Source organism: Lissotriton vulgaris, chromosome 10 (assembly GCF_964263255.1).
Source record: "Lissotriton vulgaris chromosome 10, aLisVul1.2, whole genome shotgun sequence".
Taxonomy (NCBI): domain Eukaryota; kingdom Metazoa; phylum Chordata; class Amphibia; order Caudata; family Salamandridae; genus Lissotriton; species Lissotriton vulgaris.
Window position 1 is genome coordinate 50,339,566 of NC_141698.1, and position 288,358 is coordinate 50,627,923.

At 45.1% G+C, this 288,358-nt stretch overlaps 1 protein-coding gene across 1 annotated transcript; it reads right to left on the reverse strand.

Annotated features, from left to right (window-relative positions):
* Window positions 1-42,250: 42,250 nt before the first annotated feature.
* Window positions 42,251-188,607, reverse strand: ELK1 (ETS transcription factor ELK1). The gene is made up of 6 exons (XM_086940431.1): window positions 187,891-188,607; window positions 144,026-144,234; window positions 115,378-115,839; window positions 85,347-85,868; window positions 64,763-64,864; window positions 42,251-43,124 (listed from the first exon to the last, which is right to left on the reverse strand). Exons 1-6 carry the CDS (start codon window positions 187,913-187,915, stop codon window positions 43,026-43,028), a joined length of 1,419 nt encoding a protein of 472 aa, XP_086796557.1. The 5' UTR covers window positions 187,916-188,607; the 3' UTR covers window positions 42,251-43,025.
* Window positions 188,608-288,358: the final 99,751 nt, after the last annotated feature.

Below are 288,358 nucleotides of genomic sequence, written 5' to 3' on the forward strand. Positions count from 1 at the left end.
CTACTCCATTGTCCGGTACTCCACATCACGCCACCACAGTGAATGCCATTGCACTCTAACCCTGTGTCCCTCAAAACCTGGGTATTAGCAATATGAGCTGCAATGTGTTCTGTCGGGTGATGCATTTGCTTAGCAGACAAGTAAATTCAACAATCGAAAGCACAGCAGTGCCACTCCTAAATAGCAGACAATGCACCGTAAATCATCTGATCATAAATATGAGCCAAAACACACCGCACACAATATTTTGTATTTGCGCAGGCGAATTTTGGCATTCAGTGCCAGACTGGATTAAAGATTGCTTCAAAACTGTAATTGGGTGACCGTGATTTCTCCAAGCCGTAGCCTAGGGTGTCTATTAAAGTTACTGTGTCACTTTCCTGAGTCGGGCTGATGTATTGGAGTCGGTAGTAGCCACTGGGCACTGCCTTGTGACATCAGTCGGATTCATGTAATGCTGCTATTTATAAATTGCTTGTTATTTGGAGTAAGTTAGCAAGGCAAGCTCAGACAGCCTGCGGTGCAGTGCGCATGCCATGGCACGCTGCCACTTCAGCTTTACTTTTGCTCAGCATAGCAGCGCTAGTACAGTTTGACAGCCGAAGCAGGCACCGTGCTTAAAATGTGTGACTTTCCATTTCAGTGCAGTCATGCGGACCACCACACTGAAATGCGTTAGTCTAACGCCTGATGCGTGGTACATGGCAGGGCTGCTGCCACATGCATGCGCCTCACTGTCACGTCAAGGCACCACTCTTCACTTCAGCATCCAGTGGCCTCCCTCTCACATATACACACCTCTCCTCTCACTGTCACCTCCACCCTCACCCACAGGCCCGGACTGGCCGTTGCGGGCACTGGGCAATCCCCCAGTGGGCCGCATGGTTGGGGGCCGGTTTTAGCTGCAAAAACGGCACTGTAACAAAAACGGGCAAAAAACGGCCCTTGCAAAGAGCGCGGTCGTACCCCCAAACGGTCGGTCGAGCACTTTGCCAGGGTCGGTTTTGGTTCCCAGTCCGGCCCTGCTCACCCACTGTCCTACACATATATGTTCCTCCCCACTGTTACTTGAACAAATACCACTCAATGCCACATGCATATCCTTCACTGTTACATGCATGCACCACCATGTCCTTCAGCATTCACAGACCCCTCTCACAGTACACACCTATCCTCTCACTGTTACCTCCACCCTCATCCACTGCCCCACAGACATATGTTCCTCCTATTACTCAAACAAATCTCAGTCTCACTGCCACCCACATAAACCTCACTGCCACATGTACACACCACCTTTCGCTTTTGCACGCCCTCTCACTGTCACCTCCACTCTCGTTGACACTTCTATGCAGCCGCGCCTCACTGTCCTAATCACACACTTACTTTTCTACCCACTGTCACATGCATGAACCTTATTCTCATCCTCCACGTGCACACATTTCTCTTCTCAGTGACAGTCACACACCACACTTACATGCACACACTTCGCTCACACGGATACATGCATGTCCCTAGTGGTGAGCCAGCCACTGAAACCTCAAGCCAGGATCAAGCCACATGCCTAGTTCTGGCTCCTGTCAAGATCCCCTTCAAAACTCGAGTCTAAAAAATGGCACCTCACGTGCAAAGAATTAAAGACAAAGCAGTGACTTTTGATGTAAATAAGAAAAAATCAAACCGTGCGTGAAAGAGACACTGATCTTGTAGCAGAACCACAATGTGAAGCCTGGAAACATGGGCTCAATCCCAGCTTCCACTCTAACCAAGTGTACTCCTATGCACATATTTTATTTCCCCGAGCTTCATTCTCACCTAAGTGACCTTCGAATACTGAGTTCAGGATGTGTGATGTAAAAAACCTCTTGTATCTGATTTAATGGACTATAAGGTCGCTCACAGTATGAGAATGTAGCCTGCATATGGGGTACGCATGGCACCTCGCTTCTTAACTCATCAGTGGCATTGTCGTTTTGGAGGGGGTGTGACAATAAATGTTCCTAAGTTCAGGTTTGAAAACTATCACTTTTATTAACTGCCTCTCAAGATAGTAAATCTCCCCTTTCATATTAGATCTTCGCATTCTCTGCTCTCCTTTAGGAAGGGGCTTAAAACATAGGGGCATATTATTAACAAATAGCGATATTTATCGCGAAGTAGGCTTAGCGGCAATTTTTTTATCGTCGTGCATCACAAGATTTTATCGCTGAGATAACGTGCTATTAGCAACGTTTATCTCAAAAGCGATAAAATTCCCGGCGATAGAGTCGAAAGTCTGTGAATATCGCTGAGAATACAGCGATGTTCACGCATTATCGCTAACAGGGTCTTAGCCATTATATCCACCTCCCATTGGATATAATGGCTAAGAACTGGTCTGAGCAGGCGTTAGTTTTTGGAGATATTCACGCTAAGCGTGAATATTTCCATCGCTACGCCTTTGTTGGTAATAGGCGATAGCGATGTTAGCGACTGCTTTCAGTCGCTAACAGGTTGGGTACGCCCACTTTGCATGTCATTAGCGATAAATATCGCTGACATGCAAAGCGGGCCCCAAACCGCTCGCTATCGCCTACAAGCTGTTGCTAACTGCTGTTAGCGACAGCTTGCTAATAGGGCGATAGAATTATCGCCGCTAAAGCGGCGATAATTTCCTATTGCTCCCCCTTGATAATATGCCCCATAGCTCTTTCAGATCTAGGCCCCGGTTCTAGTTGTATTTCGTTGCTCTGAGCTTTAACACCAAAAGACCTCAGGGTATTTGAGCGCTCAAGAAATAACATAACATAGATGAGAATTTATTATATGTTTACACTAACATGCACACACCTCTCTCTGCACGTAATACCTTCTTCCTTCCTTCAGATCCTAGTCTCATTCCCTGGCCGTGGTCCCCCGAGTAAAGAAGGCACGCTTTGGGGGCCGATCTTTCAGGCTGTTGGCACCACAGCTTTGGAATACTCTGCCAGTGGCACTGCGCAGTACCTCCAATCTGTTGACCTTTGGGAAGGGCCTGAAAACTTGGCTCTATGCTCTTTAGGCGCGCTCTTTTCCGCTCCCTTTTTTTGTAGTGTTGTGTTCCTACTGCAGGTTTACATCAAAGCGCCGGGACACTCCTTGGAGTAGCCGCGCGCTATACAAGACCTCTGTAACATTAACATTAACAAACCTGTCCACCCATTTCTGCTCACCACAACATTCATAAACCACAGTCTCATTGTCACACGCACACACCCATGCAACATATGCACACCTTCTTTCACACTTATGTGCACAGGTCTTGCTCCTATTATATGGACGCCTTGGGCTGGCTTTTGACATAGGCGAGCTGGGCCCAGGGCGCTAATTTTCAGAGGGGCGAATGAACGGAGCTGTCTGTATTAAAGTCCTGCAGACAGCAGCGTCCCTCTTGAAACCAGTGATGCAGACGAAACTGCTTGTAATCCTTTTTACTTGCCTAAGGTGCCGTTTTACACCCCATCAACCATCTTCCTACCCATCCTATCTCCCTTTCAGTAAGTAACACCCCCCCCAACGACACACATCAACACCTCTATTCACACCACCACCAACTTCGCTCTAGCGTAATGAGTGAATTCAAATGTTTGCAGGATGTGGCGAGAAGTTTGTGCTCAGAGGCCAGCCACTGCTTTGATGTGCGACTGAACTGTGAACACAAGACTGGGGCCGCATGCTGCTTCACTTTATTCACCAGCTGCATCCAGGGCGCCAAATTTCTTTCCGCCCAGGGTGCTATCTGAGCTAGGCCTGGGCGGTAATTCCGTTCCGCTTGTGGAATTTGTGGAATTGCCCAACATTCTGCGTTCCGGGACTTTGCAAAATTTTTTGCTTGTTCGCGTTCTCAAAATGCGTGTTCACTAGATAGTTCCCCCCAAACACGCAAACAGCAATTGCAAACAGTAAAAAAGCATAGCGAACAAGCAATTCCGCATGTCCGCGGAATTTCTGCGTGTTCGCTGAGATTTTTTACAGTTTTTGAAATTTGCGTAAGGCGATTATGCAAATTTCACCCACCCCTAATCTGAGCAAAGGTTGGCTCTGTGCAAACCGCCATCCTTTCACTGTTACATACACACATCATACTTTCTCTTGCACACAATCCCTCATTGTCACAAGCACACACCTCCCTCTCGCATGCACACACTGCTTCTGTCACTTTCACATGCACAGAGCTCCTGTCAGTCACATACACAGACGTCACTCTTACTTGTGCGCACCTCTCCTCTCAACATCCCCCTCAGACAACTGTCATGTGCACATACTGCCCTTCTAACAGTTACATGCACAAAACGCACTCACTGTCGTGTGCACACATGCACTGCACACTCCTGTCCTTCTCACTGCATCAATTATGCATATCTCTCGCTTCCTGTCACCTACACCACTACATCCTTGGCATCACGTGCTACCCTTCAAATTGAGCACGGTTAATGATGCACACCTAACTGAAGGCAGCATGCCAGTTTCTATTATATAGCGGGAACCGAGCTACACGTAAACGGAGCTCTGTATGTATATGTGTGTGTGTATATAGATATATATATATATATAGATATATAGATATATATTCACTGAAAAAAACAAAAGTTACAGGAATATTATAGTTAGGCTAACATTTCACTCATACAAAACCAGGGAAATTCAGCAGTTATAGTTAACTCCACTAAATATAACTCGCATCCCGCAATGAACTGCTTATGACCTCACATATTACATCACTCATGACATGGTCGGTGACATCACTCATGAAATCTCAAATGACATCACTGATGACATCATCCAGTGACTGTGAGTGTTTTTGAAATGTGTATGAGTGTTAAATGTATATACCAAGGTGTATTGGTGAATCTGTGTGTGAGTGCCTGTATAGATGATTCAGTGGGTGCGTGACTGACTGTATTAGTGGGTGATTAGTCTCAGTGAATGTATGGATGAGTGACTTGTGTGAATATCTGTATCTGTCTGTCAGTTGGTGTCTAATGTTGTTATGTTATAGCTATTTCTATAGCGCGCTACTCACCCGGGGGCATGTCTAAGTGGTTGTATAGGTGTGTGAGTGGGTCCATGAGTTTCAGTATGGGAGAGTGATTGGTTGTCTGAGTACGTGTATGGGTGTCGCCATGTCTGTGTGGGTGGGTGAGGGGGGTGTGTAACTACCTGAATGGATAAGTGAGTGAGTGAGTCAGTAGCTCCATGGGCTAGTGTGTGTAAGGGGCTGTATGAGTGAGTGTGTGCATGGCTGAGTGAGTATCTGTCAGTAGTATAAGGGTGAGTAACTGCATATGTGAAAGGCAGTATAGGTTAGTGTTGGAGTATATGAGTGAATGAGTGAATGAAGTGTATGTGTGACTGAGTGATTGTGAGAGTGACTGTATGGGTGAGTGTGTGCTTGTGTCAGTGACTGTATAGGTGAGTGAGTATGTGTTAGTATCTGTATGAATAAATGAGTGTGTGTGTGTATAACTGTATAGGTGAGTAAATGGCTGTGTGATTGACTCTATAGGTGAGTACGTAGGTGTGTGAGTAGCTTTGAGTGGCTGTATGGGTGTATGACTGGATAATTCAGTGGCTGAATTACTGAGTGTGTTGGTGAATGAGTGACTGTATGGGTAACTGAGTGGATGTTTGTGTAGACCTATGAATCAGTGAGTGGGTGTCTAAGTACTGGTATGGGTATGTCAATGGTTTTGAAAATGCTAGTGTCAAAGTTGGAGTGGGTGTATGAAAGGTTATATTGGGATGTGAGTGGGGCGTCAGAGATTCTGTGGATCATGACATCAGTGATGTCACTGACCATGTTATGAGTGATGTAATATGTGAGGTCATGAGCAGTGCATTGAGTGGGCGCAAGTTATAGTTAGCTCAGATAATGATAATTGCTGAATTTCTCTAGTTTTGTATGAGTGAAATGTCAGCATAACTATAATGTCCCTGTAACCTTTAGTTTATACAGTGAATTTCTAAGGTTTTTTAAATGCTAATTCTTAAATATATCGACCCTGTAACCTTCGGCTTTTTCAGTGAATTTCTAAGCCTTTTTAAATGGTCATTCAAAATGATCATGCCATTGCCATAAAGTCTAAAACACATATATCCACAGATATTACAGAATTTTACACAGTACAGGTTTCTTACAGTATTCTCTAAAATCATGCTTTTCTACACCGTTTCTATAAAACCATCTCTAAAACCTATTTTCTGTGTTCGCAGTGATGCCGAAGATCGTGATGGCATTGATACCCGCGATCATACATTGCGTAATGCAAAGCAATAGCCACCATCACATTCAACAATTATAACTATCTTACCAATTCTAACTTTCAGAGTAGAAAAATCACTATCTAATTAACTCTATAAAAACATTTATCAATATCTCAATAACAGTATGTATTAAAGATTCACTCGCATGCATAAGTCTCTGAGTCTGTCTGTCACTGCATATATGTCTATGAGTGGATATCAGAGTAGACTCATGAGTCTTCCAGTAAGAGTGTTGCTGGCTGCATAAGTCTCTGAGTGCATGTCTCTATCAGTGAATGTATGAGTGGAAATAGAAGTCTCTCAGTGGCTCTGGGAGTCAGTACGTGGTCGTCAGACTGGATCTGTGATTGAGTGAATCAATGGCTCAGTGGAATGTGTGAGTGGAATTCTAAGTCTCTCAGTGGGTCTCTGAGTCGATGCATGAATGTCTGAGTGAGTGTCTGACTGGGTGTGTGAGTGTCTGAGTGGGTCTGTGAGTGGGTGTATGAATCTCTGACTGCATATGTGAATGGGTACATTAGCCTGTGACTGGATCTATGAGTTGGTGCATAGGTATCTGAGTGGGTCTGTCTATCAGCGATTGTGTCAGTGGACGCAAAAGGCTCACATTGGGTCTGTAAGTGGGTGTATGAGTGTCTGAGTGGGACTGTACATGGCTACATCACTTTCCAAGTGAGTCTGTAAGTGCGTGCATGAGTACCTGAATGGGTATGACAGTGGGTACATTAGTATCTGAGTGGGTATGACTGGATGTATGTGTGTGAGTGGGTATGGGAATGGGTGTACAAGTGTCTGAGTGAATGTGTGAGTAGGTACATAAGTGTGTGACAGTCACCAGATAGTGTGTACAAATATATATATTTTAATATTTTCATCAAGATTCACGGCGATGTTGGTAGTCGCAACATCCCTGGAACAGTACATGGGGACAACGCTGGTGGTCACAACGTGATCTCGAGTATTCCACGCGATGATAAAAAAAATTCCATTTAGGGCACATAAGTTTTGTCACTAACACCCCCATTTCTCAAAGATGGGGTCAGAGTACATCTACTCTGACCCCTTATGTTCACTCTTTCGGAAATTTTCAGCCCCGGGAGCCCTTTCAGACCAATAAAACGGCATCTGCAACTTTCTGTTCAGGTTCCGTCCAGCCAATCCGAGCATTCCTATTGGTGTGTGTATCCGTGATGAATCACAGAATCGTTGCGAAATATCCGTGACCAGAGATTTCACTATAATTTTCAGCTTAAATTTCTCAAAAACTACTGACCAGATTTAGACCAACTAGGCAAAAGGCACTTCCTTGAACCAACATCTACGCCTGTGCCAAATTTGGAGTACGTCCATTCAGCAGATCGGGCTGTAGGTGTGGCTACAGGTTCCTATGGGAATTAACATTACAAACGCACCCTCATTTCGTGCCCCAAATTCTCGGTCCCAACTATCACTAACGTATCACTAAGTTTCGATGACAACCAGAACCTACCTTTACACTGTTTTTGGAAAGTTTCATGAAGATTGGTCAAACTACGCCAAAGGTATAGACAAGTCAAAAAATGAGTTTACAATGGAAAATAGGTCTTAACTATAACTACCTTCATGATCCTTTGCAGACAGCTCTGTGTGCCTCTGAATGTTGGTGCCCCTGCAGGGGGCCCAGCTCTTCCTTACCTAAGGGAGGCCCTGCCCAGAAGTGTCACATGTGGCTAGTAAATGGTGGCAAAATAGCCTCTTTTCTAGGGCTCCGGACACCCTTGCACCACCACACACCCATGCTCACCGGCCTCCAGCAATCATTTCAGTTCAAACTACATTCTTAATTGAGGACCCAAAATCACAGTATATGCACAGACATGAAGCAGCACTAAAAACATGCTTACAGAGGAGCTCCACAGGGTGCGGTGATGATACAGAGAGCAGCTGCACCCTGCATCCCCACTTTCCAGTCCAGACAGCTGACAGCCCATAACAGATTGCACTGGGGAAGCCCCCGCTGTCCTGCTCGGCCTTCTGTTACTTCAGCCCCCGGCTGAACGCGACTAGATTTTGGAAACGGAACATTCAGGTAAACGTCTTAATATGTAGAGTACGGACTGGCCTAGATGGACAGAGGGCACTGAGCCATGCATGTACGGACAGGCCTAGATGGACAGTGGGCACCGAGCCATGCATGTACGGACTGGCCTAGATGGACAGAGGGCACCGAGCCATGAATGTACGGACAGGCCTAGATGGACAGTGGGCACCGAGCCATGCATGTACGGACTGGCCTAGATGGACAGAGGGCACCGAGCCATGCATGTACGGACTGGCATTGATGGAGAGTGGGCATGGGCCATGCATGTGTGGACTGGCATGAACGCACAGTGGGCACCAAGACATGCATGTACAGACTGGCATAGATGGACAGTGGGCACTGAGCCATGGATGGATGGACTGGCATAGATGGACAGTGGACACCGAGCCATGCATGTATGGAATGGCATAGATGGACAGTGGGCACCGATCCATGCATGTATGGACTGGCATAGATGGACAGTGGGCATCGGCCATGCATGTGTGGACTGGCATGAATGCACAGGTGGCACCGAGACATGCATGTACAGACTGGCATAGATGGACAGTGGGCACTGAGCCATGGATGTCTGGACTGGCATAGATGACAGTGGGCACCGAGCCATGCACGTACAGACTGGCATACATGCACAGTGGGCACTGAGCCCTGTGAACTGGCAAAGATGCACAGTGGGCACCAAGCCATGCATGTACGGACTGGCATGAACGCACAGTGGGCACCGAGACATGGATGTACAGACTGGCATAGATGAACAGTGGGCGCTGAGCCATGGATGTATGGATTGGCATAGACAGACAGTGGGCACCCAGCCATTCATGTATGGACTGGCATGGATGGACAATGGGCACCGAGCCATGCATGTACAGACTGGCATGAATGCACATTGGGCACCAAGCCATGCATGTATGGACTGGCATAGATGGACAGGGGGCACCGAGCCATTGATGTATGGATTGGCATAGATGGGAAGTGAGCGCCGTGCATGTACAAACTGGCATAGATGCACAGTGGGCACTGAGCCATGCATGTACGGGCGGGCATAAATGGGCAGTGAGCACCGAGCCGTGCATGTACAGACTGGCATAGATGGACAGTGGGCACCGAGCCATTGATTTATGGACTGGCATAAATGGGCAGTGAGCACCGAGCCGTGCAGGTACAGGCTGGCATAGATGCACAGAGGGCACTGAGCTATGCATGGACGGGCTGACATAGATGCACGGTGAAGCAGCCAAGCTTTAAAAGCACCATTCATGTATCTGACTCAGTTCAAATAGATGATACATGATAGACACACACAAAGCGACTACTATGAGATGCTATGACGTGACATCACAGAGGAGACTGCCCACGGTGCTGTGACATCACTACGCGACCCGTCTTCACTTCATTGGCACTATTGGAGCTGTCCTCATTGCTGTGACATCACAATGGGACGTCCCCTCGATGTAGTGACATCACACTGGAGGCTGCACACAGTGATGTGACATCACGCAGCGAGCCGTCTTCACTTCAATGAAGCAGTGTTTATTGCTGTGACATCACAACGAGAGGTCACTTCATTGAAATGACATCACAGTGGTAGCTGGCCCTGGTGCTGTGACATCACACCACAGTTCTCTTCCCTGCAATCACACTAAAGTGAGAGTCAGTTCATTCCTGTGACGTCACAATGGGAGCGCCCTTCACTGACTGCAGTGGCGTCACAGCGGAAGCTGCCCACAATCTGGTGAAACTGGGCAGTGAACGGTCCTGTACCGGCCGCTCGCGTTGTCTTCATGCGTCTCGTCCTGGGATTTTCCCCGGAAGCAAATTCTCATCTCAATAAGCGATGTGGCGGAATGGAATAACCTTGGGCGTTACACGCAAATCGCGCAGCGTAAAATTACATCAAATTATGCGAGCGTGATTAAAATTATGCCCGGGTCTACTCTATGTGATATGACCTAGCCTCTGAGTGACCTTTCATGTTTTTGTCTAACAGGTCACACACATCCTCCGGACTAAAGAGAATACAACAGCGTCACCGCGTGGTTGAAGAGGAAACAGCAGCAAGAGCTACAATAGAAAATAATTGTATATTATGTAATCTGTGGAATAAGGTTTACTGACTCATTCAACTTGTTCTTTAATGCGGTCTGATGACTGGATGGTGACTGGCCTAGAATTTAGTTTCTGTAACAGTGGGCCTACAGGGGACATATTGTAGACTTGTAAAACATTGCAATTTAAAAAGGCATGGAATTAGAAAGTATTTTCTGCTATTTTTAATGTGGCAGGAACAACTTTTATGACATTGTAGGATTTATCGTATTTACAAGTGACAGGGAATTTATACTTACAATTTGACTGGAGTAGTCCAAACCCTTTTTTTTTTTTAGCAAGAAGTCATCATTTTAATGGGGAAATGGTTGGGCCGCTGGGGTTATGTGCCAGTTTAGACCGAAATATACAACAGCGTTGACTAAATTATTTGGCATGGAAAGCCAAATGATGTGCCAACTACTTCTTTTAAAAATAAATCTACAGAACTGTAAAGCACCTTTCATGGTTTTTTATATATATATATATATATATATATATATATATATATATATATATATATATATATATATATATATATATATATATATCCAACTATGAGGTACTTTAGCATTCAAGACACGGAACCTTCAAGAATTTGTTCTACTCTCCGGGTGTTATTGAAATACCTGCAGCTCTGAGAACAGTGTATGTAACAAAACAAGATTTTTTTTTTTAATAGTGACATTTAAACAAAATCAGGACAAAGAATCTTTCTGTTCATTCTCATTTGATGACATTTAAGTCATTTTTGATTTTCTTAGCTCCGGAAGACAAAAGCATTTATTACATCAAACTGAGGGCATATTTATAAGCCGCATTCGCCTCCGGAGCGTCATGTTTTTTGACACTCCGGTGGCTTAGCTGCTTTTACCATATTCACATGGTGGCGCTAAGCTTAACGTGGCTTACCGCCACCTTGAAAATATGCCCCTTTCCTCCAAACGATTCAGAAAAGGGGGTGGTGATGAACAGAGTGTCTGAATTAAGCAGACCACTCTTACCCTGTCCAAAGATCAGGGCTTGATCCATCACCGTTATTTATCTCACTGCACCATCCCAGCTCAGAACCTGGCTATATGCAAATCAGTCTGTCCCTGGCCCAGTGCATCATGGGAACAGGGTAGACTAAACTACCAAGCCAATTCTTCACCAGAAAGGAGACAAGCTACCGGGGACCGGTTTCTGGCATTTAAGGGAAGCGAAAGGGACTCATGTCACTGCACCATCAGGATTCAAGCAAGCCGGGCCGAAGACGGCTGTAATGCCAGAAACCGGTCCCCGGAAGCTTGTTTCCTTTCCAGTATAAGAATTGGCTTGGTAGTTTGGTCTGCCCTGTTCCCATGATGCACTGGGCCAGGGACAGACTAATTTGCATGTAGCCAGGTTCTGAGCTGGGATGGTGCAGTGAGCTAAAAAATGGTGATGATCAAGCCCTGATCTGTTGACTGGGTAGGAGTGTTCTGTTTAATTCAGATACTCTGTCCATCACCACCCCCTTTTCTGAATCGTTTTGTCCACCATAAGCGTGGAAGGGTATGCTCAGATGTGAGTCCCTTGCTCACTGCACCATCAGGATTCAAGCAAGCCGGGCCGAAGACGGCTGTAATGCCAGAAACCGGTCCCCGGAAGCTTGTTTCCTTTCCAGTATAAGAATTGGCTTGGTAGTTTGGTCTGCCCTGTTCCCGTGATGCACTGGGCCAGGGACAGACTCATTTGCATGTAGCCAGGTTCTGAGCTGGGATGGTGCAGTGAGCTAAAAAATGGTGATGATCAAGCCCTGATCTGTTGACTGGGTAGGAGTGTTCTGTTTAATTCAGATACTCTGTCCATCACCACCCCCTTTTCTGAATCGTTTTGTCCACCATAAGCGTGGAAGGGTATGCTCAGATGTGAGTCCCTTGCTCACTGCACCATCAGGATTCAAGCAAGCCGGGCCGAAGACGGCTGTAATGCCAGAAACCGGTCCCCGGAAGCTTGTTTCCTTTCCAGTATAAGAATTGGCTTGGTAGTTTGGTCTGCCCTGTTCCCATGATGCACTGGGCCAGGGACAGACTCATTTGCATGTAGCCAGGTTCTGAGCTGGGATGGTGCAGTGAGCTAAAAAACGGCGATGGATCAAGCCCTGATCTGTTGACTGGGTGAGAGTGGTCTGCTTAATTCAGACACTCTGTCCATCACCACCCCCTTTTCTGAATCCTTTCCTCCAAAGTCCTCTGTGGCAAAGGGGGGTGCAATGGGTGTTGCTGAGGGCCTTCCAACCCAACACCCATTGCTTTTTGACGCGGGCCCAGACTTACAAGACTGAGGCAGCGTCAAAATTGATTGCCATGGAATACCTGGTTTTAGGATGACGATACAAGGAGCATTTATTAATTTCACCTCATTTTTTGCTCTTTCTATGTGTGGTGCATTCTGCAGCACACATAGAAAGAGCAAATCACTATTATTGATTGTTTATGTGCAGGAACGGGTGTCTTTCTGCACTTAAACAATCACCCTTGCAGTGCAGGCACCCTTGCAACATGCCAGCAGGGTGCCTGCACTGGCGCTAGGCAGCATTTTTGCGCCAGCACTAGGGGAAACACAGGGGTGCTCCGTATTTTTGTGAATACAGCGCATCGCTTAGTTTTAAAAATGTTGTAACACGGTGAATAAATTTGGCGCAGCACCGCGCTTTGACATTTTTTTGTAAATATGCCCCCCAAATTTTGCTGCAGAGACATGTAACATCTCTCTGCGAACTTGCTACAGAACTTGCCGTCTTCAACGTAGTGCCTCTTTAAGCACATCTGTGTCCTCAAGGAGCATGTCTCCTCGCATCCCATGTCTCTCTCACCCCTCACTAACTGAGGGAACTTATATATCCCATATACAACAATATCCCCATGGAGCTGGTGGGGGGGGCTTCACACTTAACCCTGTGCCTTAATGTTTGCAAGACACAATGCTTCCGGGAAGTTAAGAATATGTTGCAGTCAAGGCCAATGTATGGACAAGATAGGCCCCATAAGGACATATCAAGAGCATGTTTACCTTCAAGCTGCAGGTAATAGTAAGCAGGGGAAAGTTAAATCTTCGAGATTAGAAGAAGAAGCGGGTGGCATGGGCACCCAAAATAAGAGATTATTCTGCAATATTGTGCACAGAGTTAACTTGTCACTTTGCATGGATCATAGAGGGGTTCCAAACCAAAGCTCGTTTGGATCACAGCAATAAGGAGCAATATTATTTTAAAACACAAGAGTTAATCAATGCTATCCTTATGTTCTTATTAGGTGTGGGTAAAGTTGAAAGGTTTGCACACCAGAACTAGAGCAGGTGACGATAGCACTCCTGTGGGGTAGGAAGTGGCTCCGCCCTGCGGTAAGAATGTTTGTTTCCACTGCAGTAAGAATGTTTGTTTTCACTGCAGTAGGAATGTTTCTCCTGCAGTAAGAATGCTTTCACTGCAGTAAGAATGCTTGCACTGCAGTAAGAATGTTTAATACCACTGCAGTAAGAATGTTTCTTCTGCAGTAAGAATGTGTGTTTCCACTGCAGTAGGAATGTTTCTTCTGCAGTAAGAATGCTTTCACTGCAGTAAGAATGTTTGTTTCTGCTGCAGTACGAATGTTTGTTTCCACTGCTGTAAGAATGCGTCACTGCAGTAAGAATGTTTCCGCTGCAGTAAGAATGTTTCCGCTGCAGTAAGAATGTTTCCAAAGTAGTAACAATGTTTTCTATTCAGCACCGGATTAGGACTGTGGCACTCAGCAGTTTCTTATCTTGTTTTTTAGGTCTCACTTATACAGTGCATGGGCTGTCTCTTCGAGACCTCTTGTTTTCAGTCAGTGCGCTTGGAACGTGCCCATTGCTTACCATTGGTTGGCTTCATTGTCTGCTCATTAGCTTGCTTCCTATTGGTCAGTTTATATAGGCTTCCTTCCAGTGGCAGTTCCTTCACAGAAGCACTGGGGCGTTGACCCGCTACTTCTGCGAGTCACTACATCCCAGGCTCATTAGTGTAAAAAATAATTTAAATAGCTCACACCTGCATTCTTTCTTTGTTATGAGGTAGGGCTGGTGGTCTTACAAAAGCCGTGGGTGGGATGAGCATCTGGGGCTTATAACGGGGCTACGCATGTCGGATTGGCCAGTATTTTGCTGTGTACAATCTGACGTGCAGTTCAGGCTTCCTCATTAAAAGCTAGCATGGTGCTGCATAGGCAATCACACAGCCCCATCAGAGTATTATAAGCCGCATAAGAGCAGTGCTTGGATTGGCTGTTGAGCTCTGGTTTATTTTTCCCCTGCCAGCACACACAGTAACGAGGTGGGAGGATTTAACCTCAGGACTAGTCTAACGGTGTGCTGAATCCCATATTTTATCAGATTAAGTAGCCACAAGACTTCCAGTATTCACCCTACTGCTGCACCACCTTCAAAGTCTGAAGCCGCCACTGCTTGCTTCCTCTTCCTGTGTTGGTCTCTGGCCTGCAGCATGGACACATTACTTGTGTCTTTGCACTGCTCAGTTGTATAGCTGCTAGTTTTTTCTTAGAATTTAGGCACTCTACCACACTTTTTCTGCTGTCTTCTTCATGTACTTTTCCCTCCTACGTATTACTCCCCAGTTTTACCTTTCTTCTCATTTAGCAGTGCCCTGCTGCTGCACAACATGGCTAGAAAACATTTACAAAGACTGTCCCTGCAGTGCTGCAGCCGGTGCTACACACATGTTGAGTGGGGCATCCGGCTTCAGTGAATGTCAGTGGTGAGAAGGGCGGAAAAACACCGGCTTCAGGGGATGCCAGGGTTCCTTGGACATGCCCCAAAATTCACATTTTTGGTGAACTAATTAAAAGTTCGAGCGTCCTTACTTGAAACTGCAGACCGAGGCCCCAGGCTGCTCTGTTGGACAGGCCTCGACTCGAAAAATTAGGTAAAATGGGGTTAAATGCGTCAAGTGAAATAACATCTCACGTCACAGATGTGCCTTAAGGGGTCTTAAAATAGTCCCTGCCTGGAACACATCCAGTTAGTGCTCGAGAGGTGCACAGGGGAGGTGTAAAGGGACGCTTTGCACTTGTGACTCCATCTGCCCTGTTCCTCTCTTCCCTTTTCCACCCTCTCGCCGCCCTCCCTCCCTCCTCCCCTCGCTCTCTAGACCAGGCGGCGGTGGGCGGCTAATTATAACCCAGGAAGGAACAAACGCCGGCGGCCGGGGCTTGTTCTGCGCGGCGCATTAACCTGACGCAGCGTGTGCTTCTGAGTCCCATGCACCGCCCTCGCTGTTTAATAACACATTGCCCTGGAACCGGCTAAAAAAAGAAAGCGGGTGCGAAGGCGTCGATGAAATGAGGCCTGACCACCTGCAAGGCGGGAGAAAGAAAGAACGAACGCCTATCTCGAGGCACCGCGCACGCGCACTCAGCTACCCAAATCGGCCCTGCGTCCAGCAGTCAATCAGCTTCCAGTTCCAGACACTGCACCAATCCCTGTCCTTGGCCACAAATTCAATTCATAGAGGCCAGGATAAGAGTTTTCTTTTGGCCCTGCGCCAATCCGTGTTCAGACAATCACTGAATGTAAAAGGCAACACGTCAACCGATGTATTTTTTATATTTTTTTGTTAAATTCTAAAAAAATCAACAAATGTCAATAAGTGCGTTTTTTTCTTATACATTTTTGTTGAATTCTATCTTTTATTTTGATTATTGTTATTCGCTGTGCTCTTATTGGTTGGTAAGTATGTTTGAGTGGCTTGCTAGGCCAGCCAATGGCTGGAGACCTTTGACAATGGTGTGGCATAAATATCCTCCTCGAACTGCACAGAGTGAGCTAATGTAGACCACTTCACCTCCTCTAGTTTGTGTTGAGAGACGGGCAGAAGGGTTGACAGGGGAGTTCTTCCTCATTCGCCTGAGAAAAGTTTGAAAACATATTGTCAAGTGGTGCACATCATAGCAGCAATTTCGTGATGGTGGCCTGCAATGGCAGACATTCAAAGAAGAGCTAATGAAATAATACAATACTTTTAGGATATTTCTGTGTGGCAACCAAAATAGATCCAGGCAAAAAAGTTAAAACCTCCCCAACTCTGCCTAACCCAAGAAAAGAACCAGGCCACGAAGACTTTCTGGTTCCTTGATTTCCGGATTCCACCCCTTGAGCCTGCAACCCACTGGAAAAATGCCAGAGTGGGAGAATGGACAGCAGGGGAAAGATATATCCTGTCTTGGTGCGTTGGGACTCTTCTCCCAAAAAAGTTTGAAAAAATGGGAGCAAAATAGCATGTTTTTCAACATAATTTCCCCCCAGCAACTAGCTGAAGAGCTGGATGTATGGCAGGCAGTTAAGAAAACCTGGGTGTGCCCGTCAAACATTTTTTAATATGCATTTAATATCACCACTGAATTTTTCGATCCTTCCCTCTTCCAAGTAGATTCACAGTCCTATCTTATTACTAAGAATCTGCTTGGAAGGGGAGAGCGGAAAAATCTCAGTCACAGGCCACAGGCAGTCGAGTTAGGCACAACTTCCGGGTTCCCAGAGCAGTGCTACTGTTTAACTACAAAGAGATCATGGAAACAAAAAGTGAACAGATTACAGCAGTTTTCCATACTCCGGTCTCAAACAATAGTGATATTACCATAAAAAAGGTTTATCAATATACATCATGAAATACATGAATGCAAATCATGAAATTACCGCCATAAGCAGCAGGAAGTGTCCTCGGGTACCAAGAATCCAAAATCAATAGGTTTCCTGAACTGAACATGAATTATCACTCAAATATCAGCTTTGAATACTTTAAAAAAAACTAATTTTGTCTGAAATATCAGTGTGCCAGTTATGAAAATACAGAACTTCACCAGCAATTAGACAATTTTCATTAGCTAAAGTACCCCTACCTGAGAACACTGCCACATTCATGAATAAAGAGTATTTTTATCTTGCAATACCAATTTTCATTCTTAGCAAATACATTTGTGGTCCCAGAACATCTTTCTGTCATTTCCTTTTTTGCCACACATGCTACATGCTGGCTTCCGATAAAGGAGCGGATCGTCTTTAAGTCCATGTGTATGGTCTATAAGGCCTTGGCTAAAAGCAGCCCTACAGGGATTAGAGCCATCTTGACCTACTACAACCCTGGCAGGAACCTCCGCTCTTCCAATCATTCTCTTCTCCACATCCCTCGCATTCGGAAAGCCAGATGGGGTGGTAGGGCATTCTCTCTCTTGGCTCCTAAATGGTGGAACGACCTTCCATTAGAGCTTAGGTCCCTCCCTTCCCTCCAAACTTTCAGAGCTGCCCTTAAAACACGCCTCTTTGTCCAAGCGTATATGTAAGCGCATGAGTGCCCGCTTTCTGATCTTTTTGTTAGGCGCCTTGACACCTTCGGGTTTTAGTTTGCGCGTTACAAGATGCACAATAAATAAATGCTATTGTTGCACAGGGACAGTTTGCATGTAATGTGCATTTATCCATGTACTTAAATGCTAGTAATGTGCATCGCTTGGCAATGTTTTTTGCTCCCATTAAGCACTGGAGGGTTGGAACTCTGGAAAGAACCATATCAAAAAGTCAAGCGTAGAGAGCGGTTATGGTGGCCTTTGCCGAAGAATTTTGTCGGAGTAGCACCACTTTGTGTGGATATGCCACTATTAGAGTCCGAATGTTAACAAGATGGGGTACCACTCACTGGCGCACACAGGGGCGAACCTTGCTTGAGAGGCAGCGGTGTGCTCCCACATTCTGTTGTCTATTTAAAGTACACCTGTGAGTCATTGAGCTGACAAGCTTGTGAATGAAGCACCTGCGTGCCAGTGAGTGGTACCGGACCTGATATAATGTTTGTTTGCCTACTCAGCAAACCCCAACATGAAAGACCTTATTCTCTACTGATGACGGTTAATAAACCAGAAACACGTGTCTAGAGATCAGCACTATCTGCGCCAACCTTGGCGAAACACTCAAAAATATCGGAGCGACCTACAAGAGACTGCATTTCCCAGAATGCCAGGGGAGAACCTTGCCTGAGAGGTCAGCGGTGTGCTCCCACATCCTGTTGTCTATTTAAAGTACTCCAGCAGTTCGGGCTGGACTGTTCCCATGAGGCACAGGGTCAAGACTGATTTGCATATGGCCATGTCTGAACTGGGGTGGCGTGGTGAGCAAAATAACAATGGATTAAACCCAGATCTGTGACTGGGGGTGAATGTTTTGCCATTGTGCAACATTCCGTCCATCATCTTGTGTGTTTTGCTGTTCACCCTATGTAGGAAGGGTATGCCCAGACATGGGTCCCTTACTCACTAAGCCACTGGAGTCAAGCTATCCTGGCTGAAGACGGCTGATAGCCAGAAACCGGTCCTAGGATGCTTGATTCCGGTCCAGGAAAGATATGGCTTGGCAGTTCGGGCTGGACTGTTCCCATGAGGCACAGGGTCAAGACTGATTTGCATATGGCCATGTCTGAAGGGGGTGGCGTGGTGAGCAAAATAACAATGGATTAAACCCAGATCTGTGACTGGGGGTGAATGTTTTGCCATTGTCCATCATCTTGTGAGTATAATCCTATTAGAACATTCCACCACCTGAGGGTAGAATGTTATAAAAAAGGGAGAAACCAAAGGACAGGCACAAGATCCATACCAGCCATTATTGGCCCTTAGGTACAAGCATTGTCTTCAAAGGAGCTCGCAACATTCAAATACTTTACTACCTATTTTTGTTTCCGCATTTTACTATATTTTTGTAACTGTTGTCTTATGTTTTTTGTTCTGCTCCTTGGAAAAACCAAATATAAATTTAAAAAAATTTCATTGAAATAACTGAATGACTGGAGAGTCTGAGAAGGCATAGGATAGTGTGCTGGGAACATGGTGCTCATCGCTGGATTTTCTATCAAACAGGATTCCCCTCATGCACGTTCTGCAGCTTGTACGTAATTTAAAAGTGCACAGTGCCAGAAAGGAATATGGCTTTTCCTCACAGCCAAATTCTTAAGAAAATAGTTGTTTTCAAAATATTTATAATGATACTTTTGTAGCGCAAAGAAATATGCAAATTGGCCACACGAAAATCGCTCACTTCTCCAGCTGAGCAGGGCTTCCCCAGCGTCACACCCAGGGGGCCAATCGTGTCTTCTCCACAGTTAAAGCATATTAGTCCAGATCAGTGCTTTAAATGGGAAAAAATAAGTGCAGGTACTCATTAAAATGAACTAGAGGTGTGTCAAGTGGGCGGGGCTAGGGACAGGGCTAAGTGCAAGACATGATACATAATATGATATATAACAGTAAATAAAAGCATAAATCAGTCACTTCAAAAGTGCAAACGTATTTCCGTATACATACATATATATTTATTTATAAACGATAATGAAAGTTAACACGAAATACAGCAGAATTTGAGCTCTGCACTAATTTGTGTTAAAATGCAAATTTTGAGCCCCGATTTCAGAACTGAACAACTGAACAAATATGTGGTACTTTTAACTGGGAAAACAGTGCCAATCCTAACTTCAGCTGTCACCTCACCTTTTTACATCCCTCCATCCCCTTCCTTCTATGTTCATCATCTCGTTTCCTCCCCAGCCAGATCCATTGCCAGTTGTCATGGGAGGTCATTTCTGGAGTGCTGCAGGGTTCTTTTGCTCTCCACACCCATGAATCCCTCGCTGTTATGTAAAAGCAGTGATTAGTTGATGGGGCACACAAAGGGAAACAGCTCCTGCGCTGAAATAAACAAACATGGAAAGAAAAGGTAGATGATTGTGCTGAACTGCCACTCGTTTAAGTGTAGCCAGTGCAGCACCAGCCAAGGTATTTCATGCACCTGACGGAGGGGGGTGGGTGGGGGGCTAATGCATTTGTAGCGGAATGGTTGCTACACTCTTAATCAACAGTGCAAGGTCTGGCTAGTAAGCATGGGCGGAAAATCCGTTACGCTCGCGGATTTTGCGGATTTTCGGTAAATTCTCAATCCGCGAGATTCGCGAATTTCCCGCAAAATCCGCAAATTCGCACGCAGCGGATTTTTTTTTCTTTGCGGTGTAAGTTCGCAATTGCGAACATGTAGGTGCGGCGGGCAGCAACAATCTCGCACTCGCGAAATTACAAAAATTGCAATTCCGAACAAGAAATCTACTAGCAAGCAACATAGACCACCTGAAAATGATTATTTTTATCAGAATTACTCCTCAGGTTGACATTTGCCTGCACTTTTTTAGATTTGAGGTATTTTGATTTTCTTTGGATAACTTTTGGATTAGAAATCAACTTTCTCATATAAGCTTGGTGGGGCATTAAAGTTGCTGTAATGCTGCTCTGCAGAAAAACGAGTTTTGCAAAAGTGAAAGCAGGTTCAAAAGTTCAAACTCATCATTAGTAACCGTTCCCTGTAGTGCTTCCTGACAAGGGCCCCTCCAAAGTTCAGTTGCTAGTTGCAACAATTGTTCAGTTGCTAGTTGCAACAATTGTGTGACCCTGCTCTGACCCTCACAGCAGGCTCATAGAATAGCTACTAGTAGGCCACAAAGGTCCTGGAAAAAAAAATTGCACTGCAACAGAAAGCAAATTACAGATGACTGGAATTTTAAAACAGTGACACATTAATAAATCAACCCCAAATTAATTCATGTCAGTTGAAGCAGGCAGGTGTGCTTGCTTTTCCCCCCCATAATCTACAGTGATGATGAACCAGAGGGTGGCATAAGGCATTGATGTACCAGAGGGTGGCATGGGTTAAACAGAGGGTGGCAGGGGTGAAACAGAGGGTGCTGGGAACCTATGATGATGAACCAGACGTAGAAACAACATAATCGTGACCGTTGCGAGCCCACATGTAAGTTCGCGATTGCGAACTGTTACAAAACCCTCGCGAACTGTCAGAAATCCTTGCGAACTGGCAGAAATCCTTGCGAACACAAAAAAAAATCCGCAAATTCGCGAGAATTCGCGGATTTTGCAGATTGCGAGTTTGCAAATTCGCAAAATTCGCGAACGCCAGATTCGCAAAATTCGCCCATGCTTACTGGCTAGACCCTGCTCTGTTAATCACAGCGTGTGACGCAAGCCCTCTCAACCCCCTGCAGTGTGAGGAATTGCAAAGGGGCGCCTCTGGACTTTACCAGCGTCTTTGCAAAAGTAGACTTCATGGCTCAGTGTGATGTGAGATCCGGAAGCAGAGTGGCTTCCGTCCTGCGGTGTAGGGGATACAGAACCTGAGCCTGCTGTGCCACCAATCAGGGTGCCGGTACTCTCCCTGACTAAAGAAAAGTGCCGGCACTGAGGGCTAGAAAATTTTGAAGTGCCGGTACTCGGTACCAGTGAGTACCAGCCCATTTAAAGCACTGGTACAGATTTAATTAGTGTTTTCACAGGTGGTCTTTTACTTAGTGGACTCCAAGGGTTGGGAATAGCCATCAGCTTTGATTAGTCGGCAGCAGTAAAAAGATCTTTGCTTGGGGCACCGGGTCGAGTAGACCTCCTGCGTGCAACACTGACAGTAAATGTAGGGTTATTGTGGCTGAGGATAGTAGGGATAGCTCTACAAAAAGACTCGTGACTTTTGCCCTTAGCTCCATGAAAACTCTGGGCACTAAGCGGAAGAAGAGCTCCAAACGAGCAGGCTGCATCAACATGGACCTTGAAACACAGCACCCCTCATGTACATGTTCTAAAACATTCCTTCGCTATCAACTGATATGTAGTACATGCCCCTGTACATCTGAGCGGAGGTTCTGTGCAACCATTGCTTCTGGAGAAAATCAGCTGGTTCTGAAACCAGGCAAAGTCTGTTTTGGAAAAGCACATGGCTATGTTGACCACTGCCCTGCGGACACCTGCCATGGCTTCAACACTCTCGTCTTTCCCTTTTAATTCAATACATGGTAAGATGTCATGCAACATCGGACAAATGTCGCACCTTGGAACCTCCAAGGTATTAGCTGCAGCCTCAGCCTGTGCAGGGAAGAGCAGTGGGATGGTGAGGCCGAGTGGGGGTGGGGCGGGGGGCATATTTCGGCAGACGATGACAGAGGAAAATGTTTCCCTCGTAGTCGTCTGTCGAAATCCCCCCCACTCGGCCCACCGCTCCTACCTGCACGGGCTGTGGCTGACTTTCTGCTTTAACACGTCGATGCCAGAGAGTTACTCACTTTCCCAAGTTGTCTATAACACAACATTCCTTAAAGGCCACGGATCAGCGGCAAAAAGGAATGAGGTTTTGGGTTAAACGTATGGCAGAACAGAGCACTGTCCAGTGCCCTGTATTTTATTTCCAGCCTTGGGGGTTACCAAGGAACTATAGTAGGTCTTCTCATAAGACGTTGCTCCTACTCCCACATAGCAAACTCAATGAGATGATGGACGGAGCGCTGAAACTTTTCAGAAACTCACCCCCAAACACAGATCTGGGTTGAATCCATCATCATTCTTTAGCTCACTTCGCCACCTCAGTTCAGACCCAGCAGTATGCAAATCAGTCTTGACCCTGTGTCTCATGGGAACAGTCCAACCCGAACTGGCAAGCCAGGTCTTCCCTGGACTGGAAACAAGCATCCTGGGACCGGTTTCGGGGTAACACCCCTCATCAGCCAGGCTAGCTTGAATCCAGTGGCAAAGTGAGCAGGGGACCCATGTCTGAGCATACCCTGCCAACTTAGGGCGAACAAAGTAAACACAAGGAGATAATGGACGGAGCGCTGAAACTTTTCAGACTTTCCCAGGATGCTTGTTTCCAGTCTAGGGAGGACTTGACTTGGCAGTTCGGTCTGCACTATTCCCATTTGGCACAGGGCCAAGACTGATTTGCATATGGCTGGGTGCAAACTGGGGTGGCATAGTAGGCAAAACCAGATGGATTTAACCCAGATCTCTTGACTGGGGGAGAATGTTTGAATCATTCAGCATTCCGTCCATCAATTATTGCAGTTACACCCTGCTCCAATATAGGCTTAAGGAATGGAATGGTATTTATGGAATGCTAACGTTATTCATTAAAAATGTCTAAGAAGCATGTTTTTCGTTTGCTACGATCTGTAAATCAAATCATTGGAAGACTCTCCCTAGTATGATCTGAAAGTGGACAATGTCATCCGGAGTCAAAGCGCCTTGACACAGACCACAGGTCTATATTGATATACTACTTTCTTTTGTCTTCCTCCTCTAGACCCTTGCCTACTTCTTCCTCTTCGCCTCCTGTATCAGCGTGGTCTGCCACTCCTGCATGCACTTGTAAGGTCACAGCCAGCCTTCGAAGCCGATGCTGTGCGACCAAAAGAGACAGCGATGGCAGGGGTGGAGATAGTTCAGAGATCCTATGATTGCTGCACAGTAGGGAATCACCCATAAAACTCGTTCACCATTCCATTGAGTGGCCTGAGGAAAGCAGACAGTACTTGTAAAGTTTAGGCACGGTAGCTCCCTCCTCGGCTCATGGGATGAGTAGTTGTACCCCTGGTTGTATCCTGGGTGGTACTGCCGGTGCGGCTCTTCTACGGCACAACCCCTTCATCTTCCTCCTTATTTCCAAGGGCTACAGGTAACTTAAAGAGTGATTACTGCGGGTTTATTGGCCCCAATTTTCGCTTTTTCTTTTTCCTCTGTCTGAAGAAGCTGCACCGTTGGCTGGAGCATCGCCTTGAACGAGAATCAGATTTATGCTAGTAGAGTTTTTAGCTCCATCCTCTTTTCTCCACTTGGAAAATGATCTTGAAATGCCTTAACAAGTTCTTGCAAATGAACGAACAATAGCCCCAGATCCACAAAAAATGTGAACATTGTAAGTGCCAGAACAGTCAAGGACTTGGGGCTAGATGTACGACCCTTACATTTTGCGATTCGCAAAATGCAATTTACAACAGTGTCTCAGACACCGTTGGCGATTCCAAATGGGGGCGCAAATTGTCTGCTTCATTAAAATTCATGAGGCCGGTGACATATGCGACCCCATTAGGAATGGCTAGCACTCCAAGGGATGGTGGCCTGCTGGGATAAGCAGTCCTCCATGTCTGTTACTGCTTTTAAAAATTTTTAAATGCAGCCTGTTTTCCTTGAAGGAAAACAAGATGCCTTTAAAAAAAGAAAAATGAAACATTTGTTTAATTCTTTAAGAGAAGTCAGTGGTCCCTGGGAACACTGCCTGCTCTTTAAAAAATATTATCACACACACTCACAAAGGGGAAGGGGTCCCTGTGGGACAGCTTCCAGTTTGCGAGTAGCTTACCAACTACTTGCAGTAGGTGGTAACCTGCAAGTGCTTTGCGGCCACAAATGCAGTCGCAGAACAAAGGTACATTCCATTGTGACTCGCTATTAGGAACGGATTCCCCTTCCTAATAGCGAGAGTCGCAAACGCTATTTTGCGAGTCACCGACACACAAAATAGCGTTTGTACATACCAGGACCCTTTTTTGCACTCGCAAATGGGCCGATTTCCCGTTTGCGATCCCAAAAAACAGTTGAACATCTGGCCCTATGGGGTGGTGTGGAGTGCAAAAAAACGATGGATTTAGGCCCAGATCTCTGTACTGGGGTGAATGTATGACATTGTTCTGCATTCTGTCCATCAACTGTTGGTTTTGCCTATGGCTTTTCCACCAGAGTAGTACCATGTTTGTGTACCATCAGGGCTGTCTTGATGGTGCAATTCACAGGCATGTCATTAATGAGGGTATCATCGATGAAATGGGCACTGATCGCAGCACAGGTGCAGCGTGCATCTGACAAAGGCAGTGTCGGCGAGGCTTATCTTGTCACTTGCTTGGTGGATTATGAAGGCGCCGACAAAGACATAGTAGTTCCCTATTCCTAGGTAGACAGAGGATTTTTGGGAAGCATGCCGTCAACTAGGCCATGAACTAAAAAGGAATATCGGTGAATCCTTCTGGAGCCTAGGCTACAGGCAAACCTCATACAAAATATAAAGGGCCTCATTTATGAAAAGTGACGCATTGCTGCGTGAAAACAGCGATGCGTCACTTTTCACTGCGCCCTCCTTGCGAGTCCAATGATGCGTCATATTTACAGTATGACGCATCATGGCGCAAGGAGTTACAGATACGTCAGTATTTCTGACGTATCTGTATGGCACAAAAGTGACGCATTGTTGGAGTGTGTCAAAAAAGTGACGCAACTCCAGCAATGTGTCCTTTCACATGGGGCAAGGCCCATGTGAAAGGGCCTGCATCAGTCTTATGCCTGCTGTGAGGCAGGCGTAAGAAATTGACGCATTGTGTCCTAGAAGTGGCTCTGTGAAACCTTTTAGATCTCACTGCGTCACTTCTATGACCCTGTCTTGCGTCAGAACGCCCCCCTGCATACATTATACCTGGTGTAGGTATAATGTAGCGCAAGGGTTTACAAAGTGCGCATCTACCTAGATGCGTCACTTTGTAAATATGGTGCAACAAGGCACATTTTTTACGCTGCTGGTGCGTCACAAAAAGTGACGCACCAGCGGTGTAAAATTGACGCACAGCCTTATAAATGAGGCCCAAAGAGATCTAGCAGGATAAATTCAAAAGCATAAGTCAACCGGTATTAGCCTTTCAATTGTTACCGGTGAAGATTATGATGATCCTACTATAATACTTCAAACAAATTTCTTGCAACCTGGATATCGTTTTCTGTGTTTTGTTTATCATATCCTCACCACTAACAATTGAAAGGTAAATACTTATGCTTTTGAATTTATCCTGCTGCAGCTCTTTCTATTTTGTATGATATCAACCAGACCATGGTCAATTACGTTGTTAAACAGGTGGGAGGTGGCCAAGAAACTGTGGATCTCAATGAAGAGAAGCTCGTCCACAAAGGCCTGGTCACTTTCATTTTCGTTTTAGATGTGGGTAAGGGGTTCTCAGTAGGCCTGGGTGTTAAATTCCGTTTTGCTCACGGAATTTGCAGAATTTTTTACGTGTTCACGCTTTCAGAATGCGTGTTTGCGAGGTATTTCTCCCAGAGCACGCAAAAAGCGTTCGCAAACACGAAAAAAGCATTGCGAACACGTGGAACAAGCAATTCCGCGGAACATTTGCATGCTCGCGGAGATTTTTTTACTGTTTCACGGGGCTTTGCGTAACGGGAATACACAAATTCCGCCCACTCCTAGTTCTAGACAGTGATTCAGGCATGAAAGTCACACCTCACTAACAACTACGTTGTTGTATGAATGTGGGCTGACACCCGTCACAACACTTGAGAGTGTTTATGAGGTAGAATTAACCGCATCGCTGCGGCGGATTTTCCCGCTGTCTGCGGCAAATTTCAAAAAGCCGAGTTACATGACGAGCTTAGCTCGTCATCAGCACACGACCACCGTAGCTGATGACGAGCTCAGCTCGTCATCAGCAGCGAAGAGGTTAAAGAGCAAGATGATATTTACTGTGTAGCAACCATTTATGTACATACATTGTACTTTTTAGTTTCAAATGTCCAAGTATGGAAAGATCACATGCTCTAGCTTCCGTGCCTACAACGTGGGAGCAACTAGGGGGGTGCTCCTCACCAAATCATCCCCTAAGATAAGGTACTCTTACAGGTGGCATCCATAAAGGTAAAGACTACATTTCTCGTTCAGCCCCTGAGAACTTTAAAGAGAAGATCTATCAGATTGTTCAGGGACATGATGAGGATGTAAACAATAGAGGCATTCCTTGGTGGATGTATGTATAGATGTTTTGGAGCCCACATGTGAAGCAGGGCCTGATGGACTTTCTCCTTCAAAGTCTGTTTAGCCAGAAAGAAAGATGAATGTTCCCTGGTCCAGGTACCCGGAAACAAACATCCATGCAATCTCAGGGTGTATCTGGCTGCGGAATACTCTACCTAGGGAAATGCATTTATACTTGCGGTTTACTTCTGTTCTTAAGTAATGAAGGGCAGAGCTCAGCACCAGATCATCATCACATAGGAATTTCAACAGAAAACCGATAGTCTCTAGGTGAAGTGGAATTCATCGCATGTTAACCTCACTGGATTACGTTTAGCCGGTTTACAATATGGCGATTAAGCTATAAAATAGACAGTGCTTGCCTCAAGGGCTATTAATACAGTTTGCTAGTATTTAGCAATACCAGTGAATTGGAAATTGATGAAGGGGACTGAGTAAAGTATGTGACTATGAATCATCTAATGCTGAGAAGGAGCCAAACATGTAGTAACTTCATTTATTGTTTGGGCTGAAGAAGAAAATATCACCCATACCTACCTCTCACCTCCCAACATGGCCAGGTAAAAATTGTAAAAAAATGTACAATGCCAGCAGAGTGCTTTTGGTGGTTGGTTACTGAACACAATCCACCTTAGACAAGCCCCACGAAGTGCCAAACCTGAGGAATGTCTAGATTAAGACTTTATTTCTATACCACGCTGGCCGTGAAGACAGTAGCCTTAGGACTTCCCCGGCACATTCCCAAAGGCAACATGACTAGTAGTGCATCGTCCAAGTAATCCAGCTAAATTTAAGGACACAACCTGGGCAACGCCACCTATCTGCACAGGGCCCACTTTGCTGGAACACTCCACGTAACACAATGTTAACATTCAAATCAAATAGAAATTCAAGCCATTCTTTACAAAATTCATGAATGAGAACATTTGACCATTAGGTTAACTCATGGCAGCATTCCTGGAAATGTATACTCTTGTAAGATTCAATATATAAAATAATGTGGGTGGATGGTTCAATGACAGATTTATCCTAGTAGAGTTTTTGGCTACATCCTCTTATCTTCACTTGGAAAATAATCAAGAAATGCCTTCACAAGTTCTTAAAACATGGATACTGTAGAGTTGCTGGAATGCTTTTAGATAATATGGAACTTGTGACCAGGGAATGGAATGTGTTCCCTTGAAGCGAGGGAAGCTGAAGCTGGGACACTGGAAGAGTAAGCTGGAGGTTCCGGGTAAGGAACAAATCTACTTTTACCCAACATATGACTTTGTGGATCTTCGCACAACTGGCGACGAGGATGGGAAGGGTGGCAGAAAGACAACGTAGGGCCAAGGAATATTATAATACTAGGAGAGGCGTCCAGACTTCTGATATAAAGACAGGGGACTTGGTGGTGGTCAAAAGAGGTGGCTTTGTCTAGAAGGGGGAGAGCAAATACTCCAAAGCCATTCAAGTAAAAGAGGTGAAGAGTGTTCTAATTTTGGTGGCCGTATCTGTGGGGAATGTGTGCAAATGTCCACAAGGTGTTCTGGATAATGTGCATGAAGGGTGAAGTTATCTTCCCCATTTCTTCCTGGGGTATTCCTTGTTGGATTTTTTTTTTAAATCTGATGTATATATTTTAATATAAAGATGTTATTGTATTGATACAACTTTGTAACACTTGCTCATATGGTTTCTTTCTGTATTAGCAATATTGTTATGTATGTAAAGGGGAGAGGTGTGTAGAGTTGCTGGAATGCTTCTAGATAATTTGGAACTCGGAACCAGGGAATTAAATGTGTTCCCTAGAAGCCAGGGGAATTGAATATGGGAAACTGGAAGAGTGAGCCGGAGGTGCCAAGTAAAGAATAGATCTACTTTTACCCAACATATGACTTTGCGGATCTTTACAGATACATTTCTAAAAACAGCACAAACACCAGAAATGAGTAGCCCACACATTGAGTTACAATATAGATATATTTTCGTATAAAATCTTTGTGCAACAATAGCTCACAACAATATATACATTTAAATTATTTGCACATATATCTATTCATTTTGTCAATAAAATTAAAAAGTTTGAAACCAACTCCCCTGACTGTAAGAAAGAAACACATACATTGCAGATAGTTTGGCTCATAAAGAAATTCTGTGCAAAGAGAGACTAGGCGAGGACAGCTCCCTTCACTTTCGAGAAAGCAGCCTCAATACGGCTGAATGCTGGCCCATGGAAATGCATGTCCCCACAGGGGACATGGAACCTCTCGGTCACGCCAGATCCTTGATTTAAGTAGCATAAACACTGCGGAGTGAAACTTTTCTGCCCCACACACCTCCTTAAAAACATAACAATTGAAGAGACTCTATGGGTGATGATTTCAGTTTTGTCCCAAATACATGGGGCTAACAAGGAAATGTTGGTGACCCTAAATGGTGGTCACTGAATGTCCTGTGCCTTCTAAAAGACATAGATTGACCTAAAAGTTGGATTTGCTGGCCTAGCTGGGTCCTTCTGTAAAGGAACATAAACATTTTTTGAAAGTCAAATTCTCTACAAAAGGAATAGGATTCTGCAATCATGTACATGTTCTATACATGAGTTCACGGGTGTGGTTCACACAACGAAGAAGCTGAAACTCTCCGCCAATGAAAAATGTAAAGAGCCCCAACCAAAAGGAGTACCATTCTTTGAAGAAGGGAAAACAACATAACATTACTTGTATGAAGGTTTACAGCACTGGCTGAGCAAGTGCCAGACTGCAAAAACTACTGAAATGTGAGTAAAACTAATGGATTACACTGCATCTAACAAAATGCTTTGATAGGACTAATATAAGATGTTTAGGGTGCCAACCACACCTGTGAAATTCTCATTAAGGGACATGCACATTTGTTAACTAAACAGGTTTTTGGACACACAGCAGGCCATGCTGGAAGCCCCACGCTTGCCTTAATGGACAGCACTTTTGCAAGAGTCAAATCCAAGATTCACAAGAGGAAAATACCTCAGGAATGGCTTGTAATAGCAGCCAATATGCTTCCTTCAATAATCGTAATATCTACACCTTACGTTTCGCAGGCTAAGGGGCTTCAATAGCAATAATCCGAATCTGTGAAAAGAAGGAGGTTTGATAGCAGTCTGGGAAGTTTCCTACATGGCATGGGTTTCATAAGCCTTTATAGACCTACAAATACAAAATAGACCTACATAGCAGTAATTGTTCTCTACAAGCCAAAGACTTCCATAACCACTTGGGCAGTGATGCAACTGATTAGCAATTCTAGGATCTAATAGCAGAGATGGATTCCATGGGAGTTAACAGATTAAAATTACTTTTGTAATTGCCTACCAGGCACTGCTGGATTCCCTAACAGTTTTAGGTTTCCCCTGCAATTATGTGCTTCTTAAAGTGGATCATGCTTCACTCGTAGCCATGTGCTTTTCAACGCATTACATGAACTGTAACAGCCATGCTTTGTCCCAGTGCTATGGGACAGGCCAAGAGTTACAACCCATCTACAATATTGTTTCTATATATTGCAACTTCTCAATATCACAACTGTCTCTAAAAATAACAGGCTTACTTAAAAGCCATGCAGTTCTATATTAAGTGAAAGAGCTAGTCCAAAAAGAGGTTCTCTTTCAAGAAATACTCTTAACAGTAAGAGATTCTCAGCAAATAGATTCTCTGAAATTTTAAATGTCCAACATGTCAGAGAGTCTCTGAATTGAAGGAGATTCTCTTAAAGAGCTCTAAAACATTGACTAAATATGAGATACACTCTAAAATATAAGAGCTACTCTAAAACATAAGAGCTTCTCTAAAAAGCTAAGTGCTTCTCTAAAAAGCTAAGAGCTTCTCTAAAAAGGTAAGAGCTAAGAGCTTCTCTAAAACATAAGAGTTTCTCTAAAACATAAGAGCTTCTCTAAAACATAAGAGCTTCTCTTAAACATAAGAGCTTCTCTTAAACATAAGAGAGCTTCATTACAAAGTAACAACTTCTCAAAATCCTTGAACTTCTATAGAGTGCTTTACTAAACCTAACGTTCCACAAAATACAAGATTTTCAAAATTCTAAAAAGTAACAGCTTCTCTACAATGTCAAGGTTTATTGAAATCATAGGAGTTTAGCTAAAGAGGCTCCTAATTAAAACACTCTAAAAGTAAAAGCTCCTCTAAAACGTAAGAGCTTTAAAATGAAAGTAAAATTACCTCAAATTCAAGAAAATTCATTCTATCAGAAATGGTCTAAAAATGAACAATCCTGTACAACTTAAGAGGCTAGGAAACATAAAACATCCTCTACCAATGGAGAGTCTCTAACAAGCAAAAATTAGTAAGCTTTTTTCATTTGAAAAATCGGTATTGGTTCAGAAAGCCCCAGCTCAGTATCGTGACGGAATGCTAATTGTCCAGTCCACCGACACTCCTTGCCACAGCCTGAGCAAGAGACACATACAGAAAACTGTGAAAATGTGCAGACCTCAAATTTCTTTGACGTGCTCCACAGACCTTTCATGTCTTGAGTGTGTGAGAACTGTTTGTTTAAAATTAAATGATATGCTCCAATAAGACCTCCGAGTAGTAGTGGTAATAATCGACTTTACAAAAAAGCAAGAATTCCTCCACCATAAAACTTAGGCTTGTTCTGACTATTACCAACACATACAGTCATCAAGCCCACATGCAACATGACAAGTACAACTTTTTACACTGGTCAAGAAGCGCATGTTGATTTTTGTCTTGAATCTTCACTGTGACTAAGCTTTAAATAAAATTACATTTCCTTACGAATTACCCCCAGTTTTCTCACCATTAGCCCACTTTTCAGAAACATCACATATAGAAAAAGTTTCCCAAGCACCAAGCAATTACAGATTTGTTTAATGAAGATGCATAGAAATGAAAGAGCAGTGTCCCAAACACTGCAACTGGTACCTGGGATACCAAGACATTATTGTCTTTCTCCTCTGATAATAGTGGTCAAATCCATTAAAAATCTGCATTATTTAGAGTTGGGCAGTAACTGAAAACCAAACAATTCCTAGAGAAACTGTTAGATGAGAAGTGGAACATACCAGTGGAATTTCATTCCCCATACTACTCTTATGGTGCTGGAAATTCCTTTGCTGATTTCTGATATTTAGCATTTCCTTGTGAAAGCCGAGAATCATCAATTGCCACCCAATTCTAACTGAGATCCAAAGAGCCTAGTTTGTGAAAGTTGAAATCCTCCTCCCTGGCAGAGTTTTAACGGGTCTAACAGTGCCGGAATCTTTATCGGCCTGCACATATGTAAGGTAAAAATATATTCTGCAGTATGGCCAGGTGCAAATTGAACATCAAAAAGAATATTAACCTTGACATGATCAGGTAGAATTCAACTCGGTAAAAAAGAAACATTTTGATCCATTTACTGGGGTTTTGCTCCAAACTCCTTACTCTTTGAGTCAAACGAAAGGGTATTTAACAATCAGTACAAATTCACAACAAGTCAACAATACCATTTTCACATAGCCCAGCAATTACCGCAGTATGGCTAATCAAAAAACAGAATTCAAAACAATGCTGAAATTCACCGGGGAGCTTAACCATCTCTTAAGGTGAATGTCCTTGGCGAGACATCAGGGTAGCAATGTGGCATGCAACAGGTTAATGAAAAAGACTATGTTTCATCCATTTCATTCAAGGTTTCAATATCCCTGATGTGCCTGAGCTTCCTGAAGAAGCTACGATTAAGGAGAATCAGAACACCCGCCACAATACTACTGCTCAACATCAAAGTCACAGCCCAAGTGTATGATGGGAAATTCCCGTCTGCATATTTCGCATGAGGCTATTGCTTTCATATGACCAATCTACATATCTGTGCAGCATTCTTTCATTTGCCTTGGACTGTGGGCAAAGGCCTGCACGTGGCCTCCATTCAAACCAGTACTTGCTATTGCCTGAAAGAGGCAGGCTGATATGCAGACTGTGATTGGCCAAATGCAAGGAGGGTCAAGAAGAACATACACTGAAGCTTTTACCAATAATTGCTTTTGCAGGATGTGTGCAGGCTATTGGATTCTGCAAGTGTCCTACAGCAGGAAGGAGTCCTGCTGCAACATACATAGATCTCCTCTCCACCGTAGCAAGACAAAGGCTGTATCCCACTCTGCCAAACTGGGATTGCAGTTTTCCTACTGCTGAGGACAGACTGCCATTCACAGTGCACATTCAGATCCCAGACTGTTTCTGAATCCACAGGTTTTCATTTTCAGCATGGAAATATACGCAGTGTTTGTCATGGCTAGAAGACTCTTGGACTTAAGGTCTTATGGGGCGGGGGCCAGAAACCTTACAGTGTTGGTGGTTCACTTTCAGAAAGAACATGCTGGAATTTCCATCTCAGGCTATTTGATTCCATCATCCTAGCCTACCCGGCCAATCCCCATCTCGGAACACTACCAGCCGCTTGTCTTATTGCTGAAGTACCGCTCCTCGATGATGCGACATAGAACAGGTACATGATGTGACTTAAAACAACCACATGGGCTAAGTGCTCCAATCTCTCAAAAAGTTTAGAAACTTTTATAAGACTACTTGACATTATTCACATCGGATTTAAAACAAGTTACACAATGTTTGTGTCGGTGGAAGGGACTGCGGTCAACAGAGGTTGGCCGAATCTCCACTGAATAAAGTAGGTAACTTTACCCACTGCCTCTCTGCCTTTAAAGAACAGCAAATGGTTCATTAAAATATGAACGGGCTTGAAATAAATACATCTTCAGACAGTTTAAATGCAGTCAGTAAAAATAGAACTGTTTTTCAAAACTTACAACCCACAGGATTCAATCCAAACATTTGGCACAAAAAAATCAATTAGAGAATTATAATTGTCTTTTTCTCACAATGAAGGGTTCGGTCTTTAAACTTATGGACAAAAATGTAGGAAAATGTTTACGGAATGACTCTTGACCCAAAAAATAGTAAACAAGATTTAAAAGGTAGGAGGAATTGGGTATGTCCAGTGTCTCTTCAAGATGCCAGCCCTTTTCTGTAGCAAAAAAAGCCCTTATTAGGTTGATGACTGCTGACCTCTTAGAACTTTGCCTGGTCTCTTCTTCACAGTTCTTTTACAATCTCCAAGTTGTGGTGCCTGGCTTTTTCTCTTTTAGGCAGGATTTTAACAGAAACTTGCACTTGTAGAACTAGAATGAGGGTTTTCAGAAAATACTTTTCCAACTCCAAGAGCATTGGGTGAGAAAACAGAATTAGTCAGCCCCATTTGTCGATGACGCTTCTAGTCAAACATTCCGCCAGTAGCAAACACAACCAAGGTGAATGATACAAAAGCAAGTCAGACTTGGCTTTCACACCAGTTGAAAAAAAAAGAGTTGGGTTAAGACAGAGTGATAAACATGAGATTAGCCTAATCTGGAGACATCCAGGTATGGAAACTCTAAGAACATCTTTTAAAGCAACACAAGGATATAATAATTCGGTGGAGAAAGCTCAACGTGCCAACACTTCCATTCACAGGTGAGTCATCAAAACTGAAATGTGAAAAGGGTTACAATTACAGCCAAAAGAGCATGGATGTTGCAGAATTCACATCAAAGCTGATGTACCCACACCAAAGTTCAACTAGGGAGAAGTGGGTCATCTTATAACCCCTTTCATTGCTGGGGTATTAAATTACTCAAGTTTAGACTTCATTTTGTGGAAGGGACTCCTGGCACATAAGAGTTTGGCAGGTTTGACTATCCAAGTCAAGGTTAAACACGTGAAGAAGAAATATCTGACAGCAGCCGGAGCCAACAATGATCTTCGGTGCATAGATTGCGGACCAATGTAGCATCGACTGTTTGACTACCTAAGACAGTTTCTGTTTAGAAAAGGGACTTCAGCCACTCAAGGCATTGTAACGCTCATTTTTATACTGAAATCAGGAGTTAGGGTGGAGAAACAGACTTTGGCATGTCAATATTTCCACTTTGAATTGAAAAGTCACAGGTCACCATGGTAACAAGCACTGGAGACCCCAGCAAGAAAATGTTAAACTGCCATTGTGAGGACTGATCATGAAAAGTGACTTTAGACACACACATCAGTAGCCCAATTGTTCTTGTGTTGACCATCTCCAGACACAAGGGGCTTATTCAAGTGGTGGGAGAAGATCTGTAAGGACATTCAGTAGTTTGGCAGCAGGTAACCTAATCCATGATGAGTAAACAAATGCAATGAAGGATTAATGACCATTTGAAACACTGATATGACACACTAATCTCATTATCATCTTTGGAACATACAGGTATGTCATTTTCCCTCAAGGCAAGCCTTGCTTCGAGTAGGAGCGATTCTGGGGGCCCAATTTTCAGAAGGACGCTTGATAAAAAGCTGACTGACCCATCGGTTGCGTTCATGTCTTCCAGTCTTACTGGGGAAAGCACAATGGAACCACCCACTCCCACCTTTGTATTAGGTCTACCCCACAAATATCATATATCCCAGAACTACTTAGGTGCTGCTGCTATTTTAAGGATAAAACTAGGTAAGTGTTCTCGCTCAGGGGCAGATACGGTCTGGTGTAGATTGTGTTCCCACCTGTGAGTTCATAGAGTTTCTCTGCTGTCCTCGTGCCTTTCAATCCATTTTAGTATCTCTTGTTGGTAGATCACCCAACGGAAGGTCTGCTGAGAGCGCGAATGAAACTGGCACTGAGGATGGAATGGATATGTCTGCTGAGAGCGCAAGTGACACTGAGGATGGAATGGAAATGTCTGCTGAGAGCACGAATGACAGTCTGGCACTGGGGGGGATTGGAATTGTCTGCTGATAGCGCGAATGATACAAGAACTAGGGATGGAATTGAAATGTCTGCTGAGAGTGCGAGTGACACTAGTGATAGAATGAGAAATTCTGCTGGGAGCACGAGTGATACGAGCATCGGGAATGAAATGGAAATGTCTGCTGAGAGCGTGAGTGACAGCCTGGCACTGGGAGGTGGAGGGGAATGGAAATATCTGCTGAGAACGCGACTGACCCTTGCACTGGGGTTGGAATTGGAATGTCTGCTGGGCACGCGAGTGACAACCTGGCACTGGGCATGGAATGAAAATGTCTGCTGATCAAGTGTTGTGGATGTTGGCGGGTGAAAGAAACACTGCCTCCTTTGAGTACTCTCTGTGCTGAGCACTGGAAATGCCTAAAAAACAAGCGAAGCCTGCTGCCTCCTGGGCATTCGTGGCATGCCCAGCAGTCAACAGTGTGCTCTGGGTGAAAGAGAGTGTCCTGAGGGCGTTCATTGCAAGCTCTATTGGTGGTCATGGCTGTCAGATGAGAGATAGCGCCTGTCTCCTCTTACGTGAAGTTATGTTATGTTAAAATTATTCATAGAGCGCGCTTACACCAGGCGGTTTCATGGCGCTATGAAGGGATGTGTTTGATACCACTGTTAGGTAAGAGACCTCCTCGAGCTCACGCAGATCTCAGGGGTGTAGTAGTGCTCAGTATATGTTAACTATAAGAGATGTTCTGTGCCTTTTATGAACCTGGGGGATGCTTTCAGTGCTGGGAGTGGCAGTGTGATGGACAATGGAAAGTGACCCCACAGACAATTTCCAACTCACATCCTTTTCTGTTTGCACGTCTAGATTGTGCGAAGGCACCCATAACATCATGCTGCCTGCTAACAGAAAGTACTCTTCCAGGAAACGGTGGCACCACTACAGCACAGTATTCCATCCAATACTCACTGGTGTCCTCAAGGACAACCACCAAGCGGGCTCAGAAGGAGACTAATCAATGCGCCCATGGAAATCTTAGTCCCCTTTGGCGAGCATGCAACAGGTGCTTCCAGATCTGGGGTGGTGGTGCCAATAACACCTCAAAACTTCCACTGGAGCGGCATTCCACTTGGAGCACCCACCGGTATTCACACAAACAGTCCATGGCCTGCAGTCCTCATGATGAAAGGCCTCTCATCCAACTCTATGGGACCTCGAAAGTCTCTTAATGTAAGGTATTTAGTAGCCCTTGAAGTAAGCCCTGTATACACAGAAGACAACAGTTCCTTTCCCACAGGGATTGGCTGTCAGAAAATAGCATGTGGTCCAGTAAATGTCGCACAACTAAGTTGGTTTGGGAGATGGAGATAGCCGCATCTGACTTTGTAATGTAAGCAATGTGGTTACACTGGCTTACAGTTGTCTTTTTTAGGCTAGAGAAACTTTTTACAAAAGTAGGGAAATCGCCTCCTTTCCAACACCAACAAAAAGCAAAACAAAAGCAGTTTGTTTGTAAGAGGCAGCCAAAAAAGTTCAGGATTGCAATTCACTCAAGTTCTTAAGTTCATTATTTGATGACACTTTTTTTCCCTTTAGGTAAACTTTGGCAAGAAGTAATTGCAACACATGGGCTGATGATTGTCAGGATTCCGGAGTGGGGCCGCTCTGCATTCCTTGTCATTCGTGGTTCTTGAAGGAGCATGTACAAGGGTTCTTCACCTCCCAGGGTCATTTGATAGCAAACAGCAGGAATATGCTGAATATAATGTCATGATATTCAAAGTTCCCTTTTTTTGTCACAAACAAGACACGGGGGCCTGGTCTGGTATTCCTTGAAACATCTACATTTAAACCAAAGTCCAAGAAAATGCACATTCAAATGTGTCAATATGAATGAGGAAGAAAAGGTCCAGGAAACACAGTCCTCGAATGTAACCAAACATAATAATGTCAACTTCGAATCACACAATTAAAAAAATGTATCGTTAAAAATGGTACTGCCCGGCCTTCTGAAGCATATTTGTAGTAATTTTGTTAGGATACTTTTGGCAGCTATCTTGGCTTTACACCAATGGCTATCGCTGAAACAACCATTGTCAATTAAGTTCACCAGAACCATCTAGACTACTGAAAGTGTTATACATGTGTAAAAAAAAAAAACAAGAACAGGAACAGTGAACCTTAACTTTCATCAATTGTTGGTTCTGTATTAGGTTATTCCTTTGGTCCCTACGAGAATTTCTTGCAAACATGTTTCACTCAAACATGCCCCCAAAAGGCAAATCTTCACAGAAAGTGATCTTTGATGAAATGAGCTAGCAAGGTATGTAATCCCGAGGAATATATATTGAGAAAGTGGTGTGAAAGCATCAAAGATGGTGGGAGGGTAAAGAAGTTCCTCAAACGCGACGGATATTGCAGACTCCTTCCACCCAGGCTTGTGGCCGATGGAGGGTCTATAATTTTATAGTGGGAACTTTTCGGGGAAGGAAAATTTAGCTGATGGATGGTGTCTGGTGAAAAAGTTACCTAAAGGTACTGGTGCGGAATTCTTCAAAAGCTTGAAAGACCCTGCAATTTACTGCACTGGCAGCGGAAGCTTCAACTTTGAGACGGAATAATGCCCTGGAAGCAGTCAAGGATCACCCTTGGAAAGATGTGGTTGAGTCTGCAGTCCTCATTTCATTCTGCTTCTCCCTCATCTCAGATCTGGGTAGAGTTATTTTAAAAGGAATACTCTTGCCTTGACTCAGTTAACCTGCCCTGGTGCTTAAACAAGAAAATGAAGAGGCACCCCTTTTCAGATTCCCAAAATAACTTCTTAAGCCCTGGCTAAGGTCTATGAATGTGACACTAGAACGGTGTCACGTGTAAAAGTTGGGCTGGACTAAAATAAGTTTACCATTTTCCTATTAAAAAAGGAACAGATTTAAGATTATCACACTTCACTGCTGTGAGAGAACCTTATAGATGTGATCTGTTGATTGCTTTTCTATTATTCTTGGCCACAACTATGTTGCTCCCTTTCCCAGTCTTTGCAGCAGGTGCAACCTTGACATTCTCCTTTCTATGGTCATGTCAATGGGTTCAAAAGAAAACAAGAAGCAAAATGGAACCGAACCCACCATTTGGATGCAGGGTCCCACAACCACACGTATCAATACTGATCACCCCACTGGAAACGAAACATGGGGCAACATTATCACCTTGTTGCTAATCTACATAATAGATGTTTTATGGGTTTTTTTACGCAGCAACATGGAGACAAGAGATCCGATGTTATGAAGCAAACTGGATAAATTGACTGGATCTACAAACTTAAAAGAGAGTAAAGGAAGTTCTCAAGAAAACTTATTTTCTGACTGTCCCTTGCTTTATAAAGTTTTAGTACTTACGCAGAAAGCTCATGAAGAAAGAGATGAAATAAAATCCGCTCATGTGACTGCTGAGAAGGGAAGAAGGCTAAAAAAAACTGATTACCTAACTAATGGACATGCAGCTTTGTTTGTGTTCCTTTTTTTGAAAAAATTCACCAATTTGAATTTGTAGGACACTCTAAACCAAATGGGCATTGAAGCGTTGTCAAAACAGATACGACTAAAGACACGTGGAGGACTGACACGCTGGAGATGGTAAATATACAGAATATCAATCATGAATCTCATTTAGAACAGGATCTATTTCAGAGATGTCTTGGACTCTCCTTCTGTGAGCCACAATTTGGAAGGTGTACGTAGGAAGTATATGCAGCTCATGAAGCAACGCTTGGTTTCTGGTATGAAGAATTAGATTTGGGTGTAGTGGAAGGTGCACGCCGGGTGAGAGGTGAGGAACTGATTTGTTTGCAGTGCCCTTGGGCAGTAGACTGTAGGAATCCAACTGTGAGACAATAATGGCACATGCGACGGTGGATCAGTCGTTCCTGGTCTTTATGGAGTTGAGGCTCCTCAGAAAATTTTGAAAATAGGGTACGTCTTCCAATCCCTTCATTTAGCTGAACTTCCATCCACTGACAAGCTGTGGAAACTATCACTTCTAACTCTGTCGACCTGAAAAAATAAACTATTTATGTAAATACCTTCATTTTCTAACCATTGAGTCATGTACGCTACTGTTTGCTCCAAGACTGAATTTTGACGGGGAAAGCCTCGAGATGATCTGTACCTTTGTTAAAGAATTGTTCATCCAAAAATCACCTTGCATGGTCTGCAACAAACTGCAATTCCACCTCCAACTTACGAAGGTCATGCAGTTGAACAATAAAAAATGGGGACTGCATGAACCCTTGTATTCGCTGCACGTAACAGTTGTAGAATCCAACACAACTCTAGCTATCGCGAGGAAAAGTGGTCAATGAGAAGGTATTTCATTGCAATGATCAAATGTGCACACCGTCTGAGAGCGTTCACGGATAACAAAAGTGTTCCAGAGGGATGAACGCTGCAGAGAGATCTCAACAGACTATAACTGATGCATCGCTCTGGTCATGATCACAAAGAGAGACGATCTGTGCAAAACCTGGACTGGCACTCAGTCGTTCATGCTTTTCCGTATGCTTCAGAATACGAAGAGCAGCACCTTCTGTCAGCTCATCAGGAAAAAGTGCATTCTGGTCCTGCCCAGTTATTTACATAATGCATGGGTACAAGCGGGCGCTTCTACACTCAAGGTGACACCCATAAACATTTCAGCGCCAGTAACATGCCATTCAAGCATGAAATGGTAACAACACACGTGGGTACCAGGAAGTAAGTCTTTTGTAACCAGGCCTGGACAGGGATCCTGTAGCAGACGCTTGCCTTACATGTCTACTCAATTATAATATACCCTCTCAGGACACATTTGAGAAGGAGAAGAAAGACTGGTGCGGCTAATATCTGCTAGCAGCAGCACAAGCGCTGAAAAGATAGCACACGAGGATATGCGAAGCATAAAACTCAGGCAGATTTAGGAGTGTGTGTGTATGTGTGAGTGCGCGTGCGTGCGTGTACATGCAAAAGCACGTACGCATGTGACACAGTCTTTTTTGATTTACGTTGTGCTACATTTTTAGAAACAAAAATAGATAATGAAAGGGCATGGAGTTGCATATCCATCCCAGAAAAAAGTACCATCATTAGAAACCAAAAATAATGCTTCTCTTTAGCAAGGACAAATATCCATCAATGTGCAAGATCAAAATGTCCCTCATTGGACACTCATTAAAACCCCAAAATACTCCTCCCTGATGGCAAAATCATCTTACTAAATAGATATCATTTGACAGAGATGTTTCACAAAAGCATTCTAGAATTAAAGCCCTGGGAGACGGTCTGCATTTTATTGTTAAAAGAATGATGTATATGATGTATAGGATGCAGATGGTACTGCAAGGCATGCTTCCTGGGTTTGGCTTTACCACCTACATCCTTCCTTATACCAATATGGTTTAAGGTACTTCTTCCGGTGCCTCATCTGAACGGATTGAAGGATTAAAGGCATCTCACAGCTTCTCTGTGCTAATGACACTGCCCTCAAAACACACTTCTTTTCTCAGTGAGTAAAATTGCAGTTGATTTGCATGTGGTCTAGCATGCATCACAACTGAAGAAATGTTGATAGCACATTTCTGATGCTAGAATTCTAACTGCTATTACATCCCGTAAGGTCTACCTTGCAGGCGACCCTTGCTGAACAAAATAACTGCATGCACAACTTTCATGAGATATTGCGGTGTAAAAACAAGAAAAGGGGAGGCCAATCGCAGTACGGTTTACCTGGAAGTCATAGCTTTAAAAGTGAGTAGGGCACTGATCAAACTGCAGAACTTGGCTTCATTGTGAAGATTTGAGCAGTTACACGACTTGCAAGGATTTCATTATAGTCCTGGGTGAGTTGTGATGAAAGGCCGCTGCACGGATGACCACACTTCTGAACCCGGTAAATGGGCATTGCGACTCACCCAAGAATTAGGAGGATTGGGATTGGTCAAGGTTGGAGAAAATTGTGGAGTCACTAAAGAGAGCAAGGCCAAAAGAGGTTAGATATGAGCTAGTACTCAGCTGATGCAGCATAAGGAACCCAAAAGACTGCTTCAGGCCATATTTAACTAATAACGTTACAGTATTCTGCCAATGCAAACACATCCTCAGAAAACAGACACACGCATCGGTAAGAGGTCACATTGCAAACACACAGCAGTAAACAAACAGAGAAGAATGTCTTAATCATTGTACGCAATGTAGAGCAAAGCAAAGTGGATTAAAACAGATTCAGTAAAAATGGTGGGCATGGCTCTTTTCCTTAGTTCCAAAACATTGATGAAAAAAAACTTTCTGCCTTGCTCGTTGGGCTTAGTTGGATTCAACAACAAGAAAGCTTTTATATTCTTTTCTTTCAAAAATTATCTTAAAAATCTAAATGAAGACTAAGGTTCTGTGGACTTTCATACTGGCACGCGCATGTTTCAGTCTCCACCTGGTCAGGGTGCCACCTCAACCCCAATAAACCCTTCTTTTTAAAAACAACTCTCCTCTAAAAAAAATAAACTCCGGAAACTTCGGAAGTGGAGAAGAGCAGGTGGGGCCGAGGTGTGCAAAAGAGACCCCCACACAGCTTGAATCTTGAAAAACCACTCTCAGCTGTTGATCACCATGATCCAGGTCTAGGGAGGCCCACCCCAGAATTTAAATGCCTATCCCCGTGGCTCTGATCGTTCAAAGAAATAAAACTTCAGAAACAAAGGGCGGCCGCAGAATGCTATTTCTGATAGCGTACCACAATTCACAATATGACCACTCTATTCCACCTCTTGTTCGTTTTGTCAACAAGGATTTGCTTCCCTTTTCTATCCCAATCTTCTTTGCAGACCACGTTCGGAAAGAAAATGCCTTTGCCCAGCTTCCACCAGAAACCATTCCATGACTGGGCGGACGTCTTCAGGCCGGTCTCGCTGGAACTCTGCACGGCAAGAAATATGCTGCCCTCCTTGGTGAGGAGCTTTCAAAACATCATAGGACTAAGATGCTGCGTTCTTCTCAGCCCTGGGACGCTGGTCCCTTCTGGCAGAGGAGAGACCGTGGACGGCCCAGCTCGGCCGCTGCTGGCCCTGCTGTCGTTCCGAAGGGACAGCAAGAGAGAGATAGGAGCTGCAGATGAGGTTCCTCTGTGCGTTTACGGCTTCTGCGGGCCAGGAGACAACACCACGGGAGTGGACAGTCCATCAACGCTCAGCGTAGGGATGTGGATTTGATTGTTGCCATTTGTTGGGAACTGGGTGAAGAAAAGAGACAAAGGTAGACAATGAAACAAACAATTGGAGACTTTCTTCCAGAGACGGTAAAGAATATAATGGCAGGTTATCAGTCATGGTTTACGATTAGCAAAACACACAGTCAGAACTTTAAGTCTCTCCTCGAACAAGGACTTCATCAGACAGGGCTGTCGCGTTCACTGATTTCACAGACTTAAAAATGCTCAATTCATTGGCAAACTGAATAATAATTTATTACTGATCGAAGATGTATTGATCACTCTGTGAAATGCCTTTTGTAAGGTGGGTCAAGTGAAGCAGGGAAAAGCACCAGGAATAGGGCAATAGGCAGTGGTTTGGGAGTCAGGTTTTGGCAAATAGGTTGTCATGGAGAGTCAAGCAACACAGCGGTGCAGTTACCAGACACAGCAATATTAACAGGAAGCCCTTGGCTACCTCAAGAGCAGAGGCCATGACTGGAAGTGTGGGAGAACATCACCTCTAGCTTGATGTCTTTGGACTCTAAACAACCACACTTCTGGTTCACCAGCCTTACAATAATAAAAAGTGAGTAAAAGACAGCAAAATATAATGCAATGGACCAAGAAGGATCTGCAAACTTAAGAGGAAACAGAGAGAGAAATAAGCAGACTAGACTGATGTGTGATTCTTATGCACTATTCCATTGAATGCCATGTTCAAATGATAAAGAAGCGGATAAAGGCTGAGAAGAAAAATCAAAATGAGGAGAAATCAAAGACGTAGACTGACATTTTATGGACCAACAGAAAGAAAGAAGGAGAAGAGACAGCTTAAAAAGAAGGAGACTGCAGGAAGACTGGGAATACAGAAAAGAGCTGCAGCAAAAATTTAAAGTGCCTGATAAGTTAGGTAGTATAAATTGGGTGCTAACAAGTAAGTCATACTATGATGCCAAGTGAAGACATTTATATGGCTTTCTAGGGGGTTTGAACATTTTTCATTCACATCAACTTTTAGGTGTTCAGCAGATTATTTTCTTGAGCAATTATGCCAAGAAATCCAGCAGTAATTGCAAAATAAAATGACCTCTTTGATTGTGTGTAAGCAAAGTAAAATGTTAAACATTTAAAAAATAATTAATCCAGCAGTAAATCAAAGCAGAGAAGAACCTATCACCCATGTTCAACCCACTACATCGTTCCTGAAAAGGCAGGCACTTACTGAACGAAAACACCAAGAAGACAAAGCAGCGGACCACAGAGAGCAGCACCTTTCCTGTATTTCAATGTCGCTGGATATCAACAATTCGATTTCTATCTGTGTGCACTCACCACAAGTACCTGCTGCCAAGATGCAACCTTTTGGTCAAAGACATATGATAATCCACAGTAGAAGTGCACCACAATCAATATTAACACCAAGAAAAGAAAGTCCCAATTTAAATTCTACAATGTTGTGAATTCTTCATTTTATTTTTATTCTTAAACGTGTCAGATATTACAGTGATAACAGCCAACGCATTTCGTCCATAACAACAGACTTCTTCAGGGCTCAATTTGAGTCATTTTTCTTAAGGGCACTTTTATTTTGTGCTGTTAGGTGTCATTTGAGGGCATTTTGGCCCAAACCACTCATGTGGTAAACATTTTTTTTTTTTAATTATATTTTTATTGCAGAGTTATAAACCACAGGATACAATTAAGCAGCCAGTACACTTGTGGGCTCCCCCCGTCCAATGATAGATCACAGTCATACACAGCCATTCAGCCCGCATCCCGGAGGCCGGGCGGCATATTACATCGCTCAAAAGGAACACATCACAGTGTACGTCCCATTGGGACCCTGGCGGAAGGTCGTATTGTGTATCTGCTTTTACCCCCCCACCCACAACAACATACCCGTCAGCCATCTCCGTGGTAATCTATGAAATCGCTCGAGCCGGGGCCTGCCCTAGGCTATATGGGCCTTCGCACCTGGCCGTTCCACCCAGCCGGCCTACCCCCCACTCTGTGCCCACCGTCCCAATAGGTCCAAGGCCCTAACAAGCAACCCTCCAATGGCTTCCGGCCCTCCCCAAACCCCCTGCAACCAACCCCCCCAAGGCCCCCCCTCCCCTGGCAACTGCTAAGGTGTGTGCTTCGCCCTATCGAATTGGATGGGTCCACTACAGTGCTTAGTACCATACTTCTGTGTTCGCCCCGCGGTGTCCAGCGGCTTAGTTCTCGCCTTCCTCATCCTCAACCAAAGAATCACGCAAAGCCTGTACCACTAACTCCCATGCACGCGCTGCATCCAGTGCCTTCTCATTCCCCAACTTTACTGCTTGCTTCATCCGGAGCACACTCTCGCAGTCAGACCACCGCAGCAACTCATTCTTCCACCTACGCAGTGAGGGACCTCCCCTGGACTTCCAGTGCCACGATATTTCCCTCTGTGCCAATATCAGACCCAGGTCTATGAATTTACTTGTCACCTTGGTGTGCTTAGTATGCGGGAACCAGAGCAATAGGCACGCCGCCATGTCGAATTCTACCTCCCTGTCAGTCACTTCATTCAGGAGTTCCCCTACCTCCGCCCAATAGGTCCCCAGTTGTGGACACCCCCAAAACAAGTGGTCCATGTCCGCCCCTAGGGACGAACACCTGGGGCAACAGGCATCCGGCACCCGAAAGTACCGCTGTAGTTTCTCAGGAGTTAAATAGGCCCTATGGAGCACATAGAAGTGAACCTGCTGAAAGCGCGCGTTCCTGGTGCCCTTCCACGTGCGTCGCAGGATATGGCCCCATGCCGTATCCGGTATGGGCCGGCCAACGCTCGCCTCCCATTTAGCTTTGAGCCCGTGGAGTGGTTCCAGCCCTTCGTTCAGCATCCTATTATGGAGGAACGTCACAGCTTTGAATGTGCCAGCCGCCATTACCACATATTGGCACGCCATAGTCGTCGCGGGTTCCAAGAGCCCCTCCTTCCAGTGCTTTTGTACGGCAGCCACAACTGCCGCATGTAGGAGGAAGCCCCCCTCAGGCAGTCCGAACTGGTCCCGGAGCACTTCGAACGGTGCCAAAGCCCCATCTATGTACAAGTCGCCCACCACCTGCAACCCTGCCTCCTCCCAATCCAACAACGGGGACCAATCCCCTCCGTGCGGCAACGCCGTCAACATCCCGAGCGGGATCTCCGGGGCATAAGGCCGCGATGCCCTCGCTCTCCGAAGGCTCCTCTGCCAGCACAGCCGGAGCGTCCGCTCTTCCATGGTGAGGGCCCGTAACTCGAGCCGCTGCTGCATGATGATGTAGGACAGCACGTGGCGCTGTATTCCCCGATCCCGATCTTCCTCCGGTCCCCGGAACACCCTGGCTACGTTCTGCATAAGGACCTGCAACTGCGCCGCTAGATAATACAGCTCCAGGTCGGGCACGGCCATGCCCCCTTCCAACTTGGGGCGAAGTAGCGTGCTCAGGGCTATTCTGCGGCGGCCATGCCCCCATAGAAAGCCAGTTATCAACGACCGCAGTTCCCTAAACACCGCCTGGGGAATCCAGGTAGGCAGCGTACGGAAATAATAGAGGAAGCGGGGGAGCGCCACCATTTTCAACAGTGCTATCCTGCCCAGGACTGTCAGCGGGAGGGTCGACCAGAAAGACAAGCTGCCCCGCAGCGCCCGGACACAGCGGCCAATGTTACCCTCCAAAAGGTCCGCAGCCGAGTGGTAAATACGGACACCCAAGTAGGTGATGCAAGAGGGTTCCCATACCACACCCAGATCGCTGCTAGGGGTTGGCGATCCCGCACTCAGCGGAAACACGCAAGTCTTCGCCCAATTGACCTTAAGGCCCGACAGCCGGCCGAACTCAGTCAACAGATCTATCGCTCCAACCAATGCCCCCGAGGTGTCAGCTAGGTACAGGAGCAAGTCATCCGCATAGAGCGATATATAATGCCATAGCCCATCACTCACAATCCCCGCGTATCGGTCGCCTGACCTCGCATGGACCGCCAAGGGTTCCATCGCCAGAGCAAACAACAGAGGGGAGAGAGAGCATCCCTGTCGTGTTCCCCTGCTCACCGGGTACGCCGCAGACACCAGGCCGCCCAATCGTACTCTCGCCGTCGCCGAGGTATATAAGACCCTCGTCCACCTTCGAAACCCGTCGCCCATGCCAAACCTCTCCAGCACTCCATCCAGGAAAGGCCATTCCAAGCTATCGAAGGCCTTCTCGATGTCCACGGACAGAACCGCCGGCACTCCCTCCTCATCCAAGATGGCGTCCATTATTCCCACCAGGCGGCGGATATTCATCGCCGTGCTCCTCGTGGGTATAAACCCGGCCTGGTCCCTGTGCACCAGGCCCGTCATATGCGGGGCCAGTCTGGTGGCTAGGATGCGGCTCAGGATCTTATAGTCCACCGTCAGCATGGATAGCGGGCGATAAGACCTCACGTCCGCGGCATCCCGGCCAGGCTTGAGGAGCGGTACTATCAAGGCCTCCCTCATGGACCCAGGCAATGCCCCCTTCTCGAAGGCCTCCATGTACACCACCAGCAGCCTGGGCGCCAGGATGTCCACATAGTGTTGATAGAACTCGATTGGCAGTCCGTCCACCCCGGGCGTCTTGTTACGGGCCATATGTTTGATGGCCACCCGAATTTCAGTAAGCGTGATCGGGCCACCCAGTTCCCTCGCGTCTTCCTCGTCCAGGACCGGAAGCGGCCTCTCCCCAAGGTACTCCGCGATGTCCTGAACCCCCACTCCCAGCTGACTCCGGTACAGTTCCTCATAATATCTCCTGAAGCGGTCCAATACAGCTGCCTGGGAGTACACCATCTCTCCCTGCGCATTATTAATGCTGAGAATCGGGCATCCCCTAAGTTCCGGGTTAGCTAGTCTGGCCAAGAGGGTACCCACCTTGTCCCTTTCTGCGTGTGCCCTGATAATGTACTGCCTATAGTCATAACATCTCAAACGTTCCGTCTCCGCGGCTACCACTTCCTTCGCCTCCAACAACTGGGCCTGTAAACCTGGCCTAGCCGGCCTGCGGCGCTCCAAGTCCCTCAAAGTTTCCTCCGCTTTCATTAGGTCATTCAGCACAGTCGTACGAGCATTCGAGAACCTGCCCAAACACACCCCTCTCACCACCACTTTCATTGCATCCCACTCAGTAGATCTACTCGAAGCCGTGCCTTCATTCACACCGAAATAACTATCAATGCCTTGCCGGACCGCATCGTCAAACACAGAATCCTCTAGCGTCTCCGGCCGAAGCCGCCATGTTGGTATCACTGAGCGCTCCCTCTGCCACTGAATATGCACCAATAGGGGGTTATGATCGGATATAGTCCTAGCCAGGTACTCCGCATGGGTAATCAATGGGGCTAGGGATCCCCCGCAAAGCACCGAATCGATCCTGACATGTAGATCATGGAGAGCGGAATAGAAGGAATAGTCCCTGGTTCCCCTGTGCCTCTCCCTCCAGACATCCAGCAACCCCCATCGTTCTTGCCAGTCCTTCCTGTGCGCGGCCAGCCTGCGCACAGGAGAGTCTACTAGGGGGGGATGGGACCTATCCAGAGCAACATCCGTGATTGAGTTGAAGTCCCCCCCTAGCACTATCGGACCCGCCAGGAAAGAGGCCAAGGACCCCGAGAGGCTATCAAAGTATCGGCCTTGGTCAGTGTTCGGTGCATAAACACAACAGAAAACCACATCCCGTCCATATAACCTCACCTCCACCGCTACAAACCTGCCATCCGGATCTACTACTTGATTCAGCACTTGAAAGGGTATCCCCGCCCTCACCCAGATCAAGACCCCCCTGGCATACGCTGAGTAAGTGGTGCCAAAGACCTGGCCCCGCCATCTTTTCTGCAAGGCAGCGCACTCTTTTTTAGTGAGATGGGTCTCCTGGAGCATAGCAATCTGAACCCCCCTGCGTACCAGGTATGCATGCACTTTGTGACGTTTCACCATAGTCCGCAGCCCCCGGACATTCCACGTTAGGCATTTCAAGTTAGGTAATGTCCCCATTCCAACTCCGTATAGTCCGAATCAAATAACAACGGTCCATGGCCCCCCCAAAGCAGTTGCCCCCCCCCCAAACAGTCCCAAAACTGAAACATTCCCCAACCCCCACTCCCCAGGACAGAGCACACGAACCCAATGGCCGCCCCCATCCAAACCTTGATCCAACTTCACACACACTTACCCTGTGGTCTCCACCACAGTCGACCTTAAGGGCCTAAGGGGGGTGAGTCGCCGCCGACCCCAGCTAGCGGAGCCCGCATCCCGCACTTCATCCCCTCCAAAACACACAGCTCCCCTTCCCGGCAACCCGCCCCCCAGCAACAGGATATCACCCTACCATGAAGTCCCGATCTAGTCCCAGTTCTATCTCAGCCGCAGAAAACAACATCCGAAGTCTGTGGGGTCACTATCGGCCCCTTCTGGCTCTCCGCCTCCGAAAGTTCCTCTCCTGTTCTGCTGCCTTCCCCTCCCGAGTCCGTTTCGGCCCGTTCACTGTTCTGTTGCGACCCTGTGATGGCCGCCGTCGCTGCGAGTGCATCCCTCTTCTCCGCCGCCATTTGAGCCTCCCGCTTCTCCCGCTGGCGCCTGTTGTGGGATCTGATGCGTTGTGACTGCCGCACCCGGGGCTGCTTGGGTTGGTCTCGCCGACTTTGGTGCGATCTGTCCGTCCCCGCTCTATACGACTCAAGCCATTGCCAAACTTCGTCCGGAGTCTGGAAAAAGTGCGTGGAGCCATCCATAATAATCCGCAGCTTGGCCGGGTAGAGCAAGGAGTACTGGATGCCTTCCTCCCTGAGCTCCTTCTTCACCGCAAGGAACGATGCCCTGTCCTTCTGAACCGCCTGCGTATAATCCGGGAAGATCGTTACCTTGCTGTTCTCCACCTCATAAGGGCCCGACATCCTGGCCCGCTGGATGAGGAGATCTCGGTCCTTGTAGTGGAGGAGCCGCACCACCATCGGTCGGGGGGGGCGGCCAAGCCCCGGCGGGCGAGCGGGCACCCGGTGAGCTCGCTCCAGAGTGAAGAATGGAGTAAGCCCCTCCGGCGCCACCACAGTGCGAAACCAGTTCTCCATGTAGGCCACCGCATCCTCCCCCTCAATCCGTTCCGGCAGGCCTACGACCCGCACGTTGTTCCGCCTATTGCGGCCTTCGGCATCCTCCGCCCTCCGCTCCAGTGTGTCCAGTCGGGCCAAAATGTCCGTGATCCTGTGCTCCGCGGTCACCACCGATGGCTTCAGGTCCAGCAACAGTTGGTCATGATCCTTGACCCGATCCGCCAGCTTCGCGTGATCCGCGCGTAGCAGCCCCAGGCCCGTGGCAACTTGGGCAATGTCATTGTGCAATGCCTCCTTAGTGGAGGTGATCGCCTCAAGGATGGCATCCAAGCGCCGGTTCAGCCGCTGTTCCTGATCAAGCTCCGGGGAGGGACTCTCACTCAGCTGAGTCGATGTCGCCGAGTCCCCCTCGCGGCTCCCGGGCATCGGCCCTCCGATCGCCGCCATGTCAGGGCGCTGCGTCACAAGTCCGGTCACCCGTGCTGCGAGTACGCCCGTGGGTCCGTGCCGGCCACCGGGCACCGGGCGGTGCTATGTCCCCGCCGACGTTCTCAGGATCAATGGCCAGGCAGACGGGCTCCGTCCCGTCACCCCCCTGTGGCCTGCGGGGGGAAGGATGAGTCTTAGGGCGGCGGCCAACGAGGGCCCCCGATCTTCTGGGTGAATCGGGTCAGCGTCCCCTGGTCTCAGGACATCGCGCCGCCAATCTCAGTGTGTCGGGCAGCCGGGTGCAGGGTCCCCTGCTACTTGGCGACATCCGGACTCAGGGCTGAAGTTCGGGACCGTCCGACCACCTCGCCGCCATTTTCTTCACACCCTGGGCTACACCTCGGCCGCCTCTTCTCCCGATCTCCTCGGGGCCAGCAGTCCCCCAGCGACTCTCCGATTACGCCCAGCTGTCCCCTTACACTTCAGAGGGCAGGAGCGTCGTCTCCGGGTCGCCTAGGGTCCCAAAAAACAGGAGAAATAGCGGGATTCCGCGCGGAGCTGCGAGCTCACGCCGCCATCCCGATCGGCGTCCAAGCCACGCCCCTCTCATGTGGTAAACATCACGTGGCGGTACACAGAGGCTGAGTGATAGACCCTTTTGGAGGCTAGAACAATACAATCCATCTGCATTGGGTATGTTTAGGTTAACCAGATTTGGTTTAGTGTCCTGCTGGATCTAGTATGGTGTATACCTCAGAGCCAGGTGTTGAAATCGCTTAGTTGATGCTTATGGCAAATACTATTATATTTGTTATAGCCAGGTACCAAATAAGGGGCGAACGGCTCAAATTGCCCATATAACATATTCTGTATTGCTGAGAGCGGGGAAAGAACGATAAACCATCTCTAGAAGGTTGCGATCAGTAAAATGATTGTGGTATATATTGGGTTTTTTAATGAATTAATGCACTCAGAGACATGGTGAAATGCCCACTTGGACTATCAATGTGTGGGTCCGCTCTTTGGGGTTCGATTGGGGTATGGATACTTTCTGATATGACCTTGTGGCATTGAAGTCTTAAATTGCCCTTTTTTTTGTTATCATCACACTTTCAACATGGATTCTAACATTAAGAAAGTGTAGGTGAACAGGGTGCAATCTTTGTCATCTTCCCATTTCCTTCTATTAGTGTGACTTTCTCCATTTGTTCTATTAATTTTAATTCTCTTCCTCTGCTCTTTTTGCTTCTCAGTTATTTTGTTATGGCATTGCTGCGGAATACTAATGTAATTAGGGTACTACATACCATTGAGACGAGTAGGGATGAATCAGAAATGAAGTGGACGTGATCTTGCTCTTGTCCTCTGTGTATGGTGATCTTGTTTCAACCATAATGAGAAGGAACAACGTACAATGTATTGTGATACAAAAACCTTTTGGTGACTCGCAGCGTTTGTGCAATATGTTTTTTAAGTCTCTCAAAGTACATTAGGCCCATGACCATGTATCAGGTTACCGTGAAGTTTAGCCACATTTATACATTTGACTTGTTTTTAACCTGTGTGGTATGTAATGTTTGTTCTTATTGTCGGTTAGTATTTATTGTAGGAAAGGGGGGCATCTGTCATTGAGAAAAAAAAATTGTGGATTTTTGATGTCTATTTGAGGATAATCATTTGTCATTTTTGTTCTTTTGTATTGGCCATGTATGAACTCAGCTTGATTAATAGCGTGTCCTGTGGTGTTATGTTTTTATTTAGGTCTTGTTTAGGTTTATTGCAGTACAGCCCAGAAGAAGTCCATTGTTATGACCGAAACGCGTTGGCTGTCTTAGCTGTAACTTGCCAAACTAAAAAGGGGAACCTAAAAAGCAGGGAGGCCCATCTCAGTAGCTCTCCGGGTGATAATCTTGGGGGTCAGTTTTGAAAGGGAGCTAGAGTAGTGGACTGAGGGATTCTACTGTTGTGAGCAATGAACAGACTCCAGAGACTGAAGTTACAGTGGTAGGTCAGGAACACATAAGGCACCAGCCAAACAAGTGTAACCTGATGAAGGTAATGTTAGAGGCTTACAGGTATCAAAACCAAGCACTGCTTTGGGCTCGATGGAAACATGAGTTAAAGGCCTAAGCCCTGCAGTAGTGAGTACTGGACATTGCAAAAAACTGCTGCACTACAAGAAGGGTAGTAGCAGAGGTTGAGCTTTTGCCAAGGGATATCGTGTGGAGGAGGTGAGAGGGAAGCCTAAACAGGACACAGGAAGAACTGGCTCATAAAGGTCCACCCAGGACGCTGCCTTTGAGAAGGGTCCAGTATTTGAGAAAGAAGACAGATTACGAGTACCACTCAAATAAATGCTAGAAAATGCTGAATTGTAAGAAGAAGAAAAAATAACTGGGGTGCATTTTTATGTAAAGTACATTTTAAGAAAACATCTTTCATTGCAAAAGATTATCGCGCACCTGGAATTTATAACAGAATGAAACTGAATCTCTGTAGCTCTCACACTAAAAGTTAAGCAAACATTCTGAAAAAGTATTACCAGAGAGCAAAAGAAAAAAAAAAGGAGAGGCTCAGGGAGAAAGTGGTATGCTAGGGACACCTTGTTAATCTAACCAGTGTCACAAATATAGAAACACGGGAATATGTGTTAATTCTGCTGAAGATGAAACTCTTTAGGGCATAGACATGGGCAACGATAAATTGCAGACAGGTTTGCACATGGTGCTAGGATCGTCGTTTGGCTGGGTGTAAAGCTCAAAGGCAGTCTCGAATTTAAACAATTGTTAATTTTTTGGACTTTCATTAAGAGCTTCAAACGTTGGATCTGGCACAGGTCTGTTTCAAACTCATGGTGGTCCTGCCGATGGAATAAATAGCCCTACAAGAAGGTTTTCCTCGCCTATGGTGACATGTACCTGTCCTGTAGCACAGAGTCAGGCCAAGATTATGTTTACTTCATAGGACCCAACTGACAATCACTAACTTGCATCTCAAATGCTTTACACAGATTGCTGCTGGTGGACGGTTTAGCGACTCTTCTGAAGAGGCGAAAATTCGCATTTCACTCCTCTACAAGAGGTGTGACTTTATGTAGAAATTAGCATGCTGTTGACTTGCAATCAGCACTCTGAAGCTTCTGGAAGTCAGAGGGCGGCAAGAAGTGAAAAACCAAAGTAACACTTCCTGGAGAACAGGACGATCTTTCAGAGCTGCATATTTTGAATTGAATTAGAGCTATTTTGGTCAGAGAAATGTTCTCAAAAACACCAAACAGTAGATATGGTTTTGTGGCTCTCCATGTTCCATTCTGACCTTCAATATTAGCTAATAAGACCCTGGCAAAGAGATCAATGCATTTCAAGGGCCCGAGAACCTATCATGGCACAGGTATAAGAACAACTTGCCGACTGCCAAGGCAGAGGCCTGCCATAAAAAATCAAAGGAGGGAGTGAAGAGGAAAAAGGTAGAATCGTCCTCCTCTTGATACTGTTATCCAACATAGGGATTCTACCATTATGTGAATATATATGCACCCATGTGTGTGCTGCTATTTTTTTTTTTATTGTTTAGTCATACGTGAAAAATTGTGCAAAAGGATCAGAGCTCCTTCTCTCAAGAGCAAGGTTTCCAAAAAATGTAAAATACCCCTCACACACTGGAACCTGATTCAGTGTCATGCTTCATCATCGGAGTCTTCCCACCCCTCTACAAGACGGGCGTGCTACGACTTACGTAGACTCAGGAGCAATTTATTCAGTGATTGGTGAGTATGTGTAGTGCGTGGGATAGTGAAAAGAAAATGTGAGATGGTTAAAAATTCTCTGGCTAGTGGAAGGAAAATACTTTATTGTCTTCCCTGGCTGAGAATAGTAAAAATGGGGAGGTGCATGTGGTGTACTATAATGAGTCACCTCCTACAAGGTCGACATGTTTCAGAAGCCATCAACTTGGCTTTCTTCCTCAGGACCAAAAAAACGATCCCTGCCATCTCCTAGACCTAAAGGTGAAACCAGAGAATGCCCAAAGTTAGGAAAGGAGATCAGAATGCCTTCTAGTCTCATACAAGCAAAAGAAATAGAGAGAATTGACCAAGAACTGAACGGACACAGGGAGGGACTGATATTTGTGGTTATCCTTGGAGGGGATAGTTTTGGTCTAGATAAGGGGTCAAAGACTTAAAGAAATTGGAGAATGGATGCTCTCAAGCATCCCTTGGAGGTGTTCTCTACAGAGGTCCATGGGCACCACAAGTGATGTCTCCACTTGGTCCAATGAAATAGGGTTGAGATAAGGATCCCCAACAGACTCCCAGGCCCACAAGTCGCCCACTATTGAAAGGTAATGGCGCAATAGACTACTCCAGTGTTTACCAAACTGTGTGGCACAACTCACTGTTGGTTCATCAGCTAATTTCTGGGGAGTTGAGAAAGAACAGTAAATAAAGTGGCCCTAAACATTTTGTATTCTTCTTGTCGCATTTGCTGTGATTCAAAAGACAAAGGGCAAATGTCAGGCTATATCTTCTGACAAATTGCTGCCTGCCCTTTTAATATGGGGAATGGCTTATCAGCAGAACTGATCAGTGCAAGTGTAGTTGCAATTTCAATAGAAAACATGCTGTCTGTGTGCTACCACACCATGCTTTAGTAATATATTTGCAACAGTGTGCTCCAAAAATGCACCACCAGCTTCATACTACACCCTTACCACTCTTACGCTAAATGCATTTTCTACACTTGTGTGAAGCTACGACTTTTCACAACCCCTATGACTTCAGTGATGTAAGTTTGATGTTCACCCCCACTCTGCATTAATGTTGCTGGAAGAATTTTCAGAGGTGCTGAACCATGTCCAAGTCTTCTTTTAAAACTATTCCTTGCCAGTATTCCCAAGCAAGACTCCTGGAGAACGTCCCGTATTTTTTGCTGAGTTTTTTTTCACAAAGCCATTTCAACTGAGAATGTACTCACTATGATATACGTGATCATTCACAATCACCCCACTTGTATATGACTTTCACACATAAATTGAGAAATATTTATGTGGCCTAATAGCCAGAGCTGCCAACTTAGGATCTGGGCAACCAGATTCGAAGCTCAGCGCTGGCTCTGGGAAAATGACTTAATCTCTTATGCTTAACATTAAATTAATCTGACCTTATGTGATGCACTCTGGTGCTCGCGTAAATCTCTCCAATATCCTTGGTCAGTGTTTATGCTATATAATACGGATATATTCATTCCAAAATATTCCATCTCTGGGCCTTGTTTTAGCTCAAAAATGATCATGAGGCCTTATCTGATATTCTGCTATAGAAGGGGGTTTTTAAATTAGCTAAAATCACTGATATAAACCCCAATATTTTTCAGAAGCCTTGCAATGTTATTGAACAACTGCCACAAGCCAACACCCACTCTAAAATGTGTTTCCGCTCCAGGCTCCAGTGCTGTTCACCCTCTGCCACATTATGGGCAGGTCACGATCTTGGCCACAGTCAGATAACAACATATCAAAGTGCGTGGTCAAGGATATTGCATTTGCAAACCAATTGCTGTTATGGAGGATCGCAAAGATTGTTAAGAGTATGTTATTTTGGGAATTCACAGCATTTTGATAGCACGTCTACTATTACATTAAAAACTAGCCCTCTCTCATGTCTATTAAAGCTAGGTGGATCGATAAGGTTTGTCAATCTCAAAAATGTGGATCAAAGTTCCAAAAAGTTTGGAAACCACTAGTCTACTCTGTCTGCATTAAATTCACTTTTTCAGTTCCAAAAAGCCAGCAGAAGGGGTTTCAGACGCAATGTCGGGGATTGAGTAATAATATGGGTCTCTTTTTCTCGGTCTTCTATTCAGAGAATTCTGCACCCCGTGCCTCCTCTGCTTCTTCTACATCCGAGCGGTCACACTTGAACCCACGGTAAAGATCCTGTAAACTTACCTGAGATACCAGCTACATAATCGGACCAGATATTTATACCACAGCAAGACTGACCCAGGACTTTACCGTTGCTTAATACACAAAAATCACTGACAACACATAGGGGCCCATTAGAATGCCTGGCGGATCGCCACCGCCCACATGGCGGTGGCGAACCGCCCGACATTCTTTCCTGCCCGCATGCCATTCTCCCCCTTGCCATATTACTATGGCGGGGGGACTCCGGTGGACGGAAAGACCGCCTGCCGGTTTTCCGCCCAGTCGATGAGTCGACCTGGCGAAAAAGGTTTTAATATGGTGGCGGTGTCTGTTAGACACCGCCCTCCATATTATAATGCATGCTGGGATTTACTATTGAGGGTCTTTACTATTGAGGGCCCGTAGCGGGCCCCCAGGAAGTTGTGGTGTGGGTAGTACCATAGGTACCCCCCTGCAGTTTCATGTACAACATGGCAGGCACGTTGTGCATGAAAATGCACGACATGCCTTTTTGGCATTGCGGCGGGCAGTGCTGAAAGCACCGCCCGCCGCAATGTCATGAATGCAGGATGCACCCGCCATTGTGGCGGGCGCATCCTCATGACCCCCACGGGACCGCCGCACTTAGGGCGGGCGGTCCCTTTCTACGTCAGGATGGTGGGCAGACAAAGTCCGCCCGCCATCCTAATGATGCCCTAAGTGTGAACGAAACACACTAGCCAGAACTAAAGTGGGTGGTACTGAGAAACTGTTACTGTAGCCATTTGTCCGCCCAGGTATCTAAAAAATGAAAATGGGCGTCTCCAGACGATTCCAAGTCCTGCCGGGAGAATAGGGGGGAGGCATTCCGTAGTATGATCAGGTCTGAGAAGACAGCATGGATTGCACCTAGTGCACTCTCCTCTTTACGATATCATCCACCTAGACTCCCAACTCATCGAAGATTGAGATTAGAGCGCTGTGCACCCTTCAAGAGCCCGAACACTGGTGTACACAGCACAGCGTCTTGTCAAGATAGATGTATGTTAGATCATTGGTAGCAAAAATATCATCCGACAAAGATATTGTGGCCTATATTTTGTTTATAAACAAATACCAATCCATTGGCATAGATTTTTCAATAATTATTCCAATGCTGTACTTTTAGGATAACATTTTTTGTAAGACAAAATTTAGGCTACGGTATTCAGATACCATAGCATGGTACCACTTTTCGCTGGAGCGTTCTTCATGGAAGAAAGCTCTAAGTAGTCTGCGAATGGCTCTCGAATAAACTCTCCTAAGAGATTAAACATTCAAAGCCTTGAACAGCTTTGGTAAGGAGCATGGATTCATATAGGTTTAGGCGCTACATAAATGTATTTGGTTTGACACAACAAGACTTTAGTTGCGGGTCTTAAGAAAATTGTTAATAGTGCTGCAACTCCACGTCGAAGCGTTCCTGCGTATGAGGGTGCATTCCTCTTTCTATAGTAAGCTGGATGTCAGACACCTTCCATGTACATGATGAGCTGTAGATCACCTGCTTCAAAAATGGTCGTTTTTAGAGGCCTTGCTCTACATTTTTTCATTCTCCTTTCTGCTTTAAAGCCTTGTCTCTGCATTCACTCTACTCGGACCTTATGATACTCGAAAGGCAACTGAAGATAGTGTTTTTAGGTCTTTACCCTGCTCCGGCACTGCTAACGACAGGCACCTAGAGACAAGTGTATAATGTTAAATTTGTTCGTGAAATTCAGGAAACTACAACATTATTCCATTTTGCATAATTACACCTCTGAAACCACATTAACAACCAGAACGTGGGCATCTGATGTTCACGTCCATCAAAAATTGACGCGAAGACTTATTTCGCGCTGAAGTATAGTGCTAAATGATGGGTTTGAATTTAGCATAATTACACCGAATTTTGTGTTGTTATCCCTGAAATTTCGAATAATAACACTCATTTCGCACATCCCTAGGATAAATGTCCTGATTATAATAATTATAAGAATAATAATTAGTTAAACGATTTTATTTATTAAATTAATTGATGAATTTGGAAACTTCTCACGTTTGTGCCTTTAGCCTCCAGGCCAGACTGTTTTTTGCAAATATAATTACTATATGCTTCGAAGGTGTCGCACATTTCAAGTAGAAGGCACTTATGCCCTTACAAATTCTAACACCTTTGGTTTCCTGGAATAGTTTGAATGCTCGACCAGAGATTTATTAAGGAAAAGTAAAGCTAGGACAGGAGTCATTTAGGCGAGAAGAGGTTTATGTAGGGCATTGTGCAAATTAGGCAATTCAACATTGCTTACAGAAAATAGCAGCCGGTTTCATTTTTTTGGGCATAACTTAGCAAGATCTCTGATATAGGGCGAGAGCCAAGGGACTCCATTGTCTTCTCCATTATAAATGGATATTTAGTGCTACAGTTCCCTGCATACAAATTGAAGAGTAAGAGAGGATGGGTGTTAACACAAATTGGGTCCCATGGTGACACCCTAAATATCACATTGTGACTATTCTGGACAAAAAGAATGGATCAGGAGAGTTTCGGCCAGATCTAGAGAGCCTCCTTCAGCACTTTATCTCAAATCGAAGTGCCCGCTTTTCACTGGCACGGGAAGGAATACTAGTTGAGTTATGGCTTCTTGATGAGTAAGGGTTGCCTAAAACCCTTGAACCAACCATATTATGGCATGAATCACACTACGTAAGAAAGGGAACTATCCAGGTTTTGTTCCTCGTCTGCTCAGTTCTGCCAGAATCAGGATAATCTTGTATACGACTGGGAAGGAAGTGAAGATCACATCAGCCATCGAGGATCACCGACCAATTGTAACAAAAAAGCACTATCCACTCCTACTTCAAGAGGCGGAACCAGAGTCAACGACAATACCAGAGACAATGGCAATGTTTGAGTCCAGCTCCGAACTGAATGGGGTACGGGTTACCAATGTAGCAAAAGCAGCTTTTTTAGTTAATTGATACTATTTACATCATGTACTTATTATGTAAACAATGAAATTCTGTATTCAGATTATTTTTCAGCGAAATAAATTAGAAGTATTTTTTTTAACTCCAGAAAATGTACTTTGAGAGACTGATGCAGGGAGCCTACGGCCATACCACCCTGAATGCGCCCGATCTCGGAAGCTAAGCAGGGTCGGGCCTGGTTCGTACTTGGATGGGAGAGAGACTGATGCAAGGATTCTCAGCATCACTGTCAGCTCAATGGCTGTACACTGGAAGCCGGCACTGGGTCAGGCAGGAGAGAGCGTATAGGGCACTTCTGTGTATATATCGGATACCCTAACATTAAGCCAAACACCAAGCCCAATTGTGCATTGGTACCATCAGGTGAGAGGAGACCATGACAACACACTGAAGAATGTGCTGTGAGATTAGACCACCACACACAACACCTCTGTCCAGGAGTAGAGGCCAAGTTATTAAGGATGCTGGGGTGGGTCCTGAAGAGAATCGTCTGTAACGCTGGAGTGACCTGAACAGAGGGAGGCATCTATTATACATCAGTCCAAACAGCCCATTCAACCGGTCTCTACATCCGGCGGCAGCAGGTAATTCAGCACCCATGTCCTGCAAAGAGATGACGCTGACATTTATTGATCCACATCGAAGAAGCGCTGCCAGAGACACAGCAACAGAGTGAGCTGCAGCCAGTAGGGTGGTGTCGTACGTCCCCCTCTTAGACCATCTGGTGGCACCAGAGAACTGTAAATTGTCACAAACCAATCAAACTGTTATAATTAGGTAACCAGCATGGACTGGGCGCAGAGGTTTACGAATTGCCTGAGATCCATCCTCTCTGAGGACTTTGGGACAATGTCCAAAGGTCCTCCTAGCCTTCCGGTCCCATGTTGCCATTTCTAGATTACTACTAAAGTTAAGTTTCATCAGTAACTCCTCAAGTATCCATGGTCCGGCGTCAGCACACCTTGCAGAAACCATCCTGATATCTTTAGTACATTCTGTTAGACTTAAGCCAACTAGGAACCTTGGAATCTTTGGTTTCAAGAAGACTGGAAATGTTGGGATATGTTTGGGTATTATTAGGTGGCTCAGTGAAGTAAGTAAAACGTAGGAGTCTTCTGAAGGTAAGATGAAGTTTATTCACAGAGCACAGGATAAGCGTACACCTCACCAGCAGGGAACCCATATTGATAAGAGAATGCATTTACAACACTCAGACACCTGGAAATGTTTCTTTTGAGGTGCCCCTGCAGCTCACATACATGGGCGCTCGCACACAGGTCGCTCACAGTGAGGTATCTGGGAGCGAGTGTCTGTAACTCTGAGCAGCCCGGGCACTTCAAAGCCGCCAGGTATATCTAAGCTGTGTGGATACTGGAGTTGTGATACAATAAAGAGAGAGCTCTGTCTAGCTGGATAAGCTGTCCAGGTTGAACAAGTTGCCCGTTCAGGATGGCTAAAAACAAAAAAATAGTCCAATTAGTTTCCTTACTCTTCTGGCTCTCAACAATCTTCCTGAAACACACTAATCACTACTTATATGAATACTGTAGATGGTTCAGAAATCTGAAAAGAAAGAATAAGAATTTGTCCTACTTCATTATCAGGAGCAGCCCATTACACGGTAGTCATTGTCTTTGAACAGCATGGCATAGTGGAGAAGTGTGGCTCAATGGTTAGAGCGGCAGACCCTGATGCAGAGGTCTAGCCTGGGACCAGGGTTCAATTCCCGCCTCGGCGGGTCTTGGGCTCAAAAGTTCTACGGACCTGATAATTCTCGCCTCGGTGCCTATTCCAATCATGGAGTCCCACTCTGCAACTCTGGGCAATAGCTTGCTTAATCTCCACAACGGCCCCCACAACGCTAAGGATGCCTGGCCTCCACCTTGGGGCTGCCCAGGAGTGGACGCCTCACAGGGAAAGCCAGGATGGGTTCCACAGCGGTATTCGTACAAGTGCCTTGAGACCCTTGCGGGTGAGTAGTGCGCTATACAAGTATCAATTTACATTTACATTTACATACAACCCTTCAAGAAGGTTAACTCTCCAGGGAACTGATCCTGACAGGTGCCTAACTAATGCTGGTCAGGGCTTAAGACTTTCCCCTTGGCGCCTAGAGGGCACAGCTCACAGAATAATCAAAAAGAAGAGATACGTAGATTGTGGCAGTACTTGTGTTTGGCAACCAAGCTATGGAACTCGCTGCCCCTTCATATTCACAGTATGGATAGCCTGCTGGTCTTCCGTAAAGCTATCAAACTTATCTTGTCCCTGCAATCTAATCTTGCTTTTCTTTGCCCACTCTTTCCTCTGCCTTTCCGTCCAGTTTCTTAGTCTCTGTCCCTCTACTGCTAGCGCTGGGACGCCTCTTTGCTGAGGCAGCTGCACAATTTATAAACTTAGTTAACATAACATAACATAACTTGGTGGTACTGATGATGTGCTCTGTTTAATCATTACTGTGCACCGTGTTTGAAGAAGTTACACCACCAGAAGCTGGGAAATAATTTGCTCCCTTGACGAGTGTAAGATTAAACAGTCCATGGCAATGATAGAAATGTTTTTTCGAATGAGCACTCCTCAGCATTTTAAAGCTGCAAACAGTTGAGATCTATTTTAGCTTTTCTTTTGGACACATAAATGTACCTATGAACAGAGTATTAGAGCTTGGAAATTATGTTTTCACATTGTATCAATGAGCAAGAATCCTTTGTCGTGGATAGCCAGGGACCTTCCATCATATAATTTGGGATTGCCCCACTGTGCAAAGCTTTTGGGAATCTGTTGTAAATTGCATAATTAGCCTGTGAGGCAGTGAGATGCAACTCTTCGCCAACTGGTGCTTGCATAACATTTGGGACGTAAATAATCTGAACCATATTGAACGAACCTGCAGTATCTCCAGTTTCTAGCGATAGCCAGGCGCAATATTGCACATCTGAGGGGGGTGGGGGGAGATGGCGCCATGCCTGAGAGACTGGAAACGGGGCATGGACTGGTGCATGGTGGCCGATAAAGTGGTTTATGAGAGCAGAAGATGTCCTAAAAAGTGGGAAAAAATCTGGTACAAGTGGAATGACTATGGAGATGGTCCTTGTGCCTCCCTTCCTCCTGCGAGTGTGCTTCATTTTAAACCTACCTTGCTGGCATGCTGGTTACGGGGCCCGGAAGCAGTGGGGGGTGAACGTGTCTGTGTATTGATGCTTATTTGATATCTACCAGTTTTATGACTATGTTATAGTGTGTTGACTTAACCTGTTTTTCTTTTTTTGATTTAAACAAAAAGAAAAGATCTTTTTTTAAAAAAAGAATCCTTTGTCGGTCAATGTTATCAGACAGAAAAAGACCTACTGTCAGGTTACCAGATCTTACGGTGGGTTTAAAGCCCAACCTTTGTTTGCAATTGGTTGGCTTTGTCACTCTAATTTGCCTCATATTGTGCTTGCTTCTCCCCTGGGTTAAAGCCGAGTGCCGCCTGGGGCCTTGGATACGTTGATGCGTAAAGAACTGGTACATGGACCATAGATACCACAATCAAAATAAAAATACATCAAACAAACAATTTATTCATTTGCATATACAAAACATTAAAAACAATGTGACAGCGCAGTATGTGGTGAGACATATGCTTGGTGCCTCACACAAGAGATACACACGTGTACAATACATGATCAAGAAGGTTTATCAAGTAAGAACAGCACTGCCAATTTTATTCTTATGTACAAACAAACTGGGTTCGTAAACTAGTCGGTGACGTTTCAGCCCTTTAGACAGTTAGGATCATCATCAGGGCTCTAAGCATACATGAACCTGAAAAGAATAGAGGATGGGCACTAATCAAACACTGCTGAAGGTACCCATAGGCTCAATTCAGCTACATCTGTGGAAGGATTGTATGGACTCCCGAAGTCGCCCAAAATTGTAGTACTGTTGCGGTCCAGGGGGGATCCAGTAATGTGAGCTGGGAAGAGTATACTGCTTCTAGAATGTAAACGGGCCTCCAGAGAAGACCCGCAAGATCTTCCTGGACAGCAGCCAATACTGCTTGAAAGGATAGCAGAGCGCAGTCGTCTGTGTGTGCTCCAAAAGATGGCTGTTTCTCCTGACTGAGAAGATTTTTGACGACTTTTGGAGTCTATAGAATCCTTGCACATGCGTAGCTGAATTGAGCCCATTGGTGCCTTCAGCAATGACCACCGCACCTTTGGTACTAAAGCAAAGGCAGCCGATCCCAATCGATGACTCCCTCATCGATGACCCTTACTGATCGTCACTGACAAGGAGGTAGACTGCAAGTCACCTTCAACCGAACACTTGTCAGTAGCAAAAGCTACACATGTTACAATATGAGCGGTGAATAGCCTGTTGCCTGTGGATTGATAAAAAGCTACTAGTGCCAGATTGGAATTAGTCTTTAGCCACATTAACACAGTAGATACCAAAAAACGACCAAAATAACCCCATAGGGAGCTTCAACGCAAACACTACTTTCTTCACCTGTCAAAACGGTATGGGATGATCTAGAAGATAAAAAGTAGGGGTACTGTTCCGTCAGGATTTCCATGGTCGAGAACAGCTTAGAGAAAATATGACTACACAAGAGGTCTTAGAATCACAGTTAGGTCTGACACCTGACTGGGAGTTGCTTAACAGTGTATTGCTGCCTCAGGAAAGGTTCAGGATTGCTATGGTAGCAGTCCTCTTTTCCGGGGCCTTTACCACCACAGAAGACTGCAAATCAGCTACCAGTAAGCACACAAATATTTGTAGGTCTTGGAAGTGTAGGCGAGTTAGTACAATGATAAGAGGAGTTCCAGTAGAATATAGCATGTTACAACGCATGCTATTACATCGCATTCTTTTACAACAACTGCGTTGTTAGTACGCAATACCTTTACATCGCAATTCATTACTTCTACTTGCTGTAGGGGGCGCGCTGGACTTAGGAATAGTATTATTTATTATTCCTACTACAGCTTGCGCAACAGCAGGGAAGGTATTGGATTTCATGTCCAATACCTTAGCGCCCCCTACAGCAAGTTATTGTAATGACTTGCGATGCAAAGGTATTAGTAGTAACAACACAGTGGTTGTAACAACCGCGTTGTAATACCATTGCGTTGTTTTAACAGCGTTGTAAACAGTGTTTCCCGTTCCAGCACTGTGACAAAGTCTGAGCACACTAAAGTGAAGCATCCTACACCCTCTTCCGTACCCTTATTTCAACCATTCTAGATCAAGAGTCAGAACAGAGGCTTACCTGGAAAGAGAGCTTGGCCGGACTCCGTGGAGCGATGGGGCTCAGAGTACTCCAGAAATGGATGCTGGGGGGCAAGGAGCTCGGGGTCAGCAACACAGGAGTCTGAAACAAATTCAGGTTAGGTGTTAATGCTCTGTATGGATAAGAATGAAACATTGCAAAGAAAGGAGATAAGCGGGGCAAACACTAAATTCAGCACAGTCAGTTCCAAACCCCATTGCTCCCTACTGTGAATACATTAGCAGTCTCGGGCATGGTCACTCCTCTTACAGAGAATAATACAAGCTGCCTGTGAGAATGCAGAATAGTTGTCTCAAGCATAGTTGGTCACCCCAGCACAGCTGCCCTTCCCCTGTAGAGAGAACCGGAGGAGTTCAGTTTTCAAGCACAATCAGTTCAACTTCAGGTGGTACAATAAGGGATTCAATGAATCTTATAGTCCTTCACTTTAAATAGAATATATATAAAAAGGGTTTAAAGGCTCCAGCACAGTCCTGTCCTCTCTTGGGAATGAGAACAAGCTGCCCCTCACCATTGGTTGAAAGACATCCCAGTCCTGGGGCTAGACAAAGGGGCACCGCAACCCAAAGCCCAGGAAGATCTGCACAGCGTTTCAGCCAGCATGCTCAGTCCCTCACATGCGGACTGAAAGGGAGAGTCCCACAGGTTATTGAACATAGGCCCCAATCAATAAAGCATCCACAACTGCAGCCAATACACCAAGACTTAAAGTTCAGCTGTCTGACACTAAACTGATAAAAAAAAGGCTATGCTTCAAAATGACACACAAAACATGAATCGTACTCAAAATACATCATTTGGTAGGTGGTCTAAATAGGATCGCTTCAAGACAACGACTTGTTTGGTACCCCAAAACATCTAACATATTAATGTATGATGTATGGAGACCAAGAAGTTATGAGGAAATTGGGACATCACCAACCCCTCCTTTTGAATCCCTCTAAGTTTATTGTTAAAACCACTTACTTATTGATGTACATGGTATACTAACCAGGAAGAAAAGAGGGAAACAGGAGGGACAAATCAGAGCAGGAAATGATAGAAGGGTAAGAGGAAACCCACCCACGCCTAAATAAAAATATTTGAATTTATGTAGTCCTCAAAAGGATTTGGAGATATTTATGGGGTATGGGACTGGTGGAGAAAGGTGAAAACCAGACAGTACAGGGATGAGAACATCAGGTGGAATCTTTCTTGATTATTTCATTCAGGTTTTATAACAATTTTATCCAACAATCCACGCATTTTTATGAATGTACATTTACAGCCAGCTCCTTGTTTCTCTTTCCATCAACATGTTTGCTAAGAAACAACACTGAAATGCTGTTTGTAAAATGTTTGTTGCAATAATAATTGTGTAATAATTAGATAAAAGCAAACATGTTGTTTAAAATGTATTAAAAATGGTCCATTTAGAGAAATGTAGGTTTAACAAGATAATCCGATTTAAGTCTATGCCCCTGAATTATTAAAGATTTTGAATATGCATCAATTTGAGGATAGACTGAGAAAAATACAACCGATGAGGCATCTTAGGGACTCGCCTGTCCTATGTTCCGTAGCAGCATCATGTACTTCTACCTTGAGATATATTAAAGAGTACATAAGCAAGCTTTCAATATGCCTTTTCAATCAGAAACATCATAAAATGAAGTCTAGTGAGACATAAGAGTGTTCATCCAAAAGTGCTGAATTGTGGCATGTAGACTACAAGAATAAGCAATGGTGGGTATGGTTCTTCTCCATCGACATCGAACGGCAGCGAATTAAATGAGTTGCTTATTGCCACCCATCATCTAAGGTGAACTCAATTCTCTTGCGCTTCTTGAAACACAATGCAGCTCAAGCTGTTGGTTACTTTCACCTCTTGAGACATTCAAATTGTATTGAAAAAGAACGAAAGCATCAAATCGAACTATGGTCCTACATCTGAGAAATAGATATTATATGAAGTTTCTGAGCATGCCTCCTCTGACCTATAAGAGGATCATTAAGCTGGAACTAAAAATAATACATAAATTAATAAAAAACATATTGGATGTTTTGTGCATTTGACCTAGAAGCCCACATCGACTCATATTCTACGGCCCTTCTAGAAAAATTAAGAAACCTTAACTAGCCTGTTACCGAACCCACCCACACAGACAGACACCTAGTGGACGCAAGTTTCTTATGTCGGTAACAGCGAAGTCGACAGGCCAGCAGCTATGACCTGGACAGACCATGCCCTAAGTGTCCACCCACACTGACACAGTCAGTTTCGGCATACCCATCCGACAACACCAAAGATCTACCACAACCAGAAACCCCCCGGCACAGCCGTAAAAGCATCACAGAAGATGAGTGGGCTTCTGCCCTCTCCGTGTGACATCCCAAGCACACCAGCAACTTGTTGCAAGCCATGAAGAACCTCAATAGCTGGATCAACGCTTGTGCCAACATCCTGGCTCCCCTCAAGCGCAACCCAACGGCAAGAGCCTGACCACAGGCCAGCTAGCACAGAGGAGCTCAGGCTAACAAAACACCACTGCAAGCAAGTGGAGCGCTAATGGAGGACAAGTCAAAACACCAAGGATAAAGCTATCTTCAAAGCGGCTCTACATTTCTACCACCAGCAAATACAAAACACCTAGCACACAACTATCGCAGATCTCATTGACGTCAGCTCTAATAGTAGAAAGGAAAGCTTTGCCATCATCAAAGATTTCAGCGTGCCTCCTGCCGCCTCCAGTAACATCACCCCCTCACAAGAACATTGCAACAAGTTCTGAGATCCTCTTTAACAAAATCACCTTCATATAGGCAACTGCGACCCTCACCCGGACGCATCACAGTCACAACTCAACTTCACATCACGACTGAGCAACAAACCCTGACCTAGTAGCCTGCCATCACCGTAGTCAAAATTGTGGCTACCATGAAAAGTGTTCTGAGGAAGCTACACTGCTCACGGACAAGAAGTGCAAGGGTCAAATAAGATTTATTGTAACACACAACCTGGTGTCAATACTCCTTGGGAGCCAGGAACAAACTCATGGAACATCTGATACTCTAGAATATAGGATTGCACGTCATAACACATCTGTTTCCCTTCACCCAATGGCAATATTGCCATAAATAAAACAGAGAGACACATATGGATAAAATAAAGTAAAAGTAAAGGCAAAAAGAAAAAGCCCCAAAAACTTTACTTCAACTTGCAAGGCAATGCAAGAGTCATCTCGCATATTCCTCAAGATAAGGTGTCTTGCGAACCCTACCTTTTCTGCCGTCTTTAGGAGCATCACCACTATCTGTCCAACTGTTGCTCATAAGCATAGTACCCGAACACCCATCATCTTTCTTTTCCTTCCTCTTCCCTTGTACACTCCACTACTATTCCTCAAATTCCACCTTTCACTACCTTCCGCTACTACAAAACATTTGCCAACTCTCTCCACCCTGAAAGAACCTTTGAATTTAGAAAGACCACTCTTAACACGTCCTGACTTGACTTGATCTTAACCCAATCACCACTCTCAATTTTTGCAAAGGACTTCCAATTTCTCTCACATATACCCCTGCCACCAGATTTCGCCCGATCCCTCAACCACTGACACTGTGACCGGTTGTGCGATATGTCCACGCCATCTCTGAGATCATGCTACTAACAAAACAGTGACTGGCCAAGGCCATCCGAATGATTCCTTTAACCATTGTACGAGAAGTGCGAGAATGCCTAATTCCCCAATAAGTGAGTAAAGCCATCATCTCAGAAGATGTTAGCTGTGTGCCATTATCCATAATAAACACAACTGGCACCCCTTCCTCAGCAACAATATTCCCTAAGACCTTAACGGTTGTGCTAGTGGTAACATCTTTCATGAATCTCACGATCATCCACTTGGAACTGTTATCCATCATCACTAAGGCAAAGCGCATATTCTGTGGCAGCTACACCATAGGGCCTATAAAATCCAAAAAGACCAGGTGCCACAGTTTACATGAATCTTCAATATTCTTTCAGAAACTTTGCATCCTACACTCAAACTTTTCTCACTCTCTTTGCACTCCACACATTTTCAACCCACACATTGACCTGTTCATATAATCCAGGCCCCCAAAATTCTCTTTTCAGTCTTCTCTTAATTAAGTTTTGCCCCAAATGACCTTCATAAGACAACATGATCAGCCTTGTCCTTTAACCTTGAGGAAGTATGAACCAATCACCCTCATGAAGACCATCTGACCATACACAGTGAGTTCCTCCTGAAGCTTGAAATATGACCTAGCCGATACAGGAATTACACTCTCCCTTGTCTCCCCCTTAAGTAACATCTTTAGGACTTCCATCAAAACGGTATCTTTTTCCATATCCTCCTCCCATTCCTGCATAGTGAATTTTTTCTTCCCCATAATGCACAGCATCTTACACTAAAGCCACCGTGCCTTCAATTTCATCTTCCCTTATGGTGGTATCATCAACACTTTTCCAATCTATTGACATTCTAGATCATGGGTACACATTTTCCTGCGGGCAGCAAAGTTTGGTCTATGGTGTGAGCGAGGGCCGCACTCATGCCAGCGGGGGTGTAAAGTGAGTGTAGGGGAAGCAAAGAATGTATATCTAGTGGCTGTCTTTAAAAATGAAGGAGTTTCAAAAGTTAAGGGCCTTGGTACTTCCTTTACCTAACTGCAATTAACCTTTAAATAAGTGTTTGCTGTATATTTAACTTTTTTTTCATGTTAGTGCTGAGTCGAGTAAACTGCAGTTCAGTGCTGCTGCTGCCTAGGGGGCCGTATGTAAAGTTCAGGAGGACCGCATGCGCCCACCCCCGGCCGTACTTTCAGTATCACTGTTCTCGATAGACAGTCGGCTTGTACATTGCGACAACCCTGAATAAGCTCAACTGTATACATGTATTCTTGTAGTCTTGCAGCCAATCTTGCCAACCTGGCAGAACCTTTTCCCGCCCCTCCAAGTAACAACATCTTCATTAAAGGTTTAAGATCAATTTTCTAAATAAAACGTATGCTCCACAAATGTACCTCGAAATAATCCGTTTCCAATGCTGCAGAAACGGCTTTCCGTTCAATCACAGAATAATTATGTTCTGAGTGTGTCAGAGTGCGTGACGCAAACACCAACGTCATTTCTCTTTTTTTCCATGAACAGCACCCAATCCTGTAGCACTTGCATCTACAGTGTGCACTTACTTGAGCTGTGTGTTAAACGCCGCAAAGATGTTTGCTTCACAAATTTCTAATTTAATTTTCTCAAAGCATAGTTGTTGATCCTTGCCCCACACCAACTTATTATCTTTGTGTAGCAACGTCGTCAACTCCTCTGTACTGTCAGCAAATCTTTCAACAAACTTCAAGTAATATTCTAATCATCCCAGGAATGATCTTAATTGTCCTTTGTCCTGAGGGCAAGGAGCCAATTTGATTGCATCAACCAAATATTTTTTGGTTTTATTCCTCCATCAGCTATAGAATAGCCCAAGTACTCAATTTGTTGTGTAAGAAAGGTACATTTTGCTTGACTCAAAGTCAAACCAGCTTCTTATACTTTCAACAAGTCCTTTTTAAGAGTCATGTTATGATGTTCTACCAAATGCCCAAAAACCAGTATATCGTCATGAAGAAACACCGTATTTTCCATCTCTTCCAACAACTGCACCTTCATTCGCTGAAAAACGCTGGCAGCTGAGATTAGGCCTAAAGGCATGCGAGTGAACTGAAAAGTACCCTCTGTCGTTATAAAAGCAGTGAGCTGCTTGGACTATTTGTGAAATCTCACCTGGTGGTAGGCACTTCTCAAATCAAGCTTTGAAAAATACCCATCACCCTTTTTAGAAGCCAACAATTCATTTATGTTTGGAAGAGGAAAACTATCAGCCATCAAGTGTGGACTTGAAGTTTAGTGACTTCAAGTCCATGCAAAATCTTAGGCGACCGTCGGCTTGCTGTGTTATTACTACAAGCAAAATCCACAGGGAATTCTCTACTGGTTCAATAATGCCAACCTCCAACGTTTCATGAATACATTTCTTCACTTCTTGTAGCTAACGGTACTTGTCTTAGTTTCTGTTGAATGGGAATGGCACCATCCTTTAACACAATCTTGTGTACATAACCCTTAAAGACATCCCTGCGCTTCACTAAACACCTCCCGTGCATCTCCCAACAAATTTTATAAAGGTACTTCTTCCACTACCATGACTTGGTTGGATGCCCTTGGATTCACAATTATATTAAGGTCAAACTGGTTACTCACCCTAAATAGGTGGACCGTCTACAGACACATACACTTTGCCAGTGACCTCACGCGAACCAAACCATATCCTGCAACATCAATTGTCTCTCCCTGAAACCCCCAGGATTTATATTTCTTGGGGAAGCAATTCAACATTCTTCCAACGTGCCCTGAACACTTCTTCCGGAATGATAGTATACATGGATCCTGAATCTATCATAATTGTGACTGTGCCCCCACACACTTCAAATTCATCTGTTGGTCTAAGTAAACACCTCGTATCCTCACATACCCCATTGGTTTCCTTCCACTTACCTACAACCACAATTCTGTCAGTATAACTTGTTTCCTCACCAACTATTCTTTCCCTGGATTTGTCATAATACTTACTGTTTTTAATTCTTTCCGTACACATTCCCGCAAAGTGGCACTTGTGACCACACCTCCTATACTCAGAGGTGTGGTACGCACTTCCACATCGGTACATTCCTTAGTGTTGCTTTGTGTGCCACTCATGCTTTCAGACCCCTCTTTGACACTGTGTCTAGACAGTGTACTCACCTCTCCCTCTTGACCATTACTGTTGCCCTTCAAACCTACAAAATCCCCACTGCTCCTGTCTTTCCTACTTAGCTCCTTCAAACATCTTTGTGACTCTTCTATCACCTTAGCCACCTCTACAGCATCTTTAAGTGAGGGATCCTTGGATGCCCATAACCTTTCCTCTTTTTCTTTTCCCTTGACTAAACAATTAGTTGATCACTAATCCACTCTTCCGTCATTACGCCAAAACAACACTTCACAGATCGTTCCCCGAGTCTCGCCACAAATTCATCAACAGACTTGTTTTCAGCTTGAGGCTGAGTGTAAAATTCCATTACTAAATTGAACCCCTGGTCAAATCTATTTACTATTCACTGCAACGCCTCCATGTACTCATTCCCTATTTGCTGACCATTAGGTCCCACTGCTACAGGTAAATATTTAAATTCTCTTTGCCCTTTACTTCCTAATGCTTTGAACAATACCAGGTTTTTTCCCGGCTGGAGAAAAACCTGTTCCATCCAATGCTATTATGTAGATCTCAAACATCCTAACACAATCGTCCCACATTATGGATGGGACTCCTGGTTGAGCTAAAAAGAATGGGGGGAGGACTTATATTACAAAATGCAATGCCATATCAGCTGATCACTATTAAGACCTCTTCAAACGTGACTGGTGTGCAGATCACAGTGATCAATTTTCCACAATATATAAGAGCTGCCTTCGAAATATATCAATAACGTGGTACCCACAAATCCTGTGTCACTACTACAATATTGTAGATGTGGACCACCGTGATGATGTTGTTCCACAGCGCAATGCTGCACTGGGAGGAGCTCCCCATGTAATATTGTTTTCTACGTGGATAAAAGTATTGCTGTAAACCGCTGACACTGTATTGTAGGTGTGCAAAACACAATGAAATACCTTCCTGACCTGCATCGACATTGGAGGTGTGTACACCCTGTACACGTGAAACACTGACTGCTGCGACGTCAAGAAGGTCGCAGGATTCCAAAGACACAAACAGAGAAAACAGCTCCTCAGCTTCCTGTAAACAGTGACCTCAAAGATGGTGGCACGTAAGTGTACCATGTGTCAGGCTGCAGTTTCAAAGCTAAAATGGTCTCCAACTACGCGGACCCTGCACTAGCTTACCAGCTTCACACAGAGACCACCCAAAATGGTGACACATACACTTGCTGTGCGTTGTGTTACAACTACGCAGTTGCAAAGTTAAGCTGGTCTCCAACGATGCCATCACTGTTAGTTCACCAGCTTCACACAGAGACCTCCCAAAATGGCAGTGAATTCCGTGCGTTGATCTGCATTCCAACTATGGAGTTGCAACCACGTTCTGACAGGACAATATAACTCACTCTGAACAGGTTGCTCTGTACTCTGTTATGCACACGCAGGATTTCAACTTCACTGTAGCATGAGCATACGCTGATGGGCTCGTCAATGCTGAGCAGTGAGTGCCCCCCGATAATAATGTAACCAATAGTCCATGGTGCTCACCACAGTGCACCAGTAGCTTATCTCTAATTCTTTTGATAGTGACAGCAATTCTCCATGGGCTCACCACAAGGTGCCAGTAGTCGCTTCCAATCCTTTTACTGGTCATTATCAGCCTCCACCAGGATCACCCAGATTGTGTGCTATCCTCTCCTCATGCGTCCTGAAAGATCGTCGCCAAAATGATGTGAAGAAGTTACGCTTCTCAGGGACAAGAAGTGTGAGGTTCAAATATGATTTACTGTAACACACAACCTGGTGTCAACCCTCCTTGGGAGCCAGGAACAAACTGACTCTCATGGGACACCCGACACTGTAGAATATATGACTGCACGTGATAACCAAGAGCATCCACTTTGGGAGCCAAATATGGCCCTTGTCCCCAGCCCACGTTGACAAAAAAAGAAATCCTATGGATTTGCAAAGCACTAACACCCATCCTTAATGCCATCATCAACTCGGCCATGTTCCTGGACACCTGTAAACAGGTTACAGGTCTGTCATACCCCTTCTTAAGAAACAATCTGCTGGCCCAGACACGCTTTTTTACTATAGACGTATCCCCTCGTACCATATACGGCAAAGATCTTAGAGAAACTAATAAGTGAACAAACACTGACCACCTCAGCAACTACCAGTTCCTAAATGCCAAGCAGTCAGGATTAAGGCCCAACCACAGAACAGAAACAGCACTCAATGCTGCTATAGACAACATCCACATGACACTTGACAGAGGAAACACAGCAGCCCTCATTCTCCTGCACCTCTCTGCAGCATTTGACATGGTCTCGCACCTCATCCTCATCAGGTGCCTGCATGAGTTTGGTATCCAAGGACCTGCTCTCCGCTGGATCTGCTCCTTATTAACCCAAGTGAATTTTTTTCAACTGTACACATACTTCTAAACAGATATAAGATAACAATTTTAATTTTTGCAATAATGACAAGATAATTGTTCAAGAACTTTCTAGTAAGGCAGGCATTGAAGAAAATAGTACCATTACTGGCTACTGGAAAGGTATTCATCATATCCATACTAATATAATAAAGAGAGAGCCCAAACCGTTGAGGTGGGTAATCTCAGGAACCACAGCACCAATCACAACACCCAATACAGCATTGCAAAGGGCAGTTACAGCAGAAGGACATAGGCTATGCAGACGCCCACCATATACATTTAAAAGGTAAAAGAACCGTGCCAGCAAAGTAGTCCCTTGTGGGCGTGTCTGCGTTGTGCTGTGGGCGTGTGCTGGGGGGCGTGACAAACGCTGGGGGCATGTGGTATGTTCCGCCCTTCATGCCATGTCTCATACTATGTGCTAATCCCACCCTGCTCCCTTTAAATACCCCTGCACCCCATAATCATAACCCACCCTTACTCCTTAAAATACCCCAACACCCTTAAACACTAACCCATCTTAACCCTATAAATATACCCTGTACCCCAAAACCCAAACGTATCCCTAAACCCTAAAAATACCCCTGTACCCCAAAACCCAAACCTAGCCCTGAACCCTATAAATACCCCTGTACCTCAAACCCAAACCTACCACTGAACCCTAAAAATACCCTGTACCCCAAAACCCAAACCTAGCCCTGAACCCTAGAAATACCACTGTACCCCAAAACCCAAACCTACCCCTGAACCCTAAAATACCCCTGAACCCTAAAATACCCCTGTACCCCAAACCCAAACCTAGCCCTGAACCCTTAAAATACCCCTGTACCCCAAACCCAAACCTACCCCTGAACCCTAAAAATACCCCTGTACCCCAAACCCCAAACCTAGCCCTGAACCCTAAAAATAACCCTGTACCCCAAAACCCAAACCTACCCCTGAACCCTAAAATAACCCTGTACCCCAAAACGCAAACCTACCCCATAACCCTAAAAATACCCTGTACCCCAAAACCCAAACCTAGCCCTGAACCCTTAAAATACCCCTGTATCCCAAAACCTAAACCTACCCCATAACGCTAAAAATACCCCTATACCCCAAAACCCAAACCTACTGAATCTCGGCATCAGCTCAACATCCTGTGATTTCAGGCAAATCGCTTTGTCTCCCCGTGCCTATCACAAATGAATGTGTACTTCTGTAATGTAAATTGTGCTCATGCCATATTGTCGAGTTTGCGCTATATAATATTGCTAGGAAAAATAAAGTAGGGAAACTCGAGTTCATACACTACTGAACGCGCACTCTTCAGTGCACCAGCAGTGCACTGTGAATCGGAGCGTTTCACAGACCTGTCACAAATAAGAAATGCTATCAAAACGAAATCCTACAAAATAATATACTACTGGCCGGCAGCAATTCATACCCAGACAACGTCAGGACGGGCTGCTAGTACCAACATAAAGAGGTGATATCTGCTAACCACAATAGGTAAAAATGCTTGCAATGACAAAAGGCTGGAATAAGAGGTTGAGCTGTTAAGGGATTAACTATGTGGCTCAGAAGTGTTACTCATTTTGCAGGCAGGTAATTTTTACTAATTCAGTGAAGATACCTTCCTGGACTTTTGTGTTAAATCAACTACAATAAGGCTGACAAGCTTCATTCACAAAGACATGCCGAATGCCCGTGTTCGCGGGAAGGGGGGAAATAAAGATTCCATTGACTGTTTCATTTGAGGGGGGGCTTTATCATGTTAGAAAGGATTATACCCAGATGTCTCAATGGGATTTGGGTAGCTTGAAAGTAAATCCCCCAGGATTTTAGGTACAGCAATGTCTCTAGAATAGTGATGTAAAAGCATGGTGGCAGCTAAGCGAAATATTATAGCGTTGCCTGGTTCTCCTTACCCAGTGGCACTGGAGGAGTTTTGCTATTTACTTAAAAGATTCAGTACAGGACATATTTCACTGGAGAAGGCTTGAAGATAAGAAGAACAAGGATTCTTTTGAAGTATTTATAAGGACAACACAAAATAAAACATTTACTCCAAAGCAGAGATCCACAGCAACACAGCAAACAAAACTCCAATATTCACTGGGGACCGGTAACAGGCTTCAAACACCAAACACGGGATATAAAGCAACAGGGAAATCACAAATGCAAGACACAGATCTAACACGAAAATGGGAAGCAGGTAAGGGTACACACTACAGTACAATTCCTGGTAAGTGTGGAGACAGTACTTGGAATTTGACGCAACTAGCAGAAGGAAAGGACAAGGGCGAGTCTTATACACAGGTTCTTCAGCTAGGTTCTGGGAACAGAGCGCTCTTGCCCATCATGGAATTTTCGCCTTTGGGGACCTGTCTGGTCCAGGATCCTGCAGGAGCACAAACATTTTCTGCATGTAAGCAGTGTCACTGACAAGAAGGTGACATTTTTGCAGGTTAGGGCCCGATTACGATGTCGTCAGGAAAGGCTCCAAACAGCATTCGATTAGTTTGAATCCGATTCTGAAGCATTGTTTGTGACCGAATCGGTTACCTTTCCAGACGACCAAGTACAATGCAAGGGAGCCGTCCGGGATGTCCGGATCGGTTCCGAACGGGATTCAGGCAGCCCGAATCGTTCGAAGCCAAATCATACAGCCCAATGGAATTGTTTTCCAAGCAAGCGAGTATGATTACTGATTCACGCACCCGGTCCAAATCTGTTTGGCCGATACAAGACAGCTGTGGGAATCAGGCTTTGCGGGCCGATTCGGTGGGAATGCTTTCCTAACAACATCATAAATGGCACCTTAATGTCCAAACCTGAATCCTCCAGTAGAGGGAAGGTAGAAAGTTAACTAGGCACGCCAGGAGCAAACTGCTACAGTTTTGGCTTAGGACTGCTTCAAGGCTATATCTAATGCCATGGGAGTTAGATGGAGCTAACACTTGCAAATTGTATCCAAGCATTTCCAAGCTAGCCAGAACATTCAGATGTAGAGCAGGAGATTCTTCATCTGGGTGTTCTTGGTTGACCGAGATACAGGGGCTACTCAGTCTCATAAAATCCAGTTCAGACACAATCTCCAGATAGTCCCAGTCAAGATTTTAACTTCCATAAAGTTTCTATAGCAGGGAGACAAACAGCAACCTCTTATATGGCTGAGAATGCTTGACTGATGCATTTAAGGAGTGCCAATGTCGGATCCAGGTAGAGATAGGATTTTCTAGTGAAGAGCCTTTATTAGGCGGGTGATTGTTAAATTACATAGCAAAATGCATTTAGAAAGACTCTTAAGCATGTTCTGGACTTCGATCCAAGTCGGCTCCACCCAAGTACCTATGTAGTAGACTTAGACAAAAGGTAGGTTTTCTAAAAAGTAAAACTTTATATATTTTTAAAACATGGGGAGCGCTTTGTGCCTGGAGGACATGGCAGAATGAAATCTGCAGCTGGAAAAAGAACATTGATTTAATCATTCAAAGACGATTGGGATTCACTTGAGCTGAACACTTTTGTTATGTAATTGATACCCTGACATAAAAAACACAGGCGCTGATGATTTAACTATATGTCTAATTCAAAATGCTGTATTAATTTGATTGGTTTCAGAAACCTGATCCGCATAAGGGCCATCTATGCCTGTCAGCGAAGAAAAATATAAACCATATTGTGTGTACTTGATCAATACCCTTAGACTAAAGAATACAATATCTAAAGTCACTATTTAGAGAATTGGTCTTATAACATTAACGGTGTCAATAATATTTTGCTTTAGTGGGTGTTCCAACTGATTAGCACAGTCATAAAACTTCTATCCTTGATTCAGAACTGATTAAACAAGACTTCTATGTAGCAAACTAATGTAGACTTCCAACAAACCCAACACCGCCCAACACAATTTTTGAGAAGGCATGGAAGCCGTCGACAAATGGTTGAAAAACAGCTGCTTGGAACTAAACACCAACAAAACAGAAGTACTCATCATGGGCCCACACCCGACGCTTGGAACGACACCTGGTGGCCCCCTGCCCTCGGAAGTCTGCCCACCCCCACGGACCACGCCCGCAACCTGGGAATAATCCTGGGCTCCGAACTCAAAATGGACCACCAGATCAACACCGTCTCGTCCTCCTGCTTCCACACCCTCCGCCTCCTACATAAGACCTTCAAATGGATCCCCCTCGAACACAGAAAGACCGTTACTCATGCCCTGGTCACCAGCAGACTCGACTACGGCAACGCAATCTACGCCGGAATAAACAAAAACCTCACACGCAAACTACAGAACATCCAGAACGCCGCCGCAAGACTGGTCCCCAACCTGCCAAGACACTGCCACATCTCCCAGAATCAGCGCACACTCCACTGGATCCCCATCGAAGCTAGAGTCACCTTCAAGATGCTCACCCACGCTCACAAGGCCCTCCACGACACCGGACCAGCATACCTGAACAGCTGACTTAAATTCCACGCACCCCAAAGGACCCTACGATCAGCCCAGCTCTCCTACGCCGAGGTCCCCCGCACCAGAAAGACAAGATCAGGCGGCCGCTCCTTCTCCTTCCTCGCAGCCAGAACCTGGAACGCCCTTCCTCTCCACCTCAGACAGACAACATCGCTCCCCATCTTCACAAGAAACCTCAAAACCTGGCTCTTCGACAGACCCCCTCCTTGATGGACTGGAACCTGCGAAACCCGCTGCCCCAGCGCCTTGAGACCCTGACGGGAGAGTATTAGAGCTTAACAAATGTTTGATTGATTGATTGATTGATTATCTGCTACAGTGATGGTCGCTCCAAGACACAATAAGGGACCACCTTGCGGTTTCTTTGGTCCATGAGGCAATCTGGTATGCAGTAACCCCTTGGGGTCTCCTCTTGCTTGATACACGCAGAGGGCCCTTTCTATGCCTTTTGCAGTGTGGGATTGGCCCAAACCCCAGGGCTTGAAGCTCACAGCAGAACAACACAGCATAAAAACTTTCCAGTAATGCCGTCGCACAGAACCAAGCAAGCCAAGACCCCCCTCTGTCCACTAAATAAATATTGCATCGCCAGAAATGGGTTTGAAAGCAGCCTCTGAAAACAGCAGCAGCCAGGAAATCCAGACGTCTGAAACCATGAACCCAGACACAGCCAAAACACCAGAAACTTGCAGAGACATCCAATTGCTAATGCACACATTTAAACCTGATCTAAACTCTGCACCAAAACCTGGCCAAGACCACCTCTAAACTCAACCCCAATTTGCAGAAATGGGAAACAATGCTGAAGCATTCACAACTGGACAGGTCCAAAGCGAGGCCTACTGGTAGAAAGGGTGTCGGAGCTAGAATCTCAAAGTGCCTTCTTAACAGAACAGATGGAAGACCACGAGAATTGTTCCAAGAAGAACAACATTCAGATTTGTGGTATCAATCTGGACAGCCCAAATTTGGACTTGAATACTATGTCAAGGCATTATTCCATTACGTCTTGGCCAAGGATAATAGCCTGGAGCTGGGGCTCGATAGGGCGCAGAGGGTATTTAATGCATATTACACCTAATTGAATCTGCCTCTCGATGTGCTTATGAGGATTCACTTTATCAAACAGAAAGAGAAGATAATGTTGGCTGCAAGAGCAACACCGACAATACAATAGCACTTTTTCAGGACATATCATCAAGGATGGTGATAACGCACAAAGGATTCAGTGATATAATATCCACCCTAAACAGAAAAGTGAGTAAACTAAAGACGGAGATATCCGGTTCGTCTCTTGTTTAATCTTTTTGAAAAAACACAAGCAATCTGCAGCCAGGTTGAGACTCGTAACTTGCTCGCCCTAGTTGAAGCACTGTTCCAGCACAAAAAAGAAGATATAACTGGAATGAACAAGGTTGAGAGAGGGGATGGAGAAAGACAAAGACAGCAAGAGAGCACAGGGAACTGCGGAAACTGAGGAAGAGGTCTGTGACCGAGGCACGCCCAACCAAAGCAGATGAAGAGTAACTATTAGTGCTAAATATGACTAAACCTATGGAGAAAAAAATTGCCCATCAGACTGGCTGCGAGTCATTGCAACGATACAAAACTTTTGTGGCAGCACTGATCAGATCTTCACCCCAGACCACCATGCGGTGAGGACCAACCCTTTGAGATTTTTCAGCCACCGTTGAACTCAAACTCACAGGGTCTTTAAGTGATGGGCAGCCTCCCTGGCGTACGGCGGTGGTCCCATCTAGTCTTGGATACCAGATGCAGCAGAGCGACCCTGCGGGCACCACCTGGTGCTCAGGGTGGAGAAATGTCATCTTTTTTGTTGATCATTTTGTTCTTGGGTTATTTATGTTATAATGATGGTTTAACTGTACAGGGGGATAGAAAGGAGATAGGGTGTCCATGTTCCAATAACAGATAGTTATCCATAGATTCACGGGCTATGAACGATGAGGACCCTAGAAATTGCCTTGGGGTGATTTCCTTAAATGTCCAGGGTTTGAACCAGCTTGGCAAACACTAAAGTGGGTCAATGAAAAGGACTATGGAATTGCCCTATTGCAAGAACCACATCTACTCCACCAACATGCCCATAGACTTAGATCATATTAGTACTCAACACAATTTCACTCCCACCCTGCACACAAGAAGAAAGGGGTGGCCATTTTAACAGGCAAGGACCTACCCTTTAAAATTGAATTGGTTACCAGAGGGTAGGAATATGTGGCGCTCTGCAGGGCAAGGGCCTCACCATTAATTGTGTAATTGGGCTCAGTAAGTAAATCTCAGCAATTCTTTTCTGATCTGTTTCCCAAAATCAAAGTCTTTGTATGGGTTCACATAATAACTTTAGGCAATTGGAATACCCTTATGTCTTTGAGCATGGCATTGTTTAACCTCTAGTCAGGGGTCTAATAACACCATAACACACTGGAGGAGTTGGCGCGCGGAAATGAAGGCATGGGCCTGCTGGACGCATACACATTCAAATGAAAAACACTATTCTTTCTATTGAAGGGTCCATGTGACAGGCAGTTGTAGGCCTTAAGTCCCATTGTCAACCTGAATATGATAATATTTGTTCAGGAGTATGGCTGCTGCAGCTCCTACACACTTTTACAGACACAAAATGCAACAGTGAGGCTGTGGGTCCAGCAGATATTACATACATGAAAAAGTCTGCTTCTCCCTGGCAAAAATAGATCTGTGAAAGATGCGTCTCATGTGTGGCTGCTTTAATGTTCTAGATATCTTAAGTGACGTCACCAGAGCTGCAGTCACACCATCAATGATGTCACGGGGGAGTTGTGTATGGGAATGAGGCGGGCTTTATGGCAGCACCTCTAACTAGAACAGAGGAAACCAATGTTTTTTATTTTTTGGGATTGAAACCAGAACTCCCCTTAAACATGTTTTTCAGAGATTCAGAGCAGTGATTTTCGCATAATTATGGATTTGCCATATAGTGAATCAACTGCTACATAATCTGCAGGTTTTAACAAAGAACTATTTCGTATCTAGCTCACACGGACCAAAAGTTACAAAAAATATGGCGACTCTGGTTCCCTTGTACCAGAAAGCAATTTGCAAAGGCTGACAGGTCATCTTTCAGTTGCTTATTGCTGTTTTTGGGTGCTAGATTGGTACTAATAAGGTGAACTATTTTCTCAGAAACTGTTATCAAGTGTAAAAATGAAAAACAATTATGAAGTAATAATGTCACAAAATGTGCTGCATTATGCTGCATAATTTGTCTTTTCTTGCCACATAATTTAAAACAACCCTGCCACATAATTGAGTCCTCCCCTGCTGCATAATTCCATTGGCTTTGCTTTCAAACAACCTGGTGCCTCTTGAAGCATGCTAGGCTTACTAGTCCCCTTGAGTTCACTGCATTTGTGTGGCCTTAAACCACACACCACCTTCATCTCCTGCACCCAGAAAATGCAGGGGGACGCACGGCAATGGGCTCTGGGCACGAGGTGTGGGCTTCTAGGCACACAGCCCACTGGCCACGCCACCGACCAGTTCTCTTGCTCCCACAACCCAAGGGGGCATGGTCACAACCTGCACCTAGAAAGCCTCTGCCCTACTGTTATTTGTTCACTTTATTCTAGGACATCCCCCCCAGGTTTTAACGGACAACCTATGTGTATGCAGAAGACTTTTCAAAAACAAACCTACCAGTTCCTTAACCCAGAGCCAGGTACACAAACTGTGAAAAGGTTCACAAAACAGATTGGTGTGACCAAGTAGAACAGTTCTTTTTAAAATGAGGAAATATTTTTATTAGGGGCAGACCAACTGATTACAGCCATGAGTGGTAAGGCCAGGAGTGAGTAAACTCCAGTGCTCGATGGCAGCACGAAGCAACTTGCTCCAACGCGACGCCCTGGTGTAGTCTGCCTGGTTTCTACGTAACTGATCAGTTTGCGTAGAGTGTAAGGCCTCAAGAACTGAGCCATCAGGTTCAGAAGTGAAGGGAAAGGGAACGGTACTACCCCGCCTAGATTCTCCTCCCAAGTTTACCTGGTGTTTCAAATAAATGCTTTTCAAACTGCAAAGAATGTCAGCCATGGCTCCAGTCTTACTTTCACAAGAACTGCACCATAAAAGTGGAGGGGCGTGCAAAAGGCATGGAAGTCAAGCTGTGTTTTTTTAATGAGAGAGGTTCTTCCAGGCTGGTAATCTAACCGTGAGGTGTTAAACTTTTTTAAATTGCCGACTCTAGAATGGGCCATTTCCTTCTATTGTCAAGACGCTCCCCAACCTTTTTTCCTCCACCGGTCCATTCCCGTGGACTGCTCAACTATTCCTTCTTTCTTTCCTCTTCATAGTTACGCTCCTCACTGTCACCTCTTAGTTCTTGTGCATGGCCTTACTCACACTCAACCGTCTTGACCTACTCTCCTCCTTTCTCTTTCTCCTGCCCACTACTGCCCCTTCCACCCCATCCTGCCTTCAGCCTAAATGTATAACTAATACAACGCAAAAGGACATGTATCCATTTGCTTGGAAAATCTGCAATGGGCGATCCAGTAAAAGAGTATTCTCTGCTCAAAGCATCATACTTCATGCAGACTTCTCCAGATACAACCTAATGCTTGAACTCATCCAACACACTTCTAAACAACCTCGATATCTCTTTGGAAAGTTATGTGAACATGCATGCCCCAATTACAACACGCACGTGCAAGCCAACGCCTTCAGCACTCTGGACTTCGATGACAATAAACGATCCATCCGTAGATCGAAAAGAAAATGGAGCAAAAACAGAACTTGTGATGGCATCCCGAGACTCCGTGCAACACACAGGCAGCTCATCACATCAGCCAAAGCAAAGTACTATACCAACGCCACCAATGAAGCCTCCAACAGAAGATCATTGGTAAAGCCAATCGAGCATTGCATCAACGCCCTGCCTGATCTGCTGGTTCCACACGCCACACAAAAGTGTAATTCTATCCAACGCTTCTTCCCTGAAAAACACAGAAGATCCAACAGGACATCGACAACACCAAGTATGCTTCGATTCTTACAGCCACCCCGTCTCTTAGAATCCCGCGGTGTTCAACCTTCAAAGCCCTGTCCCTCCCATATTGTGCTGGAAAACTAAACTCCCTCAGAGCCACTTCATATATAAATGATGTCTTACCATCGCCCTCCATCCAAGCTGCATCTGGAGATGCTCTTCTACCACGGTCTATGCTTCACTCACTCAAGGCATCTTCACAGATACTTTCAAGACAGGACACATCCTTCTGCTCTTAAAGAAACCTACATTAGACGCGGATGACCTTGCAAACTACTGGCTCATCACTCACTTACCATTCATTTAGTAGATCACAGCAATGCTAACCATATCCTGCAGGACTACCAGTCTGGCTTCAGATCACGCTTCAACATGAAAACTTTACCTTACACACATCATGGACGATGCCCTCTTGACCACAGATGAAGGTGACCGCACCTTCTGATATTGTTGATCTCTCAGCTGCCTTTTTCACAGTCGAGCCTCTCCCCCTCACAAGCTCCCTAGAGTCTTGAATCGGATTCATCAGCAATGTCATTCACTTGTTCTCATCTTACTTTTCCATTCATCGCCAGTTTGTTCACATAGGCAAGTACAGATCTCAAAAGACCTCCTGTGCAGTCCTCTAGAGTTTGTTACTGTCAGCCTATACATGAAGCTGATTGGTGCTCGACTCACAGATAACAGCATCAAGATTGACCAATGTGCCGATGATACACAACTCTACTTGGAAGTCTGCTCTGCTTCAGACTTCCAATGCCTCAAACACTGCTTACACATCGAGGCCTGGCTGTCCAGCGCCTACCTGAAGCTCAACCCAACCAAGACAGAAATCCTGTTATTTACCAAAAATAATAAAAATGAAGCAGCACAAACATGCCTCAAAAGCATGGACCTTGACAGTTTTGAAACCCCAAACTTTCACAGAATACCTAGACACTTCGATTCACCCTGGACGCCGACTTCATTCACATGGAACACATTGCAAAAAAAAAAAAAAAAAACAGATGACCTAGCATCAGCTCTTTCTTCTTAATAAAACCTCTGTGCACCCAGGATTTGGAACAACATCTCCGTATCCATCAGGACCACCCCAACAATGCTCCAGTTTAAGACTCACCACTTTAAAGAACACTACATCCCAATGCATTAACCATCCGCAAATCAGCTTCCTGTCCTCCTACTCATCGCCTTTGTGCTGGTGTTTGACCCTGTACAGCACTCCACTACCTTTTGGCTAGGTTCGCACTACTACATAATACAGTACTCAGGGCTCCCCAAATTAGGCCACGAGTAAGGGTAAAAAGGACAAGCGCTACTTATTTTTATAGTGTAAAAATTGACATCAAGTTTTATGATAGATGGACTCAATGAGTGTGGGATGATTTTTCCCTTAGGAAAGCCCGGCCCTGCCCATGAAGCACTTCTGGAAGAACAATGCTTTCTTTCTGTCCCTAAAAATATCCTCAGTCCAACCTCCTGAAGACCACTACTAGGTGAACAGGCAGAAGGGGCTAGCCCACTACTTACCGTAGAGAAGAAATGCCACTGCAGACAGAAGTTAGGGTTATGGTGATGTGACTCCTCGTCCACCTATGACCACAAAAGCGAACCTAACCTGCCCGCATGGTATCACTGGGGAGCAGAGAAACAAGTTCTATAGGGTTGGTTGATCTGTTATCATACAATACCCCTCCTTGTGAAGCAGCTGAATCCTAGAAAGCATCATCATCAGGGAAGGCAGGAATTTAGTGGAAATACTGAGCAAGCGAAGAACTTGTCTAGGGGCAGCCAGGATAGAAGATGAGAATCCTCTCTCTGGTTAAAGACCCAAAACCCAGACCTGCTACTCACCAAAGCATGTGAAGTGATTACAGTGGGAGTAAGGGAGTTGCTCCCACCGCCCGCAGACAGCAGTGTGTTTACTGTGGCATTGATTCTCTCCTGGCAGGTCCCAGAGGACAGCAGGCTCGGGCAGAATGGCAGCTCCAAGTCCCTGGGCTTCCGGCCCTTTAGTGGCTGTCCTTCCGTTGGAGTCGAGGGCGTCGACGTTTCCTCTTTCACCTTCACCATTGTCTCGCCAGTGCTATCTCCATGCAGAAGTGGATCACCCTCTGTGCTTGCTGTGTCCATGTCAACTATCTCCAGCAGCTCCTTCTCAGGAGACAGAGGTTCCTGTTCTGGGGAGTTGACCACCACCAAAATCTCTTGGTTCAATGTTGTCGGCTCGGTCGCCGGTACCTTGGCCTCTGGTGCAGAAGTGATAAAAGTTTGTGGGTTTGTTTGATTCTCGTTGGTGGTGGTGCCGCCGTCAGCAATGCATACTTCATCCGGTGTTTCCACTTTGACATCCAGAATAGGAGGAGAAACAACCACCTGCGGAATAAGAAAACAATGGAATCAGCAGTGAATTTTGGGAAGGATCATACCTCCAACACCATCTCAGATACATAAATCAGCACATACAGCAAAACATCCCCAACCAACACCCATCACTACCAATAAGACACAAAGTAGAGAATGAGAATTCAACCCCCACTGGTTCTTCAATCGCTTCTTAGTCACGTGAAGTACAGCATCTTCCCCGAAGCAGTGGATATCAGAGCCAAATAAATCGATTATAGCAGTATTGGATAAGATGGTGTATAGTGGTCAAATGCCTGGCTTTATAGTTAATTGGAGCAATCATGGCTATTTAAAAAATAGTGGACCAAAGCAGATTAAATGGGCAAGTAGGGGAGCCCTGAGTAGCATCACTTATCCTAGTACTGCTATAATGAAGAAAAGGGAATGGATGGCTGAGGAGGAATAAAATCTTCTACTAATGATGCTCAAAAAGGAAACAGAAATATGTGAGCCATAAGTGCCACATCTCATAACTGATACAAAAGAACAAACCCTTGGGGAGAAGCTTGGGGTCAAAGGCAGGGAATTTACTAAAATCATACAGGATCAGCTGTTTGCTAGATAAAAAACAGACATTTCGACCCCGCTTATACTAACACAGTTTGCTAAAGGTGGATCTTGGTTACCACAAGTCAGTAAACATTGGCATGGTTTCAATTTGCGGAAAGCTTCCAAGAGTCGTAAGGATAAAGAAGGAAAGAATAGGAGAGTTTTCTCGAGTTATTACAGAAAAGTATTTAAGAGATAAGACACTTAAAGCAATACCTCCAGCAAGAGCGACCCACAGCTGGACTGAAGCAAAAAACCTGATCTTTGAGGATGACCAGCGGACTGCCTCTTTCCCTGACCGCTTACCATGGCATGGTGCTCTACTCGACAGCAGGGAGGGGTGACTGAAAAGGCCACCTATAGGGAAATACTAGTGACTTTTATTGGTTTGCTGAAATAAACCACAGGGAAATATAACCTTCCAGCAGTTGTTTATTTCTTTTCTTTTTTTATTATGCAAAGACGGCTTACAACCTATTTGGCTACTGGTCATTCATTAATCAGTAATTAAAGGGAATGCTCCGGTAATGTAGGAAAGGACAAATACAGCACGGTCCTAAAGAAAAATAATGGAAAACCATTCTAAGCCTTACACAGGCCAAACCCCTAATTAACTTTAATGGGAAAGTATTTGCCAAATTTCTCGCCGACTGCAAAACATCATGAATGCCCAAGAACAACACTGATACACTTGTACTCAGCCTTAAAACAGGTCAGGCAATTGTTTAGTTCTATGGCCTTTTTTTTTTTTCTTTTATCCCCTTTTTACGAGAGGCGGGTTGCTTATCCTGAGTCGATCTCTTTCACATAATCTGGGTGTCTGCTTTGGTCTTAATTATCTTGAATCGTGAGTTGGACGGAATTTGCTGGCGTCAGCTTAACGGGGTTGTGGATCGTATTGTTACTCCCTTTTTATGTACCTGTTCATGTTGACGTCCTACTCTCCTGTACACTGATTTTACTATATTGGCTTATTCGCCTACTCACCGTTGCAACATATTTTACTGTATGACACCTGATATGTGTAATATTTCCTCTTGTTTTTCTTCCTTCAATAAAAATGTATATTAAAAACAAAAAAAAAAAAAACAGGTCAGGCAAATATGATGGCGACCCCAGCAGTGAGAGCCATTGGGAATGTGGAGAAACCATGTGACCTAGTCAACTGGGGGTTTATGTGGCCGCTACTGGATCATTTTGTTTGGCTTGGGCGGTTTGTCTTGACATTATAGCTTCTGAATGAGGTTCTGTGGCAACATAAGTCTTTCTATAGTTTATAAGCCAATATTTTTTTAATTCAGAAAGTGACTAGTCAGGACTGTCTTCATCCACCTAGTATCTTTCCACCATACAAAGAGAACAGTCTTGGAGGGAATAAAGTGATAGGAATACATTTTCCAGGCTGTGGGGACACCATTGTGTAAAATCAGAGGAACTTTTGCTTACGTGTGGATCAAGCGTCCTGCTCACCCTCACATGGAAAGGCAAAATCAGCCGCACAACAAAATCAGTTCACGTTCAATGGTTTTTACTCTACCCACCTCTTGTCCTCTTCAACAGCCCGGCCTTCGCTCAGCCATGATGAACGGCAACAATACGTCTAAGCAAACCTTGAGTGAGAGGTTTGTGCAAGTGACAGCTAGGCTTGTATCATGAATGTCACCTTCAACCATCAGTGCCGTTTTAGCCAAATTTATCTTTGATCTAAACACTTTTCTATTGGTTCAAAAAAATATTTGTAAGTGACGTCCTATGGAAATGTTGGCAAATCAGGAACTATTAGAACAGTTTCTTTCTGACCTGTCTTTTGATTTCCTCTGGTCCTCTGCTATCACAGCAGGGGCTGCAAGTGCTGCTAGACGTCTGCTTTTGTTGGCCATGTGGCAGTTTTATCAATCTCAAAAGTCTCTCATTCTCCAGCTTGTCTTTACTGGAGATAAACTTTTTTTGCATAATTGGGTGACATGGTTAAAAAAATGCAGATGAGGAAAAAAAAGTTGCTTCACCCTTTCTAACCATTCAATTTTAAGAGGCAATTTATTCAAAGACGCTACAATCGGAGTCTTCAGAATTAACAGCCCTTTCGAGGCCGGGCTCAAGTTTGGGGAGCTGCAGCAGTTGGGAAATCCTGACCACAGCAACCCATGCTCCGACGGCAACAACAAAACAAGCATTTGCAATGCAATAGGTCCCCAATTTACGCGAGACCTATTGCACTGCAAATTGTTGGCAACTTGGCATCACGGACAACGGGAGGGAGGGGGGAGAAGGCACGGACATCAATTGGGAGGGTGGGGGGGAGAAGGCAGGGACAACGGGAGGGTGGTTAGAGGTGGGCCGGGGGGAAGAAAAGGAGAAGGCACGGACAAAGCTGCGTGACGCTACGTGTGCACGAAGGAAATTGTACATGCCCTGTATAACAACCAAGTAAAGGGTCCAGTAGCCAAAGGAGGATACAAATGACGACATGGCTTTACTAAGGGGGGACTAAGAAGCCTCATAATGAATCAGAATCCAACATTTACTAAGGACAAACACACAAGCCAATGAAAAATAAGGGCAGGGGAGTGGACGAAGCTTCTCTCTGTACTCAACTACCACAGCTCTTCGAAGAGCAGCGCTTGCGCTCTGACTCACGCTCGACCTAAAGTCCTAAACAATGAGAATGACTCACCTAGGATGGGAGAAGAGTAAGCCCAGTGGAAAAGACGTGTATAAGAGAAATGGTTCCAGTCCATAGTTCGTCAAGGCTATCAAACAGAATTTCAGACTCTCCCTCCCACCCGCATTTCAACAAACTCCAATTCCCAAAAGTCAAATAAAGCTACAAACAATACTCCAGGGAGTTCATGCTCTTCTACAAAGAGGAGCAATCATTTCAGTACCAGAGGTCGAAAGAGAAGGTTTTATTCTTTACTCTTCCAGGTGCCAAATCTGGACAGGAGTTATCAACCTGTTCTGGATTTGAAAAACCTTACAAGTTTGTAAAACATGTGACATTCAAAATGGAATCTCTGCAGAGAGTGATTCCCCTAGTATCTCAAGGGGACCCTGGACTTACAGGACTCTTATTGTCACGTCACAGTTCACATGATTTCCCGGAGGTTTCTTCAGTTTACGCCTGGGAATCAGCATTTCCACTTCAAGCGTCTTCCTTTTGGCCGGTCTTCCTCACCAAGAATGTTTACAAGGATGAGGTGGTAACTCATTTACATATATTTTTACTTACGTTTGGTGTGCTTCTTTTTGCCTCCCTTGATGATTAGCTAATTGTAGTATCTACTCAACCTAAGGTAGAGGAGAATGTTGCATTGGTATGCAAGATTCTAACGTTCATGGGATTTCTTCTCAACAAAGACAAATCACAACTGACTCCAACATGGCACAAGAAAGTCATTAGCGCCCTCCTCGAAAGAGAGCGGCATCAAGCCAGAAGAAGAGAGTGAGACAGCAAGCTCACCTTCAAGACCACCTTCAAGCTCTTTCGGCAACTGCACATCAGTGGTTAAGAGTTCAGGGTTTGATCGTCTGTACAACTGTAGTTCCTTCTGCCAGACTTAAATGAAGAACACTGGTATAACATAGGCTAGGACAGTGGTCCGCTGCATCCCTGAACTACAATATTAAAATGTCAGTATCACAAAAAATAGTTCAGGACCGCCACCAGTGTTTTTGTCCCCTGAATATTCAAAAGGCAGTTTAGATGTTGAAGCCACTTCCACAGGTCTTGATGACAGTGGGGTTAGACGGTCTGCCTTGGGTGTACAGGAAACTCCAGGAAATTGATCTCAGCAGAAATGCCTGAACTCTTCAAATAGGGGGAGTTGGGAGCAAACCTGTGTTGGTGAAGACAGACAATTTGGTTGCCAACTCATATATAAACAGGCAATGGGGAACAAAGTTGCATTCCCTGGCCACATTAGCAGACGAAAGTTTCTCTTGACCAGTTGTCGATTCAAGTCATGTACATTTCGGGGATAGTCAAACTCCAAGCCGAAAGGCTCAGTCGATACATATCATCTTCAATAAATTTTCACCTGCGTCTCCAGGTATTCAAAATACTTTGTGACCATTTGCGTAAGTCAACTCTCGATCTTCTTACATCACCAATGAATGCCCTTCTTCATTGTTTTTGTACCGAGACGGTATGTCGGGAAGCGTGTAAAGGTAGTGTTGGATGCATTAACTGTTTCATGGCCTTAGGAACTAATGTACACCTTCCCTCCGATTCAACTGCTCCCGAAGCTGCCTCAGGAGATTCTGAGGGATGAAGTAACATTTATTCTCTTTGCGCCCTTTTTTTCACCCGAGGAGGTCCTAGTTTCTGTTGCTAACCCATCTTACAACACACCCACTTCTAACTCTACCATTCAGTCCCAATCCTCTTCAGTTTCCATTTCTAACATTTAGGCCAATGGGTTGCAACAGCAGGTATGTTCCAGAGAGATAGCATTTGATATTCAAGCGGTTAAAGAAGATGCCACTCTTCGAGCGCACTCTAAACCCTACAAAAACTTCTGCTCCCGGGGGTTCCGAATTTGACTGGGATCCGGTGCCTGGCGATTCCCCAAAGATTCAAGACTTTTTAGGAGATAAATTCTCAAAATGTTTAGCTCCTTTAAAGCTTTCCTCACATTGGGCAACTATCCGACCTTGTAGGGAATCCAGATGGGTATGTGATTTAACCATAATTCTGCGTTGCATAAAAACTTCTTTGAAGTTTTTGATTTTAAAAAACTAATTTCATCACCAATTCTTTCCTGGGCTTTATTGGGCTTGCATAAAGCTCCGTATGAGCCTATGAATCATGCTAATATATCATGGAGTTCAAAACCTCGGTAAGAAGAATAGGCGAGTTAACATTTTTCTTACGATTTTTTTCCAGACAAAGTAGGTTAAGGAAAAATCCGAAATGTAAGCCTAAAGTTCAGTCTCATTTGTAATACTCACAGGAGGTTGTTCTCCCAGTCTTTCAGGTCTCAGATAATGTTCTATCAACCCTTGAGAGTCCTTTAGATATATCTACAGAAAATAAAACCTTTCGTGAAGCCTCATCTCCCACGGGACAGTATGCACAGTGAGGAAGCCTCAGCTCCAGCAATTAGTAGATGGGTCAGAGGCGCAATCTCCCAGGCGTATATACCTCTCTACGGATCTAGAAGTGCCAGGGAATGTTACGGCAAAGTCTACTACAGCAGCAGCGGCTTCCGGGACTGAAGCGGGGGGTGTTTCGCTCCAGTAAATACGTAGGGCAGCCACATGAGCAGGTTCCAATACTTTTCTTTCCCGTTGTAAATTAGATTTGTTTTTATAACAACTGGACAATTTAGGGGTATCTGTAATAAAAACAGCAATGAAATAATTGTTGTAAATATAGTCATGGTAACCAGCATATAATTGTGTCTGTTTCATTCCGGTTGCTTAGGTACATCCTCACAAGTTAGGAAAATTACAAGGATGTCAGACATGGGGGTAATGAACCAATTATTTAGCTGTCATCTTCATTAACCTTAGGATAGCCCTCCTCGTCACAGTAAGACTCCTCCCTCCTATGTTATGTTATGTTATGTTATGTTATGTTATGTTATGTTATGTTAAAATTACTTGTTAAGCACACTTACACCAGGCGGTCTCATGGTGCTGAGAGCGGGTTGACGGCAGTAGCAGAATGACAGAAGCTTTCCTCATATGCTTGTGAGAACAGAAGGGTTTTAAGACGTGTTCTGAATTGGGTGTAGCAGGTTACAGATCTAAGTTCAGTCGGAAGAGAGTTCCAAAAATGGGGGGCCAGGAAAGAAAATCTGAGGCCACCATGTTTTTTACGTTTAAAGGTGGCGATCATGAGCAGATTGAGGTGGGAGGAGCGGAGCTCACGTACAGGAGCATAGCGATGGATCCGAGAAGAGATTAAAGCTGGGCCCTGGCCAGCGAGGGCTTTGAAGATGGTACAACCCTATTTGAATACACAACTGTTTGGCCACCGGGAGCCAGTGGAGGCTCTTCATCGGAGGGCTGACATGTTGATGCTTAGGTTGATGAAAGATGAGCCTGGCTGCTTGGTTTTGTACCAGCTGTAAACTGCGAAGTTGGTATGTTGGTATGCCAACATAGAGTGAGTTTGCATAATCAATGCGAGAGATGACCAGGGCCAGAATGCCAAGAGTAAGGGCCTCAGTGGTCAGAAATCTGCAGATCTTACGAATTCTGCGAAGGTGAAAGAAACAGGAGGATACCACTGCGTTGATTTGGGGTTTCAAGGACAGGTCTTTGCAGATTAAGACCCCAAGGCTTTTTACAGTATCCACTGGGCAAGGGGGTTGCCCCGGGATGGGGGCCAAAAGCTGGAATCCCAGGGGTTGGTGGCACCTCCAATCAGGATCAGCTCCGTTTTATCAGGATTAAGTTTTAATTGATTGGTGTACATCCATTCGCTGATGGAGGTCATGGTAGATTGGAAATTGATGACTGATGTGTTGGATGAGTCGATGTCAAACACCAGCTGGAGGTCATGGGCATAATTGAAGGTTATTGCTGGGCTGTTGCGCAAGGACACAATCAGGGGTTGCATGTATAAATTAAACAAGAGGGGCGATAAAGAAGAACCCTGGGGGACCCCACAGGTCAACCTGTTTTTTTTGGCCGAAAAGTTAGCCAGGCGAACTGCCTGGAATCGCTTATGTAGAAAGGAGGAAATCCATCTGGGGGCCAGACCCTGGATGCCCGCATTGCTGACACGGTCGATCATGATCGACCGTGTCAAACGCAGCTGACAGATCTAAGAGCACCAGGGCCTGGGTGGTGTTTTTATCGGCTCCTCTCCTAAGCACGTCCATAACTGCCAGGATGGCGGACTCCGTGGAATGAGCTGGTCTAAATCCTGCCTGCCGAGGGTCGAGAAACTGAGAATGCTCAATAACGTGGGCCTCTAGTATCTTACTACGGTAAGGGAGCAGGGAAATTGGGGGAAATTAATCAGTACCGATGGATCGTCCTTTGGTTTCTTCAGGATCGGGACAATCACAGCATGTTTAAAGGTATCGGGGACGATACCTAGTTTGAGGGAGTTGTTAAGGAGGGAGAGGGGCGGGTCAGGGCAGGTAAGAAAGGCCTCTTGCAAGATGTGAGGAGGACAACAATCATTGGGGGAGCCAGATTCCACCCTTTTTAGGAGAGCCAGAAACTCCTCTCTGGAGATCGGGGGGATTTGGTCCAAAGTGAAGGGGTTTTTGCATGTGAAAGGAAGAGTGGTAAGGGATGTGGGGATGGGAATATTGTTTTTAATGGAGGTGATTTTGTCAATAAAAAACTAATTCAGGGAGTCGCAAAGTGTTTGTGAGGGGGCAGATTTAGCGATCACTCTGTCGGGCTGCGCAAGCTCATTAACTATTGCAAAAATATCTTTCGTTTTCGTAGCTGAGTTTGTAATTTTTGAAGAAAAATAGGTTGTCTTAGCCTGGAGGTTAGAGATGTTTATACTTTTTTAACAAGGCTACATAGGTGGTTCTTTCCCCAGGTGCATATGCTCGCCTCCAACGGCGCTCTACTTGTCTAAGGGCCAGTTTCTTCCTTTTCAGGTCATCGGAGAACCAGCGTTGGGCATCATGGGGGCATTTAAGGTTGGTTCTCTTAAAGGGGACAATCTTGTTGCTGGCTGATTCAAGCCATTGATCAAGGTTTAATGCCTGATGACAGAGGGAGCTTTGGTCGGCGGGGGAGGTGGCTAATAAAAGCGCACAGAAGTCGCCGATATTGGCCCGTTTCCAATTTCTGGCCAGGAAGTTACCTGCCAGGGGAGGTTTGGTAGGGAGGATACAGACCATACTGAATGTGATAAAATGGTGGTCCGACCATGTGCACGGGGAGACTAGTGGGGGTGTTATTTCAAGGTTGGAGGTCCAGACTTGGTCCAAAATGTGCTGTTTGTCGTGGGTGGCCTTGTGCACATGTTGGATACAGTTCATGCCTCATAAGAGATCTGTGAACTCGACGGAGTTGGCACTCTCGTGTGTGTCAGAGGGCCAGTAATTAAAATCACCGAGAATAATTATCCTGGCATGGTTAACACCTTGGCTGCTAGGCGTTTCCCCCCCCCGTGCTGAAAATTGCCATTTTGCTGGTGTCATGACGAGCTCAGCTCGTCATCAGCACAGCTCAACTGTGCATCATGACGAGCTGAGCTCGTCATGAGCATCGAAAGGGTTTATAACTAACTGGGAGATTAATTTGCCTAGTAGTTGGGGGAATAAGGGCATGTGGTCAGGAGGTCGGTAGAAGAGGGCACAAATAAAGGGAGACTTGGGCAATTCAAATTTTAGGATGAGGCGGTCGACTCGAGGTATACCACTAGTCTCAAGAGCAGTGAATTTATGCTTCTGTTGAATAATGGCTGCCACCCCGCCCCCCGATTTTCCCGATAACCTATTGGCCTGAAGTATGTAATAGCCTGTAGGTACTGCTGTGAGAATGTCGGGGTGGATTCGGCCGTGAGCCAGGTTTCTGACAGGAGGAGGATGTCAGGTCTGTCAGAGTCGAGCAGTTGAAATATCTCAAGTTGATACTTCACCATAGACCGGGTATTTAGAAAGGTGATGACGAGAGATCCCGCTGCCGGGGGATCAGGGCTAGTGGTTCCAGGGGGTCCTTGTTGGTAAAGGGAGGACCCGGCCCGGTGGGCCGGGAGGGGAGTTCAGGGAAGGAGTCTCTGGAGGACAGGATGCCTTATTTCCTAACAGACGCCCTGACACTTGGACTAATGTGCCAGTTGCCCTGTAAATTTTGCGGCTCAAGTGCTGTATAGGTGGTAAAATGGGCATAATAACCGGCCCCTGGCCCCGGCAGGGCGCGGACGGGCGCAGACGGGCTTGCTTCTTGAGCACCTTCGGCGTGTCGGTGGCGCGCCCGCTGCGCGTTTCGCTTTGCGGTTCCCTTCCTGGAACACAGTGTGAGGGGAGGGAATTTATGCGCATTACGCTCTTTTTTAAGGGGAATAGTAGAAAGTTTAGTAAAGCTGCTCCTGTCTGGTGGCAGGATGGTCTCACAAGTAGGACAATGACGAGGAGGCGATCCCATCCGTAATTGTATTGAATTGTTTTGTAACTGCATTTATATAGCGCTTACTTCCACTGATGAGGCGTTGAATCGCTTTTTCGGCGAGTAGCACGCTCCTCCAGAACCCATAAAGGATTAGTGTTGAATTAGAATAGTGAAATATGAAAGTAATTTGAGTGGTGGATATGTTAGTCAGTCATCTGGATTGAGAAGGGTAGCGTAATTGAAGATTACCGGTAAGTAACTGCTTCGCTCCCAACCACACACTTTTTCATCCCAGTTCCCAGCACTGCCCGGGGGCAGAGGATAGTGCCCTAGCGGTGGAAAGAATGCAACCAATGGCATATGTGCACTGGATACAGACAGTAGTGGCATCAGGCCTCTTTACTCCACCTGGGTATCAACCCGCAGGCATGGGCTGCGTAAACCTACCCATGGTAGACGCACTCAAGAAAGAGGCCGTCGAGTAACGACTAATAGTAACTCCTCCACCTATGGGGCAGGCAAAAGTCAGACACGCCCACAGCATTATTCTTTTTTTATTTTGCTTTTTTTAATTGTGCGAACTTTATTGCGATAGTCGTTTACATCAGCACCAGATAGCATATGGAACAAGGTCAGTTTCATGTTTTAAGGACATGGGGGAGGGTTAAGTGATTTGCACAGGATCACAGGATGGAGAGATGACCCCAGACACGAACCTGATTCCCAATTCCAAGGTCAGCAAATCTGGCCATTAAGCCACATCTCCTCACGTGCTCTCTTGTGGCTGTGTATCTGTAGATACCGAACTGCACTTGTGTCGAGTAAGATTGAACGTCTCATCCAAACAATGCACACACCTGTAGATGAAGTGGGCAGTCTAGGTCGAAGTAACCTGCGTGAAGACGACGTCATACGCAAAAGTAATGTATGAGCAAAGACTTCTAAACTGCGAATACATTTGCTTTACCTGCCTTTAACTGACTCTACAAAGTATATAAGTGCGTATTTTCAAATAACCAACGTACGCAAAAGCTACAAAATGCCACCTGCTAACGGGGACGAAGGTCAAATAAAATAGTACGTCAAATACATTTTATTGACGCATTTCCTTCCTCCCATTCCGCAGAAACTTTGAAAGACATATTTTACTAGAACAGAAGGTGCACAGTCAAAGAGAATAATGAAGACCCGACTTCGACTTCAAACGAAGGATTTAAGGCCGCATTCCTCGCATTGTAATCTCCGTGGGGCCGTCGGAGGCTCGCGGCAGACGCTCAGGGTCAGACATGCGTGGACAGGGAGCGCCGGGACTCGAGGCTCAGAGGAGGGCGGATTGTCATTCTTTCACGCCGCGGCTTGAGATGTCAGGCGCCCGAGGGCCTCTGACTGCACTCCATACCCCCGGACGGGCCCTGGCATGCGAGGCCTGTGTGGCCCACAGCGAACTTAAAACCAGTGGCCTCTCTGGGAACAGAACACGCTTCCTCCGGTCCTGTGGCCTTCTGTGTACACGAGGCAAATATTCAATTTTTTGATAGTCAGGAGTAAAGGCAGCGTTGATAAACTCTTGGGGTGCGTCCCTTGCATCCTCTTTGATAAGTTGGGATATTTAAGTTTTGTGTTGAGGTACGCCAAGACACGCTTAACCCGGTGCTTTAAATGGGCAGGTGCTGTCAGGTACGGAGTACCTGCACTTTTTTTTTTTAACTGCTTGAACATTTCTCAGCTGGGACGCAGTACCTCTTAATTGCGAGGGCATTTTGATTTGAATCATCGAATTATGCCAACCAGTGCCAAGTTCACCCTGTCACACTGAAAGCAAACCTTGACATTGTATACAGCGCTTTATACCCACACTTCTGCACTTTCTAAGAGCTGTACAAGAAACAGGTGTTGCTATTACCCAATTAAATGTGACAGAGCCTGTTCTGGTCCCTAAAAAGGCCAGTAGGTGCCCAAAATATACAATTCAGATGTTTGGCAAGGATACGCCCTGCGCTCATCACGTGGTCAAAGACAAGAAGAATGGACTCAGCCCCCTGCATAGGTTAGAATCTGTTCCCTCAACCTCCTGTTCCTCAGATCCTGCCTCTATGCCTTCTGCCATGGGAGACCACCTGGATGACCGCAGTAGTCAGTGCATGGGCCGACCCCAGAGGACACAGGACCCACTGCAAATAGTCCAGCAACACACTGCTCGGGTCCCATCAAGCCAGCCCTAGGACAAACAAACAAGATGAGACAACTCAAGGTCACCCGTGCTGCCCAGAAATCCTTCCATGGCCAAGTCATAGGCTCCTTTGCCCCCCGGCACTAGGGATTAATTATTATTATTATTATTATTATGTTTCTTATATAGCGCCAGAATCGACCCCCGAAGGGGTATCTCCGCGCTTGCCTTGGGAACCCGTCCTGGCTTTTCCCTGTGAGATAGCCCCTACCGGGCATCCCCAAGGTGAAAGCCAGGCATCCCGCCGCGGTGGGGCCGTTGTGGAGATTAAGCAAGCTTAATGCCCAGAGTTGCAGAGTGTGAACCCATGATTAGGTCAGGCATCGAAGCGAGAATTATCGAGTCCATGGACATTTGAGCTCAAGACCCTGCCGCGTCGGGAATTGAACCCTGGTCCCGGGTCTGACCTCTGCTTCAGGGTCTGCCTGCTCTAACCAGTGAGCCACACTTCTCCACCCGTTAACCACCCGCGCCCTACAGGCCTCCGGTTGCCCCTACTCAAAAGATCTCTTCATGTACAAGGATGTAGGCTCTGGAAAGCCCTGGCCTTCCCTCAAGATCTGAAGAGAACTTCCCCAAGTTCACAAAACCTTGAGAGCTCACCTCTTCCTCTAAGCCTACGGTCCCGCCTGAACTTCCTAAGGCTGAGGAAATGGATGAAGGTAAGCGTTGTGCTCGGCCTACTCCTGAATTGAACCCAAAAGAACCAGCCCCAAAAACACGTTCACTAGCCGCTCTTCGCTACCAGAAGCTTAGATGGTCACGGTTACCCTCAGTCCCCAGGTCAACCACTCAACGTCTTCTCCATCCGTCCTACGACTGCAAGGGTGCATTGTGTGAGCAGGTTTGGTAAACCAAGACGGGCCTCAACCAACATGGCGCTACAGCAGACCCATGGACCACGGTTCCTGTTCTACGTCCGCGGGGGGCTTGCATTGCTCCTGCTCTGCAAGTGAATCATGCTCCACCTGTTTTTAGTGGCAGCAGCACTTCCAGAGTGGCCATCTGTGCCACGACAGTTCTCTGCGACACTATTGTGCACCAGGGTCACTTGTTCAGGAGTATAAAGCGTTTACCCATTTCTACACTCATCGAACGCTTCATCCCTCTGCAGAGATCTAAAACTGCCTTCAGTGTACTACAGCAGTGTCCCTCACACCTGCTCAGGAGTTTAAAAGGATAAAACACACTCCAAGACCATTCGATCAGTGGCCTTCTGGCTGATGCTTAAATGGCTATCAGTACTGCATTATAAATAGGGCTCCCGGTTTTATGGTATTTATTTTTTTGTCATTTCCGTCTGTATCCATATTTATTTTTTGTTAACTTTATCTGTATTAATCCATATTTATAATGGGTATTGTGAAAAAAGAAAGCTGAAATTGGTATATTTCCACATTTATTTAACCAATAAATATGCAGTCATGCTTGAATGCCTGCCAGGTTTCAGTGATATGAACACTCACAGAATATAAATCAATGCACATTTCAGTATCAGCCTTGTGCATAGCTACTGCTGTTTAAGCCTCTTTACTAAAAATGACTTTATTTTTTAACTCCCTTACCTATCAATCCACAGTTATTTAGCCTGGCAGTCATGGTAACGTGTATTGAAAATCACTCAAAAAGCACCCAATTTCCGTTTTTATCCGCATTTAAAAATAAATACAGACAAGAAAGTAAATGGTTTTCTGTCTGTATTTATCTGTAAAAATCTGTAAAAACGGAAAACAGGGAGCCCTAATTATAAACTAGTATTCAACACCTACTCATGGAACTGCCCCGTCAAAGAGGGCATTTCCAGATAGCCAGCACAAAGGGAGGCTGCTTGCAATAAGTGTAACTACTTGCATTCGTTCGGGGTAGCACTCCAACCCATTAATCTTTTGCCCACCATACACCCTAGTTTGGAGCCAGCCATGTGCAAATCAGTCTTTACCCTTCTCCAGTGGAAACAGTCCAGCCCGAACTGAGAGGCCAGGCTCTCCTTGAACCAGAAACAAGCAAGTCAAGACCGGGTTTGCCCTGATCGGGGTTCTTCAGTCGGGTGTGGCACGGTAAGCAAGGGAATGGCATCTTGGCTTATCCGTGGCCACAGAAAGCGTCACATCAAACACACAAAAGGTGATTTGCATATGGCTGAGTCCAAACTAGCATGGCGTGGCGTGTAAAGTAACTATGGAGTGGGATGCCACCAGAGTAATTGCCAGTGACTGGGATTCATTCAAGCATTCCATCCGTCACGTTTTTGTGTATGTCAGTGTGACACTCTAAGTTGGATGAGAATGCCCAAACGAGGGTCCTATGCACACGGAGGTACAAAAGGGGGTGGTGATGGACGGAGCATCTGAACCAATCACTCACACCCAGTCAACAGATCTGAGTTTGATCCATCACCGTTCTTTAGCCCACTCTGCCACCCCAGTTCTGACATGGCCATATGCAAATCAGTCTGACCCTGTGCCTCATGGGAACAGTCCAGCCCGAACTGCCAAGCCATGCCTTCCCTGGACCGGAAACAAACTTCCGAGGACCGGTTTCTGGCATTGCAGCCGTCTTCAGCCCGGCTTGCTTGAATCCAGTGGCAAAGTGAGCAAGGGACTCACGTCTGAGCATACCCTGCCAACTTATGGCGAACAAAATGGTACAAAAGGGGGTGGTGATCCTGAGCCACTGGATCTAAGCTATACCCCGTTTCCCCTGGTTATGCGCTCTAATACCTCCGGGTCTAGATAGCTCTATATAACCGTCGCAAATCAAATAAACTCAAAACTGTTTTTTCCTGAACGTTGAGACCTGAGCAACATGGCTGATGCCCGGTGGAGCTGCAAGACAGCTAATGAGGAGATTGGCCCTGGTTTCCCCCTTGACCGTCACCTACCCAGCCGGACATTGGGCATAGTTCCTCCTCGTCTCCCCGCTATAATTCCTTCCTCCCCACCCTTCTACGATTTATTGAAATATTGTTTATGTGCCCTGTACCTTACTATGCTCTTGTATCTGATGCGACTTCTAACGCAACAATCCTAGATGTAAAGCGTTCCGATACCCTCTCGGGTCAAGTTTGCACTATAGAAAACTTTATAAATAAAATAAATATACCGGACTGAGGAGACCTAATAAGGGTGAAGCTAGACTTGGGGTGCTCGTGTTGCAGTTCAGAGAGGACCTCGCCTGGCCAATCGGGCTGGACTGTTCCTACTGGGTCAAGGCTGATTTGCACATGGCAGGGTCCAAACTAAGATTTCATGGTGGGCAAAATAACGATGGACTGGGATTCAGGACTGAGTAAATAGCGGTGGCGGAGATTAATGCAAGCTTTTTATCCATCACTTTTTTTAATCCTTTCTGTTTAACGGTATATCAGCCATGCTGGGAGGTCTGGAACCTGCCTCATTACAAGGGTTGAAATCAGAATCTCCTTTGTGACGGGTGCTAGGAGTGTCGTATTAAAAGTAGAGCATCGCTGCCTAGTTCCTGAACTGCCTTTGAGAGTCCTGCCAGGAAGCACTCAAACGCTTGCATGTGCCGGGTTGTTCTCTTGAGCCTTCTGTGCCGGTGGTCATGGCCAAATGGTGGCTGGGTCTCTGGCTTGTTCTAGTGTAAGGTGAGAAAAGAGATGAAGAGGATCATTTGATCAATCAGTAGATTTGTAGAGCGCTTCTTGTCACCCGTGAGGGTATCTAGGAGCTGTCCTCACTAGGATTACAGCCGCTCTGCATTGCTTTGCAGATGGTGCAGTCGAGTTACGCGGATTCAGTGACCTGGGAGCCTGTGTAAGGTTCCAGGGAACCAAAGACAGGGTGCTACTTGTCAAATGTTAGAGATCCCCAGGGCCTGGGTGCACTCTGCTCTAAATATTTGTAGGAGGAGTCAGTGGGATTGGCTGCTTTATTCTGATCCTGCGGACCCGATGCATGGTCTACTTGCAGGAGATACTGGGTGCAGAATCTCAACATACTTCCACAAGCTGCATGGCTTCAGAGACTTGGTGTTTGGATGCTCCTGTTCTACCAGTTCTCAGAGCTGGGATGTAGGCTGTGCAGGCTGGTCATGTGTGGCAGGGGGTAAGGGTGCTCTCAGGGTGCAGGAGCTCATGATACCGGAGGTGCCCCAGTGCTTTGAGCTGCAAGCACTCCGTAAAGCCAGTTTGCTTCCTCATGCCTACGTCTATGTCTCAGAAATTTTAGACAGACTTGCCGGCGTCCAGCTCGATTACATGTACCCAAACATCAAACCAAGGAGGAGAGAATTCCCACAACAGGCTGGCCAGCGTGTCCACAAATTGTGCATTTACTACCTAAAAATTCACAATTTCCCAATAGTTATTTTAAAGAAAGGTTTCTTGAGCAAGACTTCTGTACTCCACCTCCAGTGGTCATTGAAACTATCTACATTTGACCACTATGGTTTATATTTTCTACTTAAAAATACACAATTTCAGGAATCCTTTGATATGTTTCGCGGAGTAGATCATCGAAACTCCCTTTAAAGTTGCCTATGAAGCTCATGTGTTCTGGATCAATGCAGCGGATGTGTTCTACTTGTAAATCTGCCACTTTCTAATATAAAAAAAGATTCCAGAGGAAAGGCACCCTAACCCTTTCATGAAGTCGGCATTCAGGGTAATTCTCTTTTTGCATGCGACACTAATGCGGCTCTTGGTGGAACCGCAGACCAACGTATTCGCTCCCTGAAGAAATATTTGGTGGTGCCCATCGGTGAGAGGGTAATGATAACTAGTCAGCATTTATCACTGAATCCTAGTCAGACTCACTGTGCCTACGCAATCCACACAGGGCCATCTCTTTCCATAGTCTATAGTCCTGTCTCCACAGCGTCAAGCACACTCTCCGCAGAGGACAGACCCTCTCATCAAATAAGAGATCATACCATTCTAGCTCCATCTTCTCCTGTTATTGTTAGATGCTACATCTGGTTTACAAGGCGGGCTGCAGTGCTTCAAGAAAGCGTGGGCAGAAGATGCTGTTTTTTGTCGAGGGAACAGATACATCTCAGGCCCAATAACACATCTGCTCCTGCGCAGAGCCCTTTACGTCAACGCGGATTACAAGAACGGAAGACCAGCAGACTATGAACTCCATTTAGTTCAATTTGGTGTGAACTGAACTACTACTACTTTCTTCTTAGTAAAACAAATGACCTGTAATGGATCAGAATGTTAACAAGGAGAAAGTCTGCAGGAGAGAGAGAAGAAGTCCTGGGATCCAGACTGTCTGCACCAAGGAAGATTCAACTTAAACCCAAGAGGTCTGTTATTGGAAAACATGCATCAATGGAGGCTGACATTACTGCAGCAGTGATTAAATTATGCATTATGAAAAGGCAAATTATGCGGCACAGCGCAGCATTCTGTGACGATAATATTTCGCTAAGATAAAGCCAAAATCAGGGCTGCGGTCTTGGATAGAAGTGGCTCAACCAGAAACTTGGTGGAGGGAAGTGTACCTGGTCTACAATATAGAAGGAAAACAGATCACATCAAAATCAAAGAAGCTGAAACACAGTGATTTGGGGTCAATGCAAGAAACTCATGGAAAATAATGATGTTTTTTCAATGAAGAGTGGCTTCCTGGTACTGCCTTGTTTAGGCATTTTGCATCATTAACAGTGTTTCCAAAGGGGAATGAAGACAGGACATGAAAGATAGCAAGGAGAATGTTCACTCCAGAAAAAAAGAAAATCATCCGCGTCGACAAAGGAAAATCTTATTTACCACTTTATTGAACGCAATAAATGTGATTTTTTTTTCCATCGCTGGAGACACACTTGTCGCATGCTTTACAGCACTTTATGAACTTTGGGAGTGTGCACTATAGAGTCGTCGTAGAGGGGAGAGCAAGTGCTGCATTATACTGATCTGTCGAAGACGTAGGACACTAATGTTCAAGAGGTAAACACAACAGGTTTTAAATATGGTCACAGCAAAATAATGAAACTGCAAATTAATTTTCAGGGCAAGGGAATATGACCTATTCCTGGCTAATAGTCATCTTAAAATGTGTTAAACCAGGTGCCTTTGGAGACTCTGCCACAAAGAAAGGAGTCTTGAGGATTTGGGAAAGATTACATTGACAAATTGTTGGAATACGGCTAAGTATAACAGAAGACATTCAAAAAATATAGGGCGGCCAACATACTATATGGGAGTCATCAAGAGAATCCTCTGATAAAGATGATTAGTATTCCTTCTCAGGGGCTAAGGTTCAGGGGGGTATTTGGGGTGTCCGACCCACCCAAATAAACGCATTCTTGACTTGAGAGTTGGGTCTGGGGGCCCTAATTCGAGTATTCTATGCCCTTTTTTTGTTTTTTCTCATTGTTCTCGTTTGACATAAGGTTTGAATTGGTTATTTATTTATATTTTTTAAAAAGGAACTTAGACAGAGGCCCAACTAATGCAAATAAGTATTGAACCTGTTCCTCATGGGAACAGCGCATCCCAAACCTTGGTCATCCTCCTCTCTTCGGCATACTGTTTTTTAGAATTGTAATTTGCGATTCACATCCCCGAATCTTGCCGACTAAGCGAAGCCCCTGTTCCTTCCTGGAACATTATAGGAGACAAGAGAAAGATGAATTTGAATACGTTACGTGCTGGTAACTACAGTTCTCCAGCCTTGATATCAAACTGGGAGTTTATAGTACTTTACAGCAGCACTAAATGATATTAACATGCCTGGAAGGCCACAAAATAGAGTTTTAACAGTATATTCAGCTGATTAAAAAGCAGCAAAACATCATCTAATGCAGTGAATGTGCTCTCAACATTTCTTCCAAGGCCACCACAGCTTAGATTTCGAAGCGAACGTGTAAAAGAATAAAAAAAACAAGCCTCTGATTATGGGCGGAGGGCGGGATGCATAAAACTCTATGAAAGATACCACACTGAAGAACTGTAGGTATAAGTAAATGGTTTCTTCTACACCATTGGTTTGTTCACAGATTTATATGCTTGAATCAAAATAGCCAGCAGAAGAAAAACATCCATATCCGATTGAATACAGCAGTAGGTGGGAAAGCGGGCTCACCCTATTTGAGCAGATTGTGGAGAACCACCTACCCAATGCTGGCCAGCTAGCAACTTCTGTTTCAACACAGTAGTGTTGCATGAACGTAGGTTGGCTTTTCCATATGCTCTCAGCCAATGTCAAAAACAGGTACCCTCGCGTTAAAAAGACAACCGTTGCTGCTAGGCCCCCCCCCCCCCATCAAAAGAGTAGTTATTCGTTCTCATCGAGGGCGATAGGCTATGTTGTGACAGAAGGCGATATCTTCTTTGCAATCTTCTACTTCTTAAGAAGGTCAACTGGGTAAAGGCTGCCCCAGGCTGCAAACTGTTGATGTACAAGAATGAAACACTTTGTTCTTGCCACATATAATTTCAGACGTTGGCAAATATCCAGTAATGCAGAGATCTCTTTGCTGCAGAGGTAAGAGTCGACGAAAAAGGCCTAAAGATTGTCTATTAACTTAGGTAAAATATTACTGAACCTTTGTGATTAACCTGGCAATCGTTACCTGAAACCCGCCATCTTTATGATGGAACCTAAGAGCTCTTTTATGGTGACAGTCTCGATTTAACTTGTTCTCCTGGCGGACGTGAACATAAGCATTATTGTTACCTTCCAGGATACGTTTGAGCTCCTTCCGGCGGATTGGTCCAAACGGGCTTTTCATTAGTTGAGGCAGAACTGTATTAAGACCCCACTTGAAAGGAGACAGAGACATAGTTGGGGAGAAGCTCTGGAAAGCACACTAAACTCTTTGACAATCCTGTGAGAGAAGAGACATATTGTCTTCAAAGACTGACTAAATCAGGATATCGCTGAAAGACGGCCCTTCACCGAACTGTATTTTAGGCCAGGCTATGAAATATGTGTCAGATAAGGGGGCATCTTATGTGAATGTGAGGTTATCGGATGTTGCCAATGCTACAGACACATAATACGAACCCTTTCCACTTTGCCTGATATGTCTTTATGGTAGAAGATTGTCCAGCATGTGTCCAGCTCAGTTGATACTCAGCTGGGAAAGCTGCGTAGGGCCAGAGCTGCCGACGTTGAAGCCGGGGAACCAGGTTCAACTGTCAGCGTTGGCTCAACATCCTGTGATTCTGGGCAAGTCACTTAATATCCCGTGCCTGCCAAACATTAATGTTTCCTTGTGTAAAGTAACTGGTGCTCATGTAAAGCGCTACAATACCTTCAGGTCAAGTTCGCCATATATAAAACTTAAAAAAAAGAAAAAGATGAATAACTCGGTTGTGCTCAGGAGGAAGGCTGTTGAAAGCAGAGGTTCCTGATGTGTAAGGATTGGACACTCACAATTGGGAGTAGTTATTGGTGAGCTCTGAGGCTCGTGCGACAGATGTAGAAGGTCAATGAACCAAATACTTCTTGCCAGCCTATCAAAAAGGCATTCAATCTGAGTTGAATCACAGCCCAGTAGAACGTCTGTAATGAATTACAAGAGTACACAATGGGGGCAAGAGAAGTGTGGTAGAGAAAAGACTTTAGAAAGGCATGAATGGTCAATAATGTGTTGGGCTTGAAAGAGCTAGGACAGATGCAGACAAAAGTGAGAAGAATATAATAGACTTTGAAAGTATAACCAAATTGTTAGTTGGTGAACTAAGAAGCTGAAACATCTACGTCTCTATTAATTCATAGGGTGCTACTCACCAAAAACCGCTTCAATACCTCATCTGCAAAACGTTCCCTCTTCTATCCCTGAACTATCCTTTTTCAACAAAAAAACAAGCTCACATGTCCACCTCTCAAATTACTTTCATATTTCCCTATACTAATTCACCACAAATTTTTTGGGGGTTCTGGAGGTCTGTCCTACTCGCCAAAAAGCGCTTTGATGCCTCATAAGGGATACTAAGCGCTATATAAATTCAATTACAAGGCGTCTTTCTCCTTTATGAAGTTATAGGGTGATCTGGACTAACCTTTACTTACATAGACGTGTGGACTAATGAAACATGACTCTACAGTTTACAAATACTCTACACATGCACCTTAGCATGTACAGGAGAAGCGTAATCATCTGTTTAAGTAACATCAAGTTCTAGTTGTGAAGCAATGCCCTCACTCAGCCCATTGAAAACTCAGATGTTAATTGCTCATGTGTTGGTCCCAACACGCCAACCCCCTCCCTCTCCCATGGTTAGCCTTCAAGAAAATAAACATAAAAATTCCAAGTAGAATCTGAACTGCGTGCCCGTCTTATCTTTGGAGGTCTTGAAATCTATGTTCTGGCTCCGGGTTTAAAAGAATGCAGATTTCTGTACTCAAACTCTCTCATAAGGCCATACTCGAGCTGTGCTCCCAACAACCCAATGAAAGAATTCAGTCTACACTAGCGAAGTATCAACGCCTGGACTACCTGGAGCTACTCCCCCGTGGCACGTCTGGAAGGGAGAACCCTGGAATCACAACGCTTATAGCTTTGGAATTCCCCTCACACAAAATGTCCGCTACAGATGGACTCCATGAGGATCAGAAAGATGAAGTTAGCGCACTAGTACTAAATCAGACTGACTTCCCTTTGTCCAGTGGTCCCCAGCTTATGAATTCATTTGGTATTGGCCACTCAGTGGCACTTCAAGCTCCAGAAACAAACGAACTTAACAAAAATAAAGAAAAGACTGGTGCTAGAATTTGTCTGCACAACAGAGTTGACACCATTAACTACCTACATGTGCATCCCCCCCACAAAATATTAAAGCTAATCTGCATATTCTCTTAACTGCTTATACTAGATATGAGGTTGTGGCCACATCCACCCCGTGAAGATGGGATCTACATGATAGCGTCTCATGTACAAGATGGAGTCTATCTTGTGACCTTTCAAGAGAAGTGCAAATGGAGTGCCCATCACAGAAGATTGTGATCAACACTAGCAAGAAATCTACGCTCAGCAGGGCCTGCTGGATGGTGGCGGTTGAGCGATATCAATTTCCAGCGCACGTGCTACGCCCTCCCTCTAGATTAGGTCATGTGTTCTGAAAATGTCTTCACCAAGGAGCAAATACAAATTCAGCAACATCACAGAACCCAGGCTAAGGGTGCCTAAAGGGGTGCTTTTGGAAAGACATCCTCTGGTTCATTAACCTGCAGTTGCCTCCACAGTCTAGACCCAGAGGAAGGGTTACAGAACATCGAGGCCTTCGTGTAGCGAGCTTCTCAAGAGCCAGTCATGCAGGGCACGAGCATGGGTTGCACGCGGGTGGACGGCGTCCCCCCCACTTTTTTCCCCGGGTGGACGCCGACCACCCTGCCAAGAAGTTGAGCCCCACTAAAAAAGATGCTGAACTCCTCCCGGTGTAATTTGCAAACACCGGGACACTTTCAGCAGCGCCTGCTCATTGTTGTCTGGTTTCGATCACAACATCGTGCAGGCGGGGACGGGCTCTCTTATTTCTGACTCCTGCTGGGATACTCGGCCATAACAAAGGCCGAATCTCAGGGGTCATCAGACCTTCTTTTGTTGGAGTCTCCTGGCTGGCAGCAGTCAGGAGCCTCATACCTGATGCAAATGCAGCAGAGGGGAAACAAAGGCTCGCACCTTGTTAGCACTTCACACATACTTGAGAGGTAGCTTTTCACTTTGTTCAGGCTCGTTTAAGAGATATGCATGCACTGGAAGAATGTCAGATGTGTTGGTCTTACACAGTTGTTGCACAAAATAAATAGCATTTATATAGCGCTTACTACCCCTGAGGAGGCGTTGTAATAATTTAAATATCACTATTTCTTTTAAAACACTATGGCTAGAGAAAGCTTAACGCTGACAAAATGCAACATTGTTCTATGCGTAGCGCACAAAAGTGTGAATCTTCTGCCTAAATCATGAGGGTTTGCGTGTATACTCGAAATGTGCTCAAATCTGCTCATGATCCACCTGCTAAACATATATGTGAGGATTTAGAAAAGGGGGTGGTGATGAACAGAGTGTCTGAATTGAGCAGACCACTCTTACCCAGTCCAAAGATCAGGGCTTGATCCATCACCGTTATTTATCTCACTGCCCCACCCCAGCTCAGAACCTGGCTATATGCAAATCAGTCTGTCCCTGGCCCAGTGCATCATGGGAACAGGGCAGACTAAACTACCAAGCCAATTCTTCACCAGAAAGGAGACAAGCTACCGGGGACCGGTTTCTGGCATTTCAGCCGTCTTCGGCCCGGCTTGCTTGAATCCTGATGGAGCAGTGAGAAAGGGACTCATGTCTGAGTATACCCTGCCACACCTATAGTGGCCAAAAACGATTTAGAAAAGGGGGTGGTGATGAACAGAGTGTCTGAATTGAGCAGACCACTCTTACCCAGTCCAAAGATCAGGGCTTGATCCATCACCGTTATTTATCTCACTGCCCCACCCCAGCTCAGAACCTGGCTATATGCAAATCAGTCTGTCCCTGGCCCAGTGCATCATGGGAACAGGGCAGACTAAACTACCAAGCCAATTCTTCACCAGAAAGGAGACAAGCTACCGGGGACCGGTTTCTGGCATTTCAGCCGTCTTCGGCCCGGCTTGCTTGAATCCTGATGGAGCAGTGAGAAAGGGACTCATGTCTGAGTATACCCTGCCACACCTATAGTGGCCAAAAACGATTTAGAAAAGGGGGTGGTGATGAACAGAGTGTCTGAATTGAGCAGACCACTCTTACCCAGTCCAAAGATCAGGGCTTGATCCATCACCGTTATTTATCTCACTGCCCCACCCCAGCTCAGAACCTGGCTATATGCAGAGACTCTGTCCCTCACCACCCCTTGTTGTAAATATTTTTGTCCACCCTAAGCGTGGAAGGGTATTCTCAGATGTGAGACCCTTGCTCATTGCACCATCAGGATTCAAGCAAACCGGGCCGAAGACGGCTGTAATGCCAGAAACCGGTCCCCGGGAGCTTGTTTCCTTCCCAGTGTAAGAATTGGCTTATGTAGTTTAGTTTGCCCTGTTCCCATCATGCACTGGGACAGGAACAGACTAATTTGCATACAGCCAGGTTCTGAAACTGGGATGGTGCAGTGAGCTAAAAAACGGTGTTGGATCTAGCCCTGATCTCTTGACTGGGTGAGAGCTTTCTGTTTAATTCAGAGACTCTGTCCCTCACCACCCCTTGTTGTAAATATTTTTGTCCACCCTAAGCGTGGAAGGGTATTCTCAGATGTGAGACCCTTGCTCATTGCACCATCAGGATTCAAGCAAACCGGGCCGAAGACGGCTGTAATGCCAGAAACCGGTCCCCGGGAGCTTGTTTCCTTCCCAGTGTAAGAATTGGCTTATGTAGTTTAGTTTGCCCTGTTCCCATCATGCACTGGGACAGGAACAGACTAATTTGCATACAGCCAGGTTCTGAAACTGGGATGGTGCAGTGAGCTAAAAAACGGTGTTGGATCTAGCCCTGATCTCTTGACTGGGTGAGAGCTTTCTGTTTAATTCAGAGACTCTGTCCCTCACCACCCCTTGTTGTAAATATTTTTGTCCACCCTATGCGTGGAAGGGTATTCTCAGATGTGAGACCCTTGCTCATTGCACCATCAGGATTCAAGCAAACCGGGCCGAAGACGGCTGTAATGCCAGAAACCGGTCCCCGGGAGCTTGTTTCCTTCCCAGTGTAAGAATTGGCTTATGTAGTTTAGTTTGCCCTGTTCCCATCATGCACTGGGACAGGAACAGACTAATTTGCATACAGCCAGGTTCTGAAACTGGGATGGTGCAGTGAGCTAAAAAACGGTGTTGGATCTAGCCCTGATCTCTTGACTGGGTGAGAGCTTTCTGTTTAATTCAGAGACTCTGTCCCTCACCACCCCTTGTTGTAAATAAACATATATTTGAGGGCTTAAGATCTAATGTCACTTATTGTGATGCCAGTTCCTGTGATGTCACATGCTGTGATGTCACACGCTGCAATGTCACGCGCTGTGATGCCACGTGCTGCGATGCCACTTGCATACTGATTAACCAGGTTAGTCCCCCCACTTCTTTTTTTAAGACTTATGCCCTGCACACATGAATGCAAAGTTAATACTAGAGGTGGTCAAGCCGCTGAAAACGTGAACCAGGCTCGAGCCTGAAGCCTGGCTCTGCTCAAGGTCCTGTTGGAACCTCAAGCCCATACCGAGCTGCTCTGTCCTGTGGCTTCTGCCTGCCACCCACCATCTACTCAGAATGTAGAATTACAGCCAGAGCTGCAGACTGTGGAACTGGGGAACCAGCTTCGAGTCTCGGCACATGCTCAACATCCTGTGATTCTGGGCAAATCACTTAAATCTCTTTATACCTATATAAAATGAATGTGTCCTTGAGTAATGTAACTAGTGCTCATGTAAAGTGCTCCAACCCCTTTGGGTCGAGTTGGTCTATATACAAACTGCAGACAAGTTGACGAAGAGGTTAAGCCAAAGCCTTGACATAACAAAAGACGAATAGGTTCCATTTAATGGCTGATTTGTACAAAGTTAAAGCAGACTACCTGGCTAAACCACAGCTTCCCTGCTTAAATTGTGTGACCTTAGGCATATATTTCATTTATTCAAAACTCCTTTTTTTCATTATCAAGAAAGAAAGCCCTTTCAAATATGTGAGTTAAGAATTCCAGTTGTACAAAAACCTATTTTATTTGATTTTTATAATGTTGCTCTGTAATAATCTGGGCCAAGTGCAGGGTTTGCATGACAACTCTCTTGCCTCTTAGTTCACGAATGGTTCAGGTTTAAAAGCTGGCCAAATAAGTACTTCTCAGTTCAATGCTGTAATGAGCGAATTAATGTCAACATTTCCACATGTTAAAGGACTACACTTTTTTGATTTCTGAAGAGACTTTATAATATTTTAAGTGATGTTTGATGTACAATTTACAAAGCAATCATTTTGAGGGCTCGGCTCGGGCAGACCCACAGCTCAGCTCTTAAAGTTGCTGGCTCGCCCACCTCTAGTTAATTAATAAATGGCCGAGGGCAGTACACAGCGACATCCATTTTATCTCATAAACTGGATTAGCAACTAACCTTAGGCTCCAGAGTCGCGTGCTACTCGCCATACAGCGCTTGGACGCCTCGTCAAGGGTAGTAAGCGCTATATAAATACAATTACAATAAAGGACCACTGATATCCTGGCAAGAGTGGGGGTTCGCTTTTAACCCCTCCACATTTTAAGAGGGTTGGAACTGCAAAAATGTGTGGGGCCGCCGCCCACTGTTAAAATGATAAGCGCAGGAGGTAGATGTACTATGAAAAGTATTTTTAGTCCCAATGGGTCTCGCTTAGCATTTGAGATGGGACTGGATTCAGCAATGAAAGTTTAACCCAGAGCTCAACACCCAGATCGCCCGGAAGTGAACCCTTCGGTGGGTCATTACGGTTGTCGCACTGTGTGACCTCCAGCCGAGATAAATGCAAACACCAGAACAGCTAAGAAGGAAAAGAGCAGGGCACAAGTCCTAAAAAAAGAAGTGGGGGGACGCTGTCACCGGAAGTGACGTCACAACAGGAAGTGACGACCCGAAAGGTGCCGAGCCCCTCGTCCCAGAGAGGCCAAAGAGTGAAGTCCAGCTGTTAGGCAGGGGGGATGGCATCCCCCCGGTAAAATAAGTGGGGGGACGCCGTCCACCCGCGTGGTACCCCGACTCGAGCCCTGGAAAAGAGAGATGCTTTGTCGAAGCAAGAGGGCAAACATAAATAACAGGGAGATATGGATTGGGTTACCTTCCATGGGATACCTGCAGGAAAGGGGCCAGTGCTGGGAGAGATGTGTGCACATCAGATACCTGCAGGAAAGGAAAGGGGCCAATGCTGGAAGAGAGGTGTGCACCTCAGATACCTGCAGGAAAGGGGCCAGGAGAGATATGTGCACATCAGATACCTGCAGGAAAGGTGCCAATGCTGGGAGAGAGGTGTGCACATCAGATACCTGCAGGAAAAGGGCCAGTGCTGGGAGAGATGTGTGCACATCAGATACCTGCAGGAAAGGGGCCAGTGCTGGGAGAGATGTGTGCACATCAGATACCTGCAGGAAAGGAAAGGGGCCAATGCTGGAAGAGAGGTGTGCACCTCAGATACCTGCAGGAAAGGTGCCAATGCTGGGAGAGAGGTGTGCACCTCAGTTACCTGCAGGAAAGGGGCCAGTGCTGGGAGAGATATGTGCACATCAGATACCTGCAGGAAAGGTTCCAATGCTGGGAGAGAGGTGTGTACATCAGATACCTGCAGGAAAGGGGCCAGTGCTGGGAGAGAAGTGTGCACATCAGATACCTGCAGGAAAGGGGCCAGTGCTGGGAGAGATGTGTGCACATCAGATACCTGCAGGAAAGGGGCCAGTGCTGGGAGAGATATGTGCACATCAGATACCTGCAGGAAAGGTGCCAATGCTGGGAGAGAGGTGTGCACATCAGATACCTGCAGGAAAGGGGCCAGTGCTGGGAGAGAAGTGTGCACATCAGATACCTGCAGGAAAGGGGCCAGTGCTGGGAGAGATGTGTGCACATCAGATACCTGCAGGAAAGGGGCCAGTGCTGGGAGAGATATGTGCACATCAGATACCTGCAGGAAAGGTACCAATGCTGGGAGAGAGGTGTGCACATCAGATACCTGCAGGAAAGGGGCCAGTGCTGGGAGAGATGTGTGCACATCAGATACCTGCAGGAAAGGGGCCAGTGCTGGGAGAGATGTGTGCACATCAAATACCTGTAAAAAAGGGGTGGGGGTAGTGTGGGAGAGAGGTGTGCACATCAGATACCTTCAGGAAAGGGGCCAGTGCTGGGAGAGATGTGTGCACATCAGATACCTGCAGGAAAGGGGCCAGTGCTGGGAGAGATGTGTGCACATCAAATACCTGTAAAAAAGGGGAGGGGGTAGTGTGGGAGAGAGGTGTGCACATCAGATACCTGCAGGAAAGGGGCCAGTGCTGGGAGAGATGTGTGCACATCAGATACCTGCAGGAAAGGGGCCAGTGCTGGGAGAGATGTGTGCACATCAAATACCTGTAAAAAAGGGGGTGGGGGTAGTGTGGGAGAGAGGTGTGCACATCAGATACCTGCAGAAAGGGGGTGGGGTACTGCTGGGAGAGATGTGTGTACATCAGATACCTGCAGGAAAAGGGTCAGTGCTGAAAGAGATGTGTGCACACCAAATACCTGTAAAAAGGGGGGGGGTAGTGTGGGAGAGAGGTGTGCACATCAGATACCTGCAGAAAGGGGGTGGGGTGGTGCTGGGAGAGATGAGTGTACATCAGATACCTGCAGAAAAGAGGGGGTAGTGCTGGCATAGATGTGTGCAACGTTGGATATCTGCAGAAAAGAGGGGGTGGTGCTGGGAGAGATGTGTGCACATCAGATACCTGCAGAAAAGGGGGTTAGTGCTGGGAAAGATGTGTGCACATTCGATACCTGCAGGAGAAGAGGCCAGTGCTGGTAGAAATGTGTGCACATCAGATACCTGCAGGAAAAGAGGCCAGTGCTGGGAGAGATGTGTGCACATCAGATACCTGCAGAAAAAAGGGGGGTGGTGGAAGTGCTGGTAGAGATGTGTGCACATCAGATACCTGCAGAAAAGAGTGGGTAGTGCTGGCATAGATGTGTGCAACATTGGATATCTGCAAAACAAAGGGGCTGGTTCTGGGAGAGATGTGTGCACACCAGATAACTGCAGGAAAGGGGTCAGTGCTGGAAGAGATGTGTGCAGATCAAATACCTGTAAAAAAAGGGGGGGGTAGTGAGGGAGAGAGGTGTGCACCTCAGATACCTGCAGAAAGGGGGTGGGGGTAGTGCTGGGAGAGATGTGTGTACATCAGATACCTGCAGAAAAGAGGTGGTAGTGCTGGCATAGATGTGTGCAACATTGGATATCTGCAGAAAAGAGGGGGTGGTGCTGGGAGAGATGTGTGCATATCAGATACCTGCAGAAAAGAGTGGGTAGTGCTGGCATAGATGTGTGCAACACTGGATATCTGCAAAAAAGAGGGGGTGGTTCTGGGAGAGATGTGTGCACACCAGATAACTGCAGGAAAAGGGCCAGTGCTGAATGAGATGTGTGCAACATTAGAAATCTGCAGAAAAGAGGGGGTGGTGCTGAGAGAGATGTGTGCACATCAGATACCTGCAGAAAACGGGGGTAGTGCTAGGAGAGATGCGTGCACATCAGATACCTGCAGGAGAAGAGGCCAGTGCTGGGAGAGATGTGTGCACATCAGATACCTGCAGAAAAAGGGGGGCTGTGGAAGTGCTGGTAGAGATGTGTGCACATCAGATACCTGCAGAAAAGAGGGGGTAGTGCTTGCATAGATGTGTGCAACATTGGATATCTGCAGAAAAGAGGGGGTGGTGCTGAGAGAGATGTGTGCGCATCAGATACCTGCAGAAAAGAGGGCCAGTTATTGTAGAGAGGTGTGCTCATCAGATACCTGGCTGAAAGAGGGGGCAGTGCTGGGGAAATATGTGCACACCAAATAATAGCAGAAGGCAAATGCGGTGGTGGGAGAGATGTAACACACATATGCAGAGGAGAATGGGCAGTGCTGGGGAAAAGGGATTGTTTCATGCAAATGCAGACAGAAGGTGCGGTGATGGGGAAAGTGCATACCAGATACATGCAGGGGAGAAGTAGAGGTGCTGAGAGACGGGGGACACAGATCACATACCTGGAGAGGGAGGTCGTCCTCTTCTGGCCCTTGTATATGGATCTCCAGAGGGATGAGGTCAGTATTTGGCTTCTGCTCCTCAGGAGCCACCGGCTCTGCACACGGCCCCCTAATCGGAGGCCCCAAAGTTAAATCGCCAGGCATTGGCCCTTCCGGAGCAGTGGTCTTGGCTTGAGGAAGGGTCAACCCCACAGGCCGGCCAAAGCTTGGCGGCTGCAAAGACTGGATGGTAAAGGTGGAGTAGAGACCGGAACGCATGTACTCATTGCGGTTGTTCTTGCAGGTGCCACGCGGTATCTTAGGAAGGCCAGCACCAGGATCTCCTGGATTGGTCGGTTGGCTGAGGTCGCACAAAGTCTCTGGTCGCCTGGTCTCATCCTTTGTTGTCTCCATGGCAACTGGGTCAGGGTAGGATACAAACTTGTACACAAACTTCTGGCCGCTAACCTTCTTGATGATGTTCTACAAGGTAAAAGGAAGAGTCCATTAGGAAAATATGGGGCACAGAGGAGCAACAACCCCCCCCCACACCTTAGTAATGGCACCACTTCTATTTACACTGCTTCCCAGCTCCCCAATGCCTTGCTTTCTCCGGAAGTGAGATGGCATGCCGAAGACGTTGCAGTTCTATGCGCTTATTCAGTCTTCTATGTGTCTGCAATGGGACCTCACTGTTGAGGACCTGTACTGTAACTCCGCCCACATTTAAACCTACCTTTATTTGAATGGCATCTTACACCCCCATTGCTAGTCAACAGCACCAAAATTGTTCAGTCTGTGGCCTCTTACTCCTAGGCCTGGGCGGAGTTCCTGGATATTAACTCCATGAAGTGCTGGAAAGACTCTGCAAGAGGCAGAGTATGTTCAGTTGCGGTACTCGCACTGATGTTTACCGCTGATTTTGTCCCACGTTGTAAAATCAGTGCGAACGGCACTATGCGGCGTGCCAGAGGTCGCTGATGCTTTCTGCCACTCTAGTAGACATTACTCGAACTGCAGCTTCCTCAACGCGAGGAGCAGATTTCTCAACGTGACCGCACACGTTGAGACTTCTCGCCAGGAAGAGATCTAGCGTGTTATTTTTTTCTCGCAGGCCCTCGCCAACTTAACATTGGTGAGCCACTTGAGAGAAAAAAACTCAGCTCTGCATCAGTTCCTGGAGCTTTTTGGAACTCTGCTGAGCGGGAAAAACTCTGCGAACTCTACTGATGGAGCGGAATTCTTCGCCCAACCCTACTTCAGGCCTCCTCCTCTATTTATCAGCTCTCCTTGCATATATCCTTTCTCAGTTTTTGGGTCTGGCTTGGCAGTGCAATTGTATGCCTTGCTTATTGTTACCAATTCTTTAAAATATATTCCATCCAGTCGAGCATTTCCATCTCACTTCGCGTTGTTGGCTATTTTGTGTAACATTCCACCTTCTATGAAGTCCTATAAGTGGCTACATTAAGGTCTATTTACAATGTAAAAATATGCTCAATCCTCACATAGTTTTATACACCACTTGTGAATGCAACACTTTAAAAAAGAATTTGCGAACTGATGTGTTTACATGCGTTAGCACATTATAGCTAGACCTGTTGGCTTTGCCAATGCTTATTATCTGTTTAGTTCATGTCTTCGTATAGGTGTACGCCAAAATATTGGCAAGGTCAAGTTTTTTCCCTGGTCTATCTTTTTTAGTAATTGTATATCACTACATGTGAAACAGAGGCGACCAGAACTGTTCCTTTGAAAAAAAAATTACCTCAATAAAGACTGCACACACCAACTTATAAACAGTAAAATACTCCGCCATCAACCCCTGGGGAGGGGTGGTGGTCAAATGAGAATATAATTGACTTCTGATCCCTAGAGTGGTCAGTGCTCCCCATCACATGGAGAAATTACCAGTGACAACAAAACCTAGCTTTGTGGCCATGTAGGAGAAAACCAGGGAAAAACACTTGTTTGTGGTCAGAAACAAGTGTGGCCTGCTAGGCCGAGGGCTGACCTCCACCCATCAGTGGCACACAAGTCAGGTTCATGGCATACCTAGGATCTGCTCTGAGGTTACCACAATTCTGCAGAAATACATCTCTGAATGGAAATATAAGAAAGCAAACACCAGTATGAACAACAACCCCATTGTGGTTAAGCAAGTGCAAACTTTCTGGGCTAATTTTGGAAATTGGACAGCACCCTTCAAGAGTTATACACTATTGCAAAACAGTTGTTAAAAACGAGCATACAAATAAACAAAGTATTAGTTTTCCCAAATGTTCAGATAAGACACACAAAAGTTGTGACTTGGATTTTCTTTCTTTAATTCAGTTTTTATTCTTTATTTTCTTTTTTTGATAGTTGCGAATAGCCGACGCGTTTCGTCCGTTGCCGGACTTCTTCAGGGCTTAAAATAATCTGTCTGATTACGCGTTTCACATCTGTCTCGGTCAGGCTTTCATGGCGTTTCTTTTATTACTTGGAAAATTGTAAGCAAGATCACAGATCCTAGTCACAGTCGTTGTCGACAAAAAACAAATGCAGGCCCACAGTAAGGTCAAGGGGCTGGAACATACAGGAGCATCTAGTTGTGGCCTTCTGGTTCTTCCTGGGCTACCCTTCAGGATTAAAGCTATACCACCCCTGATCTTTCACCTGCAGAGCCATCTTAAGCATCTGCACTCTTACCAGCTAGTCAGGAGGGTCACAAAGACACCAAGCCACAGATGAAATCACTCACCTACGCTCACTCATTTAACAGTCTTATATGGAGCATCTCTTCCAAAGCCGACGTCAGTGCGCTTTAGAGAGAGAAACACTGAAGGAGTGAAAATCTCCTTAGAAAAAGCAATCAAAAAATCTCAATGAGAAAGAGAACAAGTAACAGAAATACAAGCACAATCAAACAGTGCAGCACGTTACACAGGTAGACAAACCCTGGTCAAAGTAGACAACAATGACTTCTCTGTGAAAGCAACGTCTCGGAGAAAAGGGAGGAAAAAGAGAGGAGAAACGCCTAAGAGATAAGGAGGAAGATATCGGAGAAGGATCTGGGAAAAAGGGCGAGGGGAGGAAGGAGGAAGAGAAGCCCATGGATGCAGTCTGTAAAGGCAACCAGAAGCAGCCTGGTGGTGCTCAGGCACAGATGCAGGTTCATACCCACATTCAACAATGATATGACTGACTGGCACGATACAGCGACATGCACACTGCCGGACACTCACTCACTAACTAATGAAGACATGGATTAACAAAAAAAGAAGTGGTCCCTAACTGAACTTCACCTCGCCAAACCCTTCCAGAATTAAAGGGAAAAAAATGAACCTAGCAAATAAAATGGCCGTCTACTGTGAGCAATTTACCCAAAGATGTGGAACAAACTGTTGGAACTTGGCCTTTAATGGTTTTGTAATGCATGGAACCTGCTATACTGCTGCTGCTCAGCCTGTGTATGTGTGAGAGAATGCTGGTGAATGGAACGTTCGTGTGTGTGAGTGTCAGTTGGAGATGGGCTGAGCCGCAGTGAGGCTGCTGCTGGTGGGGCTCCCCTATGTAACTCCTTACCTTAATAAACCTACATGGAAAACTACCTGGATTGGACCTTCTTTTTACTACATTTTGGCGACGAGGGTCTGTGGTGTGGGTGTGTTGGCTTGCTTTGCGATAGAAAGGAGGATGGTGTGCATGAGTCATTGCTTGTGTTATGTTTCTCTCTCCTTGTTTTCTTTTCTTTGCATGAATGTTCCATCTTTAATGTTTCATGCTATGCTTTAGTATGTTGTCATCTCGTGTATTCTTGCAATGTTTCTTATGCCTTTTGATTCCCTTCTTTTCCGTTGCACAGAAGGGGGATGTGTTATACTGCTGCTGCTCAGCCTGAGTGTACGTGTGAGAGAATGTTAGTGAATGGAATGTTCGTGTGTGTGAGGGTCACTTGGTGATGGGCTGAGCAGGAGTGAGGCTGCTCCTGGTGACCCCCTCTGTGTAACATCTTGCCTGAATAAAGAAACATGAAGATACCACCTGAAATGGACATTACTTTATTACAACAGACCCTCTGGGCATCATACAGAACCCAGCGTGTGTCCTGGGCAAACACTTGAGTCCGCTGGATACTGGCTGAGGAGACGGTGGCTGTGCACCTGTAGATGGATGCTAATAAAGAGAATTTAACCTATCAACCTGCGTTGAGGCATCTCTTATCACAAACTATTTGGTTGGTGAAAGTGTATGCGACTGTTTAGGTATTCCATTCCGGTGTTGTTATAAAGCGCTCTGATACCTTCTGGTTTAGCTAGCGCTATATAAAACTCTCAAATAAATAAATAAATAGTAGACATATTCGAAATGTAGTTCGATCCAAGTGTGAGGAGCGGAAGGGGAGGTGCCTCTGAGTCCGGGGAGCTGGAGTAGGATTGCCAGGAGAGTCTGCAGGTATGGAAGGCCCCAGAGAAGGGGTTTGGTGAGGCTGCAGTAGGGTGGGAGTGCTTCTGATGGTAGGGGCTGGTGATGGGGTTTGGAGGCCAGGATCTCTCAATTCAAATGGAGCGACATTGAGAAAGGGCGTGCCGCAGAGGAGATATGAAGGTGGGGGTTTTGATAGGGTGCTTTCTGAAGGTCGTTTGTAGGACAGGTACGCTGTTCTGCCTGCGTTAGTGGTTTCAAGTGAGATAAATAGGTAATTGATGCATTCAGGTACTGCTGAGGAGCCAGAGAAGAGGACGTGGCTTTGGTATGACGCAATCACGTCCTACGTGCCGGCTAACATAAGATCTATCGTACATACCAGCAGCAGGACACAGAGACTGGTTGGCAGGTCTTTATTCATTATTTATTTTATTTCTGAGTTTTATATATTCGAACCATGAACTGCATTAACTATGGCGGAACAGAAGGAGGGAATACATGGCTGCTCTTCTATAACTCATTAGCATTTTGTATTTCCGCTCTTTATAAGCCGGGCAAACATTACCACAAAACCGTCCCTGATGACTAGACATTGCAAGGTTACAGCCCCTCCTGGTTTCCTGTCATTTTCATTTGTTCACTTCTCTTAACTCTTAATCATTTCAGTGACATTACATCAGGCAAGAGTGTTTAACCACACGTTTCGCTTTCTACTAGCTATTAGTGTTTACATTTTTGTGCATTTTTTTATTTTTATACATTAACCATGTGTTGTGCATGGATTTACTCTTAGATTTAGATATGCACAATGGTTCGGTGCTAATGCACTTGAAACAAATTTGCTATGACAAAAGTGTTTTTCTAGCTTATGTTAACTAGGCCTCCATTTAGGCCCTGTAGCCATCTTGTTCAAAATGGAGGACTCCTCCAGCAGGAACACTGGTCATTGTTTCTGCAGCACACAGACGCACAGAGTCATGTTGGTTAATTTCCACACACGTTGTTCCTGCTGTTATCAAAGAAAACATTCCTGAATGGCCACAATAATGTGTCCTTTCCCAACGACATTCCGCTAGCTCAGTGAACCCTACTGATTCATAACAGTTTGCTTTTGTTCATGTAACTAGTTTGTCCTGCCATCTCCGGGTGACATTAGCATAGAGTGGACAGAATAGAGTGGACAAAATCAATATTAATGTAATGGTAGTGCTTAGCGCTTAGAGGCTACGGCAATATCCTGTTTTATAAAGTTGTGCTCTGATTTGCTGAGAATATAATTCTTTGCTCACACAATGATGATTTAGCAGAACGGGAAAGTATTCTATGCAAGTGAATATAAACCACTGATTTTGGGGGTGAGACAGATTTTTGTTGGACACTTTCTGCTACTAGGTATGCTGTCTATTTCTCTATTGATCTTCCTGCTCACTTTGAACTTGGAATTATTCCAATTTGCACATTGTCCTGTATGCTTTATTTGGTTAGAGTCTTAATGACAATGACTTCATTCATTAGGGTTTATGATTTCAGACCCCGCCTTTTGAATTTTTGCAATATATATTTACATTTTATTCCTTCCCTAGACTTCAGAGACTGAGTCTCTCCTCACTTAATTGGCTATATGTTGATGTGCGGTAAGATGCTGTCATATGGCCGGTGGGGACATTGTCGACAACACTAAGTTAGCATGAGCCCGCAGCCATTATACAGCTTTGCGCTGTTACTAGCTGACTTTATTTTTGCAAACAACGTTTTCCGTGCCTTTCACATGAGAACTGTCCGCTGTGTTCGTTCTCTCCCTGTTCCTGGAATTTATTCTGAACATTGTGAGAAAGGTCGATAAACAATGCACCTTGTTATTCTGTTCTGATCAGGCCCTAGCACTTAGACATAGCATACCAATGCAGCTGGTGTTGGAAACTCACATTTTGTTATTATGGGGATGCAAGCAAAGGGAGCACACACTTGGAGAGGGATCTTTCTGAGAAGAGCAATGTGGTCCCTATGATATAGATCTACCATCTAGACGCTGAGGTATGAGGTCTGCTGACAAAGCCCAGAGATCTTCTGTTTTATAATAACACTTATTCCTAACAAGGGGAGGGAGGTTAGGCTCTACAGTCTTTTCTCAATTGTCTTTTCTTTATGGCATCTCCCTTCATGATATATGGCCTAGCTGCTATGCTGACGATATTTGTACTATGCATTTTCCTGCTTGTTATGGCACGTATACTGCATTTTAGAGCCAGTTAGTTCAAATAAATATTCTAAACTATCTTGTGTCTCTGTCAAACTTTGTTGTGGACAAGAACAAGAGTGTGAGCGAAAGGGTGTGTCTTGTTATCTTGTTATCGCAATTCCTGAGAGATCTGGGAGTGTTATGCTCTGGGGTGTCTAATCATTTGCTTCTCTGAGAGTGAGTCGGAGAGCAGTTAAGACACTATAGCTAGTCGGTCGTGGGCACTATGGTGGTACAAAGGCTTAGTCCCTATTAACAGAGGACCCGTAATCCTGCGCATAGTTCTGTGTATGTGCAGAATCCCTGCAACACTGCCTTATCTCAAGGACACATTGCCTCATGAAACTGAGGTGGAACACAGACTCATCCACCCTCGGGCACATGCTATTGAGGTAATATTTTGGGGTGTAAAACTTTAGGGATTACTCACACTAGCTATCATACCAACTGTGCGAACATTTGTCCTGTATGCTACTAAAATTATAAAAAACGCTACTTATATCATTTCCGTGCAGATTGGTCTTTCCACACTTGGCCACTATATCCCTGCTCGCCGTCATCTGTGCAAGAGAAAGAAGAGTCTAAGATGTGTGACCAGAAGTTCTTTTAAAAGTCTCAGGATTGCCTGCATGGATTTCCTCTCTCCACCTCTTCAAAGGTGGCATGAGAACTTCGGAACCCTTCTATAGTCAATTACTTCCAATTCTCAGCCAGTTCAGTTTCTTGTACTCTCTCCATCCCATTTTGAAGAGTCTGGTCAAGCAGTGGTAACGATGCTGCAGGTACACGTTGGTAGATAGCCACTGCACACCTCTTGGGCACTTACTGGCATACCCCGCTCCATTCCTCTCATTCCATCTTCCTGAGAAGAGATTCCCATTTTTACAGTCATTTCCTAGAATATATTGTTTGAATGCTGGAAGCCCTTGTGTAACTACGAGATTAGGTTACCTTCGATCCCACCCAGTAACATGACTGGGAAGGTTCCCTATTTCTTCCCGGCTGTCTCGGTGTGACTTTACGGCGCGTGCGTCAGTTGTGGATACCTAAAGAATTTGTGCTTCTTGAGGGTTGAGTTTTGCCGAAGCGCCTCAAATGATTAACCATTTTTTAATGTTTTTTCCAACTTTCTTTATTGTTTCAATAAAACAGTTCATCATAAATGCTCAAAAATAAGCAGCTGACACCTTACTTGAATTTTGAACTTACAGCGCTAAGTGTCTGTTGATATATGACAGTATGGAACAGTATGACACAATATGTTGTCCATTCACAATCTTTTGAACAGCTTATATTGCAGTAGGGCATTACATATGACAGGGAAACAACAGTTTCAACGCAACTATTACAACAGACTACTTTTACAATGCAACTACTACAACGCAGGATCCTTTACAACGCATGCCTTTACAACGCATGACATTACATAGCAGATGCTATTACAACGCATGCCATTACAATGTAAGCATAGGTAAGTTTATCTTTTTTAAAACATTTATTTAATTTGGGTTTTGGGGTACAGGGGTATTTTAAGGGTTCAGGGCTAGGTTTGGGTTATGGGGTACAGGGGTATTTTTAGTGTTCAGGGCTAGGTTTGGGTTTTGGGTTACAGGGGTATTTTTAGGGTTCAGGGCTAGGTTTGGGTTTTGGGGTACAGGGGTATTTTTAGGGTTCAGGGCTAGGTTTAGGTTTTGGGGTACAGTGGTATTTTTAGGGTTCAGGGCTAGGTTTGGGTTTTGGGGTACAGGGGTATTTTTAGGGTTCAGGGCTACGTTTGGGTTATGGGGTACAGGGGTATTTTTAGGGTTCAGGGCTAGGTTTGGGTTATGGGGTTCAGGGGTATTTTTAGGGTTCAGGGCTAGGTTTGGGTTATGGGGTACAGGGGTATTTTTAGGGTTCAGGGATAGGTCTGGGTTATGGGGTACAGGGGTAGCTTTAGGGATTAGGGATAGGTTTGGGGTACAGGGGTATTTTAAGGGTTCATTTCTTTTTAAAAACTACTTTAAATAAATTAAATTAATTAAATATTTATTACTTACAATTTTTTAAAAAATGATATACTTACCTATACTTACGTTGTAATGGCATGCGTTGTAATAGCATCTGCTATGTAATGACATGCGTTGTAAAGGCATTCGTTGTAAAGGATCCTGCGTTGTAAAAATCGCGTTGTAATAGTATGCGATGTAAAAGTATGCGTTTTAACGTCATACATCCCATATGACAGCGTAATTACAGTCAATGTTGGGCATTCAGTTCACATTTTTTAGTTAGGGCTATGAGGTGGTCTTACTTTTTCAGTGGTTTGCAAGCGCAAGAGTGTTGTGGCAGGTCAATGCTTTAGGAAGGACATTTTACAGGTGGGGATAGAGTTTAAACAATACCTGATGCATAATGACAAACAGTTTGTGGGCATATTGCATCGGGGCAACTTTAGGGTTCATTCATTTGGGGTTGCGTCAGTGAAACTGTGCAAACACATCCTGCAGGTACCCCACATGACAATAAATGATATGTTCTTCATGAGCAGGTCGAAGGAGTTGTCGGATCCGCAAGTGACCAGCATGGAATTCACGCTCCAACGGGCCATCAAGGCTGAACCCATCAACCAAGTTTGCGCTGCTGCCTTGCCTCAAGCAGAACAAAACGTCCCAAGACGCAGCAAACTGCCAGACCATGCCGGTGGTGTGGAGGCCCCACACCATATGCAGGAGAAACACAGGCAAAGGACGGACGTGTTCAGCCCGTGGAAAAATTAACCAATTTGCCAAGGTTCTGCAGATCAACGCCAGCTGAAAAGAGACCGAGAAGTAAGACAACCAACCGGTTGGGTGGAAAAGTCGGAGCAGCGGATGGACATGGATAAGCACCTCCATGCTTTTAATAGTTTCCTAATTTCCTTAATTTTTAAGTTCAGATTTACCTGTGCAATTTCCTCAGTGTTTTCAAGACCTCTATTCCCAAATACTTAATCCATGTCCTTTCTGGGGTGACCAAACGTAATAAAAATGTCCATTCTATCAAAGTTTACTTTCTTATTTAATGCTATACCTTTAAAATTTAAGACCCCATGGCTAAAAAAGATACAAAGCGAAATTAATGGGTTTATCTGGGCCTCCAAAGGGGTAAGAATAGCATGGAGAAAACTTTGCCAAAGGAAATATCAAGGGGTTATTGCAAGCCCAGACCTGCTTTCTTACTATAGGGCCTTTCACTTTAAACATATAAGAAACCTCTTTAAACTTCCTCCAGATTATCCTTCTTACGGGAAAGCTGTAACAGAGGGAGATCATTGTCTATATAGGTTCGGACATCCAAAATCCTTCAAGAAGATTAAACTAAAAGTACCTATTACTGCATACAAGTTATGGTACGAAATCAGAAGAATATGGAAGATTCCATACTACAGCTGGTTAGCACCTATTTGGAGGTCTCCATGAATGTCTAATAGATTCTTTAGCAACATCACTGAGGGAAGCAGGAATAACAAGATGGGGACAATTGATTGATGCTGGTTCACTAAAAAGTTGGAATTCATTATTTGAAGCAACACAGGGTAAGATTTCCAGGTTTAAATACTATCAGTTGATGAGTTGGTCAAAAAATCAGGAAAACATTTTAGAAACCACAGAAAAACTAGAGAATGAACTTCTAAGTGATGTACGGAAAAAATACATTTCGAAATGGTACTGGCATTTGATACAAACGAGACGACTAATTTACAGTCCTAGACGAAGTAGGGAGGAAGATCTTCCCAGCACAAGACTTGCAACATCTTCGGCAAGTATCCTGCACTCTTTTATGGCAAAATATAGTTTCTGCACGTCTTAGGAGAAACCATCTTTTTACCTTACATAGGTCATATTGGACTCCGAAATTACTTTCCAAAATGAACAACCAGGTGGTAAGGAAATGCCCAAAATGTGGGGTTCCAAAGGCGAACGACGTTCATATGTTTTACCAGTGTCCACAACTGGGAATCTTCTGGGAAGAAGTGAGTAAAACTATCAATAAAGTTCTAGAAACAAATTTCGAGGTAAGCCCACAAATTGTTATTTTTGGTATTTTGGACAGTAATATTTCTACTACAGTATTAAGTAAAAAAACAAAAATGTTTATTATTTATTTTAATTTTATTAGCTAGGCGTGAGATATGTATAAATTGGATTCCTACCATTCCTCCAAGGGTGTTGGAGTGGATTTGCGCAGTAAGAAAGTTTAGGCAATTAGAAAAGCTAAGAGGGAAGAGAAATAAAACTAAGTACTGGGATTTATGGGACAAAAATATGAGGTAGGTAGGGCGGAATGTCAGATGATTACACACAATGCAATCTTGCAGATTTGAATGGTTGGCATGGGGGTTCCGTGACCGACATTCAAATGAATCCAAAGGTTCTAAGACATGACCCAATCCTCAGTACTAAAATAAAGGGTGGTCTCCATTCATCTCAAATGAAATCACGATAAGGGGTCTTGTCTAAAATAACCTTATAAATCGCATAAATGAGGACAAAAAAAAAAAGTTTACAAAAAATAAATGAATAGAACCAAGTCCTGGCAGAGTCTGCCGGGCCTCACAATGCCAAATTATGATCGAAGGACAACCGCTAGTGGCGCTACTCAACACAGGAGCCTTGATTAAAATCCTACCCCTGTCACTGCACCAGGATATAACCACATCTGCGGTTTTGCGCCCAACCACCACAAAAGTGTACACCTACACCACTTCCATGTGCCTCCCATTTGCAGGAGTGTTCAATGCCACCATCAGCCACAAAGGACAAGCCATCAGAACAAAAGTAAATGTCGTAAAAGGAGGAGTGAACATGTTGCTCAGCTGCCACACCACTGAATCAGTTACAGCTAGTCCAGTTTGCCTTTGGGGTCCACATCAGCGCCCTTGACTCCTTGCTAAGAGAGTTTGAACAACTCTTCCAAGGCATCGGATACCTAAAAGACCAGGCAGTCCATCTTCAAATTGATCAGAGGGTGGAACCAGTTGCGCTGCTTCACTGGCGAGTGGCGTTCCACCTATGCCACCAAAAAAAGGGGAGCTGCTTAAGCTGGAGAAAGCGCACATCATCGAGAAGGTGGAGGGACCGAAGCCATGGGTGTCGCCGATCATTGTCACTCGCAAGCCCACCCAGCCTTGGGAGGTACGATGTGCTGGAACACGGGTACTCATAGTACGGCCCGCGGGCCAGGGGCGGCCCGGCAAGCCTTCCCTGGCGGCCCGCAGACCTTGCAGACATGTACCCGTGTTTAATTTTTTTTTTTTTTTTACAGTGACAGCAAAAACCCCTGCGCAGCGTGACTCAGACTGCTGCTCTGTGGGGGCCGGGCGATTCCCTTCGTAGTCAGAGTGGGGCTGCAGGGGGGCTAAGAGGTGACAAAGCCTCATTAACATACGAAGTGTCTTTTGAAGAAGTGTGAAGTGCTCCGGTGAGGCTGTGTTTGTGTGTGTGCCTGCCCAGAAGCTGTCTCAGCCCGGGCCCACACGGGCAAGGTGGAGGGAGGGAGACAGGGAGGGAAAGGGAGGGCGAGAGACAGGGAGGGAAGGAGAGTGAGGGAGAGTGATGGCAGGAGAGTGAGGGCAGGAGAGTGTGGGCGAGGGAGAGGTAGAGCGAGGGAAGGAGAGAGTGAGGGAGAGGGAGGTCGAGAGGGAGGACGAGGGAGAGGGAGAGGGAGGGAGAGCAAGGGAAGGAGAGAGCGAGGGAAGGAGAGAGTGAGGAAGGGAGAGAGCGAGGGAGCGAGAGCGCGAGGGAAGGAGAGGGAGCTCGAGGGAGAGGGAGGACGAGGGAGAGGGAGGGAGAGCAAGGGAAGGAGAGAGCGAGGGAAGGAGAGAGCGAGGAAGGGAGAGAGTGAGGAAGGGAGAGAGTGAGGGAGGGAGAGAGCGAGGGAGGGAGAGAGAGAGAGAGAGGGAGAGTGAGGGAGGGAGAGGGAAGGAGAGTGAGGGAAGGAGAGAGCGAGGGAGAGGGAAGGAGAGTGAGGGAAGGAGGGAGAGGGAAGGAGGGGGATGGAAGGTGCGGGAGGGAAGGAGGGGGAGGGAAGGAGGGGGAGGAAGGAGAGCGAAGGAAGGAGAGAGCGAGGGAAGGAGAGCGTGGGAGGGAGAGGGAGGGAGAGTGAGGGAAGGAGAGAGCGAGGAAGGGAGAGAGCGAGGGAGGGAGAGAGCGAGGGAAGGAGAGAGTGAGGGAGGTTGAAGGAGAGTGAGGACGAGGGAGAGGGAGGGAGAGCAAGGGAAGGAGAGGGCGAGGGAAGGAGAGAGCGAGGAAGGGAAAGAGTGAGGGAGGGAGAGAGCGAGGGAGGGAGAGAGAGAGAATGAGGGAGAGTGAGGGAGGGAGGGAGAGGGAAGGAGAGTGAGGGAAGGAGAGAGCGAGGGAAGGAGAGCGAGGGAAGGAGAGCGAGGGAGGGAGAGTGAGGGAAGAAGAGAGTGAGGGAGAGTGAGGGAAGGAGGGAGAAGGAAGGATGGGGATGGAAGGAGGGAAGGAGGGGGAGGGAAGGAGGGGGAGGGAAGGAGGGGGAGGAAGGAGAGAGCGAGGGAAGGAGAGAGCGAGGGAATGAGAGCGTGGGAGGGAGAGTGAGGGAGGAGAGAGTGAGGGAGGAGAGAGTGAGGGAGGAGAGAGTGAGGGAGGAGAGAGTGAGGGAAGGAGAGAGTGAGGGCGAGGAGAGGGCGAGGGCGAGGGAGGGCGAGGGAAGGAGAGAGTGAGTGAGGGAAGGAGAGAGGGAGGGAAGGAGAGAGGGAGGGAGGGAGAGAGCGAGGGAGGGAGAGAGAGAGAATGAGGGAGAGTGAGGGAGGGAGAGTGAGGGAAGGAGAGAGCGAGGGAAGGAGAGCGAGGGAGGGAGAGTGAGGGAAGAAGAGAGTGAGGGAGAGTGAGGGAAGGAGGGAGAAGGAAGGATGGGGATGGAAGGAGGGAAGGAGGGGGAGGGAAGGAGGGGGATGGAAGGAGGGGGAGGGAAGGAGGGGGAGGAAGGAGAGAGCGAGGGAAGGAGAGAGCGAGGGAATGAGAGCGTGGGAGGGAGAGGGAGGGAGAGTGAGGGAGGGAGAGTGAGGGAGGAGAGAGTGAGGGAAGGAGAGAGTGAGGGTGAGGCGAGGGCGAGGGAAGGCGAGGGAAGGAGAGAGTGAGTGAGGGAAGGAGAGAGGGAGGGAAGGAGAGAGGGAGGGAGTGAAGGAGGGAGAGGGAAGGAGAGAAAGGGAAGGAGAGAGTGAGGGAGAGTGAGGGAAGGAGGGAGTGGGAAGGAGAGAGAGAGGGAAGGAGAGCGAGGGAGGGAGAGCGAGGGAGAGCGAGGGAGAGGGAGGGAGGGAGAGGGAGAGAGGGAGGGAGAGGGAGGGAGGAGAGCGAGGGAGGATAGAGCGAGGGAGGAGAGAGTGAGGGAAGGAGAGAGTGAGGGAAGGAGAGAGTGAGGGAAGGAGAGAGTGAGGGAAGGAGAGAGTGAGGGCGAGGAGGGAGGGCGAGGGGAGAGGGAGGGCGAGGGAAGGAGAGAGCGAGGGAAGGAGAGAGTGAGGGAAGGAGAGAGCGAGGGAGGGAGAGAGTGAGGGAAGGAGAGAGTGAGGGAAGGAGAGTGAGGGAGGGAGGGAGATGGAAGGAGGGAGAGGGAAGGAGAGTAAGGGAGCCCGCCAAGAGTGAGGGAGCCCGCTAAGAGTGAGGGAGCCCGCTAAGAGTGAGGGAACCCGCTAAGAGTGAGGGAGCCCGCTAAGAGCGAGGGAGCCCGCTAAGAGCGAGGGAGCCCGCTTAGAGCGAGGGAGCCCGCTAAGAGTGAGGGAGGGAGACATAGGGAGGGAGGGAGACAGAGTGAGGGAGGGAGACAGAGTGAGGGAGGGAGACAGAGTGAGGGAGGGAGACAGAGGGAGACCGAGGGAAAGAGGGAAAGGGAAGGAGGGAAAGGGAAGGAGGGAGAGGGAAGGAGAGAGGGAGACAGAGGGAAGGAAGGAGAGAGGGAGACAGAGGGAAGGAGGGAGAGGGAAACTGAGGGAGAGGGAAACAGAGTGAGGGAGAGGGAAACTGAGGGAGAGGGAAACAGAGTGAGAGAGAGGGAAACTGAGGGAGAGGTAAACAGAGTGAGGGAGAGGAAGACAGAGATGGAGAGGTAGACAGAGATGGAGAGGGAGATATAGAGAGGGAGACGTTCAGAGTGAGTGAGACAGAGGGAGAGAGGGAGTGAGCAAGACAAAGGGAGAGAAAGAGTGAGACAGAGGGAGAGAGGGAGTGAGACAGAGGGAGAGAGGGAGTGAGACAGAGAGAGAGAGGGAGCGATACAGTCAGAGTGAGGGAGACAGTTGGAGATAGAGAGACAGAGGGAGAGAGAGGGAGGGAGAGAGAGTGAGGGAGAGAAAGAACGAGAGAGAGAGAGAGAGAGAGAGAGAGAGAGAGATGTGTGTATGCCGGGTCTGGTGGCTCAGTGGACGAAGGCGTCCGCTGCGGGGACCTGTGATCAACCTCATGGTCACAGTTTTTTTCTTGTTGCTCTAGCCCTGCCCCTTCCCCCCTGACCCCGCCCCCACCAGTGCGGCCCTCGGACATAAACCACACTGTAAATTTGGCCCCCTAGAGAAAGTTTGTGAGTACCCATAATGAGAAACCCAAACACAGTGATCAAGAGAGAACGACACATAACATCTACGGTAGATGACATCATGGGGTAGCTGGCAGGCTTACAGTGGTTTTCCAAGGCAGATTTACATTCAGGATACAACCAGATACTTCTCGCACCTAAATCACAACATGTGACCTCTTTCTCCACTCATCTAGGGTTATGCTGTTAGAAACGCCTCAACTTTGGCATCTCCAGCACTGCACAGGTGTTCAAGGACATTATCCGAGGGGTACTGGAGGGCTTGACTGGAGTCCTGAATGTCAGTGATGTCTTGGTCCATGCCCGCACCTTGGAAGAACATCTCCATCGATTACGGTCCGTGTTCCATCGACTCCAAAGCTGCAACCTCACATTACACAAGGAGAAGTGTGTGTTTCTTCGGATATTCGTTTTATGCAAAAGGAATCACACCTGATCCGTCCAAATTCGGTGACATCCAAAATGCACCTTCCTCCTCCACGGTCACCAAAGTGAGAAGTTTCTTAGGAATGGTCCCCTACAGTGGCCATTTCGAGCAGAACCTGATCCAATTCACCCAACCACTGCGGGAACTCACCAATGCTTCGACTCCAACGCAATGGAGTCCGGAGCACGAAAAGTAATTCAAGGACACAAAGCAAACTCTGACCACTGACACCACCCTGTTTACTTTGACCCCAGTCAAGACACCTAGCTGTCGGTAGATGCAAGCCCCACAGGTCTGGGAGTAGTCCAGTCTCAGAAGCAGCAATGCGGAGAGTGGGCTTTCGTTGCTTCCGCCAGCCGGGCCCTCACTCCCACCAAGCAAAGGTATTCTCACATTGAGAAAGAGGGGATCACAATCCACTGGGGCTGTAGAAAATTCCACATCTACCTCTGCGGGCATCCATTCGTTGTTAAAACAGACCACAAGCCTTTTCTGCCATTTTTCAAAGGTTCGGCGTCTAAGCCTCCACTGAGAATTGAGAAGTGGATCCTACAACTCCAAGAGTATCCACAGCTCCAAGAGTATCACTTCTCCGTGGAGTACCAACCCGTGGCTCACAACCGAATGGACTACCTCTCGAAGCATGCCTTGCCCCCTGAGAAAAACAAGAGATCAGAGAGGCCGAGAAGTAGGTGATAGTTGTGGTAGAGGGATCTTGCACGCTTTCCATCTCACTAGACGAGATTATCGAAGCCGCGCAGGAGGATTACTGCCTCCAACAAGCTATGACAGCCACCCAGGCAATGGCCCATCCTTCAACAACCAGGAGCTGCGGAGCTACCTCATTATTACCAGAGGGACCAAACACCACAGGATTAACCCCCGTTGGCCTTGTGTGGTCGAACGGTTTATGCGAACCATCACAAAAACTATCCGCATTGCACCTGCCGAGCAGCAGTGCATTGAGAAAGCCATCTACACGTTCTAGAAAGATTAACTCCCTGAGAGACCTTCTTTTTCTCCGTCTTCCTGCATGTGGGCGGAACCAGTTGAATCAGCTGTCACGTTCCCTGAGACGGAGAAGGCACGCACCGGGACAGAATTGCCTGGGATCGTGTGGTGTCTCCCAAGGTTCCACCTCAGGACAAACCCAACACAATCTCAACAGTTCCTGGTACATGTCGCCCAGTGTGAGCTAAAAGGCAAACCTTCTGTACCCTTTTTTCTGACTCACTGTCTGTGCCTATATGTATCAACTGTATGAAAGTCCTCAGCCCTTGTATAGGGCGGTCCTGTTGCTGGGACACTGTTTGCTCAATCTGCTCATGAGAATTACATAGTTCTGGCATTTAGCCATTTTGATTTTCTGATTTATATTTGCTATAATAAAGGAGGAAGGTAATGGGGCAGGTCACGCAGGGGTGTTCCTGCTCACACACTGGCCTGACCGCACCCATTTGGTAGTACCCGCTGTCATGTGACCACATGGATAAATAAACAGTCGGTACTTCACGGAGACAGTCCCGCACTAACATTCAACCAAGTGTGTGTCCTGCACTGCACGATGCTGCACCGCCCACAACCTACACATGTGTCCTGGCCCAGATACAAAATGGCCCCGACGACACAACCATAGGGGAGGCAGGTGGGTTGGCACAGGGGCGTAACCAAGCTCCATCCACTGCAGCTTGAGGCCTTGGGACTGTCCCGCCCTCCAGTAGCTTTAGGCCTGGACACTCAATCCTACAATCACAGCAGAGGATCCAGTCCTGTGGCAAAATAACCTTCTGGAAAAGCTAGTTGTGTTTGCCAAAAACATTAAATGGTTCAGATACATCTTACATTTCTGATCTGAGCACTTCAACTGTTCGACAAAGTACGACCAACGCAATCCCCCAAAAACTCAAAAGGATGCCCTAACGGAAGAAGCTCGCATCAAAGAAAAGAACATCAAAGAAGGGTGACAAACCTCCACCCAACTTCAGAGACTTGGAATTAGCATGTCTAAACCTAGATTAAATTACAGGGTCTGATTTTGGGGTGCTGCTTTCATTACCTCTCCATCATACAATGTGCCTTTACTAATCTAACATCTCTGTATAACCGTTTGTTCTTTTCCCTTGTAGGCGCGGTCCGCTTTGATATGAACCATACCATTCATTATGAGGGCCTTTTAATGTGAATACAAAAAGGCTGAAACTGGAGCGGGCTGTGCTGCTTTTCTGTCGCTTCCCGCCTGGAAATGTGTCAAAACCAGAGCGAGCCCATGGGCACAGCAGGGCCAGGAGACCAAGCCGGTCGAGAAGTACAATGCAACCATTGTTGGGCGACACGAAGCCAACAAGCAGCGAGCGGGGGCCGAGACACTCTGAAAACAAGCAGGCTCCTTTTTCAGTTCACAGGCTGTCTTTTGTCTCTACGCTACACGCCTTAAGGAGTCCACTAAAGAACATGTCCTACCCTGCCCCCAAGACCACCGCGGCCTTGCTGGTACCCGCAGCTCCACAAGTCTCCAAGTTGGATGGCCTCTTCTGGTCTCAGAACCTGTGCAAGTATTTGCTCATAGTTTGCTTGTCCTCCCTCCCTCAAGCATTATTCTAGCATAATTTATAATGCCCCCAAGCATCAGATGCTGGCAGAGGAGCACACCCTTGATACTTCCAACAGGGCAAGGCCCCTGCTATTCCACACGAACACTATTGTTATGCAATGGAAAAAAGCACAAGCGAGTCAACAAGCAACAGGGATTGTGGCAAGCTCCCCAGTTGCTGGTGTCCTCAGTAATGCAATTTCATGTTTCTGGTGCTTTTCAAAACACTGCTCAAGTAGCAGGGTTGTTATGGAGGAGACATCTGTCACAATATGCACAACTGCTTTGGAGAGATGACTCCAAGAAGACATGCCCATTAACCTTGAAATGAGAGAGGTCCCCTGCAGAGAGGGTGTTCTTCCTAATCTGGAAATCAACCTCAAACCTCCATGAAGAGGATGGATTTCAACGGGAAGCTAAATAACGTACGCAACTTGGGTGCAGACGCCTCATGAGCGGTAGCACCAGAAAACTTAGTTATGATTTTGGTTTATCAACAACAGCCATTTTTCTATGCACCCCTAGTTTATGAAGTCACACTGCATTCTTCCTATCACAGCCCTGCTACCAAGAAGAGGACTTTAGCAAGGATGTAGTCATGCCTGCCTGGCAGCACCATGCATGCCAGAAAGAAGCAGTTTTTGTTCAACATCCAATGTCACATGCAGCCGAAAGGCTCCCTTCAAAATGGAGATCCTGCGACCATAAGCCCTGAGTAAAGATCATCTTAACTTGACAGGTATCACTGTATCGAGTCATAAAGTTCAGTTATCTGCTCAACTGCACACTCGCCAACACCAAATTATGATAACAGACCTGAGCGTATTCAGCTTTCACACTCATGTCAGGTCATAAGAAACCAAGACATGGTGCTAAGGTCTCATTACTAATACCCAAAGCCCCAAACCTTTCAAAGAGGGTCTCCATCCCCCAGGGAAATCAAGAACATATCTACTTTGGGGAGATGCAAGCCTCGCCCAAAAGGAGATCCGAACACAGCTGAACCAGCAAATCTTCCCCCCCCAAAATAAATCTATCTAGCTCATTGTTCGTAAACAACGGGATCAGATTTGATGTCTGCTCCAGATGCTGGAGGTGTCAGACCTCACTTCCCTAAACTTGACAAGCAATAATATACAAAAGGTAAACTCAGACAGACACATATACAGAAAACCCCAGAGTGTTACAAACAGCACCTACACCTGGAGTACAGTCAATGATAATGAAATCAGCATTGACGGGGTGGAGGACATTCCAGCAACAAACGAGAAAGACATAATGGAAATATATTTCTACTCTGCAAAGGTCTAAATCTGAAAACCTTGAAAAAACTTCTGTTCACAGAGCTACAAAAGCTGAACCTCCGGCAGAAGCAGTAAATAAAAACAAGAAATCAGGAGAATACTCCATGTACATGTGCATGCACTTCTTCGTATGGAAATGTATTGAATGGGGGCAGGAGAAGGGATCCGTGTTGTGCCTTGGAAACTTCAAGTTTGTGGAAACAGTTTTCGACAGCAGACATTTAGATCCTCAGGAGGCCCCACAGTTTGGGATTTTGATTTAAATGTTCACTGGTGCAAAAAGAGCCATTAAGGAACCTGGGCATGGCCAATGTATCACCAGGGACTTGAGTGCCAAGATCGGGGCAGATTGACAGACATAACCATACAGATGGAGAGGAAGTAAATTTATCAAAATACTCCAACTCTCTGGCTCTTTGAGAAATATCCATGAACGCCAGTATGTGAGCTGAGAAGTTGAATCGCTTAGAGCAGTAGAAAGGCATAGTGGACCACCTATGCGCATGCATCTGGTGCAGACGTAGTACGACTCCTCCCTAGTTCTATTAAAATAGCAGATTCCTTAACACGACGTAGAGCACAAGCCAAGGTCAGGCTGGACGGTCGGACTTGGTGATGTGAAGCAGTTTACAGATCTGGCGAACTGGAGTTAGATTGCCATGTTAGTTGTGTTAATGTTCTTTGGCCTTTCCAACTCCGAGAGCAGATTACTAATGCAAACATGCAGTATGAGCATTAGTAGGTATGAGATTGCCTCAAACATATTGGTCAAAAAGCGCTCCTGATCAGTATAAGGTTACGTGTAGACCAATTGACCCAGAATGCATGCAGGGACACTTGTGTGGCTGGCAAAATGGAACACCAACAGATAAAGCCTCCCTTACAGTGAACAAGTGTGGACAGACAATGCTGGCACGCCTCTGATTATGTAGTAGTGGCAGATGTAGTGTTAAGTAGAGCAATGCATGGGGCCTTTAACAATGACGTGTCACGTGCTAATATCCCATGCCTACTCAGTGCATTTCGAACAGATTGCGAGGAATGTTAATCTCCTGTGCATTAACAGTAACACCAAGCAACATGGCAACAGCCTATGACCGCCATGCAGTGAAATAAAGTATATAGTTTACATGCAGGTGAGCAGAATGTGATACCGCGTTTATTGCCCATGCTGAATGGAGAGGGTCCGCGACTCACAAGAGCCGGAGCCTCAAGACAGTTATGATGAACCCTCCTTTTTATCAACAGTAATACTCAGCACATCACACTCTGCACATCTCCATGTATGGTGTATGCCATTCTGTTTTGCCTGTGTACTAGTTAGGAAACAATGATATTTAACCAAACCCAGTATATGATGGGTTAAGTCCATGCATCGAGATAGAAGCCCACTGACTCTGCCTTTATGCTATTGTCAGGCAAGAGTTTTCTTGAGCCTGTTGGGGTGCACATGGCAATAACATGGACTTTGACCTTTACAGTGTAGTAATACATTTGTGAAAGCCTGCTTATTACTGAATAAGATGTGCAATTGAGCCACATTTATTTTTCTAGACACAAATGTCTGAATATACTTTATTTATTTTATAACGTGGTATATAGCGCGAACGAGATCCCCAGGGATATCAGAGCGCTTTATACAAGGAAGAAAGGGAGAATAAAACTCCAGTAACGATATCCAGTAAAAATACCAAACAGTTGTAGTCACAATAATCACGGGCAAATGGAACACAGCTAGCAATACAATTAACAGGTAAAGAACAGGCTGCTATGGGGTACACCTTACAGCCGAGAGGAGCAGAGAGCAGAAACCCAAGTTGGTAAAAAAGTTGTAGGGTCAATGCAACACATGTTGGTGCGCTAGTTGTAGGATCAGTGGTTACGAGCAAATGCACATAGCCCAAATTAAGGTAAGAATTTGTTCATTAGGAATATTTTGACTTCAATATAAAGAGAATATATGCAGATGCATAGGGTGTAATATGCTATTTAACCAAAACCACGATGCAAGGGCTTAAATTGCCTTGTGAGGGAAAAATCACATTAAAGTGGCCTTGTCCAATGCGGCACGGCATCGTGCTTTGAATAATACACTGTGGGCTAGATGTAGGTAAATAGTATTTACCGATTCGTAAATACTGAATTTTACCGATTCAGTATTTACGAATCGGTAAATGCTATGTAGCTAAAAATTCGGTAAAAATTACCGAATCGTTAAGATTCGGTATTTACCAAATCGGTATTTACCGATTCGGTAATTGCCATTCATTCCTATGGGCCTGGAGGCCCTTAGGAATAAATGTCAATTACCGAATCGGTAAATACAGATTCGGTAAAAGGGGAAAAACACCCCTCAATTGTTTATGGGTGCACATGTTGCAGACATACATGCCCTAAGGGCATGTATGTCTGCAACATGCCACTGAATCAATTTGCATTAAATTACTTTTTGGTTTTTTTCCGTTATTTACCACCAACTTGTAGTTGGTGGTAAATAACGAATCCTTTTTTTGTTTTTTTTTGATGAGAGGAGCACTCAGATTACCTGAAATTTTATTTAATTTAATGTATGCGGATTATGGATTTTAACCCTAAGCGTGCTGCTGAGGTGGCACGTCTGTCCAGTAGCGTGCCTAACAATTGAACAACCTTATCTTAAGTGTATGCAACACTTAACCTTAGCGCACTGTTGCTTTTGTAGCGGAAACCGCTGAACATATAAACTCTTACAACAGTCTCAAATTTGTTTCCAAAAAATAATTATATTTTTATATTTATAAGCAAATGTTTTCTCTGAACCATTTACATGAATTTAACAACAAAAAACTGTTATTTAATCAACAAAAATGTTCATATCATCACATTTCAAAAATAGATGTCAATTCTTTAAACTTTAACATTTCTTTCTGTCTGTGCCCAATGCATTTCGAGCTCAATGGAGCTCTTCTTCGGGGGCCTGTGGAAATGAAATACAGAATACCATAACTCAATCTTCTCTGAAACAAGTAAATTCAATACAATGAAGCAACCATATATATTTAAAAACGGTAACATTTACTGCAAAAAAGGAAGCCTTCACCAACACCTCTGTGTATGTGAAAATCAAAACGCTGAAATCAACTTACAAAAGTCACGCTCCTCTAAGGCTTTATCCTTCTGTTGTCAAACAAGACACAAACGCAAAGTGATCTCTCTGACCCTATTAAACAGTGTAACAGACCCATAAAAAACGAAACCTAGTTTGATCATACCACTTATATAGGAGGTTTATAGATGACATTTTTTTGATGTGGTCAGGAACCAAACAAAGTCTGGAATCAGAAATCGAAAGGTTAAATCAATGTTCAGAGCATATTGAATTTACCTACGCTATCAGTGAAAAAGAATTACCGTTCTTGGATGTCTTAGTTAACATTGAAGAGCTACAAATCCATACGACGATATACAGAAAAGCGACAGATGTGAACAATTCATTACTCTATCAAAGCTTTCATTCTCAAAATCTTAAAGACAATTTACCGGTTTCGCAGTATATGCGAATCAAGAGAATATGTTCTCTTGAGGATGAATACAAAAAGAACCTACAGTTGCAACATCAACGATATAAAGACAGAGGATACCCTGATGAGGTGCTGAAGAAAGCCAGAGACAGAATTGAAGCATATAGCAGAGATAACCTGTTAATTCAAAAACCTAAAAAACCCCAGGAACGACAAGTGTTTGTATCAAAATTCTCAACGACATCTCAGAAGCTTAAAACCATCATATACAAACACTGGGATCTCTTAAAGAACGAAGTGGACTTCAATGGGATATTTAACAGCAAGCCCATCTTTGCCTTCAAAAGATCAAAAAACCTAAAGGAGTTGTTGATGACCCCGACAAGAGAAACAGAAGAAACTTATAGAGGCATGAGGAAATGCCAAAATTGCGTACATTGCTCCAATGTGATCGAAGGCAAACTGTTACACCATCCACAAACTGGTAAAGAGATAAATCTACACCACAATGGAGATTGTAATTCTAAAAACTTGATTTATTACATAAAATGTCCTTGTGGAAAAATTTACACAGGAAAAACTGAAAGAAAACTCAAGACGAGGATTTCAGAACATAAAAGCACTATCAGAAACAAGAACATAAAAAGCAATTTAGCTAAACACTGGAATGAGAATAGTCACAGCATAGCCCAGATTAGGTTTTCCATTCTGGAGGTTGTCAAAACACACGAGGGGGTTGATCTTACCAGATCCCTCCTCCAGAGAGAAATTCATTGGATCAAATATCTATCTACACAGGAACCGAAGGGTCTTAATGAAAAAATTGATTTGTCGTGTTTCCTATGATTCCCCTTCACCAGAACACTGTACCGAGTATGATGTCTGTACTTTATCGCTAAAGTTGGTATATTTCACTGTTTGGTAACTATGTCTGCATTATTATGTGCTTCTAAATTTTTCTCATATTTTTTCTCACTATTTGATTTCCAGTCACGCAGTTTTTGTGGGTTAAGCGCTTCGGTTTTTAGATTCTACACCATTCCATCTTGGCGCTGATTAGCAAGTGTAGTTTTGAATGTTCAGTCCGTTTTCTATGTCGATCACCGGCTCCGTGTATAGTCACGAGAGAGTCAAGTCTCAGTACCCACTGTTCCCGTAAGAGTAGCGGTTGTAAGCGAGAGGGAGTTGTTTTCTGCACATTAGGATTGAAGAGCAAGGTGAGTTTTGTAGCGCGAGGCAGCGTTGTTGAGAGGTTAACTGCAGGGTGACTTATCCCGGTTTATAGCTGCAGGTTTTTTTGTCATTTGTAGGAGAACAGCGATTATTGGGTGCGTGAGAGTGTTATTTGAACACTTGGTTCATTGTGTTCAAGGTAAGAAAGATTTTAGGTTTCGTTTTTTCTGGGTCTGTTACACTGTTTAATAGGGTCAGAGAGATCACTTTGCGTTTGTGTCTTGTTTGACAACAGAAGGATAAAGCCTTAGAGGAGCGTGACTTTTGTAAGTTGATTTCAGCGTTTTGATTTTCACATACACAGAGGTGTTGGTGAAGGCTTCCTTTTTTGCAGTAAATGTTACCGTTTTTAAATATATATGGTTGCTTCATTGTATTGAATTTACTTGTTTCAGAGAAGATTGAGTTATGGTATTCTGTATTTCATTTCCACAGGCCCCCGAAGAAGAGCTCCATTGAGCTCGAAATGCATTGGGCACAGACAGAAAGAAATGTTAAAGTTTAAAGAATTGACATCTATTTTTGAAATGTGATGATATGAACATTTTTGTTGATTAAATAACAGTTTTTTGTTGTTAAATTCATGTAAAGGGTTCAGAGAAAAAATTTGCTTATAAATATAAAAATATAATTATTTTTTGGAAACAAATTTGAGACTGTTGTAAGAGTTTATATGTTCAGCGGTTTCCGCTACAAAAGCAACAGTGCGCTAAGGTTAAATAACGAATCCTAACATGGGATAAGCAATCATTTAAGTGCTCCCTACATTAGGAATTCGGTAATTTACCGAATCGGTATTTAAGAAATCGGTAATTTACCGATTCCTTAAAATACCGATTCGGTAAATTACTGAATCCTTAATTTCGGCCCCTACATAAAAAAAGCCTATTACCGGTCGGTAACGTCCGAAATTCGTTAATTTCGCCCGTTACCGACCGGTAATGGGCCACCTACATCTGGCCCTATGTTCCTTAATACGCTATGCAGCATAGCCGCACTAAATGCATGCTGCTTTTATTACAAAACTCCTGTGCATTCATAGGAAAGCACTACTTTGTATTTAAAAAAAACTGAATTTATAGAAACACACTGCTTTGTATTACAAAAAACTCCTGTGCACTCACAGAAATACAATGCTTTGTGTTACAAAACTCCTGTGCATTCATAGAAACGCACTACTTTGTATTCCAAAACTCCTGTGCATTCATCCAAACACTATGCTTTGTATTACAACAATCCTGTGCATTCATAAAAATGCACTGCTTTGTATGACAAAACTCGAGTGAATGTATCGAAACACACTGCTTTGAAGTACAAAACTCCTGTGCGTACATATAAACTCACTTTGTAGAAATGCACTGCTTTGTGTTAATAAACTCCTGTGCCCTCATAGAAACACACTGCTTTGTATTACAAAACTCATGTGCATTGATACAAATGCACTGCTTTGCATTAAAAATCTTCTGTGCACTCTTAGAAATGCACTGCCATGTATTACAAAACCCCTGTGCATTCATGCAAACGCACTGCTTTGCTACCACCTATTAGTACTGTTAGCCTTATTGACCTACCTGTTTGACTATGCTCCCTCATGTACCTACCCCACTTATTACCACAATTGCGCTAAGCCTAATTGGCCTGTTACTCACTCTCCTGTTCGCACCCCTTCTGTGTAAAGCGCTCTGATATCTGCAAAGATCTTGTTCGCGCTATATAAAACTTTCAAAATAAATAAAAATAAATAAATAAAAATACAAAACTTCTGTGCACTCTCAGAAATGCACTGCTTTGTAGTACTTAACCCCTGTGCATTCATGCAAACGCACTGCTTTGTATTACAAAACTCCTGTGCACTCTTAGAAATGCACTGCTTTGTAGTACTTAACCCCTGTGCATTCATGCAAACGCACTGCTTTGTATTACACAACTTCTGTGCACTCTTAGAAATGCCCTGCTGTGTAGTACTAAACCCCTGTGCATGCATGCAAACGCACTGCTTTGTATTGCAAAACTTCTGTGCACTCTTAGAAATGCACTGCTTTGTAGTACAAAACTCCAGTGCATTCATACAAACGCACTGCTTTGTATTACACATCTGTGCACTCTTAGAAATGCACTGCTTTGTAGTACAAAACATCTGTGCACTCTTAGAAATGCACTTCTTTGTAGTACTAAACCCCTGTGCATTCATGCAAACGCACTGCTTTGTTTTACAAAACTTCTGTGCACTCTTAGAAATGCCCTGCTGTGTAGTACTAAACCCCTGTGCACTCTTAGAAATGCACTGCTTTGTAGTACAAAACTTCGGTGCACTCTTAGAAATGCACTGCTTTGTATTACAAAACTTCTGTGCACTCTTAGAAATGCACTGCTTTGTAGTACAAAACTTCTGTGCACTGTTAGAAATGCACTGCTTTGTATTACAAAACTTCTGTGCACTCTTAGAAACGTACTGCTTTGTATTACAAAACTTCTGTGCACTGTTAGAAATGCACTGCTTTGTATTACAAAACTTCTGTGCACTCTTAGAAATGCACTGCTTTGTATTAAAAAAAACTTCTGTTCACTCTTAGAAATGCACTGCTTTGTATAACAAAACTTCTGTGCACTCTTAGAAATGCACTGCTTTGTATAACAAAACTTCTGTGCACTCTTAGAAATGCACTGCTTTGTATAACAAAACTTCTGTGCACTCTTAGAAATGCACTGCTTTGTTTTAGAAAACTCCTGTGCACTCTTAGAAATGCACTGCTTTCTAGTACAACACCTCTATGCATTCATACAAACGCACTGCTTTGTATTACAAAACTTCTGGGCACTCTTAGAAATGCACTGCTTTGTAGTACAAAACTTCAGTGCACTCTTAGAAATGCACTGCTTTGTATTAAAAAAAACTTCTGTTCACTCTTAGAAATGCACTGCTTTGTTTTAGAAAACTCCTGTGCACTCTTAGAAATGCACTGCTTTCTAGTACAACACCTCTATGCATTCATACAAACGCACTGCTTTGTATTACAAAACTTCTGTGCACTCTTAGAAATGCACTGCTTTGTATTACAAAACTTCTGTGCACTCTTAGAAATGCACTGCTTTGTTTTAGAAAACTCCTGTGCACTCTTAGAAATGCACTGCTTTCTAGTACAACACCTCTATGCATTCATACAAACGCACTGCTTTGTATTACAAAACTTCTGTGCACTCTTAGAAATGCACTGCTTTGTATTACAAAACTTCTGTGCACTCTTAGAAATGCACTGCTTTGTATTACAAAACTTCTGTGCACTCTTAGAAATGCACTGCTTTGTTTTAGAAAACTCCTGTGCTATCACAGAAATCCACTGTGTGGTCCTATTCATCCTGTGAATTCTTGGCAATGGTACATCGGATGGCTCCGTTGCACTCACAAGAACGGTGGGGCACTATTGCAAGACACTGACTCGGAATGAATGTATCCTGGCACACAGGTTCGGCGTGGGCACACGAGACAGATGTGTTTCTAATGCACCAACAGGCCATATAGTGCTGCAAAGGGAGCTCACTGATTTTGGAACAATTGAAACTTTTAATGGGGCTTTTAATTTTGATTTTGAAAAGGCTCGCGGGCTTTAGCACTTTCATTCTGCAGAACCGGAAGCACATGTTCATAGCACTACCAGGGAATCAAAAACAGAGAAGCAAACCAACAAATAGTTTTGTGGGTTTTTTGTTTTTAAAATTCTGCGACTAAGGCTTTTTATTTAACATTCATGAAAAAACATCATTTTTACTGCCCCTTTAGACTTCTACAACACTGAGGATTCCTTCGCGAAAGTCTGGAACAACCGAGGGGGCCGGCTTTCCTGAATCCCACCCACAGGAGACATTTCTGGCACAATCTAAACTTTAATGAACAACTTTTTCTGGATTATTAGAAGCAATTTTCCTGCTGAAGAACCAGCCCTGTATGAAATAATGTAAGTACATGGGTGGATGACCTCAGTGCTTCATAGTGCAGTGGTTGACAATGTTGACATTGTTCAATTGGAGAATTCCAGATGCTGCCACCAGCCTCTCTGGCAAAGTGCTCTAGAGCCAGAAGATTCTCAGGATAAATGTTGGAGGCTAGAAGGAGACCAGGGTATGGAGGTTAAGGGATGGAGTGCTTGGAAAGAGAGCAGCATCTGTAGGGTTGTAGACGAAGGGAGCATGAGATGGACAAGGTAAGCGGGGCAAGAGAAAGACAAGGTATGCGCGAGCACGAGAAGGACTAGGTATGCGGCGCACCAGAAGGACAAGGTACGCAGAACACGAGAAGGACAAGGTAAGCGGAGCACGAGAAGGACAAGGTACGCGGTGCCCGAGAAGGACAAGGTACGCGGAGCACGATACACGCGCAGCATAGGGCGCTCATGATACCTTATCATAGTAGTAGCGCAGGGCCCGGCTCAGCTTGTCGTAGTTCATGTTGGTCTTGTTCTTGCGTAGCCCCCAGAGGCGGGCCACCTCCTCGGCATCCACCAGCTTGAACTCGCCGTCGTTGGACGTCCAGGAAATGAGGTGCTCGTTGCTCTGCTCCTCCAGAAGCTGAAGGAGGAACTGCCAGAGTGTGACCGAGGGGTCCATCGCTGCAGGAGAAAAAGGGAACCGTTAAGGAAAGAGAGATGTACCCCCAACAATCTGGTATCTCAGTGCTAAAAACACCCCCAGAGAGGACACCCACTACAAACAACTACAGGGAACCTCAGCAGAGGCTACAAACTAGAAGGTTGTTACAAACACTGACCGCAGCTGTTTATGCAACACCATTAATGAATGCTTCCTGTTTTGTGCATGTGGGTTTCTATGTATGTGAGTTTGTGTTCACAGGAAAAAAGCAAAGGTTAAAGTGAAGTTATGATTAGCTTTGGTCAAATCACTGCAAAGTATGTTTAAAATGTTTTTAAAGTGCATATATGGTTAAAAATTAAAACCGAAAAAACATTGCTATTCACAAGAAACGACGCACGACTATACAGCCTAATGCAATGCACCCAAACCTTTGTGTGGATGCATTGCATTATTGAATGAAGTTATTGCGACGACCAGTGCTTAATTTGAGCTGGTGGTTTTCGGTGATCGGTACAGGCACTTAGTTGACAACACCAGCACTTGTCACTGTCTACCACATGGTGGCGCTGTTTGACTATTTTCAAAATGAGCACAACAGTTGTTTAATAATTTAATATACATTAAAAATTAGTATTACCTGCAACCTAAGCCCTTCTTATAGCTAAGAGTGGCTTGAAATGTATGATTGGTTACACTTGTAGGAGTGTGATGGTTAGTAGTTGGGTAGGTCATATAACTGGCAGCGCAGGCAGGAGCAATGGCTGGTGCAAGCTACAGTACCATCTTGGCAAAGTCCTTGGCACTTTTTTTTTTTTACAAATTAAGTACTTGCCACGACCAAAGCCATCACTGGCACAACAGCCATGTAAATCAAGGATTCCATTCCCTCTCATCCTCCCATCTTTGAGCCTAGAGTTGCATGGCACATGGTGTCAAAGGACATGGAGAGGTCAAGGAGGACAAGCACAGCAACACCACCCTGGTTCAGAATCATTTGCAATTTATTTTGGACAGCAGGTAGAGTAACTTGTAACTTGTGTAGCAATCAGAAACAAGACTTTGCTGCATGAAGCGATGAGTTGTTTCAAATAAAACCAGGATCTGTGTGTTAATCTCTTCTTCAGCAGGGTTAGCACTGAAGGTCAACAGAGATGTTGGTTTAGAATTGCTTAAGACCATATTGTCCAGAGTAGTCTTCTTCAACAGAGGGAGAATGCAGGCCTTTTATCAGATTGCAGGGAGCAGGCCTGCTTTAAAGTAAGAATGAACTAAGTTACACAGTGCAGGGGTGTTGCCATTAGATTGAGGAGTTATGGAGGAACAAGGTTGCCTGGAGAACCTGATGTGATGGTTTCCATGCTTTAAGTCTTTACATGTGGGATAAAAGGTCTGTAATGAGAGAAAGTGAGCGCGATACCAAGGATCTTTGCTGAAAGAGTAGTGGGGGAAAGGGTCTTAGAAGGGCAATTACCACAAAAAGGCTGGTGATGAAGACAAATCTCATCTCTGAAAAAATTTGGCTAAAGATTTGCAAAAGTTGGTCAATTGAGCACAGATAGAGTTAGCAAACTCAACGATGATTTTTAATATTTCTTGCAGTCCATTACTGCTTCTAAGAAGCCTAGGGGTATAGAATGGGTCTCTCTGTAGGTATTTTCTCAGAAAAGTAGTGTCAATAGCTTTGGTTTCTGGCCAGTCACCAGGCCAGTTCAAGTTCTCATCAAGGCATTTAGTAGTGGAGAGGATGCATGAATACCGGGGGACTGAATGGTGGGAATCATAGGGCCCAATGACGCATAAAGGAGCTTCTCTGTCCAAGGTGGAATTCAAATTCAAAAAGTTTTATTTATTAAGGAACTCCTACGGAGGTCCACAAAATGCATCAATACAGTAAAAGAGACAATTTTAAATACAATACCAAGAATATTTCCCTTTTTTTCCTAAAATACAACAATATATTAAAAAGTGCGGTAGAAGGGTAAATATGCTTTTTATACAGTAATAGCATCTAATAGCAACATTTTAAGTAATCCCTAATAAATAGCCAGAAAAGTTTTTAAAAATTGGAATATCCTATAATAGACCATTTCATTTGGTGGGGATAAAACAAATATTCTGGCCTCCTGGGCTGAATGAATATTACATTTAATAAATGATGGTCTTAAAAACAAACGCCTTGCCCTTTGTAATTCCGGACACACAAGGTGGAGAATATCCAAGCATTTACATTTATATTTACATCTTTTGAGCAATCACATAGAGAGGAATCTAATACTCCAATCAAAGTGGCAATTGCAAACAAAACAGGTGATGGACCGAATGTGGATCAATGTCACACATTCATCCCAGTCCAAAGATCTGGGCCCAAATCCATCGTTTTTTTGCACTTCACACCACCCTGGGTTAGACAATGGCGATATGCAAATCAGCTCTGACCCTGTGCCCCATGGGAACAGTCCAGTCCGAACTACAAAAGCCATGTCTTTCCCAGAACGGAATCAAGCATCCGAGGACCGGACCGGTTTCGAGGCAACACCTCTCATCAGCCCGGCCAGCTTTACTCCAGTGGTGTGGAGTGCCTGGGACCCACGTCTGGGCATCCCCAGCGCACTTATGGCGGCAATTGCAAACAAAACAGGTGATGGACCGAATGTGGATCAATGTCACACATTCATCCCAGTCCAATGATCTGGGCCCAAATCCATCGTTTTTTTGCACTCCACACCACCCTGGGTTAGACAATGGCGATATGCAAATCAGCTCTGACTCTGTGCCCCATGGGAACAGTCCAGTCCGAACTACAAAAGCCATGTCTTTCCCATGGGGCACAGGGTCAGAGCTGATTTGCATATCGCCATTGTCTAACCCAGGGTGGTGTGGAGTGCAAAAAAACGATGGATTTGGGCCCAGATCTTTGGACTGGGGTGAGTGTGTGACATTGATCCACATTCGGTCCATCACCTGTTGTGTTTGCATATTCCGCCCTAAGTGCGCTGGGGATGCCCAGACGTGGGTCCCAGGCACTCCACACCACTGGAGTCAAGCTAGCCGGGCTGATGAGAGGTGTTACCTCGAAACCGGTCCGGTCCTCGGATGCTTGATTCCGTTCTGGGAAGGACATGGCTTTTGTAGTTCGGACTGGACTGTTCCCATGGGGCACAGGGTCAGAGCTGATTTGCATATCGCCATTGTCTAACCCAGGGTGGTGTGGAGTGCAAAAAAACGATGGATTTGGGCCCAGATCTTTGGACTGGGGTGAGTGTGTGACATTGATCCACATTCGGTCCCTCACCTGTTGTGTTTGCATATTCCGCCCTAAGTGCGCTGTGGATGCCCAGACGTGGGTCCCAGGCACTCCACACCACTGGAGTCAAGCTAGCCGGGCTGATGAGAGGTGTTACCTCGAAACCGGTCCGGTCCTCGGATGCTTGATTCCGTTCTGGGAAGGACATGGCTTTTGTAGTTCGGACTGGACTGTTCCCATGGGGCACAGGGTCAGAGCGGATTTGCATATTGCCATTGTCTAACCCAGGGTGGTGTGGAATGCAAAAAAACGATGGATTTGGGCCCAGATCTTTGGACTGGGGTGAGTGTGTGACATTGATCCACATTCGGTCCATCACCTGTTGTGTTTGCATATTCCGCCCTAAGTGCGCTGTGGATGCCCAGACGTGGGTCCCAGGCACTCCACACCACTGGAGTCAAGCTAGCCGGGCTGATGAGAGGTGTTACCTCGAAACCGGTCCGGTCCTCGGATGCTTGATTCCGTTCTGGGAAGGACATGGCTTTTGTAGTTCGGACTGGACTGTTCCCATGGGGCACAGGGTCAGAGCGGATTTGCATATTGCCATTGTCTAACCCAGGGTGGTGTGGCGTGCAAAAAAACGATGGATTTGGGCCCAGATCTTTGGACTGGGGTGAGTGTGTGACATTGATCCACATTCGGTCCATCACCTGTTGTGTTGCATATTCCAATCAAAGTGGCAGCATCAATTTGGGAAAAAGGCTGCTTAACTTAAGAGAGTAAAGGACGGAGTTAGATTGTCAGGAAGTCTCATTTTATTTCTGAGAGAACAATACGACAGCATGGTCAGACCAAGTGACCGGAAGTTAAAAATTGGACGTAAAATGCTCCAAAGAGAACTGCAGACCAAGACTGTGACCAGCCCAATGACAGCTTTGTAATAGCTCCACTCAATTTTCTGGATCAGAACTCTTGTCTTGTCTAGGCCACCAGCGGAACTTGCTCTGGCCTGTTTTACTCTCAATAATAAGGTAAATGTTTCCAATAGAATTAAGTATTATCGGATAGATAGAGGTCTGCCAGACCTTCTTCCTGTAGGGTTAAGGGGCTATGTCCAGATCAGAGGCAACAGCAGCAAATGGACAAAAGTCGTCCTATAGCAGATCTGAAGGGGTGCTTTAAGGTGATTTTCAGGTCAGTCACTTGGCGCTGTACACCTGACGCCGGCAACCTCATCTGGGGGTTCCGCAAGGTTCGTCCCAAGCTCAACCCGGAAGCTTACACACATACATGAATTCTTGAGAAAGCATCATCTGCTCCCACAAGATCAATGTCCTCTCCTACTCCTGGTCACAAGCAAGCTGGACTGTGGGAACCCCCTCTATGCAGGGATCAACAAAAAAACTCACCAGAAAGTGGCAGACCATACAGAACTCGGCAGCCAGAATCGCTCTCAACCTCCCACACCGTACTCGCATCACCCCACACCTGTAGAGCTTCATTGGTTCCCACAAACAAGCATAATTCAAACTCCTCACCCACACTTTTGAAGGCACTGCATAACACAGCCCCAGCATAACTCAACAGTCACATTTGCTTTTACAAACCTTCCAGACACCTTCGCTTATCTGAACTCTCACTAATCACATACATACAGAAAACAAGATCAAGCCTTCTGCTACATCACTCCTAAAGCGTGAACGACCTGCCGCTACACACAAGAGTCTCCTCCTCGCTTCTTAAATTCCAAAGAGGCTGAAGACCTGGCTTTTTGAGTAGTCCCTCTAGGCCCTGGGTGGGGCTACACTCACACCTGCTCAGCTCTAGGATACCTTCTTAGGTGATAGATCGCTCCCTGAATCTGAATACCATAACAAAGAAGGCACGGGTTGCAGCAAAACAAACCACTTTGTTTAAAATGAAAATAGTTTTGTCTCGTTTACCACACAAAAATGTGAATCAAGAGTGAAAAGTTTGTCTACTCTGCAAGAAATATTTTTACTCCCAACATACAAAAGAATTTTGAAAACTATTCCCACTTCTACACCTTATCTGGATCCAAGGCTGTACTCTAGCTAGGTTCATGCTTACGTAAGTACCTAAAAGGTTTAGAGCGCAGAACGTCTAGAAGTCAAGAGTGATACCTACACACGTCACCATTGCATCATCCGTGTGCTGGTGTCAACTGCAAGCCCTTGGCATCCGAAAGGCACACAAGGAAGATGGGAAAGAAGCGACAAACGGAGACAGGAAGAGTAGGTGGTAGATGAAAGAGGCATGACATGGAAACAAAAGTAGGCAGACTTGGTATTCGGCAACCCTGGAATTCAGCGGTTAATGTCACCAAAGATCTTGGGTACATGCATATACGTGTGACTGTATACTTTGGATGCCGAGAAGTACTCAACTTGTAAATACAGAGGCCTTTAAGTGGACATTTTAATGGCAAGTTCTTCTTAAGTTGAGGTCTACTTTTAAGAAGATTACTGGGTACAAAGATTTGATGAGCTCTGAGGGTGCCAATATCTTAGTATCTTAGAATCAGACAGACTAATCTTAGATGCTAGAGACTTGGGTTTAATACAGGTTTCTCACAATCTGAACATCTGGAAAAGAATGTGAAGGGCGACAAAAGTAACTCACTTGTGTCTGAGAGGAGGATGCACTTTAAGGAGCCTCCTCATTTTCACATTCTTCTCATCAGACATGAGGGATGGACCTCATCTGAAACAGAATTCAAGGGCTTAAATGTGTTTGTTTTTTATTTAAAAAAAGGTTTTTGTTCTGCCGACAAGTCACCTAGTGGCCACTATCAGAACTTGAAAAGTCGCAATAAACTCTGAAGTATAGAAAGACAACAAGAGAGAATCCGTTGTTTTTTCTTTTTGTTCTTTCTAAAAAAACAAAAATAACTATATCCCGATTCCATCCTGTGTTGCTACGAATTGTATCCTGTACTTTGCCGGACCTCCCTTTTTTTTATAGGGGATCGGTCGCTGCTTTGTGATGTTCCACGACTGCTTTTTATGCTCTAGCGGTCGGCCCCTGTGGTTGTAGACCCATACTTGTAACTATATTTGCATTGCACAATAAAGTTAAAAAAAAAAAAAAGAGAGAGAATCCGTTCAGCATTGGCGATCAAATGAACAACTGACTGAGGCAACAGTTCCGAAGAGTTAAAGAATGGAAGAATTAAGGGAGCTTCGAGCCTGCGTCACCGGCCAGCGGCAGCCGCCACAAGCACGTCTCAAATAATGATGGCCATTATTTTCTTGGAACAACTATATGAATAGAAAGGGGAAGAGAGCCTATTTAAGAGGGAAAAATATTAACATTTTTAAACAAAAGAATGAAGTAAAACTGCAAGCTTTTTAAAGAAATCAAAGTAAGAAAACGAAGTTGCCATGGTGCAGGAAATGCAAATTTCGACAAGAAGGAACACATTAACTTGTGGTTTAAGAAGCAGCCCTACAAATAAAGATGTCGTAACCACACAGACATTGAGAACAAAACACTTAACCATGAAAATAACACTGTCTTCCGACCCACCACCCCCAACCTCCCCCCCCAAAAAAGGAACATTCCCTTGGGGCCCAGAACTTTAAATACAGATCCTGATGTCCCAAACGCAGGTTCCTCTGTTCATGGAAAGGATATTAATGTTGAAAACAGTTGAATTTAGAGTATAAGGAACTGGCAATGGGATGGACATGACCGAGATATATTCAGAAGACTTTATGCACATTTGCTAACTCTATTGATAGGAAAAGTTTGTTAGTAAGAGTTAGGGTCTGAGATTGAGAAGGGGGTAGTTCCTTTTGACTGGGCAGGTACACTGCATGAGGCAATGTACCCAGGAGAGGTTTGTTAGGGAGAACGCTAGACTTTGCGACACACCGGTGTGGGTGCATCGCACTATAGTATATAGTTGCGTATAGTTTCTTCGAAAAGATACAGCTGCATGCACTTTAGAACAAGAAAAAGTTAGTGAAGAGACTAAGGGAACGTGGTAGGGATCCCAAAGGGCTGAGATTAAAAACATATTTATTTGGCGATTGTCCGAGTTGGTTAGTGGGATGGCAGCTGTAGCAAACACTACAAAGCCATCAGATCCTGCAGCTGGCCCCCGGCCAACAAGGAGCAGGTAAAAAATGGATAGATATCATAATGAAACATTTTAAGCCGACTGTTGGAAGGAAGACATTGTCTGCAAAGCATCTACTGGGAAGGCCTTCTACAGTTTCATGTCCAACAATACAAATGTTTTTTCCTGTGCTGATGATTTGAGACGTGAGTGGGCGTGTGGAACACACCTGCACTGCTAAGGAAGGTAAAGGGAGGGCCTTGCTCTCCAAGGCCCTTAGGTAGGAATTTTAGCACCTTGGAAATCAACATGGCTGCCACCATCGGCTATTTAGAATTTGGTAAGTGCGGAAGACCTGGTTATATTTCTTGGAATTGCTTACTACAACCTCTAGATTTGAAGGAAAGCCCAGAAATGTGTTTGTTATATTGAATAATTCCAAGCATTCACTTGGACATCTGTACCACTAGCCAAAACATATCAGACGCCCCACCTTGAGTTTATCCTCTTAGGCGCTTTAGATACAGATATGGTCTATCGATTAAAGGTGGTGGAAACACGATTTTGAGAATGTGCTTATTATATATTGGAAAGGACGGTTCCGTAACAAACTCAAAACCAATACTTCATGCTGATTTTGTGGGATGTACGATGATCCCAGTAGTTTAACTGTAAGGAGTAAGAGCTGAGTTTAGACCGACCATGCTTCGGCTCAAGGAACAGGTGCTCGTGTCTTTCGACTTGGTAGTACCAATGTTGGTACCATCAAAATCTTGAAGACGTTCAGGAAAGGAAGCTTGGCATACTTATTTGGTGTGTGTGAGGAGTCTCACCTGCACAGAATTGGAAGGAATCCTCAGAGGGATGTATGACGTTACAACGCATGCCTTTACCACGCATGCCGTTATAACGCAGTATTTACAACGCATACCATTACAACGCATAGCGCTTTGGGGTGCTGGATAGTGAATAGTTTAATTTACTATTCCAACTCCAGTCCCCGTGGATAGTAGGGAAGGTGTTGGATAGTAAATTAAATCTATTCCCTATCCTAGAGCGCCCCCCCAGCGCAATGCGTTGTAATGGTTTGCGTTGTAATGGTTGCGTCGTAATGGTAGTGCGTTGTAAACGTTTCGTTGTAAAGGCTGTTCACCTCCTCAGAGCATTGAATCAGGGAACAGAGATGATGATGAAAACAAAAGGCGGGAGAAAGACCACATAAACACCAACGACAATGGTGAAGGCGGGAAAGGACAAGGAACCTTGTTTCCGGAAGTAATTGGCATTTGCAAAGGAGCTGCTATCATTTGTATGGTACTGTATCGCTGTTCTCTATCCAGCCCATTAGCGAGCCAGACGTCGTGCGAGTAGCACAGGCGCATAAAGTGGATATTGTATGTGAAGCGTTGAAAGATGCTATCGGTGGACATAGAGGTGCTCGAGTTGGGTCCCAGCAACCTTAATCCTGAAGCTAGGCGTGACAGCAGACAAACGGGGCACTATGTTGTATATCTGGGAAGGTCGCTGTGAAAAGATTGGGGTTGAGCTGCAGAGAAAGAGATGTGCTCTGATGATGTCACAGTAAACCTGTTGCTGCAGCTTCGCGCGCTAGAAGTTGATGGAGAAGCTTGCATCCACACAGATCCAAGCCACGCTTCACAGTTACTTTTGGAGGAGTGACTGAGATTTGTTGCCGAGAGCATGTAGTGTTCTCGTCGGGATAGGCAAGACTCAAACGCAGGAGGGCACAGTCGGACACCTTCAGCACATACTAGAGGTGGACTATAAGGCCTTTGGGCCCGATTCACAGAACTAACTTAAGACAAAATCCTAAACTTACTACTTTTGGTATTCACAGAAGTTAGGATTTTGTTTTAAGACAGACTTAAGTTAAGATTCTGTCTTAAGTCTGTCTTAAGTCTGTCTTAAGACAAAATCCTAACTTCTGTGAATACCAAAAGTAGTAAGTTTAGGATTTTGTCTTAAGTTAGTTCTGTGAATCAGCCCCTTTGCCCCCAAGTGTCAGAATGCACCAACACTAGCATTCACAACAGGGCCTGCCTCTTAAATAAGTACATAACCTCACATTTAAGAAACTGATAAAAATGAAGGCCCATGCAGAAAGCTAGAAAGGCAACAGAAGCACAGGGCACAGGTGTGCAACTTTTGGTCTGTAACAAGGGTCAATGAGTGAAGAGAGAGAGGAAGGAAATATCAAAGTTCTGGAACAAGATGGAATAAGAGCAAACTTAGGACAAAGTAAGTATAATGGGTAAAGATCATCCTGCCCTTAAGAAGAGGGTGTTTATGGCTGAGGATGGGGAAAGCGGCAGACCATAGTCAGAATTTGAGGTGCCAGTCCTTGAAGACAGCCAAGAAGGGCAGATAGAAATGATGTGCGACAGGAAGTTGACCTTAACATATGACAGAAAGGATACAACACACATGGGTACACATCTGTGAATTCTGCAGCATTTCAAAGTAAAAGAGCAAATGTATTTAAAAAAAGGACACACAAATGAACAGAAAGTGTGGTACAAAGATCAAATGCAAACATACTGGTGGACAAGGTAAGATGAGAACGAATAACAAACCTGAAGTTTCAAGTACAAGAAAGTAGTGAGATGGAAGGGAACATAAGGAAAGAAAAGGATGCATACGCATGCAGGGGCGGTGGAAAGCACCACGGATACAGTGGTAGGGGGCTGCTGTCGAAGTCTTCACCGGTGACAGTCAAGAAAGGAAATGCTCCTAAATAGTAGGAGTGGGAGGAGAAGAAGAAGAGAAATGAAGCTGTGAGTCATCTGCCTTAAAGGGGGAAAGAAAGCTAAGAGTAAAACTATCAGAAGTGAGGAGGAGGAATCTTGGAATGCAGAAAGGGACCAAGAACACATCCCTGGGGGCTCCAAGAAAAAATATGGGAGGGAGGGATTCAGATTAAGGGGCTTAATTACGATGTCGGTCGGAGTTGCCTCTGACCGACACCGTCTCGGCACCGACCGACCTCCGGTCGGCGGTTCCGACCACCTGATTACGATGCAACTAAATACTGTTCGGTCGCATACTCACTTTTTTCTATGGACACTTGTATTACGGCCGTAAACCAGTCGTAATACAGGCTACTGTAGAGAAATGTGTGTGTATGTAAAACCCTGCACCATGTGGCAGGCACCCAATGGTGCCTGCCACACTGTGCAGGGTTTTACATGGGGTACCCTAGGTATCCACTCGACCACCAACCGTAGGCCGCGGAGGCAAGTGGGCCCTGCTAGGGGCCCCCAAAGTCGCTTTCCGACAGCTTTTCAATGTCTGAAAGGCCGGCACGGTGGTGGGAAACCGGCATGGTATTCCTGGCGGCGGAAACGCCATCCATAGGGGTTTCCGGTGCGGTTCCGACCTGCCTGAAGACTCCGAGATCTGGTAAGAACTGCTTCGGAATGACCGACTAGTTTACGTTCGAAGGCCGACATCGTAATCGGGCAGTCAGACCGCAAACCGACAGTATCGGTCGAAAAGCCACCGACTGCAGTCAGAAAGCTTCCAACTAGCAGTCGGAGGCTTTCCAACGGACATTGTAAACGGCCCATAAGTGTCTCTCCAAGGAGAACGGGGTGAATGAGGAGAAGAACAGCAGTCAAGGAGCACAAGCCAAACCCCATCAAACGATGGTGCAGAATAATATCCAAAACAAGACAATGAATGCTTGATCTAGGAATGGAATTGCCCTAAGGCAAACTGTGATACGTTGTTTCTGGGTCCTTCCACATTCACAGCTAGTCTGTGGTCCAGGTAGGTATAGTACAATAGGCTAAATAAAAGGATAGTTAGTTCATTGAAAACTATTAACAGAGGCGGATTTCATGGTGGTGAAGAAAGAAGGGAGATTAAAAAAGTTTCACAGGAAGAGTGTGCTTAGCCGAGGGTCCTGGGGTTGTAATATACATTGTGCCCCGGGGGCGCATCAAGCATGTGCGCCTGCTTTGAAGACAATTGTATAGAACAGACCAAAGGTGCTTGTGTGTCCCCTTCTGTAATGCTGATAGCGCTAGGGCACATGTAGCATCAGTGCGATCGTGAGAGGTTGGTCCCTCATTTGTATTGGGGCGTGGCCCATGCAAATGCAGGAATCTCTTTGCCTCTGTGCCCGTGCGGTATTATGGACGTGGGCACAGAGGCAAACATGCCTTTAGGAGGTTCACCGAAAGTGCGCCAGTCCTCTGGAGGGGAGAACCTTGGTCCCATCGACCCCGCAGACATCCCCCTGCAGATGGATCCAGTCACTAACTGCACCCGACTGCAAGGGGCTCTCTCCCCTCTTCAAAGTGCAGGGGGATCACCGCCTGCACTGTGATACACAGAGTGGCTCTGAAGCAGCGACTCTGTTTTTCACTTCCATGCACTGCCCGCATTGCACGACCAGTTCACGGCTGCCATGGGGTTAGCGCATTCTTTGTAATAGGGCGCACTGTCCCTCTTTGCGCCCAATGCACCTTTTGAAAGATGTGCCATGGGGCAAAAAGTTTAACTGAGTCAAAATCCTAACTTTAGTACTCCTAAATGCCTTCTGTGAATACCGAGAGTTGTAAAGTTGGGACTTTGTTTCAGATTACTTTTGTGAACCGGGCCCCTTGACTCCTTAAGGCAAGGGAGCAGTGGCATGAACACTAACCCAGTCTAAGTGAATATTGGCGTAAGCAGCTACCCGCATTGCAACCTTGGGAGGAAGGCACTGGGCAAGTTGCCAAGCAGGTGCCAAATAACGTTGGGCCAATGCTAAAGATCACCTCCAATGAGGACTAGCCCTTATACTTCTGTTGTTACACGGTATGTTTTATTTAGTCTGTAAGCACTATTTTCCTTAGTGTGTTTCTCCTACTGCAGGCACGACATGCTTTCCTGCAACATTCAGTGTGCCATGCACGCTTTCACTTTCCAAGCAGCCCGGTACAACGGCAGCCAAGGTCTCGCATTTACAAGAGTTTGAGCTATTGGCATTTTAAATGGCAATGCCTTTTATTTATATGTTAATTATCAAAACAGATAAATAAAAGGCATTGTCATTTACAATGCCATTAGCTTAAACTCTCGCAAATGCGAGACCTATTGCACTACGAACACTTGCTGTTGTTTGCTAGTAAAAATCAAATTAAAAAAAAAAAAATTGTTTAGCAATTGCAGAATAATTCTCAGAAGATCTAACCAGCTGTTGTGGTCAAGTGAAACATCTAATGCCCTTAAATGAAGCTTTTACAGGCTCCCAATGTAAACTGAAGAAAGTACAGCGCACAGATATGAAATCTGTCTCTGTAGCACACTTTGTTTTGAAATACTTGTTATCAGGATTACAAACTCTACACAGATTTCACATCACCTACCAATTAGGCAGAGGTCAAAGATTTCAGGGAAAAAATGTCCTTTATCAGTTGACAGAAGATAAACTCTTCTAGTGGAAGACAAATCTAACCCACCAGGGCCAAATCCAATATCTCTGAGAAAAAAAAATGTTGGCAAAGAGGGAGTCCAGTAATTCTTCTGGAATGCACAGGATGTTCTCAACTTCTCCGGAAGTTGAAGAATCAACTGAATCCAAGAAACATTATAAAAGTATCCTGGGTGTCCATCTACATCCAATTAAGGGAGCAAAGATGAAGCATATTGTTGGTCTCCAACACAAAGGTGGTCTCCAATGCAATTGATTAAACTCTCACCCCTCCCCCGCCCCTCTCAGCAGTCCCGCCCCCTTTATGAACAAGAGAGACAGTGTGCCCGGGTCTGGCAGTTTCCGTCTGTGACGGGCATGGGTGAACATGCTGCAAAGAGAACAACGGAAAAAAAGAGTTTGGGAATGGGTTGTCAACAGTATCCGAGTCAATGCAGTTGCACAAAGAAGCTGCCGGAATGGTAGCTCGGGAAAACAAAAGAAATAACTAAACAAATAAATCAGCTGAAGCTAAACAAACAAGCATTTGCAATGTAATAGGTCTCGCGTTTGCGAGAGTTTAAGCTATTGACACTGTAAACGATAATGCCTTTTATTTATTTGTTTTGATAATTAGCACATACATAAAAGGAATTGTCATTTAGTGGAGAAGTGTGGTTCACTGGTTAGAAGCGGCAGACCCTGAAGCAGAGGTCTGGCCCGGGACCAGGGTTCAATCCCCGTCGCGGCGGGGTCTTGGGCTCAATGTCCGCGGACTCGATAATTCTCGCCTCGGTGCCTACTCTAATCATGGGTCCCACGCTGCAACTCTGGGCAATAGCTTGCTTAATCTCCACAACGGCCCCAACAACACTGGGATGCCTGGCTTCACCTTAGGGGTGCCCAGGAGGGGCATCTCACAGGGAGAGCCAGGAAGGGTTCCACAGCGTTATACAGCGCCGGGACGCCCCGAGATGGGGCAGCTATGCGCTTTACAAGTATACTACATTTACATTTACAATGCCAATAGCTCAAACTCTTGTAAATGCGAGACCTTGGGCTGCTTGGAAAGTGAAAGTGCGCATGGCGCGCCAAATCTAGCAGGAAAGCATGTCGTGCCTGAAGTAGGAAAAAACGCTTTAAAGAAAATAGTGCTTACAGACTAAATAAGACATACCGTGTAACAACCGAAGTAAAAGGGCCAGTCCTCATGGGAGGTTACAAATGAAGACAAGGCAGTACTAAGGAGGGACTAACAAGCCTATTAACAAATCAGGAGCCAGCATTTACGAACGACAATGACACAAGCCAATGACAAATGTGGGCGGAGTGTGGCCGGACCTTTAAGTCCATACTCTAATACAGAATGCCTCGCAGAGCAACGCATGCGCTGCCCAGGCTCGACCTAATAAGCCAAACATGAATGAAGCATTCAGAGCAATGAAAAAAATACATCTGAACTGATGAAATGTGGCTGGCAGAGTATGGATGTGGATAGCTGAGAGGGAAGACAATAGGGTGGGCTGAAAATGCACCACAAATACAGGGCTAACAGTTTCCTTCCATGCTGCAGCACACCACTCATTCCCCATCCCTTAACCCCTTCGCTGTGGCCGCGATTTTACCGCTGTGCGGTAAACAAAAGAACAGGGCGGGGCCGTGATGAACGCCAGCCGTATCCAGCACACGCCCACAGCGGGGCGTGACGGCTGGGGTTCGTCACCAGCATGGGAGGGGTTAAATCTCCCACAGAACTGAGCCATTGACTTCACTCAGCCAGGTGACCCTGGACCACATCAGACACATTCAGCTCTTATTTATTTTACTTGTCTCCAACCACATGACATAAAAGCCCCTACCCAAAAGTTTCAAGTTATTAACCGCATCGCTGCTGCGGCGATTTTTGCGCTGTGCGGCTTTTTTCATAATACTGCGTTACATGACGAGCTCAGCTCGTCATCAGCACACGCCACCCGTGGCTGATGACGAGCTGAGCTCGTCATCAGCAGCGAAGGGGTTAAAAAAACCTTTTTTTTTAAAAAAAAAGCATTGGCTAAGCCAATCTGTTTCCCTTATACAAGATCCATTGGATTTGTCACACTTTTTTTACACATGTTGTGCAACATAGATTTAAAAAAAATTTAAACGCTATGATGCAGCCAGTGTTGATTGTGTCATATAGAGTTTTTTTCCTTAAAGCCATGTTGCACAGCAGCCCACGCTGCTGTGCAAAATGTAAAAAGAAACAAAAATCAGCGCAGGGGAAGTTGGGAGTGTGGCAAACAACAGAAGAGAGGAAGGTGGGGGGAGTGTGGGCCAACGGAGAGCGGGAACAGCGTGGGGAGTGGGGAATAGCGGAAAGAGGGCGGGTGGTTGGTAAAAAGTTTTTAACGCGCTATAACGAGGCCAGTGTTCAACGCGTCATAGCCCTTTTTTTTTTCCTTTAAACCATCTTGCAACATTTAAAAAAAAAAATTAAACACAGTGGAGGGTTGGGTTTGCAAGTAACATGAGGGTGGAGGGTGGAGGGTGGAGGAGTGAGGGAAGATGGTCAGCGGGAGGAGGGAAGAAGTGCCGGGGCAACGGACAGCAAGCGTAGGGCCACTTGTGGGTAAAAAAAAAAGCGCCATAATGCAGCCAACGTTGAAAGCATCCGCCATTTTTTTCCTTTAAGCCATGTTACAACATGTTAAAACAAGCATTTACAATGAAACGGTTTCGCCTTTGTAAAAGTTAGAGCTATTGTCATTGTAAATGACAAATTTTTTTATTTATGTGTTGGTTTTGAAAACAGATAAATAAATGGCATTGTCATTTACAATGCCAATAGCTTAATCTTTCGCAAATGTGAGACCTATTGCATTTGCACCCACACGCACACACACACACACACAGAGCCACCCACACAGAGCCACCCACACACACACAGAGCCACCCACACAGGAGTGAGGGCGGAGGGATGGAGGGAGAGAGCAGCGTGAATCTCTCCGAATCTAATGAAAGCCCTTCCTAAGCCTGATGTATTGCACCTGGCAGTCACTTGGTCTGCTCTAGCTATTGAATAATTGAAAGGGTCTGATCGGGGGGAGGGGGGACCTTCCCGAGGAAGTGTCTCTACACATGTACATTTCCAGGCGGACCTGCTCGGCTCCCCCTCTCTGGATCAGCTTTAAGTGTTCCACTCTTGGTTGTGTGTCTTTCCTTCCCTTGTTTATTCGTTTCCTGTCCCTTGCGCTCTTTCTATGGCGGGCGTTTTTGCGGCGGTGGGAGGCGCTGTCTCTTCTGGTGACCAGAGAGAGCAGACACGAGGGGCACAGATTGAGCGAGGAAAGAGGAGGGGTGAGAGGAAAAGAGACGGCAGGAGGGGAGAGAGAGTGAGAGAACGAGAGAAACCGAAACTGTAAGAGGGAAGAAAGAAAGCTGAGAGGGAAAGATGTGGAGAAAGCACAAGAGAGAGGGAGAGAGAGAGAGAGAGAGAGAGAGAGAGAGAGAGAGAGAGGGAAAGGGGACGGAGTAAAGGGGTAGCGGCGGGTCATGGAATGAGCCGAGAGGGCAAGAGGTACATTTGGAAGAGGAAAGCAAAAGAAAGATAGGGCGAGTACAATGTATCAATGGAGGATGTGAGAGGATGGGAGGGAGAAAGGAAAGGAGGGGGCATCCGAAATGGAGAGGAGTGTGTGAGGACAACGGTGAGCGGGCAGGAGGGACGGCGAATGGAGGAGGTTGAGCTGTGTAGGGTGCGAGAAGAAGAAAGAGAGGGAAAGGCAGAGCGGGGAACCAACAAGGAAATATAGGGGAAACGCGAGAGGGGACGGCTGGGGCAGAGGGGTGAGTGAGGGCAGAAGAGAGGGAAGGTAGGGGGACATTTAAAAAAGTGTGAACGGGACTGATGAATTGGGAGGAGCTGGGGAGGGAGTCTTATGGGTGAAAAAGACGCGAGGGACAGATAGGAAAGAGGACGAGAGAAGAGAGCCAACGGCGGGCAGAGGATGGGGATGGAGTGAAGACAGGCAGGAAAGGATCACCAGGGAAAGAAGAGAGGACCTCGTGACCCGTGATCATTTCCTTATTTCCCCGCACCAGAATTACCATGACCTGCCTGGGATCCTGGTTATTAGGGGACAGGAAAGTAACAGCAATTCGGAGTTTTGGAGAAACAACATACGGAAATCGGATTTACTGTGCCGATTTTACGCTTTTGCCCAGGTGCTGCATTGAGACTCTGCGCGCGAGCAGGAGGTGAAACACAGTGGAACTCCAGTGTTGCCTCACACTTCTAACATTTGTAAATATTTTCCATATGATGAGCGAGGCAACACATATCTCATTAAAAGTGTCTCGAATCGCTGCACCCATCATATTTAGGATTATTTTCTTGCAGGACAATTTGTGCAAATAGTAATAGAATAAAATAGCCGCTATTTGTCCACAGTAATACAAAATGCTCTATACTGGAAAACAGAAAAATATGATACGATATGGTATAGCCGAAGAGTTTTATTTGTTTTTTAGGTTCGGAAAATACACTTAAATCGGTTGACTAATACATCAATTTATCGGCAATTATTTTGTGTCAGACTAATGGTTTCAGTCCCTGTTTGTCTTTTGGCTTTGATGGTGGCTATTTTTCTCACCCAGCCCGATTTGTGACGCAGGGGTGAAATAAGCTTCTGGATTTTTTTTTGTATAGAAGGCCGCAAAAAAAAAAACGTTTAAATACTTTATTCTGCTACTAAAAATGGGGAAAATTATAGGAAGCTGCTCTGGAGATTTCGACGTTAATTTTAACGTTGTAATAGCAAAGTAATGACCTTATTGATTTGTTTTTATATGTATGTACTCACGTTTGCCTTGTTTGTGTGTGTCTACTGCCTCAGTTATATACGTTTCATAATACAGTTTTGCAGCCTGTCCGTTCCTGTGATTAACAGGTGTTATTACTCAATTTAAGAATACGCTGAGAGCTGAAAGAACGGCTTTTCAGATACTGCATATTCTCCGAAACTGCATATTACATTTGAAGTTGGGATGTAACCATTTCATAAATGCAAGAAAATCAGTAAAACAACATCTTCTTAAAACTGCACTTTATGTACCAACCTCGGAAGAATGGAAGGTTGAGTTGGCCTTGCTGGGATATCAGCCCGTGACCTGCAGGTCGCAGCAGATGTCAGTGCCAGTTTGACTCAATGAGCCCTCTTGAGAACTCTATGTGGGGGGTGTACTGTAGTGTATACAGTTTGCTTGATCAAGAATCTCACCTAACCTGGATAACTTGCCCTCTCTCTTCCTCGATAATATAGATAGATATATAGTTGAAAATGAAGAGCCATGCTGTTTATTTTGGAGATGTCATGAGCCCTGGGAGGCCCTGCAGCTGCCTCAGAGCGCATGGTTGCCCCTCTCATTAAATGCATCAGAGCTTTGCTTATGTTTATATGTTTAGAACCCGGGTAGACACAGTGACCCGGTCCTGCACTCCACGACCATCCTTGCATGACCCCTGGTTAGGAGTCTTGCAGCAGGGGGGAGGGGGCTCGGCTCTGCAGAGACGAGGCCTGTGTTCCCAGGGTCCGGCCTCCGTGGATTTGTGGTTGAAAAGTTCCTTGGTGGCTGGGTTGGTGCTGGTGTAAAAAGTGATTTACACGGGTCCTGGGCACTATAGCAACGAGGCACTGAGAGCAAGATCTCCTACATGCACAGTGTCATGTTTACCTGTGTGATTGTACATGTTTTAAATCACTCACCTCAGATCCTAAAGGTGGTATTGACCTTTTCTTTACAGAAAAAGTACTCATTTGCACCAAAACTCATTTTTTCACTCGCCCGCTTCTTTGTACCCTAGCTAGTTATATTGTTCGTCTAGACTAAATACAAATAAATTAGGATAAACTAAATATGTATTTACTATATTCATTAATATGTAGAAGTTCATTCAGAATGAATGGTCTTTAATACATCTAGGTGCCTTACATTAGTTTTAATAAAATACACAGAGTTGAACTGGGTCACGGAGGCGGCAGCAGACACGATAGATGTCCCCTTTATTTAGCTCTCTATGTGGGGGTGGTGGTGCCCCTGCGCCCCCTCCACAGGCAGGCTCGTGTGCCCCTTCTGGCTTCTGCCCCTGTTCCCCGGCAGCCCCCTCCACAGGCAGGCTCGTACGCCCCTTCTCCTGGCCATGCCTGAACCGACTCCGCTCCCGGGAAAGTGGCCAGTGATTTATTTGGTTGCATTTTCGATTTCTCTGGTCGGCTCTCCTTTCTCCTCCTTTCAGCAGAGATGTCAGTTGTTATTACTCGGCATCGATCTCTTTGCAAAGTGAGAAGTGAACTAAAATTTATGTCAATTCCACTGGCCGGATCAATAGCCGGAGTTATTTTAATCTGGATTTGCACGAAGTGCTAAATTAAAAAGATTCGGCGTGCATGACGGGAGCTGGGGTTAGCCCGTCCTTAACCCCCTGCCGCATTAGAGGTGTCATGGGGGCCCCTACCCTCGGTCTGTCTCGCTGCCCTGCAGCCGGACCCCAGCTGCCCTGCTCTGAGGACCCGGCCCTCTTGTGCAGTCGGGCGGTGTCATTTGTGAAACATGACGGCCGACCTGGTCCTGCCTTCTTCAGGAAGAATCCGTGGGAGGATGCGATGGAGGCCGGTGGGTCTATTGCTGGCCTCGTGAGATTTTCTAAGTTTAGACCCCTGGTTAAGGCAGAGCCCGTCCCGTTGGGCGGGGGTGCTGAACTTAAAGGGTGTTAAACGTTTTGCTTATCTGCATACACAAGCAACGAGAGAATGCCCGTATGTCCATCCATCCATCCATCTATCTCATTCTCACTCTTTCCCTCGGTATCATTCTCTTTCTGCCTCCTTCTCTTCCTTTTTCGGCAATGTGTTTCTCAATGTGTCTTTCCTCTGTGAGAGTGTTTGCTTCTGGGGGCTGCGAGTGACCAGTCGTGTCCCCGCCGCTCTTGTATTTGACATTTCTACATCTCCCCGTGCTCCTCACAGGCGTGGATCTTACACTACTCCTGTGATCTTAGCCATAGGGCACGCTTCACCGTCTGTCAGTGCACCGTACAGAGATTGTCACATTTGTAATCTCACCCAAGCACATGTGACGTGCGGAGATGTGTCCAGCTGCCTCCCGAATAAGCCCGTGGACAACCTCCAAAAGCGCCTAACAGAGCCTACCCCGGCAGTGGTAAAACAAGAGAAATATACCGCGTCTAAACGACGTGAAGTGCAGGTCTGATTGTGAAAAGGGAATAGCGTCTGCAACAAAACCCCAAATAAAGCAGAAGCAACGTAAGTGAAGTCATAAAGTGGATAACACGGTTTCTAAACAACAATAACACATCGGAATCAGAACATCTCCCAGCCCCTGAACGAGAGCTCCGAAGATCGTGCCTCAAACAGGGCTGCTCCAAGATCTGGTAGAAACTATTAGGACATGAGCTGGTGGCGAGCAGAAACTTCTGGCCTCAGACCCAGCTGAAAGACACCTTTAAAGCACGCGTGGCAGTTGGAAAGGCGATACTTGTGCCGGGAATGCACCCGTTCTTCCTCAGGAGCTAGTTAAAGCGCTCATCTTTAGCAGAAGTCTGTGAGCGAAAGGTGTCGGGTTTGCAACTCGCCTCGCCTTTTGCTTGTGATTACAGGCACGCGCGTGCCAGGCTATGCACGGCCCGTGCAAGAAATGCCACCTAAGAACGAACGGAGCCTTGGCATAGAGCAGGCTGGGATGTATGCAAAGCGCCCTCTTCCCCCTCGCCCACCCCCCTCTGCTCATGCAGGCTAAGTGGCCAGCACCCCAGGACGACAGCAGTCGGAAGTGCTGCTAACATGTTGTGCTAAATGTTAATGGTTCATCGGAGGCGGCTTACAAATCTATTTAGGAGCGCCGAGTGGCACCGCAGATCCATTCTCCAGAGATGTATCGTGAGCTGTGCACCCGAGGGGGCAGCAGCGGGGGGAGCCCAGATACGGGCACACGGCAGAAAGGCTGCCAGCCCCCTGCGTGGGATCAACAGAGTGTACAAACACGCTGCACACAGCTGTGCGACTGGCTGCTGGGATCCGCGGCTCTGCGCTGACACTACTCTGCATATGACCTGCGTTTGCAGACACATCCGTACACTTCAGTGTCTCGTTGTTTACACGGTGTTCAGCTTTCCTCGGCGGATAAAGGACCTGAAGAGTGGTGAGATACACGAATCTGCCCAGGATCCCACAAAGTGGTGTCCCAGGGGAGCTGGGATTAGAGCCCCAGCCTTTGATTCACATTCCATCCTCGATGCAAATCTCCTCAGCTCCCTCGTCTGTGTAGCGGCCCTCTGTTTCTCTGTGTGCTGGGTGCCGTTTCTTTCACGGTACAGAGTGTCTGTTAACGGTGTAAGAAGCACGAACATTTTCGCAATATTTACATTACAATTCTGCTGTGTGAGTTGTCATTTAAAATACTATTTTGGTTCTGACGGCGACGCCATTACGCAACCCTTCGCTCGAGTTTTCATTTCCTTTATTGATCCAACTCGTTGGCTCCTTCTGAAGCTGGTTTGGAAGGCTGGTCATTACCTTGAAAGGGGAGCTGCAACCACCACACGGCAACAGTGGTGTCGCTGCGTCGCACGGGCCAATCCCGTCGCGGCGTTTGGTGAGGGGGCTCGGCTCTCCCGTCCAATCGGAGAGCAGCGGGCTCGTTTTCGGTCGCGTTGGTACCAGCAAGGTACGGGGCCCTTGTGGGCGCTCGCAGACGCCATGTTTCTGTAATAGGTGCTCGGAAGTGCATAACAAGCCTGTACCTGGAGTACCAGAGGAAGCTACGGGATACCACAATTTGTGAGGACACGGGGGGGGCGGGAGAGGACGAGGGGGGCGGGAAAGGACACGGACGTCGGGAGGGAGGCGGGAAACGTGGGGACGGCGGGAGGAGGGACACAAGGCAGGACAGCAGCAAGCACGGCCCGGCCGGACCAGATTCGGGGGCGTTCCCGGCGTCGCGTGACGTCGGCAAAAGCCAAAGAATCTCGGGAACGCCCCCGAGTCTCCTCCGGCCATGACGGACGCCTCTCTGTTCCAATGGCTAGCCTCCATTTATGGAGCTAGCCAATGGGACGGGGGGGCGTATTCCAGAGTCACTACTGCAATCAAGAGATTTCTCTGGAGGCGGAGCCTAAAGGCTCCGTTCCCCAGCGAAACCTAAAAATAAAACGAACAGCGTGGGGGTGTTGGCAGTATAGCAAGCAACATGAGGGATGGGGGGGTGGGACAATGTACAGCGGAAGAGGTGGGGGGGGACAAAAGTAGCTCAAGGAACGAAAGCAGCTAATGACCACTTGAAAAGGAAGAGGTACTTGGTTTATGCTGCAGAAAAAAACACAAGGGAGACAGAAAATTGCACACAGTAACCAGTGAAAAGAAAGGAAGCGAGAGCGACAAGAAAGACAACAACTGGTAAATAATTGATCAGCAATAAGCCCCGTTTAAGATTTTTTTGTTTATAAAAGATTTTGCATGTACATTCTGCTACTTTTCCGAAACTCTAATACAACTGCGGTTCAACCAGTTTGCAACTACCCATGTTCTCACAACCTTGCTAACTCAGTCAGACTTTCGCCAGGGCCATGCTAGTGACACAGGCCTCACATATGTATCCAGCTTTCTCATCTCTTCAGTCTCAATGGCTCTTGCTCCCACTCCACTGAAAATAGTCACCAATCAGGATATGCCGACAACTCTCTTCCCCGATATTTCACATGCGCAACTCAGGTGAGATTTGCATGTTATCTATCCAGGTCATTATTCTCTGCTTCCTGGTGCACCATCCCTTGTCAGTTCCACAAAGTTGGATCCTGGCCACTTAACCCTCTATCCTACCTAGATTAGTTACATCATGGTCTTTTTGTCGTCTCTTATCACATACCGTCAGATAATACATAAATTGTTCTCCTTTTTCGAGCCCTCTGTCCATCTTCAACTAAAACAAGGACTTCCTCACATTCATCAAATACTGGCAACCTCTTTGCTCGGTTCATTAAAAGGGATGTAATTAATTTTCTCACCTCCTCTGTTCCCAGCAGCCTGCTTTTAGGCCGAAACCTACAAGACAGCGGCGCTGTCTGGTTTACTAACAACATCTTGGGGACATTCGGAAAGCTTCGCTGGGAATGCATTCTGCCATTGCTTATCATTGGCTTTGACGTTTGTAACGTACATTCGCTTGCTTTCAATTTGCTGCATCTATTTGTTTTAGGCTGTCCAGTTTGCGTTTGTCCTTTCCCTTGCCCAAACCCAATTTACTGTATTCTTCCACCAGTACTGGATTTCTATAAACTGGCCTTTATATCTTGTTCTTATCTTGTCATATTTGTGGTGCATTCAAAGATTGGCATCCAATGTCAGACTCGGTCTTCCAGGCAGCTTGGTGTTTACTTTTCTTTCTTTGACTTTAAAGTGAGATGATTTATGTGCCAATCAAACTGGCAACTGGGGGAGTGCTTGAGGAAGGCTGTACAATTTTTTTTATATAGCACACAACAAAATTTAAATGTCTGTGAATGAACTGTGCAGATATGTCAGAATATATCAGAATTAGAAAAGCACATGTGTTTTCGTAATTCTGAAGTGTGTTGGAAACAAATATTTGAATGCAATCAAAACAAATCAATACACTAGGTGATGAAATTTCCACACATTATTGTTTGTGCGCTGCGTACTTTTTATCAGTAAAACTTTATGTCTGTGCAAATGTAATAGGTATTTCAACTGAATGTGTTTTCGGTAATGGCAGTGTGCTACCACACCATGCATATTTCACTCTACGCCACTTCACACCACTCTACTCTATGCCAATGCACTCTACCCACAATAATCTACTATGCACCACTGCACTCTGCCACTGCACTCTACACCACTCCACTCTTAGCCACTCTGCAAACTGCACTCTATGCCACCACACTCTACACCACTATACTCTATGCCACTCTATTCTACTCTGCACCACTGTACTCTACACCACTGCTCTCTACACATATCTACTCTGCGCCACTCAACTCTGCAAGTGTACACTCTCTGACACTGAACTCAATGCCACTCTACATCACAGCATCCTAAGCCACTGCACACTGACCCACTCTACATCATTGCGCTCTACGTCACTGCACTCTACGTCACTATATTCTACTCTGCACCACTGTACTCTATGCCACAGCAGACTACACCACTCTACACCATTGCGCTCTATGTCACTGCACTATACGCCACTCTAATCTACTGTGCGCCCCTGAACTCTACGCCACTGCTCTGTGCAGCACTCTACTCAATGCCACTACAAAGTACTCTGCAGCACTCAAATCTATGCCACTCTACTGCACTCTATGCCAAAGCACTGTGTGCCACTATACTCTGCATTACTCAATGCCACGGTATTCTACATTGCACCACTGCACTCCACACCACTGCGCCACTCCACTCTACCCTGCACCACCTCCACTCTACTGTGCTTCACCTTCACTCTAAAACAATCTACTCTGCACCACTGCACTTTATGTCACTGCACTCTATGCCACTGCACTCTATGTCGTAGGACATCCTTGCTTTCCAGGGGGTCTCCAGGTAGATATCACCTGGACTCACCACCCAGAGTGGAAAAACCTCCACAATGCGGGTCTTTTCATGGGCAGTGGGTGCCCACTCTCCACGGACTCTTGCTGCAGACTCAGCCACAGTGCCAGTAGAAGCGCAGGGGACATCCCCAAAAGTGGTGGAAATCCAGTTGCGTGCTACGCCCGTATAAAATTATTGTATCCTTCTTCTTACTACCCAATGGGCTGAGATCTTGAGTCACTCGCACCTCACAGAAGAAGTCCCTCGCCCCCAAATCCATCTATGGTCTCTTCACGTACCTACCCACAAACTTGTCATTCGTTAAAAACCCACCTCTGAAACCAGTCACAGCCCCTACACGCCCCCAAATCCAATCAGTCGTGTGTTTGCCAAACTAGTAGAGCCGGCAAAGACATTTGATCACAGTAAGTGTCACAAAAGAAAAGTATATATTTTCTGGCTCTAGTTCCTACCCAGGTTCTACAGCGCATATAAAGTTGGAGTTTCTGTCTCTATCTCGCCAAACCTCAGTTGTGAAGTACCACTACCCCGAAGCGCGACTTCTCCTGTCCACGTAGTTTGTAAACCACTCCCAACACTTTTCATCTAGGAAGAAGCTTAGAGCTTGATTGTGGAATCTTTTTCAGTAGTTTTAGATTTCTTACCTTTTTTAAGTTTTTTTTTTAGACTTTTGGTAATTATATTTTTCAGTTAAAAAGGTTACAATTAGGAAATATTTGTGTTCTTTTGTTATGTTTCTTTTTTACAATATATTTTGTTCAATAGGTTGTACAGCACGTTTGCGCACTTTATCATAAAGTTATTTCTCAAAAAGAGTAAAATCAAAAATATTTTAAAAAATCACACCTCCATCAACCACTAACACTTTGTAGAACTTACCTGCTCTAAACAATATACCACAACCAACAAATCATGAACTTCCCTCCCAAAGACAGCCAAAGGCTTTGTATCTTCTTCCCGAACCAATCGCAGTTACATCTCCTTCCCACCAACCAATCGTGGTCTTTTCATCTCCAATGCTCCTCAACAAATCATGGTCTGTGCATCTAATCCCTACAACCAATAATAATCTTTTCATCATCACACTCCAACCAATTAAATTGTAGTCACTACACGCCCCCCACCCCTCCAACCAGTCAAACTATCCCCCATTACAAGACAACCACCCCCACCCATTATCCCCTGCCATTCATAATTTGCACACCAAAGCCCCATCCAGTCGTGGTCTCACCAGTCATTTCTCTACATGTTGGCTGATGTTTAATTATTGTTGAGGGATGGGTGGGGGGGGTCTTGTTTTTGCCTTCAGCTGCGGCCTGCGAGCAGCCACAGCTGGGATTTTGCTGAGGCACCAGGTTACAACATGTAACTGTCAATTCACAATATTTATGGAATGTTACACTTTCCTCTCCAAATATTCTAGAATTGAAGAACTGAATACTAGCCTTCGCGGCGTCTGCTGTCCTGTGGGCCTCAATAAAGGCAAGGGTCTCCTGACTTCCCGCCCCACTGCAGTCAGGGTGTACACACCCCAAATGTGGCCTCTCCAGGCCCCACCCACCGCTGATGGTGTTCACATCCCCACCCACCAGTCAAGGTATAAACAAGTTCCTCCCTTCAGAAGTGTGGAGAAGGGTGGCTCACCGATTAGAGGCGGCAGACCCAGAAGCAGAGGTCGGCCCGGAACCAGGGTTCAATTCCCGACGCGGCAGGGTACGGAACCAATGTCAGCGGGCTCGATAAATCTCACCTCGGTGCCTCTCTAACCATGGGTCCCACGCTGCAACTCTGGGCAATAGCTTGCTTAATCTCCACAACGGCCCCCTCGCTGCCGGGGATGCCTGGCTTCACCTTGGGGATGCCCAATAGGGACCATCTCACAGGGAAAGCCAGGACGGGTTCCCCAGCGGTACACAGAGCCAAGAAACCCCAGGGTGAACGTGCGCTCTACAAATTCACACTAACATAACATAACATAACAGAATGTGTAGCTTCTATCCTGCTGGGGGTGGTTTTTGGCAAGCGCCTCGATTTTCAACTTTAAAGCGTATCATCAAGTCCTAAACTCTACAAGCTGCCCTACACGTTACCTCTACAGACTACCCAGCCCAGTCCTCCTTTCTACAGCCAATCCCTTCCTACTCATCAGAACTAACCCTCATCTTCATTTCTACAGCCCACCCTCCATTCATCAGCCCTTACCCCCAGCCCTCCTCGACAGTCCATCAAATTCCAGGCTTCAACACTACAGTCCGCTTTCAGACAACGCGTGTGCCCTGTATATCGAATCAAAAATATGGATGGGACAGAATATTGAGGAAGGAATATCGAAAATAAAACATCGACAGATAATTCTAGATTTTCTATACCCAACACTACATACATGGTCCTATGCGGTACATATATTTTCCAGGTACGCAGATGTGGCGTTAGGAATTGTAAATCTATACTTCCCTACATGCACTTACCGTTCGATACTTCGTTCCTCAGTATTCACTCCCCGATAGATGTACCACGATATTGTTGGTGTCGATATTCAGTAGTACAACTCCTTCAGGCATGATCTCAGATCTCACGATGTGATCTCTAAGAGGTGTGACGCAGCGGCAAGGGCGCCTGACTCCGGACCACGGGATTCACGGTTCGATCCCCGGTGCCGGTGGCAGGTTAGCTAAGCACCATATGACTCTGGGCAATAGCTCGCTTAATCTTCCCGATGCGCCCCCCCCCCCAATCTGGGACACCTCTCCGGAGGTAGCTGTACGCTTTACATGCTCGTATTTCATTTAATTTACGGACCACTTATGTCAGGTTTCGCCAATTTCTTTAGCCCTGATCGCTACATCATGTATCACTTTACGAATGTATGATGATATCACGCGATCATGTTGATCGCGGTATCTTACAACGCAGGTTTTACAACGCAAGTTGTTTCAAAGACTTGCGCTGGAGGGCGCTGGACTTTGGGACAGTACAATTTACTATTCCAACACCAGTCTACATACTTTAGGGAAGGTGTGGGAGCGTAAATCGTAATATTCCTTAGCCTGCAGCGCCCTCCAGCGCAAGTCGTTGAAACGACTTGCGTTGTGACATACAGCGGTGTAACGACGGCGGTGTGAAGGTCGTCTCCCGCGCTTTACAAATATCACGGAACATGCCCCACAAGCCCCACCCGTAATCGGTTACCCACCACCCGCACATCCCCTGGTCTTGATAGCCACAATCCCACATTCAGAGACTCCACATCCCTCAACTCCAGCCAGGATCTCAGCCGACCCTCGTTCTCACTAGTAGAGTCCCACCATGACCTCTACAGCCACCGGTCACCATCACTACAGACTCCAGTAATACTATATAGTACCTAAGTTTGTATCACTTCATCCCACGAGCCCTCTTCTGTACACCCTCCCACTAATGCCAACTACACCATACATGTGATCTCTACAGAGCCAAAGTCACTACATTCCTCCAGTGATGACCACTACAATCCCAGTAACGATCAACACAGCCCGGTCATGCCCACTAGACTCCTACAGATCCCTACACCCCCATCCAGAATGGATCCCTAAACCCCATCCAGTGAGGAACACTACACCCCATCCAGTGACGATCCCTACACCCCATCCATTGACGATCCCTACACCGCATCCACTGACGATCCCTACACCCCCATTCAGTGACGATCCCTAAACCCCCATCCACTGACGATCCCTAAACCCCCATCCACTGACGATCCCTAAACCCCCATCCACTGACGATCCCTACACCCCATCCAGTGATGATCCCTACATCCCATCCACTGTCGATCCCTACATCCCATCCACTGACGATCCCTACACCCCCATCCAGTGACGATTCCTACACCCGATCCACTGACGATCCCTACACCCCATCCATTGACATTTCCTACACCCCATCCAATGATGATCCCTACACACCCTCATCCAGTGACGATGACGACCCCTAGACCCCCACACCCATCCACTGACGATCCCTACACACCCATCCACTGACGATCCTTACACACCCATCCACTGACGATCCCTACAAACCCCATCCACAGACTATTCCTACACCCCCATCCAGTGACAATGACAACCCCTAGACCCCCATCCAGTGAGGAACTCTATACCCCATCCAGTGACGATCCCTACACCTCCATCCAGTGACGATCCCTACACCTCCATCTAGTGAGGAACCCTACACCCCCATCCACTGAAGATCCCTACACTCCCATTCACTGAAGATCCTTACACCCCATCCCCTGACGATCCCTACACACCCATCAGTGACAATCTCTACACTCCCATCAGTGACAAACCCTACAGCCCCTCAAAGTGATGATCCCTACACCCCCATCAGTGACAATCTCTACACCCCCTCAAAGTTATGATCCCTACACCCCCATGAGTTACAATCTCTATACCACCAAACAGTGACGATCCTTACACCCCCTCAATGTGATGATCCCTACACCTCCTCAAAGAGATGATCCCTACACCCCCTCAATGTGATGATCCCTACACCTCCTCAAAGAGATGATCCCTACACCCCCTCAAAGTGATGATCCCTGCACCCCCTCAAGGTGATGATCCCTAGACCCCCCTGAGTGACAATCTCTACACCACCATCCAGTGACGATCCCTACACCCCCTCAATGTGATGATCCCTACACCCCCTCACAGAGATGATCCCTACACCCCCTCACAGAGATGATCCCTACACCCCCTCAAAGTGATGATCCCTACACATCCTCAAAGTGATAATCCCTACACCCACCTCAAAGTGATGATCCCTACACCCACCTCAAAAGTGATGATCCCTACACCCCCCTCAAAGTGATGATCTCTACACCCCCTCAAAGAGATGATCCTTACACACCCTCAAAGTGATGATCCCTACACCCACCTCAAAGTGATGATCCCTACACCCCTCAAAGTGATGATCACTACACACCATCAACGTGATAATCCCTACACACCCTCAAAGGGATGATTCCTACACCCATCTCAAAGTGATGATCCCTACACCTCCTCAAAGTGATGATCCCTAAACCTCCTCAAAGTGATTATCCTTACACCTCTTCAAAGTGATGATCCCTACACCCCTCAAAGTGATGATCACTACACACCATCAAAGTGATAATCCCTACACCCCCTCAAACTGATGATACCTACACCCACCTCAAAGTGATTATCCTTACACCTCCTCAACGTGATGATCCCTACACCCCTCAAAGTGATGATCCCTACACACCACTCAAAGTGATGATCCCAACGCATCCTCAAAGTGATGATCCCTACACCCACCTCAAAGTGATGATCATTACACACCCTCAAAGTGATGATCCCTACACACCCTCAAAGTGATGATCCCTACACACCCTCAAAGTGATAATCCCTACACTCCCTCAAAGTGATGATCCCTAAACACCCTCAAAGTAATGATCCCTAAACACCCTCAAAGTGATAATCCCTACACACCCTCAAAGTGATGATCCCTACATACCCTCAAAGTGATGATCCCTACAACCCATCAAAGTGATGATCCCTACACCTCCTCAAAGTGATGATCCCTACACACCCTCAAAGTGATGATCCCTACACCCACCTCAAAGTAATGATCCCTACACCACTCAATGTGATGATCCCTACTCCACTCAATGTGATGATCCCTACACACCCTCAAAGTGAAGATCCCTACACACCCTCAAAGTGATCATCCCTAAACCCACCTCAAAGTGAAGATCCCTACACCAAACTCAAAGTGATAATACCTACACACCCACAAAGTGATGATCCCTACACCCACCTCAAAGTGATGATCCCTACGCACCCTCAAAGTGATGATCCCTACACCTCCTCAAAGTGATGATCCCTGCACCTCCTCAAAGTGATGATCCCTACACCCCCTCAAACTCATGATCCCTACACCCACCTCAAAGTGATGATCCTTACACCTCCTCAAAGTGATTATCCTTACACCTCCTCAAAGTGATGATCCCTACACCTCCTCAAAGTGATGATCCCTACACCCACCTCAAAGTAATGATCTCTACACCTCCTCAAAGAAATTATCCTTACACCTCCTCAAAGTGATGATCCCTACACCCCTCAAAGTGATGATCCCTACACACCACTCAAAGTGATGATCATTACACACTCTCAAAGTGATGATCCCTACACACCCTCAAAGTGATGATCCCTACACTCCTTCAAAGTGATAATCCTTACACTCCCTCAAAGTGATGATCCCTAAACACCCTCAAAGTGATGATCCCTACACACCGTCAAAGTGATGAACACTACATACCCTCAAAGTGATGATCCCTACAACCCCTCAAAATGATGATCCCTACACCTCCTCAAAGTGATGATCCCTACACACCCTCAAAGTGATGATCCCTACACCCACCTCAAAGTGATGATCCCTACACCCACTTCAAAGTGATGATCCCTACACCCACTTCAAAGTGATGATCCCTACACCCACTTCAAAGTGATGATCCCTATACCCCCTCAAAGTGATGATCCCTACACACCCTCAAAGTGAAGATCCCTACACACCCTCAAAGTGATGATCCCTACACCACTCATAATGATGATCCCTACCCCTACTTCAAAGGGATTATCCCTACATCCACCTCAAAGGGATGATCCCTACCCCCCTCAAAGTGATGATTTCCACACACCCTCAAAGTGATGATCCCTACACCCACCTCAAAGTGATGATCCCTACATACCCTCAAAGTGATGATCTCTACACCCATCTCAAAGTGATGATCCCTACACCTCCTCAAAGTGATGATCCCTACACCTCCTCAAAGTGATGATCCCTACACCTCCTCAAAGTGATTATCCTTACACCTCCTCAAAGTGATGATCCCTACACCCCTCAAAGTGATGATCACTACATACCATCAAAGTGATAATCCCTACACCCCCTCAAACTGATGATCCCTACACCCACCTCAAAGTGATGATCCTTACACCTCCTCAAAGTGATTATCCTTACACCTCCTCAAAGTGATGATCCCTACACCCACCACAAAGTGATGATCCCTACACCCACCTCAAAGTGATGATCCCTACACCTCCTCAAATAAATTATCCTTACACCTCCTCAAAGTGATGATCCCTACACCCCTCAAAGGGATGATCCCTACACACCACTCAAAGTGATGATCCCTACGCATCCTCAAAGTGATGATCCCTACACCCACCTCAAAGTGATGATCATTACACACCCTCAAAGTGATGATCCCTACACACCCTCAAAGTGATGATCCCTACACACCCTCAAAGTGATGATCCCTACACTCCATCAACGTGATAATCCCTACACTCCCTCAAAGTGATGATCCCTCAACACCCTCAAAGTGATGATCTCTACACACCCTCAAAGTGATGATCCCTACACACCCTCAAAGTGATGATCCCTACACACCCTCAAAGTGATGATCCCTACACACCCTCAAAGTGATGATCCCTACATACCCTCAAAGTGATGATCCCTACAACCCATCAAAGTGATGATCCCTACACCTCCTCAAAGTGATGATCCCTACACACCCTCAAAGTGATGATCCCTACACCCACCTCAAAGTGATGATCCCTACACCTCCTCAAAGTGATGATCCCTACACACCCTCAAAGTGATGATCCCTACACCCATCTCAAAGTGATGATCCCTGCAAGTCCTCAAATTGATGATCCCTAAACCTCCTCAAAGTGATTATCCTTACACCTCTTCAAAGTGATGATCCCTACACCCCTCAAAGTGATGATCACTACATACCATCAAAGTGATAATCCCTACACCCCCTCAAACTGATGATCCCTACACCCACCTCAAAGTGATGATCCTTACACCTCCTCAAAGTGATTATCCTTACACCTCCTCAAAGTGATGATCCCTACACCCACCTCAAAGTGATGATCCCTACACCTCCTCAAATAAATTATCCTTACACCTCCTCAAAGTGATGATCCCTACACCCCTCAAAGGGATGATCCCTACACACCACTCAAAGTGATGATCCCTACGCATCCTCAAAGTGATGATCCCTACACCCACCTCAAAGTGATGATCATTACACACCCTCAAAGTGATGATCCCTACACACCCTCAAAGTGATGATCCCTACACTCCATCAACGTGATAATCCCTACACTCCCTCAAAGTGATGATCCCTCAACACCCTCAAAGTGATGATCCCTAAACACCCTCAAAGTGATGATCCCTACACACCCTCAAAGTGATGATCCCTACACACCCTCAAAGTGATGATCCCTACATACCCTCAAAGTGATGATCCCTACAACCCATCAAAGTGATGATCCCTACACCTCCTCAAAGTGATGATCCCTACACACCCTCAAAGTGATGATCCCTACACCCACCTCAAAGTGATGATCCCTACACCGCTCAAAGTGATGATCCCTACACCCACTTCAAAGTGATGATCCCTATACCCTCTGAAAGTAATGATCCCTATACCACTCAATGTGATGATCCCTCCATCCCCTCAAAGTGATGATCCCTACTCCACTCAATGTGATGATCCCTACACACCCTGAAAGTGAAGATCCCTACACACCCTCAAAGTGATCATCCCTAAACCCACGTCAAAGTGAAGATCCCTACACCAAACTCAAAGTGATAATCCCTACACACTCACAAAGTGATAATCCCTACACCCACCTCAAAGTGATGATCCCTACACCCACCTCAAAGTGATGATCCCTACACGCCCTCAAAGAGATGATTCCTACACACCCTCAAAGTGATGATCCCTACACCCACCTCAAAGTGATGATCCCTACACCTACTCAACGTGATGATCCCTAAACCTCCTCAAAGTGATTATCCTTACACCTCCTCAAAGTGATGATCCCTACACCCCGCAAAGTGATGATCACTACACACCATCAAAGTGATAATCCATACACACCCTCAAAGGGATGATCCCTACACCCACCTCAAAGTGATGATCCCTACACCTCCTCAAAAAAATGATCCCTAAACCTCCTCAAAGTGATTATCCTTACACCTCTTCAAAGTGATGATCCCTACACCCCTTAAAGTGATGATCACTACACACCATCAAAGTAATAATCCCTACACCCCCTCAAACTGATGATCCCTACAACCACTCAAAATGATGATCCCTAAACCTCCTCAAATTGATTATCCTTACACCTCTTCAAAGTGATGATCCCTACAACCACTCAAAGTGATGATCCCTACACCCACTCAAAGTGATGATCCCTACACACCCTCAAAGTGATGATCCCTACACACCCTCAAAGTGATGATCCCTACACACCCTCAAAGTGATGATCCCTACACACCCTCAAAGTGATCATCCCTAAACCCACCTCAAAGTGATGATCCCTACACCAAACTCAAAGTGATGATCCCTACACACCCTCAAATTGATGATCCCTACACACACCTCAAAGTGATGATCCCTACACCCACCTCAAAGTGATGATCCCTACATACCCTCAAAGTGATGATCTCTACACCCATCTCAAAGTGATGATCCCTACACCTCCTCAAAGTGATGATCCCTACACCTCCTCAAAGTGATGATCCCTACACCTCCTCAAAGTGATTATCCTTATACCTCCTCAAAGTGATGATCCCTTCACCCCTCAAAGTGATGATCACTACACACCATAAAAGTGATAATCCCTACACACCCTCAAAGGGATGATTCCTACGCCCATCTCAAAGTGATGATCCCTACAAGTCCTCAAATTGATGATCCCTAAACCTCCTCAAAGTGATTATCCTTACACCTCTTCAAAGTGATGATCCCTACACCCCTCAAAGTGATGATCACTACATACCATCAAAGTGATAATCCCTACACCCCCTCAAACTGATGATCCCTACACCCACCTCAAAGTGATGATCCTTACACCTCCTCAAAGTGATTATCCTTACACCTCCTCAAAGTGATGATCCCTACACCCAACTCAAAGTGATGATCCCTACACCCACCTCAAAGTGATGATCCCTACACCTCCTCAAATAAATTATCCTTACACCTCCTCAAAGTGATGATCCCTACACCCCTCAAAGGGATGATCCCTACACACCACTCAAAGTGATGATCCCTACGCATCCTCAAAGTGATGATCCCTACACCCACCTCAAAGTGATGATCATTACACACCCTCAAAGTGATGATCCCTCAACACCCTCAATGTGATGATCCCTAAACACCCTCAAAGTGATGATCCCTACACACCCTCAAAGTGATGATCCCTACACACCCTCAAAGTGATGATCCCTACATACCCTCAAAGTGATGATCCCTACAACCCATCAAAGTGATGATCCCTACACCTCCTCAAAGTGATGATCCCTACACACCCTCAAAGTGATGATCCCTACACCCACCTCAAAGTGATGATCCCTACACCTCCTCAAAGTGATGATCCCTACACACCCTCAAAGTGATGATCCCTACACCCATCTCAAAGTGATGATCCCTGCAAGTCCTCAAATTGATGATCCCTAAACCTCCTCAAAGTGATTATCCTTACACCTCTTCAAAGTGATGATCCCTACACCCCTCAAAGTGATGATCACTACATACCATCAAAGTGATAATCCCTACACCCCCTCAAACTGATGATCCCTACACCCACCTCAAAGTGATGATCCTTACACCTCCTCAAAGTGATTATCCTTACACCTCCTCAAAGTGATGATCCCTACACCCACCTCAAAGTGATGATCCCTACACCCACCTCAAAGTGATGATCCCTACACCTCCTCAAATAAATTATCCTTACACCTCCTCAAAGTGATGATCCCTACACCCCTCAAAGGGATGATCCCTACACACCACTCAAAGTGATGATCCCTACGCATCCTCAAAGTGATGATCCCTACACCCACCTCAAAGTGATGATCATTACACACCCTCAAAGTGATGATCCCTACACACCCTCAAAGTGATGATCCCTACACTCCATCAACGTGATAATCCCTACACTCCCTCAAAGTGATGATCCCTCAACACCCTCAAAGTGATGATCCCTAAACACCCTCAAAGTGATGATCCCTACACACCCTCAAAGTGATGATCCCTACACACCCTCAAAGTGATGATCCCTACATACCCTCAAAGTGATGATCCCTACAACCCATCAAAGTGATGATCCCTACACCTCCTCAAAGTGATGATCCCTACACACCCTCAAAGTGATGATCCCTACACCCACCTCAAAGTGATGATCCCTACACCGCTCAAAGTGATGATCCCTCCACCCCTTCAAAGTGATGATCCCTACTCCACTCAATGTGATGATCCCTACAGACCCTGAAAGTGAAGATCCCTACACACCCTCAAAGTGATCATCCCTAAACCCACGTCAAAGTGAAGATCCCTACACCAAACTCAAAGTGATAATCCCTACACACTCACAAAGTGATAATCCCTACACCCACCTCAAAGTGATGATCCCTACACCCACCTCAAAGTGATGATCCCTACACGCCCTCAAAGAGATGATCCCTGCACACCCTCAAAGTGATGATCCCTACACCCACCTCAAAGTGATGATCCCTACACCTCCTCAACGTGATGATCCCTAAACCTCCTCAAAGTGATTATCCTTACACCTCCTCAAAGTGATGATCCCTACACCCCGCAAAGTGATGATCACTACACACCATCAAAGTGATAATCCATACACACCCTCAAAGGGATGATCCCTACACCCACCTCAAAGTGATGATCCCTACACCTCCTCAAAAAAATGATCCCTAAACCTCCTCAAAGTGATTATCCTTACACCTCTTCAAAGTGATGATCCCTACACCCCTTAAAGTGATGATCACTACACACCATCAAAGTAATAATCCCTACACCCCCTCAAACTGATGATCCCTACAACCACTCAAAGTGATGATCCCTAAACCTCCTCAAATTGATTATCCTTACACCTCTTCAAAGTGATGATCCCTACAACCACTCAAAGTGATGATCCCTACACCCACTCAAAGTGATGATCCCTACACACCCTCAAAGTGATGATCCCTACACACCCTCAAAGTGATGATCCCTGCACACCCTCAAAGTGATGATCCCTACACACCCTCAAAGTGATCATCCCTAAACCCACCTCAAAGTGATGATCCCTACACCAAACTCAAAGTGATGATCCCTACACACCCTCAAATTGATGATCCCTACACACACCTCAAAGTGATGATCCCTACACCACTCATAATGATGATCCCTACCCATACTCCAAAGGGATTATCCCTACATCCACCTCAAAGGGATGATCCCTACCCCCCTCAAAGTGATGATTTCCACACACCCTCAAAGTGATGATCCCCACACCCACTCAAAGTGATGATCCCTACACCCCCTCAAAGTGATGATCCCTACACACCCTCAAAGTGATGATCCCTACACACCCTCAAAGTGATGATCCCTACACCACTCATAATGATGATTCCTACCCCTACTTCAAAGGGATTATCCCTACATCCACCTCAAAGGGATGATCCCTACCCCCCTCAAAGTGATGATTTCCACACACCCTCAAAGTGATGATCCCTACACCCACTCAAAGTGATGATCCCTACACCCCCTCAAAATGATGATCCCTAAACCCCTCAAAGTGATGATCCCTACACCTCCTCAAAGTGATGATCCCTACACACCCTCAAAGTGATGATCCCTACACCCACCTCAAAGTAATGATCCCTACACCACTCAATGTGATGATCCCTCCACCCCCTCAAAGTGATGATCCCTACTCCACTCAATGCGATGATCCCTACACACCCTCAAAGTGAAGATCCCTACACACCCTCAAAGTGAGCATCCCTAAACCCACCTCAAAGTGATCATCCCTAAACCCACCTCAAAGTGAAGATCCCTACACCAAACTCAAAGTGATAATCCCTACACACCCACAAAGTGATAATCCCTACACCCACCTCAAAGTGATGATCCCTACGCACCCTCAAAGTGATGATCCCTACACCTCCTCAAAGTTATGATCCCTGCACCTCCTCAAAGTGATGATCCCTACACCCCCTCAAACTCATGATCCCTACACCCACCTCAAAGTGATGATCCTTACACCTCCTCAAAGTGATTATCCTTACACCTCCTCAAAGTGATGATCCCTACACCTCCTCAAAGTGATGATCCCTACACCCACCTCAAAGTGATGATCTCTACACCTCCTCAAAGAAATTATCCTTACACCTCCTCAAAGTGATGATCCCTACACCCCTCAAAGTGATGATCCCTACACACCACTCAAAGTGATGATCATTACACACTCTCAAAGTGATGATCCCTACACACCCTCAAAGTGATGATCCCTACACTCCATCAAAGTGATAATCCTTACACTCCCTCAAAGTGATGATCCCTAAACACCCTCAAAGTGATGATCCCTACACACCGTCAAAGTGATGAACACTACATACCCTCAAAGTGATGATCCCTACAACCCCTCAAAATGATGATCCCTACACCTCCTCAAAGTGATGATCCCTACACACCCTCAAAGTGATGATCCCTACACCCACCTCAAAGTGATGATCCCTACACCCACTTCAAAGTGATGATCCCTACACCCACTTCAAAGTGATGATCCCTACACCCACTTCAAAGTGATGATCCCTATACCCCCTCAAAGTGATGATCCCTACAACTCCTCCTCCAGGTGATGATCCCTACACCTCGTCAAGGTGATGATCCCTACACCCCCTCAAAGTGATGTTCCCCCTACACCCCCTCAAAGTGATGATCCCTACATCCACCTCAACGTGATTATCCTTACACCATTCAAAGTGATGATCCCTACACCCACCTCAAATTGATGATCCCTACAACCGCTCAAAGTGATGATCCCTACATCCCCTCAAAGTGATGATCCCCACACCTCCTCACAGTGATGATCCCTACACCCCCTCATAGTGATGATCCCTACACCCCCTCAAAGTGATGATCCCTACAAACCATCAAAGTGATGATCCCTACACCCACCTCAAAGAGATGATCCCTACACCACTCAAACTGCTGATCCCTACACCCACCTCAATGTGATGATCCCTACACCCCCTCAAAGTGATGATCCCTAACCCCTCTCAAAGTGATGATCCCTACACTCACCTCATAGTGATGATCCCTACACTTCCTCAAAGTCATGATCCCTACACCACCTCAAAGTCAAGATCTGTACACCAACCTCAAAGTGCTGATCCCTACACCCACCTCAAAGTGATGATCCCTACACACCCTCAAAGTAATGATCCCTACGCCCACCTCAAAGTGATGATCCCTACACCTCCTAAAGTGATGATCCCTACACCCACCTCACAGTGATGATCCCTCCACACCCTCAAAATGATGATCCCTACACCCACCTCAAAGTGATGATCCCTACACCTCCCAAAGTGATGATCCCTACACCAACCTCAAAGTGATGATCCCTACACACCCTTAAAGTGATGATCCCTACATCCACCTGAAAGTGATGATCGCTACACCTCCCAAAGTGATGATCCCTAGGCCCACCTCAAAGTGATGATCCCTACAGCCACCTCAAAGTGGTGATCCCCACACACACCCTCAAAGTGGTGATCCCCACACACACCCTCAAAGTGGTGATCCCCACACACACCCTCAAAGTGGTGATCCCCACACACACCCTCAAAGTGGTGATCCCCACACACACCCTCAAAGTGGTGATCCCCACACCCACCTCAAAGTGATGATCGCTACACCCACCTCAAAGTGTTGATTAATACATACCCTCAAAGTGATGATCCCTACATCCCCTCAAAGTGATGATCCCTACACACCATCAAATTGATCATCTCTACACCCCCTCAAAGTGATGATCCCTACACCTCCCAAAGTGATGATCCCTACACCCCCTCAAAGTGATGATCCCTACACCCCCTCAAAGTGATGATCTCTACACACCCTCAAATTGATGATCCCTACACCCACCTCAAAGTGATGATCCCTACACCCACCTCAAAGTAATGATCCCTACACCTTCCAAAGTGATGTTCCCTACACCCCCTCAAAGTGATGATCCCTACACCCACCTCAAAGTGATGATCCCTACACACCCTCAAAGTGATGATCCCTACACACCCTCAAAGTGATGATCCCTACACCCACCTCAAAATGATGATCCCTACACCCACCTCAAAGTGATGATCCCTACACCACTCAAAGTGCTGATTCCTCCACCCCCTCAAAGTGCTGATGCCTACACACCCTCAAAGTGATGATCCCTACACCCACCTCAAAGTGATGATCCCTACACACTCAAAGGGATGATCCCTACACACCCTGAAAGGGATGACCCCTACACACCCTCAAAGGGATGACCCCTACACACCCTCAAAAGTGATGATCCCTACACCTCCCAAAGTGCTGATCCCTACACCCATCTCAAAGTGATGCTCCCTACACCTCCCAAAGTGCTGATCCCTACACCCACCTCAAAGTTATGATTCCTACACACCCTCAAAGTGATGATCCTTACACACCATCAAGGGAATGATCCCTACACCCACCTCAAAGTGATGATCCCTACACACCCTCAAAGTGATGAACCCTACACCCACCTCAAAGTGATGATCCCTACACCCATTTCAAAGTGATGATCCCCACACCCCCTCAAAGTGATGATCCCTACACCCACCTCAAAGCGATGATCGCTACACCCATTTCAAAGTGATGATCTCCACACCCCCTCTAAGTGATGATCTCTACACACCCTCCTGTGATGACCCCTAAACCCCCTCCAGTGATGACACTTAGCCTCCTTCTAGTCATCATCCCAGCTCACCCCATCAGGTGATGATCCAGACGCGCCAAACCCATCCTTGCAGCGATGATGCCGACAACCACTCATGCAGTTAAGATCCACCCCCCCCATACAGTAATTATCTGTACTCCCCCCCCCCCCCCATGCAGTGGTGATCCATGTATATCTCACCCAGGGGCGATCACTACAGAACCTCCAATCAGCCTGTCATAGACACTACATTCCTCGGGCAGTGAGCGCTGCAGCCTTCCAGCCATGGTTGCTACACCCCCCCCCCCCCCCCTGTATTTATCGCTCACAGACCTACTCCTGTCATGATGACTGCACCCCTCAGCGAGAGCCAAAATACTCCCTCCCCCGCCACATGATGTCAGGTCCATGCGTGGGGTGTGTCAACAACCGCTTCCCGAAACATTTCATGGCCGCTCTACAGCAGTAGTGGCATGGGTCTGTGTACCTTTACATGGCCTCTCCACAGCAGTGTGAGAGTATGTGTGTATCTTTATAGGGCCTCTCTCCACAGTGGTGTGCGCGGGTGTGTCTGTCCCTTTACATGGCCTCTCTACAGCTATGTGTGCGTGTAGTGTACCTTTACAAGACCTCTCCACAGTAGTAGTGTGTATGTGTGTACATTTACATGGCTCTCCACAGCAGTAGTGTGTGTGTGTTACATGGCCTCTCCACAGTAGTGTGTGTGTACCTTTACATGGCCTCTCCACAGCAGTAGTGTGTGTGTGTACCTTTACATGGCCTCTCCACAGCAGTGTGTGTGTATGTGTGTACCTTTACATGGCCTCTCCACAGCAGTAGTGTGTGTGTGTACCTTTACATGGCCTCTCCACAGCAGTAGTGTGTATGTGTGTACCTTTACATGGCCTCTCCACAGCAGTGTGTGTGCGTGTGTACCTTTACATGGCCTCTCCACAGCAGTGTGTGTGCGTGTGTGTACCTTTACATGGCCTCTCCACAGCAGTGTGTGTACCTTTACCTGGCCTCTCCACAGCAGTAGTGTGTGTGTGTGTACCTTTACATGGCTTCTCTACAGCAGAGGTGTGTGTGTGTGTGTGTGTACCTTTACATGGCCTCTCCACAGCAGTAGTGTGTGTGTGTGTACCTTTACATGGCTTCTCTACAGCAGAGGTGTGTGTGTGTGTGTGTGTGTGTGTACCTTTACATGGCCTCTCCACAGCAGAGGTGTGTGTGTGTGTGTGTGTGTGTGTGTGTGTGTGTACCTTTACATGGCCTCTCCACAGCAGAGGTGTGTGTGTGTGTGTGTGTGTGTGTGTGTGTGTGTGTGTGTGTGTGTGTGTGTACCTTTACATGGCCTCTCCACAGCAGTAGTGTGTATGTGTGTACCTTTACATGGCCTCTCCACAGCAGTAGTGTGTATGTGTGTACCTTTACATGGCCTCTCCACAGCAGTAGTGTGTATGTGTGTACCTTTACATGGCCTCTCCACAGCAGAGGTGTGTGTGTGTGTGTGTGTACCTTTACATGGCCTCTCCACAGCAGAGGTGTGTGTGTGTGTGTGTGTGTACCTTTACATGGCCTCTCCACAGCAGAGGTGTGTGTGTGTGTGTGTGTGTACCTTTACATGGCCTCTCCACAGCAGTAGTGTGTGTGTGTGTGTACCTTTACATGGCTTCTCTACAGCAGAGGTGTGTGTGTGTGTGTGTGTGTGTGTGTACCTTTACATGGCCTCTCCACAGCAGAGGTGTGTGTGTGTGTGTGTGTGTACCTTTACATGGCCTCTCCACAGCAGAGGTGTGTGTGTGTGTGTGTGTGTGTACCTTTACATGGCCTCTCCACAGCAGTAGTGTGTATCTGTGTACCTTTACATGGCCTCTCCACAGCAGTGTGTGTGCGTGTGTACCTTTACATGGCCTCTCCACAGCAGTGTGTGTGCGTGTGTGTACCTTTACATGGCCTCTCCACAGCAGTGTATGTACCTTTACCTGGCCTCTCCACAGCAGTAGTGTGTGTGTGTGTACCTTTACATGGCTTCTCTACAGCAGAGGTGTGTGTGTGTGTGTGTGTGTACCTTTACATGGCCTCTCCACAGCAGTAGTGTGTGTGTGTGTACCTTTACATGACTTCTCTACAGCAGAGGTGTGTGTGTGTGTGTGTGTGTGTGTACCTTTACATGGCCTCTCCACAGCAGAGGTGTGTGTGTGTGTGTGTGTGTGTGTGTGTGTGTGTGTGTACCTTTACATGGCCTCTCCACAGCAGAGGTGTGTGTGTGTGTGTGTGTGTGTGTGTGTGTGTGTGTGTGTACCTTTACATGGCCTCTCCACAGCAGTAGTGTGTATGTGTGTACCTTTACATGGCCTCTCCACAGCAGTAGTGTGTATGTGTGTACCTTTACATGGCCTCTCCACAGCAGAGGTGTGTGTGTGTGTGTGTGTGTGTACCTTTACATGGCCTCTCCACAGCAGAGGTATGTGTGTGTGTGTGTGTGTGTACCTTTACATGGCTTCTCTACAGCAGAGGTGTGTGTGTGTACCTTTACATGGCCTCTCCACAGCAGAGGTGTGTGTGTGTGTGTGTGTGTGTGTGTACCTTTACATGGCCTCTCCACAGCAGTAGTGTGTACCTTTACATGGCCTCTCCACAGCAGAGGTGTGTATGTGTGTGTGTGTGTGTACCTTTACATGGCCTCTCCACAGCAGTAGTGTGTGTACCTTTACATGGCTTCTCTACAGCAGAGGTGTGTGTGTGTGTGTGTGTGTGTGTACCTTTACATGGCCTCTCCACAGCAGAGGTGTGTGTGTGTGTGTGTGTGTGTGTACCTTTACATGGCCTCTCCACAGCAGAGGTGTGTGTGTGTGTGTGTGTGTACCTTTACATGGCCTCTCCACAGCAGTAGTGTGTATGTGTGTACCTTTACATGGCCTCTCCACAGCAGTAGTGTGTATGTGTGTACCTTTACATGGCCTCTCCACAGCAGTAGTGTGTATGTGTGTACCTTTACATGGCCTGTGTGTGTGTGTGTGTGTGTGTACCTTTACATGGCCTCTCCACAGCAGAGGTGTGTGTGTGTGTGTGTGTGTGTACCTTTACATGGCCTCTCCACAGCAGTAGTGTGTGTGTGTACCTTTACATGGCTTCTCTACAGCAGAGGTGTGTGTGTGTGTGTGTGTGTGTACCTTTACATGGCCTCTCCACAGCAGAGGTGTGTGTGTGTGTGTGTGTGTGTGTGTGTACCTTTACATGGCCTCTCCACAGCAGTAGTGTGTATGTGTGTACCTTTACATGGCCTCTCCACAGCAGAGGTGTGTATGTGTGTACCTTTACATGGCCTCTCCACAGCAGTAGTGTGTATGTGTGTACCTTTACATGGCCTCTCTACAGCAGTAGTGTGTATGTGTGTACCTTTACATGGCCTCTCCACAGTAGTATGTGTGTACCTTTACATGGCCTCTCTACAGCAGTAGTGTGCGCGTGCGTGTGTTGTGCTCACCGCTGAGGCTGGCCGAGGTGTCCATGGTGCGCCGTCTGCTGGCCTCCGAGCCCCGTCACCTCAGCCCACTCCGGGTCAATCCAGGCTCAGCCCTCCAGGGCCCGCGGCCGGGGCCCCGTGATGCAAGGGCGGCCCCTCCGGAGGCAGCGCATCCTGGGGGTGGCGGAAAGCGTGCGCCTCCTCCCGGCTTGTTGTGGTGCTGGGTCCAGAGCCGTCCTGTGCTGTGTGGGGGACAACAGCCCTCCGAGTGCCGTCCCCCAGGTGCGGGCCTCTCACACACCCTTAGGCGGTGGGTGGCGCCTAGAAGCACGCTGCCCGGATCCAGCAGGCGCCCGGGCGGTGGCAAGGTCTGATGGAGGCAGGGTCTCTCCTGTGCAGTCCGAATCCTTTAATTGGCCTAAGATCACACGTAGAGACAGGTGAAAGCGGGGATCCGCAAAGCCCGCGCTCTGCTCCAAGGCAGGTACACACACCCCTCTCTCCACAGGGCAAGGGCTGGAGGCTCCCTTCACGCACAGTGAGAGGCTGCAGAGCGGTGCCAGGGACTCAAGGCGCTATCCCACACCTGTCAGCACCTGCGCTTCCTCCTCTTCCTCTACCCCTCACTCCCTTCCAGTTCCCCCTTCCCTTTCAGTCTCTCCCCTTCTCTTCCAGTCTCCCCCACTCCCTCCCTTCTCCACGCTCTCCTCCTCTCGCACACACGCTCCCTCCTTTCTCATAGCGCCTGCGCACTCCTCCACTCTCGCCCCCTTCTTCCTGGTTCTCCCTCCCGCTGCTGCCAGCCCCTGAGCGCCCTCCGGATATTTGCTACATTCTCAGTATTTTTTTTTCTCCTTTTATTATTTTTTTTCTCCTTTTTTTCCCCCAACCAGAAGAGGAATCCTCACTGTGTGACGAGCCTGTCACGTGGAGCCGGGAGAGCATTGTGGGAGGCACTGAGGGCCGCCGCCGGGCCTGCCCTCAGTGCGGGTTGGAGTGGGCAGAGAGCTGCAGCCGGGCAGTGTGTGCTGCAGCAGCCGGAGACGGGCACGGTGCCCCCGAACCCTGTTCGAGGGCTTGGGGGTGCCCCCGTAACCTGTCAGAGGGCCCGCGTCCCTCCAAAAACATATGTATCAAAAGTTAAAATAACATTGTATTTATATTCATGCTTTCCAAACCCTTTCTCGAATGATAGCGCTTCGCAGCATTGGCCAGGTCCCAAGGCGCTATAAGGCTTTAGTTTGATCGGGTGTTGGATTCTCTTCCGGTGTATGATTGAATGTGTGTGGCTGTAGGTTGGTCTATAAAGGAGATGAGGTTGGCTGGTGTGCGCGAGGTTTAGAAGCAGGAAATTAATGTTGATTACAACATCATTTCTGGAATTAAAAAAACTAAGGAGTCTCTTGCCTACGCGGAGAGTATCGGAATGCGATCAGTGCTTGCATGGGAATGTAAAACGAGCATTGGCAAAACCAATAGTTCTTGCTGTTGAGACGTATTGGATTTGCTAATGCCCCTTTGGCGGTGTTGTACAGCATCGGAGAAAAAAGTAGGATTGGGGAAAAAAATAAACAAGCATTGGTAATGCATCGGTTTCGGCTATGTAATGAATAAAGAGCTGTTTTGAACAATCATCCTTGGGAGAAGGAAAGAGCTCCCTGATAGATAACACAGGAGTGGAGAGGATATGGCCCAGCGGCCAGAGCTGCTGACTTGAGAGCTGAGGTCTGGTTTGAGTTTGGCGGGTGCTACCCAACATCCTGTGCAAATCACTTAGGGCCACATGCAGCAACATAAAAACCGGTCGCAGACGGGCAGATTAGCAGAATCTGCCCCTTTGCGACTGGTATTTTTGCATTTGGGATGCATCATTCCAAATGCAAAAATCGCAATTTAAATAATCACAAAATTTGCTATTACTTAAATTGAGATTGCATTAATGAATCGCGAATTGTGATTCCTTAAATGCAATGCATTAAACAGTAAAAAGTGCGATTTCGCAAATAGGAATAGCAAATTACCGTCAATCTAAAGTTGATGGTAATTTGCGATTTCTTTGAAAAAAGCACTAAAGTGCATTTTTCAAAGTCCCATGTTACACACACATATGCCCTTGGGGCATGAGTGTGCGCAACATGTGGATACATTCACATTTCAGGGGTGCAGCAGGGTGTCCTTTTGGCACCCTTGAAATTGCATGCGCAAATTGCGAGTACCTATTGGGTACTCGAAAATTGCGCATGCAATTCCCATTCATTCTTATGGGCCTCTAGGCCCATAGGAATGAATGGGAAGCAATTCCTAAATTGCGACTCGCAATTTGCGAGTCGCAATTAAGGAATGTGTAGGAATCACAATTTTTTTGATATTCCTACATGCATAGGCAATAGCAATTCTTTAATTGCAATTCCTTAAAAATATCAATTAAAGAATCGCTATTGACTTTTTTGACGCATGTGCACCTTACATGGCCTCTCTCTGGGCCGTCTCTCCGGGGGATAAATTGTTAAATAAATGCTGTGATAGTAAAAGACAAAACTTTATGAAAATTGAGTTCTACCAAAGTGGATGTTAACCGTATTTCGGTGGCGGGAAACTGATAAGAGAAGCAGACGAGGAACAAGCATTGGTAAATGCAGGAAAATATGCTACAGCCAATAGCAATGGAGGAAAGGTAAGTGGCACGCACAGAAACCAATAAGAAGCCAGGAAAGAGAGGAGGCAGAATAAATGTCCCTTTTAAGTTTCTATTAAAAACAATAGATTTCTCAGCAGGCGAAACCTAAAAAGGTGCAGTGACGCAGCTGCTGCTGATGGTTGAGTCTTTAGCTGTGTGATGATACAAGCACTACTTTTATTGGTAAATAAAAAGCATGAACATGGAAAATGAAAAGGACTGCAGGAGTGTGGTGGCAATGGAGGCGTGGGTAGAGACGAGGAAGGGAAAAGCAGAGCACGAGGGGCGGAAGAAGGCGCTGCTCCTCCGTTTGAGTGGAGGAGCGTCGCCCCCCAGGCCAGAACTGGATACAAAAATGGTATAAATGTTTATTTATTACCATTTTATTTTTGAGCAATCAACCCATTCTGAACTAAGTGACATGACGGGAAAGGGCCAGTGCTGCCCGGCGGCATCAGCAGGGAGCTGTGACAGTGCGCTTTAAAATGAGCATGTCTCTTTGGTAGGCTGTCTTAGGACGGCCAGCCAGACACGTTTATTTAAACAAAAAAAATCCCAGCTATCTTAGACAGCTGGGTTAGAGAAAGCGCAGGCCTACATGGCTCTCAGGAGGGCTACGAGAGGCCGCTCCCTCAAAGCCTGATGCGTCTCTCATACTGAGGGATGTGGCAGGATTGGTGAGAATAACCGAGTAAAGGCGGCCAACAAGATCTGCATCATGTTTTAATAATTTGCCCCAACCTGAGATTAGTAGAGGCTAGACAACGGTTCACCTATTCAGTTAAGATACAATGTCAGGTTAGCTCAAGATCTGATTACGCTGTGTAACTATCCCACAAATGAATTTGTATGTTATCATTTATTTAAATTTTGGAAACGTTTTTTGATGTTGTTTTAAAAACGTTTAATCTGAGTATTTCTATTAACTTTTTGTTGTATAAATAGTATTAATCAATCACTTGTAATTAGAAATTCAATAGTGTTATCCAAGCCCCAAGAATAATTGTAATTTTTAATTGTCATTTATAGAGTGCATAATCACTGTCAGGTCTCTAAGCGCTGTGAGAGGGAGCCCTACCCTATCGCGTGGGGCGGGGGGGGGGGGGTGCAATTTTTTAATATCTGTATTTGTTGATCTGTTGTGAGGTCCGAATCAAATTAAAAAAAAAAAGTTTTTTGTTTGTGAGAGTAAAAACTTAAAAGCCCTGAAAGCTTACCCCTCCACAACGCAACCCCGGACAACCACTGAGAGCCACACAGAAACAAGATGATGGCATCCAGTGATCGAAACACAAAACGGGCTTGTTAATAGCCTTTCTCCACCCATGTCCCTGTGAGACGACCCTCGCCTTCATGAACGGAACCCTGTGGAGAACCTGACTCGCGCGACTCCAGGTATCATGCTATTTCCATTACGGAGTGTCTGACGCCCCTGCAGAGTACCAGTGGAATACCTGTAGAGTACCTGTGGAGTACCTCTGGAGTACTTGACTAGATGTGACCCTTCAGAGGCAGTCCTACCCTGCTGCGTACATCAATACAGGACCCTTGGTGCACTTGTGCACTCACAGCTTCCAAACCTACATGGCCAATTATGCCTTTCAAGTGTTTTAAGCACTCTGCACAGCTGGAGTGCACGCCCATTCCCGGTATCATCCTTGTATCACTGAGTGCTTCCTGCTCACAGCCACCCTGTTCCACTCTCTAGAGGGCGTAAAGTGGTAATTAGTTCGGGGTCTGTAGTAACTTCTTTGGAACTTATTTGGAACGACTTTCAAGCATGGTGGCCCTGTATCTTGCATCAATGGCGCTCTACCATTGCAATATCCTACGTAGCTGTTCGCTGCGTAATCGCACAGTCCCTGACTCCAATAGCGATCTGATATCCAGTAAGTACACAAAGACCACAAAGTCTACAATGAGAAGGAGGGCAAGGTCGGCCTCAAAAAATCCAGATAAGACCCCACAATTCTGGAATCACCAGTCAGAGACAAACAGGAGAACCATTCCATGCTGGAAGCGATCTTTAAAAATCTGAATGATGCCCACGACATTTCACAGAACACAAAGACCAACACTGACCTCTTACAAGTGAGAGTGTTGTCCGCGATTAGGAGAGAGCGAATGCCAAAAGCCAAGTAGGCATGACGGAGGACCGTGTTATCTCAGTTCGAACACCTGCACAAAAATGACTTTTGGCATTCGCTCTCTCCTAATCGCGGACACCACTCTCACTTGTAAGAGGTCAGTGTTGGTCTTTGTGTTCTGTGCAATGTCGTGATACAAAAGGGGATGATGGACGGAGCGTTTGAGCAAATCAAACACTCACCCCCAGTCAACTGATCTGGGTTTAATCCATAATCATTCTTTAGCTCACTCCACCACCTCAGTTCAGACATGGCCATATGCAAATCAGTCTGACCCCGTGCCTCATGGGAACAGTCCAGCCCGAACTGCCAAGCCATGTCTTCCCTGGACCAGAAACAAGCATCCTGGGACCGATTTCAGGTTCATAACCCTCATCAGCCAGGCTACCTTGACTCCAGAGGCAAAGTGAGCAAGGGACCCACGTCTGGGCATACTCTGCCAACTTAGGGCGAACAAAGCAATACCAAAGGGGATGATGGACGGAGCATTTGAGCAAATCAAACACTCACCCCCAGTCAACCGATCTGGGTTTAATCCATCATAATTCTTTAGGTCACTCCACCACCCCAGTTCCTACATCGCCATATGCAACTCAGTCTGACCCTGTGCCTCATGGGAACAGTCCAGCCCAAACTGCCAAGCCATGTCTTCCCTGGACCGGAAACAAGCATCCTGAGACCGGTTTCGGGTTCATAACCCTCATCAGCCAGGCTATCTTGAATCCAGTGGCAAAGTGAGCAAGGGACCCACGTCTGGGCATACCCTGCCCATCCCTTTAAAAGCCACCAAACCGAATGAGTCACAATATGCAACCTACTGCATGAATATTAATGAAGTCGGTGGAACTGTGACCCACTGTGATTCAGAATTTTGGTAATCGACCTATCGGTGCAAAGGTTGGCTTGCAAAATTCTAAACTGGTTACAAAAATACTGGTCATAAATTGTGCCCACTTTTTGCAACCAGCGTATTAGTACATCTAGCCTGAAATGCGTATGACTACAATACCTTTGGCAATCCTCACAGGGTAGAAAACACAATACCCATGTAGATAAGATTAATTTACTGTTCTACGTGCAAGTTTCTTTTAAATACTTTAGGAGGCAAATGTACTTTTCTAACATTAGTAGTGGAGAGTATTTGAGATAAGTGCAATTTCCTCCAAATTACTTCCCAAGAGTTAACCACTTCACTGCGGCTGACCAACCATTCATTCAGCCACTTTACCGCTGTAGTGTGGCTAACATGAACAGTTCATCAGTAGCACTGCTAAAAAGAATCCTACTGGTGCAAGCACCAGCAGGATTTTCTTTAAAAAAAACAAAGAGCATCACTATGATGCCGGATGGTCGGAAGCCACTTTCCTACACAGTGGTCTAGGGACCGCCCACCAAGCAGGCGGTGGTCCGACCATCAAATTACAATTTGACTGCAGTGTTGGAAGTCGGAAAACTGCTTTCTTACACTGCGGCTTGTGCTGCAGGTCAGGAAAAGGGCCGCCTTAGTGTTAGAGAGCACTTTGTTCACATGTGCGTGGGGGCACTACATGCGCACCTCTGTCCCATTATACACCACCATTTAGGCTTTAGTGCTCTACAGTCATTTTTTAACAAACGCCCTGTGGAATATTTTGAACATATCATGATGCTACTTGAAATGACGAAATTGATACTCGAAAATAATGTGTTTTTATTTGAAAATAAGTGGTACAGCAAAGACTCCGGACTGCCATGGGTTCCGGATTCGCTCCGTCTTTTGCCAATCTCTTCATGGGATGGTTTGAGGCCGAATGGATCTGGGATCCAAGGGGCAGACAATGGATTGACAGTATTTATTATTGGGGCAGGTACATCAACAACTGTTTTTTAATATGTACAGGGACAACTTCTGAATTAGAGGACTTCTTTGGATATTTGAATTCCAACAAATTTAACTTGAGATTTACTACACACTATGATATTCAAAGAATTGCCTTCCTAGATGTTGAACTGTATATTAAAGAAAACAAGATATGCAGTAAAATGTACCATAAAAGTACAAGTTGCAATGCACTACTACATACAGAGAGCTGTTATCCTCGTTGCCAAATAAATGCCATTCCGTATGGAGAGATGGTAAGAGCACGTAGGGATTGCTCTGAACAGACCAATTTTGAGGCCCTGTAACAAAAACGCCCCCCAGAGGCCCAAAACCGGCCCCCACCCTTGCGGAGCAACGGCCAGTCCCGGCCTGAGCAGCAGTGTTATAAATGAGAGAGAGACCAGGAGTAAAGAGGAGAAAGAAACAACAGGAGAGAAGAGAGATAAAACTGAGCTAAGTAGAAGAAAAGGAGAGCAAATCAGATACAAAGAGAAAGCAGCCATGATGTCAAGAAGAGAGCATTAAGAAGAGAGAAGATAGAATGAAAGGATGTAGAGGACAGGGCAGAGGAAAAAAGCAGACAAATGATAAAATGGAGACACAGCTAATCACTGCTTGAAGAGTGATCATAAAGAGCCAAGATCTAGGGAAGAGAGAGAGAGCAGAGCATGGATAAAAGTGAAGAGGAAAAAGGGCACGGGTAGAATGAATAGAGGGCAAATCAGAAATGCAGCGAATAATATTTTCTATCAAAGATGATAGAAAACAATTAGAGAGGTTAGAAGATAGACTCTTAGAGCAAAGACGTAGGGGACAGACAACTGATCAAGGTTAGAAGACAGAGACTGCGGCAGTGAGAGTGTTGAAAGTGTGGCTCACCGGAGGAAGAAGTGAGCTGTAGCCTCCTTGGCAACATTTTCAACACCTGCACTTCATTTTTTTTAACAAATTAAGCACTGTATGGACTATTAAGCTTACTAATTGTGTGCTCAGGGTCGACTTTAAATGTAATAAATATGTGCTTTTTATGTTTTTGTAACTTTAAATTATACTTATTCATATTTTGAACTATTTAAAGAAATGTAATTTAACATTATTTCCTGAGAAGTTTTATTTTAATACCCTACCTCAGTTATTTTGTATGGAAGTGTGTTGCATTAGCTGTAATTGGCCATGTGTGGTGCTGGAATTACTGCAATTTCAATTTTTTTTTTAAAAGTATAAACTTACACTCGGATTTTGGGAATAAGGAAAATTAGTAAACTTACTCAAAAGTATAAACTATTCAGAAGTCTAAGTTACCACAGTGAATCAGTCGCTAAGTGTTTCTGTCCCCCGGTTTAGATGATGATGGAATTGCTTGCTAATGGACACTTATGGTGCCTTGTCCTAAGGTTGCTTTTATGCCCAATGATTTGAGTTTAGCTGATCTCACCTTCTCTACTATAACATATAGTACCTTTTATTACAAGTCACACAAAACTTTGTGTTGAAAACTATTTCAACGGAATACACTTTCTCATATGTGAGTAACTCAGAGAATTTAGTTAAATTACATTATGACGATGTACGCCAAGTAAGCCTGAATGTGCCCCCTGTTTCTCTGTAATACAACTGCTTTGATTGGTTTACATGTGTTTAGGGCTCTTTTATATTTTTGTTGTCTTGTGCAAACTTGATGTGTCCCTGCAGGAGGCGTGTTTTTCCCACTGACTGAGATAGCCATTAATGTGTTATATGTGAATTAAGTGGGTGTACTGCTTTGGGTGGGATGCACATAGATCTGCCATATTTGGATGGAGGGTGCTTACTTCTTCTGGGCGGGACAACCACCGCTGTGGTTCTGTGTGTATGGTGGTGTGAACGCCACCAGGTGGGATGCCATGCTCTGGAGTGAGATACCAGATGTTGTACTTAGAGCTCACATCTTTCATTGGGCCTCTCTGCCTGTTGCCTTGATTGCGAAGAGTTGATATGTGTGAGGTAAAGGAGTGTACTACAGTGGGTGGCCTGTTTACTGCAGTGGCCTGTGTGTCCCACACCTACATCTAGTAATTTTCTGTTGCATTTCTTCTTGCTTTCTCTTTTCCCTGGGTAGGTTGGGTATGTTGGAATTGAATTATTGCTTTGAATGTGGGTGTGCATAAGGAGGTCACTTTGCTTCAGGGTTATTAGTTGGAAGACGAGTGTTGCTGGTTGTTTTGTTATATGCTTGCATATTGTTTTGTTCATGTGGAAGGTTGTGGATTGTTAGCTGTACTGACTGTACTATGGGCCCGATTCACAGAATGAACTTAAGACAAAACCCTAAACTTACTACTTTTGGTATTCACAGAAGTTAGGATTTTGTCTTAAGTCTGTCTTAAGTCTGTCTTAAGACAAAATCCTAACTTCTGTGAATACCAAAATTAGTAAGTTCATTCTGTGAATGCCAAAATTAGTAAGTTCATTCTGTGAATACCAAAAGTAGTAAGTGCATTCTGTGAATACCAAAATGGTAGTAAGTTTAAGATTGAGTCTTAAGTTCATTCTGTGAATCGGGCCCAATGTGGTTGTCAGTTGTAGTTGCTGTTCATCCATGTGAGTAGTCTAGAAAGTGTGCTGTAGGTTATTTATATATCTTGTTAGAATCGATTTCATGTAGAACTTCAGTGTTTCAGTTCACTGTTGGTTTTTTTTCTTTTTTGTTTATAGAACTTTTTTTAATATATTTAACGAACAAACCGCACCAAACTTTGATTCAGCACCAATCAATTCTGCATAACGGACCAAATAGGTTTTTTTCTACTTTGCATATTTTTAAAGCACATTTTGAAGAATAGCTCAAATTTCACCAGTTATAGAAACATCTGAATAAGACTAAACTCTATAGGGGGAGAGGAGTTTAGTTACATATTGCATGCTTAAAATATATCGGGCCTGCCATGGTACCCATTCTGTTCTTTTCATTATTTATTTTTATATTGTTGTTTTTTTCTGTGGGGGCAAAAATGTGCTGCATCTAGTGTTTGGCTTGTGTCTTGGATTCTCTATGTAGCTCTAGTCTTCGTGGGGTGTGTCTATTTGTGAGGGTTCTATGTACACAGCAGAGGCTGAGCCCTGAACACCTACTTCTAGTGCTTCCAACCAACATGCAACAACTGGTCATGCCAACTTCTTCTTCTTCAAGGCCATGCAAAAGGTAACTTCAGGAAACCTCTAAATCATCACTGAACATCATATATGATGCACCTCGCAAAGTCAGTCTATCCCAGCACTAAAGCTCCTCTTGCAATATTAAACCTTTTGATGGAAGGCGTGGGGTATATCTGTCCGCGCTACAAATGTCCTTCTGCAGACCTTCCGCTGCCTTTACTACCAGAGCCTGTTTCCACCCGCTTCAATGGTGTAACTCCTCATTGCCAAGCATCGATCGATGGAGACGACTCTTGAATGAGTCCTTGCTGGTGCCCAAGGAGTGCAAGAGGAAGGGGTTCTGATACCCCTCGTGACTGGTAGGAGATTGTCCACAGCGAAGTCCGTGCTGCCTTCGAGAATCGCCCCCGACTCCATGCTGAAGAAGTGAGTCGATAGTTGGAGATGTAGAAAGGATCTCCTCATTGCCAAGCATCGATCAATGGAGACGACTCTTCAATGAGTCCTTGCTGGTGTCCAAGGAGTGCAAGAGGAAGGGGGTTCTGATACCCCTCATGACTGGTAGGAGATTGTCCACAGCAAAGTCTGTGATGCTGTCGAGAATCGCTCCCGACTCCTTGCTGAAGAAGTGAGTCGATATTTGGAGATGTAGAAAGGATCTCCTCATTGCCAAGCATCGATCAATGGGGACGACTCTTGAATGAGTCCTTGCTGGTGCCCAAGGAGTGCAAGAGGAAGGGGCTCTGATACCCCTCATGACTGGTAGGAGATTGTCCACAGCGAAGTCCGTGCTGCCGTCGAGAATCGCTCCCGTCTCCATGCTGAAGAAGTGAGTCGATATTTGGAACTGTAGAAAGGATCTCTAAACTACCATGGTTTGCATAAACAATCTGCAGTGCGGCCATGGGCATGCTACAGATCTACAGGGATTCCTGGTGCATTGCCCCAGCATGACAGGTAGTGCAGGGGTACATGTGGAATGAAGCCAGGCTGAACTGGTGGGGCACCCTAGATTCTGAAGTCAGCAGAGGAAATATCTGGCACAAGAACTTGCCCAAACTGATCAAGTGAAGGGTACCAGGTACCATTGTTATCTCTGAGAGGGTGGTGTCCTCGCCCTACCCAAGGAGTTGCAAGAGGTTGTGGCAAGACCACCAGTGGAATCCACCGGGCAGTTCCAAGGCACTTTAGCAATGGAGCCCGCAGGTTTAACTCAAAGGCAAAGAGTCATCGTTGACTCCCTGACAAAACCTCTAATGAACTTTAATAGCATCATGTTGACGGTAACAGAAATAGACCGCAGCTTCCTGACAGACACACAGACAAATCTTAAGAAGATGCACAAGAGATCCGCACTTGTGGAGATGTGTTGTATGAACAGATAGACAGACATAGCAAGGCGGTCCACACAGATGCTAGAACTTCCACGCTCACGCAGGAGGCTACCGCATAAGCACTGGAGGGCCCATCTCTACCCTGGGCTGAAAGAATGTATGACGATACTGCGCGATCATGTTGATCGTGGTTACTTACAACGCAGGTTTTACAATGCAAGTCGTTTCATTGACTTGCGCTGGAGGGCGCTGAACTTGGGGATAGTACGATTTACTATTCTAACACCAGTCAACATACAGTAGGGAAGGTGTTGGATAGTAAATTGTACTATTCCTTAGCTTACAGCGCCCTCCGGCGCAAGTAAAGGTCGTCTCCCGGGCTGAAAGGGGTAGTGTTGAAGATGAGTGTGGCGTTGAGTCAATGGTTAAAAACTGTTAAGAGTTTACTAGGGTCAGAGGCATTTCCTGGAGGTGGAAGAAAACAACAGCAACATGTAGGGGCAGTAAATCCTGCAATGTGTGCAAAGATGGCGAAAGGCACTGATGCAAATGTACTAGTACGAAGTGGGGAGATATGAGCAAAGACCTGCTATCAGGAGACTATGGTTGCGTGAGAATAGTATCACGGACTGCAGGCTAACTTTAATATACTACTTTGAGGAGTTGTATGAATTAGTTCCAATGAGGTGCTTTACTACCTTTCACCTGTCCCCCGGTCCCCCCTCCATCCGCTGATGCTCTCGGTCTAGGTGCGCTATGGGAGGACAGTGCAGTAAAAGACAGAGATAAAGTGAATAGCCTTTTTAAACACATAAGTGGGGGCCATCAACTTAAAGAGAAGTATGTGATGTCTACAGCAGGACGGCAGAGATGCAAAGTTAGTGATTACAGGTTACTTGTTCCAAAAGGACATGAGGTTGCATTTCTGGTTCGGAACTTTTTAAAACAAAATATAATCAATGCAAACAGTATTTAAAACACTCTAAATGCATCCTTTCTACAGACTGAGTGCAGTCACTTACCTGTACCAACTCTGCACAGTGGATTACCTCCAAGGGAAAAATTTGTTTTTATAATTAACTTTGTAAAATAGCCTGCAGATACTGGTCTTTACCTTAACATTTTATTGTATGAACAATTGTATTCAGTTGAATCTAGATAAAACCAATGTGATCGTTTTTGGACAGAAAATTGGGTTGTGGTATAGAAACAATCAAAAAAATTGATGGCAACTGTTGTCATCATCTCCCGTTATTAAGGTCAAAACCCTGCTCTCTTAGATTTGTTTTAATACCCTGGCAAGGAAACTAAGTAGTCCTTCTCCAGAACCCCACAGTGAATGGTTAAAAGCAAATTTCCACCATCACTGATCTATGTATCTAAAGCTTCCCAAGGGAAAAAGACAGGAGTTCTTGATATGGTCCAGTGGGATGTATGACATTATAACGCATGCTTTTACAAAGCATGCTGTTACAACGCAGGTTTTACTACGCATACCTTTACAACGCATTACACTTTGGGGTGCTGGATAGTTAATAGTTTAATTTACTATTCCAACTCCAGTTCCCGTGGACACTAGGGAAGGTGTTGGATAGTAAATTAAACTTATTCCCTATCCTAGAGCGCCCCCCAGTGTAATGCGTTGTAAAGGTATGCGTAGTACAACCTGCGTTGTAATAGCTTTGCGTCGTAAAAGTTTCGTTGTAAAGGATGTTTCCCGGTCCAGTGTAACTTGTATAGGTGCTCATTATGAGTGGCCTGGTTCATTGCGATATGTGTGGTAACCTCTGTTGCCACACATATCGGAATCAGGAGCTTGCCAGCTAATACTGTATTTCTGTAATTTAACCCCACAAATTTCAGCAGGTCAAGCCTGCCAAAGTTTTTCTGGGAAAAATGGCCGCCAATTAGCTGGACTTTGGTGTATTTGGTACCAAAACCTTCATGTTAGTCTCTTTTCCTGGGAACCAACTCTTAACTGGGAGTTAATTTCGAACCTGATACTTTCAATCTACAATCAATCCGTATATTTGTAGAGCGCTACTTGTCACCCGTGTGGGTATTTAGGCAGGGTCTGGTTAATAAGCCGAATAGCCAATTCTTCGGGGACCTTCGGAACTCTGAAAGAGATGTGGAAGTCCGCAGATAAAAGGGTAGTTTGTTCCATGTCTTCGCTGCTAGGAAGAAGAAGGAGCAACTTCTGTATCTGCTACGTCGGGTGCAGGGGTGAGGGTTGGAGAAAGCGTCGTGGAGCAGAGGTGTCTGGTTGGCTGATGGAAGTTCAGGTGGTGGTTCATGTAGGCGGGTCCGCTCTGACCCAAAAGATTCTAATTATATTGGATCCTATAGATACTGGCCAAAATACCAGGGGCCTTATTTATGAAGGCCTTGCGCCACCGGTGCGTCACTTTTAACATGGGAAAAAGTGACGCACCGGTGGCGCAAGGCCTTCATAAATAAGGCCCCAGGTCACTTGTAATGAACAGTAGAGTGAACAGTTTCCCTTGGGTGAGTAACTGAGTAAGTATGCCCAAATATTGGTCTTGGACACAAAGCTTCACTAAGCAAAAGCATAAACAAAAGCAATTTTATATATAAAATATAGAAATTTTATTTAGACGCACAGTAAAAACATATTAAAAACATTATTCTTTCATAAAAAGACCCTTTGCATCAATTACAAAAACTCATTCACAATTCATATACGTAAACAAATGCTTATACTGTAATCTAACAAATTATTTAAAAAAACCTTCTATATATCAAAATATCTATATCAAAAGAAAAACGAGAGGGGAGAGACACACAAAGACATCCATGTGGAGGGAAAGTGGTAAACAGTGTCAGAGAGAGATGCGGAAAAAATTCACAGCATGTTTATTTACATTCTGCATCAGATGGGCTGAGCTCAAAAGAACAAGAGAATGAAACAACGAGTGATGAAGTATTAGAAAATACTGTAAACAAATGTGCACTCATCTCGTAAACTCAGGATAAATCAGAATTCAGGCAACTACCTCACTTTTGGGGGGCAATAAATTATTATTCCGAATCTTACAATCGATTTTGGGCCCTCTTAGGTCGACACATACATGGTAAAGACTGTAACTACAACCAGGAGTCAGCTGTGCACGTTTTTTGTGTCTCTCTCCCACTCTTTCTATCCGTGACCCTTTGATCCGAGTTTGCACGCGCCGACAAGGCCTTATTCACGTTATCTGAGCATCTGTGCTGTAGGGTCAGGCAGGAATGAGTTGGAAGGTTCTCTTCGGATTTGTTATTGTTGGTTTTCAATTCAGTCCTGTGATGTGATTTGAATAACTCAGTTTTTTCTAATAAGATTACCTTTTTTATGGTGTTAAATGGCTATTTAAACGCCTAAATGATTAATAAATATGCAAGAATTCGTTTACCATTTATATTAGCAAATGTAAACATAATTACAAATTAATATATATATATATATATATATATATATATATATATATATATATATATATTCAAGCTGCGTTTGTCCCCAGGGCCTCCCGGGTTCAAAACAAAAGAAGCCGCCACTCCAGTCAGGGTGTTTTTCAGAAATCCATCATTTTATTATTCGAACCTCTGCAGCATGTTATCACAGCGAAAACCAACGCGTTTCGTGAGCTCCCAACTCACTTGATCACGGTTGTTACAAACACTGTTTGCTGAGAATAATTTAAAAGGGAGTCCCTCCCCCCCATCGGTCACATGATTTCGACCATGTGTTTCTATCACACTATGGCCTTCTGGGATTCGTAGTTTTGACATTACAAAATGTAATTTCATGTTATTTTCACAAGAAAAACTTTTTTCACACCCCTTTCCCGCTGGTTGACTGTTTTTGTAAATCCCTTTTCTGTTATTTACATTCACAATTGCTTATATACAGGAAAGCTATACTTATTCTTTTTGCTTTTTTCAGCTATGACCCAGTGAATTAAAATTTGTATCAGCTTTACAATGCAAAAAATAAATTTCAAAAGAAATTAAAGCCCTCAAGTGGGCTGACTTAGTCATATGTATGCATTGCTTATCATTTGTATTGGGTTTGATGCAAGTTGAGTGTTTCCAGTACTATGCATTATTTAAACCTTTTCAACATTCGTTTTCAAAATTATAATAAACAAACCAAGGGGATCATTTTAAATTTCTCATTTCGACCTTTTGAAGCCCTCTAGTGGGCTGACATTGAATGGGGTGTTGAATTATGTTATCAAATGTCCCAGAAGTTAGTTATTTAATGTTGTGTGCCATGGGTTTATGGAGGGAAATTAGTTCTTATGGAGTACATTCAGAGAGGCTTTCCTTATTTTTAGATGTGTACATAAAGTTCTTCGGACTGGTTCAGGCCAAAAGGGGTCATTGTTCGAAAGTTCAAGATGTGGCGTGATTCCTTTTGGCGCAACAATTTTTCTCGATGTCCTCCCCGTTCTGTTGGGGGCAAAGTTTCCAATCCTAGAAATTTCAAGTGTCGCCAGTTGCCATTATGATTTGTCTCCATGTGTTTGGCCACAGCATTTCCTCTATCCTTGTTTATTGTGGCCCTAGTATGTTCCAAGATACGCTTTTTAAGTTCACAAATGGTACTTCCTATATAGCGTAGCTTGCACGGACATTCAATTAGATAGACTGTATACTGGCTTTTGCAAGTGATTAGTTCCTTGATCTTCCAAATTTTTCCATTGGCCATTTCAATTTGTTTCGTTGGTTTAGCTATCTCGCAGACTTTGCAATTGTGACATTTGTTGAATCCAATTGTTTTCAGCCAGGGTGTCTTTTTGCGATTCATGAAATGGCTATGGATCAATTGGTCCTTCAGATTTTTGGTTCTGCGGTATGTAACCACTGGGTGATCACCCATTTTTTTGCCAATTGTCGGATCCAGTTTTAATAATTTCCAATTTTTTCTTAGGATTTGGATCACTTCTTTTGCTTCCTTGCTATAGTCCAGTATCAGTCTTATTGGCTCTTCCATTTCTTTTTCTTTTGTTTGGGGTTTCAAACACTCTGCCCTTGATTTTTCATTGGCTCTCTCCCAACATTTTCTCGTCAGGTTTTTTCCATATTTCCTCTTATGAAATCTCTCCATTGTTCTTGCACTGTGTTTCTCCCATTCTGCTTTTTCACTACATATTCGTTTCACACGGAGAAACTCTCCGTATGGTATGCTCGATATTAGGGCGGGTTGATGAAAGCTTGTGGCTTCCAATGTCGAATTTGTGGCCGTTGTCTTCCTGTGTAAGGTAGTTTCCACTTTGTTGTTTTGGATATATACTTCCGTATCCAAGAAGGATATTGATTGCCTGCTTTTTGTGTAGGTGAATTTTAGATCTTTTGTACTGTTATTCAGAAGTTCAAAGTACTCTTCAAATTCACTTTCACTTCCCCTCCACACTATGAATAGATCATCAATGAATCTTTTCCATTGTACAATGTGTTGGGTGTACTTGGCATTTTGTTGATTCCAGGCTATCTCTTCCTCCCACCAACCCATTGCTATACAAGCATAGCTTGGACTGAATGAGAAACCCATTGCCGCGCCACTTCGTTGGCGATAGAGTTGTTCTCCAAAGAAGAAGATGTTGTTGGAGAGTAATAATTTGATCATTTCATACAGCATGTCATTATGTTCTTTATAGTGTATGTTGCGTCTTTCCAGAAAGTGTTTACAAGCCATTAGTCCCAAATCATTATCAATGTTTGTATACAGTCCGATAACATCCATGGATATTAGCCAATAGTTATCCTGCCAAACCAAATCAGAGATAGTACACACAAAGTCTGTAGTATCTTTCAAGTAAGATTTTAGATTTTCCACAAATGGTCTTAAGAAGAAATCAATGAAATTTCCCATCGGTTCCATCAATGATCCGTTTGCTGAAACTATTGGTCTTCCTGGTGGTCTAGTGGGATTTTTGTGAATTTTAGGCAGGAAGTACATGGTTGCCATGCGGGGAAAATCGACTGTTAAATATTTTCTTTCCTCATAGTCGATTAAATTTCTGTTTTCCCATGTTAAGAGTTTTTGGTCTATTTCTCTCTTGAGTTGGTCCGTTGGGTTCTTTCCAAGTTGTTCATAATATTTGGGATTTGATAATTGGCTCATCGCTTCCTCCATGTAAAGGTTCTTATCCCAGATCACCACGTTTCCACCCTTATCAGCCATTTTTATTTCCACATTTATGTCGTTGATGAGGGTTGTTAGAGCAGCTCGTTCCTGCGCGGTTAAGTTGTCTTTGAATTTTGTTTTTGGAATGTTGTATAAGTCCTGTATAACCGCCTCCTGGAAGATATCAATTTTATTGCCTGGAGTGAGTTGTGGATAGAATTTGGATTTGGCCTTCATTTTGCTTGTCCCAGCTCCTAGTTGTGGTATAGCTGAGGTTAAAGATATTTCGTTATCTTCCTCTGCATTCAGATTAAGGAGGGTCAAGTACCCATCAGCGTCCTTCACCGTTAGGTCTGAAAATGGTTTCATGGGAATTCTGTGGACTTGAGGTTTGTTTTGTCTCTCTATGAAATGTTTAGCCAATTTAATCTTTCGAATATATAGATATAAATCTATCCTTGTTTGAGCTAAATCCATTTTTCTTGTTGGACAGAAATTTATGCCCCTTTTGAGTAGAGTCGTTTCAGCTGGTGTTATTATTCTTTTTGATAAATTGACTACTTGTAATTCTTCCATCATTTGACTTTCTTCTGTCTCATCCCCCTCGTTTCTGGGCCACTTTGTAAGTTTTGTGCGCTTTCTTCTCCTGCCTCTTCTGGTTTTTTTTGTTGTTGTTGTTGCTGGTTTCTTGGTCTGGGTTGCCAAGATCTTCCACGGCCTCTTCCTCTTCCTCGTGTTGGTCTGGGCGCCCCCTGCTCCTGTTCCCATTGCCGCTGTTGGAGCACGAGGCGCATGTCTCCTAAAAAACGCTTCTGTTCTTCGTCTAGGTTTGTGTCTTCATCTGCCAATTCATTTGATGTAATTGAGGATAGGCTGGAGGATGAGATGTTTTTGGTTTGTGATGGTTTCTTATAGAGATCATATTTTCGGGCAAACGTAAAAATTCTGCCCTCAGCATAGTCATTTGCATCTCGTACAAATTTATTGTGTTTTCTCAATCTCACGGTTTCCTCATGTTTCTCGATTTGTTGTTCTAAATCCTCTTTGAATTTAGTCATTTCTGGATTTAATTTCAAGGCTTCCAGTTCTTTTTCCACTTCCTTCAATTGTTCCTTAATTTTTTCCAGGGCAATCTCAATATGCCTGACCAGTATCTTTATTAAGCCCAGTGAAGAATTTAGGATGTATGACCCCCATTCCTGTAGCAACTCGTTGGTTACATCCTGCTGGCTAGGCATCAACATTATTCTTAGGCCTCTTGGGACCCTTTCTGCTTCCAAGTATTTACGTAGTGCAATTACTTCCCACGATTTGTTGATTTCTTTTCTGGTTAATTTTTCCCAGGCTCTGATTTTCCCTTTTGTGTCATCTTTTGGTGTGTCACTCTGTTTGGCTTGAACTTTCTCCATGTTCCCCTTGTCGAACATATTAGTGACAAGTTCCTTTCTCTTAGCCTCTCTTTGCTCCATTTCTTCTTCAAAGCTGTGATTTGCTGCTCTGGTTCAATTACTTCGATTTATTGTTTTCGTTCTGTTTCTGTAACTGACTGCCGGCTATTTTGAAAACTTACTGGGCCGTTTCTGGTTTCCTAATGGATATGAATGTTATTGGATGAATGCGCGTATCTCACTGTGTGTAACGCGCTCTTTTCCACAAATTTTTAAACCTTCAGAAACATGTGCCTTTCGTTTCCAGTTGCCGTTTGCGTAATCGCTAGGTTTGCCTTTGGTTTTAAGGTTATTCTGCCGTTTAGGAAAAGCCCAGACTACTCGTTTATTATTCCGTTGCTATAGAGACTGAGAGAGGGGGATCCCTTCTCACCTCGGACGTATATCTCCGGGCAGCGTGGGTGCCCGTCCTCCTTCAAAGTCTCCCGAGTCTGTTTCCTTTGGCTCAGACTTTTGATGCGATGAGCGCCACAAGAGGAATTCAAAATAAACCCAGATTGGTTCCGCTCTCCTCTTGTTTCTCGGCGCTGCTGGCAAGTGCGTTGCTTCACGCGGTAGAACCAAACCGCAATGTATTCAAGCTGCGTTTGTCCCCAGGGCCTCCCGGGTTCAAAACAAAAGAAGCCGCCACTCCAGTCAGGGTGTTTTTCAGAAATCCATCATTTTATTATTCGAACCTCTGCAGCATGTTATCACAGCGAAAACCAACGCGTTTCGTGAGCTCCCAACTCACTTGATCACGGTTGTTACAAACACTGTTTGCTGAGAATAATTTAAAAGGGAGTCCCTCCCCCCCATCGGTCACATGATTTCGACCATGTGTTTCTATCACACTATGGCCTTCTGGGATTCGTAGTTTTGACATTACAAAATGTAATTTCATGTTATTTTCACAAGAAAAACTTTTTTCACACCCCTTTCCCGCTGGTTGACTGTTTTTGTAAATCCCTTTTCTGTTATTTACATTCACAATTGCTTATATACAGGAAAGCTATACTTATTCTTTTTGCTTTTTTCAGCTATGACCCAGTGAATTAAAATTTGTATCAGCTTTACAATGCAAAAAATAAATTTTGAAATTTATTTTTTGCATTGTAAAGCTGATACAAATTTTAATTCACTGGGTCATAGCTGAAAAAAGCAAAAAGAATAAGTATAGCTTTCCTGTATATAAGCAATTGTGAATGTAAATAACAGAAAAGGGATTTACAAAAACAGTCAACCAGCGGGAAAGGGGTGTGAAAAAAGTTTTTCTTGTGAAAATAACATGAAATTACATTTTGTAATGTCAAAACTACGAATCCCAGAAGGCCATAGTGTGATAGAAACACATGGTCGAAATCATGTGACCGATGGGGGGGAGGGACTCCCTTTTAAATTATTCTCAGCAAACAGTGTTTGTAACAACCGTGATCAAGTGAGTTGGGAGCTCACGAAACGCGTTGGTTTTCGCTGTGATAACATGCTGCAGAGGTTCGAATAATAAAATGATGGATTTCTGAAAAACACCCTGACTGGAGTGGCGGCTTCTTTTGTTTTGAACCCGGGAGGCCCTGGGGACAAACGCAGCTTGAATACATTGCGGTTTGGTTCTACCGCGTGAAGCAACGCACTTGCCAGCAGCGCCGAGAAACAAGAGGAGAGCGGAACCAATCTGGGTTTATTTTGAATTCCTCTTGTGGCGCTCATCGCATCAAAAGTCTGAGCCAAAGGAAACAGACTCGGGAGACTTTGAAGGAGGACGGGCACCCACGCTGCCCGGAGATATACGTCCGAGGTGAGAAGGGATCCCCCTCTCTCAGTCTCTATAGCAACGGAATAATAAACGAGTAGTCTGGGCTTTTCCTAAACGGCAGAATAACCTTAAAACCAAAGGCAAACCTAGCGATTACGCAAACGGCAACTGGAAACGAAAGGCACATGTTTCTGAAGGTTTAAAAATTTGTGGAAAAGAGCGCGTTACACACAGTGAGATACGCGCATTCATCCAATAACATTCATATCCATTAGGAAACCAGAAACGGCCCAGTAAGTTTTCAAAATAGCCGGCAGTCAGTTACAGAAACAGAACGAAAACAATAAATCGAAGTAATTGAACCAGAGCAGCAAATCACAGCTTTGAAGAAGAAATGGAGCAAAGAGAGGCTAAGAGAAAGGAACTTGTCACTAATATGTTCGACAAGGGGAACATGGAGAAAGTTCAAGCCAAACAGAGTGACACACCAAAAGATGACACAAAAGGGAAAATCAGAGCCTGGGAAAAATTAACCAGAAAAGAAATCAACAAATCGTGGGAAGTAATTGCACTACGTAAATACTTGGAAGCAGAAAGGGTCCCAAGAGGCCTAAGAATAATGTTGATGCCTAGCCAGCAGGATGTAACCAACGAGTTGCTACAGGAATGGGGGTCATACATCCTAAATTCTTCACTGGGCTTAATAAAGATACTGGTCAGGCATATTGAGATTGCCCTGGAAAAAATTAAGGAACAATTGAAGGAAGTGGAAAAAGAACTGGAAGCCTTGAAATTAAATCCAGAAATGACTAAATTCAAAGAGGATTTAGAACAACAAATCGAGAAACATGAGGAAACCGTGAGATTGAGAAAACACAATAAATTTGTACGAGATGCAAATGACTATGCTGAGGGCAGAATTTTTACGTTTGCCCGAAAATATGATCTCTATAAGAAACCATCACAAACCAAAAACATCTCATCCTCCAGCCTATCCTCAATTACATCAAATGAATTGGCAGATGAAGACACAAACCTAGACGAAGAACAGAAGCGTTTTTTAGGAGACATGCGCCTCGTGCTCCAACAGCGGCAATGGGAACAGGAGCAGGGGGCGCCCAGACCAACACGAGGAAGAGGAAGAGGCCGTGGAAGATCTTGGCAACCCAGACCAAGAAACCAGCAACAACAACAACAAAAAAAACCAGAAGAGGCAGGAGAAGAAAGCGCACAAAACTTACAAAGTGGCCCAGAAACGAGGGGGATGAGACAGAAGAAAGTCAAATGATGGAAGAATTACAAGTAGTCAATTTATCAAAAAGAATAATAACACCAGCTGAAACGACTCTACTCAAAAGGGGCATAAATTTCTGTCCAACAAGAAAAATGGATTTAGCTCAAACAAGGATAGATTTATATCTATATATTCGAAAGATTAAATTGGCTAAACATTTCATAGAGAGACAAAACAAACCTCAAGTCCACAGAATTCCCATGAAACCATTTTCAGACCTAACGGTGAAGGACGCTGATGGGTACTTGACCCTCCTTAATCTGAATGCAGAGGAAGATAACGAAATATCTTTAACCTCAGCTATACCACAACTAGGAGCTGGGACAAGCAAAATGAAGGCCAAATCCAAATTCTATCCACAACTCACTCCAGGCAATAAAATTGATATCTTCCAGGAGGCGGTTATACAGGACTTATACAACATTCCAAAAACAAAATTCAAAGACAACTTAACCGCGCAGGAACGAGCTGCTCTAACAACCCTCATCAACGACATAAATGTGGAAATAAAAATGGCTGATAAGGGTGGAAACGTGGTGATCTGGGATAAGAACCTTTACATGGAGGAAGCGATGAGCCAATTATCAAATCCCAAATATTATGAACAACTTGGAAAGAACCCAACGGACCAACTCAAGAGAGAAATAGACCAAAAACTCTTAACATGGGAAAACAGAAATTTAATCGACTATGAGGAAAGAAAATATTTAACAGTCGATTTTCCCCGCATGGCAACCATGTACTTCCTGCCTAAAATTCACAAAAATCCCACTAGACCACCAGGAAGACCAATAGTTTCAGCAAACGGATCATTGATGGAACCGATGGGAAATTTCATTGATTTCTTCTTAAGACCATTTGTGGAAAATCTAAAATCTTACTTGAAAGATACTACAGACTTTGTGTGTACTATCTCTGATTTGGTTTGGCAGGATAACTATTGGCTAATATCCATGGATGTTATCGGACTGTATACAAACATTGATAATGATTTGGGACTAATGGCTTGTAAACACTTTCTGGAAAGACGCAACATACACTATAAAGAACATAATGACATGCTGTATGAAATGATCAAATTATTACTCTCCAACAACATCTTCTTCTTTGGAGAACAACTCTATCGCCAACGAAGTGGCGCGGCAATGGGTTTCTCATTCAGTCCAAGCTATGCTTGTATAGCAATGGGTTGGTGGGAGGAAGAGATAGCCTGGAATCAACAAAATGCCAAGTACACCCAACACATTGTACAATGGAAAAGATTCATTGATGATCTATTCATAGTGTGGAGGGGAAGTGAAAGTGAATTTGAAGAGTACTTTGAACTTCTGAATAACAGTACAAAAGATCTAAAATTCACCTACACAAAAAGCAGGCAATCAATATCCTTCTTGGATACGGAAGTATATATCCAAAACAACAAAGTGGAAACTACCTTACACAGGAAGACAACGGCCACAAATTCGACATTGGAAGCCACAAGCTTTCATCAACCCGCCCTAATATCGAGCATACCATACGGAGAGTTTCTCCGTGTGAAACGAATATGTAGTGAAAAAGCAGAATGGGAGAAACACAGTGCAAGAACAATGGAGAGATTTCATAAGAGGAAATATGGAAAAAACCTGACGAGAAAATGTTGGGAGAGAGCCAATGAAAAATCAAGGGCAGAGTGTTTGAAACCCCAAACAAAAGAAAAAGAAATGGAAGAGCCAATAAGACTGATACTGGACTATAGCAAGGAAGCAAAAGAAGTGATCCAAATCCTAAGAAAAAATTGGAAATTATTAAAACTGGATCCGACAATTGGCAAAAAAATGGGTGATCACCCAGTGGTTACATACCGCAGAACCAAAAATCTGAAGGACCAATTGATCCATAGCCATTTCATGAATCGCAAAAAGACACCCTGGCTGAAAACAATTGGATTCAACAAATGTCACAATTGCAAAGTCTGCGAGATAGCTAAACCAACGAAACAAATTGAAATGGCCAATGGAAAAATTTGGAAGATCAAGGAACTAATCACTTGCAAAAGCCAGTATACAGTCTATCTAATTGAATGTCCGTGCAAGCTACGCTATATAGGAAGTACCATTTGTGAACTTAAAAAGCGTATCTTGGAACATACTAGGGCCACAATAAACAAGGATAGAGGAAATGCTGTGGCCAAACACATGGAGACAAATCATAATGGCAACTGGCGACACTTGAAATTTCTAGGATTGGAAACTTTGCCCCCAACAGAACGGGGAGGACATCGAGAAAAATTGTTGCGCCAAAAGGAATCACGCCACATCTTGAACTTTCGAACAATGACCCCTTTTGGCCTGAACCAGTCCGAAGAACTTTATGTACACATCTAAAAATAAGGAAAGCCTCTCTGAATGTACTCCATAAGAACTAATTTCCCTCCATAAACCCATGGCACACAACATTAAATAACTAACTTCTGGGACATTTGATAACATAATTCAACACCCCATTCAATGTCAGCCCACTAGAGGGCTTCAAAAGGTCGAAATGAGAAATTTAAAATGATCCCCTTGGTTTGTTTATTATAATTTTGAAAACGAATGTTGAAAAGGTTTAAATAATGCATAGTACTGGAAACACTCAACTTGCATCAAACCCAATACAAATGATAAGCAATGCATACATATGACTAAGTCAGCCCACTTGAGGGCTTTAATTTCTTTTGAAATTTATTTTTTGCATTGTAAAGCTGATACAAATTTTAATTCACTGGGTCATAGCTGAAAAAAGCAAAAAGAATAAGTATAGCTTTCCTGTATATAAGCAATTGTGAATGTAAATAACAGAAAAGGGATTTACAAAAACAGTCAACCAGCGGGAAAGGGGTGTGAAAAAAGTTTTTCTTGTGAAAATAACATGAAATTACATTTTGTAATGTCAAAACTACGAATCCCAGAAGGCCATAGTGTGATAGAAACACATGGTCGAAATCATGTGACCGATGGGGGGGAGGGACTCCCTTTTAAATTATTCTCAGCAAACAGTGTTTGTAACAACCGTGATCAAGTGAGTTGGGAGCTCACGAAACGCGTTGGTTTTCGCTGTGATAACATGCTGCAGAGGTTCGAATAATAAAATGATGGATTTCTGAAAAACACCCTGACTGGAGTGGCGGCTTCTTTTGTTTTGAACCCGGGAGGCCCTGGGGACAAACGCAGCTTGAATACATTGCGGTTTGGTTCTACCGCGTGAAGCAACGCACTTGCCAGCAGCGCCGAGAAACAAGAGGAGAGCGGAACCAATCTGGGTTTATATATATATATATATATATAAAGTAAGGAGTACAAAATAATTAATCTATTAGAATAATTGATTAGAATACCCTCATCTATACGATATTCTTCTCAAAACATTTGGATTCCACTAAAACTACAGATGGAAGAGTTGTTCTGCATAAGTAAACTGAGTCATGCGTGGGTAATATATGCAGCAGTACCTTTAACGTGCTTCTGTGAATGCTTCCTTAGAGCAGGCACAGGAAATGTGGGAAGCAGTTCACACCTTGTCAGAGCAAGGCCTGCACACTGACTCTAGCATGCAACACCCTCCTAGCAAACATCTCCATCTGTCCAGTTAGTGTTCAGAGCCATGGCACAGCTCAGTTTGTAAACAGACCTTTGCCAAAGCCAGAGCTGGGTTTTATCCAAGTAGGAATGAATACCTACAGCCAAAACCCATTTATATTAAGGATTAGATTTTAGTAAGAGGTTCTGGAAAAAGCCACATACCAAGTTAAGTCGGTGTCATGCAAACAGGGAGAAACCAAAGGAAGTTTTCCAAGATATATGAAAAATGTTTCTGAAAAAGGTTTTAATTCTTCTGTGGCCTGGGTTCTGGTCCAGTGCCCCACAGTTTCTAGCCCAGCCTAAAGAGTTACTCTAATGACCTCAAGTGCCACCATGGAAGGGCTGTTTGTGAACCCACTGCAGATACCTTGGTGAAGAAGCTAAATGTCCACTGCAGAGAGAAGAACGTTATGTTCTGTGCAAATGTGATTCAGTTCCGCAACATACCCGCATAAATGTCAGGTACGGGAGTGTAGGCAGGGCTACTGGAATTATGAAGCAGGCCACCACCAAATTATCTGGTAGGGCTGACTAAATTATGCGACAAGAAAAGGGAAATGATGTGGTATAATGTGGCACATTTTTGGTAGTACCAGTTTACCATCCAAGTAGAGCAATAAGCAAAAAAGCTGACCAGTCAACCTTTGAGAAGGGCTTTCCAATGTGCGGAGACAGGTGTTGCTGTGTTTTTAGTAACTTTTGATCCGCTTGAGCTAGAAACTTTTTTTTGTTAAAATTCAGATTATACAGTAGATGATGGATTCTGTGGCAAATCGGGCAAATCCTTAATTATAAAAAAAAAAACAGCAGCCACAGGATTGCGTGATCGCAGTGGCCCTTAGTATAGGCCAGATCACATTTCAGTGGCCACAATGCTAAACCTTGAGGACACAAAGTGACAAGGAGGGAAGCAGGATAGTGCAATCTGTGCACGGTTATTACTACAGCGCTAAAAGTATTGTATGCCACCGCCTGCAGATGCAGACTGGGGAAGGTCTGGTGCACATAGCACTTATCTTAATGGAAGATGGGACTGTCCATTAAGCTGGCATGCTCTTTCCATCGACAGACTGTCTATAGGTATAGCTGACCACAATGTATCCGCAAGAGGGCTGACTATGTTCCAAACTATGGAGGTCATTATGATGGCAGACGGACTTCAGTCCGTCCGACGGTCCGACATTGTATCAGATTTGGTATCGGCCCTCCTAGGAGGTGGCGTACCCACCATCCGAATTATGATGCGACCGCCACCGTGGAAAGGGATATTATAATCTCTACGGTGGTGCCTGACAGACACTGCCGCAATTCAGGGGCACACGGTGAGTCAGACGGGAGGTCAGATTGAATCCGCCCGTCTGGACTGTGGCGGTCGGTCTTCCCGACCACCATGCTTCCCCCTCCCATCATAATAAGGCAGGGGGAAAACTGCATTGTGATGGCGAAGGGACAGCCAACAAACAGTATGTGGGTGGCGGTCCCTCCGTCATCGTAATGAGGCCCTATATTGTGACCCGCTACCCACTGAATGACTCCTCCATGACAGCGTCATTGTCTACTGTTGTCACACAAATACCACAGAAGGACAGAATGTGGGCGAGTAGTTACTACATATCCTTAGGAAGCCGACTATATAACTCTAGCTTGCACATCACTTCATTGGCTGATAGACAAAATCAAATGAAATGGGTTATGCCCATTGCATAAAGCTTTATAGACAGTCTACCCAAGTGGTTAGCCCACTAGTGCCTACATATTTACCGGTAAGGTCTCGATGCTTATTTTCAGCCAGTGAAGTTCAAGGCCTTTGAAGGTAAGTTTCGGAAAACTCAAGACTGGCAACTATCACCCCAGTGCTTTAAGTCATAACATGGGCCATCTTCAGTGTACAAATCCCTAAAATCTCTTCTTTATTTTCTTATAGCTAGCTTTACATGCAGATAAGGTGGTGTATTGTGCCAAGAGATCGTGTGGTCCATGATGTGCGCTACATAAAACATTTCAGTATCACTAATCGCCACCTTTTGACTGACCTTTTCATTGCTAGCCTGACAAGGTACAGAAACATTGTGGCCATCGACACTGACCCACGTGTAGGCACATCTACGGGTACTAGCGGGAAAATAGAAATCAGGCCAATGTTATTGAGTCAGAGGTGGCCTGGTAGGGCTAAGCAAGTGGCTACTCACTCCTGAAGAAATGGGGGAGAGTGACCGGGCCACCCCTTTTGCATTGAAGGAGAGTGCTTTGGTCAGCACTGTGTCTCAAAGCATATAGTCCCACAATCTCTGATAACCTACATTGCCTGATCCCTGGGAAAAAGAAAAAAACACTGTGCTGGAATCGAGGAGTCCATCTCTAGTTAATGCCTCAAAAGGAGTGATACAAAAGCGGGTGGTGATGGACAGAGCATCCGAACCAATCAAACGCTCACACCCAGTCAAAAGATCGGGGTTTAATCCATCACCGTTCTTTAGCCCACTCTGCCACCCCAGCTCAGACATGGCCATATGCAAATCAGTCTGACCCTGTGCCTCATGGGAACAGTCCAGCCGGAACTGCGAAGCCATGCCTTCCCTGGACCAGAAACAAGCATCCGAGGACCGGTTTCTGGCATTTCAGCCCTTCAGCCTGGCTTGCTTGAATCCAGTGGCAAAGTGAGCAAGGGACTCACGTCTGAGCATACCCTGCCACACTTATGGCGGCCAACGCGGTCTTTGGCCGCCATAAGTTGGCAGGGTATGCTCAGACGTGAGTCACATTCACCACATTACTTGCACTTTAAGGCAACCTCACACATTTATCACATTACTGGCACTTTAAGGAAACCTCACACATGTATGTCATTGCTAGCTTCATGCACTTTAATGGAGCCTCACAAGTTCCCCTTATTGTAGATGTTCTCCCTTTAAATGGAACCTCTTTGTTCCCTCTGTCACTGGTTTCACGCATTTCAACAGTTACGATTCGTCGGATCTCTACTTGCACTAGTGTGTATCATCCACACATCACTGACGTCATAGAATAACACCAGTGAGTACCGCATTCAGTGGTGCTGGAACAATTTTCAGAGTTGGGGGGCTGCCATTAATGTTACATCACTGAAGTTAAAGGGATTGTGAAAAATCCAAGCGTCACAGAAAGAAAGAAGTGACTCCAATGTGCCACGGCCAAGCAGCTTTAGAGTGGTATAGGGTGTGGTACGTTGCCGTGGTGCATTTTGGGGCACTGGTGCGCTAGCGTACTGGTGTTAACAGACAGCACATTTGCTCATGAAATGGCCACTGATTGTGCACAGATATGTAGTTAAACTGGTAAAACTATAAAGCGCAAAAACAATAATGTGTGGAAACTGGGATTTATCGAATATCATTTGCGCACTGCAAAGTAAAGTGTCTTGTTTTGATCCTATTAAAAGCTTAATTTTCTTCAGATTTCAAAAGTACAAAAACTGCTTCATTTGTGCTTCCCAATTTGCTGCTATAATTTCCAATATGTATATAGTGCATTTACCAATATTAAATATTTTTGAGTGTTAGAAAAAAAAACTGACACCCTACAGCCTTTCCTTTCATGCACCCCTGGAAGGATTGTCATCTACCTTACTTCTACAAAATCCTCTCACTTGGTAGTCGGAGAAATAAAGTACACTCCAAATTCCAAATAGGCAGCAATTTGTCAAAACACAAAGCCTGACCTTTGACCTCTGTCTTGGAATGCGCAGCAAATGCGACAAGATAAACACAAATTTTAATGACATCTGTATTGCTCATTCCTCCTCTGAACTCCAACGTGATTCAATCAATCCGTTATTTTTAAAGCGCGCAAAACATCCGCGACGGTCTCAAGGCGCTAGAGTTGCTGGCTGCTGCTTGGTGAAGAGTTCATTCGAACAACCAGGTCTTGATTATTTTTGCGCCCCCGGCACCCTGATTTCAAGCTTCTATACCCGCGTTGCGGCTATCGCTCGTGCCAATGGGGTGCCACTCCTTGAGCCTTGATGGATTCTCATTTGTTCTCCAGTTCAGCACGTTTAGGCCTCTAAGCACGTCATTGGAGTCTCGCGCCTCCCTACATCACAATGTTGTGCACTTCCAAGGGTGTTCTTCCTCCCAGGTGTCAATGGCGCCAAAAACTCTAATGGGGCCTTCCTCGTGCGCACACGTGCATTCACTTAAGGGGTCAATCTGAGATGAATCATGCACGTCACTGTCACGTGATCTTTACACCTCTCAGCACTTACCACACAGCAAAGACTTTTTCTGAAGAAAATCTGAACATTGTAAACTACACTTAGGCTACCGCGCTGCACCGCTGGCGAGCTGTGGCCCTGCGTCACGACCTGCCCGGTCGCCATGGCAAATCGAGCAGGTCCCGGTATGTATGAGGGTCCGACAAAGGCCGGGCGGTGGGTTGCCAGGACGACCGACGTCTGAGTCATACCTGTTGCCACCATTGTCTGGGATGTAAGGATGAGGTCAGTAGAAGGAGGGTCTGGGGCCGGGGGGGGCGTGCGGGGGTTGTAGAAGGGAATTAACGAACAGATCAGTCATGGAAGGAAAGGTCATGCCAGGTGACCCTTCAACCCAAGGACCAGACGCTGGTAGGGTAAAGTGTTCTGCAGGACTCTACCTTTCCCTCTAAGCAGGCAGTGAATTCAGAGGTGGCAGGTTGTAGGGTGACAACTGTGGTCATTTCCTGTCAGCCAATGGACAAGGTGCAATAGTTTTCATTTTGCATACCCATGTTTTTTATGCTAAATTCCTCCCACTGTGGAGGCGCACTGCAGTACACAGGCAGCCCTCCTCAAAATATGGGTCATCTTCCATTGCAGAGGTCAAGGCAAGGTCACTTATAAGCTACCAAGAGCCCCCCTTCCCCCCCAAGATAGGGAGGTGCCGGCTCTATGGACCTCTACGTCACATCTCCAAGGAAGTTATCCTTGGAATCACGTTGGTAACTCTTTATTAAACTTCATACTTCTTTTTTTAACATATAAGGGCACCGTAGATTGATTTATTCCATTACTTCAACCACCCCTTTCTCTTTCTTTTTTTCCGTTTGTCCACTTTTTGCTCTCCTCATTAAAATGTTGAGAGTCTGAGCAGTTGAGGCTATGAATCCCGTGAGGCCGTTCATGGTGTGACCACCTAAAACACATTTTAATGGAGCGATCTTCTGTGTGAGGTCCTCTTCCCTATTACCTCACTTATGAAGGCTCCTTACAGTAGTTATCTTTTAAACCTCCATTACAAACGGATGAGGCCATTGGGCTTCTAACATCAATCGCAAGGTTATCCTTCGTAGTGTGTGCCACCCATCGCTGGAACAAACTTCCGCTTCACCTCCGCATAATTTAGTCGGAATTCGAATTCCGCAGATCCCTCAAAACATTTCTTTTCTGCTAGGAAGTTCTCGCTTTGGCCAACTGCTGTCTGCTCAATAGCGCCGGGACACCCAGTTGGGGTAGCTGCGCGCTTTATAAAATGCACAAAATAAAATATCCGACCATCCAAGACCCGCGACCTGCTGAGGTTTTACTCTACTAGTGCTGTATTTAAGAGAGGAATCTCCAGCCAATCTTTGTCCACAAATCCAAATGCCCTGAAAGTTTTATGAACTTTGTTCCTGGCATGCCAATAAGGCCGAACTCGAGCCCTCATTTTGATGTTCAGTAGACCGCCACCGACAAGCTGTTGGTGGCCGTCCAACCGACATCAGGCCATCGTTTCGGCCACCGGATCACAATACAGGTGGTGGTCCGAGCAAAGATGTCGGGTGAAAGACCGCCTCGGGTGGCGTTCGGTCTGTAATCCCTACAATGGATGTGGTGCCACCGCCATGGAAGGCAGCTGGAAGGGTACCTTGCGGGCCCCAAGCAGGGCCCATATCCCCCGTGGGCCACTGCTGAGAAGCCAGAGTGGCACATGTGGTGCTCCAGTGCATGGATGTTTATAAAGTGGATTTTTCTACTGGGACGTCTGCCGTGATCCTTTTCCGGGCTGCAGCTGAAGCTACAGTAGAAAAAGGCATTTTACGACCTCCGTCATGGCAGTTGTATTGTAATAGTGTGGGCAGGACCACCGACAGCTTATACTACTCACATGGTCGGACGGTCACCTGCCCGTGGCGATGATGGCCGGATGCTCATCCGACCGTCATCGTAATGAGGTCTTCTGTGAAGAAAGACTTAAAAAAACGTGGCAAGGACCCAAAATTGAACTGGCAGCACCTTGAAGCCTTTGACACAATTGTGATCATTTCTTTCTTTTATTTAAGTTTCATAAGACCCCCTGAAGATTTTCATTTGAAATTACATTAGGGTAGACAAAGATAATGCTGGAAATAAAACGTACAATTAGGGAACAGGTGCAGTTCATCGATTATAATAAAAGCCATGATAAGGAACTGGGAAAACATTGGCCACAAAGTTTGTGGATTGATAGAGAGCAAAGAGATAATCTAAAGGCTGGATGTAATATTTCTTTCAAGGGGTGGTGTGTAACTTGTGGGGTGCCCTCTAAGTTAGCATATCCAAAATCTAGCCTAGAAATGACTGTTGCCTGCCAGAGCAGTTTTAGATAGTCTGAGGAGATGAGACGCTTGGCTTTTTGTCAGTGAGCGACACAAATTCCAGACTTGATGTGCCCTATAAGGTACAAGGCAGGATCTTAGTTTAAACAATACATTTTGAGAGGGCACGAAGCATTCCTTGAAAAGGGCATTCAAGAGGCTTCCAACCTAATAGTGCATGAAGAAACCGGCACTCCTTTTATAAGTGATACCTTAGCACTACGGCCACTAAATTGCTGGTTAAAATGTTGGCTAAATAATGACTTGACCTTAAACCACCTACTCCTGAGAGAAGCCTTATCCTTGGATAATATGCTCAAAATCCCGTGGCTAAAATATTTGAAAGACTGTTTCTTTGGTATGGGTCGTTCAGAACTCTTTTTAAATCCTGATTCTATTAGGCTTGCTGATGTAGAGTCTGTGAGGAAAACTTTTTCCCTTTCACAACATATGCATCGCGTAGAGGTAGAACTAAACAAACCTAGGGGCTCATTAGGATTGCGGTTTTTCCGCATCCTCTGGGCCGGCGGAAACCACCGCCGGCCCAGAGGATGCGGAAAAACCGCAGCGGACTGACCAAAGACCCACCGCCACATTAGGATGGCTGGTGGGTCCTGGTTTCCGTCCGCAGCTTTTCCTCCGCGGCTGGCTTACAACCGCAGCGGAAAAGCTCTAATCTAATGATAGTGTCTCTCAGACACCGTCAGGCAGATTAGGATGGGATGTAAAACATGCTTTTCCGCGGCGGCTTTTCCGCAGTGGAAAAGCATGTGTAACTTCACTGCGGGGGCCCGTTGCGGGCCCCCTAGGTGAAGGCGGGGGTGGGGGGTGCACATGGGGGGTACCTATGGTACCCCCCTGCATTTGTATGCAGAAAGCGGCAGGCACCGCGAGGTGCCTGCCTCTTTCTGTATGCAAATGCAATGACTGCATTTTTAACATTGCCGCGGGAGCAGCTTGAAGCCGTATCCGCCGCAATGTTAAAAATAGAGGATGTGACCGCCAGGGTGGCGGTCACATCCTAATCGCACAGGAGGGGACTCCGCAGCCCATGCGGACGTCCCCTCCTCCTCAGTGATCGCGGACGGACGCAAGTCCGTCCGCGATCATAATCGGCCCCTTAGTGTCAGGAAACATGCTATCTTGAAGACTACATCTTCCATGGAGCCTTATCTATCTTGGCCGATGTCGGGCCTTTATCGATATCTGCTAACTAGGTTCCGACTGGACTATTTCCACCTCATGTTAACCGTTCCTAAGGGTTCCTACCGAGGTCAAGTGCTACCCCCTGCAGCTGCGACAATGAGTCTCCGCAGGAGCTGGTTCACTTTTTATTTATCTGCCCCTTTTACGATTTACCTCGGAGGTTTTACCTAAAGCCCCTTCTAAAAAAACTGAACTTCACCCAGGTTAGACCAGCACTCTGTTACCTGCAATTGTTAAACCCCGAAAGTACATTATTTGTGATTGGTTTTTTAAAATCTGCCCTAAAATTTAGAAATAGTATGGAGGGTTAATTGCTTAGTACTGTTGTCATTACTACATTCGCTTAACTGTGATCGTTGATTTTAATATGTGTTTTTATATGTGGGTTGCTCTATTAATAACTGCACATCAAGTTTTACTGTGTTATTTATTAATTATCCTGTGCTTTTATGGTTGTTTCTGCTTGAATAACCGAATAAAGATTTTGACTATGACTATGACAGGGGGTGATTTTGTTCCTGTATACCTATCATGGTATGTACCGCGGGGACACACACGTCAAGGGAGCTTCTCAGGGTACACATTGCAGAGGAAAAAGGACACGCATTTGTGGGTGAGGTCACGGATATCATGAAAGGTGGTGGTGGTGGTGCAGCACAGCACCTGGATACCACTGGGGTGATTAGCCAGGCTATACAAATACTACTTGATTGATTGATTATTGTTACACTGCCTTTTCGGGTGTTGAATTTGGTTGTACTTCACAAAGGAATCACCAGAGTTTCCACGAGATGCGATGCGCTTAATCTTACAAGAACTCTGCAGATCTCGGTGGCCCTTTTGGATGTTTCCCTTTAAAGGGAGGCCAGGTCCAAGCCGCATCGTTTGCTAATCCTGAATGTTCATGTATGTGATTGGTCAATTTTGACTCCTGGGACCAGCACTGAGTTTTTGACAACACTTGTGAGTTAAAGACTTGCAGAAATATTGACGTTGTTCACATGGAAGAGCGTGAACTCTGAGATAAGTCAACTATGCTCTAGTAGGATGTTTGTTTAATGAAAGTACAATTGCAGGTACATTTGCAACCTAGGTATTCAGTCCACACTTGGGCGTTGGGGTAGAATAAATAAAAGGTTCAATCTGTTTGAGGATATTTATCAGAATTTAGAAAAATCAGCACTACAGATTTACAGATTAAACTTTGACATGCAGAGAGGTTATAATCCCTTCAAAAGAGATCTTAATATTTATCTATATTCAGTGAAGCAGTAACAAGAATTAGCTAATGGTTGAATATTTTAAGATATTCTTGTGAAGAAGGAAACAAGCCTTCCAATAAAGAAAGAGATGGCCTTCTTTATTCTTTTTACTTTTTAAATTGTACGAATTGTATTTTAGACTTTTACTGATATACATGTTTTTTATTTGTATGCTTTGATGGCACTTGGTAAACCGAATAAAGATTATTTGATGGTGATTTCATATATTTTCATATATTATGGTATCAGTCTGATTTAGTAGATTGAGCAACTGCATGTATTCATTATGTTCTCTTACAGAGGTATGAAGGAATGACGACTAAATGCAATGCGTTAGCTGAAGACCTAGTTCGAGTATTTGGTTAATCCTATTTCATGGTACATAGTCCCATTCCATTTACTTACATATCAATAAACCATATACCAAAATGTATTCCTGGTTGGAACAATCTTTTTTTTTATTGCTCTCAAATTATTGCAAATCAAAAACAATACATGAAAGTACATAAAACGTCACATATAAATACTTAATCAACAATTGTTTTCTACCCCCCAATTTACAGTATCATGTTTGCTTTCTAATTAACAGCAATCCACTGCAAGTTAATCCTATGCACACTTGAGGTACCAACTACACCTCTGAAACCATTTTAGCAGCGTGTATATCCAATTTTAACACAACGCTTTTAATTCGGGGATTCCTCCATTCTCCAACAGTCGACGCGTTTCAGCCCTTTCATCCGGGCCTCATCAGGACAAGGGGATGAGGAACAACTTATAAAGCCTCCCACGGGCACTGATAGGCATCTAGAGCGCGGTCTGCATTCTCAAAGCGCTCTTCGAGAGGATACAGAACTCACCTTTCAACAAGGCTGTTCTTGTTGAACATATATAGGGCACTTCTCCTATGAAAGATGCCCTTGCCTTTGAAAAACTTCTGTACAATATGAGGAGTAAATTGTTTAGCATTATCAGTAACCAGAGTAGATGGTAAGTCTTTCTCTGAAAAGGACTAAAGCATACACTTTGCCTTTGTAAGTAATCCCATAGGGGCCCAAGATATCTACTGCCAATTTGTCCCAAGGCCTGTCAGGAAAATTTATGTGAATGGTGTCAACTTTATTAGGGACCAAAGATTTTTTTGAGTTGCAGCAAATAGTTCACTGCTTAATATAGTTCGAAATGTGTAAGTCCATGTATGGCCACCAAAATACTACCCTTATGCGTTTCTTCGTAAGGGATTAACCTAAAGGCCCAGAGAGTGCCCATCCAAAAATCATCTGTTGACCGGACTTGGGTGGAATAACACATTCCTCCTTCATAAGCAAATCATTTGCCAAAAATATGGAGTCTCTGACTTTCCAGAAAATTTGCATGACTGAAGAGGGGAGTTTCTTATGAGGCCAGCCTGTGTTAGAAAACTCTATAACTTTTTTTAATTCAGCATCCTCCTTAAGACCTTCCATCCAACTTTCCTTGGGAAGCACATTGTCATACAAGGCCAAAACATCGTCAACAGTCGTAACTACACAGTCTTCAATTATTTACATATCATCTTTGGTAGTGGAGATAAGCAACCTCGACTGACAAGCAGCCACAAAATTGTAGGATAGGAATATAGTCAGCAGAAAAAATTGCATTCATACATCTTTGAGAAATTACTGACCAAGCAAGCAGAAGCCTTGCCTGTACCATTACTGTTAAGTAAGGCCAACAGGAGTTTGTGGTAATTTTTAATAGTAAACCAGTTTCCTAAAAGATAAGTCTTAAAATGTTCCACTGCCGATGCTCATGTCAAGTCCTCTCTTTCAATAGTCGAATATTTAGATTCTGACAAAGATAATGACCTTGAGGCAAAAGCTAAGGTCTTCTCACTGTCCTACCATTATTGACTAAGCATTGCTCCTACATTTCCAGCGTTGGCATCAACATGCAACACACATACTAGTTTATGATGTATGGAAAAAGTGGTGAAACAGTTTGATGCTCTGGCAACCAACTGAACTTCTCAAGCTTCTTGAGTAAGTTTCTGAGGGGCAGCGCTATCTGGGCAAAAATTGCTAACAAGCCTGGAAATAAACTCACACAAGCCTAAATAGGATGTCAATAATCTTTGTCTGTGGGTTTCCTTAAAGCTTCAATAGCTTAAAGTAAACTTTGTTTGGGGGCAATCCCACTACCCGAAATAACATGTAATTATTCCACTTCTTGGGTAAAAGATTTACATTCTCCATTTGTAAGGTCATCCCTTTTTCCTGTAACATTTTTAAAATTTCTGATAGCCTGGAGGTATGTAGGTCTGCTGTGTTAGAATACACTGGGATGCCATCCTGAAAGGCCATGACATCATCAACAACATCATCAATTCACTTGAACGAGAAATGCATGAGTTTTTGGAATATGGATGCAGCGGATGCCAACCCAAAGGGCATTCTAACATACCTGAATGCTCATGCAGATCTAATAAGGTTGTCAAATGTCTGCATCTTTCTTCCATTGCTATCTGATGATATGCTGATTTGAGTCAAGTGAGGTGAAAAATTGTGCTCCTTCAAGCTGTGCCCCCAACTCCTGAATTTTGGGTAAAGGATGCCAATTCACAATGATCTGTTTATTTAATAATCTCAAATCAGCACATAATCTCAGGGCGCTAGTTTTACTTCTAACTAAAACAATGGGTGAAACCCATTCGGTGGACTCAACTGCTTCATCTTGTACTTGCTGAAGCACTAAACTGAGCTCCTTCCTGGCACCAAGTGGCACACCTCTGAGCGTATGCCAAACATGGTGCGCCCCTGTTTTGAGTATGATTTTGTGGGGGGAAACCCAGGTATTTGCGAAAAACATCCTTATGGTTATGAACAATTCTTTCAATACCTTGATTTATATCCATACAATAAATAAGGAGGTCAGACGATGGATCTAAGATGAGTCCCAAATTCCCTTGGTTCCTCCATCCCAACATATGTTGACAATTTTTGACAACATAGATTTTTCCTAATATAATATGAGAAGAGAATAAGATGGAAGTCACAAAGTATCCTAAAATACTAATAGCTTACTTTTCATAATCGTAGGCCTTAATAGCATTCTGTTCTAACATTCTGTTCTTCCATTGCTTCTTTAAAAATGCCTAGGAAATCACGGAGAAAGGTGATTTGGAGTCCACCAACATTGCAGTTTTAATTTCACAGCTGGGAGGTACGCAAGGGTCATTGTCAATAGAGTTAAGAATTGCATCATCAGTTTCCAACATCAAGACCATATTTTCCTTCTGTGAATCCTGTATGGAATCTTCCGCAATAGAATTAACACTGTGTGTGACCTGCAATCATTAGAGAAATCACCTATCCTTCCACACTTAAAACACTCCTTTGAATTGGTTGGACACGTGAACTTGTCGAAATGGGCTCTAGAACCACATCTCAAGCACTTGGACTTATTTATGGTGACTTTGTTACTTTTATTGAACTTATTTCTAATAATGGTATGTGCAACAGCCACTTCAAACTGATTGTCCTTCTCATTATTCAACAGTTTGACAAATCTCACTCTCAATCCCTATTGCCACTTCCACTTCCTCTAATAGGTTAGAATTCATATGTCTCAGTAACTGTTCCTGTATTTTTTTGTTTGGACATTGCATGATCACTTGATAACAAATGTATTGTTCTGTAATGATGCCAAATTCACAAGTTGCAGCCAAATTGTGAAGGAATGCCACATAGTTCTCATTAGATTAATTAGCTAACTGGTGTCTGGAATACAAATTATAACGCTCCATAACAATATTAGGTCCAACAGTAAAACGCATTCGCAATCTGTCTAATGCCTCCTGAAACTCATCATAGTTGTCAACGCCTTGAGGAGCTTGGATAGCAGGAAAATGTTCAAATATTTCTTGTGCCTCAGCTCCAATGTTAAAGGGGTCGGCAGCAATGGCTATCATGAAATTATTCAAGAGTCCAAGCCATTTGCTCCATTTCATTGGCTCATCACTAGGATTCTGTAGTATTGTGAGGTATATAGCCGAGAAATAATGAAAGCAATAATACATTCCTAGCAAGATCAGCGAAATTTGTTAACCAAATTAGTTTAGCACTAAAAACTCATAATGAGAGTATCTCTTTATCTAGGATACTCACCACAACAAGAACGACTTGAGCTGAACTGAACTAGACACGTTGTTTCACCGAAAAAGCCACCTGCACGCCCTCGTATCGAAGAAAGTAAAGAATTATCCGAACCAATACAAATGCTGGGAAAGCCTAATCAATGGGACTAAGTCTGTGGGAGTTGTATTCTTCTCTCCCCATATTGTTTTCTCTTTATATACCATTATCCTAATCAGCATAGGTACACACCTCTATTTTTTTTAAACATGAAAGTTTTTCAGAATTAAGTATCTTTGTACTTTCTCTTTTACTGTAAAGATTTTAATTAATTGTACAGTTAATAAAAAAACCTGAAACCATTCCTGTATTGTTCTTTATGTTTGTTGGTAGAGACTCATAAAATGTTACCATGATAATAACAACTCTGCCAAGGCCAAAACACGTTAAAGGTAAGAAGAGAGCGATGTGACAACGCACACGTTATTTAATAACTTGACTTTAGCTGTGAAACCAATTACCAATACTTGCTGAAGCGGTGAGGCGAATAGTGACACAGCAGAATAACCTTCAAAATGGCGGCACGCATGCAACAAGGTACCAAGTGATTTACGATAAAAGAGTGCACAAAGGGATGTTGCTGCAGCAGGAGAACAATGAGAGGCATGTACAGGACAGGCAGGCCGGATGACTCAACGCAGAGACGTGCACCAGGAGCTGCTGCAAAGATGACAGGTCCACTGATCTCACATGGTGTCCGCAACACAGGTGGGAAGGGAAAGCTTCTGGAAACCAGAACTGTTCACCACACACCGCCCAACAGAGCATTGAAGGCAGGGCAGTGAAAAACCAAGATGCAGGTTTGGCAGCAATTGTAAAGAAAGAAGCAGGATCTGGTTGACTTTCAGTGGAGACCGGTGCAGGGCCAAACGCGGTGAAAGCTTGCCTGATATTGTTTCCCTTGTCACCACTATGAAGCATAGGTGGCAGGCGATAGAAGGTGTTGCAGGGATTCTGCCCAGGAACAGAATTATGCTTGAGACCATAGAACAACATTATGTAGGGACTGGGTCACCATACCACCTCAGTATCCAAGAGCCCGAGTTCGACTAGCTGTACATCCTCACTTGCTCTCCTAACAAGAAACAAGTGAATTGGCACCCCAGAACAAAACACTCACATTCCACTCAGGGATCGCAGTAACAGGACGCACCCTTTCGCTCTCTCACTTGTACTTGTCCACAATAGGATAAACAGCAGACACAAAGGAAGTTTAGAATATTTACTTAAACTGTTGCGCTCTGAAATGAGTATTAGTGCCACAATTAGAAAACAAATGCATACTACAAATACTGTTAGCATGGATAATAAACTGTATACTATGAAAAGTCGTGTCATCATATAGGACAGAGTAACATAAATGCCCTTCCCCTGCTGCTGAAGCTATATGATTATATATCAAAGCTCTCTGAGATTAGTGACGGACCCCATACCTTAGCATACACAGATGGATGCTCTACATCTCAGCAGACACAATGATCTTGTCTCAGAACTCTCGTTCCATGTTTGTGTTTTTGGCTGCAGTGCTCGTCTATATGACAAGACATGTGCACATAAACAACAGCAGCATTTTTGTGTTATGTCTAGGTGTAAGCGCCTGGCCAAAAATAATAATAAGGGACATTGTTGTTTGTCCTCCTCTTTGGTGTTCAGACTAAATACCAGGAAAAGAACAGAACGTGAAAACATATGCAAGTTACGTGTGAAAGTACAACGTGGCACAAAGCATGCAGGTTTATATAGTAACTTGTGCAAAACAAAATGAGGCCTATAATGTGCATAGTTAGGCTAACATAGGGAAAACTACAATGGGCCATGCAGGAAACACACTACAAAGTAATAAAGAAGATTTATTGTAAATAACTTCCCCAGCAGCCAAATGCGACTTGCAGTGAAGCTGGCAACTTCTAACTGACCAATAAGTTAATAAACATTCCAGAACATACCTACACTGCTTGAGGGAGCTCTGTGCAAGTAATTACAACATAATAAAACATACAGTGAGGAGAACGGCAGTATAAAGAAATTACATTAAACTTAAACACTTAGGTAAAAACACAACACATATCTAAATATAACGTAACTTTAACCTTTGCTTTTTTAAGTGAATTTCTATTTTTTTTTTAATTTTGAACCACAATTTCTCAAAAACTACTGAATGGTTTTACATCAAATCACAAAGAGAATGCTTTCAGAGTAAAGATATAGCTTTCAGACAAATTTGGAGTATTCCCGTTCAGCTGTTTTGCCAGTAGTGCAAACATCCCTAAAGAAATTGCATGAGGAAATTGTGTTTTAAGGCCCCCAACTTTCTCAGCCTGAAAATGTATAGAAAGGAGCGGGAGGGGGGACCTTTTTTTGGAAAATTTTGTGAAGATTCGTCAAACGTCACCAAAGTTATTAGCAGACCAAAAACTCTATTTCCTATAGCAACTAGGTCCTAACTATAATTACAAAGTGGCAACTCAAGAATTGTAATTTATATATAGTTCGCAGAAGGTCATGTGACCAAGATGTCAGCCGAGATCGAAACGCGTCTTCTGCTGTTTGCCAAATAAACCTGCAACATTCTTTGCATCTACAACCTGGTGTGGCTCGTTTTTTCCTGCACAACTAGCAGGAATCTTGGCTGTATATATATATATATATATATTCACTGAAAATAACATAGGTTTCAGGCCTTATATAGTTAGGAATTAGCATATAAAAAACCTTTGAAATTCACTGTAAAAACCATAGGTTTCAGGCCTTATATAGTTAGGAATTAGCATTTAAAAAACGATTGAAATTGCTCCTATATAGTTAGTAACTATATTTCGCGCACCCGCAATCCACTGCTGATGATGTCACATATTACATCATTCATGACATGGTCAGTGACATCACTAATGACATCACTGATGACATCTCAAATGACATCACTGATGACATCACTGATGACATCTTCGAGTGACTGTATGTTTCTGTAAAGTTTAAATATGTTTTACATATTGAAGAATGAGTGGATGTATAAGTGTCTGGATGAAAGATTTAGTAGGTGTGTGACTGACTGTATGAGTGAGTGATTAATTGTGTCTTACTCAATGCATGGGTTAGTGACTAAACTGTCTGAATGTGTGCATCAGTATGTCTGTTGTTGTGTAAGCTTCTGCATGTGTTGATCAGTAGCTATATGAGTGGATATATGGGTTATTGATTGGTTGCCCAAGTATTTGTATGGGAGACTGAGTGTGTGTGGGGGTGGCTGGGAGGTGTGTGACTCTGTGCATAGATGTGTGGGCAGTTGATTCACTATATGTATGGGTTCAAGAGTGCTTGTGGAAACAGGTGTATGGGCGGTTGACTGTGTGCATGTGTATGTTGGTGAGTGAATGGATATCTCAGTGCTACATGTCCAAGTAAGTACATATGTAAAACACAGTGCATGTGAGAGTTGGCATATATAAATGACTATACATGAGAGCCAGTGATTGTGCGAGTGGCTGTATGGATCATTGTGCACTTGTATCAGTGATTGTATAAGAGAGTAAGTATGTGTTAGTATATGTTTGAATAAGTAAGGTGTTGTGCGTATAACTGTATAGTTGAGGAAATGGAAGTGTGATTGATTCTTTGCATGACTGACTAGATGTGTGAGTAACTCCATGGATGAGTGGCAGTGTGTGAGTGTCTGTATAGGGGTATGAGTGCATATGTTAGTGTTGTATTGATGAGTGACTTTATGTATGAGTGATTCTATGGGTGAATAAGTGGATGTGTGTGTAAACCTAGAAATCAGTGAGTGCCTATGTAGTAACTGGTATTGGTGTGTCAATGGTTTCAAGAATGGTAGTCTGGATTTAACACTGGGTGTATCAAAGGTTATATTAGAGTGTAAGGAGTTGCATCATATTATCACATGAATTATGTCATCAGTGATGTCACTGACCATGTCATCAATGATGTAATATGTGACATCATCAGCAGTGGATTGCGGGTGTGCGAAATATAGTTAGTACAACTACGCGCACCGTACGCGTACGGTGCGCATACCCCTGTGATTTTTCGGGAACAAAAATAAAAAAAAATTGGGCCTGGGGGGGCCTTGTGGGACCCCCTGAGCAGGCGTAGGGGGTCAGGGTGCTTCTACCCTGCCCCCTTTTTGAGTTCTACACGTTTGTTTTTCTGCTTTCCTGTGCCTCAGTCTACCGAGGCACAAGATGGCTGCCAACAATTTCTGTTTTGGAGTGTTGACAGACAGTGGCAGCCAATCAGCATGCAGCTCATACTCGGGAAGGTACAGAGTAAGCTTACAGTGCACTCACGGTGTCCCGCCCATAGATATATAATTTGGGAAAATTCAATTTTCTCAACAACTACTAGAGCGATTTTCACCAAATATAAAAAAGGCACTACTGCATACCAGTCCCTACCATTTTGCAAGTTTGGTGTAATTCCATTCAGCCGTTCGGGCTGTAGCCGTGTCTAAAGGTCCTATGGAAAATTGCATTGGGCTACATTTCACATTCAATGTTTGCAAAAACTACTGGAGGGATTTTCACCAAACATAGCAAAGGCACATCTCCATACCAGTCCCTACCATTTTGCCAAGTTTGGTGTAATTCCATTCAGCCGTTCGGGCTGTAGCCGTGTCTAAAGTTTCCTATGGAAATTAACATGGGAAAAACACATTTTGGGGCCCCCCTTTTTTCTCGGCCCCCGCTTGACGAATCCCCCCGAAACTTTCAAGGAAGGAGCGGAGCGGAGGGAGGCAATTTTAAGGAAAATTACACACAGATTCCTCAATCAGCGCCAAAGTTATTCCCAATAGAATGTTGGGGATTTCCTATGGTAACCAAGTCCTATATATACCTACTCCACTGGCTATTGCCAGTAGGTAAAATATATATATATATATATATATATATATATATATATATATATATATATATATATATATATATATATATATATATATATATAACCTACTGGCGGTTGGTACAGTAGGTAGGTAGTTATAGTTACGACCATGTTTCCATAGGAAAAGCATTTTTTGACTTGCCCATAAATTTGGTGTCATTTGACGAATATTCACAACTTTTTTCAAAAGTGTACGAGTAATTCTAGTTGTGTGTGTGGGGATTTGGGGTGATCCGTCAAGCGGGGTTGAGAAAAGGGGGGGGGGGCGTGTCAAAAAAAGTGTGTTTCCCATGTTAATTCCCATAAAACATGACTACAGCCCGAACCGCTAGATGGAATTTCAATACATTTGGCAGAAAGGTAGATTTTGTTCTGCAGATCACACTTTTGTTATTTGGTGTAAATCTGTTCAGTAGTTGTTGCGAAATTAAATGAAATCCAATTTTAGATATCTAGGAATGCAGATCCTCCAAGGATCCGACAGTCCCTGTGCTGATATCTGATTCGCTCCCAACCAGGAAGTGTTGGCAGCCTTCCTGGGACTCGGCTTCAGCCACGTTCCTGAAAAAATTAAAAAAAGAAAAGGGGACAGGGTAGAAATACCCTGATCCCTTAGCACTGGTCCTGGGGTCCCAGAGGGACCCCGCCAGGGCAAAAAAGCATTTTTTGGTGGGAAATTTTTGCCGAAAATTGCAGTGGATCCGCGACTCCTGCAAACATGTTTTTAAAAAACAAACACAGGACTGCCACGCTTGTCCGATAAAAAATCCCCCAGGTTAACCAGGTCCAAGGGCCACTATTTGTGAAAAGGAGAGGGGTGCATGCCCCGCCTTGAGCTTCCTAGAAGCCCCGGGGACTGACCCCCCCCCCCCCGGATTTATATTTAAAACTGCAGGGGGGCTGCACGGACCCCCCCTTCCTGAGTTACCTAGAAGCCTCGGGGACCACCAACTCCCCAGGGCTAAAGACACAGTAATGGATGGGCTGCGTGCACACCCCGGGCCCTGGGACCACTACCACCCCGGGGCCATGTAGTCATGCATCTTTTAAACTGCCAACTCGACATAGCAAAATAACCTTCTTGCAAAGCCCAACCCTTCCTTTTAAATACTTATAAGTCACCTCTAAGGTAGGTCTTGTAAGCCAGGGTGGAGAATATTAAAAAGAAGGACATGTTTCCTATATGCTATACCTGTCTTGACAGTGAAAGCTTGCATTGTTGTTTTCACTGCAGCAAGGCTGGTATTTCCATTGGCTAATATGGAGTTACACTAGCCCAACCGGTAACGTCATTGATTAGGGAGTCCTCCGCACCCACACACTTGAAATTGGCAAAACATTGCCCCCCCCCCCCCCCCCCGCCCCCCGACTACTTGCCTCATAACACTACTGGACTTGGAAAGAACAGAAAAAATGACTGCACCTGCTGAACCTGTGAATCTTGGAAAGAAAAGGCTCTACCAAGACAGTCTGTACCTGTTGAACTAAGACTTTAGAAAGAGAAGGGCTGCTCCTGCTGGAGAGAGAGAGAGAGAGACAGCGAGAGACAGAGAGAGACAGAGAGAGACAGAGAGAGACAGAGAGAGAGACCACAAGGGCTTAACCTGCTCCCACTTGTGCCATGGACCCAGTGAGTGGACTCCAATGGCTACTTGACTAGCCTCCTGTTAAGCTTAAGGGGACACAAAAGCTACCGAAGCCATGCACCTGTAAAGTGACCAGCTGACCAGTTACCACCAGACTTGCCATAGACTCCACTGGTGCAGGCCTGTGAGATCAAGTCCTAGCCCCCAAGAGCTGCCCCCAGGTCCTGGACTCCTGCCTGGTGCTAGAGAGCACTCTTTCTCCCAACAGAATTGCAACTTGTGAGCCTACATCTAAAAGATAACATTTTTTGCAGAGAATCAGAGGCTCATACACTACCGTTAATTTGCTGGTTCGTAGGTAGCCCCGACCTCGAGTTGAGAACCAAAGCTCCCACCGGACCACTGCAATTCCATTGACGTTAAATCCACTGTTGGTCCCAAGCTGCAGATGACCCCTCTGATGAGCCTGGCGAAGTGCAAAAGAACCAGAAACCTTTCTAAGTGCTACGGTAAAAGTTATATGGGAACCAACCCAGCCCTTGCATCCCACCAGCACTCCATCGTATCATGCCTGAAACTTTGACTGCGGCCCGAACTCTTGCATTCAAGGCTCAAATACTACTACTACAAGTGAAAAGCAGTGATTTATAAAATGTTTTGGAGAAAATTGCAGTGATTTATGTAATACTTTGAAAAATCATAACTCCAGTTCCCTACATTTGATTTTTGCCCTTTTTATGTCTATTTAAAGATAGAAATAGATTCTGCTTATAATTTGGAGGTGGATTTTTATTGTGTCATGCCTCTTACTTATTAATGGTTTTGGTACTGATAAATGCTATCCTCTTCTTTTCCTTTGATTTAAGTCTGACTGCTCTGTGCCACAGCTACCCAAGACTAAGCTACGGTTTGATTTAAATAAACCTATGTGATAAGTATCGCTCTGGAAGTACCGATTCATTGATTCCTTTGACTTTGATGCCAGCACTAATGCCACTAGGGTAGGGCCTTCTAATGTCCGTAGTGTCCGAAACTGAGATTAACTCGTCTCTCCCTTGACCAAAATTGAGTCCAAAATTCACATTGATTCATGCAGTTCCCATACAGTCGAATACAGACAGAGCACTGCCTCTGCCACCTAGCCCTCCTAGGGTACTTCAACAACTTTTTTGCTCCGACTCTGATCAGAGTCAGCCAGCCTTTGGAGAGGACAATGAAGATGATGGGGACCATTTGCCCCTTCATTGTAATGATGACCGTCTCTGCGTAGACTTAAAGCAGGACAGTGGGCTGAATACATCCCCTGATACACGGTTGGTCTCTCCCCCAGGACCACCAATGGAGGAAATTGCTTCCTTTGCTGTGGACATTAGACGTGCACCAGAGGTTTTGGACCTACAACTCCCTTCTGTGTGGGTAAAGACAAATGAACTCACAAATGTGTTACAGCCAGGGCAGGCTTCCCTTGGGCCTTTACTTCAATCCAACAAAGCCATTACCGACACACTCACGGGCCCTTGTTATTTGTCTCCAGGGAACAGACCGGTTGCCAGGCGCCATCGAGTGGCATCAGACGACCATGATTTTCTGACTCAGCATCCGACTCCAGAAAGTCTGGCGGCTCAAGCATCCACCAGCAAGGTGAACCCCAATTCATTCCCCAACATCCCCGCAGACAGAGAATCAAAGAGAATTAAGGCATTCAGGAAACCGTTTTTCTCATCGAACAGCCTAGCCTTGAGATCCATCAATTCCTGTTGTCTACTTGGTTGATATACTTGTGCCCTCTGGGACATGGTTAGTGAGATCCTGCCAGCAGTCCCAGAAGTATTGGGGCCTTTTCTGGCTCAAACCATTTAGGATAGTCAAGATGCAGCCAAATACGTCATTAGGGCTGGCCTTGACACTGTCAGTTTCTTGGGTCAAGCAGTCAGCACCAATGTGGAGCTCTGTCGCCGTGCTTGGATGATAGCTACAGGTTTTTCTGAAGTTGTCCAGGGGCCCCTTATTGATTATGCCTATTGATAAGTCTCTTCTTTTTGGCAAGAAGGCAAACTTGGCCCTGGAACAATTGAAAGAGAGCCACAGCATTATCCTTGGGCCTTTCAACGCCTGCCAGGCAGAGTCCACAACAATGTCATCCCTTTCAGGGATACACCAGAAGGTTTGCGTATAGGCAGAGCCAACTCTCCCTTCCGCACCCCTCCAGCAGGCACCCCAGTCCTTTCAGAGTTGGGGACGTGGTTTGGAGAGATAACATTAGGGTCACAAGGGACCCCAATCACCCTAGTCCCCCAACCTTGTGGTATCAGCCTCCAAGGTTCCTTAGCCTTCCTTGAGTGGCACACGACTACCCTGTAGAACGCCAGATTCAACACTTTCTCAAGGGTGGCAAAGGATCACTTCCAACAGATAAGTTCTCCAGATCGTTCAACGGGGCCATGCCCTTCCATTCCTTTCTGGCCTTCCACCTCATCCACCCATATCATAGGGGTTTTCAAAGAAGCACCTGTCCATGTTGTTGCTGGAAGTAAAGGTTCTCCTGTCCAAAGGGGCCATAGACAGGATACCAGCCTCTGAAATAGGGACTGTTTTTACCCCACTATTTTCCCAATGCCGAAGCAGGGCAGAGGCCTTCATTCTGTTTTACATCTCTGCCCTCTGCATGCATGCATAAGGACAGATGCAAGCTTCTGACAGTGGCACAGATTCTGTCTGCCCAGGATCCGGGGAATTGGATGGTAGCCCTGGACTTGCAGGACTCAAATTTTCATATATTCGCCCTACAGTCCCACAGTCGTTACCTGCGGTTCAAATTATACTAGGAGCATTTTTAATTTTTGGTGCTCTCCTTCTGCCTCACTAGTGCCCTCCTCTGGTGTTCAAAAATATGATAGCGGTGGTCACATCGCACCTTCGGAGTTTGGGGATACCAGTTTTTCCTTACTCAATTGACTGGCATTTGAAGGTGGGCCCAACACAGTCAGTTGTAGACCACTTCCAGACAACGGCAAACCTCCTGATATAATTGGGAATCACAGCCTATGTCCTGAAGTAGCACCTTTCTCCTTTGCTGACGCTCTCTTTCATTTGAGCCATCGTGGATATGGTGCAGTTCAGAGCCTTTCCTTCATCACCAGTCCAGGACATTAGTGTTATGAACCCGATGTTTCAGCCTTGGTCCTGGGTCTCAGTGAGAGTGAGGCTTCTTGGCCTCTTGGCATCCTGCTTGACAACAATGTCACAGGCGGCCTACATAGGCTCTGCAGTGAAACCTGAAGTCTCAGTGGACCCAGCACCAAGGGACCCTGTCCGATTCCATCCAGGTTTTGGAGGAGACTGCAAAAGAACTGCAGTGATGGCTACTCAGGCGCAAATGGTCCGGCAGCAAACCACTCTCCCTTTCCCACCTCTAGCGAACCTTGGTGACGGATGTGTCACTGCTTGGTTGGGGAGGTCGTCTAGGAGAGGTGGAGATGAGAGCACTCTGATCTCCAGCGGGAACCCAACTCCACATCCACCTGTTTGAGTTGCATGCCATTCAATTGGTGCTAAAGGCGTTCCTACCGTCCATCATAGGGAGGCTGGCACAAGTTCTCACGGACAACACCACCGCCATGGGGTGCTGCCGCAAACAGAGCAGAGTCGGGTCCTGGATTCAGTGCGGACGGGACCTTCACCTCTGAAGTTGGCTGGGACATCAGGGCATTTCCCTTTTCGTGAATCACCTGGCAGGAATCTGGGAATGCCAGTGCAGACAAGCTCAGCAGATGGCGTTGGCAATTTACAAGTGGCAGTTGCAGCCCAAAGGCACACAGGGCGACTTCCAACAATGGGGAGAACCCAGGCTGGATTGTTTCACCACATTTGAGAATGCTCTCTGTCAAAGCTTATGCACGCTGGAGCTCCCAAGAAAACTATCACTGGGAAAAGCATTCTGCCAGTGGTGGGTATGGGGCTCCTATACGTCTTTCCACCACTACCTCTCCTGCCTAGTGTGGCCCAAGATTTCTAGTGGCTCCAGATTGAGGCTGAATCGTGTGGTACCCAAACTTTTGTGCATCAGCAACAGTCCCTTGATCATACTTTTGCTTCGGAAAGATCTTCAGTCGAGGCAGCAGGATAGAATTCCTCACCCAGAGCAGCACATTCAGTTGACTGCGCCCGATCTCCCTCCTGAAGTTGCTGAAGTTATCCTTGCTAGCGGCTCTAATTACTCGGGCATAATAATTTTGTCCTAATGATGATCCGCTTATTCCAATGCTGGATTGAAACGTCGTAGACACTGTAAAAACACTGTTACGCTTAAACTTTGTGTATTTTTGCTGTAAAGGTGTAATTCGCGATTTGTTCCTGTGACATTGTTTATTCCATGTGTGTAACAAACCCCAGTTTTGCCTGAGCCCCTTCTGTTGTTCCTGTTTCCCCTTTGTTTTGTATCCTAACGGCTAAGTTGGGCACAGGCTTGTGTCCCACTTTATGCATTTCTGTGTATCATCCTATACATTACTGAACAAGTAAAGAATTGACCTCTGTCTGGCTGGACATGTCCTTCTAATATAGCTACGATTGAGTCTATATTCATTAAGTTGTTTACGAACTTCCCTTTTCTGGGGACCACTGTTGTTTAGAGTAAGAAGTTATCCTTGCTGCATGGAGCCTCTACACAAAGTCCATTTAAGCCAGGCACCAGGACAATTCTGTGACCAAGCATGATATCCGCAACACAGACCAGTTACAAGCCAAACTTTTGCATGTCTAATTGTTTGGTGTATATATTTGGCCCAGCAATGACACCCCTCAGGCCTTAGTACTTCTAGATCTCTCTGCCACATTTGACACTGTCAACCATGTCATCTTAATAGACCATGTCAAACAGGCCGGCATCCAGGGCTCAGCCCTCAGCTGGATTGAGTCTTTCCTCAAGGGCCGCACCCAAGAGGTATGTGTAGCCCCATTCACTGCACTTACGTTAACCACCACGTGTAGGGTCCCACAGGGATCTTCACTTTCCCACCACCTGTTTAATTTGTATCTTCTACCCCTGATTCAGTCCTTGAAGGAACGAAGGCCATCACTTTCAATTATGCGGATGGCCTACAGCTAATCTTTACTATAGATAACTCCCCTGAATCAGTCCTAGAATTCCAGGCTACCATGCTCTACATCCGCCATTGGATGGACCAAAACCATTTAAAACTGAATCCAGGCAACACTGAACTAGTCCTGACTAGGAACAGTCAAACCTTCTGGGGCCCACACTACTGGCCGGCGGAACTTGTCTCCCCCCAAACCATCCACCTCTGTCAAGAGCCTAGGGGTAACAATTAACAACGACTTATCACTAAAAACACAAGAGGGCACAGTGGTCTCCACCTGCTTCTTCCAGTTACGTAAGAACAGGAAGATTAGCCTTTTGCTCACTCACTCAGCACTGATTCAGGTTATGGTAGCCTTGGTACTATCACAACTAGATTATGCCAACTCAATATACCTTCATGGCTTGGCAGTTCGGGCTGGACTCTTCCCATGAGGCACAGGGTCAGACTGATTTGCGTATAGCCATGTCTGAACTGGGGTGGCAGAGTGGGCTAAAGAACGGTGATGGATTAAACCCAGATCTTTTGACTGGGTGTGAATGTTTGACTGATTCAGATGCTCTGTCCATCACCACCCCCTTTTGTACCGCTTTTGGCCACCATAAGTGTGGCAGGGTATGCTCAGACGTGAGTCCCTTGCCCACTTTGCCACTGGATTCAAGCAAGCCGGGCTGAAGACGGCTGGAATGCCAGAAACCGGTCCTCTGAAGCTTTTTTCCGGTCCAGGGAAGACATGGCTTGGCAGTTTGGGCTGGACTCTTCCCATGAGGCACAGGGTCAGACTGATTTGCGTATAGACATGTCTGAAGTGGGGTGCCAGAGTGGGCTAAAGAACGGTGATGGATTAAACCCAGATCTTTTGACTGGTGTGAGTGTTTGATTGATTCAGATGCTCCGTCCATCACCACCCCCTTTTGTACCGCAACTCAATATACCTTGGCTTGCCACTTTTCCTAATTAAACGGCTTCAGCTGGTCCAGAACCAAGTGGCAAGACTGATCCCTCAGCAACCCAGATGGCAATCTGCCAGACCCCTTTTAAAAAAACGTCACCGGCTCCCCATTCCCCAACGTACTACCTTCAAGACGGGCTGTATCATCTTCAAGTCTCTTCACAGCCGGATCCCCAAATGTATTAAACGCCTACCTAGGTAAACTCCTTCCCGCAACCTCTGATCCGCCCACCTCCAACTTCTGACCACCCCTGCCTTCTAGCTAAAACGTCAGGGAGGCTGTAGTTTTGCTGCCTTGGCCCCCAGAATATGGAACTCTTTTCCACTAGAGATTCGATCATGTACCAACCTGCTGAGCTTTAAGAAAATGCTCAAGACATGGTTGTTTATGCAGGCCCACGCTTAACGCCTCCCAATGGTCCCAGTACAGTCTAGAGCCAATGCCATGAAACCATATGGTGTATGTGCGCTATATAAGAAATTGATAACATAACATAACATAACAATGACTTGCAGTGTGCCCCATTAAAGGTTGCCACTCTTTCCAGCCATTTTGCATTTCACAGACTAGTCGTCCTTGGTTCCATCACCTGCTGTGATGAGGTGACTGTTAGACTTGGCATCTTTTGACGTGTTTCCCCTGTCTTTTTGCTTTCTGACCTCCTTTTTGCTGGTTTAGTGTCTCTGCGCACTTTCTCACTGCTGTTCAAGTTCTCCTGTTGTAAATTGTGTTATGATTGGTAATTCCATGATTGGTCATTTGATTTACTAGTCAGTCCCTAGTACAGTGCACTGTGTGTGCCCAGGGCCTGTAAATTAAATGCTACTAGTGGGCTTGCAGCACTGGTTATGCCACCCACACAAACAGTTGTTGAAAGGTAACTCAGACCTGCCACTACAGGGTCTGCGCACAGTTTGTAACTGCCATGTTGACTTGGCAAGTGCACCCACTTGCCTGGCCCTACCCTTCCCTTTTCTTACATATTAGTTACCCCTACGGTAGGCCCAAGGTACGCCTGTGGGCAGGGTGCAGTGTATGTGAAAGGTACGACATGCCCTGATGTGCGTGACATGTCCTGATAGTGAAATCCTGCCAATTTTGTTTTTCACTATTGAAAGGCTTTCTGGCCCATAGGAAAGCATAGGAGTTAATTTATAACATCTTATAAATATAATTTCCCATTAGGACCAGATAGGAAAATAAAGTTTAGTATGCCTGAACTCTACAGATGCATCTTTTAGTAAAGGTGATTTTTACATTCTGTGTTTGAAAATACCACTTTTAGAAAGTAGGTATTTTCTTGCTTATCCATCCAGTGTGACTCTGCTAGGATGTGTTATGACTGTCTGGCTTTGGAGTGACAGATGCTGGGGATGTGCAGTGGCTTCAGAGAGTCAGGATGAGTCAGGGTTGGGCTGAATAGGCCTGGGCTACATTCAGAGTAGTGGGAGGAGTTTTCACTAGCACCTGAATAGGCCCGATCTGCATTTAGAGTAGTGGGAGGAGCTTCCTTTCACACCGGAATGGGCCTCGTCTGTCAGAGACAATGCTGTCTCCACCTCCTGCTGGGCAGCTACACTGAGAGGACAAAACTGGTTCTGGTTTGGCACAGGGCTTCTCTGTCACCAGAGAACAAAGGAATTTTGGGTATAAGTACTGTAGAAGTAGAACTCTTTTGGACAAAGAAGACTGCCAAGAAGACTTGGTGAAGCTGTGAGGAGGAACTACTACTTTGCTGAATGCTTTACTGTGTTGACTTGCAATTGCTGCTTGTGTCTTGGGCAGTGAAAGGACTGGACTGAACTTTCCTCAACTTATTTATAGAGTTTCTCTAAGGGCTTGAGGTAGTGCTTGCCCCTGTTCAAGAGGTCTTAGGAACAGCAAAGACATCAAGTTCTTCTGCCATCAGCACTGGGGACTGTGGGTTTTGTGCTGCAACAGAAGAAAAAGCAACCAGACGCCGTCTACATCGCTACTGTCAACTCCATCTCCTGAAGGCAATGCCACACTTTGCACTGCAACCCTGGTCTCACCGACGACACCACCTGATGACGCCACTGCTTGTACCGCAACCTGTGGACTCCGCACTGCCTCGCTTCACAGCGTCTCCCAGGTATCCTGATGATACCGCTCCATGCCGACATTGATGCCGCTGCTTGCACCGTGGTTTGAGGGCACCACTCATAAGTTACACGACACACAGCCTCATCTCACATTGCAGACTTGGCCCACTGACGCCGGCACCATTGACTCCAGTTTGTCAGCCAACGACAGCGCTTCAGCAACGACGATGCAGCTACTTGCACCGTGACCTGCCAGCACAGCATCACTTTGCACCGCAGCCCTGGTCTCACCGACGCCGCTGGATGACCGTCATCCAGCCACTGCCTTCACTGCGACCTGAGGACACTGCACTGCTGCAAGTCGCACCTCAGCCCCGTCGCCTGCTGGCGGTCCCGAATTCAACCGCGAGGAGTTCGATCTGCAACACATGTGACTTCAAGGGCCCCAACAACTCCTGCACTAGCCTCCGGATGCCGGCCCTTCATGACTCATCGAGAGGTCGCCGATGCCCTACATTTCTAAAGATACTGTTTTACGGGTCTTCTCGACACCGATGCTGGCCCGCGACATCGCGGTCAGCCAAAATTGTTTGGATTTCATGTTCACGACGCTGTGATTGCCCCAGATGGAGCTATCTGCTTCAAGGAACTGTATTTCAAGTCTAATTTGATTATTGAAGATTTCTGAGAACTGTATGGTGGATTTTTATTGTTTTTAGTCTTGTTTGAAGTATATAAAAATATTGGATATTTTTCTAAACTGGTGTGGTGTCCTTTTGTAGTGTCTTCATTGTATTACTGTTGGTTATGCGCGAATGCTTTACACACTGCATCTAGAATAAATCTGACTGCTCATGCCAAGCTACCAAGGGGGTGAGCAGGGGTTATTTTAGGAGTGTAACTCCTTTACCCTGACTAGGAAAAAAGGTCCCTACTTGGACAAAGGTACCAACCTCTGCCAACTAGAGACCCTAATTTCTAACCGTGACCAATAGATTTTACACAAATTTCCCCCTAATCTCTTTGTGATGCTAAAGTGGGAGCTTAATTGTGTCCTAAATTCCTAATGTGTACTCCCTTCAAGCCAATATACAGCTATTCGTTGCGTCTTCTGACTCTGAAGACTCTGAGCCTTGTTGCGATTACTTCAGCTCGTCACATGACTGAGCTTCAGTCTGTCTCACTGCACCCGCCCTACAACACCTTTTGAGCAGATACACCTGTGTTGAGGACCTATGCGGCTTTTGAGACAAAAACGTTTAACATTGGGCAACCCATCACCCTCTGAATGCTCTTTGATCCGCCTCATTCACTGACTCCCAGAGACTCCATTGGCTGGACCCCAGAGAGGCCTGAGCTTTTATATTGATCACACCAAAGACCATCGGGTGAACGAGCAGCTTTTTGCCGGGTTTCTTGGGACAAAGAAAAGCAAGCCCGTACAGAAATAGACTTTGTCCGGGTGGATAGTCCTATGCATCAAGATCTGGTGTGCACTTGCCAAGATGCAGCTTCCGGAGAGACCGAGGGCTGTTCCATCCAGGACAAAGGCTGCTCCCACTGCGTTGGGCGCCAGTGCACACGTTCCCGAAGCACAACAGCCTTGATAGCTAGGTGCGATGGGAAGGGCCATTTTGGTCATTCGGTCCTGCCGGATTTTTTTATCTGAGCCTATTCCACATGCGGTCAACCCTGGGAGGTACCGTTCTCGTCTCTGTTCTAAAGTTGAGGAATCTTCAGATTAAAAGTACCCATCAGAAGAACAAACAGCATCCATTTGGTCACGTCTTTCTGGGGGATACTCTAACTGTAGATTCCTCTCTGCTATCCAGCCTCCCTGTTCTATGGAATGGTCGATTCTTCCATCTAAGAAAGTTGAACGCTAAAGACCTGCACACTCTAGGGCAGATTTACAAGCCCCTTGCGCCACTTTTGCGTCACTTTTAACAAGGGAAAAGTGATGCAAAAGTGGCGCAAGGGGCTTGTAAATCTGCCCCTCTGTTTTTTTCGGCTCTGCTTCCGAGGGTGCAGACAGAGTCAAGAAAGAAACAGGCCTCTCTGCACAGGGTGGCACTTATACGCGGCTCCGTTTGTTACTTCTGGACGGAGCAAAGTGAATGTGGATCCTCACGGCACCACCTAGTGGCAGTAGGGAGCATAGCTGTGTAAGAGATTCTGGATCCAGAATAGCGCCTGGGGGTATTCTAAAGGTAAGGAATCTGAGGGTAGATAGACTAACCACCAGAAAGAGCGTTAGCGAAGGTAAGTCCATTTTTCATTTCCTCTTCTTTTTCATTTCTATTTCTACCCTTTCTATCAACTAAAGGCAGCATGCATCTAAACCAACTCAGCAGATCAGGAAAGCACCTTTTCACCACCAACCAAAAGCTGGGATTTTGCACGGACATACATGCAAGAATACACATTTGCACCACATGTGAAGCACAGAATGACTTAAGTGACAGCACTCAACAAAATAGAAAACGGACGACAATGTGGCACCATATTACCAACACAGGTATTTTTGTGCTACCAACTAGGGGAACTTTAAATGCACCTTTGAACACAGTACCCGTGTCACTTAAATGGCTTCTTGATGAGGACTTCTAACCAAACCTCCGCTGGTTCAAATGAAGAATAATCTCCATTTGGGCTTAAGTGTTCCCTCTTTGGAAACCAAGACATAGGATAGGGCACATTAACTTTAATTTGTTGGGACAGGCAGTGAAAAATTGTTGTTTCAATCCTGAGATGTCTGGCCACCTAAGACAGACCCCAAAAGACACAGACCATGTCTTTGTCACCAAGGAAAATGCTGATACATTTGGCGCTCCAAAGCCCTTTAAAAATCCCAAACATGCCAACACTCCCGATTGAGGCGGGGCCGGCGACTCACAATGTTTAAGCTCGAAGTGGATTTAATATCATTTCAAACTTTTCAGCACCCCAGTTTCGGCTATATTGCATTTACGTTCAAAACAGGGGGGCTGCAGGGGTTACAAATAGCTCGGTTTCACCCTTGCTGCCACCAGGCCACTCTTTGAATGAAGATGGCTAGTAAGTATTTTCCTCTTTAATTCGAAAGTGGCCATGGGAGACATTCATTGGCTACCTGTGTACCGTTTCTCCGCCGCCACAGCCACTTGTTTTTTTTTTGTTCTTTCATGTTTCTCGTCTAAAGCCCGCGTGTTCTTTTTATGTATATTTTAGGAAACGCGATGTAGAACAAACACAAAAGGGCTGTGCTGATCCCACTCACATAATCGCCAATTGAAGAGCGGGGTCGCCATGGTGACGCGAGAGCGGAAGAAGCGCATCAGCCCCTCGCCGGGCTGGGTTCTCAAAGCGCCTTCTATTAATAGCGCCGCCGGCGGAGGGCGCGACCGGGAGGGGGACCGTGATTACGCACATGGACGGAAATCCAGCCGTGCCGCCGTCTCAGCGCACGGCCACGCCCTCCCAAGCCTTACTGTTTCCAAGTTGCCCCACACTGATGTAGCCTAGAACTTGAGGACACATGGTTCAAATTCTGGGTGCTAGTCGCAATCATGCCAACATTTGGGAACGAGTTTGAGGGAGATTTTTCGACTTATCAGATGCATCAAGATGAAATCCGCTCGCAAAGGGGTAGATTCTCAGAATCTGCCCCTTTGCGACCGGTATTTTTGCATTTGGGATGCATCATCCTCAATGCAACAAGCATTGGAAATGCAATAGGTCTCGCAGCATTAGAGTTAGTGCTTTTAGAATTGTTTATGGGTTTTTTTGTAAATCTTTAGCATTTTTGTTTCCTGTAGCCAATGCTAAAGAATTAAAAAAAAAAAGCCATAAACATTTTTAAAAGCTCTAACTCAAATGCTCCGAGACCTATTACACTGTGTGAGGGTGAGGGGTTGAGGGTGAGTGAGGGTGAGTGAGGGTGAGGGTGGGTGAGGGTGGGTGAGGGTGGGTGAGGGTGAGTGAGGGTGAGTGAGGGGTTGAGGGTGAGTGAGGGTGAGGGGTTGAGGGTGAGAGAGGGTGAGGGTGAGTGAGGGTGAGTGAGGGTGAGGGTGAGTGAGGGTGAGTGAGGGCTTGAGGGTGAGGGGTTGAGGGTGAGTGAGTGAGGGTGAGGGGTTGAGGGTGAGTGAGGGTGAGGGTGAGTGAGGGTGAGGGGTTGAGGGTGAGTGAGGGGTTGAGGGTGAGGGGTTGAGGGTGAGTGAGGGTTTGAGGGTGAGTGAGGGTGAGGGTGATTGAGGGTGAGGGTGAGTGAGGGTGAGGGGTTTTGGGTGAGTGAGGGTGAGGGGGAGTAGTTGAGGCTGAGTGAGGGTGAGTGAGAGTGAGGGTGAGTGAGGGGTTGAGGGTGAGGGGTTGAGGGTGAGTGAGTGAGGGTGAGGGGTTGAGGGTGAGTGAGGGTGAGGGTGAGTGTGAGTGAGGGTGAGGGGTTGAGGGTGAGTGAGGGGTTGAGGGTGAGGGGTTGAGGGTGAGTGAGGGTTTGAGGGTGAGGGGTTGAGGGTGTGTGGGGTTGTGTGTGTGTGTGGGGGGGGTGTGGGTGTGGGGGGGGGAGTTGTGTGTGGGGGGTTGTGTGTGTGTGGGGGATGGGGGTGTGGGTTGTGTGTGGGGGGTTGTGTGGGGGTGGTGTGTGTGGCTCAGTGAGACCTAAAAGAAACTGTAATCTCAAGAGTTCAAGACATGCGGTAGAGTAAAACAGTCAAAATTAGTCTCCATTCCGATATCATTACGGGTTGAAAATGGTTATATATTAAAATGTACTCTGCAATTTTCCACCAAAACCAAAGTAGAATGCTAAAAGGAAGAGGCACGAATCTCATAAGTAGAATGATAAAAGGAAGAGGCACGAATCTTATGCACAGCTTAGTATAAATCTATTGTGCCAGGTTTGCTCTTACTGGCATCTGGAAATATTTGTATACGCCAGAAAGTGCTATACACTTCCATCACCGGAATTTGCTGCTCAAAATGTGACAAAAAGCTACCGAGGTGTTTTGAGGAAAATATCCTGTAGGCCGATCGGTTAAAGCTTTGCCTGTATTTACATTACGAAGCTTGACAACCAAGTACAGCGGTCTGTGTTATTGCGTGCATTCGCGCATAAAATGCAGGCACCGAACACGTTCAATTATGTACCTCTGCTGCCGGACGAGCCCTGTACTTCAAGTTTGCACCCCTTAAAAGGCGGATAAGAACCGGTTTTCGTGCTCTGTGCTGGGGAGGGGGAGGGGGAGGGCTATTAAAGGAAGGGTGCGGAGAGGAGCCTTTAAGAACTCGCACCATGTTTAGTGGGTATTGCTTTCCACAATCCAATTTACGTTTCTCCATTGAGTCTATTATCATCCAATTAGAGTACAGAGGAAGGGGTGGATGTCCATCCTCACGTGTACGTGCCATGGGCCGAGTAGAGATACCTAGCACCCTGGGGACATCCATGGCCAGTGTACGCTGGATCCTAGACTTACCTTGATGGGCATTATGGAAGCATGGGGGGGGGGGGGGACAAGAGCAGCTCATTCCTCGTTGTGTGTAGACCTCCTAGGAGTTACTCGAGACATTGCAGACGAAAGGGCCCCAGCAAAGTCTGAATGGCTCAGAAGTCTGGACCCATGCTCCAGCACAGCATACACATGTGTAGCTTATCAGGGGGCGACGCGAGGAGTAGTGCCCAGTATCGTTCAGAACAGTGAAGTCCAGGGCGTGCTGCAGTATGACAGGTACGCGGGGTCACTCATGCCACGGAGTGCTGGGAGGCTGCGGGATACCAGTGGTGCTGCACGGCGGGAGATAACGATTACGTGCTGCACGGCAGGAGATGCAGCGAGGCAGTGTTCAGAAGTCATTTGGAGTTATTGAGGAGGCTGGTTGTTTGGTATGGGTTGTCTCACGGCAGTGCCACGGACACGCAGAGAGAGCTCCCTCGGTACTTACATGCTAACAGCCCAGGAAGGCAGCGGGGCAGGCAGCTCGGTAACACCCAGGCGGCTGCAGTCCAGCAGGTCCCCCGGAGCAATGATGAAACCGAAAGTAATAGGTTTTAGAAGCTGAGACAGCCGCCAATGCTGAAAGCACAGCAACGATTTTGTTAAAAGGCCAGCAGCTATCACATAAATCTGTAGACGCGTCACCGATATGTCAGCTAATTGAGTCTGCTCGACACTTCTTAACAAGCCTCCCATCGAGTGTAAAGCCTTTATGTAAACCAAACCCACACACAGCAGTGGGGGCGTAAAGAAGCTGGTTTAGTGCGTTCTCTTAGCTCCAAGCCTTTCACCGTAACACGGCGGGCAGGGGAGGGGGCGGAGAGGGGAGAGGTGCGACACGGCAGGCAGGCAGGGGAGGAGAATAGGAGGAGGAGGGGGGAGGAGAGTAGGGGAGGCACGGCCTAGCGGCAGGCAGGCAGGGGAGGAGAGGAGGAGGGGGGAGGAGAGTAGGGGAGGCACGGCCTAGCGGCCGTGCAATCAAGTAGTGAGGGGGCGGAGCTGGGGGAGGCTGTGAGAGAGAGTAGGCAAGGCAGGCGGCTGGGGGCATGTGCACGCGCATTTAAGCTCAATGCGCATGCGCATTGAGCTTAAATTTCTCGTGCACTGCAAGGAATCGCCACGATTCCTTGCAAGTTGGATAAAGAGTCGATGAGCCCCCATAGTCTCGCTTGCTCGATGCGCATGCGCATCGACAGGCGAGACCTAAAAATCACAATTTAAGAAATCGCAAAATTGCGATTACTTAAATTGCTCTTGCATTTAAGGAATCTCAAATTGAGATTCCTTAAATGCAATGCATTAAAGTTAAAAAAAAACTAGCGATTTCGCAAATAGGGGGCGCAAATTACCATGAAGTTGAACTTCATGGTAATTTGCAAAAACTTTGAAAAATGCACTAAAGTGCAAAGTTCCATTTTACACACAAACATGCCCTTAGGGCATGTGTGTGTGCAAGATGTACCCATATGCAGATTTCAGGGGTGCAACAGGGTGTCTTTTTGCCACCCTTGAAATTGCAATCTCAATTTGCGATTCTCTAATTGAGAATCGCAAATTGAGATTGTCTTCCCATTCATTCCTATGGGCCTCTAGGCCCAAAGGAATGAATGGGGAGGTATTCCTTAATTCCTTAATTGCGACTCGCAATTTGCGAGTCGCAATTAAGGAATTTTAAGAAATCGCTATTTTTTAAGCTTGATCTTCATGCATAGCATTTTGCTATTCCTTATTAGCGAATCCTTATTTTTCGCTAATAAGGAATCGCAAAATGGGTGCTTGATGCATCTGAGGGATAGAGAGAAATGCATTGCTCATTCACTTGCTTAAGAGGAAGATATGTAATGAGTAAGAAATCTAAGCTTAGATAAGGTTATTTTTTATTAAAAGATTGCACAGGCGTCTCCTCTGATAAGGGGTAGGAGTGTCGCCCCACTCTTAGCAGCAGTGAAAAAATGAAAAATAAAATGATAACTTGATGTTATTATCATTACAGCCTGGGTGGAGAACATGTCCAGGCCCCCATTCCCTGGCTGAGCGCCGAACCACTGCGCTCAGAAAAATCACGACGCTGCTTTGCAGCGTTGTGATTGACTATGGGGAGTATGAGTGCTTCCTGCTTCCTTGTTGGTCCCGGATACGAAGGAGTGACGACGTGGGAGAGACGCGGCAACAAGGTACGTTTTTGTTGTTGTTTTCACACACCCCTAACAACTAGCCCCCCTTCCCCCTGCACCGCCACCCCCGATCCGTGTTGGTCGCTCCTGAAAGATTGGAAGTCTGGCACCTAAATCAAGTGTTGCCTTTGCAGACACTGCTGGGCCCACAATTTTCCATTTCTTTTCTTCGTTTCTATAAATTTAACCACTCTCTTGGTCCTCCGACGGACCTTGTTTTTGTGCAGAGAGCAGTTGGATATAAAGGGGTCCCAACAGTCATCCAGTGAGTACCAGGAATTGGATAACTGAACTACAAACTAGAAATCCGTTTCATGTCAATTACACCCAGAACAATGCTATAAAGATGTAAAATTACCACTGTAAGCCCAAATCTCCTAAAGCAACGTAGGCGAGCCAAAATCATATACACCAAGAGTTCCATTAAAACTATACAAAATAATAGCATTAGTATTTGATGCGCTTAAATTTCCCTAATATAATCTCTCCTGGTCATTAGTAATCCCAAATTAGGATTGCACAATCAGTTGGAAAGAGATAAATCATAACAGCTGAGCCAATCTGGTAAATTTAGTTGAGGATATCAGATTTTTAGGAAATGTAAAGGCATCAGTAGGTATGCATCAGATTATAAGATAAATTGGTCAAAATATAATGGTAATATACCAAAACTCAAGGATTCAGGTAAGGGATGTGAGAAGTTGGCCCGATATGCAACGTTCGCTATCCTAGCGGCCGCTATGTATCGTTCCAACGACCCTTATGGTGTTTGGTTGTAAGTCAACCTATAGACCAGCTATCCTAGTAGCGTGGATACGAGCAGTCTAAGGCTAAAGACTTGAGAGGGCGTGTTAAGCCAGCTGTTTACCACACATGTACCCCTTGAACACCCAGTGAAAGGACACCACACAAGTGTTATGAAAATAAACAGTATATTTATTAAGAATCACAACAGCCCTGTACTCTTTATGAGGACAGGGTACTAAGCACAAACCAAATCTCTTAGGAAAATACTTCAAGTGCACAATTAAAACAAGTGTCCGAGGACACGGAAAGTTTAAGGTCTCGGGCGGACCCGATAAGGCAAGTCGGAAGCGGGGGACTCGGGACCCTGGAGTAAAGAGGCTATGCAGGCACCGAAATGCCGAGTTACCTAGCCACGAGGGCTGCGGCGGCACAAGTCTTACAGGCGTCGGGGTCTTCGCTGATGAGCCAGGAGCCGGAAGAAAAGGAGTTGCTGGCCGGCGACCAGTGATGAATAGTTCGTAGAGATCCAAGCCTGGATCAGAGATCGTTGACACCTGAAAGCAGAGGGGACCAAGTTCGTACTACTAGCCAGTAGTCAGAGGGTACCAGGAGGGCACCGGTTGGCCGTCACCTCGACTAGGTGAGTGGGCGACGCTAGGCTCTGCAGTCTCACGGACCAGGAGGCGTTGTCGGCGACCACGGTGGAGGTGCGAGCTGTCCCACGAAGGATGATGCTGTCGGCGTCGCTGGGCCCAGGATGGGGCAACAAGCCTTGGCAAATCTCAGGGCCACGTGGTGGGCCTAAGATGGCGTCTTGAGTGGACCAGGAGGGTCCGGGGTGCTTCTCGCAAAGGTGGAAGCAAGAGCCAGTCTGGAGCAACCAGACCAGCAGAGTTGTTTGTCGGTCGTCGTCAAGGACGGGCACCAGCCAGCGGCTAGTGACCAGACAACGTGCTGAGCAGCGAGCAGAAGGGCCCCACGCAGATCGTGGAGATGCTGGGAGACTGCACTTCGGTGCTAGAGCGGCTCAGGGTCGGGGCTTCTCGGACCCCAGAGCACTCACCAGAGAGTTACCTCGATGGTCGTGCTGGTTTAAGAGCGTGCAGGTTCTGATGATGGCCGGTCCCTCGAGGTCTCGTCGCACCCACAGATCACAGCTGAGCTGATGACGTGGGTAGAGGTCAGAGGTGCCAGGGAAGCCGGTTCTCGTCGAGCTGGGCCGTCGGATCCTTGAGGAAGGACTTGCAGCAAACCGCAGAGTTCTTAGATGGTGCCCGCTGATGCAGGGTGACTACTCCTTAGTCACAAGGGAGAAATCTTGAGAAGAGTCTTGAAGTCCTTTCGTAGAAAGTATTCTTGATTCAAAGATGATCTAATTTGGAAGGGTCCCCGCTCCGGCCTTTATCCTAAAGAAAGGGGTGGGTACATGACTAGGTCCTGCCCTAAGGGTGGGACCAGGAAGGGGGGTAGTTACACCCCTCTCCCCTGCCGGACTTTCCCCAGGCCAGGGCTGTCGCCCCTGGAACTGGTTCTAACCGGCAGATGCGTAGTGAGCACCGGGGTGCCACTCCGCAGTCACCTTCTCGCAAAAGCCCTACCTACCCAGAATACACAAACCCTGTCTGGGACGGTGCGAACACCGCCCTCGACAGGAAACCCTTTGTCCAAGCTCTCCTCGCTGGAAGGACTCCCAGCAGCAGGAGGTCAGACTCGTGTCTGTGGTGGCAGCACCCATTTTGTGGAGCTGAGGCTTTAGTTAACTTTAACCGGGGTTCACAGTTACGTACATGTCGTGTCCCTCTAGAAGGGTGGAATGCTAACCTCATCGCCAGTATTGGTGAGAGGGCAGCACCCCGATTCGTATGACACCTTACTCGACATGCCTTGATAACGCGACACCGAAGTTACCGATATGGTACGCGTTATCATGGAACAGCCATTGGGTCTTGATTCCGCAAGCTGCAACCGAGCTCGGCTCGGGCCTGAACCTAGCTCACACGAGCCCACGCACTCTGCCTTCAGGATTGTTAAGGCCTGCCATAGGAGTGACTGATAGGAACTCGGGTGTCCATTGTATGGTTAGATATAGAACTACTATACCTAAAGCGAAGGGTGCTTACACGACTTCGCCCCAGCTGTCGTGCAGCCAGTTGTGTCAAATTTAGGAGGCCAGCCAGGGGTGGCATAATACATGCTGCAGTCCCTGGCGGCCCTGGGTACACCTATGCCCTGTGTTACGGGGTCTGATAAGGTGGCCCAGTACCAGTTGGTAAATGCACCTAGGGTACATCTCGTAATTTAGAAAGAGAACAGCCAGGCTGTGGGTCTGATTAGCAGGCCCACAGCCAGAGAAAGTCGTAAACCAGTGAAACAAAAGCGAAAAATCTGGGTGATCATAGGATTGCAGACCCTACTCTCCTACAAGGGACATGAACCTTCCCGTTCAAGCGGTCTCCCAGAGAAGGAAGAGACCACTAGGAGCATACATATGCTGTGCTTAATTTGTAAAAAAAAAAATAGGTGCCAGGGCTCTCATCAGGAGGCCACTGCAGCTTGCAGCACATATTGCCCCTGCAATGCTGTCAATTACAGAAGCAACACAACTAATAACCATTACGCTCCTACAAGTGTGACAATTCGGACTATTCCAGGCCCCCAAAAGCTATAAGAATGGCTTGGGCGGCAGATAATAGTCATTTTTAATGTATACTGAATCAATAATTGACTGTTGTTGTGGTCATCTCGGACAGTGATGCCACCTTGTGGCATACCGTCACAAGCACCGGTGTTGACAATTAAGTGCCGTGCCGAGCACCGGAAACCACAGGCTCAAATTAAGCACTGCGCATATGAGATATGTGTCAGTTCGGAAAGGAAAGCAGGTGAGTTGTCATCAGGCAAGTCAAGATTGCCAGGAAAGTTCTGCAATGTCTCCTCCACAGGAATGTTAGCATCCGTGGAATAAGGAACTAGCCAGCAGCTCATCCGACACCCTTAGTGTGCACGCCAGTCCGCTCCCGTCTCCCAGTCCAATCAGGCAATGTTATATTCTTAAGGTTACACCTCCTGGAATTCTATTACAGGACCGGATGCTTCATATTATGCTTCCTCTTTCATTTATTGCTACACACAGCAGCCAATGAAATGTAGTATTGTATAACAAAAAACTACATTTCCCATGATGCACATATACAAATCACATCCTGTCAGACCCCATAAGAGTCACTCAAGACCGGATATCCTCCTCTTACTTTGCTGCTCACGCAACCAGTAAAGTGCATTTAAAATTCTTGTGATTGCATAATGATATGCTAATGTATTAATTTCACACACTTGTGTATTTTGATGATGCGCGCTTATCGCGCTTGCTTTGTATTACTGTGCATTGCATGTATTTATTATCTGTGACACGAGCCTCGCGCGCGCTTCCTCTAACGAGCTGCTACACTCCCGTTGTCATCGGGGGGTGCGCGCTCTGGTTGGGGCGTCCCTGCAAGGAACAGTCATGCTTGTCGTAGCGCGAGCATCGCGCTTGTACTTATAACCCCGCGCCACTCCCGCTGCTGTCGGGGAGTGCACGCCGTCATTTACGCTGCATTGGAGCAGCTTTTAACTTTGAATTTTCCCGCTCAGGTGGGCCGATCTTACCGCTATGGCTGCTTAGCGGTCTAAATCATTAGTAGCTTAACGGTACCGCCCGCCGACGCCAGAGGTTATTTGCATGCAAGTTCTAATGCTCAGAGGCTCCCCTCATCAGCCGGAAGTGCAGGAAGCATTTCACTTTCGTTTCTGCTTAGGTTTCGATGTGCGTAGCCCAATTGGGCTATATTTGGTAGGATTGGGCTACGCACACCACTACTGCCCGTTTTTCAGTCGTTTTTCCCCATTCCAGCTCGGTTTCTTCCCTGAGCAGCACCCCTATGCCTGGCAGGCTGTAAAAAATCTTTGGGCCTCGAGGGACCACACCTCCTGGGTATCATAGACTGCTCATTGGGTCCAACTACGCCCTGAGGGCTGCAAGAATTGTTGCTACAGCCTATGCTGAGGAGCTAGGTACCTTATTATTTTCTCTGTGCTGTGGATTGGCTCCCTCTTTACTCCTCTCAGAATTTTTGCCTCATGAGCAAATATATGTACAAATTTGGCACCACTATGGATGATTGGGTTACCTATGAAGAGGATGACACTGTGTATAAAGAGGAAGTGTCTAATCCTTCCATTGAAGATAACATTGTTGAAGCCCTGAACTCTTTGGTCCAGGAGTCTGTCAACAAGGCCCTTGAAAAGACAGTTCCGGGAACTGTGCAGCAAGAGCTAGTTACTGCGTTAAAGCCTATCACTAAGCAGTTAGAAAATTCGCTAAGCGTCATGGTTTCACTACCCCAGCAGTTACTCAAAAGGACGTCGTAGCCTCTGACTCTCAAGCTAAGTCCTGGCCTCACTCCTATACCTTGTTCTCATTGCCTGTCCCTGACACCGGCAAGTCCAAAGCTCCAGACACTGATACCGACACTACGTCTACTGACACCCCAGACGAGTCTCCTCCTAAGAAGAGGACCAAGAAGTCCAAGAATGTGGAGCCTCCGCAACCTATATCCATCCCCTTTAATTTTAATCCAGCTGACATTGTTCATCCAAGATCCTCTGACTGATTACCAGCCCCTGAGGTTGCCGTATATCTGCATGACAACCTCCGCAAAAGTTTTGACAAAGAGGTGCGGAATAGGCTCTGCTCAGAGTGTCCTAGGCCGGATATCTCTGATAAGGTCGCAGAAACCCCGGACATAGACTTCTGCCTTCTGACTTTCCTTAAAAAAGTTTGCCAAGGACCCCAAGAAGTGCATTGATCGCACCTGGCGGGGGTGTCAGGACAACCTTCTGGATGTAGTGGGTCCCCTAGCAAAAATCTTGGAGATGGCTCTAGAGGCTCAGGAATCTGGTGCTGCGATGGATCCACATGTCTTGGCGGGATACACCCAGAGAGCGATATGCCTATTGGGTAATGCAAATTGCGCAATATCCATGGAACGCCAGAAGTCCCTCCTTATGAGGATGGATTCCAACCTTACGGAGTTGGTAGCGGCAGAACCAGGTCCTTTGGCGGACGGTAACTTATTCGCAGAACGTTTTGTAAAGGACGTGGCCAAGTACGTGGGCACCTTCATGACTCGCGACAAGGCCCAGTCGGGGAACAAGCAAGTCTTTCAGGCTGGTGGTTTCAACAGGGCCGGACGAGGTCAGGGACGCTCGTTTGGCCGTCAGTTCTCACAAGGTCCCCAGTGAGGTGACTTTGGTCGAGGCAGAGGTGATTGGGACTCCACCCATGGGGGAACGTTCTACCCCACCAGGCAACGTTTCAACAAGAGATGTTTCCACAGAGGAGCATATCGTTGAGGCTTTCAGGCCGCAGAATCTTCAGGTAAGTGCTCCAGATCCTTTCCCACTTCCCTTGGCGGAGTCGTACTCAGTTTTTCTTTCACAATTGGGTTCAATTGTCTCAGGATGCTTGGATACTACAGACTGTTCAGGGTTTTCATCTAGATTTCTTCCAGGTTCCTTATCAGGACAGACAGCCCAGACATCTGTCTTTTTCCCAAACAGAATGCACTTTCATAGATTCAGAAATCGAAGGATTGCTGCAGAAACACGCGATAGAGCGTTGTGACAATGGCCCTCACGGTTTCTGCAGCAATTTTTTTCTGATACAGAAGAAAGGCGGAGGTTACAGGTGGGTACTCAATTTAAAAGATTTCAATCATGACATGGTCTACAAGCATATTAAGATGGAGGGTATCCATCTGTTGGCGGATCTTCTGAAATAAGGAGACTGGATGGACTGTTTGGACCTGAAGGACGCCTATTTATCCATTTCGATTTTTCCTCCACATCGGAGATTCCTGCAATTCCAGTGGCGAGGCCGATGGTACGAATATTTGGTCCTTCCTTTCGGACTTTCTTTGGCACAATGGTGCTTCACCAAGGTGTAGAAGCCAGTAATAGCCTACCTCAGAGAACAGGGGGTTCGCATGATAGTGTACTTAGACGATTTACTGATCATGGCGCAGTCACGAGCAGTGGCGGTTCAACATTTGCGCATGTCCATTGCTATGTTGCAAAATCTTGGTTTTGTGGTCAACAAAGCCAAATTAGTACTGTGTCCTTCACAACCCATAGATGTTCTATGTTTCGTCATACACTCTCACAAGGCTAAGTTGAGTCTCCCTCGCTCCAAACATGGGAATATCAAAAAGGAGCTTCGCTCCCTGTTATCCAAGCAGACAGTCTCACTGAGAGTCATTGCCAGAATAGTGGGCCTACTAGCGTCATCTATTCAATTGATCTTCCCAGGTCCCCTTCATTATTGAGCCCTTCAGAGATTAAAGATTCAACATCTGCAGAAGGGTCTCTCATACACGGACCTGGTCCCTCTGTCGTCAGAGGTCAGAGAGGAAATTCAGTGGTGGCTAGCCCACGTGGATGCGCGGAACGGCAGAGCCATCTTCGGCTCCCTTCCAGAGGTCGTCATGAAGTCCGACGCCAGCCGCTGGGGGGCTCGCTGCGGATATATTTCCACAGGAGATCGGTGGTACCTTCGAGAGCTAGATCTCCACAGCAACTGTGTAGAACTGATCGCAGGATCGTTTGCGATCCGGACTCTGTTACCCAAAAAAGTCTAGTGTTGCATCCTTTTGCGGATGGACAACATATCGGAAGTTCGCTACATCAACAAACTGGGAGGCACGAGGTCCTCCATGTTAGTAGAGATAGGGAAGGACTTTTGGCACTATTGCCTAAGTCAGCAGATATCGTCATTGCAGAGTAACATCCGGGCCAGTCGAACGTAGTGGCGGACTGGAACTCCCGACATCTCAAGTACTACAGTGTTTGGCAACTCCAGCCCCAAGTAGTATATTGGTTGCAGGCGATCTGGGGGACATGTCAGATTGACCTGTTTGCGTCCAGATTGAATCGGCAAATGACCAAATTCTTCAGCTGGAGACCGGATCCGTTAGCTCTGGCAACGGATGCCTTCAATCAGGACTGGTCCCAGTCCCTGAATTATGCTTTCCCCCCGTTCCTATTGATTCCCCGGGTGTGCATGTAGATAATGCGACAGATGGCAGAAGTGATCTTAGTGATCCCCTTGTGGAAGTCGCAGCCTTGGTTCCCGAGTCTCCTGGAGGCAAGCTGCGACTCCCCCAGGAGAATTCCGGAGTCCCCGATGATGCTCCAGGGCCCTCATGGAGAGACGCACCTGATGGTACTGCCGGGGCAGCTGTCCATGATAGCCTGGAGACTTTCCGGCAATGTTGGCAAATGCCTGGATTTTCGGAACAGGCTTCAACCTTTATCAACCAAGCTTGGGACCCCTCCACCAGGAAGAGATACACTTCAGCCTGGAAAGGCTGGGTTTGTTGGTGCGTGGAACAACACGTGGATCCCGTGGGGGCAGACTTACCCTGCGTTGTGAACTTTCTTTCTCAGAAGGCTTCTGAAGGATTAACATATCGTTCCATTAATAATTTCCCTTCCGCCATTTCGGCGGGTTGTTCCCAGATTGAGGGCAAACCAGTAGGAATGAATCCGTTATTATGTAAACATTTGAAAAGTATTAGAGTAGCAAATCTGCCCCAACCCAAGTATACTTCATTATGGGACGTCTCTCTAGGTCTTTCCCTGTTTAATCAATGGCCACAGAATGACATGTTAACTAGGAAACAACTTTCGGCCAAATTGGCCATGCTCTTGTGTCTTGCAGCATGTAGACAGTCATCTGACGTTAAGGCTTTGAATATTACAGGTAGAGTATTTACTCTGGAAGGAGTCTCTTTTAACATTACTTCCAGAACCAAGACAATGTCTCGGAGTGTAGATTATCATGCTTATCCTAGTAATGCTAAGCTTTGTGTAGTGCAATGTCTTAAGGCCTAAGACGAATGTACCAGGTCTATTCGGCCTGCTGGTGTAGTGCAGTTATTGATTGCTTTGCAGAAACCTTACAAACCTGTTACTGCGGCTACGATAGCCAGATGGTTGAAATGTGTCATGCAAGAGACGGGTATTGCAACCCAAGTGTTTGGGGCGCATTCTGTTCATGGCGCCATGGTCTCTAAGAGTTTTATGTTAGGCTCTACTGTTCAGGACATTATGCATTCTGCTGATTGGTCTTCAGAATCTACTTTTAAACAGTTTTATTACAAACCGGTGGGTGATATTTCCTCTGTAGTGTTTCATCAGCGTTAAACTAGCATAATACGATGCCTCCGGTCCTGTAATAGAATAAAAAATGTGCAATTTATCGCGCCAAGAATTTTCAATTCTATTAAGGACACGGAGGCGAGGATTATCCCAAGTATTGTAATGTTTTACCCACCCGTGTGTTTACATTCTGTTTAAGCAGAAATTACGGGTTTTCTATATCTCATTCTTCCAGGTTCTGAGAAGAAGGTGGATTAAATATGCTTCCTGTTAAGGAGAGGTTCTTTCCAGTTGGATTGTTCTTCTATGTTGGAGGATGTTATTATTGGACTTGAGTTATTTTGATGGACTTTTACTGTTCGAAGCAAATAAAGAGGAGGATATCCGGTCTTGAGTGGCTCTTATGGGGTCTGACAGAATGTGATGTGTATATGTGCGTCATGGGAAATGTAGTTTTTCGTTATACAACACTAAATTTCATTGGCTGCTGTGTGTAGCAATAAATGAAAGAGAAAGCATAATCCTCGCCTCCGTGTCCTTAATAGAATTGAAAATTCTTGGCGTGATAGCTAGCACATTTTTTATCCCCTCATCAGATCAGACCACTAAGTCCATTGGTCAATTCATCTAGGATGAGTGTCAGGTGACAAGAAGAAGACACAAAATATAAAGAAATAGGTGGGACAATAACACAGTCTTTAAGGAATCCAATATGTGAAATGTCAGAACGATGCTCCTTTAGCAAGAACACATAAGCAAGTTCCAGAGGACAGCTTCCCAGGCAGCTGTTCCTCTCTGTAATAGAAAATGTAGGAAAATGTATTGTATAGTACATGAGAACTCAGGAAACAAAACACTATTTCACGTTATTCAGTACATTGAGGAATCCTCTCGTGAGTAGGGGATTCAGCATGTCGTAAAACTTCACCTATGCAGCCGGGCCCAAATTAATTTAAGTTAATATAACATAAAATACTTAAAATTTTTACGCATACTTTCGTATAAATTATAAAGTTGTCATGATTCCAGTATAACGCTGATGCATTTGAAATTATTTAGTATGGTTACACATATCATTTATCAGTATAACACACTACCACTTTTGAAGGTACGAACGTGTAACTATATTTAAAATTACATTTTCAGATTATATTTTTAGGTGTGTAACATTAGTACATATGTGAAATATAATCTCTAAAAGATTTACGGAGGCATCAGTAATTAGGATTGTGTAACACCTACCTTCTTTTTGTCATTTTGGTGCACACTTGTACACGCAAAAAAGATAATTTTAAATTAAATTCACCATCATAATCAGGTCAAATGATAATAGATTATATAACTCCTCATTAGTTCTACACACGTAGATGAAAATAAAGAATGATTAGGGGTAAATTCCATAACATGAGAGCTCATCATTAACTCATTTCTAGCACGCGTTAATAAAATATAGCATTAGTAAATGACAGTCTATATTATGTAAACAAAAGATTCCATCAAGACTACATATTTTTCTGCATACTTTTATGATGCAGTACCTAAAATTCTGTAGTCTTGACATATTCTTGAATCTGTAGTTGGTTCACATGTATTATTATTTTTCTCTCAGAAATGTCATAATTGTCGTCTTATGTCATTAAAAGTTTAAATGTAATTTCCTCTCCAACAACTTTTATGTTGTTTTCAGGCCAACATTCTGGAGCAGCCAAAGAGAAAATGAGGACAAATTCAACAGACTAGTATGTCCCTAAAAACGTGTATTAGAGTGGCGCTAATTAGGCCTCCATTACAGATGTGCTGGTCATCGTTGCGAAAATTATCACATATTTAAATTCGATAACCCAGAGTTTGGAATTAAACAGGTGTATTAATTATCATGAATGCTGAGCTAAACCCTTTAGAAAAGGGCATAACTTGAGGATTGTGATTCTTTTTAAACCAAAATCTATGTATCCTGGCATTTTATGGACATCTTTCTGAGGTAATTATCATCTGGTTTTACCTGCTGATATTTAACTGGAGAAAACAGTGTGGACATAGACTTTATCCTACCTGGAAAATTGATGGCCGTGGTAAACCTTGCACATTTTGGAATTGCGAGCCCTATGCAAATTTCTGTTTACGCATAGCGGGGGTCACAAAATTACAAGGCTCTCCAACTTGAGGCTTTAAGGGAGAAAGCTAAAATAACATAATTCTGTGTCAGGACCGGAGGTGAGGATTATGCATTTTTTTCTTCACTCTATTAAATTAAATTAGCAGCCTTGAAAGAACATATTAAAGAAAAAAACAACACAGACTACATATCCCATGAACCATGGAGGGATGAGTCTCCATAGTAACCATAGTCCAGTCATAGTCCAATCCAGTGTATATAACTGTATGACGTCCCTTCCTGTTCCTCTTTCTTCACTGCTTGTCAGTTAAGTCACTACCTTTCATAACTGTCTTATTTCCTTGTTATATAGTTTTGTAGCGATAGCGATATACTGTGTGTTCTTGCGTTTTATCACATCTTATACGCTAATGGCATTTATTATAACTTGCTATACGTGCGATAGACAATTTAGCGGAACGAGCTTCCCGCTCCCTCGCGGGTGCTGAACGGGTGCTGTTGCACGTCGTCTTCATTCCTGTCAGGCACATTACTGCCAAGCAAGGCAGCTATATTTAAGCAATCTCACTGGCAGCACATGCACTCTGGGGAGAAACCCAGTGGGGCTCTGTGAAGCTCTCAGGGTTCTTCTCCCCGACCAACCCTTGCACTCGACACTGCTTGTTGGCGGTTGACTTCTCAGATGTGGCGGGAGAGCTACAACACCAATTGAGCATTCGCGAAAGGGCTACCCTGAAGGGGTTTTAAAGGGCGAAGTAAAGTACTGTTGTGCTCTCACCCTCACAAAAAAATATATGAATTCTGCCAGGGGAACATGAATATTCCTCCTTTCAGGAGGCTGAGGAAATGTGGCCTCCCCAGCGCCTCCCTGCAGCGGTGGACCTGGCACTGTCCCAGGCTATATCCAGAGCACTGGCCACCCTTATGGATCAAGTGGAAAAACTGGCCAAATGTATTAACGGGGTATTCAGGAACCTGGAAGCAGGACTTAGAGGCCTTTTTCCCCTCGATCGCACTACCACTAAGCATGACGCAGGACTCCGGGAAAGTTTCGGTAGGCTTATAGAAACCTTCCAAAAGAGTGTGAAGACACTTAAACATGTCAACTGCCTGGAACTCCTTGCCAGATCCTTGGCAGTCAAATTCCTCACCAGAGCGGAGTATCCTGCATTCGGTTATGGATGGATAACATCTCAGTGGTCAGTACATCAATTGGCTTGGAGGCACCCGATCGAAGACACTTTGGAATTTGGCGAAGGATTTCTGGCCTCACTGACTACAGAAACAAATCTCGGTGACTGCAGAGTACCTCCCAGGAGTACAGATTACAGAAGCGGACTGGTATTCCAGGCATTTCTCGGACAGCAGCCATTGGCAGCTGGATCGCGCAATGTTCTGGCACTAATGAACAGATGGGGTCCCTGCTACTTGCAACCTTTTGCATCTCGATTGAACCATCAACTACCACAATATGTGAGCTGGACACGGGACCCGGAAGCCATAGCCTTCCTCCAAAACTGGGTAAAGGATCTTCTGTATGCCTTCCCACCATTCATGATGATGCCCAGGGTAGCAGTTCAAGTCGATGACAAACAGCATACTTCGTGTTGGTCACGCCGATCTGGAAGATGAAGGCATGGTTCCTGATGCTGATGGAACTGTTATGTAACCTATCGATAGAAGTGATCTCATTCACTTCAATATTCTGGGACCCGTAAGGTTGCCTGCACCCTCTGATCCTAAAGGGACACCTCTCCCTAATGGCATGGAAGATTTCCAGGGACGCTGAAAAGATGAACAACCTTTCAGCGGACGCTACAACATTTATCCAGCAGGTGTGGGCTTCAGGCACCACCTAGAGATATCGCAGAGCTTAGAGACAATGGAATAGTTGGTGTTTGGAGAGACACCTGGATCCCTTGAGGGCAGAAGTTACTCACATTCTAAATTATTTGGCAGAATTCGCACAGTCAGGGCTGGTGTAGCGCACAGTTAATGCCTTTATGTCAGTCATATCAGCCAGACATAACATTATTGATAACAAACCGGCTGGAGAACACCCTTGGGTCTGTAAACTAATGAAGGGCATCAGAGTCTCTAAGCCCCCGGAGCCCAGATACTTGGGCCTATGGGATGTTAATGATGTCTTAAGACTAATCCTTAGTTGGCAAGATAACCAGTTCTTGTCACGAAAGGAAATGTCTGCAAAACTGGCCATTTTACTATGTGTCAGTACCATATCTAAGAGAACTAACACTAGTACCAGGTCGGGAACCTATCCCTCTTTTTTGGGACACCCGAAAGGATATGTGGTCAGATGCATTAAGGCATATGAAGAAATGACAGCGGATATCAGACCGGCAGGTGAGATGCAACTTCTAATTGGGTTGCAAAAGCCGTTCAAGGTTGTATCATCACCTTCTATTGCCAGGTGGCTATGGTGGATCATGTCTGAGGCCAGTGTGGATGTGCATAAGTTTGGGGCTCACACCACAAGAGGAGCCATGGTGTCTAAGGTCAAACAGGCAGGGGGCAGGCTTGAGGATATCTTGAGTGCGATGGACTGGTCATCCGAGTCGACCTTCAAGATGTCTTGCTTCAAACCCATTCCTGAGGCCACCCCTCTGGTAGTAAGTAAGCTTTAAACATGCATAATCATCGCCTCTTGTCCACACATAATTCCACATTTGTAAATCGGGAACCTATCACCCCGAAGTGTATCCAGGCACTGGGGGGGGAGGGGGGCAGGCATCGAGAAGAAAAAGGTAACTATTGCCCAGAGTCACATGATGCTGAGCTGCTGCTGGTGCCGGGGATCGAACATTAACCCTGCACTCCGGAGTCAGCCGCCCTGGACGCTGCACCATACCACTCAGTGAATTTCTAAGTTTTTTTAAATGATCATTCCTAACTATAATGTCCCTGTAGCCTTTGTTTTTTTCAGTGAACTTCTGTGGTTTTTTTAAGTAGTACTTGCGTTTACAGAGTGATGGAGAAAGTGGGCACGGCCTCCGACTAGCTCTCAGGAATCCCACTGTGTAGGACCTACAGGAGGTACAAGGAGGGCTTCTTGGCCCCCAAGGTCCCTCAGGAGTAAAGTGAACTTCATCACCCAACCAGTATTGCGCCAGGAGGTGCGTTTGCTGAATGGTGGAGAAAGGGGGCATGGCCTCTGAAGACCGCTTAGCAATCCCGCTGTGTGGGTCTTACTGGAGGTAACAGGAGTTGTCATTGGCCACCAAGGCCGCGCAAAACATATTACGGCCTCTGAACAGCCACGCCACCTCCAGCGGTGTCGGTGGTCCAATGGTGGCCCCACTGCCTGACTCCTAATAGGGTGGTCAGGGGACCGCCACCCCCACACCACTAAGATTCTGGTGGTCCTCGGACCACCAGACTTGTAATCAGTTCCAAGTTGTAGTCATATAGAATTGGCTACACCATACGACTGCCATTGCGTGGCTGTTGTAATGGTCTTTGAGTGTTTGCCTGTCCACTGTCGATGATGCCATTGATGTAGACTGTTGTAAGGTGTTTCCTGTAGAGGTAGCAGTGCTAGCCGTCAAGGATGACATTTCCCCAACTATATTTGGGAAAGGTGGAATGTCCACAGTCTACACACATTCACTGCTCTCCTTATCCTGAAACCTGCTCTCTGCCAAATAACAAAAGGGAGGCTCCCTAATTGAGGTCCTGTCGTAAAATACTTTTGGGGGTCGCAAAGCCTGCAATTTTAAGAATTTACAGGTTTATCTACCACAAAAAAGGCAGTAGTGGTACATTGAGAACAGAACCAGTCTTTTTGACTTGTTATGTTATGTTATGTTAAGTTCATTTATTAGGCGCACAGCTGCTCCAGCAAAGGAGCGTCCTGGCGCCAGACAAGTAGCAACACAACACAACTGGTCTAAGCAAAGCAAAAGGAATTAAGGAAACACATAAGTTTTTAGGGCACCACGAAAGGAAAGCACATCCCGAAGAGCGCGTATAGCAGGGGGAAGAGAGTTCCACAACGTTGCGGCACGCACTCAAAAGGAGCGGCCGCCTGCTCTGCAACGCTGAAAACGGGGAACAACCGCGAGTTCTAAGTCCGAAGATCTTAAAGCCCGGGTCGGAACATAGCGGGACAGAAGATTGGAGAGGATCATAGCGGGGATCCCTTGTGAATTTTATAAGCAACACACAGGACCTTAAACTGGATCCTTTGTGCAATCGGCAGCCAGTGCAGCGTGCGCAAGGTGTTAGCAATTGGACAGAATCTGGGTAGTCCCACAACCGCTCTCGCTGCGGCGTTCTGGACACGCTACAGGCGGATGATTTCCGATTGATTTAATCCCGCTAGCAGGGAACTAGCATAGTCGATCCGGGAGATCACGGTCGCCTGGACCACCAGTTGCCTGGTGGTGGCATCGAAGAATCTAAGAACAGGACGGAGTCCACGTAAAATACCAAAGCAGCAGGCCGCCGTACGTTTGGTATGGCAGGCAAATGAGAGCGTTGGATCAAGCCAAACCCCAAGGTTTTTTAGATCAGCGACCGGGGTTGGTGTAGGTCCCAAATCCGACGGCCACCACCTGTCTCCCCAGATTTCCGTTTGTTTGCCAAAGATCATAACCTCCGTCTTGCTGGCGTTCAGCTGGAGGCAGTTGGAGGTCATCCAGCTGGCAACCGCCCGCAGTCCATTCTGGAATCTGGGGGCATCCACCTCTGCATCCCCGCTGATCGTAACCCGTAGCTGGGTGTCATCGGCATAAGACACCATGGTCAAACCCCACTGCCTGACAACCTCAGCTAGCGGTCTCACGTACAGATTGAAAAGCGTGGGACTCAGCGAGGAGCCCTGGGGGACCCCCAGATCCAGAGGATGGTGTTCGGACTGATAGGGCGGGACGGCCACGCAGAAGGAGCGGTTGGCAAGAAAGGAACGGAACCACTGGAGAGCAGTCCCCGTGACACCAGCTTCCTCCAGGCGAAGCAGAAGGATGGGGTGGGACACGGTGTCAAAGTGGCGCTCAGATCTAATAACACAAGCGCCGCCGTTTGACCCGCATCCAGCACGGAGCGTAAATGCTCCACCATATAAAGTAGAGCAGTCTCCGTGTGTGTACATTGTGAACTCACTGTGAGTTGGAAGATGGTGGGGATCAAAAGGGTGTCCCCCTCCACCTTCCAAATTGCAATATTATGAATCAATTGTTTGTAACCACAAATTGCAGCTGCAAACCATTGAAAGGGTATTGACCTGTCAAACTAGGTGATAGGGCGTCACAAAGAAGAAGCTGTCCATAACGGACACCTTCCACTCTGTGAATCACAGCGGGGACATCGGGGAGAATAGACAGCGGTTCAGGGACTACTGTCTGCCCCTCTGATATACAGCATGCCACTTTTTTTGTAAGTGGTAGCACCAGTGCTTTTAATGGACAGGGGCTGCCATGTTGGCATTCTTCAAATGCAAATGCAGAAATGGAGGTCCGCTGTCAACAACGTAGCAGCCCAAATTTAATACATTAGGCCCTGACTGCCAGAACTCCCCAATTACCTATTTGGGAAACTGAGTGAAGTGCTGGGTGGTGATCTAACCTATCTAAGAGGGGCAATAGCCTCAACACAAGCCCCAGGAAGAGCTACGTCACTGGTTTCAGTCAATCATTGAGCAAAGGTAGCCTGAGTGTAACAGCTAGGTTCCCAACCCCAAAAGCAGGGCTCGAGTCAAGGGTAGACACAGGTAAAAACCACCTACCCACTATTTTCAGATGGTAGACGCCGTCTACCATGCTGCAAAGATGGCTTGGCTTGTATTTCTTTTATAGTGCTTTAGCACTACTCATTCTAATGCAGGGTGTCAGAGCGCTTTACAATACACGTGCAGATTATAAATTGACAATAAATCATATGAGTGTAGTTCAATGTAAAGGATGTGTTACATAAGACAGTGAGGGTTGCTAGGTGTAGGAGCCACGTGTCCTTTATACCTCACTGTGCCATATTAAAAGGATTACAACTTCTGAACTGCAAATAACAAAAGGATCTCTGTCTTAAAAGCAGTAACCCACTTACTCATTTGCATAAAATAGAAATCTGTCACCTCCGTGTGACATAATGTGCTTTGCATGAGATATATTAACCCTGTAGGCTACCTGGATTCAAAACTTGGGCTATGCAAAACACAGATCTCTGCAGCAAATACGTTATCCTCCAGAGTTATCTTACCATTATTATTATTCCTTGAGATTTCACTGGCACACACAAATCTCTTCAGCAAGTGCCTTAACCCTATGATATTTATAAAACAGGCATTGCAACCTTTTTAGCAGAACAGATGTACTGCCACTTTTCTCCTTGTTGCCGATTTCTTTGTGGCAGGATTTTAAAAAAATGTATACGTCAAGGCCCAGATTTTGCGTCAGGCTGCATCAATATTTTGGCACAACCCCAATGCAAAATGTGATTTGTTAAAGGTTGTAATGCTCTCAAATGTACTCATGATGGACCTGCTAAACAAATATGAGGTCTCAAGATCTGATGTCACTTCCTGTGAAGTCATGGGTTGTGATGCCACTTCCTGTCATGCCACGTGCGATCTCCCGTGCCGTGATGTCATGCGTGGTGACGACATTACCTGTGATGTCACGCGCAGTGATGTCACACCCATTGTGCCAAACTTGATTTGTCCCTCCAATTCTTTTTTTAGGACTTGAGCGCTGCCCAAAAGTATTCACTTTTAGTAAGTGCTTCATTTTGGGGGACGGAGTTATTTTTCTCCATCATACATTGACCCAGAGCAGGAGGAGACAAAGGCAGAAAAGTGAGAAAGGAGGATGTAGGGCGAAAGAAAGCAGGAATCAAAAACACCTGTCAGAATGAGATGGAGAGGCAGGAAGTGCAGGGTGGGGAAGAAATCTGAGGTGAGATCAAGAGAAGGATGATGGCGAGTTTGGCAACCGTGGGCAGCAGCAAGCTCCTAAAAAATGCCCCCCTCCCCCCTCTGCACTTATTATAATCATTTTCAACAAATGAAGCACGGATACCTCTCTCCTGCACCAAGGAGAAGTGAGTTGAGAATGCATTTCCATGGACCACCCTCCCCTAGTGGTCATAAAACCTCCAGCAGGCGTGTCCACGAGCGCCCATTCAGACTAGAACCACTACTTCCCATTCAGGTGGGAACCCAGTCAACAAGTGGCTCCACGCGCATCTGTGACAGATGGGGGCTGGGGAGAGAGACTTCATACATCAGCATCCTTCGCCATGGTAACCTGACCTCAGATGGAAGTGTGTTGCTAAGCGACACCTGGTGCTCCTTCTGTGGAGGAAAGCTGGATAGAGAGGGGAGGGAGGGTGTTAGACTGGGGCGCCGAGAGATGGTGAACTTACTTACCTATTACAAAGTAGAAAGTGGACATGGGAGAAGGGTACTGATAGAGAAAAGGGCTCAAGGCCAACGGAAGTGACGATGAGACCGGAAGTGAAAGATGCATACTAAGGCACTGGGGTTGACAAAAAGGAACGGGATACACGAGGAGAAAAGTTAAGATCAAAGGCTCAGATCATAAAAAAACACAAAAACGAGATATTCATAAAAAGTAAGAATCATGGGACGAAAAAGAAAGGGATCAGATAAGAGAACAAAAGCAAACAAAGAGAGTGAAAGTCACAAAGAGAGACTCCATTAGTGGACAGCAAACATTAGTAGGGAGTCGGTTGTGTTCGATATGACAAATACAAACTTCGGTTCGTTGGTTTTAATTGTGTTTAGAGCTCCTCTTTGGTGATTATTTTTCTGACATTTCCGGATGTGTTTATCCATATTTTTGTTTGCTCGTTTTATTTGTGTTTATCCATATTTATTTTGGGTTTTTGTGAATTTTGTTTAAGTGGAACTAGTATATCTGCAGGTGTATTATAAATATAAATCATATGTATTTTAAACGTATAAATTCTAAATATAAACAATAAATACTTGAATGCCTGAATTCTTTTTTAAATAATAGAAATACTCGTAAACGATAAATCCGTGAACACAAGCAAATCTTAGAAACAATCTTGTGCACATGTCCAGCTGTATAAGTATACTCATTGGGAAACTCTCTCTCTTTTGTTAACTCCCTTACCTGTCTAGCAGCACAGCGAATGGCCTGGCAGTCATGACAGAAAGAATGTGGCATTACTCAAAGGACAACCCAATTTCCGTTGTATCCATATTAAAAAATACATTCAGTCAGAAAAATAAATGATTTCCTCTATCTATCTAACCGCATCGCTGCGGCGGTTATTTTTCCCCTACGCAGCTTTTTTCTAAAAGCCGCGTAAGATGACGAGCTCAGCTCGTCATCCGCACACGCCCCCGTGGCTGATGACGAGCTGAGCTCGTCACCAGCATCGAAGGGGCTAAACACACTAGATGATGGACGGAATGTTGCACAATGGCAAAACATTCGCCCCCAGTCACAGATCTGGGTTTAATCCATCGTTATTTTGCTCACCAAGCAACCCCAGTTCAGACCTGGCCATATGCAAATCAGTCTTGACCCTGTGCCTCATGGGAACAGTCCAGCCCGAACTGCCAAGCCATGTCTTTCCTGTACCGGAATCAAGCATCCTAGGACCGGTTTGTGGTTATCAGCCATCTTCAGCCAGGATAGCTTGACTCCAGTGGCGTAGTGAGCACGGGACCCACGTCTGGGCATACCCTTCCCACATAGGGTGAACAGCAAAACACACAAGATGATGGACAGAATGTTGCACAATGGCAAAACATTTGCCCCCAGTCACAGATCTGGGTTTAATCCATTGTTATTTTGCTCACCAAGCCACTCCAGTTCAGACCTGGCCAGTGGGAATCCCATTAGGATGCGCCCGCCACATTGGGGGGAGCATCTCGCATTTTTAACATTGCGGCGGTCGTTGCTGAAATGCATGTTGTGCTTTTCAATGCACAACGTGTCAGGCACCGCACGGTGCCTCCCACGTTGTATATTGAAATGCAGGGGGGTACCATAGGTACCCCCCATGTTCCACCCCCACCCCCCAGAGTCCCTGGTGGCCCGCAACAGGCCCCCGCAAGAAATCCCCGCATGCCTTTCCATGGCGGCAATGCTGCCACGGAAAGGCATGTCACCACCCTCATCTTAATATGGCTGGCAGTGTCTAACAGACACCACCGTCATATTGATCCCTTTTCTGCCCGGTCGACTTGTCGACCGGGCGGAAAAGCGGAGGATGGTCTTTCCGTCCGCCGCGGACCCCCCAGTCATGGTAATATGGCGGGGGTCTTTGCAGCAAGGATGGCGGGCGGATCGCCCCGCCGGGCCGGCGGTGCCTACCGCCGGCACGGCGGGGTCGATCCGCCCGCCATCCTAATGGGGCCCACAGTTTGAAGAAAAATGTCACATTTCAGTGGGGCGAATGTCAGAGTAAAGCTTTCAAGAATTTCAAACTGGAGATGGTGAATGCACCTGGCTTACATCTATTTGTGATTGGGAAAGACTGTGTGGTCAGCATGGATGCGAAACCCTGTGCATTAGGGGCTGATATCATACAGCAGGATGCAAAGAAAGAATGGGTTGTGGCTAATGCATTTAGCACTTTATGACCGGCAGAGAGAAACTACTGCTTTGGCAACATAGAAGTAATTGCTTATGTTCGGGTGTCAATGCTTTAGTATGTTTTTATGGGATACCAAATTTGGTCTTCATATTGATCATAAACAGCTGATCAATATTTTGTCTCCAGGTAATGGGCAGACTCTGAGTCCTGGGATAGGTCAATGCTACTGGCTTTCCAATATATGATGGAATTTATCCCAGGCAGAAACAATGTCTACGCTGATTGCGTCTCGGGATTACTGGATCACTCTGGAACAGGTTTTGATGAGCGAGTTGAGTAAGTGGTGGGTAACACCCTGAGATACACTGGTGTAGCAGATGACCATCAATGTGGTACAGTGGAATGCTAATATGAAGCGTGATTCCTTATTTACTACAGTCATTAATTGTGATGTTGTTTTGCAGAGGTATGTGGTGGGTAGTTTTTTTTTAATTCTTTTATTTTTCATATGTTTAATTTCGTTTTTTTAGATTACACATTTTTCATGTATGTGTTTATATTATTTTGATCTGCTGATATTTATTGTATTATGTTGTCATTGTACTTGTTTCCATTTATATGGTGGGATGTATGGTTAATAAAGGGAAAGGAATTCTAATGTTTCTACAAATATATATTTGTAAATTTAATGTTAGTTTCTTATTAGGCATTTTGAATTTAATTTTAGGTAATTGTTTTGATCTTTTTAATGTTTATAAAGACAATGCTTTTAAATTCAGATTGTTTTTCATTTTTATGAACTATGTTAGAAACACTTTTTATAAAATAGTAATCAGTCTATAAATATTGTGTAAGTTTTTGGTTTAAGGAAATCCTATTTAATTGTAATTTTTATGTTTTTTAAATCAAATTACTAGAAAAGTTAATTATTAGGTACATGCTTTAAATTCAATATTTAACCCCTTCGCTGCTCATGACAAGCTCAGCTCGTCATGCAGTACACTGGTCGTGTGCTTATGACGAGCTGAGCTCGTCATGAAATAATGTATTTCAAGCTTCTCCAGCACAGAGGGCGAATTGCCTTAGCAGTCATGTGGTTAATAGGGAAATTATAAATAGTAATTATTGGAATTCTTTGAAAATATTTAAGTATTTAAATAATATCAGATATTGTTTAAATACATCACATAAATTATTTCTAACATTACATTTTTTTTTTTACAATTTAAATAAACATATATTTTTTTCTTGCAAACTTGTTAAAATTACACTGTTTTAATTGTGGTTTTATTGAAATGTCCAACACCTTCCCCAGTGTAGGTTAGGTCGTCATGGGAATAGTAAATCTACCCCACTAAATGTCCAACACTTTCCTCAATGTAGCTTTGATTGGAAAGTGAATAGTAAATATGCCCCATTAAAGTCCAACATTTCAGGCATTGTAGCTTTGATTGGAGTGGGAATATTCAATGTAACCCTCTCAATGCCTAATGCCTTCCCCCAATATAGATTAGATTGGAGCTGGACGTAGTAAATCAACACTCCTTAAAGTGTAAAACGTTCCCTAATGTAGGTTAGATTTGAAGTGTTGTTGCATTTTTAAAAATAATTGTGACACATTGTTTTTTAATGCCACTTTTATTTTGCCAACAACAGCAATTTTTTAAAGACACTATTACATTTTTAATACTTTTTCCTGCTTCGAATTTTTCATGAGATTGTAGAAAAATACTATTTTAAATTCTTTGTTATCAATAAATAATATTACATTTGTTTTTACCTTTCTATGTGTTCATATTATTTTCTTTTTAAAGAATACTTTTTACATGTATATATTTTTCTTCTGAGATTTATATAGCGCAAACTTGACAGGGTATCTGTTATCAGAGCACTTTACAGAATTACCAGTTGTGTTACACAATATATATTTTAAATTTTTAGATATTTTAAAATCAGTGCAATATTTTATACAATATATTTTTTAGGAAAAATGTTATTTCACAGAAAGCTTATTTTATAACTTTTTTACAAGCAAATGCTTAGTTTTTACATATTTATAGGATTTGTAAAATTAATAAACACAATTATTTCAGTGTTTTTTCATGTTTCCACTGTTTTCACTTTTTCGCTTTTGTATATTTTTAATTTTTATGACATTTCTTTTTTAAACACAAAAGTAAGTATTTAACTTTTTTTAAATGTATTTTCCATTGCTTTTTTATGAACAGTCTTTTTTTTAAAAAGTTTATTAGTTGCCATTTTATTGCTACCTTTATTTTTATTTTAGTCTATCAACCTCATTTTGGTAATTCTGTTTGGCCATGGTTCCCTGTTTCTGCTCTACAGATAATGTAAGAATAACTTTAAGTTACTTTTTAGGGTTTTAATAGTTGAATTAATATTTTTAGCGTTTTTACTCTTGGTATTGGTTAGTGTTTGTTGTTTATTGGTTAAGTGTTAGGTTATGCTGCTATTTTGGCTTATGCCATGGAACGGTCATATACGTTCCACCATTGTATGTGATAATTGTGTTGGCTTCGTGATTAGCATGGTGAAGTCAGCCAACCAACATATCTTCAAAACCGTCCATTAGTGGACTTAGTTTGTCTTCCTGTCTTTAGTGGTATGGCGATTCTATTAAGAGTTTGTAGTGGTTTGTTATTTCTGTTACTGGAGTAATTGATATGGCAATTACTCTTTTTTTATTTCACAGGCAAACTAGGCGTTTGGTGACTACTCAACAGTTAGTGCAAATTTTTAGAAGTGTCTCAATATAATCTGGTTAAATTGATAGTAACAGCCATCTATATATGTATGAGGGTATATGTTTAAAATAGTATTAATCATTGCTTGTTCAAAGTCAATAGTTATTTGGCGGGATAGTAGATGTTGTTTTTGGATTTTATTCAAGTTAGTGATTTGTGGTATGTTGCACTTTGTTAGGTAAAAGTGTATATACTAAAGGCTTGTTTGTGTTGTGGAATTCACTGTGAACTGTGTAAATGTGTGTGAATGGTGGAGGGCATGATTTAAAGGCACCATCCAGCATCCATATGTTGCTTTTTGTTAATCTTCGCTGTTTTCTGTTGCATAAATTATCATTCCGGATTGCAGTCTCTGGTGGCCTCCTGAAATGGGCACAGCGCCCTGTCCCGGCCTGCTGGCCAGGAACCTGGGGATCAAATTTGAAGCCTGACTTACCTTCGGACCCCAAATTAATCCCTGCATGGTGCCTGCCTCGTAGTTTTGCAGAGTGCAGTACCCGCCGCAACACAAAACATGGGCAATGCAACCGCCACTGTGGGGGTCGCATCATAATTAGCCCTGTGGGACCGGTGCCTTGTAGGTGGGCGGTCCCAAATGCGAAATGATGGCGGACGGACTTCAGTCCGTCCACCATTGTAATCAGGCCCTAAATTTTTATTTATCTATATTTAAAGGTGCATTACATTTTTTACAGATTGAATGTTTTTGTTTTTTAGAGCTGTTTGTTGAGGTCTGCATTTTTGTCGCAAGGTTTTTTTTTTCCAATTTAAAAAACATAATGTATTAGCATTCCTTACTTATGCCTACTATCCCTTCTGGGGTATAGGCCATCTACCAGGACTCTCCAGCCATCTCTGTCCTGGGCTTTTCTTTCAATCTGACTCCCGGTTTAACCCATCTCCTTGCAGTCAGCCTCAAGGCCTCAATGGCAGGTATTTTTTTTGGCCTACCACTTTTCTTTTTCCCTTTAGGGTTCCTGGTCAGGGCTTGCTTTGTGGTGTTTGATGCGTACTTGCAGAGGGTGGGACCTATCCAGCACCAGTGTTTTTTCAGGATTTCTGCATGAGCAGGGAGTTGGAAAGTCTGCTGCTGTATGTCATTGTTGCTGATGGTGTTTGGCCAGTGAATGTGGAGGATTTTACTCGAACAGGTATTGATGAAGGTCTGGACTTTGTTGGTGGTCACTCTTGTCCTCCAAGTTTCTGCGCCACTCAGAAGGACCCATTTGACATTGGTCTTAAAAAGCCTAATTTTGATTTGCAGTGTTAGGTCCTTGGAGCTCCAGATCTTCCTTAGCTGAATAAAGGCAGCACTTTCTTTGCCAATTCTTGCCTAGACATCTGCGTCTGCGCAGGACTGCTCGTCTAGGACACTGTTCAGGTAGGTTTACAGCCTTAACCTCTTTCACTGCATCACCTGTAAGAGTGACTGCAGTTGTGCTGGCCGTGTTACCCTTCAGGGTCTTGGTTTTTCTCCTGTGGATGTTGAGGCCATGTTGTGCTGACATGGCTGCCACATTGTTGGTCTTCTCTTGCATCTGCAGATTAATATAAGACATTTATAGAGCGCAGTGTAACCCTGCGGGCATCCTGGCGCTAAGAGAACAATCCAGCACAGGAGCTGTCGGCTGCATAATAAAAGAGGGACTATCATCCAGTAAATTTACTCCTACCCTCTAGTGGATACATCGTATACCCTGGGGAAGAGCTAGGTCTTAATTTTCTTATGGAAAAGCAGCAGGCCTTGTGTTCTCCTGATTTCTAGAGGAAGATCATTCCAAAGGCGGGCGGCTGCCACGCTGAAGGCTCTTCCTCCCTGGGTCACCCTCCTTATTTTGGGCACTCTTGCATAGTTGGCAGTGGAAGAACGAAGGTTCCGGGTAGGCTTATACCACTGAAACTTATCCTGAAGTGGCTTAGAGCCTTGTTCATGGAGTGCTCTAAACACAATGCACAGTGATTCAAACCGGACCCGTTGAGCTACTGGGAGCCAATATAGATCCGCCAGTGCTTGTGTTGTTGAGGAACAACGAGGTCGGGAGAGTGCTAACTTCGCTGCTGCCACCTGGATACTTTGTAATCTGGTAATCAGGTATCCCGGAGATTCCAATAGCAAGGTATTACAATAGTCCAGGCGGCTGAGGATGGTACTCCTAACTACAGTTGCTCTCACCTGAGCAGGTAGCAATGGCAGCACCTTCCGAAGACCTTGAATTAGGGAGAAACAGATTCCCACTAGTTTATTAACATGGGTCTCCAAATTGAGATTCTTATTAAAACTGAACCCCAGATTGCGTACCAAGTACACTGGAGTCAGTGTGCCATCTGATGTTAGAGGCCAGAAATCTTTTGGCAAGCTTCGGGTGATCCCACCCACCCTGCACTGTAGAACCTTTGTTTTCCCAACATGGGCATGGTGGGTGTAGTGCCAGGTCATCTGCAAAGTCCAGGTCGTCAAGCTATGTCCAAGGTGTCCGCTGGATCCCATTTTTCTCCTTGATGGGGATATTTTCATGATCCAGTCTGTGGCTAGCAGAGAGAGAAAAGACGAGAGCAAACAACCCTGGCAGACTACAGTCTTCGTTAGGAAGCCTTCCATGAGTTAATCTCCATGGACTTACATGCAGGTCATTCCCTCGTAAGAGTCCCTGATGATTCTTAAAAGTTTATCTGGCATACAGTAGGGGTGGAGGAGTTTCCAAAGGAACTCTCTGTCCACCCTAACAAATGCCTTCTCATAATCATTGAAGTTGACATAGAGGAAGAAGTTTCATTTCATCGACTGCTCAATGATGATGCGCAGTGTTGCAGTCTGACCTGTGCAGGGTCTATCTTTGTATAATACAGCTTGCTGGTCTCACAACTGAATGTCGATTTGTTCCTGTCCTGTACATGGTCCTCATGTTCCATGTCCCTATGCTGATGGTCTTGATCGAAAGCAGGTGGATCGGCTTGTGGGTTCCAGGGATCTTTGGCTTCACCACAAGGCGTCATAGCTCTCCGTGAAGGAGATTCCTCTCTCCCCAAGGCCAGGATGTATTTTAGTTGTTCTTTATGTAGCTAGGATTTTTTTCCGCCATGGCCAGTCGCACGCCCAGCTGCGAAAGAAGGAAGGCTATACGTGGGGCTAGCTACCCCACCATGTAAAACAAATCCTAGCTACAGAAATGTTATTAGCATTAGATATTGGAAAATTTGTTTGCCTTTCTTTAGGCTTTATTTTGCTTTACTTTATTTTTAAACTATACAGTAGTTTAGTCTGTTAAATTCTATGTTTTTTTGCGTACTTCTTAAATTATAAGTACTGAGGTTCGAGTTTAGAAAGATGATATTCTTATTTTCTGCATAGTAATTTTCGGGTTGGCTCTGTTGCTGTTTGAAATGTCAGGGAAATATAAATAGAAAGCTTTATATTTATTTTTGGGTTTTCAGTTAAACGTTTGACCGTTAGTGTTATTTATTTATAATTATTTTAATTTACATTACTTATTAGAGCTACCTTTCCTTTTTTGGAGTTGGATTTTTAATGTCTTCTGTGTACAACTTGGCAAAGTGTTTCTCTGTTGAAGTGCTGGAGCTTTTGGTGTAAAATTAGTGTACATTTTGGTGTCCTCTTTATAGTGGTGATTTAATTAGTAAAGTGTTTGTATTAGTTAGTTTGTTTTAAATGTAATTTAGTTGGTTTTTATTTAATTAGATTTTTTTCTGGTTTGGGCTTCTTTGCTAGTTATGCAATTCGTGTTCAGTATTAATGTTTATATATATTTTATTTTCACAAAACAAACAAAGGTTACAGGGGCGTTATAGTTAGGATATAGAATTAAAAAATCTCAGAAATTCACAGAAAAAACAACGGTTGCAGGGACGTTATAGTTAGGCTCAGATTTCACTCATACAAAACCATAAAAATTCAGCAGCTATAGTTAACTGTGCTAACTATAACACACACCTTCAGAATGCACTGCTTATGACCTCTCATATTACATCACTCATGACATGATCAGAGACATCACTCATTGCATCGCAAAGGATAAAAAGATATAGGCAAGTCAAAAAACGCGTTTCCTATGGTAACATGGGCCTAACTAGAACTACCTACTTGCAACCGCCAGTAGGTTATCATATATATATATATATATATATATATATATATATATATATATATATATATATATAACTACTAGCTTACTTGTCGCGCGTTGCTGCAATCTCAGAAGATAGGAAATTCAAGGAAACTCGTTATGATAACATTAAATTTACATTGTGTCATTGTTATTGAAACCTATTCATTTTATTTTTGAAAATATTTCTAAGTGTGGCTTGCGCAGTGCGTCCTCGATTGGCTTCCAATCTTGATTCTGGTTGCTCTCCTGTTTCATTCAAGCGGGCTTGAGCAGTGCGCAATCGATCTGTTTCCAATCTTGATTCTCATTGCATGTTCAGTTTTTGAAGAACGGGCTTGAGCAGTGCGTACTCGATCGGCTTCCAATCTTGATTCTCGTTGCTCGTTCGTTTGAGAATTACAGGCTTGAGCAGTTTGTATTCCAACAGCTTCTAATCTTGCTTCCCGTTGCTCGTCTGTTTCTGAAGCTTGTAATGCCATTTTTTGCATGCTTCTGATGTAGATTGACCAATTGATTTCCGTTTGGGGGTCATAACTGTCGACGATGCTCCCAAATTCGCTGTCTATTTCAGTAGTCAAAAGATTATGAGGGCCCTGGGGGGCCAATTTTTTTAAAACAAATTTGACAGAAACCTTCACGGGAGTGTACTCAACAACTTCCCAAAGTTTCATGGCGATCGGATGAATGGTGTAGTAATGCATAAAGGACAAACAGACAGACATACTTTCGTTTTTATATAGATATATTTACTGCAACACTGAGTTCAAAAACTGATGCCTAAAATTACATAAAATGTTGATTATCTGCATGTTCTATAATAAAAAAACGAAATAAAAAAATATAAAAAAAAAAACAAACAAGTATGGAGATTTACCTGAATTACTTAACCATACTACGTTCATACCACTCCTATGTTCACATAACATAAAGTCATTAAACTCTGATTACTTACCTGATGTCTAATATCGAGGTCTAAAGATTTTTTCCTGATAAAAATAGGTCAATTACTATAACTTGAGGTAATAAATAGTGGATGAGATCTTGTATTGTCAAAAATGCTGCTGTTTGCGTCACGTTTATTTATATGCAATGAATTGAAAATTGAAATAAATGTTTTTATTGTACAAATAATTGGAAATGCTGCAGGCAGCTCACACGAGCATATTGTATTATCTTGGAAACATTTTAAACTTTAAAAAATGTAACATGTATTGTTAGTAAGATTAGAAAATGTGGTATAAATCGATTATCTTTGATTATTTTGTTATGTGTAATAGAACCAAGTGTAATAAATATTACTGAGTCCTCTATGGCAATACTTGCTGCTGTAGATGGTATTGCCAATGCTGCATTGACGTACCATTTTTCTAGCATTTTACTGTTATAAAGTAGAACAGGCACTGCTACAGCAGAGGCTAAACAAGTTGGCAAAAAGTACAAATATGTTTTGATCTCCAAAAGCACCCATTGCCATATTAGGCACTGACCCTTAGGGAAACTTCTGTAAGTTGGTAAATTGTTCCTAGTGAAAAGACACAATGCTGTCACTCACAGTAAAAATAGCCAATGGCTGAAGTGGGTGGAAAGATCACTCCATGCTGTATGCTGTAGTGGATGGAAGAAAAATGTTACTCATGCAATAGCGAACCAATTGATGAAGAGGGCTTGGTGCAAGCCCCTATAACAAAATATATTATAGATATCATTTTAGTCAAATAGATATAATTTTAGTCAAATCAAAAGGTTGTTGATAACTCCAGGCATAACAAAAATCATGATTGTCGTCAACAGTTTAGTTCATCATACAAGTTTTTCTGTCAACGGTTCCCTTTCTGAGATCTCTCACATATTTGCTCCATTAGGCTTGAGGCTCAGTGCCAAGGGCCCTTGGGGACCACAGATGGAAACGAGTGTGAATGTCTGGACTCAAAATCCGGAGCCAAATATCACGTTCTCCAACAAGTGTGAAATCTTTTCACTGTCTGATGTCCTCCATGTCTACAAGGCCAAAACACTATTGTCATCAACATGTAAATTGAAAGCCGAAAAAGGCGGCCACAAAAAGTGTGTACCACTACAGGTCGCAGAGAATACATTGTCACACAGACTGTTGCAAATAGGAACAGGTAGCCTTGTGAAAAGATTAAGGGGAGAAATAAATCTCTTCCCAATAGAAGAGTTAGGTCTCCTGAAACAACTGCTGTTTTGGATTAGGTTATTGACTGTGTAGGATGTGGTTTATCAGGAACACCTTGGATTTTGCTTTTTTGGAGGCTGCAAGAATTGTGTGGCTTGCTCATGTTAAAACTACTGTTTGTGATCTGGAACCTAAATACAGATTTGATAGCCAAGATAGCTTTTTGCTTTCTGACCTTTAGGTTGCTAAAGAGATATTTGCTTCATACAACTAAAATTGGTTTACTGATAGTTTGCCTACCTCCAGCCCAGGAAGGTGATCTCTTGAGTTATACCTAGAGCTTATTCTCCAGCAGGCGCTGATGTCGAAGCTCGGGATGTTGTCCCTCGCACCAAAGACTTCAGGTTCGAGAGGCTGTAGATTCTCCCCAAAGTGTGGTTATGATGAGGTGTCCCAAGAAACTATTTTGCATGGTTTCATCTCTGCCCTCGCTAGAACACATTTTGAAAAACCTGCACGAGATCCTCAGATAGCCTTTACCAGAAACACCAGGATACCGCTCCCTCACCAATAAAGGCCTGTGTCTATAGCTTTCCCTTAGCAGGACATCAAAGAAAGCTTTAGAAGACACTCCAAGCTGGGTCTCAAGTTGCTGTAAATGTGTCCTTAGTTGGCCCCAAAAAACTATGATAAGAACTAATTTACTGTCCAAAAATGATATTTCAGATACATATGAAAGTCATGTTTGTTCTAGGACCATATTTGCTTGAAAACCTTACAGATTTACAAATGATGAAATATGTTATAATGTTTTAAGTCCTTTCCTAAAATTATCTACTGAACATGTCAATAAAGGCTTAGGCCCTTAGGAGTCTGGTAATCCATGGACCGCCAGACTCAGGGTGGAGGTTTCCAACCACCCTATTAGGACTAGGGCCATAGTGCTGCACCAGGACCATCATAACTGCCGTTCCCTGGCAATGCGCAGCGGTCCTGAGGCCGCCATATGCTTGGCGGGCCGCTGTGTCCCTGCTAAGCATATTAAAAGTTTCCTCACTGCCACACTTTTCATGGCGGTGTGTGGCGTGAATAAACAAAAGGTGCTTCTGAGCCATAGAGTGCATGCAGGGGGCACATCGTGTGCCCCAGTCTGCATGCACCCCCATGCTCCCGCATGGAACGAAAATCACAACATTGTGCATATCAGTCCGTGCGGGAACATGCTTTGACGTTCCCATTGCAGTGCCTATTTTAAAAGCACCACTAAGGAACTCAAAAAGAGCTGCCCACCAGTGACTTAAAAAGTCGTAATCTGGTGGGTGGTCTGTTTTGGCAGTGTGGGAGGAGGAGGAGGCAGCGTGGTGGCCCTGCTCCCACTCCGTCAGTCATAATAAGGCCCTTAGGGTCCAAAATAAGAATTGGATTGTTAGAGGTGTCACAACAATACTAGCATATTTACAGAAATAGATTATTTCTTGCAGGATAATTGAATAACGACCATCTGTGAGTCCTTTGTGCTGTCCTCGCTAGCGCTGTGACACCGGACTGTGATTCTCTGTTGGGTGATTAGTTTTGTCCGCATTGCATTTTAATACCATTTTTAATCGTTTACCCACTTACTGCACAGTTGCTGGGACAGTGGGGGAAAGGAAAGGGGGGGGGCTGCTTATCATTGCTGGCACCTTGACTACCGAGGGTACTCTTGCCCTGGTCCGCTGCGGCTTGTGCCGATTGAGCGGAGGGCACTGCAATGTACCCTCTGCATCATTTGCATTATCCTCACTTCAAGCGCCGAATGGTGTGCTGCAGGAGCGGTCTAGTGCTCCCAGGGCATACACCATTTAAGCACATGCTCAAGCGGGCACGCAGTGAGTGCGCCGCTGGCACGCCTAAGGCAAGCCTGTCTGCGCCAGTCCGCTCCTGGACGGCGCCAGGACCCCTGGCCCTTTTGTTAAGCTTAGGAATGTGTACTCCTCTGAGCAATTGCTGCCACTCAGAAGTCTCGGGGACACTGGTTGTCTACATGCTTTGGTAGCCGATCGCGGCGAATGGATTGTAAGAACTGTGGGTTTCAGCTGACATCGGGTGGGGAAATAAGAGATAAAAGGGAGGCATTGGGAAGAGCTAGCGTACCTCTACTCTGTCTTTCCATTAAATGCTGATCGCTTAGCAAACACAGTTTAAGAAATATATGATATTCTCAGGGACCAAAAACCAGTTGGGTTATTTCTAGTTGAAACCTGGCTTAATTACTCGTCTGCCCCGGATATCTTGGATGCCCTACCCGAAGGCTATGCGATCCATAGAGTGGATAGGTCTGGCCAGAGATGGGGGGGGGGGGGGGGGGGGGGGGGGGGCTTGCTGTGATATTCAAGAAAGAATTTCAGCTTACAATATGTATAATTCTGATGTCTAATTGTGAAGCAGCCTTCTTTTATCTGACGATCACCAGCACAAAATCGATTGTGGGCTATGTGGAGAACTGTGGCTCACTGGTTAGAGCAGGCAGACCCTGAAGCAGAGGTCAGACCCGGGACCAGGGTTCAATTCCCGACGCGGCAGGGTCTTGAGGTCAAATGTCCACGGACTCGATAATTCTCGCTTCGGTGCCTGACCTAATCATGGGTTCAAACTCTGGGCATTAAGCTTGCTTAATCTCCACAATGGCCCCCCGCAGCGGGATGCCTGGCTTTCACCTTGGGGATGCCCTGTAGGGGCTATCTCACAGGGAAAAGCCAGGACGGGTTCCCAAGGCAAGCGCTTAGAGACCCCTGGGTGATAAGCGCTATATAAATCCAATATACAATACAATACAATTCCCATATATAGACCCCCTGGCCTGGGGAGAGCTTTCATTGATGAGTTTTTAAAGAAATTCTATCCCCTTATGTTATTTGCTACCCTAATTTTGTTCTTGTGGGCGATTTCAATCTTCATTTCGAAGATAAGGATAGTAATCTATGGAGGTGTCCCTAGGGCTTCAGGCAATGGGTCTAAATTAATTGGTCCATACTCCCACACCCAATAGGGGCCATACGTTGGACAATATCTTCTCAAATTGTACGCAGGTAGTTGCTGCAGTACCTGTTCCCGTAGCCTGATCTGATCACTATATACTCCCTTTTAGAATTCTGACTCTTGGTAAGGTCCTCTGTAAGCAGGGAAGGTGCTTGGAGTCCATAATAGTTCGAAAGTGGGCCGCGCTAACTCAGGATTCTTTTGAGGAGGCACTGGCCTGCAGTATTCCTGATCTAGGATCTGATACCCAGACAGCTGATAATTTCATATCCTGCTGGATCACAGAGGCCGTGGATTCCCCGATTCCGCTGAAACCATGTAAAAGCATGTGCTTGTCTGCTTCTACTAAATGGTTTTCAGACAAACTGACACAAGTAAAATCCGTCTGTAAGCGCCTTGAACGCCAGTGGAGGAAAAGCTACCTGGATAAAAAAAAGGCAAATGCTTAGTTTTTACATATTTATAGGATTTGTAAAATTAATAAACACAATTATTTCAGTGTTTTTTCATGTTTCCACTGTTTTCACTTTTTCGCTTTTGTATATTTTTAATTTTTATGACATTTCTTTTTTAAACACAAAAGTAAGTATTTAACTTTTTTTAAATGTATTTTCCATTGCTTTTTTATGAACAGTCTTTTTTTAAAAAGTTTATTAGTTGCCATTTTATTGCTACCTTTATTTTTATTTTAGTCTATCAACCTCATTTTGGTAATTCTGTTTGGCCATGGTTCCCTGTTTCTGCTCTACAGATAATGTAAGAATAACTTTAAGTTACTTTTTAGGGTTTTAATAGTTGAATTAATATTTTTAGCGTTTTTACTCTTGGTATTGGTTAGTGTTTGTTGTTTATTGGTTAAGTGTTAGGTTATGCTGCTATTTTGGCTTATGCCATGGAACGGTCATATACGTTCCACCATTGTATGTGATAATTGTGTTGGCTTCGTGATTAGCATGGTGAAGTCAGCCAACCAACATATCTTCAAAACCGTCCATTAGTGGACTTAGTTTGTCTTCCTGTCTTTAGTGGTATGGCGATTCTATTAAGAGTTTGTAGTGGTTTGTTATTTCTGTTACTGGAGTAATTGATATGGCAATTACTCTTTTTTTATTTCACAGGCAAACTAGGCGTTTGGTGACTACTCAACAGTTAGTGCAAATTTTTAGAAGTGTCTCAATATAATCTGGTTAAATTGATAGTAACAGCCATCTATATATGTATGAGGGTATATGTTTAAAATAGTATTAATCATTGCTTGTTCAAAGTCAATAGTTATTTGGCGGGATAGTAGATGTTGTTTTTGGATTTTATTCAAGTTAGTGATTTGTGGTATGTTGCACTTTGTTAGGTAAAAGTGTATATACTAAAGGCTTGTTTGTGTTGTGGAATTCACTGTGAACTGTGTAAATGTGTGTGAATGGTGGAGGGCATGATTTAAAGGCACCATCCAGCATCCATATGTTGCTTTTTGTTAATCTTCGCTGTTTTCTGTTGCATAAATTATCATTCCGGATTGCAGTCTCTGGTGGCCTCCTGAAATGGGCACAGCGCCCTGTCCCGGCCTGCTGGCCAGGAACCTGGGGATCAAATTTGAAGCCTGACTTACCTTCGGACCCCAAATTAATCCCTGCATGGTGCCTGCCTCGTAGTTTTGCAGAGTGCAGTACCCGCCGCAACACAAAACATGGGCAATGCAACCGCCACTGTGGGGGTCGCATCATAATTAGCCCTGTGGGACCGGTGCCTTGTAGGTGGGCGGTCCCAAATGCGAAATGATGGCGGACGGACTTCAGTCCGTCCACCATTGTAATCAGGCCCTAAATTTTTATTTATCTATATTTAAAGGTGCATTACATTTTTTACAGATTGAATGTTTTTGTTTTTTAGAGCTGTTTGTTGAGGTCTGCATTTTTGTCGCAAGGTTTTTTTTTTCCAATTTAAAAAACATAATGTATTAGCATTCCTTACTTATGCCTACTATCCCTTCTGGGGTATAGGCCATCTACCAGGACTCTCCAGCCATCTCTGTCCTGGGCTTTTCTTTCAATCTGACTCCCGGTTTAACCCATCTCCTTGCAGTCAGCCTCAAGGCCTCAATGGCAGGTATTTTTTTGGGCCTACCACTTTTCTTTTTCCCTTTAGGGTTCCTGGTCAGGGCTTGCTTTGTGGTGTTTGATGCGTACTTGCAGAGGGTGGGACCTATCCAGCACCAGTGTTTTTTCAGGATTTCTGCATGAGCAGGGAGTTGGAAAGTCTGCTGCTGTATGTCATTGTTGCTGATGGTGTTTGGCCAGTGAATGTGGAGGATTTTACTCGAACAGGTATTGATGAAGGTCTGGACTTTGTTGGTGGTCACTCTTGTCCTCCAAGTTTCTGCGCCACTCAGAAGGACCCATTTGACATTGGTCTTAAAAAGCCTAATTTTGATTTGCAGTGTTAGGTCCTTGGAGCTCCAGATCTTCCTTAGCTGAATAAAGGCAGCACTTTCTTTGCCAATTCTTGCCTAGACATCTGCGTCTGCGCAGGACTGCTCGTCTAGGACACTGTTCAGGTAGGTTTACAGCCTTAACCTCTTTCACTGCATCACCTGTAAGAGTGACTGCAGTTGTGCTGGCCGTGTTACCCTTCAGGGTCTTGGTTTTTCTCCTGTGGATGTTGAGGCCATGTTGTGCTGACATGGCTGCCACATTGTTGGTCTTCTCTTGCATCTGCAGATTAATATAAGACATTTATAGAGCGCAGTGTAACCCTGCGGGCATCCTGGCGCTAAGAGAACAATCCAGCACAGGAGCTGTCGGCTGCATAATAAAAGAGGGACTATCATCCAGTAAATTTACTCCTACCCTCTAGTGGATACATCGTATACCCTGGGGAAGAGCTAGGTCTTAATTTTCTTATGGAAAAGCAGCAGGCCTTGTGTTCTCCTGATTTCTAGAGGAAGATCATTCCAAAGGCGGGCGGCTGCCACGCTGAAGGCTCTTCCTCCCTGGGTCACCCTCCTTATTTTGGGCACTCTTGCATAGTTGGCAGTGGAAGAACGAAGGTTCCGGGTAGGCTTATACCACTGAAACTTATCCTGAAGTGGCTTAGAGCCTTGTTCATGGAGTGCTCTAAACACAATGCACAGTGATTCAAACCGGACCCGTTGAGCTACTGGGAGCCAATATAGATCCGCCAGTGCTTGTGTTGTTGAGGAACAACGAGGTCGGGAGAGTGCTAACTTCGCTGCTGCCACCTGGATACTTTGTAATCTGGTAATCAGGTATCCCGGAGATTCCAATAGCAAGGTATTACAATAGTCCAGGCGGCTGAGGATGGTACTCCTAACTACAGTTGCTCTCACCTGAGCAGGTAGCAATGGCAGCACCTTCCGAAGACCTTGAATTAGGGAGAAACAGATTCCCACTAGTTTATTAACATGGGTCTCCAAATTGAGATTCTTATTAAAACTGAACCCCAGATTGCGTACCAAGTACACTGGAGTCAGTGTGCCATCTGATGTTAGAGGCCAGAAATCTTTTGGCAAGCTTCGGGTGATCCCACCCACCCTGCACTGTAGAACCTTTGTTTTCCCAACATGGGCATGGTGGGTGTAGTGCCAGGTCATCTGCAAAGTCCAGGTCGTCAAGCTATGTCCAAGGTGTCCGCTGGATCCCATTTTTCTCCTTGATGGGGATATTTTCATGATCCAGTCTGTGGCTAGCAGAGAGAGAAAAGACGAGAGCAAACAACCCTGGCAGACTACAGTCTTCGTTAGGAAGCCTTCCATGAGTTAATCTCCATGGACTTACATGCAGGTCATTCCCTCGTAAGAGTCCCTGATGATTCTTAAAAGTTTATCTGGCATACAGTAGTGGTGGAGGAGTTTCCAAAGGAACTCTCTGTCCACCCTAACAAATGCCTTCTCATAATCATTGAAGTTGACATAGAGGAAGAAGTTTCATTTCATCGACTGCTCAATGATGATGCGCAGTGTTGCAGTCTGACCTGTGCAGGGTCTATCTTTGTATAATACAGCTTGCTGGTCTCACAACTGAATGTCGATTTGTTCCTGTCCTGTACATGGTCCTCATGTTCCATGTCCCTATGCTGATGGTCTTGATCGAAAGCAGGTGGATCGGCTTGTGGGTTCCAGGGATCTTTGGCTTCACCACAAGGCGTCATAGCTCTCCGTGAAGGAGATTCCTCTCTCCCCAAGGCCAGGATGTATTTTAGTTGTTCTTTATGTAGCTAGGATTTTTTTCCGCCATGGCCAGTCGCACGCCCAGCTGCGAAAGAAGGAAGGCTATACGTGGGGCTAGCTACCCCACCATGTAAAACAAATCCTAGCTACAGAAATGTTATTAGCATTAGATATTGGAAAATTTGTTTGCCTTTCTTTAGGCTTTATTTTGCTTTACTTTATTTTTAAACTATACAGTAGTTTAGTCTGTTAAATTCTATGTTTTTTTGCGTACTTCTTAAATTATAAGTACTGAGGTTCGAGTTTAGAAAGATGATATTCTTATTTTCTGCATAGTAATTTTCGGGTTGGCTCTGTTGCTGTTTGAAATGTCAGGGAAATATAAATAGAAAGCTTTATATTTATTTTTGGGTTTTCAGTTAAACGTTTGACCGTTAGTGTTATTTATTTATAATTATTTTAATTTACATTACTTATTAGAGCTACCTTTCCTTTTTTGGAGTTGGATTTTTAATGTCTTCTGTGTACAACTTGGCAAAGTGTTTCTCTGTTGAAGTGCTGGAGCTTTTGGTGTAAAATTAGTGTACATTTTGGTGTCCTCTTTATAGTGGTGATTTAATTAGTAAAGTGTTTGTATTAGTTAGTTTGTTTTAAATGTAATTTAGTTGGTTTTTATTTAATTAGATTTTTTTCTGGTTTGGGCTTCTTTGCTAGTTATGCAATTCGTGTTCAGTATTAATGTTTATATATATTTTATTTTCACAAAACAAACAAAGGTTACAGGGGCGTTATAGTTAGGATATAGAATTAAAAAATCTCAGAAATTCACAGAAAAAACAACGGTTGCAGGGACGTTATAGTTAGGCTCAGATTTCACTCATACAAAACCATAAAAATTCAGCAGCTATAGTTAACTGTGCTAACTATAACACACACCTTCAGAATGCACTGCTTATGACCTCTCATATTACATCACTCATGACATGATCAGAGACATCACTCATTGCATCGCAAAGGATAAAAAGATATAGGCAAGTCAAAAAACGCGTTTCCTATGGTAACATGGGCCTAACTAGAACTACCTACTTGCAACCGCCAGTAGGTTATCATATATATATATATATATATATATATATATATATATATATATATATAACTACTAGCTTACTTGTCGCGCGTTGCTGCAATCTCAGAAGATAGGAAATTCAAGGAAACTCGTTATGATAACATTAAATTTACATTGTGTCATTGTTATTGAAACCTATTCATTTTATTTTTGAAAATATTTCTAAGTGTGGCTTGCGCAGTGCGTCCTCGATTGGCTTCCAATCTTGATTCTGGTTGCTCTCCTGTTTCATTCAAGCGGGCTTGAGCAGTGCGCAATCGATCTGTTTCCAATCTTGATTCTCATTGCATGTTCAGTTTTTGAAGAACGGGCTTGAGCAGTGCGTACTCGATCGGCTTCCAATCTTGATTCTCGTTGCTCGTTCGTTTGAGAATTACAGGCTTGAGCAGTTTGTATTCCAACAGCTTCTAATCTTGCTTCCCGTTGCTCGTCTGTTTCTGAAGCTTGTAATGCCATTTTTTGCATGCTTCTGATGTAGATTGACCAATTGATTTCCGTTTGGGGGTCATAACTGTCGACGATGCTCCCAAATTCGCTGTCTATTTCAGTAGTCAAAAGATTATGAGGGCCCTGGGGGGCCAATTTTTTTAAAACAAATTTGACAGAAACCTTCACGGGAGTGTACTCAACAACTTCCCAAAGTTTCATGGCGATCGGATGAATGGTGTAGTAATGCATAAAGGACAAACAGACAGACATACTTTCGTTTTTATATAGATATATTTACTGCAACACTGAGTTCAAAAACTGATGCCTAAAATTACATAAAATGTTGATTATCTGCATGTTCTATAATAAAAAAACGAAATAAAAAAATATAAAAAAAAAAACAAACAAGTATGGAGATTTACCTGAATTACTTAACCATACTACGTTCATACCACTCCTATGTTCACATAACATAAAGTCATTAAACTCTGATTACTTACCTGATGTCTAATATCGAGGTCTAAAGATTTTTTCCTGATAAAAATAGGTCAATTACTATAACTTGAGGTAATAAATAGTGGATGAGATCTTGTATTGTCAAAAATGCTGCTGTTTGCGTCACGTTTATTTATATGCAATGAATTGAAAATTGAAATAAATGTTTTTATTGTACAAATAATTGGAAATGCTGCAGGCAGCTCACACGAGCATATTGTATTATCTTGGAAACATTTTAAACTTTAAAAAATGTAACATGTATTGTTAGTAAGATTAGAAAATGTGGTATAAATCGATTATCTTTGATTATTTTGTTATGTGTAATAGAACCAAGTGTAATAAATATTACTGAGTCCTCTATGGCAATACTTGCTGCTGTAGATGGTATTGCCAATGCTGCATTGACGTACCATTTTTCTAGCATTTTACTGTTATAAAGTATAACAGGCACTGCTACAGCAGAGGCTAAACAAGTTGGCAAAAAGTACAAATATGTTTTGATCTCCAAAAGCACCCATTGCCATATTAGGCACTGACCCTTAGGGAAACTTCTGTAAGTTGGTAAATTGTTCCTAGTGAAAAGACACAATGCTGTCACTCACAGTAAAAATAGCCAATGGCTGAAGTGGGTGGAAAGATCACTCCATGCTGTATGCTGTAGTGGATGGAAGAAAAATGTTACTCATGCAATAGCGAACCAATTGATGAAGAGGGCTTGGTGCAAGCCCCTATAACAAAATATATTATAGATATCATTTTAGTCAAATAGATATAATT

What these genes read in the sequence shown, in the direction of transcription:
- ELK1 (XM_086940431.1), bottom strand. Translation starts at nt 187,915, where the DNA reads ATGGACACCTCGGCCAGCCTCAGCG. An exon ending in CACCTCGGCCAGCCTCAGCG is followed by an intron (nt 144,235 to 187,890) that starts GTGAGCACAACA and finishes TTTCTCCTGCAG; the next exon opens with CGATGGACCCCTCGGTCACA. An exon ending in AGGACGACCTCCCTCTCCAG is followed by an intron (nt 85,869 to 115,377) that starts GTATGTGATCTG and finishes CTTATTCCGCAG; the next exon opens with GTGGTTGTTTCTCCTCCTAT.